At 43.3% G+C, this 288,358-nt stretch overlaps 3 protein-coding genes across 4 annotated transcripts; all 3 read left to right on the top strand.

Annotated features, from left to right (window-relative positions):
- Positions 1-87,532: 87,532 nt before the first annotated feature.
- On the top strand, positions 87,533-130,313 carry TPD52 (tumor protein D52). Of its 2 annotated transcripts, none has more exons than XM_075085295.1 (6): positions 87,533-87,659; positions 117,766-117,881; positions 119,530-119,678; positions 120,610-120,711; positions 127,606-127,654; positions 128,804-130,313. In XM_075085295.1, the coding sequence occupies exons 1-6, from the start codon at positions 87,638-87,640 to the stop codon at positions 128,918-128,920; spliced, it is 555 nt and encodes a 184-aa protein (XP_074941396.1). In that variant the 5' UTR covers positions 87,533-87,637; the 3' UTR covers positions 128,921-130,313. The 2 variants fall into 2 exon arrangements, with proteins under 2 accessions (XP_074941396.1, XP_074941395.1); XM_075085294.1 differs by lacking the exon at positions 87,533-87,659 and adding an exon at positions 112,298-112,758.
- An 876-nt stretch (positions 130,314-131,189) lies between these two features.
- Positions 131,190-214,892, top strand: MRPS28 (mitochondrial ribosomal protein S28). Its single transcript, XM_075085296.1, has 3 exons — positions 131,190-131,412; positions 151,351-151,532; positions 214,599-214,892. The coding sequence occupies exons 1-3, from the start codon at positions 131,236-131,238 to the stop codon at positions 214,741-214,743; spliced, it is 504 nt and encodes a 167-aa protein (XP_074941397.1). The 5' UTR covers positions 131,190-131,235; the 3' UTR covers positions 214,744-214,892.
- A 57,614-nt stretch (positions 214,893-272,506) lies between these two features.
- Positions 272,507-276,102, top strand: HEY1 (hes related family bHLH transcription factor with YRPW motif 1). The gene is made up of 5 exons (XM_075085293.1): positions 272,507-272,827; positions 272,987-273,062; positions 273,147-273,230; positions 273,345-273,426; positions 274,251-276,102. The coding sequence occupies exons 1-5, from the start codon at positions 272,616-272,618 to the stop codon at positions 274,832-274,834; spliced, it is 1,038 nt and encodes a 345-aa protein (XP_074941394.1). The 5' UTR covers positions 272,507-272,615; the 3' UTR covers positions 274,835-276,102.
- Positions 276,103-288,358: the final 12,256 nt, after the last annotated feature.

The following is a 288,358-nucleotide window of genomic DNA, read 5'->3' as shown; positions in this document are numbered from 1 at the left end:
TTTTTTTTCCCCCCAGCAAAGCACTTGAGCATGTGTTTACCTCTAGATAAGTGTGTTTTCTTGTGCTTCCATGAAGAAAGGACATGGTGTTTTGCTAAAGAGGTTTTTTTTTTTCCTCAAGTAGTACTGGAAGAGCTGATCTGAAGCTTGCTGCAGGAGGTGGAAATCTGCTCACTCACTGGGGCCAAGTGCTCAGGCAATGGAGGGATTTTCTTCTGTATTCCTATGGCTACAGCTATGGCCTGCTTAGCCTTAGCAAATGCAAGGCATTTGCTCTTAGTTCCAGCTCTCTTTTAAAGTAGTTTAGCCTGCTTCTCCCTAAGATCTATTAGTCTTTCTTATTCACGTCTTTCTGATCCCTTTGTCTCTCTTTGGATTAGGCATCTACTCGCAATGGAGGTCAGCTCCAAAAGCTGCTGGTTTTCAACCATTACCTGACTGAAAATATGGTACATGCTGGGTGTTTTGTTTCTTTGATGGTCCTCCATAGTAGTCCTGTGTTTTTTAGTCTGCAGCTAGGACAGATGTGCTTTATCAGGGAGTGAATGAGCTGTGAAAGATATACTCTAATCAGGAAGGGAATGAAGCTCCTGTTCTGGGTATTTAAACATCTGCACTTTCCCTGTGATTTTGATCAGTGCCTCTTCAGTCAGGTTACAGCCTCCTCCTAATGCTCTGAGAGCTGACTTCAGGTAATCCAGTTTAGAGCTCTGTCTTTTTAGCCTGCTTTCCATCTTTTGTTTTTCTAGATGATCTTACACATTTTTCTTATTTCGAAGTCTGCCAGTGAGCCAATGGTACTCCCTTTGTCTTAAGTTACCAAAGTTCACTGAAAGGATCTATCTCCATTAAACCCTTCTCGTATTAATTACCGAGCAGTTATTACAGTTATCATGGGCTGCAACATCTCAGCTGAATGGAGTTAGCCCATGCAGTGATGAACAGGAGTGAAACTTTAAAATTTTGCTTACTAAAATGCCCTCTTTGTAGGACAATATTTGTGAACCCCTGTCTTGGGAGGAGATAAGGAAACAACACAAACTGATTTATTGTTGCACACTCTGCTAATCCTGCAATTCTATACAGCAGCCGTAATTATATTTGCTGGAGGGAATTCAAGTGATTCCTAAAAATATTTTTACAGGAGATCTTTAGTCGCTCAGAAAAACAAATTTAAACCAAAATTCCTTAAATTGAGCAAAATCTGTCATCAAACATGGTAATGCCAGATCAGTAAGGAACAGGGTTGGCACTCTCAAACATTACTACTGACGTACTCATTATAGGATCTTGCAGTTTCTGCTTGTTGCCGCTGCCAGACATGGTCATGCAACTCTCTTCTTCTGGCAGTCTTTGGCAGGCCGCGCACAGGCGTGGCTGCAGTGCAGCCGCAGCGTAACTCAGGCAGGGGCCAAGGGGAAGAGACTCAACTTCAAAGCAGGTCCCAAGGGAAGGAGGGACAGCCCTGGCCGAGGCCTCCCTGCATTGCTTTTGGAAGAGCTTTCCCCAAGGTCACCAGCTGTGCTCTCTGAGTTGGCCCTGAGCCCAGGCAGCCAAACCCCCCGGAGGGTGGGAGGAGGCTCAGGGCCCTGACACTCCGTTTTGTCCGTACTAAAGTCCACTGCCTACTTCACCAGCCATTCCCTTACCTAACGCTCCCTTTTCTTTTTTCTTTTCCCAAAGCAGGCTAGTGCAAGCAAGGGAAGGAGTCCACAGCAACACTGACTGCTTTTGTATTGTTCTCGTGCCACCCCTCTCCCTGGGGTACATCTCCCCAAACCATCAAAGCTCTCAGCCTGCCAACACTCTCCTCTCCACACACAGAACTGCATGGGCTCCCACCTCCAGTGTTGATGACCTTATGCCTATTGCATTCCCCTATCCAAATTATAATTAATACACAAAACACAGCCATCTTGGATACCCTGTTTAGTGTCTGGGAAGATGTTGCCTGAATACTGGTGGCTGGTCCCTTCACCGTGGCATGGACCTGGAGCATCAGCACCTCTGGTGCCTGTCTGAAGTATTCTTGCTCAACATCCTTTCATTTCCACCTCGTCCTCCTCTTTGCGGTATGGACGGGCTGTTGTCCTAATCTGTCGAATCTTAACAGCCTTATGTTGCTGTGGGGAACATTGTTCTTGCCAAATAGGTGTTTCAGAAAGGTGTTCACTAGGGAAAAAAGCCCCATTTTTATAGTATAGCTAAAATGTGAACTCTAATGCTTTGTTACAGCCTGATTTAGTCAGGAAAACTCCAGGCTTACCTCAGTGTAACAACTCAGGCTTTTCTGGAAGTTGTAAGTAAACTGGAAAACTTTTAATTGTTTTTGTGTGTGTGAGAATGGATGAAGATATAGTACTGCTGACATTACATCAAAGTGGTTACTTGACTTTTTGTCAGTGTAAGCATTCCTAGAAATTAGGCATATATCATAACTGAGTTAATTATGTTAAAGTAGAGTAAACAACATAAGCCCTGCAGACACATATATGTACATGGATTTTAAAAATTACAGTTGGCACCCTTGTAATAATTTGATTAATCTAGGGAGGCTATGTTTTCAAAACCAGGTGCTAATGCTAGAGCACTTAGTGACAGTCAACCCAACTACATCAACACACTCGTTTCGGCAGTTCGATTGAGCTTTCAAGGACACGACATAATGGTATCAGCTCTTAGGTCAGAAATCTCAGCAAGACAGAAGAGGTGCTCACAGAAAACTTTTTGAAGAATTTACTTGTCCACTGTAGTTTCCTTTGTGCAAATGCAGAAACCCACGCTCCGTTTAGTCTACAGCTTGGGAGCAATTCTGGGTTTCTCGCTGATACCCAAATAGAAGCTCATGAAGCCAGCAATGTTTAATGATCTCTGTCAGCCGGGAGACTCCTGTTTTTGGCAGATCTGCCATGCCCTGTGTTTATTTTCCTTCCACAGCAGCTACACACTATTTCTGCAGGAGATTCTTGGCACCAGGGAAATCCATGCGGTATGGGAAGGTTGTAGCAACTCTCCGCCAACAGCAGTGGTTCTATTAAGTATACTTAACAGATATTTTCTATTTTTGCATTGACTGATAGAATACTGATCGAAATTCAGGATCTCAGGCTGTGTTGTTAGGGTGCACTATCATCAGGGAACCGCTATCTAGAGCAGTGGTCTCCAAGCTTTTTTGATAGTGCACCTCTATCACTAAAAAAATTTTGAGCATGCATCCCTAATATATGTTTATTTATTTATTTATAAATTATATACGTGTACTATTGCACTAATATATTATGTACTTTATAAAACATACTCAAAAATATAAATAAAAAAGGATAAGCTAAAGATTAAATAAACACTTAAGCATTTATTTATTAACAGTGCAAAATGTATTTTCTTGCTGCACCCCACTGGATTCTCTTGCACACCCCGCTTTTGAAACCACTGATCTATAAGATGGGCTGAAGTTAAAGGTGAAAAAACAAGACAAAAATAAAGAAAAAATATATTTACTCTTTGGCTTCAATGTATTCTGTGCAGGAGGTTAAAGACTTCCAAAATCTGGTCCAAGACTATGGAATGAACTCCCTCAGGAGCTGAAGACTATCACAAACATCATAATCTAAATACAAACAAGATTTCTTTAACCTGCCTTTATTACGTAAAGACGTTGCAACATATACATTAAAGAAAAGCATGCAAACTATCAAATCAAATCATTCTATGAACCTCCCCCCTGGGGCAGAGGAAAGGAGAACAAATGACATGTTGCTTAATGCGCTACTGGAAAGCAATTAAGTATTGCTGCAATGGGGTGAGAATATGAGTAGACCGATGTGTGATAGAAAACTGTATTTGTTACTGTTTCTACTTGATAGAGTATCCACACCAATGTGAACTAAATGTTCATTTCAGGTCACCAGGCATTATATATTAATTTTTTTAATTGGATACTACTTGTTTAGGATTCTTCTATTGTTTCCTTCCTTCTGCAGTGGTGTCCTGACCATGGAACTGTAAGTAAATTACTATAAATCATTGCCTCTAGCAGTGTCTGCCTGTAAAATACGCTAATTTCTTGAGCTCACTTCAAGAGGCTTTCTTGGGTCATATTTCAGTAAAGCTGGATTGCTTTGTTGGCACAAATCTAAATATAGATCAACCTGTAAATTACTTGCTTCCAAAATCGGTTCAAAGAAGTATTCTGAGTCAGAAATGCAGTCAATACACAGGAGGGTGAATCCCAACCTTCCTGGAGCTACACTACTGTTTTGCTTGAAGGGTGAAGTTTATTTCACCCTTGGTGCTTTGCCTCTCCTAGTCATTGCATGAGTTGGGACGAACCTGGAATCAAGACTTTCTCCACCCTTGTGTCCTATGCGTAAGGGAAAGTACAAGAAAAGTCAGACTGCCTGCTCCCACCTCATTTACAGCAAGTCATTCACCCAGGATCTGGTTTCCAGATGCATGTAGGACTGGGAAGAAGCGGACTTCATACTTCATTCACCACTTTCCTGATTATGACAAGAAGCAGTCTAGGTTTTAGAATTGATTAAGTTGGGCTAGAAACTTGTGTTTTACATTGGAAAATGTACTTCCTGAAAAAAATGGAATTTTTATGGGCAATTTTTTATTTAGTTACCATATCTCTGTTTGGCTGATGTTCCTGTGAAATTACATCTCTCACAGTACCACAGTGCTTTCCCACCGATCGCCCTGGCTGGTATGTTATGGAAGATGTAGTCTGACCAGCTTGCCATACCTGTGGGAAAGAATGGGGCATCTTTACTTGTAACAAGCTATTCCAAACTATGGAGCTTCACCACAATGGGAAATGAAAGTTTAACATTCAGATGACTGGAAGCAAAGATTTTTAGCCTTGTTTCAACATGTTTCTCTACCATGATGTATCCTAATCAAAAGCTTTGGGGGTTTTGTTCTGTGCTTCCCCAGGGTGTACCTTGAAATAGTACACAGTCAAATGCAGCTGTTGATATCTTTGAGTGTGGGAGAGTAACTACTGGTGAAAAATACAAACAACTTGGTCGATTAGTATGAAAATAGATAAAACTGCAGCAGAATTTACATCTATTCATTGGTTCATAGAATCACAGAATGGTTTGGGACCTTCAAAGATCATCTAGTTCAACCCACCTGCCATGGGGAGGGACATCTTCAACTAGATCAGGTTGCTCAAAGCCCCAACCAATGTGACCTTGAACACTTGTAGGGATGGGGTGTCCACAACTTTTCTGGGTGACCTGTTCCAGTGTCTCAGCACCCTCACGGTAAAAAATGGCTTCCTTATATCCAATCTAAACCTACCCTCTTACAGGTTAAAAATGTTGCCCCTTGTTCTGTCACTTACAGGCCCTGGTAAAAACTCTGTCCCCATGTTTCTTATAAGCCCCTTTTAAGTACTGAAAGGCCTCAGTAAGGTCTCCCCAGAACCTTCTCTTCTCCAGGGTGAACAACCCCAACTCTCTCAGCCTTTTTTCATAGGAGAGGTGTTCCAGCCCTCTGACCATTGTCATGGCCCTCCTTCGGACCAGCTTTAACAAGTTTGTGTCTTGCCTATTGCTGAAGTCTGATTCTTAGTGATGACTAAGTGCTGGTTTCATGTAGGAAACGTTAAGTTTCTCTGGGATGATAAAGCAGGATGAGAATGGATACTGATGCTTCCTATTTTCCAAGGGAAGGGGATTTTGAATTCAGCTTGATGTAAACCAAGATCTTCATTGACAAGTTTTGCATAAACCTATCACTTAACTTTTCTCAGGTATTAAATGCTTCTTCTGAAGCTGGTCTGAGTACGAAGTTGGGCATTTTAGTAACATTTCCATAGCATTCTGTGTAATAGCTCAGTAAGTATACTAGCAACTTGTCTCTTGTCTTTCTGAAATAATGCGTGTTTTGTATCAAAGCCAATATTTTAAATCTACAACAGACACAGAAGTCACAAACAAATGTTCATGTGGGAAGAAAAAAAATGCAGGATTAATTCTGTTAGTATGAACTACTTGGATATATTAATTCTTATTTCTGAATTAACTGTTAACTTTGAAAGTAAACGGATAAAGTAAAAAGTAAGCTGTGGTATGATGGCAACTAGACTGAAATATTTGTGACTAGAAGAAGTGTGACTTTCTAGTATTTCTACAAGTCTATCTGAAGAAATTAGTGAATATTATTGGGAATTACCATATTGCTCAAATGGCTGTTACAGAAACATGTCTTTTTTTCTAAATTCTTGGCCAAAACATCCACAGTAGTTGTCTTTGGTTATATTTATCAGTTAACAAATGCACTTGATGAACTCTTCTACTCTTTCGAGTGAATTAATTCATTCATACTTGTGCAAGGTTTTCAAGAGAAAGCTACCTACTGTGAACTACAGTAACCCCTGACTGCCTCTGAAAATCTAACCAAAATTGTATTTGGCATAACTAATCTGTAAATAGTAGTAGGATTTTGCACAGTGAAAATGAATCATTGCTAAATGTTCCTGTAAATCTACTATAATTTTGGTTTTACCCTCATCTTAAAAAAAAAAAATCATATTGTCAAGTTATATAGGAAATTAAAGTAATACAAAGTTTCCTACTCTTGCTCCCTCACCTACCAGCAAAGGTGGTTTCACAGTTATTACCAGAAGGCTTTTGGCTAATGCATGCAACCAATAAACACAGATGCAGGCTCAGTCCTTTGAACTGAGGCTAAACGCAGCTGCTGTCAGAGCTGAAAGCACAGGCACAGGAACATCCTAGTATTATATGGCCTGGAGTGCATGTTAAACCAGTTAGGGCTAATGGGGAGAAGAAGACTACAGACCCTTTAGCTGCTCTCTGCTTCCATTCCCCTCCAAATACACACATCCCTGGACATTGTTGTGGTTGATGATGATGATAATAAGAAGTAATGTTATTATTATGGACCTACCATCATTTTAGGAGAAATAAAATTGCAGATACGGGTGTCCTGTTTCAATCATACATTCAATGGCGTGAAGTATAGGCAGATGTTCATGTTACTTCAAACAAGCTAAGATACAAACTGGCAATGCCTCAGCTGCGTTTTGATCCCTGTGTGGGTTTCCTTACTCTGCAGTGTATGTGAAGCACCTTCATCACTTAGCATGTGGGGTCTGTCATGGTTTTAGCTGGGATAGAGTTAATTTTCCTCCTAGTAGCTGGTATAATGCTGTGTTTTGGATTCTGTGTGAGAATAATGTTGATAACACACTGATGTTTTAGTTGTTGCTAAGCAGGGCTTAGACTAGTCAAGGACTTTTCCAGCTTCCCAGGCTCTGCCAGATGCACAAGAAGCTGGGAGGGGAGGACAGCTGACCCAAACTGGCCAAGGGGATATTCCATATCATTGATTATCATGCCCAGTATATTAACTAGGAGGGATTGTCTGGGGGAAGCAGTGATCACAGCTCGGGGACTGGCAGTGTCAGTCAGCGGGTGATGAGCAGTTGCATCTCTTTTTTGTTTTTTTCCCCCCTCCCAAGGTTTTGCCTCTCTCCCTCTTGTGATTTTCCTTTTTATTATATTATTATTGTTACTATTGTTATTACTACTACTATCACTGGTTTATTTTAATCATTAAACTGTCCTTTTCTCAACCCATGAGCTCCTACTTTTGCCTTTCCAATTCTTTCCCCCTTCCCACTGGGGTGGGGGGAGTGAGTGAGCAGCTGTGTGGGGCTTAGTTGCCAGCTGGGTCTCAACCTTCTTACTCAGTGTCCAGGTCTGTATCATAGGATAAAGCACACATGCTGCTGCTACATAGTTTACATCATGTTTTCAGGTCTGTGTCTTTAAAAAATGACCATGATATGCCACCATAGTACCCACAGCTGCCTTGCCAACACTGGGCTCGTTAGCCACCGAGCTGCGGCTGTTGAGGTTAGCAAGCTTCCAGGCAGCCGCAATCTGCTGCTGAGTTTGGAGGGTGATCCTGGTAGCCTTGTCCAGTGTTGAATGATTGGCTTATATGATTCACCTGTAAGTTCTGGTGATGCTGTTAAGTCTTTTAAGGTCTCAGGAGAGCGGAGTTGCACATCTCTGAGGTTATGACCCTGCACCAAAGCTGGGAATTAGCATGGACAAAAATCTCACAACCTGCATCAGATGTCTTCAGTCTGTCACATCACCAAAAAACGCACATCACTGCATCATCAAAACGGGCCTTCAGAGATCATGTATCATTGCTGATGTCCTCTTCAGGGTCTGATTTAAACCCTTGTGAGCTAACAGGGTAGCTAAATACAGGAACAGATCAGCTTCCTATTCTGGATCCATGTGAGGCAGCAGGAAGGGAGAGGTGTGATGAGCCTGCAGAGCATGTCAGCAAACACTGGTGGACTAAGAGCCTTCCGTCCTGGTTTCAGCAAGGGTAGATGAGCTCTCTCACACTGCCTAAAATACACTAGCTTAGTGCTAGTGAGCATGGGTGTTTTCTCCAGAAGTCCGAGTAGATCCTGTGACTTATGACAGACTCTAGCTGCTGTGCAGTTCAGTTAGGGTAGATGCTCATTAGCCTGTCCTGGTAAACTCTGCAAAGAGGAGGTTCCCTCAGTTACATCTTTTTCAGAGAAGTACATAAGGGAGAAATTCTGTCTAGGAGGAAGACTGCAAAGAAAATCTTTTCCCCACGCCTTTCTTTTTTTCACTGTGGACTCTTGCAAAAGGTCTTCAGTGAAGTTGGTAGATTATTTTTCATCTGTGGCATTTGCCTGATGGTTTGCACTGGGGGCATGTGGCCTGCAGGGTCACAAACAAAATGCCACATCTCTTCAAAAAGAGTTTTGGCCATTGAATCAGACCACATTTGGTCAGCTCCTTTTAGAAGACACCATGGACTGGAAAAACTTCTGTATGAAATACTCCATTGACCCCTTTGTCGTAGCATTTCCTGCAAACAACATGGTGATCTGGGGTAGGGAGTGTTTCCCCTGAGCTGACTGTGGGCTTTGTGTGTCTTACTGCTCTATTGCTTTGTCTTCACTCTTCTTGTTTCACATTCTGGCGTCTGTGACACTCCTTAGCATTGACTGCTTTCTGCTTTTCATCTTGCTCACACCTTCAGCTGTTGAATGGAGCTGGAGAAAGTCCAGACTTCTCCCCAGTGCCTAATTCTTCAAATCAAATCCATCTTTGCAGGTTTGGTTTTGGCTTTTATTTTTGGCTAACAAAGATAGTGATACCAGCCTTGCTAACAGTGATACTTGTTATCTTTGCAAAATGTCTTCTACCTTTCTTCCACTCTTTTCCAATGTCTTTCTTTTGTTTTCAGTCTCCAGTTGTGCAGATGCATTTTGCTGCATTTTTAACTGTTATTCATCCTTCGCTGTCTGATCTCTTGTCCTGTTTATGGCCTATGCCACAGAATTTGTCTTTTGTATTTTATTGGTTTGTTCTTGTCCCATATCCAAATTTACGGTGTGAATAAAGTAGTCATAAACCAGCTACAGTTGCCTAAGAAATTCTTCTAATAAAGTCTTCAGTAGACAGAGCCAGCATAATGATCTTGGTATCAGCCTGTCCCTTGCAAGGGATCCTGGCACAAAGACCTTTCTCAGGAAGGTGTTCCTGCGTCCCAGCTGCTCAAACATTTGAGAGACTCCCCAGACACCTTCTTGGCTTTGTGGCCAGCTCAGTTCAAATGTGAAGATGTACCTGGCCATGTGTCCTGTGGCAGTTTTTCTTCTCCCTGGACAACAAATGCTTTTACACTTTTCCTTTTTTTCAGAGTCTTGCCCTTTACAAAATTTAAACTTATTTTTTTATGTGCATCTGTATCTTTTCTGCCCGGTCTTTATCTTCCTCACACAGTGGGATGAGGAGCTTTTCGATTCTCCAAGAATCTGTCAGAGACTGAACAATCATTGCCTGATCTTCCTTCCTTCCTTCCTTTTCAGGTTAGTCTTCACACTTTTCAATCTTTCTTCCTTGCCATTTCCTTTTGAAGATCGCCTTGAGCAAGACTTTCTTTCAAAACATTTTTCTGAAGATGTGATTGCAGATCCTTTACAATTCTTCCTTAAATTTCCTTTCTCATTGATTCATATCCTTCCCAGTCTTTCAGCTGCTACCATCTGTCACGGGCTGCTTATGTCCACCTTTTCCTTAGCTGGATAATCTTTTATTTTTTTTTAAATAGATCCCATATTACATTTCTGACTAGTCCTTCTGAATGTCCTGTACTCGCAAATTTTTCTCTGTGTAGTTATGTTACTTCTTTTTTCCTCCCTTCTCACACATTCACCCAGTATAAATCATTCCAGATTTTTCTTAGGCTATTTTATAGGCTGCTGGCACTTGAGTATTCCTTTCTTTTCTATCATTCACGTGAGGTCTTCTGTGTCTTTTTAGTTATTTTTCACAAAACATCCGACTTCCCTAAAATCTGCATGCTATAATGTCCTTAGGTGATTAGCTGTTGTAGCACCACTATCCACAATACATTCATATTGTGAATATTCTGCACGTGAAGTAAAATGTTTGAATGATTTGCAAAAGCTTTGATTTTTAAACTTGTAAAGATCAAGCTGCGGTCCATTGTCCACCACTGACATTATCAGTATGCTATTTCTGGTAAATATCTTGATTATGACATCAATTATATGCTAATCAGCTGTGTCATATATTTCTGGATAGAAGAAATGATAAATCAGAGACAGCATGTAACTCTTTTCCACACGCAATCACAGAACAGATGGCACCTCTGCAGACTGTGTGGTCCAAGTTCCTGCTCAAAGCAGGGTCAGCTAGAGCAGGTTGCCCAGGACCCCTGGGGTACACTCCCAGTGCCTGGCCTCCAGATGGGGTTTATGCCTCCCATCAAAGCCCTCTGAGCCCAGGTTGTGACTGAAGGACAAATCTGCATCCATCAGTGCAAATTTTTTTTTTTTGATTCTGGCCTTCGTTCTTTTTCAAATCATGCTTAGTAGTAGCAAAATTTTATCCATTTGCTATTCATCTTCTCCTTGTAAATTTGGGGTTTTTTCCCCCCGTAATTTCTATACTTTTATTTAGTCTTGTTTTCTTTTGCCCTTACAGGCCTGTCTGACTATCATGAGTGCTCTGCTAATGAAGCCTAGGGATCAGCGTCATTCTCCTGGACACGGATAGCTGGTAGCCCAGAGTATCTTGACTGGCATGTGAGACATCCACATACACTGATGGATAAAATAGGGGGCCTACAGGATACCCATGCCTTGCTGGAGCAGTAGATGGGATCAGGCTGTACTCTCTAGGGCATCTTGAGGGCAGTAAATTACTGATTTAGGCAACTGAATTGAGTCCCAGTTACTGAGCTCATGTTTTTCAACCCTTCCCACTAGCTGAAATGACTACAAACATATTTTTTCCCAAAATAACTGTTTTTTCCCCCACTCTAAAAGGTGAATATTACTAGTCTATATTCAGCATGCCTAGATTTTCTTTGCAAAGTCTGGACTGTAACTGCACATACCACATCAACCTGTCTGAAGTTCTTGCAAAAAAATAATTTTAGTCTAGCAAATATAGCAGCTGTGTGGAGCTGGGTGCTCCTGATCTGACCATGCTTCCAAGCTGCAGGCAAATCCTTATCCTGCTTCTGGCAAAACAGCCTTCTTGCCTTTTGAAGCCTCTCCCTTAGCTTTCACTTTTGCTCTAGCTGTGTATGCTATGTATCAATCTGTGGTTTGCTAATTTAAACCACCGTTTGTTTATCTCCTTTGTTCTCCAGAATTTGCTCTTGGTCTTTTGCCAGGCTGCAGAACACACATGGCTATTTTGTGTGTGTGTGTGTGGAATCCAGGTTTAAGTCAGGAGCTTTTTCTATGTCTTGATTCTCTCCTTCCTATGGCTATAGATGCCACAGATCTTCTAAGGCCAGTGAACTAAGAAGTAGCTAGCCTAAGTGCCCTGAAAGTGTTTGCCTCTTGTATGATTATATATATGTTACGGAAATATTTTATATACATATATTATATATTAATGTTTTTGTTACATATATTTTTTTTTAAAAAGTGGTTTTGTGCCAAGTTCAGTCTTTGTAGAACTGCAGTATTTTAGAGGGTGTGTCATGTCAAGATCTCCTCTCCCTACATCTGCCTGTGGGGTCTATCCTTTCTCCCTGCTACCTGCCATCCGAGAGGGGCTGGACCCTTCTGGCCTGGCCTGCCCACCTCTCACACTGGGGAATGCATGGGAGATGATGGTCAACTTCCAGCCTGGCTGAGGCAAGGCACTAAAAGCTCCTGCTAGCCTGGTAAAACAAAAGCAAAACAGCAAAGTGTGGTAAGCTGCGGTGGTCTCTGGTCCCCACTTCTTCGTATGGCAGGTATCAGTCTCAGAGCAGAGCCCTGCCTGGGAGGTACAGAAAAGATCATAGGGGATGTTACAGCAGACATCTTTGCAGAGGAAATACAGTGTTTTGGGACTAACAAAAGCGGCTTCAATAGGAATCAGTTAACGTAAGCCTGAAGCTAAAGCTGGACTTTCAACATAAATCAACCGGTCTAGAAGCTTTTAGCATATTTGTGTCAGAAGGGCTCATGTCGCCAAAAAGGGAAAAAAAAGAAGTGCTTGCGTGACCAGCTTCCTCTTCTGTAAATAGAAGAGGTCACTACTTGTATAATTAGAACTGAATGCATCATATATGTTTGCATATGCTAAATGATTTGTCTAAGGGGAATAACATATATTTAGTCTAAATCTCTGCTTATGAGAGAGAAGTTTAGGTCACAGACTTCACAAGGTTTTCTTGTTTGGAGTGAATGGTAACAGATTGATAGGACAGAAGGATTTCTTTACTGCCAGTAGCCAAATATTCTTGTGTCCAAAACTGGTGTTGCCCAGTGTTTCTGTAGATAAAGGAAGAGGTTTCTGATCTTTCTCACTGGAAAGGGCACTATGTAAACCCCTCAATTTTCCCTTCAAGCCCCTGTAACTGCAGAAGGAGGTAGGAGAGGGGCCGAGAACCGGCCCTCCCACTGCATCCCAGCTCAACTGTGACACTGCTTTGAACAGAAATTATGCCCAAATCATTTCTACTGGTGGCAGCAGACTCTTTGCAGCTCTGAGGTGTTTTAGTTATAGTTTGAGGGCTGGCGTATCCAACCTCCAGCTGCACTGCCCTTCCTCTGCCATGAAAGATACGATGAGCTGCTGAGGGTGAAACGCTGGTCTTCTGCACAACTGCAGATTTTTAAATGGAAAGATGTGAGCTGTCCTGCCTGAGAATTTGAGGCGAACTTCTACTACAACTCCCTCCAGCAAATTGTACAGCTTTATTACCAGGTAGCTGACAAAGTATGAGTGGTTGTTACCAGGCCTTTACGATTGGTCTATGTGTTGTAAAGACAGTACCAGGAATTTGAGACCTTTCCCTATTATGGAGACCCTAGACCAACAGTCATCTTAGGAAAAAACAGCAGTGCCAACTGTGAAGGCTGAGCAAAGCCAGCCTGGGGAGTTCCTCAAGGCATCTGGCTCACCGGGCTGGTGCCACCCTGGCCAGCACAGCAGCTTGCCCGCCATCCTCCTGAAGCCCCGTGTGGGGAGAGGAGCCCAGACAACGCAGCTGACTTGATAAAAATAACACGTGGGGCTGTAAATACCTTTGCTTGTAAGATGACAAGCGGAGCCTGGAACATTTCGATTTCTCTTTATACAGGGCATGGGTGTGAGCTAGAGGCAAAATGGCCTTTATAAGGCAACGATCCTCAGGTGGCAGCGGCAGTGCTAGTGAGGACCGTCCATGCTCCACCGCGACGGAGCCATGGGTTGGTGGAGAAATCTCACACTCCCTTGCACTCATTTCCCTGCCTGTAGGTAAAATAGTGTAGGGGGGCTGGGCGAGGTGACTATATTGGGGTCCGCATGTAGATGCTGGAGCAAGGTCGAGCTGTTTGCAATGAGCGGGAGCTCAGGCTCTTGCAGATCAGCGTCCTGGTGGCTGCTGTGCAGAAGATGCTACGGCTGCATCATAGCTGAGGGAGAAAGAGGGAAAAGTACTTTGCAACCTAAATTCCTGGCAGCAGCAGAGGCTAAATGAAATGGCATCAGTGTTGCTATAGTGGTGGTCTCCGAGGTGCAGAGAAGCCAGGATCCCCACCACATTTGGAGTTAAATTATCCCTACATGACTGGCTTGCTGTCTTCTGCCCTTAGCCTGTGCTGTGGCTACTTATATAGGGGAGCAGCACAGGGCACTGTTGGAGCCATTTTTGTCACTGATAAATTTGGATTGGTCCCAGAAACCAGAGGTTACCGTCTTTTCTGAAATATATTTGGTGCCAGCCACCCTAAAAGTTTGCTGTCCTGATGTGGGGGCATGGTTGCTCTGCATGCATCCGTGCTCCGGAGCAGCCCCTTTCTTCTTGCATGTCCTGAGGGATCCTTTCTGAGAAATAGAGAGTCCAGAGCTACAGACTGCCTAGCTGCTTCCCAGAAAATAATGCATGCCTTAAAAAGAAAACCACCTTACAACAAAGCAGTGATATTTTTACTGAACTTCAGGCTGGGCTGAAGTCCACAGAAGACACAAAAATGTTATGAAGATAATTTTATTTATCTTCTGAGTTGGTATATAGTACACATAAAAAAACCCCAACCTATTCAAGATCCATAAGCAGTGGGAATCATGTATATGCAATTTACTTATTATGTTTCATCTCTTTGGAGCAATATAATATAGCTACAGCTAAATCTGCAGTTGTATGTCTTCCTTGTGTTGAGAGGCCGAATGTATCCTAACAGATTTCTGCCAGGCATGTTTCATATGCTAAAGGTGGCGTATGAAACCTAGAAGGACACTGGAAGGTACAGCATGCAAGAGGACTGCTTGACCCCAGACAGTATGGTTATGTGGGTAGGGAAGATGTTAGAGCTGGTGCTCACTGTCCTTTGTACAGCTGCAGACTCTCCATTTGAAACACTCACCATCATTCATTAATAGTTGAGTAAAATAGACATTTTAGAGATTAAGTGGCTGGATTTATTCAGTGTGTGCTCTTCACCCTCAGTAAAGGCTGTGAAAGCTTCTTGTTGCAAAGTGTCTGTGCATGAGAGTAAAACACCAAGATTGGTGACCTAACTGCTTGCCAGGGGTGAAAATTAAACTCTTGACTTGGGAAACAGGTCAGATTTAGAAATGTTAGATCTATATGGGTTCCTGGTGGAGTGAAAGCGTGAAATAGAGGTGTCTTTTGTCACAAGAGATTGTAAAGGTGCTGAAAATGGCTAGAGAGTTCAGCTCCTGTGAGAGTGGGTTGGGGTTGTTTCATCACTGGGAGTGTTTGATTCTGAATTTACTCAGCCTGGCTTTACTATTGACTTCAGGAGAGTTAATCCTGATCTACTCCAGCATACGTGACAGCAGAAGCAAAAATTTTTGCAACTCCTGAGACTAACAAGATTCTTCTGAACAGATTAATAGATGTGAATTAATACTGAGGAGCTAAGACTTATTTGGATGATAGCAATGCTTCCCATTTGTCATCCCTATCTCATTACATGGGAAAGTAACTGTCATTCCTGTTTTGCAGGTGAGAAAAGGGAAACAGAGATTCAGCAACCTACCAAAGGTGAAGCTGACAATTGTTGAAAGAGCTTGAAATAAGAGCTTATTTCTCATGACTTCTGAGTCCTTTACACATACAAACACTATACTGTACATCAGGACGTGGCTCTGCTCATGTTAAGACTGTGGATAACGACCCGCTAACCACCCTAACACAGGTCTGGTGTGAGCTCACCACTGTATTTCTGCTTATTCCCCAGGACAGTAATGTTAATGCCATCTGGACAAGGACGGATTACACCCGATCAGGAAAAAAAAAAAAAAAAGTCTTTAAGTACAATACCGCTTCTTCAAACTTCTTTTGAACACACTTGAACTGGCAGAAAGTTTTTGCACCACTTCAACACCTTTCGTCAGATGGCTGTGATGCATTTGAGCTGGCAGCAGGAGCCCTCCCAGTGGAATTAGCACCCCACTGCTGGGTGTGACACCCCTGGAAGCAAAGAAGCAATCAAATGCTAGGCCTTTTTGATAGTGTTTTTCATCTGTTTTGCTGCCAGCATGCAACTCGCCACCATTTCTAGGAAAGCAAATTTGTGTGATTGCCTCTATGTCAGTGTGTCCCTCCCATTAACATCTTTCAGTCTACTGGCAGCTTTGACCACATTAAATATAAGGTATATGTCTCAATATAAAACTATGTTCCTGCATGCCCAGTATAAATAAATTACCAGGGAGAGGAGAGAACTGAGTTTGACTGAGCACAAGATCCGTACTAGTAACTTCTGATCCTGAGCTTGGCCGAGAGCACGTGGCTGGCAACCCTGGGTATCATGAACTATGTTAAGATTTTATCTATACAAGGCAGCCAATCAAGAAACAAAAATCCTCAGGATAAAGGACTTCTGTAATTGCACTACAAATGAAACCTGTTGGGGAAGAAATGAGATAATGAATCTAATGAAGAGTGTGTTTGGTCCATTTTTTTTTTGTAACATTTGTTTTTTATACTATTGTGTTTTTTACAAACTCCCTGGCGTTCCACAGATCTTAGGTTTTAACCTGTAATATCCCCACCAGATTTTGAGATAGGAAAGTGCTTAAGGTGTCCAGCTGTATGTACCTAATTGTAAGCCAACCTAGCTAACCTGTGTACTCAGGAAAATAAGTTTTCAGGAACCTCTTTACTGATGAAAACAACATGTTGTCAACTGAATATGTGTTTCTTCTCCAAGCATAAAGCAATTAATTTTTTTTATGTAGAACAAAGATACTCAGACTGTATTTTGAGGGGAAAAAACCTGAAGGCTAAGAAAGATATTTTGGGTTACCTCCTTCACACAGCACACATGCTCCTATTTTAGGGTTTCTCCAGGAATAACATGATACTGGAGACACCAATCCTTCTTTCACTCTTCAGCTCCTAAGCAGAAAGAGGCAGATAGGCTAACATAAGTGGACATGGCCCATGGCCCTAGTACCTAATTACTGTGTATGTCAGCAGCAACACATATAGCAGAAGTTCCCTCACTTTTGCACAAGGGAGAAAGAGTACCAGGTCAGACTTTACACTAACACTCCTTCAGTCTTGAGCTGGGGCTCTGCAACCTCTCCACAGCTTTGCAAGTATAGCTTTCCTTCTTGCTAGTTGGCATTAGACTTGAAGCTCAGTTAAAAATAAAACATGCAAGGTTCAGAGCTCCAAATGCTGATGATAATGCAATGGGGAGGGCTATTATGGCTGGGAAGGAAGGAAGAGAGAAAGAAGGAGAGGGACAAGAGGAAGAGCAGGAGGAAGACTGGTTTACTGTTATTTAGATGACGAAGGCAGGTGCTTAGAAGAGGAAATTATTCGGCTGCTTATGCCACTGCAATTCTTTCCCCTCCATGCATGCTTTAGATGGCACTGACATTAATGTTGGAATCGTAATTAAAGTAAGTAGCTCACATACTCACTGACAGGACAGGACAGAATGAATGAAAAAGAGAACAAAGCTGAAACTGCACAGATCTAGTATTTCTTAATTTTAAGTGCCTGAATTTGCAATCCAAACAACTTTATTTTTAAATAGCTTGGGTTTTACTGAGTCAATGCAGCTTATAAAGCTTTAGGATCAGAAAAAGGGAGAGAAGCATCTCAAGTACAGTGCCAGGAAGCTTCACAGCCAAAGCAGTGACAGCTGAAGGTGGGGATTTGAAGCTGCTTTCAGTTTTTGAAAGATTCATGGGTTTGGAGAATAGGACATCATGTCAGTGGCAGAAGAGAAACAAGCTTTTATCCCACGTAGGTACTCTGATGTAGAAAGCAGCATCTTAACATCAATTCTTCCTTGCCATAAGCAAAGCGACCCAACTGCCAAGCTACTGTGAGGATCCCTCTTTCCAGCTTTCTACCTGGTCCCACAGATTTCAGTTGCTGTCTGGCTTCCAAAGGTCAACCAAGAGCATGTTCACTCAGTGTCCTCCCTGGGTGGCAGTTAAAGCTCTCTTCTGACGTGGGGTTCAGTCTGTGGACTACACACATAATTCAAAACACAGCCTCTAACTCCTAAACCTCAAAGGACTACTGTATAAGCTCCAGTGGTGGTCTTTCCAGCAGCCGTCCTCCAAGGAGGTCCTATGGCCACAATGCCAAATGGATGAAGGGGCATAAGTTTTCCCCTGGTTCCCTATGTTTTTAGTGAAGGAGGTAAACAACACACTCGAGCAGACTGAATTGATGCTGGGGTGCATATAGTCCCTGTGGTATGTTGTCAGTAGGGGAAGTGTTTGAACTTGATTACTCTTCTGTGATTGTATAGAGCATCTGAGCAATATGTCATACAGATTGGGTTGCTTCCCAGGGCCAAGTGCTTAAAATTATGATGAAGTAGCATCTTTATTCCACCTCTTATTTTTTTTCTTCCCACAGAACCTTTCATATAGGATTAGCCAAAAGGAAAAGGCAGCTTCTTTGTCTGTATTTAAAAGACATATGGGCCTTAGTGTGAGGAGAAAAACTTAGTTAAAACAGCTTATCTGTATTTATCATATCTTTCCTGAGATTTGATCCCACGATGTGTTTGTAAGGGCAGTACTGCTGTCCCATTAAGCACTGATGCATCCAAGTAACTTCAAGAAGGGCAGTCCTGTGGAGCTCAAATGCATGCTGTAGTTAGGGCCAGCATTTAGGAAACCACCAAGCTCACAGAGAGAAAGCAAACAAATAGTGAGAATAGAAGGTTTTTGTGGTGAGGAGTGTCTTATCAATGCAGAGAAATAACTGATGGGAGGGTATAACAAAGACTTAATAACAAAGGTATAATAATATGACACAAAACATAATAACATGACATAAAATGTAATAACATGTCATTTACAGCCCTGTCTTCAGTAACAGCCAAATCATCATACTCAGAGTCTAGGAACCACAGGCTGAATGCTGAAAGGCATCAGTGCACAATGGAAATCCTGCATTAATAAAGCAATATAATGCTTTAATTAAATAACTTACAAAGAATCATGGCAAAGAACAGGTCAAAGAGATCTTCTGTTTCTATACTGTAGGATTTGATCACTAGTAAGCAATACAGAAGAATAATCTGTGTACTGATCAAAACACTTGTCGTACAATAGAAGTCGAAATCTGTGCCTTACTACTGACCTGGTCTTCAGCATTTGTTCACATGTTCCCTGCTGACCACTCATGAAATATAAGCAGCAAAACCAGACAAAATTGTTTTTTAAAAACACATTGCTATGGAATATTGCACTTAAAATATTACGTGTGTATTGTCCCAGTGACTTCTCAGGTGCTGCTCAATGGAAGTTCTGCAGTGTGAATGTCTGTAGTTCTTGAGGCAGAAACATCATTAGTTAAGGAACCTGGAATGTTTGGGGACATTTTTAATGATATACTTTAATATAAGTCCTTTTAATGGAGCATAAATATATAAATAAAATCTGTGTAGCCTCTTCTTTTTCACACTGTGTGTTCTCAGGCTGAAGATCCTCTTTCTTGCTATTTTTCAGTGAGATTTAAATTCCTTTCTGTACCTCGTCTCACCCTTGCATCATTCCTTAGATACCAGAGCATCCTGTGAAATCTGATTCTGTTGGTTTCAGTCTTTGATGGGGCATGCATGTACTGAATGGACAAGCAGGGAAACTACAAAGGCTGGGAGGGCCTATGGTCATGATGGGGAGACAAGAAAAGGCAGAGTATTGCAGGTTTTTTTGCTGTTCTTTTATCCACTTTCGGTTTTGGTTTTTTGGGTTTTTTTTTTTGCACAAGAAGCACCAATATTTAACACCTTAACTTTTGCGTGATTTAGTAACTTGACATTGGGAATGGCAAAGTGCCCACTTGCTACTCCTAGGTAGTTATACAGCAGCATTACTAATAACATACTTGTTTATAATAGAAAACCTTTCTTTGACAGCAAACATCTTTATGTTTAGCTTCATGGTGAGTCTGTTCTGAATACATTTACCTCCATTACAATCCATTACTCTTGGATGTTAATCTAGTGTAATTGACAGATATTAACCATAATGTTAAGATAGATTACTGAGACAAAGCCCATTAAAATAATCAGTGTTTTATCTTAGAGAAAAGAAACTCCAGCTGCCAGCATTTGGGGGTGGGAGGCTGTCTTCGCCAAACACAGTGACACTTATATTGTATAATTAACATTTATGGACTATTCGTGTTTATTTTGTGCTGGAAGGGCCTATTTCTATTCTGGTATCAGTGCTAATTTGGAATAACTCCAGTGAAATAAATAGCAATGGCACGGTAGCATCCGTGTGAGGTCAGAGAAACTGCAGGAGGAAGAGGAGCCCGTGGTTATGGCACTGGCCTGGGATTTGGAAAATCAGAGATCAGTCTTCTACTCCACCACAGATTTCCTGTGTAAATTCAATGTACAGCCTGATCCAGAAAAGCAACCACATGCCTAACGTACAACCCTGGTGGAATGTGGCCGCCGAGACCCAAGTAACAGCAAACCTGCCTTGCCCCGCAGTACCTAGCTCTTCTGGGACACCTGTGTTTTTACCTGTAAAGTTTCTTAGGTGTGTAATAACTTCTTATTTCCCCAGCCTCCTTTGGCTAGTCTATGCTTTGGGTTCATGAATGGAGCACCCCTGCTCTTTGAAGGCACCAGTCTGATAGGTGATTACGTCTAATCAGACCGACCACTTGGAGTCAGAAGCAAGTACAAGCGTTCACGATAAAATGTATCCTGATGTAGGACTGGTGTTGGTGCCAGTAGTGCTTCCTTTGTATGGAATGCCTTTGTCTATAATTAATCCTTTCCTCACAGGGCAGCAAACTACAAATATGAAGGCCTATGGCACAAGCTTCTGTTATTGTTAATTGGTCAGAATAAATGTCCTGTGCGTTTAAAGCCTTAAGCACTGATATCCTCACTGGCTTTCATGAATCCTACCAGTACCTCTCATGCAGACATCACACCAGCCACTTTCTAACTGGCCTCATAGGTTTTCCTATTGGCAGAGAGACAACTCAAGCTAACGTTTTTTTAGTCAGTAAGTCTGATATGGGATGTATCAGCGGCGCCATATGCAGTACCTCCATGTCTGTGCAGCCACTGCATGCAGTGGAGACCTGCTCATGTGCAACAATCTTCTCCAGGGGCAGCTGGTTTTTACAGATCCCTCTAAAGCATCCCACTGACAATCCTGATGGTGCATCTGCGCTGCAAACTGCTGAAACCTTTTCACCATAGGTCTGTGTGACTGGAGTCCAAGGAGTATCCCTGTCAGACAACCTCAGCAGTTACACAGAGATAAAGCCTGGAGGAGAATGTGCTATTTCAAATGCATACACATATATTTATTTTCTAATTTGCTAAGGTTTAAGATTATGCAGATATACTGAAGTGGTTTAGCCTGGAGTTAAGGCAGCTATGGAGGGTGTGCAAACATAAAAAGGTGTGTTGTTTTGGCTTCTTTGTTTAGAAAAACTATTACGGTTTGGTTTGGTTTTTTTTCTGAAGTACATGCAGCGGGAAGGCTAAAGACTGGCACGTTGCTATATAGAACTTATTTTAAATGGCCATTTGAGAAGCTAGTGTGTTCCCCTGACTACCCTTGCTAAATGCTTGGCCAGACAACCAAGAGAGGCAGGCATGGATGGAGAACCTCATGGCTGTCACCTATTATTGCTGCAAAGCCCTGCCAGTTAAATGGCCATCAGAGCTTAGGAGCCAGAAGATTGCTCTGAACTGCCTTCCTATTGGAAATATGACTAATGATCTTCAACTGTATTATCAAAATTTGTTTTATTTATTAACTGCAAATGCCCATGCACATTTAAACCCTGTAGAGTAAGAGCCATGTCTTTGTACATGGCCTGAAGTTCTCCTAAATAAGAGGTCCAGGAGCAGACTGGGTATTATATACCATCATACATAAATGAGTAACCTATTAAATTACCATCCTAAAAGCTTATATTTAGTGGCCAAGCTTTCAGGCTTCATCAATAATTTCAGATTCTGTGGGAGAAGTAACTTGTGCATCCTGACTTCAGCAAAGTTGGGAGATTGTGAACTCCACCCACTGGTGACCTACATTTTGGCTGTCTAGTCAACCTCCTCACAAGAACTACTTACCACAAAATGCCACTAGCAAATTACTGAGCTTGCGCCCAACACTCCTAACCACACAAAAAACAGCTCAGTTTGGGAGTGTCTTGCCAAAATAAGCACATCCTCACCCACATTGGACTGTCTGTCTGAAGGCAAAGGCAGTTAAATATTTCTCTGGAAGATGCTTTTTCTTGCTGGAAGGTAAAAGGTCCTTGTTTCCATGTTGATGTACTTCCAAACTCTATCAGTACTCTTTATGTAGAAATCCCTGTCCTGCAACATACATTCAAAAGCTTGGCCTTTGGAGCTTTTTTTTTCCCTAACCCAGACCTAGGTGGAGTGAAGGCATCTTTGAAGGAACAGGACTTGTGGAAAACCAAGTTCAGCAAGTCCAAATTAAAACAAAACAAAGCCCAGGGCACTCCCTCCTTTGGACTTTAGTGTACCCTACTTGCCCCTTGCCTCTGCTGCAGGCTTCACTCCCACCTGAGGGCTTTGTGAACCCCTGAGGAGGCAGCAGGTTTCAGAGTGAAGATTGCCAAAGCAGTTCACTTGGACCTAATGCTTCAGCTGTCTGCAGAGGCAGGCTGCTGTCACTTATCTGGCTGCTAAATTCTGCACAGCTCCACGTGACATCTTACGCTCATTTTGGAATGAACTAATATGCAGATTTGCAAATAATTTGTATGAACATATGCTGCGGCTTGCAGTTAATATATCTTTATTCAGAGCCATGGCAGGCAACTGGCTGCCTGAAGTCGTGAAGTTTGGAGAAGCAGAGTGGGAATGGTTTCCAGTTGGGGATGCTGGATATTCAGAGTGAAGGGTGGATGTATGGGTATGCGTGGGTAGGTGCAGCATCCAACATTTCTGTGCTTTCTGTTTGCTTCCTAAGGGCTAGGTGAGGAACGTCCAGGATTTGCAGATAGCTTGAGGGTGCTGGCTGTGGGTGGGTGGAAGTTCTGGTGCCTGGGTGGATGGGTAGAAGGACATGCAGTTCTGGGGAGAAGAGGTAAAATGTGCTGGAGGCTGGGAGAGAGGAGCTGTAACTGGATCATTCTGGAGGATAGAGATATGAAGTCAACTTGCGATTATTTTAGGAGAGCAAAAGACCTGAAGGAAACTTTTTGGAGAAATGAGGAGACTGGGGTTCCTCTGATGCGATGAATCACACTGATGGGAGGTGAGAAGATTATCAGGTCCAGCTGTGCTTTGTTCTTCATGAGGTGTGAGCATCCCTCTCCCTGACTGCTTGGGAGGCAGCAGGGTAGCAGCTGGAGGCATGTGGCTTCCTCCTGTGTTCAGCTCTGCAAAAGATGAGGAAACCCTCAAGATGAGATAAGGCAGGTCTGATAAGGAGCTTGTACTTGCATGTTTTCAAGCTTTTCTTTCCTTCCACAAGATAAATGGAGAAAAGGAAAAAGGAAAGTCTGGAGGAAAAAATTGTATGGGGTGCAAAAATATGACTATGAATCACCATTTTCATTTTTTGCCATTAAAAATATTTTTTTCCTGCTTTGAAAGAACCCCAATTGTTTAATTGACCCCAATAAGGAAATAGAATGTCTGTTCTGTATAAAAAGCTGATGTACTGACATTTTCCACCCCGAATTAGAATTAAAACAGCCACAGTGGGGAAACTCAGTGTATTTTATTCATCGAGGAACTGAGACTATTTTGAGGAAGGGGTTGAGGGATGCCATTGTTTCATGTTACATTTTCTTTGTGAGCAGGGCAGCCCTGGATGTGGTTTGTTTTGGGTCTTTTTGGAGGTCTTTTAACCCAGTTAAAAGATCGGTTCACTGATCTGGTTTACTGGGCAGCCCTGCGCATAGTAGGTGTTGGCACAACTGCAAGGGCAGCACGATAACAGTGCGGGAGTCGGAATGGGCAGCTCTGGAATGGCCTATCAGCCAGCTTTGTTGGAGAAGAAAATACAACCTGAAACAATAACACTGTATGTTTTTTACCCATAGGTAAAATGCAGTCATTTCCAGAATTAAATATAATGGGCAGTTAACAACATTCAATAACGCTGTATAAAAGCAGGGGTTAGGAGGAGAGGAAGAGGCTAACTAGTCCTGAAGGAAGAGACTCAGGCTTATTATGTAGGTATATCGCTATTCACTAGTCTGGGTACATGTTTTAGTAAATACTCCCACGAGAGTTCAGCTCAAGAAAATAGACCTGTTTGCTCTTTAAGATAACCACTCTCAGCAGCTCAGGATGTATGTAATTAATAGACTTCAGTATCCCATGACATTTTGGGAACTCAGTTTTGAATTGGCCTTAAATCTATAATCATGCTCATAGGAGAGGCTGGTCTGAAACAATGCTCCTTTATTTACAGTGACTTGACTTCTGTCCAAACTGATCCAAGTCAGGTAGCTGCAATAATTTGTGCTGGTGACTGTTGATATAGTAAGAGACCATGGATTAATATTGAATAGCCACATTTTGAATAGCTAGGAGAACAGGTTTCTTGCATGCATCAGTTAATTAAAGGACAAGTTATAAAGGCAACTGAGCGTGAATTACGGTAAGGCTAAGTTCCTGTCGTCTGAGTTACCCATAGAAGGAGGAATTCAAAGGGTCCTTGTGCATTGCAGAACTTACAGATAGTCAGGGACTGGAGGGCTGCCTGACATTAAATAAGGCAGCTGGGTTTTGCCAAGAGTAAGGACATCCCAGTCACATCTTTTTACCCTGACATGGCCTCAGAGGCTCCATCTAAGCTGGAGAACCCATGTGGCCTTTCAGGTTCCTGCAACAGGCTGCCCATCTTTGCTACGTACCGTTGGGCAAAGCACAAATACATGGGCCAAATGTGAGCTGCAGTGTGCTGCAGCAAGTCCTCAGTGTGGATACCTGACGAGCCAAGGCCCATGAACATGCTGTAACATATTTCAGCCACTGTTCAGCTGAAATAGCAGCCAGAATAGATAACCCCCTGGCTGCAGCCTCCAGGGACAGCCCAGCTCCTGGGCTAGCTGATGTTCCTGCTGAACAACGGCATTTCTCAGAGACTCATGTGTTTTTCTTACAGTGCTCCTGTGACTTCAGGGTAGCAGAAATGAGCTCTAGAGAAGCAAAGGTCCTGGCTCAAACAGTTAAGTGCAGCTGATTTAAATGCCACAGAGTCCCTGAACTTTCAGAGATGGCTTATCAGTAGGAAACATCAAGATCAAGGACACAAGGGAATGCAGTCAGTGGATCAGCAGAATGTTCTGTGTTAAAACCTGCTTGTAAAGAGATTTAGAGACACAAACCTACAAAAAATTGTCATGATATGTTCTGAATTTCCCCTCGAAATTAAAATAAATTACAAAGCATTCTCTACATATGTATTTGAATTCTGATATAAATTTAGTTACAGTTTGCTCCTCTTTTGCTTTCATCTTTAAATGCAAATTCCTGTAAAAGAAAAATGACTGATCAATGTTTGTGGAAAAGACAATTCCTAAATTGATAGCTGTGTATTCATCTTGCATGTCTCCCTATGAAATCTGAGGCCTAAAGATAACTGTGAAGAAGTAGATCTATCCTGACAAGGATATTTGCAAAAAGTTTAACAGCACAAATCTACAGCAGAAATCTGATTCTGAGTATAAAGGCTCAGGTAGAAGAATACCGAAATGTTATGCGACCTGTTGGCCAATCGAAATATTGCCTCTCAGATTTGTACTATTTGTACTATTATCAGAAATTTCTCATGAATTGATGACTTGTAGAAATACTCAATTAATTAATTCATATGAATGAATTTGTAAAGGAAATATGCAAAATCATACATCAATTTTTTTCTCTGAGGCGTTAATTTTAATAGGTTTACTTTTTATGGAAGAAAATCAAAATGGAATTAGTCTTGAACAAAGAAAAAAGGAGGAGAGCAACAAATAGCAATCATAACCTGAAACATTTCAAGTATTTCAAAGATATTTTATTCCTCTGGAAGAGCTGAAAAGAATAGCAGAAGAGCCATACAAAGTTCCTACTGCATTTTGGACATTTATTGGTAGTTTAAAACTAATCAGAAATCGTAAAGAAGAGGAACTTGAAAATCTAGTCTAAGAAAATAAAATTTAATGTGCCATCAGTAATGAATTATTCCCCTCAACTCCACTGCAAGAGTACAGTGGACAGCATATACACAAGTATTAAAGAACTAGGATTTGCAGTTTAGTGACTACTATGGGGAATTTGCTCGTGTGTGTGTGTATTTGTATATGTGTGTTTGCACACAGATATATATACGCATATGCGTTTGCAAAAAAGAGAATATGCAGCAGTTGGGGTGGAAAAGTTGTTTAAAAGACAGAAACCTGGAGTGCAAATAAGATAGTTAAGAAATGTTTTGAGAAATGATAACTTCTGTTTATACTTTGCTTGTTATAGTCAAACCACCCCAGTAGAACAAAAGGAAGGCAGTTTTTGGAGGAAAGCTGTTATCTCGAGTAGAAAATGTAAGACAAACATCATAGTCCTAGTTGTACAGGTTAACAAAACACATTGCTGTCCCATTTCTGTAAAATTTCTCCTTCACATAAGGTCCCTGGTGCAGAGAAACCCAGGGCCACCTTCAGAAGTCTGGAGGTCTTGGGAAAGGCAAGTGTCTGTGTCCTGGCTCCTAACAGCCGTAGTAGTTACAGCCTCCTGGCTCTGGCTGGCTGGATGTGCTGGTGTGCGCAGACCAGCCGTGCACAGCCAACCAACGGGACCTCTTTCAGACAAGAGGTTTGAGTCCAAGTCCTGGTGGCCAGACACTAAGATGGAGCAGCTAAATGGCTGAATCTTTCTTTTCAGCTGGCTTTTTAGCTCAGCCTTGGGTAGGGCTGAATGCATCTACTTCTCTCTTTACAACAACTTGCATCCGGAGCTCATAGCAAGTCCATAACCAGATCCATATCCAACCTAGCTCACGCTGACCTTCCTCTGTTAAGGGTTTTTTAAAACACAGTCTGCCAGACATGGCAGCAAATCTGATGTCTGCAGTTTTAATAACAGCTAGACTCTCCCACTGGTGCATGAGCCGCAGGAGGACAGGCTGTCAGTTTCAGACCTCATGCGGTTTTGAACTGGTTTCATGTGGCGTGTATGTTATCACTGCAGAAACCAACTCCCTCAAGCTTCTTCTAAACATCAGTACTGCGTGTGATTTCTGTAGGTAATGCATCCTTCCTGTGGTCCCTGAGCCTGTATGTTACTATAGTTGTGTATTGATCTGAAATTTAAACATAGCTGATGCACAGAGATACCCCTAACAGTTAGGTTGGTCCTAATGCCGTTTTCCATCTGTGTATGTATGTACTTTAGTATGTGCCGTCTCTTCTGTTTTGATCCTAATATGCTAACCAGGTGGATGTGGTGTCAGGCATATGGTACAGTTTATCTTTGGCATCTGCTGGCAGAACACACTTCCTAAGGGTATCTCAGAGGGGGAGTTGCAATGGACATATTGCTCCCCTTGGACACCATGGCCTCTCTCTGCTACGACTCGTTTCTCCGTTATACCTTTGGCAGAAGGAAAAGCTAAAGCTCAGCGGAGTTGCAGCAATTCATTTTTCACTCAAGATTTACTTCAAAAAGCAGCAAAAAAAGTTAAAAAGAAGACAGTTTAGGAGGGCTGAGGGTTTGCAATTTTTTTCTTTTTCTTCATAGAGCTCTTTGATCATACTGTGAGTGAGGTCAATGCGAGTGAGTAAGGCATGAAATGCAGCATCCCGTGCGGTGGGTGTGCAGCTTTCTTTGCACCCCACAAATGATAGAACTTGTCATGTTGTAAGATCTACTCCACTTTCTGACCAGAAAACAGTCGAGCAGCTATGTTAAAAATGGTGGTGCCTTCAGGCAAAGCTCAAACACCACCTCTCTCCTCAGTGGACATGGAGCTTTTTCTCTCCAAACAGCCATGCTGAGCCAGGGCTGTTCAAAGACCGGGCTGTCCTCACCCAGAGCCCAACAAGGAGGAAAAGGAAGCTCCTTCATCCCACATACCCGTTGGCAGCTGCTGTTATCTCCCCATCTTCTGTCCCCAAGCCACACTGCAGCATTCCTTGCTTCCTCCCTGCCCACGCAGGCAGGAGATGCAGCAGCCCACTCCGTGCTCCTCGGACAAGCTCTTGCTTGGGGCTGTGAAGGTCATGGAAGAGGGCTGGGGCACAGCACCACTCCTTGGCTGGTCTGTAACCAGCTGTGTGCACAGCGCCAGCAAAATGCGGTGTGGTTGGGTTTGTTTTTTTAAAAAATGGCCATACAATTAAGAAATTAAACAATTAATGAGTAAGTTCAGTATTATTGCCCTGGAGGTTACTTCACTGGTTATGCCGCTCTTCTGAATACTTTTCCGCTTTATGGAGATGAGGGATGTAAACCTGTCTGGAAGAAGTCTAGCATGCATAAGCTCACACTTCCTTCTGCACCAGGAGTCTTTTCTTTTTGCTGTTTCTTAACATCATGCTTAGGAAGTTGTGTATTCATAGAACTAGAGACAGCTTTGGTGTTATGGGGTGATCCTGATGACAAACGTCTCATTTCTTTACTTCTCAACATTTTCTGCTGCTAAAAACAACAAATCATTATTATTAAAAATGCTGAGATGAATTAGTGGGAAAGTCAGAATGCAATATAGAGAAATGGGTTGGTTACTGGTCACACCATGGGGGTGAAGTATTTTAATCTGTACCTCAAATCCTTCTGTACAACAGGAAACATTGAACCACAAAGTCATCTTTTTTCGTATGCCACTTTTTATACTTTGTAGTTCATCGAAAAGTGGTTGTATATAGGAACAACTTGGGGGGCATTCTGAACTGACCTAAGGTCTTCTCTGCTTGCCCAGTTCAACTGATTTGTCTCTCCAGGAAGCAAGACCTGGCTTCTCCTGACGTGTTCAGAAGGCTTCCGCGCAGCTGAAATTTTCCTATTCCAACCTCAGAATTTGGCTAGTAACATCCAGTCCAGAAGCTTTCAATATGTGGTCACTTGGTATTGTCCTGAGATCCCAGCTCAACTGACGGATGCTATAGACCTGCTTCAGGGATGGATCAGGTTTATTGAATGAAGAAAGCTGTTGCACTCTGGCCATATTAGTTAGGGAGCTGAAAGAGGAATAGCCAAGGAAACAGGTATTGCAGTGCCAAACTGCTCTGTCCTTGGCTCTGTCACAGAAACCTCGTACACGCTGCTAAAATCAGACCTTTCACAAGTGGCTACTGGTGGTGTTTCTTTTCCAGACTGCCTGCCTGAGAGCTGGCTGCTTCATTTATGAAAATATTGTGGACATTGCTGATTACATCTCAGCTGTCATCTGTTAAATGAGAAATTCACAGCAATTGTCTTCTTCCCAGGGAGGCACTGTGAAAAATAAATTAATTTGTGGTTGTGGTGTGCTTGGATAATAACACTTCTGGAAAGCAGTTTGTGAAGAAATTAATAATCCTGCCTTCAGATCAGGGTTTCAGTACTGTGTAGTAGGTAAGGGAAGAGGGATTGAAAACTAAGGATAGGCCAAATATACGTGGGCTGTACCTCACCTTCCATTCCCAGCTAGGCAATGATTCCAGCAAAACAGTACATTCTTGCATGACTAAAACTTAGACTATAGTGTAAATGCACTCTCTTATTTCTATCCTCTTAGTCGTGGCTATTTCTAAATATTTGGTTTTGCAGCTTCTAATGTTCTTTTAACCATCTCTTTTTTAATCGCAGCTAGTGTTAAAACTCTCCAGATACACCAAAACAAAATGAACTTCTCATTTCATTAAGGAAATAGCAAAGCTATCAATACCGGTATCCTCAGGAAATAATATCATGTGGAAAGAAAATGAAAAAAGTAGGAAAATGTACTCTTTCTTCCTAGTAGGCGTTACTTTATCTGTAACTCTTCTGCAAATGGATTCAATTTCCTTTCACTTAGATATTCTGATTGCCTGCTCCCACTCCCAAGAAATTTGAACAGCCAGTACTGAGCAGCACAGAGAAGGGAGGACATGAAATAGGGCAGTATGGTTTACAAGCATTTTAGAGTTGTAACTCATTAACAAAGAACTCAGTCTCCAGTGAGTGGAACAACTTTAATGTTCATTTTGCCCTTGACATTTTTCTTACACTGACAAAGGCTTAAGGCGATGCCTACTGTGAATTTAATTGTAAGCCCATTTCTGATTCTTTTTTTTTTCTTTTTATGAAGCAGGATGTCTAGTTATCCAGTAAGTGGCAGCAAATGGCTTAAAGATTCATCAACAGTGAATCTTTGACCAGTGAATGAACAGAAGTAATGGATTTCTGTACATGACTGCAGTGGGTTAAAAAGAAGGAAAAGCTGTGTACTCTCCACGCTTGCTAACCCTTATAAAGAACTTGCCTTTCAACTCCCAACCTGTAGAACCACCTCAGTTCACAGGATGCTTTAGCAAAAATGATGCATCTATTCAGTGTGGAAGAGCTCAAGCTGCCTAAGCCAAAAGCTGATCTGTTTGGCTTTTTGGTGATTATCTTATCCACACGTCTCATGTAGACGGTGAGAAAGCATAAAACTGAAAAAAACACCACCCCACTGTTTCAGTAAAGAAATTTTCCCTAATAGCCAGTCTAAACCTCCCCTGTGCAACTTGAGGCCATTTCCTCTCATCCTATTGCTAGTTACTCCAGAGAAGAGACCAACACCCACAGAATCACAGAATCACGGAATTCCAGATTAGAAGGGACCTCAGGGATCATCTAGTCCAACCTTTCTAGGAACAGCAGAGTCTAAACAAGATGGCCCAGCGCCCTGTCCAGACGACTCTTGAAGGTGTCCAACATGGCCGAGTCAACCACTTCCCTGGGGAGATTATTCCAATGGTTGATCCTTCTCACTGTGAAAAATTTCCCTCTGGTGTCCAATCGGAATCTCCCCAAGAGCAACTTGTGTCCATTCCCCCTTGTCCTCTCCATGTGACTCCATGTAAAAAGGGAGTCTCCATCTTCTTTGTAGCTACCCCTGAAGTACTGGTACACAGTGATGAGATCCCCTCTAAGCCTCCTTTTCTCAAGGCTGAACAAACCCAGTTCTCCCAGCCTATCCTCATATGGCAGGCTTCCCAGTCCTTTGGTCATCTTGGTGGCCCTTCTCTGGACCCCTTCCAGCCTGTCCACATCCTTTTTATAGAGCGGGGACCAGAACTGTACACAGTACTCCAGGTGTGGCCTGACAAACCCTGAGTAGAGTGGGATAATGACTTCTTTCTCTCTGCTGGCGATGCCCTTTTTGATGCAACCCAGCACCCTGTTGGCCTTCTTGGCCGCAGCAGCACCCTGTTCGCTCATGTTGAACTTCCTGTCCACCAGGACCCCCAGGTCCCATTCCACAGAGCTGCTTTCCAGCCTGCTGGATCCCAGTCTGTAGTGCAGTCCCGGATTATGTTTTCCCACATGCATGATCTTACACTTCTCCGTGTTGAACTTCATAAGGTCTTGCTGGCCCACTCTTCCAGCCTATCCAGATCTTCCTGCAGAGCAGCGATCTCTTCTGGAGTGTCTACTTCCCCACTCAACTTGGTATCATCTGCAAACTTCATCAGGCTATACTTGACACTGTTATCCAGATCACTTATAAAGATATTGAATAACATTGGGCCCAATATTGATCCCTGGGGGACTCCACTAGTGACAGGTTGCCACTTGGAAAAGAAGCTATTTACCACCACACTTTGAGTGCAGCCTGTCAGCCAGTTCCCCACCCACTGCACGGACCACTTGTCTACGCCATGCTGGCTGGGCCTGATCCCCTGGTTGTCCTGCACTTGCCTGGTGAACTCACTCAAGATGATCTGGTCCATTATCTTCCCTGGTACCAAGGTCAGGCTGACAGGCCTGTAGTTCCAGATCCTCCTTCTGGCCCTTCTTGTAGATGGGCATCACATTGGCAAGCCTCCAGTCACCCGGGATCTCCCCTGTTAACCAGGACTGTTGATAAATGATGAAGAATGTCTTGGAACCTCCTCTGCCAGCTCCCTCAGTACTCTTGGGTGGATCCCATCTGGCCCCATAAACTTGTGAGTGTCCAGGTGGCGCAGCAGGTCGTAAACTGCTTCCTCCTGGATTATGGGGGGTTTATTCAGCTCCCCGTCCCTGCCTTCCAGCACGGTGGGGCTGAATACCCTGGGGATATCTGGTCTGACTGTTAAAGACTGAAGCAAAGAAAGCATTAAGTACCTCATCCTTCTCCTCATCCTTGGTGGCGATGTTCCCCCCAGCATCCAATAAAGGATGGAGATTCTCCTTGGCTCTTTTTTTGTTGTTAATGTATTTGTAAAAACATTTTTTTGTTATCCTTTACAACGGTGGCCAGATTGAGTTCCAGCTGGGCTTTTGTCTTTCTAATTTTCTCTCTGCATGACCTAACGAGATCCCTGTACTCTTCTTGAGTTGCCTGCCCCTTCTTCCAAAAGTGGCAAACTCTCCTTCTTTTTCTGAGTCCCAGCAAAAGCCAGGCTGGTCATTGTTCCTGCCAGTTTGTTTTAGGGCACACGGGGACAGCCTGATCCTGCACCTTTAAGACTTCCTTCTTGAAGAATGGACCCCTTTGCCCTTCAGGATTGCCTCCCAAGGGACTTGCCCAAACAGTGCCCTGAACAAGCCAAAGTCTGCCCTGCAGAAGTCCAAGGTAATGGTTCTGCTGACTCCTCTTCTTTCTTCACCAAGAATCAAGAACTCTATCCTATCATGGTCACGAAGACCAAGATGGCCTCCAACCACCACATCTCCTACCAGTCCTTGTCTGTTTGTGAACAGGAGGTCAAGCGAGGCACCTCCCCAGGTAGGCTCACTTACCAGCTATGTCAGGAAGTTATCTCCCACACACTCCAGGAACTTTCTAGACTGTTTCTTCTCTGCTGTTGTTGTATTTCCAGCAGACGTCTGGTAAGTTGAAGTTTCCAGCAAGAACAAGGGCTACCAATTGTGGCTCCTGCCAGCCACTTGTAGACTGCTTCATCTACTTCTTCATCCTGGCTGGGTGGTCTATAACAGATTCCTTGTTGCCCTTCCCCCTCATCCTTACCCATAAACACTCCACCTTGTCATCACAATCATTAAGCTCTATACAATTGAAACACTCCCTAACATACAGAGCCAGCCCACCACCTCTCCTTCCTTGCCTATCTCTCTGAAGAGCTTATAGCCATCCGTTGCAGCACTCCAGTCATAAGAGTCATCCCGCCATGTTTCTGTGACGGTGACTAAGTCATAGCTATCCCTCTGCACAAGGGCTTCCAGCTCCTGTTCGTTGCCGATGCTGCGTGCATTGGCGTAGGTGCACTTGAGCTGGGCTACCGTTTTCACCCCCAACACTGGCATGCCGCCCCTAGGCTCCTCTCTAGTGAGCCTGGTTAGTCCCTTCCCCCTTCAAACCCAGTTTAAAGCCCATCTATTTATCCCACTGGTATCATTATCCCACTGGTATCAACCAGTAAACAAAATCTGTGAAGAGCAGTGAAAACAACTGTACAATTAACAGCCTTTTAATGGCTTCTATTAAATCCTTGTTATCAGTGCACTTCACTCTAGTGTCATTCCTACGAATGAGAGAGGTAAAGCTCAAAGCAGCTAGAAGCTTGCCCCTGGGAGCTAGCATGCTGCTGAGGAGCATCCATGAAGCAGTACCGTAACAGAGGTCAATCCCTACTGTGATTTCCTGGAAGATAAACAGGGTGAGCGCTAATGAACTATGTTATTTTGAAAACACCTCACTTAGTTTGCTGAATGGGAAAACTTGCAGTGCTTGCCACAGCTCCAGACAGTGGCAAGTGCCTTAGCTCAAGCCTGATCATGCTTTAGCCTGCTTCCCTGAAGAAACTGGGATCTCCCAGTTACAGTTGAACCTATCCAACCACATTTCAAAGAAGGGCTTGCAAAGAGACAACACTCCTTATGAGTTTTCCATGAAGGTCAGCTGCTGCATAGAAGAAAGAAACCCAAAGTCACCTCCCTCCCCAAGAGAAGGATGGTTGTCTCCAGCAGCTCTCCGGCAGCAGCAGAGCTGCCGGGACTGTGGCTGGGCCCAGGGAGACAAGCAGATGTGGGAGGGAGCTGGGGCGAAGGGTGTTGTTGTCATGGGAGTATGCTGAGGATGAGTTCGGCTTTCAGGACGGAAATCCACAGGAAAAGCAGGATTCATTAGTCTGCTGCTTGCAGGGAACTTTCTGAAGTTGTTCTCACAGAATTTGCTCATCATCAATGGAAGCTGAGTTTTTGTCAGGAAAAAGTAGTAACAACACTAAAAAAGGTTTGGGACTGGAGTTAGTAATGTAGCTGTTGCTAGCCATAGCCAAGGCTTTCTATATAGCCCTGAACAAACCACTTAATTTTTCCATGCCTCAGTTACCTCATTTATAAAACAAGAATAAAGATACCTTTTATCACCGATTACCTTTGGTAGCTATCAATAAAATTTCTTAATCAGTGCCAAATACATAGCATCTGAAAAGCTTTTGATTACATCTTTTCCCAAACTTGATATAAGATTCCTGCTTTTGGAAAACAATTTGCCTTTCTGCACAGATATTCAGAAGGATGACATGTAACTTTGCTGTGATTGGGATAATGGCATTTTAGAAGGCAGTGATAAATAAAACCAGTTGCCTGACATATGATCAAAGCCAAGTCTTCTTTTTTATTCAGGGGAAGATCCACTCCCTACTGAGATGCTGATGATAACACCCTCAACCAAGGGAAGAGAAGAGAGCAGGCTTTGATTGCCAGAACCATCTCACCACTGATTGTGCCCTCGGGGAAGGAGAGATTTACCTAACAGCTGCTTAAAGCTGATTCAGCCCTTTGCCGTTTGTGGGCATCACATGTGATTCATGTGTCTCAAGGACAAGCCCAGGAGATGAGCTCCCATGGCCACTTTGCTCTTCCTTTCCCCTTTCTCTGCAATGTGATAACTTTCCTCACAAAGACTGTAAGTATTTTGCAGTGGCTACGTGGTACATAAGGTACACGGTGGTTTCAGCAAAGGGACCATCTCTTTTTCCACCCTCTCTCCAGTAGGGAACGTAATTAGCAACACGGTCTTAAGCTGTCTGTCCTGTTTGACTTCACATTCACAATACTATGAGTGATTATCAGGTTTCAACTCCTCCTTTCTGGATAACACCCCAGGCAATGGCTTTACTATCCTAAAATGTGGTATGTAGGGAAAAGCTCTTTCATTTTCTTCCGCACCCCCAGCCTTACCAAGTTCCTCTTTCAGAGTTAAAACCTCTGCCTTTTGGGAGCACATGTCAGAGCACTTCCACATTCTGGCAGCTCCTTTTCCTTCCATTGCTTTGCAGCTTAGCTTGCAAAACCAGCCCTCTCTGACACAAAGTTCAAAAATGACCAACACAGTCAGGGCCAGCACAGAGAAATGTGCTTCCAATTAAAACCTGCTTGTGTCTGGACGGCCCCAGATTCATCCAGTGACCTTTTCTTCCCTGATTAAGTCCTGTATCCGGAAGGAACCTGTGTGCCTGTAGGGAAGATCAGGGCAAGAGCCAGGAAGGTCTGTAGCTGCAAGGCAACAAGGTGGCTGGTTCGCAGATGTCCTTTGGGACGGCTGTTGGGGGGGGATGACTTCACTTCCCAGCATGGCCACCCTCTTTATTCACCTTTCAGATTCTTCAGCGAGCAAGAGCAGCAGCTTGTGCCTGGCAGGTATGCTCTGTGGAGGACCCCTGAGCTTTCAGGTTTGGCAGCATTTCTGAAAGGGTTCTTCTTACCTTTCCCCAAGAAAGCTTTGCCTCCCTGACTCCAGTCCGGAGCCCCTAAGGGCATGTGGTCTCCCTGTGCCAGACTTCACTCTCCTCTGCCCGGCAGCTATGCAGGGATCTGCCACTCCAATCTTAGAGCACTGAAAGAACAAGCTAAGGAGCTCCTTTGCTTTGGGAGAAAGAGATCCTAATGAATATTCCTGCTAACCTAAGGAAAAGTGAATATACATTCTTTGTCTGCCTCAAACCCTGTACCAGGCTCCCCCCACCCTCTCGCTTTTACCATGAAGCAGAGATTCTGGTGGACTGGAGCACTGTATTTTGTGAGAAAGAGACCAGATCTGGCCTTTATCCCTGCCTCCTGCCCTGGGTAACCTTAGGACATACAAACATGGCTTGGATTTTGTGGTTGTGCTCATAGGATAAGAACTGAACCGCGGCATTAAACTTCTCTATGCTCAAGGAACACTAAGCCCACTATAACTTGCATGGTGAAATGCTGTTTATGCAGAGGATTAACAGATCCCTCAGATAAATGTGTTTGTTTTGATTGCTTATCTGCCCTGGGGAGGGCAGAGGAACAACCAACATGCTTTTACATCTAACATTAACAGTAGTGTGTCTGGAGTTAGACTGTAAATCTCCAGTTTCTGTTGAATCCAATTATATTACGTGACATTTTCCTGCTAGGCTTGTATTCTTTCCTTGTTGGGTTTGGTTTTATTTTCTACTTTTCAGTAAAGCTGCACTGAGAGTTACCTCCCTGCGTGTTCTGGGCTAATAATTTTTGTCAGTCTTTTGGTTATGAGAGAGGAAATAATTCATCCTAGGAATCAGTTCAGGCTTTGCAGTATTATACATGCCACTGAGCATTACTGCTTTTGTTTCTGGATACAGAGTCATGTCGCATCTGCCAAAGACACCTGGATTTCTGAGACCAGCATAAGTAGTCCCTGGCTCTTTGCAAGTGCTTGATTTGCTTGCATTTGGGCGTAAACCTGCTTTAACATCAGCCTGATTTCTCTAGATTTTTACTCCCCTTTGAATCTTCTGTGTGGTACTACAGTTTCTGAGGATTTATCCCAAGTTATTTGGCACCAAACAAAGCGCTGGTCTGCAGTGCACTGTGAGATATCTTGCTTTACTCCTGCTGGCAAAGGGTCTCAATTTCTTGCTCTTTAACACATTTGCCGTGTGCATGATCCTGCTCAACTTCACAGGTCTGAGAAGCAACCAGAGCTCCTCATGATGGCAACAATGCTCATCTGTGATAGGTGTCCAACTGTTGTAAGTACTGGGGACCTTCTTTTCCCTGTGATGTTAGACCCCAGATCAGCGCTCACTGGCCATGTTCGACGGCCATGGGGCGGAGAGTTTCTGAGACTGTTGCTTCTGACATTTGCCTCTGGGTTATCAGTTCCCTTTACACAGCATGTTTAATTTTAAACTGTCAAGACTGTGGACCAATCCAGTGCCAACAGTTTATGGTTCATTTTGTTTAAAAACAGAACAGAAAGCATGTGAATTTATTGAGTATTAGCACTAACTAGTTGTTTTAACCATGTTGTGGTAAATCTAAAATGAATTGCATTGTTGCACTGGGAGATGTTTAAATGGCTGAAACTTCACAGTACCTCACTCATGAATTGCTTTTTATCTTAAATAGTGCTGTGCGCTTTTGGCGGTGAGCAGCTACAATAACCACATCTGCTTTAAACCTTATCAGGATCTTATAGTGCCTTTTTGCAAGGTCTGTGCCCCAAAGCAAGAGGATGTTTTTAAGCTTGTGTCCATGGTCAGTTTTCCATAGGTGAAGAGAGACACAATAAAAGCTGCTAGTGGAGGAGAAACATAGTTCCCAGGGGCTGCCCAGGCTCTCAGGTGCCAAGTGCCAGCAAGCACACAGAGCCAGTGATGCTGGGTGCCAACGATGCAGGGTGCCAGCGATGCCATGTGCTGGCAGTGCTGGGTGCCGGCAGCGAAGCTGGCAGTTCATGGCTGAGCAGCTCTGTCCATAGCCAACAGAGGGTGACGGCACACATATATTCCTTAGGCAGCTCCTCCAAGTAACTTATTTAGGGTGAAGCATTCCATTGGCCTATTTTGCTTTAAATGCAAATATATTGGTGGAGAGACTGTCTGATTATGTGTAAAGGGATCTGGGTATCTGTCCTTCAGCTGATGCAACATGGGGTCCCTTCCTTACTATGTCACTTGATTCTACTTTCCCCTCCTCTTTTTAGGATGAGGTGTGGTCTCATACGTAAGATTAAAAAGAAGAAAGAAACAGATGTGTGTGTATGTTCATAGTATATGCTGTAGCCACAGCAGCAGTTTTCAAGCATATTCTTTCCTCTATTTACTCAAACCCTTTTCTCACTATTTGGTAACACTGTCCTGCCCCACGGGTACATAAACACCTTGTTTTCACCTGAGATGGGCGAGGGAAAGAGGCAACAAATAAATGAGGGAAGGCGGGGGCCCAGTTCCTGCCCATCCCTTCCTCCATCTCTCCCTTGGCTCCTGCAAGCCATCAGCTGGTGTCTGTGGCCCCAGGTATTCCCAGTCTGGGGAGCAGCTGTTAAGGCACTGTGAATAGAGGTTTTTTTCTCGCAGCTTTCAATATGTGACAGGAAAGGTCCTGGCTACCTTCTGCAGAGACAGCAGCTGGGTTTGGGCTCTAACTCTGACCAGGCATCACTAGTTCTGTCTGCTGCACCTCTCTCCTGGCTGCACCCCTTCCCTTGCTCCTGCAGCTCAAATTAAAACGATCCCATACTCATATGCCCGTAGACCTGCACTAGTCTGGCTGCAGCAGCAAGGAACCTGGTGTGGGTGGTGAAGCCCACTAGACATGTGCAGTAGGCACTCCAGCAGCAGAGCTCCGATGGGTATGGTACAGCTCTGGCTGCTTTGCATCCCTTGCTGAAGCCCATTTCTGTAGGACTGTGTGCTTAGTGGATGAGGGGAAGGCTGTGGACATTGTCTACTTGCACTTCAGTAAGGCCTTTGACACTGTCTCCCACAGCATTCTCCTGGAGAAGCTGGCGGCTCACAGCTTGGGCAAGTGCACTCTGTGCTGGGTTAAAAACTGGCTGGATAGCGAAGCCCAGAGAGTAGTAGTGAATGGAGTCAAATCTGGTTGGCGGCCGGTCATGAGTGGTGTTCCCCAGGGCTCAGTGTTGGGGCCAGTCCTGTTCAATATCTTCACTGATGATCTGGATGAGGGGATTGAGTGCACCCTCAGTAAGTTTGCAGATGACACTAAGCTGGGTGGAAGTGTCAATCTGCTGGAGGGCAGGAAGGCCCTACAGAGGGACCTGGACAGGCTGGATCGTTGGGCTGGAACCAATGGTATGAGATTCAACAAGGCCAAGTGCTGGGTCCTGCACTTGGGTCACAACAACCCCATGCAATGCTACAGGCTTGGGGAGGAGTGGCTGGAGAGCTGCCTGGAGGAAAAGGACTTGGGGGTGTTGGTTGACAGCTGGCTGAACATGAGCCAGCAGTGTGCCCAGGGGGCCAAGAAGGCCAGCAGCATCCTGGCTTGTATCAGGATTAGTGCGGCCAGCAGGAGCAGGGAGGTGATCGTGCCCCTGTACTCAGCACTGGTGAGGCCGCACCTCGAGTACTGTGTTCTGTTTTGGGCCCCTCACTGAAAGAAGGACATTGAGGTGCTGGAGTGTGTCCAGAGAAGGGCAACGAAGTTGGTGAAGGGTCTGGAGAACAAGTCTTATGAGAGGCAGCTGAGGGAGCTGGGGTTGTTTAGTCTGGAGGAGGCTGAGGGGAGACGTTATCGCTCTTTGCAACTACCTGAAAGGAAGTTGTAGTGAGGCGGGGGTCGGTCTCTTCTCCCTGGTAACAAGTGATATGATGAGAGGAAATGGCCTTAAGCTGCACCAGGGGAAGTTTAGGTTGGATATTAGGAAAAACTTCTTCACCAAAAGGGTTGTCAAACATTGGCAGAGGCTGCCCAGGGAGGTGGTGGAGTCACCATCCCTGGAGGTATTTAAAAGAAGGGTAGACCTGGTGCTTGAGGATATGGTTTAGTGGTGGACTTGGCAGTGATAGATTAGCAGTTGGACTCGATGATCTTAAGGGTCTTTTCCAACCTTAACTATTCTATGATTCTATGAAATGGGCCTTTCCTTGTCTGTGACACTGCTCACTTTGAGTGCTGGAGGTGCTCAGAGCCCTGAGGACCTTTAGCAACCTGCAGGTACCAAGATCCTCTCTGACAGCACGAGGCTTGTCAGCAGGACAGCAGCCAGTCCTGGCAGGGACTGCAGGAAGAGGGCTTTGAACCTCTGGCCTGTGCCAGTCCAAATGAGGGGGAAAAGGGCCAGAAAGCTGTCACCTTGCCTACTTAGGGATATGAATAGCTGAGCTGTTGTGCAGGTGAGCTGCTTTGCGTGTTGGGCTATTCTTTGTTCCCAGGAATGCTGCACAGCTCCCTGGGAGAAACCTCCAACCTCTGAATTTCAGAGAGTTTTAAAATTTATGGGTCAGGTGATAATCAGGAAGATCAAATGCTTGCTTGTCTTCCACCATTTTTCCCCACTTAGTAGCTAAGATAAACCAGTGTGGGAGGCTGTAGCTGCTATTACAGCTGCTTTTTTTTTTTTTCTTCTTTTTGTAGTTCATTCAAACGAAGGAGTTCGTTGACGTTTTCATTTGCAGGCTTCCCCCGCTCCAGGCAAACGGAGAGAAATACAAGAGTTTGCTCTCCTTCCCAGCTTGCTGTCCTTCGAGCTGAGTGTGCTGGTTCCCACCCTCCCTGGGACTTGTATCCTGCAAGGACCAGACAGCAAGGGCCAGCAACCTGGCAGCAGAAGTCTGGTGCTGCACCGCGGATGACATTCACCAGCACTTGCCTGTATCTCATGTAAGTTGGTCTACTCTAGACACACTCTGTTACAGTTTATGCTAATTCTCAATATCTACACCAACTTTAGACCTGGGCATGGGTCACTGAGGCCCACGCTATGCTCAAGAGTGAATTTTTAGACAAATGTATCAAAAAAACAATAACAGTCAGGTAACTTCACTGATATCACAGAATATGGCTGTATACAAGAGACTTGCTATATCCATCTGTACAGGTATGATAAATCTATTCACTGGGGCATAGTGACAGTGCTTCCAATTTACTGTGAGATCTGGCTGTGTGAAGGCCTTGGCCTTGCTGTAGGTGAACACGAAAGACCACCTAGATATAAGGAGGCATCCAGCTGCATGGAGTGGGGAGTAATAAATCATCAGATGCAAATGCTGGACACATTGCTCCCCTGGGTGTTGTTGGCTGTTGAATCTACTGGGTCATAGTTTTGGGATCCAAATCTGCTCCTGATATTACATTTTTGACTGGTTCTTGGGCATTTTTGAAGAATCCACAGCAGCAGATTATCAGCTAGTCTGTTGCTGATAAACCTCGAGGTATAAACAAATAAAGCAAGGTATAAACCTCGATACAGTTCGATCCTCTAGCCCTTATCTACTGTAGAAACTTCTGCTTAGGTGTAATATAACTTATCAGTTTAAGTGTATTAAGCAACAGCCCTGGCACGTTAAATGCAGCTGATAACAGCAAAAAAGGCACAAACATATGCTGATCTTGTTTTAAGAGTTGCAATAACCCGGCAGAACTACCTTTTAAAGGTACAAACCGCATCCATAAAATGAGTGCCAGCCCACCCTTTGTTCTGAGAAGGCCAGGCTTTAGACTGCAGACCACTAAGGGCAGGAATTGTATATTTTCTCAGCCTCCAGCACAATAGAGCCCTATCAACACTGCGGTTAGAAGAGCCTGCAAGCTGATTAGTCACACCACAACTTGGGTGTCTTCCATGTGAGCACTTAATTAGATCGAACTCTGCTAATTTAAGAGATAACGAGATAAGGTTAGCCCAGTTAAGTATATGTGGTGGTTTTATCTTTTATCAGCGGTAGGCTTTCCTTGTCTTTTTTCTCTTACAAGTGTTTAACTTGCAATTCCCCACAAGGTGTTATCAGCACTCACCTGAAATAAAGGGAACCACCGGGAGCTCCCATTCTGCGGGGAGCCGGCAGCCCTGCAGAGGAGGCCCTGCAGAATGGGCAAGTCAATGAGCACTTTGCAGGCCTCAGAGGGTGACAATGGCCATTGTTTAAAGCCAGGTGGGGGGTTCCTTGCCATGTAAATTGTGCACACACACCCCGCAACACGCACACCCCCTACCCCGACCCAGTACTGCACTTCCTAGAGATACAAGTAGAGCACGTTTAACTACTCCCCTACAAAATACGCTGACTGTAAAACTATGATGAAGTCCACTCTGTCTTAAATGGTCCTAACTGTCCATCCATCCATCCATGTACATTTACATGTACATAGCCTGAAGGCAGATGTGTCTAACCTGAAGGTGATTGATGTACAAGTTTCTCAGTAATTACAGCTACGGGACTTGTTTGATTTGAAAGGTTTGTTGGTTTTGCAATTTCTAAACTCAAACACCCCAAATAATGAATCAGACCTCAAAACTGTTACTTAGGCTCTCAAAAATGTAAGGAACTTTTGGCCTTATTTATTCTAATTTCTTTAAGCCTTTGATATAATTTTTCACACTCTTTATAGTGAAGGCAGGCGAACACAAAATGATTCAATGGAAGCTGAGATTCCCATCTAATCAGTTATTTCTAGGAGCCAGAGACATAAGATAACTGTAAAAAAAAGAACAAAAAACCAAAGAAAATGGAAAAAGAGAGAGGTGTTATAAAATCATAGGCTGGAGACACCAGAGCTGTGTATTTTGTAAAGTACTAGGGATTTCCAAGGTAGGAGCACTTGTGCATGCTTGTGTCTAAGTGTGCAGAAGCTTGCAGCTCTGATGTGCGTGAGGGCACAGAGCTCAATGCTAGGAGTCAGGCAGCTGCTCTGCTAAGCCAGGGAAGCATTACTATTAGTGTTATTATAATATCCGAATAGTGTTATATTATTATCACGTATTATAACATATTCACATATACTATTACTTTTAAATTTTATTTAGTTATTATGTTATTATATTATTATAATATATTATAAGGTATTATTATTATATAGTTAGTATCATTATTCTTACTATTATTAGTATTATGCGGATAAACTATGTGCCTGAAAAAAATTCCTCTCCTGGGCATGGCCACTTCAGGTCCAAGTATAGTGAGAAATGCATAAGGTATGCAGGGAAAACATCCTCCCTTCTGTCATGCACTATCTCATAATAATAATTTAGAGTTTCAAGCACAGAGCATAGCCTCCCTTAATCCTGTACTAAATAAATACTAAAAACAAACAGTCTCACTGCAGTAGTGCCTACAACTTGTGTGTGCAAGGCATCTGTCCTTCAGAGAGAGGACATTGTTTTGAAAAGCTACCAGCATGCCTTTATTACAAGCACCATATTCAGCTGAATACTTGCATTTTATTGTATTACAGTTTTGGAATGAATTCAAGTTAGCCTTTCCAGTCTCTCATCATGCTGTGATTCATGCAGGTCTCCCAGCTCATTTAGAAATTAGACCTGTCTGAGGTCAACCTATCTACAAAATCAGTCATCTGGCAAATGTTGGCACCTCAGCTGTTGTGCATAACCTCCTTCTGCAGATTATTGAAATATATGATATATATGTAGCACCTCCAAGCTCATTTCATCATCCTAAGGCTCACTACTTATATGTGCTTCAGTCTGTCTTTTCTGAGGTTAGAATGTGTAAAAATACATAAATACCATAACGATTAATTTTTCTCGATTTCATAGTTTCTTGAAGCTCTGATCTTTGTAGGCTTTTTCACATGTGGCAGACTGAGGCCTTGACTCACAAGCTGTCCACTTATCACCAGCTGGTGTGCATATTTTTCAGGTATGCTTCTCCCTTCCCCTTAAAATACGGGCGTTGAACTCTCTTTTACATGTTTCTAAAAGGTTTTGATTTTAACCGCCAGCAGATGCAGTAATTAGTCATCTAGTATCCACATTTTGGGAACAACTTCAGCTAACGGCAGTAGCATGGGACAGATTATGTGTGTAACACTTTGCGACTATCACATTTATCTAACAATAATCAGGCATCTGTAATTGTGTACTCATTAATTCCTTGGTAACTGAAGCTGTGCTGCCAGATAGCATTCTCTTTTTTGGCTACAGAATAGTTCAAAGGGGATCACAAGGTCCGTGTTTGGCATCAGGGTATTGTAGTTTAGGGGAAAAAAGACAATGCTGTAAACTGGTGGTGTTGGCTGAAATGAATGCTTCCCCTGCTCGTCTCTCTGTCTGCACTGAATGGCACCACTGTGGGTGCAGCAGCTGGGGAGCATCGAGAAATAGCCACAACCTTTCTGTACGTGTAGCAACATCTTACACTGAGAATAAATATTTGTCATATCCTACAGGTCCTAGTAAGCCACAGATGAGAAGCAAATGAATCTAGTTTCAGGCAACAAAGAAATTAGTACCACAACTGGTCTTTCCATGTATTTATGTACCACATCCCCATGTAATTTTTATGACACTTTCAAGCATGTTCCCCTGAAACATGAGAACGGGGGTCAATAAGTATTAAATATTAACATAGGAGCTGGGTACTGATGCCTGACTTATCCCTAGTCTAAAATTGGATATTTAATAAATACCATGAGACAGGGAAATCTCTTCTAATAGCATCATGAATATTTAAATTGTGGCTTCTCCATGCTCCATTTCCTGCAATGAACTCTCACCACGGCCTCTGCAGATATTTGTCTAAAACCTGAACTTCATGCCAGTTCTCTTTCAGTCTTTTTAATATTGTTCGTAGCACAGTTTTCAGTGCATTGTCTTCTTTAGGTCTTCCCTGCTGCCTCTTAATTTCTTCTTTCTTCTCATCTTCTCTTTCCAGTTCTGTCTTTTCCTTTTTATCCTTTTCCTTTTCTTTTTCCTTTTCCTCAGAAGGCCTTGCCCATTGTTGCTCAGGCCATCTTTTCATTTTCTTGTCCACACTGAAGGAGCGAACTGATACAGGGCTTGCTCACTGTTGTGTGCTCTACATGTCCACATTGCTCACTATAGGATGCCTGTAGCTCAGTCCCCTACAGCCACACTTATGAGGGCAACTCAAATTGTGGGCTGCCTATGCACTCAATGATCCTGATATGCAACACCAACACTTTTCTAAAAGAGACTTCACAACTTGTCTACCAGATGTTGAGCTCTGTGTTGCAAAAGATCAGGTGAGGGGGAAATTTGTGGGACACAGTAGCTACCTCATCAAGAGAAAAACAACATCAGTTTCTGGGCCCTGGAGAATGATTGCACCATTACACAGGGAGCGTGGTGCAGGTGTGATCTGGCCCAGGCGTTTGTGCTATCCCAAGCAGCTCTTGGGAGGAGATCAGGAACTGATGCAAATCCCCAGCAGGGTTTTTTTCTGTGGCCAACCTGATCTGGATAAGATCTGGATAAGAGATAACCACATGGATGTAAGTCATTCTGCACAGCTAGTCTCCATGTGAAGAGACAGTTCCTGGCTTAATTTACTAGTACAACTGTCACCAGTGTTCCCAACCTAGGATGTCCTTCAAATGGGTATGTGCTTAGCTTTTGCAAAATTATTCTTCCCCCGCCCTGAGCTGGGCATGGACAGGAGATGAGCTTGGGCTCAGATGCCAGCTTGGGACTACTGCAGAGTACAGTGTGGCTCTTTCTATCTCCTTCCTTTGAATGTTCCCTCCATGGTCCCTTTCTGACAACTTTCTGCATGTTTCCCTACCAAGTTAATCTTGAAGTAGAAGACAGATGTGGTGATACGTGGTTCTGGTGTAGACTTGGTATGATAGGTGGTGACAGCACTGTTTTTGTGCAAACCTGCATGAAGTTCAGCACACAACATGAGACATCCATGATCAGAAGTATGTGGAAATGTGGAATTGCCAACTGCTACTGATAAACTTATGGGGGTATATCAACTCTTGGAGGTACTATAATGGAGAGTTATGCAATAAATTGACACACCTGACAGACAGGATGCCATCCGGAGTGACCTGGACAAGCTTGAGAAATGGGCCCATGTGAACCTCATGAGGTTCAACAAGGCCAAGTGCAAGGTCCTGACCTGGGTCAGGGCAACCCCTGATATCAATACAGGCTGGGGGGATGAAGGGATTGAGAGCAGCCCTGCAGGGGAGGACTTGGGGGCACTGGTGGATGAAAAGCTGGACGTGAGCCAAAGCTATGTGCTTGCAGCCCAGAAGGCCAACTGTATCCCGGGCTGCATTCAAAGAAGTGTGATCAGCAGGTCGAGGGAGGTGATTCTGCCCCTCTACTCTGCTCTGATGAGACCCCACCTGGAGTGCTGCGTCTAGCTCTGGAGCCCTCAGCACAGGGAAGACATGGAACTGTTGGAGCAGGTCCAGAGGAGGGCCAAAAAAATGATGAGAGGGCTGGCGCACCTCTCCTACGAAGACAGGTTGAGAGGGTTGGGGTTGTTCAGCCTGGAGAAGAGAAGGCTCTGGGCAGACCTTATTGTGGCCTTCTGGTACTTAAAGGGGGCTTATAAGAAAGATGGGGACAGACTTTTTAGTAGGGCCTGTTGTGACAGGACCAGGGCTAATGGTTTTAAACTAAAAGAGGGTAGATTTGGACTAGGTGTAAGGAAGAAATTTTTTACAATAAGGGTGGTAAAACACTGGAGCAGGTTGCCCAGAGAGGTGGTAGATGCCCCATCTCTGGAAACATTCAAGGTCAGGTTGGATGGTGCTCTGAGCAACCTGGTCTAGTTGAAGATGTGCGTGTTCATTGCAGGGGGGTTGGACTAGGTGACCTTTAAAGGTCCCTTCCAACACAAACCATTCTATGAAATGACAAATGTCATGAGGTTATTTATGTCGTTGCTTGTGTGGAATAGCTTGTTGAAACTGTATTTTGATGACTTCTCTCCTGTACAAAACCTTGCACTTCATTGATAAAAACTGGTACTTTCCACCAAAGCCTACTTAGTAATTTTGTGGATTTAAGAATTTTGCAGTTTGCCTGAAAATGCATGAGTTCTCATTTCTTTCCCCTAATGGCTGACTGCTAGCATGGTGAACAATGTGGGATAAGGACCGCCAGCTAACTGTCTTTTTCTAAGAGAACCTGTTTACCTTCTCTTAACTTGGATGATGAAAGCTTTTGCTAAAGATTTTTCTGAAATCTTCATAGAAAATAACTGCTTAGCTATAGGATGACAGTGGAGACTGAAAAGTAAATGTAAGTGCTAAATGGAAGGCTTGAGGTGAGGATTAGTGTGTGTAACTCATGTCAATAAATCCAGTCTAGCACATAGTATGGGCTCAACCATTAATGGTTTTCCCTTCAGGTTTCCAAGTCATCTTCATAACCTTGGGTTATTTGGGCACCACATGAGAGCCCAGTTATAGTCTTGCTTGGCCAGCCTCTTTACTGCCTTTCTCAGAAATACTCGCCTCTGTAGGTGGGGTCATGCAGCTCCCTGCATCACCACCTTTTCTGAGGCTGTCTGAGTGGTTCCAGGTAGAAACACAATGCGTAAATACAAGACAAGGGAGAAGACAAGGTCCAGTGTGCTCATTCCTGAGGCAGGAGCATGCCCTTGCATTTGTGTCAGCATTTGTACCGACGTTAGCACAGCGCCGTGACTTCAGTCTCAGTGACCCTGGAGCAGAACTGCACATAAGCCAGCATGTCAGCTGGTCACGCACTGCGCAAAAGCCATGTGGGAAGGCAATGGGAGAACCATTCAAATAAGCATGACCAGAGGAGGATTATTACAGCATAAAACCCTTTGTGGCTGATTTTAGCAGGGGAAGACCACAACAGTAATCTGGTTACATCCCAGGAAGGAAGCATGTCATGTGCATGCAGATCTTCACGCACAGAGGCAACTGGCTTAGAGTAGGTAATGTGTACCTGTAAATAACTCCTTAAAATCTAGGCTACTGCAAGTCCACCTGGCCATCTATCTCAAATATGCCTAAAAAGTAGTTCTAAAAATACACATGTACTTGCTGTGGGATAAACTGAAGTTAAAACTTCCATTACGTTCTTGTAAATGGACTTGACATTAGTGAGATGAGCACCAGTCCACTGAAAGAAAGGAAAGAAAGTCCCTTCTTTGCTCCTAAGGCTGAATAAAGAAAGACTGGAGACATTCACACACACTACTCTTCAAAATAGAACTGTACATAAACTGTGGAGTTTGAGTAAGGGAAATGAGATCAGTAGCAGTTGTCAGGTATGAGTCATCCCTTCACAGTTTTTTTGGACCATGGGAGTGAGCAGCATGTTCCAAGCAATATGCTTACTGGAGTAAAAAATTCAGTCACCACAACCTATTTACATCAAACAATATTATTGTGGCTACAGCCTCCAGGGAAAAACTGAGCTGAATCCATTATGGAACTTCTGATAGCAAATAAAAATAAACAGAAAGAGTGGTAGGAAAACCAATTTAATGAATATGGTTTATTTAAATATTTATAGAATAAATCTTGCTCCAGTATGCATTCAGAGTAACTGAAAGCAAAATCTGGCTCTCCCGTTTAAAATATAAGGTGGGTAATATTTAATTTAAACCAAAAATGCTTATTATTACATGCTGTAAGGTTGCTTTGCAATATCTAGCTTCTAGATGGCTGGCTTCTTTAGTGAGATCCAGAATGCAGAGCTCAGCACCCAAGCTTCCTTTCTGGTGTAGCAGGAAAGAAGTAGAAGAATGCAGAAAGAAGAAGAAACTGCATGCTCATTTGGGGTTTTTTGTCAGTTGCAATTTAGTGTCAACCTGCAGCCTTATTGTTCCTACGCATCACACAGGGCAAACTTTGCTCCATTTAGTCTAAATTTAATCTATTTCGAGCAGTCTTTTGCTTTATCTACATTAATGTTTTAGTTGAGGAATGTGCTTTTGAAAAAAATTGTCCAGTTGTCCCCACTTATTGCATCTGGTGTAGCATGCTTGGAGTCTGTAAACTAGACTCCTTTCAGATTAAATTAAACCATGAGATGTGCTCCAGGAGCACGTCTGATGTGCTCAAACCACAAGTGCGTGTTCAGTCCATTGGACCAGACAAGAGCTCGTCTTAAGTAACCCTCCTAAAAGGCACCTAACGTAAATGTCAGATTTTCAGCATGAACTGCTTCACTCTGCCGATCTGCTCTGATTTTGCTGCATTACTCGTGATGTAGACAGAGCCCTTTTCTCAGGTCACTGCAGGCTGCTTGGACTGAAATCTTTTTCTGCTTCCCATTTACCATTGGCCTACAGCTAGCTCTCACCTTCACCAGCATTCAGCTACCTCTTCAGAAATCATCGAAGGGCTGCACAAAAACCAAACAAAAAGATCTATCTCTGTAAAGTGCAAATCAAATATTAGCCGATAGCTGACAGGTAGTGAAGAACAAGCCTCCTGGCTATGGAAAAGACAGTGAGAATCAGCACTTTATTGATTGGTAAGAAAAACATCTTAAAGAGTTTAATATGTGTCTGCTTCACTTCCCCTTAGGTGCATAACCACTGACACTTTGAACTCTCCCAGAAATCTGTTAACATAGGAGTACATGGGAGAGCAGTATTCTGGCAAATCCCAACTACCCTGCATCAGTACCTTCAGGCCTTTAGTAGATACCTGCATGTGATCAGCAATATCAATATACTACATAAGCAAATGCCTCTCAGAGCTCAGAGAATCAGACTTATGCAGGCAAATGGGGTCTCAAAGTGCTCCTGTTGCCCAGTGTGGCAGGTCACTGCTCTCCCTGGCCCAGCCATCATTTTCCACACAGAGAAATGTGCTCCATGAGAGGGAGCGGGAATGTCTCTTCACAGAGCCCATCCCGTGGGCGTGCGAGGCATGCTCAGAGCAGATGGTGTCCCTTGCATGGGTATGGGTGTGAAGAACCTCGTTTCTCAAACTCAGGCACTTCAGCATTAGGTAGGTGCCGAGTTGCTCTGCACTGTCAAGGAGCTACACTATGGCGTGCTCTGAAGCAGCACTTCAGGTGTTTGTGACAGGGTAAAGTAGGAAAGGAAATGGAAGCAACTCCTGAAATAAGGAATTTCCTGGCTTAGGTGGAGCTATGGGGGTGGAGCGGGTTGCAATGAGTATAATTTTAGCACCTGAAGTTTCAAAACTGAAGGAGCCTCTTTGAACTCACTGCATGTTAAGAACGACACAAGAGGAAGTACAGAATAATTAGTGTGCAGCAATATATACTTCTACATATTTCACAATAATTTTCCACTACAAACTTTCTCCTGAGTCCTGTTGGTTCTGGCCCTTAGTTCCCATTCACACAAGTGATTAAAAGTGTGTCTTCCTACTTCAGTAGGGGCTATTTCAACCTGAAATCAAATAGCCTTCTTTAGACAAAAGGCAGAGACCTCTTTAAGAACACTGGGTAGTCTGTGTAGGGTTTCTCCAAGTTAAGCTGAAAGAGAAAAACAGCCTCTGAAGGCTGTGATAGCCAAAAAAAGTAAGAACTTACATAATAAATGGCGTGAAAGAGTATCAGGAACTAAACCTTGGCCTGATGGAATGAGTTGCAAATGCTGAGGAAAGCAGGTTGGCTGTTGGAAGACAGAAAAAATTAAGAAAAAGTAATGGAGAGAGTTGCCCTGGGACAGACCTTCTGGAGACAGAAAATTTGGGCAAGCAGAGCTGAGAATAAAAGCAGTCTTGGAAAGAGCGAGCAACACAGCTGCGCACTGTTTGTTTCCAGGTTGTTTTGGGGACATAGGCATGCATGCACTTTCCTGTAAACAGACAGGACTGAACAACCAAGAATAACCTTACTCATACAATAATTTTCTCCTCTTGCTAGGAATAAACCCCCAGTGCCATTGAATATTGGCTGACTGAAACAAAACAGTCATATAATAGGAGCATGTTGGAAAGCTGGCTCCTGCTGCATTAGCTGTATTGTTGTACCTGACCCCTTGTGCACAGGAATTCAGGTGGAGCACAGTCCCATAGCAGACATGTCTGGGAAGTCACCAACCCACCTCTAAGCAGCATCTTAGCTCTGGAACTGGTGGCTTCTGATTGCACATCCAGGCCCAGCTTCGTATTTGATGAGCAGGAGGCAGCCAAGCAGCAAGATCTGAGACAGCTGTACTGCAGCTAAGGGGTCAACTACTGAGCGCCCTGCCCATTGCTTCTCCTGAAGTCTCCTACCCTGCAAGCCAAGTGTGCGTTTCTACAAAGTGTCACTGATCTAAATGAAGAGCTCAGTTTTAAAGCCTTGGAGCGAAGCCAACAGGGAAACTTTCTGTGATCATGATCCTCCCCACAGCTCCTTGCAAATGATGTATTTCCCTGGGCAGGCAGGATGCTGGAGGTGTAGTCCTTCTAAACGTTGCATTCAGCAAACCGTGGGAGATACACAGAATCTCCTGTTGAAAGTTGAGTTTGTTTGGGTTTGTTTGTTTGTTAGGGTGCATGACATTTAACATATTTGACAACAGCCTATTAGAACAGAAGGGTGGGAACAGAAATCTAGCTAATTTAGGCATAAGCTTGCTGAATTCGTGCAGGGACTTATATGATGTGGTTGCTATGATAGCAGAGGGCTGGACTCAGCCTGTTTATAGCACCCCCATGATCCTCCTGCTAAGCTTTCTGACAGCCTACATGGTCTTGACCTTTAAGATCACTTGAAAGTCATTATTTTTAGGTGCTGCAGTACACCTATTGCTCTTCGTGGCACCCGCAGGAAGCTGGGCTCTCACCCAGACACAACTTCACTTCGCTAGCAACAGGATACACTAACAATATGGGGTGGGCCCTGAGCAGGGCTTCCAGTGCAGCTCCGGCACATCCCAGGAGAACTTCACACCAAAGTCATCGTGGAAAAGCTGTAAGATGTGGTCCCTCCTGAAATTTACATCAGTCCTGATAAGCAAAAATTTGTCCAGTGAGCAACACACAGTAGATCGTCTGCAATATCTGTAGCTCATGCCTCCTCCATGGCTATCAAACACCATATGCCTTTCCTTGCTTAAGAACTCCAGCATTAATAGCTGAGCTCCAAAATGTTTGCTCCCTGACAGATGGCTGCTAGACAGATTTGGGCTGTGTCAGTGCTTCGTGTTGACACCAACCAGCTAGTTCCCCTAGATGATGAGCACCACATGCTTACATAGGCTTAATACCATTTTGTTCCTCTGCATCTACCATTCACGCTGAGTCTTGTGCCTGCTCAGCAGTTTTCCCCACTCCTCCCACTCCCTGCCCAGCACAGGACCTGCCTTGCCCCTTATTTTTGTACCAGCACCAGCACAGCTGTGAAACAGCATTCCCAAGTGCACTGTGCACAGGCAAAGGAAAGTTCAGCAGAAGGGCTCTTTACTTGCCTAGCTATGCCTGCTGCTCCAGCCCGTGTATTTACCCCATGGCCCTGTCCTCCATCACCACGATCCACTAGCTGAGATGATGCTGGATGAGTCCCACGCCACCCATGTGGAGCTGTGTGTATGGCTCCCAGACAGGGCACTCCCCACCTGGGGCTGCGAGCACACATCAGAAACACAGTTCAGGGCAGAATGTATTAGGATGACAAGGGCATGTCTCAGGGACATATGAAGCAGGACACATCGGGGTCCATGACCAGCCATGCCCCATCCACTCAGCAGTCCCTGCCTCCCACCCGGGGCCATCCTTGGCTACCTCTCAGCCTTAGTCCCTGCAAAGCCTCAGTCTCCTCTGAGCCTTTATTCCTGCACAGGCAGCTTCTGAAAGCAGGTAGCAGGGCTGGTGCTGCATCCTTTCAGGTGGGCTTCCAGGGACACAGGCTGTGGCTTGAACAGTCTGTCACAGAAGTCATCAGGGCAGAAAGGCACCCATTGGGACAGCCCTCACAAAAGATTTTTCTGCCCACTCTGTTGTCCTCATGCCTGCCAAGGCTTCACACTGTCTGCCAGCCTTCTGTCACTGCCAGCCCAGCCAGCATTACTGCCACAGGGCACTCACTCTTGTACGGAGGTATCTGTAATGTGCTCACACTGTGGACTCTTTGGCCAAAGTCTTCTGTTGTTTAGAAAATAATAAAACCTCTTTGAGCACCCCTGGGACCATTTATCCAGAACTGGAGGTGGTGAGAAGAAACTATGCCATACCAAAACTGTACTGCAAACATACCTGTTCCTGTACATACCTGTACCACGCGCCTGTGAATGCCTGAGATAAGCTCTTGTCCCATATGGGAAATCTGGAGCCTTCTGATCTGTACAGACTCTGATTTAGCCTGAACCTCTGAGGTGGATGCCTTCTGTAGCTTACATGCAGCTTAACACAAATGCATTCAGGTTTTGGGGTCACTGCACTGGAAGGCTGCTACTCCAGACACTTAGCTCCTTGCCAGTATGGGGCAACTCCTTTTCCCCCTGTATTGCTGTAAGAACTTAGTGGCTATTGCCCACCCTTGCATCACTCCATCTGTATGATATGAACAAGTCAGAGTAATGGAGGAGATGATACTAGCAGGGCCTAGCAGGGCAGCTTGCAAAGACTTACAAGAAAAGTGTCATGCCAAAGAGCGTGGGATGTGCCCAGGATCTGCAGCAGATGCCTAAGTTCAGTGCTTCTTCATGCAACACCCAAAGGGGCACCCTCAGATTTGACCTACCAGAGCAGTATAGACATGACTCATGATTCCTCACAACACTATCCATCAGCAAGAAGATTCCTCAGGTGCACTTTCATTTGATGTTCCAAGTTATTGCTCTGCAGAACTATCAAGATCTTAGCACTAAGAAAACATGAAGAAAATCAAAGCTTTGTTTAAAAATACAGGCCAAAGCTATACATGCTAGATAGTCATATAGCTCAGGTTGTTTCAGGGGTGACTGTGCAAATCATATCCTAGGTAACAGCCCTCTTGACAAGTCCCAGCAAAGCACGTTTTAGTGTCAGATTTAGCAAACCATTACTGATGTAATTCAGTCATAATATAACATGCTCTAAAGGAATATTGCTGCCTGTTCACTTTCAGCATAACACTAAATATAACCCTTGTCATTTGGCCAAAGTTGGTTAGCTTGGGAAAACCCCAGCTGTTTCAAAGAAAATTAAAAGTCATGCCCACATGCTCACCTTTCAGTGAGATAAGTCAGGTTTACCCTGGGAAGTTTTACCTGGGTGTAGTCCAGGGTAGTCCTTCTCAAGACCAGATGCTCATTTTCCCATAGATGTCTCCAAGGCAGCCATTTCCAGACTTTTCTTTCCTGTCAACTATATTCATGCAGTTACAGCCCTAAAAGCCAGACTCCTCTCAGGTGCGTCAGCTGGGTTAAACTCTTATGGTCAAACCTTGGCATGGCAATTTTAAACTCTGTGCTTTATTCACCTAGGCAGTGTAAGTCCAACAGGGAAGAGAGCTTAGTAACAAACTCACATCTGCTAGAAGTGGGACGGGCTCTTACACTAGTGGCACAACACAGGCCAAGCCTGCTTACCACCTGGAAGGGAGACAAATGAAATGGGGGTTAGAGAAGGAGGGAGGAGACACACATTCAAGGAGGATGTTCCTATTTTGCATAAATGAGCTTTGAGGAGACAGATCTGTTTAAGCATAGGTGATGGAGGTCCTGTTTCCTATAGGGTCCTCTGTGGAGACCCACTGACACTTCAGATTGTGTCCACAAGGACAATGATAGTCTTCACTGCTCTGTGAAGGTCTGCAGTATGTACAGCAATGAATCTTCTGTGTATAACATAAATGAAGTCCATTTCTAACACCCTGCTTAATGACACATTTATGGCAAAAAGAATGACTGGCAGAGGATTTAAAATGCTATATTTGGTGACAGGCTTGCCTGTCAGTTGGAATTCTCTGGGTAATGAAACTGTCACCTTTAGACTCTCATCCCTCAGGCAAATGGGCAGTTGTATCAAGCTTGCAGACAACAAGTGGTGACAAGACCAGCTCTCGGCAGGCAGGCCTGGAGGAAGAGCTCATCCAGCAGCTTTGTGTCTCTGGCTTAGGAATGAGGGAATGATGAGAGGGGAAATCCCACCCATCCTATCAGAAAGTGGTGACTCCATGCTGCGATACAATTTGCTTCAAAAAGGGATAGAAAGCAAAGCCATAGGGACATCTGAGGCTATGGATGCAATTCCATCACTGTTGGTGATTGTTATGTCACAGTTTTACCAGAAAGAGATACAAACTTTACCTGAAATCCACAGAAGTCACAAGTTATCATTGGCTGCACTGTAGGAAAAACCCTTCTTGAGTGGTAGCTTGCAACTTGCATATACCATGCAATGAGTAAAGATAGAAAAAGGAACTGCGCTTTGCAGGTAATGCTGAAATTCCAATGAATAAGTGATAGATAAGGAGGCTTAAAATAGACTTTCATTGAAAAAGAAAGATCTTGATTTTCAGATTCAGAGTTAGCCAGTATGAGTGACAACAGTGACGCGAGGAACAGGTTGAGTACAAATGGAATGTAACCAGCAGCAACATTTGAAATTACTTATAAAAAATGAGAACAGGAAGTACAGAAGGTCAAGGAAAAAAGCTCAGTACTTTCGTGATGATGTATTGCTACCATGTAAAATGGGGTTTAGCCACAAAAACTGTCAAGCATGCAAAAGCGCAGGCAAGCCTTCTGCTGGATTGTCAGCTGAAACAAATTTAGGCAGAAAGAATCTCTGTGAAAACAAATGCCTACAATTTTAGGCTTTACCCATCTTTCTGGGCATCTTTAATGTCCACACATTCCTGAACATAGGCCAGGAGTCTGTGCATAACACAAGGAAAACTGTTTTCACTAGAAAGAGAAATGAAGCATCAGTTGGGCAAACCTCCCGCCCTTCTCCTTCTGTAACATTAGAGGTAACCCATTGACTAAGTAACCTAGGTAGTAGTCCAGCTACCACATCACCATCTGGGATGATGAATGATCCTCACTATTTAAGCCACTCATAGGCTAGAATGCTGCTTGTGCTTTGGTATCAGTAGAGTGTCATCCTACAGCTTTGAGGGTCATTTAGACCAATCTGATGGAAATGCTGCCTCCTTCTGTTCTGAAGCTCCAGGTATTTCAGCTCTATTTAGAGGTAAATAGAAGGAGCCTCATCAGAGGTTACTGAGCACTGTTGCTGTCATCTGCACCTCTTGCCTTATTGCCTATGAAATAACCCGACAAAAGCACTGTAGCCTTTGGGGCAATAAAAAGAGCACGATCAAGGCCCTGGTGCTGATCTGTGCCACCTTGGCCCAGGGAAGCCCTCTCTCCAACCTGTTTACCCAGTCTTATTTCATATGCAGCTACATTAGTTGTGAAAGCATGTCACAGGAACTCTGGGCAGAAAGCCCCAAGCAAAGAGTCATTTTGGGGCTGTCCTGCCTGTGCCCCAGGGGTCTGCATAGAGCCCACTTCCAGCTCTGCAGCTCTGGGCAAGCTGTGTAGGAACGTGCTCTGTGGCCACTCTTCCCCCTCCTCACCCGCAGTAGGACCTGAGGGCTCTCGCCTGCATCTCCAAGGGGTAGCTCTCACTTGGGAAATATTAACAGAATTAAAATGTTAAAACGGAGTAGAAGGAAATGCAGCTCAGCTACCACTGTCTTTATCTACCATCCAAAAGCAGTTGAATCTGACAACCCATAAAACCCAAGAAGCATGGAAAACAAGTACTGAATAATAGTATATTTTCAAAACTTCCTGACACATGTTCAATAACATCAGCTGCACAATGAAGAGGTGCAGTGCTATGTATTTGCAGCCAGACTTGGAAGTGAAGTGAAATTTACTCATTATTACCCTAGAGAGGGGAGTTCTACCGACATACTCTCTTTAAGTTACCACAAAGACTGAAAAATAGAAAGATAACTGAGGACTTCCCAGGAAACCCTCCAGACACAGTACAAGCAAAACATATACTTTGGGCACAGCTTTCAATGGATATATAATCTAATTTTTTTTTTTAAACTGCCAACAATGAAATGTGCAGCTGGGATCTGAGAACCAAAGATCAAGAAGAACCTTGGAACAACGATGTGATGATAAATAGAGTAGAAACAGACAGTAAATCAGAATGGATTAACAGGAAGAATAATGCCTGGGACCTAGCGATTATCAAATTATGTGAAGTCATTTGCTGTGAAGCAATTACCTTCCACAGTATTTCCGATTATTGCAGTAAGCGGCCAGCTCTATTGATTCAAGATACATCTATAATGTTGGGAGCTAAAAAAAGTGTTTCCATGCCTTGGGAATGTGAATTCTGTTAATGCATTACTAGTAAGTATTGCTGTGGAATATGGGACAAAGCAACAAGAACATTGCCAAATGCCAGGGCCACGGTTACTACGACACTGTTACTTTGTACAACAACGCTAAGGAATATGCTGACTATGCTGTTTAATTTATTTCCTGTTGTTCCCTTAACTTTAGTCTTAGACTTGCTATTGTCTTTAGTTGAATCATTTTAAAATGTTCTTTTTCAGGTAGAAATTTTAGAGGGGAATCTCGGCACTTCTGTATTTGTGAAATGTTAACTGTGCTAAAAAGATTAGTTCCTTCTTGTAAAAAAATGCTATTAAGCAACTCTTTGACAAAAGGAAAAAAGAATGAAGAAATGCAAAGCATGATTTACTATTACTCATGAAAAATTTACCAAGTTACCTGATTGTGAAAGTATTCGCTAGCAGCTAAAAAAAAGTAAAGGATGGATTATGGAAGCAAGGTTAAGCACAAAGAGACGAATCTTAATGTCCTCACCTGGTTTGCTGTTCTTCCCTTCGGTACAATATATGCCATAACAAATGGGAAGAATTTGCAAAGATTTTGCAGGCATTCTACTGAGTGCAGCAAGACTGGCCTGAAGTTTGGGTCTACCATTGATGTGTTTATCACTGTTACGGTACTGGTGGGGATCTGGACAAATAATATACCAAACAAATGTAGTGAGGCTGGGGCACTTGTAATTTTTGAGGTTATATTAGCTGAAAAGTACTTTGATTGGTGCAACTGATTTTGTCTGGAAAACTAGTAGCAGCTATGCTAATGAGATAACTCCTTGATTAATCCCTTGCTTACATGAAAAGGGACTTGCTAGCCTAGATAAAGTAACAGTATTAGCTCAGCAAAGTTTTTAAAATGTAGAAGGCAAAGTGAGGCCCAAATAAAGCTGGATATCTCCTTGAGGCTGGACCTGTGAAGCAGGACTGGAGACAATTTAGCCTGAATCTCTTCAATATTAATCACAGTAGCTGAAGTCATCCAGTGCAGGGTTTCTTCTTCCTCAGCTCAAACACTCTGGCAATCAGGGTGCTGTGGTATCAGGCCAGCCTGGGATCCTGCTTAAGAAGAGAATTTCTAGTGAAGAAAGCATGCATAAACCCAGTACTGCAGCTTCAAACTACTTAGCATTTATTTGCCATTTATACCAGGTCAGTAAGGGAACAGTGTAGGTCCCTGTACGGTCCCTGGTCCAGCGCCCATGTTACAGGCTTCAGGACTAAGGCTGGGGAACTTTATACTGATGATACATCAAGGCTTATCGTACAGCAAGGTGCATTGTATAGTGACCTGCAGGCAAAGAGACAGATTGTAAAGCTTGGGTGTTCATATTCTTTATGAATCTGGCACATTGGTGGGCGCATAGCATGCCCTTACGTAGCAGTTATGTTTCTAGAGGAATGTTACCAAACACGAAGTGTGGGATTTGTCCTTTTATTTTCATCCATATAAAAGCAAATGTACTGGATGTACATTTCAGTCACTGGGTCACAGATCAGCAGCTGGAAAAGTCTGAATTAAAACCCAGATTGGCAAGGCTTTCTAATAAAGATGTTATTGTGCCCATCTGCTGCAGCACTTTAGGCACCTGAAAGTCACAAAGTCAAAGCCATTAAAATATTGCACAAACAAACAGAAGATAGAACTTACACAGGCAAATACAGTTAAACCATTGTACCAAGCCAAAAGCCTCTGCAAACACAGACTTCTGAGAGGATTTATCCAGCTTCAGAAAACTGGAAGTGGTGGGGAGGTTCTCATGGCATGTACAGCTCAAATTCAACCGCAGTTTTTGTTGCTTGGAAGCCCTGTGGCCTAGCAAGTCAACCTTTAAACTACATCACACATCAAAACCAGTCTTTTTAAAACCTGAGTACACTATGGCTTAACAAGTTATGGACTATAGCTTACCTTTTCTTTAACCTTCACCTCTGATTCCTGCAGGGAACCCACTGCTCTGGACTCGTCCTTCTCAAGGCTTCTCTTTCCACAAGCATTAGCTTTGAAACACAGCACAGGGAGACAGAAAGCGAAAAGCAGGTAGAAACGTGCTTGACAGCATGTAGAGCTAGAAACTAACAGAGCTGCCTGCAACAAAGCATGGTGAAGCTTCAGTTGTGTTGAGACATCACCTACAGGGTAAAACCACATAGAACTAAGTCGCTGGGCAGCAGGCACGGTTTAACACTGTGTCTGTTACACTCTGCAGTTCGCTGTAGAGTTGGAGCTCTTCAGAGCTTTGGCACCAAAGGGAACTGATACGATATCTCAACTACAGACCGGATCTACAGACATACAAAGGAAAAGAATTTAAATTAGTCCTAAAGGTACAGTTGGAAAATGCACTGACAGAGTTGTTCACGTTCCCCCAGTGCTGGATATCATAAAAGGCACCCACCACTTTTCCACTGCTCATTCAACCTTAACTGAGGCTCCTTTGTACTTGCCAGGTTGTATCATCTCGTAACTGTGCAGGATGTGATCTACTCCAGGGATTAATTAGAGCTGGTGAGGAGGCTGTGGTCTGTTCTCTGAGACCTTTGCTTTAAATGTTGCAAAAGTTCACTTTTAGAGCACATGGACATTGAAGGGAAAGAGCCTCGCTTTACACTGCAGGAAAGGCTAGAGAGCCAAACTCCATGTGCTCCTGGGAAACAGGAAATTTAAAAAGAAATCATTAACAGGATAGAGTAGCAAGGCCATGCTAAACATTACTTATGAAATACAGGTTGATCAGCAGCACCCTGTTGGCATAGCTAGGGTTGAAAGTGTAAAACAAGAACAGACCCAAACTGCGTATTAATTTACATACTTGCATCCGCAAAAACTTCAGTGTGGACTTACACAAGGGAAGTGAAAGTTATCTAGTAGTACAGCTGAATAGGGAAACTGGTATTAGCTGTACTAATGAAATAGCACTTTTGATAATTTAAACTGCATCTTTACTTATCCTGCCGAGAGAAGCTAAGGGCTTTTGTTCTCAAAGAAATAATACTGTGGTTTAAAAAAAGAAACGCCCAAGGAAAGGGTGTTGTTAAGAAGAAAAATATTTGGAGTAGAGATACTGCTGATGAAAGAGGGGAACAATTCAAACAAGGGAGAAGAGATAGAAAGAGCAGTCTTCTTATGTTCCTTTAGCAACCTCATCTGAGTTGTCCAGACCCTCATTTGGGAAGGTGTTTGTGCTTACTCAGATATCCCTGCTCTTTCATCCTCTATCAGACTTCAGCATGGTACTTCCTGAATCTCTCATGCATGCTCTGCTGGCTCAGTTTTGATGGGATAAATGGGCCGCAGCATCCAAGGTGGAAACATGATCCTACGGTTGAACATGTTTACTGGGGACTGAGAATACAGAGAGGAGAGCCCGCTTGTTCCTAGGATGACAACTGTCATTACAAACCTTCATTAACCTGCCATTAAAAACCCTGTAAACAAAGAAAAGGCAGCTAGAATGGATAATCTGAAGCATTTACTAGCACTTTCATTTGAACAAAATCTCATATCACTTCTGCCAAGCCACAAAGAATATTAAAACCTCCTTTGGTGTGGCCTTTGGGGTGGTTAATGATGGGAACGAGCATTCCTTTGGGCTACATAAGGAGGAAATGAGCAAAAAAACATCTAGGGCTCCACTGCTGTAGCTAATATGACATTCTGTTTCCATAAAGAAAAAACAGAACGATAAGGGACAGACTTTATAGTCTCATTTTCACCAGAGGACAGATTTGATCTGAGGGACAAGGGGTTGAGTGAGGAAGAAAAACACCAGCAACAACAGGAGGTGGGGCAAGAGGCAAGACAGGAGCTCAGCTCTTAAATTTCAGATTCTCCTGGACGAGTGGGCCAAAGGCCCTCTTTTTCCAGTTTTGATAAGCACATGATAGGCTGGCTGATGTTTCCTCCCTGTCCAACCTGGGCCACAGTGGTCCTGCCGGCGCCTGCTGAGTGCTCCCCCTTTTTCCCTGAGTGCCTGCTCTGGATGCCCCCAAGGCAGTGCGGTGCTAGCAGAACTTCGGCTGGGGTGCTGCGCAACCCCCCAGTGCCAGCCTAAGGCGTGGGCAGCCCCTTGAAAGCAGGACATGAGGGTTAGCAGGAGGCAAGACAGAAATGAAGGGAGGATGGATGATGGATGAGGTGTTGACTCACGGAGTTACAGTGGTAGCAGTGTTGGAGCTGTAGTACTGTGGAAATATAACAGGGCCAATATTTGGGGGAGAGAGGGGTTATTCTGAAGCACAAGGTTGCTTATGTGTCCAGTTATTTCAAGTGCTGTAATAAAAGCAGTTACTTTGTACAAACCTTTGTACACTGTCAGGTCTAAGGTGAAAGGCTAAAGAAGGAACTGGAACAACATCAGCTGCAGTCTGGTGCGTGCACTCCCCCTGCCCTTATATCTGCCATTTAATTTATTATGCATTTGAATTTGCTACATTTCCCCTTCCTTTATCTCCACTGCCCTCTCTCCCTGCAGGGGTCTCCTTCCTCCCTCCTGCCTGGTCCCCCTGTGCTGCCTCTGGCTGCCTGCCCCTGCCCGGCATGGCAGGGCTGGGGTGGGGTCCCAGGGCTCCCCAGCCCCGCTGCCCCCGCTCGTGGGGCCAGGGGAAAGCTTGATAGTTGGCTGTGGAAATTTTACATTGTGATAGTTTTCATGGGAAGGGTGGGTTAATTATGTCATTAAATACTTTCTTATCTCTGGCAGGCAAAATTAGGGAGTCACCTTTACGAGAAGTATTTCAAAGCAAAAAAACCTTCAGTTCTGTTTTCTCCTTGTTTCTCTTTCACACAAAGCCCAGTATTTTAAAGCACTGATTGTTTCAAGCTTTAGAGTAGCTTGTGTTACTTTTTGGTATATCTTGTGGCTGATTGTACCAATTCTGCCTCAGCATTTTGGAACATAACAAATGATTTCCTTCTTTCCTCCTCTGCTACTGCATGTATTGTCAGGAGTGCATAATCATCCTTTTGGTTTCTTTTACCTATTTTACAAAACCAAAACCAAAAGTCTTACCCATGCAACACATGTTGTTTAATTTGAACAATTAAACAAAAACAACCTAATTGGAACCCACTGTCATAATTTTAAGACTTTTTCCTAGTAAGTGCTTTGGGGAAGTGCTTTGGAGCCAGAGATCATTGGGTTTATTTTTCCAAAAAGGGCTGAGCCCTGCTGAGTCAGTAGTGTGCAGGATTGAGCTGAAACTGCTAAAAAGATTTTGCAAACAAGGCCTGTTGAAAAAGCTTAGAATATTGTTCTCTAAAAAAGGAAAATATTGTTCCCTATAACGGCAGAGCTACTGAGTTTTTATTGCCTTTGAAAATCATTCAGTACTTAGGAATACAGATTGGAGGAGTTATATCATAGACTCTGCAACACACATTTAAATTGTAAGTTTTCCTTCATTATGTCATGAAACATGCTTCTTTTTTTTTTTAGTAAATTCCTCTGTTGGAAAAGTCTAAAGGTATTTTCAAACAGAATTGTGCTCCTTACATTAGTTTTAAGTTCAAATAAACTATGGCTGAACCCCCAAACCCATTGATCCCAAAATCAGCACATAAATTTTGAGGGATAAAGGAGATATTGGGTCTTTATCTGACTACAGAATTTAAAATTTTTAACTCTCATGGCTGAGACTTCCCATTTTCAGGCTTTCTCAAATGTGAAAGAGAACTGTCTTTAAAATCTTATTGTAAAGCAAAGGTTTAAATTCTTCACAACCAAATAATTCCTGGAAGTTTTAAAGAAAACACTGGACATTGGAACACATTCTATAGAATTTCAAAAATGCAAAACAAATCTCATTGCCTTGTAAGAATTACTTAAAGCAAAAAAAAAAATCTATATCTACATCTGTTCCTTTAGAGAAAAAAATTGTGGATCTGGAAATATCTCAGCCTTCTCAGACAACACTGATATTCTTCTCATGCAGCTATTGATCCAGGGGTATTTCAAAGGCTGGGGATTTGTGCGGTAGGCTTCATCAGATCCTTTGAAGTTTCTCCCCTGCTGCGTTTTGGCTATATATTGTAATTTCTGAGTGTGATATTGCTAACCTCAGAATATTCATTATTCTCTGCTCTGCTATTTTGATACTCTATACATGAACTTCACGCCAAAATTAGGTTAAAAAGTAGTCTTTTATATGAAGATAGCCTTCTGAAGAGCTCTTTCATTTACTTCCTTCTTTGTTTGCTCAGGGGGCAGTCTTTAGCCAGAGCTGCCAAGCCCTCTTCTGTTGTAATTAAACGGTACATTTGGAGCAAAAGGAAAATATGTAGTGGTTTGTTTATTCAGGAGGAAATGTTTGATTTAATTTAACAGATTATATTCTTGAAAAGGAAAAGGACCAAAAATAGATCTGAGCCAAATCCTGCCTTTAACTACATCTTGTAATCTTAATTGCTGCCAGAGCTATGCTAGGGAGCGGGTCGCCGAGAAACCATGGTGGCTATGGTGGGGCTGTGTTACATCTCTGCAGGACTAAGAGGGGAGATAATAACCTTCCAGTTACAGCCAGAAAAAAATGGCTTTTGGTCTGCTTGTCTGCCAGCTCCTACCTCTGCCTGTGCCAAGGCGAGAGGCTGGGAAATGCACTCTGCACATGTGGCACCCCCACTGTGGGGAATCTCACTGGGCACATCACAAACCAGCTGTGAATGACAGCGGAGAACAGGGAGAGCGATGGCATCTGTGGCAGCTGAGAGGTACAAGCTGCAACCACCAGTCTGATAAAACACACTGTGGCTTTTGTACAGTCACCTTGAACTGAGTGGGGAAAATTCATGCAACTCTTCTCCAGTGCTGGCTCCCACAGGAGGTTTGAATACTTAATTCTGCTTGTAGAGACACATGTATGAACCAAGGGCCTGAAACAATTGGCTACCAGTTGCCTTGTAATTTAGTCTTAGGATCAAGATTTTGTACAAGAAGGGCCCATTCTTGCTTGGTCTTGGGGTACCTCTGCAATACAGATACACGTAATTGAGCTGGCGCTGCAGTGAGGAACACGCTAGCTTCCCGCTCCCAGGTAGCAGAGCACTACTCTGCAAAACAAAAAAGGGCTAGTCTTGGAAAGGGCATAAGGTTAGTAAAGGGTAGCAAAATCTTAAAGATTTTACTTGCACGTAGAGTAATTCTTCCCTCTTTTTAAAGAGACAGACAAGATGTCCTGTATGTTTTACAAAGAGAGCATCCCATTTACCTTCCTTCTCGACTCCAGGTCTCAGTGAACACAGAAGCAAGGGAGCAGTGGGGGAGTGGGGAAATACGCAGCCCATTACAGCGAACCATTTTCTCCCTTCAAAAAAAACCCAAACCACAAATAAAGGCTATAAATTACTGGGAGTCATAGCTGCATGTTTCAGGAAATTGGGAAATTTCAGTTGATTAGAAATTAAAAAGGATAAGGGAAATAAAATAATTCCCAGTGCTTGTCATCTACTATGCACTGCCATGATTCAGCTTTTTCCCTTTTTGGGTGGAATGAGAAGAGGAGAGAACGCTTAATGTTGTTAGAGCTGAGCATCCTAAAAGGGGAAGCCGATGGCAGTGGCCAGCACACCAGCAGGTAGTTTTCAGCAGCTTACTGGACACTGTTAGGGAGCAACAGCTACTGTTGAGGATGTTCATGCTCAGGCTCTGCAATTCTATAATTTTAAAGCTTTGATCTTTCGACCTTTATCTCCATCCCTTCTTTACAGAAAGTAAAACACTGAAAAATAGCAGATACCTAAGGAAGCATATAAGAACAGGAAAGATACAGACATAAAATACATTTGTGGTCTGCATTTGCAGCTTGGGACCACCTTAGACAGAAGGGGCAATGTGTATTAAACAGTATTTGATGGCTTTTTCTTCCTTTTTTGTCCGATTGCTCGTTGAACTTATAGGACCATCCCACACTCCCAGCGTCCTGTGACAAGGAGCTCCACAGCTTAATGCTTTATGGTGCTCAGAGGTATTTTCCATTACTTTTAACTGTTTTGCTTCATGCCCCCTGAGTTATTGTATTGTAAGAGAAAGTTGTTCTCTGCTTTCATTTAATGCATCAACCATGATTTTATCAACCTCTGCCATAAGCCCCCTGTCCCCTTAATTTCCCTGAGGGATGTATGACCTGGAAAATAGAAGTGTATGAAATCCTTCCAGGTATATTTAACAGAACACAGAGTGACAAAGTGTCTGCTCATAGAAGCAAAAGCAACAGCCTTAGTCTGTGCTACAGAGTCTTCTTTCTCGAAGGAACATCTGTGCGCAGGATAAAACTCAAATTTGAGTCTTAAAAGTAAGACCTCGACCTTCTGCCAGTCTAGTTAAACCAGCTTTACAAGCATTATAAATCCTGGGCTGGTTCAAAGATTTTGGAAAACTACACATTGTTTTAAATCACAAGCAGCAACAAAAACTTTGTGTTGCGTTCCTATGACTACTTCAGCAACAATTTTAAACTTTGGAGAAATAGAATGTTACTTTCAAGGGTTTTAGATAAAAGATCTATTTCAGGAAAATATTTTTGATATTTGCAGCTGATGTTTCTCTCTTTGGCTCTTCTTTTGCTAGTATTAATTCTACCATATTTCCCAACAAACTGCAGCTGCCCTCCAGTTTTGCGGGGCTCTATTTTGCAGCTCTATTTAATATATAGAGGAATTTGAAGGTGTTAAGAGAGTCTGATGATATTATGCAATGACTCTACTGCTCCACCTGCAGGTCTAGGGCTTCTCTTTAAATGCACTTTGAGCCAAAGTCTTGCATTTTAGAGGCATAGGTATGTTGAAACAGTGTGCGTATCCTCACATCAGTGGAACTGAAGACCTGGCAAGTGATTTTATTGCTATTTGGTTTGGGAATAATTTTACGTTGGAGAAAGTGAAAACATTTATCTGGCACCTATAAACCACAATATTTGGATTGACTACAAGGGTTTTCCTACATCACTTTGTGTTCATAGGCTATTCTGGTTACATCTGCAAGTGCCTAGGATGATTCTGGAAAATGGCTTGCAGGTGCATTGCACGACAAAACCAGCCCTCGCTGCCCTGTAACAGGGCTTTGGCATGAGATCCCAGAGCGAAATCACACTTTATCTCAGACATAGATGAGAAGCTCAAGGACAGAAAGGAGGGTGGGACCAGCTGGGAAAGACTAAACAAATCAGCCTGAACACCCGCACCTCATTCTATTCAAATGGCCTTGAAATGTGTTTACAGACAGAAGAGCTGTGAATTGTGCTATTTGACTGTGCTGGGAATCGCTGTAGGAAACCAGTGTAGGAAGCCCCAGTTGGTTTATTACCTTCACAAATCTTACAAAGTTATTTTGATTTCTTTTAAAATATTATTGTGCTAATAAGCTTTTGATAGCAGAGCCTTTCCTATGTAGCATTAAATTTACTGCTGGCCTTATTTTGGTAACAAGCAAAGTACAAGGAAGGAGCATATTGCAAAGCAAAGCCAAAAACCCCTCTGACTCTGCAACTGCTTGCAAAACAGGACTGATGATCGGACAAGGAATGTGAGTGCGGCCACAGAGGAGATAAAATGGCATTTCAGAGAGGGCTCTAGCAAGGTGGTCTCATTGCTGGTCAGATCTTCCTTTTTTGCTAGGTCAGGAGAGATGCCCACATTGCCCTTGGCTGAGCACACTGGCAGGAGGCAGCGGCGTGATGAGCACTGGCACCACACTGTGCCTGGTTCTGATGGCTGTTTATAAGTGCACTTTCTTCACTGTTTATTACGCAGTTCAGAATATAGTGTCTAATAGGCAAGAGAGCTTGCAGGGTATAAACGCATAACACGCGTTTGTGTGCCTTCACGAGCAGTTCTCACCCAGATGATCTCTTAGACCTCCTTTGCTTATCCTGCTAATTAGACTTCTAGTCCTATCACCTCAGAACCAATGCAGCCTCTGCCAAGAATCAATAAAATGCAAAGCAGCAGGCAGCCAGTATGCAGCCCATCAGATAGCAGATGCTCATGCCAGGGTGCTTTCCTATATCAGCATACCAAGAAACCTGAGAGGAATATCTGAAAGGGACTCCCTACCTCTAGGGTCTTGCATATCTGTGCAGTGTCCTTAGGACATGGCTTTCCAGAATTGGGTATGATTTTTAGCATGGAAACTAAGCAACCTGGAATGAGCCAACTTTTGTTATCTCTCAGACCTATGCTGCTCCAGGCACAAAAGATCCCCGCACAGTCTGGAAGAGAAAAAGTGCCCACTGCAGCTATGAGGCCTCTCCCAGACTTCTATCATCTCAGTGTAAATCACTTTTACCCATTAATGTAGATCTCTCTGTTTCCACAGTGCACACGTTATCGGTGTTTGCGCATTTACTCTTGTTTGCTCTTTTAGTAGATGCACTTTAGGGTTACTGAAGCTGCGTTTTGTTTAAGTATAGGAATACTTTTATGAACAATTTGGGTTTCCCATACAGGATTCACACAGCCTTTGCAGGACAGCCTTTGTACAGATTCTGAACCTACCTTGGCCTTGTACCCCAGTGCTTAATACTCATGGGGCACCAAAAGCACAGCAGGCCCTACTGATGGTTCATAACACAGCAAAATGTGATGTACCATGGGATGTATGCATCCCATATAACGTGTCCCACATGCTCAGGTTCTCACAAGGGACATCAAGACCTCTGGAAAGTCACTGAGCCTTCGTGTCCCAGCCATGGCAAAGCTCTCTCCTTTGCTTTCCCAGGTGCTGTGCAGGATGTAGTGCACAATTATGATTTGAAACAGGTATTGCTCTGTTGCCTTAATAGCTTCAGTCTCAGATTCAGAGAGGAGAGTTAAACAAGTTTTGCTCTGTGAGGCAGCAGAAGGCTTCATTGCTGCAGGAGAGGACGGGATGCCTCAGGATAAGAGCAGGAAGGTTGATTCTGTTAATAAGCATCAGACAGAAGAAGAGGTTACAACGTTTTAGGCTTCCACACAATGAGGACTAGCCCATGTGTTGGAGGTTCACACAACCCTGTGCTCATATAGCTACATCTGCCTTCTGTGTGTTGTATTCATTCTCCCTTCTCCCTTGGAGAAAACACCTGAGAGATCTTGAGATGCAAGCAATGGCATTTACTGCCCTAACGCCATCACAGCTTGAAGAGCTGCCATGCCCATAGCCGTCCGCTGGTGGTTTGAAAATGTCACAGCCTACCTCAGCAGTTGGGGGTGGGTGGGAGAGAACAGCCCTTCAATTTGTCCCAAAGACTGGAGTGCAGTTACTTGTGCCATGTATCCCACAGAGACTCACGGAGCAATCCTGTGGCACGCAGGGCTCAGCACAACACATCATTGCCACACCGAGCACATACATGGTGGAAAATTCTTAATGCATTCCCAGGGAAGCAGTGAGAAGCTCTTCTGTAAAAGATGATTGTTGTTCATGGAGGTGCCCCATTTCATGTCAGATACAATGAACCTGAAGGAAATAATTTTGAAAGCACATCCATGCAGGCATGTGAAGCAGACTGGAATCTAAATAACATTACTGCCCTCGGGCGAGCTCTCCCTGCATACACCTCAGTATTTGACCCCTTCACAATGTTTTTGTGGGGAGGCATACACATCAGGAAAGGTGGTGAGAGAGAATTTTCCTCTCCAGCACTTTGGGCAAGCATGGTTCTGCATGAGATCTGCAAAATTTCTACTGTTAAAGGAGGAGGAGGGAAAAGAAAGTGAGACAGCCTTTGCAGCGGGTTCCCCTCTACCTTGGCTAATGTTTGCATGGGAAAAAGGAAGACGTCAATGGGGCTCACAGAATCATTAACTGCCCCTGCCAAGTCTCATGGCCTCAAGGTCACAGAGCAATGGTGCACTGGAAGACTACAGGAGTGCAGCAAAACAAGTCTGTTGGGGCTGGGGGGACCAGAGCACCTTGTCCATGAAAGGCAGAGCTCTGCGCATACCTACAAAGCTGCAGCCAGTTTTGCTCCTGGGATTCTTCATCCCTGATGCTGACACAGCACAAGGACATGAACGTTGGACCTCCTAAAGTTGTTTCTTTTTCTTTTTCTTCTTTTTTTTGTCATTTTTATTTTTGTCTTCTTTATTGCAGTTCCAGAGAAAAATTAGCCCTAGGTGTCTAATTGTATTTACCACCTGCTAAATTTCTGACATCCCAATCCTGGTTGCCTCATCTTCAAGGTCTTGTTTTCCTGACTGGACAATGTGCTCCTTGCTCTCTGGTTAGTACCTGTGTTGCTGGGAAGATTAAAGTCAACTCTCCCCCACAAACACCTGGCAGCTCCCTCACTTGCAGTGCGATTAATGAAACCTCTTTTCCTGGATGAGAGCAGAAAGTCACCTCCCTTCCTCATGCTCTTGAGCACACGCAGAGCCTTTATCTAAGGTCACTCGTTTCTTGTAGTCCACAAAGTGCAAGTAAGGATTGTCCTCTCCGTGTGGGACCCATATTTTGCCCCTGTTTCTCACTCCCCAGCCCAGATGAAGATAAAGAGCATTTGGGGAGGAGGAATACAGATTCCTGCAGCCCCCTGCCCTGGCCCAAATTGTGTGCCCTCACCAATGAACAGGTAGGCGTTTGCTTCATCTAAAGATATCTCCTCTCCCACCTCCCTGACTATAGGAATCAAACTCCACCTATGCCCACCTGCAGTGCTGGCATCCTATTTCTAGGACAGAGCTATAGCTTCTGTGCTGCTTTGAGCTGTGCCTGAGCAGGGGATGAGTCACAACACCGCAGCACAGCTACCCTGCAGTGTCTTTTGCTCAGAGGCTCCTTCCCAGACATCAGCCCAAGGCCACAGCACCTTCCTCTTGTCCCCCATCCTCCCTCTTTCCTTATAACATGACTTGGTGCATGGAATCCCTGTGCACTGACATCTAGCCAGCCAGAAAGGTCTGTCTTAGTTTTTACAAACTTAAAGGTCAGTACATCTCCCTTGGCATGAGCAGGAAAAACACAACCATCGTGTATGACACTGATGTGTCGCTGTAAGTTTACTTTTGTGCAATGTAAGCACAATCCTGAGTTTTCAAGGCTTTGTTATTGCAAGGAAGATGCAGTCGTAAGATGCTGCCAGCATGCAAGGCCCTCATATAATGTAATTAACATTTTGACCACTGGATGTTACTGTTGCTCCAAACATCTGCATGGAAATGCAGGGCAATGCAATCTTCTAATTTTTTAACCTAGAACCTAGCTAAATCAGACAGTCACCTATGGTTAGGCGGATCACCTATTAATTGCCTGCCCATCAACTGAGGGTAAATACTTAGAAAGTTTTTATTCAGATATAAGGGAATGTCTGCATCCAGCAACATGCAAGCAAATGATTAAATTAATGGTGCTGGGCTGAGATTTTAGTAATGAAGATGCACGTGATTTTTTAAACCATTAGGCTTTGGAATTCTAGCACATTGCCCAAGTCAGTCAAATGGTTTTTTATGTATTTTACTAGTGGTACATGAAGCCCAGAAATAAACCACATATTTTCGGGGCCTTTGACCACTTATGCTGCACGCTACTCATTAACCCACCTCCCCTAGAACAATTAGTAAGCCTTATGTGTAAGCAATCTCTTTTAAATTTTGTGGGTTTATTATATTATTCTAATAATATGCAAACATTTTTTAACACTTCCCAGACCTCTAATAATTTTTGCTTTCTACTCCATTGCTCCCCCCAGCCTTTATTTATGGATCCCACACATTTTGTGCATGCAGCTTTCACTGATGTATCCTAAAGCAAAGCCTTCCTATCAGATAAGCACAGCTGTTACAGTTGAGATGTGCCCAGAGCAATTCATAATTTATTGATTGGCACCTCTGTGGAATACTTCCTTTGTGCATACTGTGTTGCAGGACCTCCGTTTTCATCTTCCCCGAACAAGAAGAGCCTTTTAAATATGCATGATAATTCATCCATCCATAGGTGGACACCGTATGGGTAGATGATATGTCCACCTATAGGTGGACACAACCATTACTACACTCTACTCAAGCTGACAGAAATTCAGTACGTGGCTGCACACCGGTTGTCCACAAAGACGGTTCTGTGGTTTTTGGTGCTTTCTTTTGTTTCCTCACATACTTCAGGAAACATCCAGGAACTGTTCCCCCAGCAAGGGAGTGTTTTCTTAAAGTATCATTTTACCAGTAGACCCAGTAACTTGTTTATACATTGCCTTATCATTCCACAGTTTCACTATCTCCAAGTAGGCATCTTGAAGAACAGGTTTTACACACTTTTCTGAAATCTTCATGTGATTTCTGAGCCAGTTTGTCATGTCTGAAGATACACGTGTCTTGAAATCAGAGGTAAAATCCCTGCTCAAGATATGAAAAGTATGAATGTTCACAAACAGTACTCAAATAGAGAGCTACTCGCGGGGAATTCACATTGCCTATTTGGCTGCTTAATGTAGATGATTAATGCTCTAATGTGTCCCATTTAGGTTTAGACATTAATAAATTCAATGTCTTGGTCATAAGTAGGTCACCTAGGCTCCCTTTTAGTCAGTCAGCAGGAAGGAGGAGGTACCTCCAAAGGGGTGAGCTAACTGACCTATGGACAAAACCTAATACAGAACGATATGAAACTCCATTTGTGTGTTGAATGGCAAAGGGAAGGTTTCATCACTGTGCATACCAGTACAACATGGAGTTATTACAAAACAAAAAAGAAAAGAAAACTTTTACCTTTTGACTCAATGCTATTGATTAAAAAGCGGTTGTCCAAAAATTTTCCTTTAATTCTGAACTACTTTCTTTACCTCATCCTAAGAAATTCTTAAAGACTTGATGCTGAAAATAGTTTCTTTATCAAAATTTCCCTCTCTCCATTTTATATGCAGCAGTATCTGCTCTGTCCCTGGAAAACTGCTAGCGGGCTGATGGGATATTTTATCATAAGAAATGTGGGAGCTTTTTAAACCGACATGTAAAGGTTCCTTCATATCTGACCCTTCTAATCTAGCTCTGCTTGCTTGCTATGGCAGAGAAGTTTACACCTTCTGCTATGCGCTTGCCTGGTGTTGTGATTTACACACCGGACTAACATGAGGGATAATAAATTAACAAAGTGTAGCTCCATAGTGCATAATCCTCAGTGCTTTAAATTAAACCTGTCTGCTGTGGGAAGGAGGGTGATCGGAGCAGAACTTTGCCCTGGAGGCACATTCTTCACCACCCCATCTGTTGCCCCAGATACTAGGGATGGAAATGCCCATTTTGCTTATTTTTCTTGTAGGGTACAATCTTTTATTTTCCTTTAGAAATTATTTTCTTATATTTTCTTTCTTGAGACTGTCCCAAACGATGTATGAAATACAACATTGAACCAGGGCGCAGAAGTGGAATATGTGCTACAAGCCAGAGCAGTATAAAATATTCAAAGAACAAATACATGCATATTTAGGTCAAGTAAAATGAGGGGTCCCCGCAGTCACTTCCTCTCTGTGACTTGAACACATTGTTACTCCTTACTAATCATTCACCTGGGCTGTCGACTTCTTTTAGCTTTTTTTCAGCTGAAAAGTTGCTGGCCTGGCATTTGGTCCCTGGAATCTTTTCCATATCATCAGCCTCCATCCCACACCAATCCTCTTTCCAACAGCTTGAGGAAGCAACCTTAGCCTGTTGTAACTTGGTATAGGATGTGTAGGACACCCAGAGCAGAATGGATCAAGTTTAAAGCATCAGATTGCCCCACCCCCCTGAATTTAATCAGGAACTGGTTTCCTAATTTCTTTGGAATTCCCTGTGAGTTAATCAAAGTGCATTCTTGGCCAGATTAGCTCCAAAAGGTTTGAGGGGGTGACTCCAATTGCAGGGCAGAGCAGCATCTACAACAGCTTTATCTACAAGAGCTTTTCTTTCACCTCTCCCCTTCTCCTCTCTTCGGGACCATTATTTCCTGCTATGGGCTAGAAAAGTATCTGTTCTGGGAGAAGATGGAAACATAGGACACAAATTATTGTGAATTATTTGTCTTTTATTAAACCCATCTGATCCTTCATTCTGGCATATGTGGGGCCAACACGGTCTCTTTCAAGGGTATGTAACTGTGCAAAATTCCCTCCACACATGCTTTTGTCAAGCCTCTTTGCCATAGCTGGGTCTTGCCCAGAGTGACCAATATATGACAGTTCAGCTGAGAAGAATTCAAACTGCTCATTTCTCACAGCAATTTACCAACTGATGGAATGAAAACTGCTAGATCAATAAATATACATAGTCAGGATTTTAGGCTTTGCACACAAAAATACAGGTCTAACTCAGTGAATGCTTGAAAGCTGAATGATTGGACACTCTCCATTAATGGTTTCACGTAACTTTTCAGATACGTATTCCTGAAGTATTTCCGAGCTGTATTACTTTATAGCTAAAACTTTGCAGTTCCCTCCTACCTCAGGTAGAAAACCAGCATGGACCAAATGCCTGTCTCGACAGATGTAGGATCCCTGTGGGATCTGAATATGAAATGGTGGTGTCCAGGCTTCAGGTAGTACCAGCTGGTGCTGGGAAAAAGTTGATTGCGGGTATCTGTTGTTAGATCTTAGCAACATGTGGAATGAGGATGGGGGAAAATGTCCCTAGTTTTCCTGATGTCCCATTCCATCGTAAACTGCATGTCCACTGCTACATCTAACAAAGAGCTCTGGGTATTCCATCCCATCAGGTCCAAATGCTCTGACAGTAGTTGCTTCAAACACCCTTGTGCAGTCTGCTCCATCCACCCCTAGGGCCCTCGCTACTGTCCCCTGCAGAAGACCCTGAAGCTCTTCAGGGCACCATGTCTGAAAAACTGCTCACTAAGGGGTTCATAAATGTCTCTCAGAGGCACAAAAGTGATATCAGATTCCTTCTGGCTCAGGAGGGAATTGCTGGCCTCCACAACTGGGCAGGTTGCTCCCTCTTCCCAAGGCAGTCGCTGGGAAGCAGTAGGTGGTGGCTTCTCTGCCAGTGAGGAGTCCTGTGAAGTATCAAAATTAATCTCTGGGTCAGGATTTTCCTGTCTGATTCTGCACACTCTTTAATTCCTCCTTTTTTCAGAAATGACTTAGGCTCCATCTCATTTACAGCCTATGACTATTCACCTCCAAACGCTGATACTTAAATAATATTATAAGAACTGGAAAATTGTTATATTTAATACTATAATTGGGCCATATGTCCCCTCTCTGTTTCTCAATGTGCCTGTTGTCTTCTCCATTACCATTTCTTATCACCACACACATTTATGTTAGCACATAGCATAAAATGAATAAAATGAAACCAATCACATTAATCGGAGTTTTTCTGCCTCTTTTCACAGGCGCTACCATTTCTACAGAAGAATGGGGGAGGAGAGCTTGCTCTGTATGCATTTCCATCCAGTGCTGCTGGATCCGGTCCCAGCACTGTTATGCAGGGCCATTCCTTGGGGTCTCTGTGCAGGGAACTTCAAAGGGGTGAGGGAAGCTGCCGGGCTGCTCATACACTTCAAGCTTGCCTTAGCTTGTCCTCACTCACCATTAAAGCCTCATTAACAGCACAGCCCCTCCACACAGTCCAGATAAGGTGGCAGATGTGTTTAGTAGCAGAAGTAATAGGAGCAATAACATGCATTTTATTAATTTTTTTTCTTTTTGCCAAGGACAGACCAGCTCCTCTAAATGGATTACTTTAATCTACAACGATAACCCCCTGGGTTTTCACACTTCCTGCAAAGAAGAGTGAGCAGTATGTCAAAAAGCTCTTCTCAGTAGCTTATCTAAACCTGCCTCTTCCTAATCCCCCAGTTTTATTCTTGAAATTAAAATATGCTTGCTTTCTCCTTTTATCACGAATTCACTCAGCAATTACCCTGCTGAAGATCCAGGAAAAATTTAATTCACACTAATGAGATACAGTTCTCTTCTGACTGCTATCTGCCCAAGGAGATTGTGAGAAGGTGGAGAAAATGATGTTTCTAAATGGGGATAGAAAAACCGAACCTCCTTGCCGGGGTGCTGGGCACGTCCCCTTCTGGAACATAACTGGCTGCATCCAAGGTCAGCTCCTCCGCTGATGAGGACTGTTGTGAGGAAACACAGAAGCAAGGGCCTGCTCCTCCTACCTCGTGGGAGCTGCTTTTTAGCTGAGGCTTTACCCCGGCCCCCACCCGTGCTACATCGCTGCTGTGCCACAGAGATGCCTGTGCCCCAGCTCCTGCTGCCCTGATCCAGCTCCACCGGCTCAGCTTCCTGGCTTGCTGCTTGCTGCTGCGAACTTGCTTGGTGATGACCCGGCTGTGTCTGACCCCGATCACTGCCCTGGATCTGATCCTGCCCTGGACGGGCTGCTCAGCATCCTTGCCCCTTGTCAGTGAGGGCTCTGCCCAACTGGCCGTGCTGCCACGGAGCAGCACCGAGGTCCTTGCAGCACCCCAACTCACTTTCGGCTTTCCAGAGAAGGATTTTATCTCATTCATTAATATTCTTTCCAATTCAAAACCCAGGTGAGACTGAATTGGCCTTGTGTGGCTGTGTGATGAAACTGCTTCTGCCCAGCTCATTATTTCCAATGAGTAATAGCAGATTTGTCAATATTTACACTGCATCCTCAGCAAAAGTCAGCTTGTTTAAGCTGAAGTCAATATAAACTATGCTGATTCATGCTGGCTGAAATATCTGTCCATATCTTCTAAACACTTCAGTCCAGGTAAAATGCCTGCACCTTTAGAACAAGACATATCTTGTGTTAATATCTCTGTGTTAATATTTTCCCATTATGTAGATCAGAGACTTGGGAAATGACATTAGCACTTTCCTTCAACACTATTTGTAGCTTTTTACAGCTTCCTGACATTGATAAAGCATATTATGAAAAGCAGAGTCAGCAGGCAGAAGACACCGGCTGAGTTATGTTTTTATTAACAGTATTATTTAGCTGTCATGCAATGTCACATGTAAATACCCTCACGAGCTTCTAGTGAAGCAGTGTCATATATGCAGACAGTCTCTGTTTCCACTGTTGCCTTCGCAGTGGCTGTAAGGACACCACGCCAGTGGAGAGAGAAGGGAATGGGGGCTCTGAAACTCACATCCACCCCTCCTGGTTCGTGAGTGACCCTGGGCAAAGGCACAGCACATGTGAATTCCCAGGCTGTATGACAGTGGTGTTACCTTCTAGATGGATATATCAAGTACTAAACAAATATTTAGAGCCACCATTTTCACTCCATTTCGCATGTGAATAAATGCTCTCAGATTGACCTCCTTTATAAAACTCAGTTCTGAATTTGGTTGTGATGTATTATGTGGAGGTTATTTGGACATCTCCCATTGCAGCGTGGACCTCACAAAAAGCAAAGATACCTCTTTGTATATTGGACTCACCAGCAAAACTGTATTTCATGGAGGCACTCCCTGACTAGTTCAGGGACTGACTATGTGTAGCTGTGCAAGCTGTGCAAGCTGTGTGAGCATGCTGCACTCTGCATTTATGCTGCTACTTGGGTAGATTTCACAACATGCATTAATTTCCTTGCTCTGCAGCTACATTACTGAAAATCGCAAAGTTCAGTACTGTAGAGCTGACCTGGAGTCACCACAGTGGTGCAGCAAAGCAGGTCCCTCGGCCTGCCATGATGCAACAGGGTGATGGACAGCAGGAGGGATAGCGATAGAGTACCGTGATTGACTGGGCCTGCAAAATGCATTTCCATTTGAATCTGGCATTGTTTTGCCAGCAGATAGAATAGCAAGAAACTTGTAGGAGTGATCTAAAAAGGGTAATTAATGGATTTGGAAAATTAGTTCGTAGCACAAGGCATCAGATCTATGGTGAGCAGGTCTTGCAGCTTGATGTGTGAGCCACAGCGTTTGGTGTTTTTTCTCTAAGTCCCACTGTCTCCCAGTTCTTGATTATGTATGACATTCACCTCAGTTTTTCTTCTTTTCTTTACAGAGCAGAGTTAATCAAGCTGTTTTGACTCTAATGTGCATGTGGTCTGGATGAGGACAGGACCGTGTCATTAAAACTTCCCAGGAGGCAGAAAGATGAGTCTGAGGACATGATCAGTGTGCTCCCTCAAGCTTCTGGATCGCAAAAGAAAGTTAAAAGAATCAGAATGATATCAAATACCATTTTTTTTAGCCATTTTCATTATTTTGGAGATTTTATCCTGTCTTCAACAGCAGCAATAAGAGGGCAGCTATTTAGGGAGAGTGCTGAGCCTGGCCTCTTTGCACTGCTCACTTCTCCAGCACGCGCAACCACATTAAGGCTGTGAAAGAGTACATTCTTGCCAATTCCTTTTAGTATGTATGGTCTTGTTGTCCATGAAGAAGAAAAGGCAAGGTAGATAAAGAAAAGCCATGTAAGAAGCCTTATGAGAAAGGAAAACTGTTGGAGCTTTGTCTTTTATCTCCCCAGCCAGAGCTACCTCGGGGTACCTTTCTCCAGCTGCTGGTCTCATGGGTTGTTGTTGCTCTCTGGTTTGCCCCCTCCTTTCCTCCTGCTCTGCCCTGGGTGAGGCATCCATATGGTTTGCAGGCTGGGAGGCTGCAAGCAATGCATAATGAACAGCAAGAAGGGAATTCACCGTTAGCAGACCAGGCTGCTGAACTACAGCCCCTGTAAACGTTGCACAGCATCTGGAGGTGCTCCGGGGGGAAGTCCATAAACATCATAGGGAAGGTCCCAGCATTTTCCCCAGCTTTGATAAATGTGCATGTGTACTTTCCAGAGGGTGCCCATGACTGTGAGACAGCGTAACTGCAGAGTGAGGTGGCAGCTGCTACAGAAACAGGTCGCCAGAAGAGCCAAGCGATTAGGCAAGTAAAAGCCAAGGAAATCATCCATGTGTAAACTGACTTCCTAAACATCCACACCTCCTCATATTGTATACACTTGTGTGCAGATAGATGGAGCATGTAAATAAGTGGAGCATTTATCATAAGCCAGGTTGAGATGTTATTTTTTAATTTTTTTTTTTTGGGGGGAGCATATATCCTCTTTAAAAATGAAAGAAATGACCATTTAGAGACAGAGAAAGCTTTGCTAAAAGGTCTGCCTTCCCCTGGCCTTATTTATTATTTAGCTCTCTTCAGCTGACATTTAATACTGCAAGGCACTTGGAGACTCTAGTTTGAAAGAAATATGCTGCAGAAAACCAAGCTTCCTCATAGGAGCAGGAAACATCTTCAAAAGTTAATTGCTTTTTCACAATTAAATAAACCTCTTTATTGCTGCTCTGTTCAATAAGGGAAAAGAACATGCAGCACGTCTTTAATTTCTTCAATATGCATGTTATATGGGTAGCCTGATTCCCCTCTCATTTTGTGTTTTGATAGCAGTGAATACTTCACACCAATGAGTTGAATCTGATTGTATCTTGGTGCACACACGAAGAGGATTAGGCATGTTATCTGTGATACTTTCTCTTAATGCACAAATCGGCTGGAGACTCACAGCCACGTACTCATTTACTTCATAAACCCTAAGGATAAAGCATAGAAGAGCTGCAAAAGAAACTGTGGACTTTGTCCTAGGCTGTTTTAAGTCGACAGTGGTAGATAACACATTAAATGGAAAACACACTGGAGACACCATTGTATAGTCATCACAAGAGAAATAAAAATCCAGAGTTCAGTGTTCAGAGAGAACAGCCACAAATATTAGTTCTTCACGCAGGTAAGCAGGTACTGTCTCCAGGCTGAGCAACAAAACCATTCACATGCCTCTTTCCTTCACAGCAAACCAAAGCATTGCTCATAAAGCAACTGTGAAGACCTTGATTAAATGATTATCACAGACGTGTTAGGAGGTGAATTGCAGGACTTGCTGCCTTATGGCTTTTGAACTCACATACTCTTTTATACCCTCAAACTATGGCACCTTGAGATCTTTGTGTGTGTGCGGGAGGGCTGTGATGCATTGACTTCCCCCGGCTGTGTGGAAAGGGGTATCTACAAAGCCTTTCAGCAGAAGAAGAAAGGACAGGCAATTGGATGTCTTCTGAGACTTCCTTACTTACTGCTGCTGACGATATTATTATTGTGTTTTGCATGCTCCCAGGGCTTTACAGGATGGATTAAAAGTTTGCCCTTCGTAGCAGTCCCTTACCGCAGGGCAAAGTGAGTGGCATTAAGTGTAACATGTTACTGCTCTGAGCCAGGAGTCCGAAGTACCCACCTGGTAGAGGTTTAAAAGGACAAGGTTATGACCAAAGTTCTGGCTTGCATTGTGGGGTCCCACCCCTGGAAACCTGAGCAAGATCCCACAGCTGCTGTCTTTGACTCAGAGGATGCAGGAAATAAAAGTAACTGAGTCGGAGTGACCATGTGTGCTCATGGCTGTGTGACAGAGACATGCAGCAGCCGGGACTTGATGTATATGCAATAGAGGTCAAACAAGTATACACATAAGGGGCTGGGCGGGTGTGTGAATGGCTACATTATAGAGGGAGACATGGAGGTTAAAAAAATCCAGAATGTAGCTCTGTTCTCTGCTGTGCTGCACACCAGGAGCTCTGGAGAGAGCTTTCCATTATTTATCTTCCAGCCACTTCCAGTTAGCACTGAGATGCAGCCACCCTGCAGTGTGGTACCTTGACACGCCTGCAATGACTTCCCCTCAGAACTGCAGAGGAAAGCCACCTTGCTACCAGCATGCCAGGAATGCTCAACAGCCGCTGCAGCCATGAAGGGAGCGGAATCTGTGCTCAAACCAAGTCTGGCTATTAATCCGATTCATACCAGAAACTCAGACTGTTTATTTAGTGAAGTAATGGAAATGAAAAATGCATAATGCAAAACTACAGTTTCAGGAGAATAGGGGGATTTTTCAGGCACAGAGGTTTCACAGCTATTCACACAGTTTGCTTTTATTTATGCATCTGGAGAACTGCTGCTGTGGTGAGAACTGAGACTGGAGCTCTCACAGCATCAACCAAGCACATCTTGAGCTGAAAGAGCTGAGAGATGCAAATGTGGAATGGGGGTATAAACATCTATACGCGGCCCAGCTAGTGCTGTAGGAGGGCAGGGTAATACTCTACGAGGCACAAGTTCTCCTTTAGGTTACTGGTCAGATAACTGCATGTACACTGCTTGCAATTGGCCAGTGGTGTTGCTTTATTGTGGCTTACACGCACACAACCTCAGCAATTGCACGGGCAAATAAGAACACCTTCATGCTTGTATTTAGCACAGGCACCAATGTATAATTCAGGTGCAAAATGTGCAGGCTTTTGAAAATGAAACAAGTGCTGGGATTTTCTCTTTGATGGGAGAAAAAGTAAAACTGAAACCCACGTAGGTCAGGGATGGCAGGTTGTTGACGTGGCAGAACCACATCTGTCCCTCCTTGCTGCGGCTGAGCAGGGAAGCAGCTGCCCCACTTTCTGAGATCTTCTGGTGGAAGTTTAGGTTCACTGAGCAACCAGATAAACTCTGTACCTCTTTTAAACAAATAGATATATGGTGGGAAAGGGATGGAGGCGGCCTGCTTTATCTGTTTTGTTGTGGCTGAAATTAGAAGTACAGCCTGTCTGCTTTGGGGAAATTTCATGGCCGGATTTTGCAAGGAGTTTCAAAACCAGCTTTGAAAGATCAGGTGGGAACTATGTTAAGAGATGGAGAGTAGCTGGCTCCACAACAGTCTGAAGGAAAACTTAACTTACATGAGTTATATCTTATTTGGGTATCTTGTGTGCGTTGGAAACATATTTTTAAATGAGATTGTGATGGAACTGCCTACTGGCTGGGTAATGGCAGCAGGGAGTAGGCATTGTTACTAGTAAAAGATTCATGAGATGAATGAATCTTTAATCTCAGTGTTTACAGTGTAATTTGTTGCTCTTATTTTTGCTTTGCATTGGCTAGCTCAGTGAGATGCCTCATCAATGAAAACAGTGATACGCTTAGAAGCTTGAAATGAAGATTGTCTCTCTTGAAAAGGCTAGGTGCTACGTTATTGAGGGACTATGAGGCTTGACTTTTTAGTTGCAAAATAGGGAAGGAAAAATGTCTACTGATGGAATTCAAAGGCTGGAGTTCTATGGCTTGTGTTATGCAAGTGAGCAAGCTTTTGCAATAGTCTTTTTCTGCTTGTAAAATCCATAAACAATTTGCAGCAGTTTTAGTTAATCGGGTCATTGCTTTTTTTCTCCCTTGTAACCTTTCAATTGAACTCCTATACATTTATTCTGGCTCCAGTTCTGCTTTTTAGTCTGCTCCTAGCAAATTATGTATAGCCTTTGTGTTTTGGTTTATCAGTAATAAAGTGGACCTGGTAATACCTAGTCATCTCACAAGAGTATACTGAAAGTTAACTACAATTTGAAAAGCAATCCTAGATCCTCTGGTTCTTAATTACCATGTAGTAACTGTTCAGCACTGCAGTCTTAAAAGTAATTTAGCAATGAGTTACTGAAGACATGACCTCATTTTATTCCCAGTGTCAATTTTTAGAATGTGAAAATGTTCCATGTAGTCCATTTTCTGGAATAGAGTATTTGTGACTGACTAATTAGCAGCAGTTGGTTGACACGGATGTAGTTTAGCTAAAGCTTTATCTACAGTGTATTTACTACAGCAATAAAGGTGCTTGCTGCAGATGGTAATGCATGCTACAAATAAAGTACTGTGCTCCCCAAACAATATATTTATGTCATAACTGAAATAGGTTGGAGGCCTGAGAACACTTCATCACATCATTCTTGGAGCTATAATTGAGCAAACCTCATCGAAGGAAGCTGTGGTACAAAAGTAAGTAATGAGAAGTTAGAAACATGTCTTCTGCTCACAAGAGAAACAGCAGGGGTGGGAAAAGGGAGGGAGGAGAAGTACCAAGTATTCCTAGATGTATGTGCATTTTGGTAACTTTGCAAAGGGGAAAAGTGGTGACATTAACATCAAATTAATAGTTGCATTATATCATTGTCTTTCATGTAATGAAGCTTACAGCATTTGTGCATCTGTGTGTACATCTATGGAATTTCCTGTACCTTATGCAAAATAAGCCTTCTTAGGAGTTTTGGGGTCTTAATTAAAATAAGTACATAGGTTCTGTTCCTTCACTGGGAAATGATGAAATAACGATGGGACAGACAAATTCCCAGCCCGTGGGGTGCTCTAGCTCTCCCTCTAGTGCCTCTGCAGCAGATTTAACATGGTGTTTGAATTTTTTTTTTTTAATTTTATTTTTACTCCCCCCCAAGTCTGTTTATCCCACACTTGCTAGCAGCTGTACAGAGTGGGTGTCAAATGCTACTATAGATTGGAGACACGAATTCCCAGCTAATAGCCTTTTGCATGCACCCAGTCTGATTAGTTACAGGGATCGAGCTTCATGCAGGCAGGTATCATGAAGCCTGGTCCTTTGACGGAAGGTTTAGTTGGTGTAAGGATTTTGGGGTTTGGCCCAGGACAAATAACTGTCTTACGGCTAGATGACCACTGTGCGATGCTCAGGGAAGCTACGCTATGGTGGACTGCTCAGCTGAAGACCTCCAGGTTCTTCTGGAGGCACCTCCAACAGCCCTGCCCTAAATGTATTGACACCCAGATGATTAGAACTGCAGGGTAAACCTCATCTAATGCATTTAACCAATTCAGAGTTTAACTTCCCCTTGCAAAAGTGACCTTGGACTGGGAGACACTCAGGCATTTAAAAAGGTAGAAAGGCATCCGCAGATATTTTCAGCAACGTACCACACTTAGCTTGTGGTGCAGTGGGAGCCTATGGGATTTTAGAATCCCACTAGGCATCTCCTTATCTGTCCCAGTGTGTACATAGGTATGACCTTGACCTGTAGACACTAAGAGGTGTGAATGATTTATTTTCCACAAAAGGCTTTTAGTAGGAAATATATGAGTCAAAACTATAGACTCTTTGAGTTGAAAGTCAGCCGATACCCAGCCTTAAAAAGGCACTTACACGTTCAGTGTCTCTTTTTGACAGTACAGTTAATTGGGCACAGGCAATTCTGCTGTTAGGGATTTCTAATGCTGCCTCAGGTGGGACATACTGCATAGGATTTCTGACCCAATATATGCCCCTCTCTGGCTGTCAGGACTTTGATCCAGTAGGTGCTTTCAGGGTATGCCTGGTGCATCTGGCAATAACATTGCAAGAGGGAGTGTGCTTGCTTGTCTGGTATTTTCCCCTAAAATCCCACTGATATTCACCTAGGATATGGCAAATACAGGTTCATTTAGTAGCTACAGTTTTCACTTATCTGTGATACCGATGGTTCAGTATGTACTTGTCTCCCCTGCTGAACGGGTTTTGAATTTGCACTTTGCAGGAGAGTGCCCAAGCCAGGAGGTTATGAAGAAGGGGCTACAAGGTGAGCCAGAGCATGGTATGAATACTGACCCACCAAGAGAAGAAGTCATTATCCCCCTCTACTCAGTGCGTGTCAGGCCACACCTGGAGTACTGTGTACAGTTCTGGTCCCCTCTATACAAAAAGGATGTGGACAGGCTGGAAGGGGTCCAGAGAAGGGCCACCAAGATGACCAAAGGACTGGGAAGCCTGCCATATGAGGATAGGCTGGGAGAACTGGGTTTGTTCAGCCTTGAGAAAAGGAGGCTTAGAGGGGATCTCATCACTGTGTACCAGTACGTAAGGGGTAGCTACAAAGAAGATGGAGACTCCCTTTTTACATGGAGTCGCATGGAGAGGACAAGGGGGAATGGACACAAGTTGCTCTTGGGGAGATTCCGACTGGACACCAGAGGGAAATTTTTCACACTGAGGACAGTCAACCACTGGAATAATCTCCCCAGGGAAGTGGTTGACTTGGCCATGTTGGACACCTTCAAGAGTCGTCTGGACAGGGTGCTGGGCCATCTTGTTTAGACTCTGCTGTTCCTAGAAAGGTTGGACTAGATGATCCCTGAGGTCCCTTCCAACCTGTGATTCTGTGATTCTGTGATCAGGGCTGTTGTGTGGGGACATAAAAAAACCCTCTGTGTTTAGCTTTGCCATGCTAAATATTTAATAATGTCCTTAGTGGAACGCAGCAGAGCAACTAGGCTTTTCTGTTGCTAAAACTTAATGTCAGACTCTTTTGATCCCATGAACTTTTTTTTCATGCTCAGTGGAATAGTTTCCACTGGAGGCACTGAGCAGCTTCTTACTCCATAGCAAGGTGCTTCCCATTGAGCTTGGCACAGGTTTATGGTAGATAAGAGCTTAATTCCCTGCCTAGAAGAGGGAGCTGAACTCAGGTTTATGTTAACAAAATCCTTCTAGGCACTGACTTATAAAGGAGTCAAGCTGACGGTGCTCTTTCACTGCATTTTGAAATAAAACATTGGACATGTTCCTTAGGAAGGATTTCTCCCAGAAGGTGACTCAAGGCTGTGAATGAATGGAGGACATTTTGTGCCAAGTAAAGTGCTACAACCCTGGCAAGGCAAAGGATTCGGGACAGATTTCTTCAGCACTTTCTAGCACTGAGGTTATGTGACCTACATGATTCAGGTCGAAAATGCTTTGGGACTTGGCTCTCTCGGTATAGACACAGCCCACTCAGCGCACTTAATGTTGTACAGTCTTGTTCATGTCTGCCATTGGATCAGCACAACAGCTACCCTGAACTAGTGTAACCTATCACCCGATTCAGCTCTGTGTACACAGGAAGGTCTCTGTTTGGAGGTAATTGCATTTGCAACTACAGCAGGAAAGCTATAGGGCAGCAAGGTTCTTTGAAAAATAATTAGTCTTAAATCTGGATTGTTCAATGACCTTGGCAGTATTAATTCTTTGAAACCTTGGCCTTTATTCACTTCTGACTGCCTTGCCTGTTATTTGCAATAAATATCTGATCTAGGGGGAATATATTTTAAAACTGGGCTCTGACTCTACAGCAGGAGATCTGGCCTATCTGTATGGCAGAGCACTGGGAAGGCTCAAGTGTTGTGAGTGTGAGATGAAACGTGACACACAGCTATAATGTGAGCTGCTTCTGCATTTGCTGTTCTACTTGTATTCCCATAAAATAAATGTCTCTTGCACAGGACAGGCCCAGTCCCAGTCAGGACAAAGTATTTTGAAGTCCTGGATTTAGGTAGGTAGTCTCAAGTTCGAATAGTCTTGCCTTCTATACATGTACATGTTTGTTTTTATTTGTATAACTGACTGAAGGGAACACGAGGTCATGGGCACAAAGCTCAGTAGCTCAGTACACCCCTAGTCCCGCTGTCCTTCACTTTTGTCCTTTTTCATCAAGACCTTCAGGACAGATTCAGTTTTTCCTTCTCAGTCATGTATTTATATTCTATGATCATAATTGAAGCCCGTAGGCAATATTCATACTACTTTTCACAGGCATCGGTTTGCGTAACAGATGCTCATTACAACAATTCCGTCTCTTCACTAGTCAGGGCTATGTGTAAAAAGGGAATACGTCATCACATTTGGGGATGGTGGGTTTTGAGTGTCTTCCCATGTAAAATCTTTCTGGACACGACAGCTGGGGACCTGGTTGGGCTCTGAGCCATTGTCTGTTTGAGTGGGCCACAGCTGCTAGGTAAATCGAACTGCAGAGTGCCTAAGGGAACTGGGAAGGGGGCACTTCTAAACTTAGACATCTAACTCAGCAAAATTGGTGCAAGGCCGTGTACATTAAGGCTACACCTGCATTGAACAGGGCATTCCTCCGTGGGGTGGGAGGTGAGCGAGTCAGCAGTGCTTTGCTCAGGGCAGTGCTGTGGGCTCACGTGGGCTGGTGGGATTTTCACTGGCAGAGGGTACTGAATCAGCTCTCCATATAATACCCCTTTCCTGGTGGCTAGCTCTTGCTTTTTGGGATGTGCTGGTGAAATATCCCTGCCCCTAAAAGAAGCAGTGAGATGCTGACAGCTTCACCGTTCTACAGGTTGATTCCTGAATGACAGGCATTTCAGTGCTGCCAGGGCTGCTGCTGAAGTAGATGCAGCGTAAAGGAGGGCAAATTATAATGCTGCTGATATTCTTTCACTGCGATTACAGATCATGTATCATATATCAGTTGCTCACTGGGAAAGAGCAGTACTTCAAGTGAAGTACTGTGGGAAAACACCTTTTTTCCTTAAAAAAAAGCAGATGTAGCTTCTCAATATTTATTTTTTGAAATGTTCATAAAACATAACTGAGATATATGGGATGAACTTGTGGTGAGAATCATATATTTGAGCAAATTAATTTCTGTGCTATGAGAGATGAAACAAGGTATAAACATGCAGGGATATATTCTGATCTACTTGTTATTTTTATGGCACCACTGTAAAAACCTCCTGCTGCAGCTATGAAGATAGTAGAATATAAGCAAGCATTCCTTTACCCTAGCAAAAGCTCACGTTCCTCAGCTGCTTCATAGTTTGAAAAATACCTGGATTTGCTGCTGCTGTTCGCGGTCCGAAGCAAGGACATCCTGAGTTGGCACCTCCTGGCTCGCTATTGTGCTCTGCTTTAGCATGTGACTGTGCATGCTGGACGCTGGTGACAATCTGGCTATTCACACAGCCCCACGATGTGGAGGCCTTGCCGCTCGTTCTGCACAAACATTGATCTTTTCCAACAAACAAATCCATAGATGTCAGGGCCAGGGATTTACAAAGGAGGGAGTAAAAAATCTGTTTGGTAGCTTAATGTTCTTGGTAGTCTTGTAAAGCAGCTTGCTGGGCAAACTACGTAATGAAATCTTCTCTGCACTTAATGGTGTTTTAACAGAAAGAGCTCAGGTTGCAGCTATGGAAGTTGTTGGTTTTCTTTTCAACGGTTAAAGCTCTTTTAATGCAGCCACAATGCACCGGTTTCCCTAGTGTAAGTGCTAGCGAGTCTCGCAGGAGAATCTCCGAAGCAAAAATAAAATCACAGTTTAATTTCCGTAACGCGGTGCAATTTGTGAGGGTGCATGTGCTTTCCTAGCGAATGCATTAACAAATCGCGAGCAGAGCCGCCGACAACGGCGGCTTCCGCAGCAGCCCCGCTGATCTCCCCGTGGCCGCGCTCACGCAGCCCCCTCCCGCTCGCAGCGCTAATTACGGGCAGCAGGTTGCTCCCGCCCTTCCCCACCCAGCCCGGACTAAGTCGGGCTGGCGAAAGCGAGCGGCAATTCACACCCGCCGCGCACCGCCCAGGGCTGCACAGGCGCTGCTCGGCAGGGAAGGGCGCTGCAGCCGAGGGCTGGGCCGAGGGGGGAGCACCGCGGCCGCAGGGACGGGGGCTGTGGCGGGACAAGCTCCTAAGTCCCGCTTTAGGACTCCTTAATACCAGGTTCAGAGCGCCGCGGCGCCGTAAGGCCAAGATCCCATAGACAATGGCATCTCTTCAGCGCCCCAGCAGGCGAATCGGGCCGGGTGGCGGCGGCTGCCGCTCCCGGGGCCGGGGGGGTGCCGGGGGGCGGGGATGTCCCGCCTCGCCCCTGCCGCCCCGCCGGCTACTGGGCCGGGCCCGGGCCGCGGCCCCCGGCCGCTCTCACCTGGGCGGGGCGGGGCGGGCCGCTGACTGACGTGCGGCGGGCCCGCCTCAGCGGGAGCGGGCGGTGCCTCCACTGGCAGCCGGAGGCGGAGGTTGCTGAGCCGAGCCGAGGAGAGCCGGGACCGGCGCTGGGGCCGCCATGGAGCCCCCGAGGGACTCAGGTAGGGCGGGGGTTCCCACCGCGTCTTGCCTCGCCTCGCCTCCGGTGGCCGCGCACGGCGGGTGCCGGCGCCTGGCGCTGCTGTGCGGCGGGGTGGGGGGGGAGGGACGGACGGACGGACGGATGGACGGCGGTTCCTCTCGCAGCCCTTCCGCCGCCCGGACCTGCCCTGCCCGACCCTGCCCTGCCGCTCGTGGCGGGCCCGGCTCGGCGCCCCCTGCGTCCCCCCATGCGCTCCCGGGGCTGGGCTGGGCTGGGCGGGAAATCCCCTCAGGCGGTAGGTGCCGCGGCGGGCGTGAGGGGCTCCGCGGCCAGGGCTGAGGTGGTTCCGCCGGCGCCCGGGGCCGGTGCGGGAGAGGGTCCCCCCGGACTGTGGGGCACGGGTGCGCCTCCCGTCACCTCCTCAGCTCGGGAAATGCGGAACCGGCGGGCGGGTGCGAGCTTCGCACCGGGGCGGGCGGCAGGGACCGGGGCGGCCCCCCCGCCCCCCCTCCCTCAGCGGGCGCCGCCGCTCCCTCGGCGACAAACGCCGACCTTCCCGCCGGGGTTAGGGGGGAGAATAAACTTTCTGGTCTCATCTAGGAGTGAAAGTAGAGTGGTTCCATTTTAAGAGCATGTAACTTTTGATTAACCAGTGCTGTGCGTACGGTTTGTTCCATCTTAACTGTCCCCATCGGAGGGCTGCTCAGCAGCTGGCAGCTCCATTTTGGCAGCAGGGCTGGCACCTCCGGGCGGTGGCCTGCGTGGCTCGCTTGGCTGCGGAAGGCCACGGCGCTTCGCTGGTGTGCGGTTTGCCCGGTTCGGAAGGCTGTTGTCCTAGCTGCCACGGTTGCAATGCTCTCCCTAAAACTTCGTGGTTTGTTTAAAAAAACAAACAAAACCCTTGGGACTGCTGCCCAAGAGAGTATTTGGTGCCCTGATGAAGGCTGACCTGAATGCGTGCAAAGCAGGATCTCTTGCTATAAAAGCTTCTCCCACAAAGGTGTGTTACATATATCCTACTGATCCTTGTATCAGCTGGACTCTCTCACATGCCGTCGTACTAAGCTACACAACAGGTGCTTTCCACCTGAGGAAGTAAGGCAGCCCTGGGGTCAATAAGCTACTTTGTTTGAGTAAGCTGGTAGGGCTGCTTGGCCCAGCTCAGTGTGCGCGACCTTGGACTGATTTCGTTCAGCATTTTCCTGCTGAGTGTGCTTACGATGGTACGAAGCGTTCACTTGTGGCGGTGGCAGTGTTGGAGACGCACGAGGTGCTGGTAGTGTAACCGCTGACTCTGTGCAGTCAAGCTCGCTGCTCTGCCAGGTGAGCTGGTTCAGGCGCCAGCCTTGATCGGGCCGTGCTCTCATTTAAATGTTTCAAGGCTGCTGGAGTAAACTTGTACAATTAGTAATGACTTTTGAGTTCCTTTGTATATAGAGAAAAGGGCAAGTTATCTTTGCTGAAGTGAAGATAATCTGGTCAGGGGCTGAACCTCCTCAGGGAGGTTCCTTCAACCATTCTGAAGTCCTATGTCTATCTTCAGTAGATGTAAATTAAAAAAAAAAAAAGACAACAAATGCCCAAACTATATTCTTGGGGATTGGAAAACAGAACTGTTTAGCCAGAAAACAGTACAACTGTCAGTTCAATCAGGCTCCAACTACAGGAGTATTAACACAGATTTCAGTATTTGTCCTGAAGTTCATTCTTTGTGTTTGAGCCTATTAAAAGGCAAACAGCTTTATTTCAGCTGCAGAGTCTTGAACAACTTGTAATGGAAAAGGAGAGTAAAACAGTGTGGTCTCTTGAAAAGCTTTGGTGACAATGCTGACGCTTTCTAGAGGCTTGTTTTGCTGTTGAACTCATTCTTGTATAAATACCGCTTTATATGAAGAGGGTACCGCACCTCAGGCTGTATATCAGCATAGTGTATTCTTTCTCTGCCTTTTTTTTGGAGGTGATTATGCTATTTTCTCTTCTGGGTGAGGTGAAGACCTGCAGGTACAGTGGGAAAATCTAGAATAGCCACACACTTGTGCCTGTTCAACTGATGGCTTCTGATACCGTGCTAGTTAGCCTTCAAAGATGCATTTCCCTGGCAAACTGGAGTGTTCACATTGGAAAATGTGCTTGATGATACGGTATTACTCACCAAAGTGACGTACTTGGCTAAAATCCAGGCTGCCCGGTCTTGTCTCTCGGGCTTAAACATCCTGGTTTGCCTCTTCTAACCAGAAATTAATTTGTTTAACAGTGTGAGTCAGAGGTTGTACTTTTCGTTGTTATGATGACAGCTTTCTCAGCTAGTGAAACTTGGGAGGTGGGAAGAAAATCTAGGTTATAGATAAGACTGCAGCCTAACTATACAAGGCTAATACTCCAGGTGTAAAATGTTTCAGTCTTCCCTCTCTCCTGAGCGGTCAGATATGGCAGCAGTCCTTAAACAGTTGTTACTAGCCTACCATCAGAACCATCGAGGAATTTTTCACTTGAAGTGTCTGTTTTCCGCAAAGGGATGTTTGGCCTGGCTGAATGCTTCTACATGGTGCTCGGTGCAGTCCAACTGCTCTGGAAAGCTTGGGCAGCTAGCGCTCGGGGTCTCTTGCTCTGTGATTACAAGCACCAAAGGATGCGCGTTGGCTCAAGCCAAACAGATGTAATGTTCTCCTGAGATGAGTCCCTTGTTCTATTGCTTTGCATTAAGCTGCTGTGAATAAAAATCTGGTCTTCCATTGTGTGGACTCAGTTGCTGAATGGACTAATAACTGCAGTTGTGTTTTTACAAAGATTCTGGGTGCTTTTTCTTTTTTATCCACAAAAAATTGTGTACCTGGTTTTGCTTGCAAAAACAATCTCTCTGTGGCTTGCCCCTGTTACTGTTAGCGCTGGTACAGTTCACCACTGGAAAAATAAGGATGAAGGTACCCCAACGGTAGAATCAATGTGCTGACGTGCTGTAAATGAGAAGACTGTCACTGAGCAGTCTCGTGAAGGCGTGCAGCATGGCACAAAAAGTTATCTAGTAATACTGCATCTCTGATGTTGTGTTTAGGGGGTTCCGCATATGCTTCAGCAGCTCTTCACTTACGTAACCTGGTGTCTTTCAAAATCTTTTGGCTTTGTGGGACTGAGGAGTTCCAAAACACTACACATGATTTCCTGAGAGAGTATGTACGGCTTTCTTTTCCTAGAGCCTTGTCTTGCATTTGTGGGGCTGACAAAAGGGACTGTAATGTTCCTTTTGTGCAGAAAGAACTTGTTGCTGGCAGTAGGACAAGATTTCCCCTGTTGTCCTAATTAACAAAGCTGCACCTTTTTGTGCTGTTTTATTAGTTTTCTTTGTCACTAGGTGCTTACAGTACTGTAGGTAAGAGTTTTTTTTTTCTTAATGTGCAATCATGAAATCAAACACTTTTAAGAGTGCACAGCTGTTGTCAGAACTGCAAAGAAGAATGATTTCACTGAACTGAGCATTTGTAGCAGTGACTTGAAGATAAGAGGGGAAAAAATAGCAGAACAGTTACATCAGTAGGACCCTTGAAAGCAGCAAGTCTTCCTCTCTCTTGCATGAAAAACTCGGAGCGGGGGGAAGGAGGTGGAAACTGCACTGTTCTGACTCAGGCTGAGGGTCCTGGCTTGACAGGGTGGCGTTACGTGAGTTATTTAGTGGCGTTCCTATCCTCCCCCCTCAGCCGGTGCCTGAATGAGGTACTGAACTGCAGGGGATCAGTGCACTGTGTTGGAGGGACGCTGGAGCCACTGCTGCACAAGCAGCTGCCATGTGTCAGCATGGGGTGGGCAGCTGGAGGCTGGAGCAGTGACAGCTGTTCCTGCCCTCTCCAATGCTTAGGCATTGAAGGGTAACTTGAACGCTTCATTCATGCCCACACCCACTTCAGGAGGATGTGGAGGAGGGACCCTACCCAGCTGTCCCAACAGTGGAAAGAGTCTGTTGCTTGTGGTATGCATGGATCTTCTGTCCCTGTTCCCTATAACCAGTGCTGTCACATGCAGTCAAGACAACCCTTCACCCAGCCAGAGTAAAGCCTGCTCTCAGACTTCTGGGAGTAGGGAAGGCTTAGCTAAGGATCTGCTTCCTTTGATCCTCCAACGAGGCCAAACTGTAGCTGCCTAGGGCTTTTGAAATCCCAATGACATGAAATAGATGCAAGTCCTGTGTGTTCCAGTTTCCCACTCTTTGAAGCCCTGAGAAGCAGCCCATGGGTTCCCCCTTCTCCCACTGCAAATGCCCATATAAGAAATGGGGGACCTTGGAGGCTTGGTCTGACCTTGCTGACTCAAAACAAAGCGCTGTGCCTCGGCTCGGGTTCAAGAACTGCGCTGATGCAGGCTGGGCAAGTGCCTTGCTCTGCTTGGTGTGGGTGCTTTGTTGGTGAAGTGGGAACAGTTGATTTTTATGGCTGAAGTTGGCTGCCATATGTTAACACCTCTCCTAAAGCTGGCCTGGGCATGAGTGCTATTGAGCTGCTTTCAGCTGTGCCTGGAGACTTCTGAGCATGGCCCCTTCCATCTGCAGGGGCTGGCAATAATCACATACTGTGCTAGTCTGCCTTGGGAATTTTATTTGTATTCATTTTCTTGCTCCTGTTTATCTTGTACATTCATTTTTTTCCCTTGTGTTCTACAACTGCTAATTACAGTAGCCCTTAACTAACAGCATCTGCTTCATGAGCAAGATCTCTGCTTAGTCCCGGGAGGAGCTGGCTGGCAAGGGAAACAGGTGTTGGGGCTTCTGATGCTTTCTCCCATGCAGTGACCCTTCTGGGTGTGGGCACCCTGAAAGCTGCTTTGGCTGACCTAAGTGTTGTAAAGGCTGGGGTGCTGGGTAGGCTTTGTCCTCTTCCTTCACAACCATTTGCCCCTTCAAAAGGAAAGAGTCCAGGTGATTTTCATGGGGAGGGAGCCCCTCAGTCAGTACAGAGAAGCCTTGTGTGAAGTCAAGGGACTAGATTTGCCATGCAAAATCAGTGAGTTATTTGTGGATTGCTGATTCTTGAGGGTGGTGGACGTTGCTGCAGGTAAGGGAGGATATCAGCTGCATCTCTTCTGAAAGTGATGTTTCCATGGCAGCAGATACAGTGCAGGGAGTCTTCCTGAAAGCCAATGTTTTCTTGACCATCTTTCAAAAGAAAAAAAAACAACTAAAACCAAACCCAAACTACTCCATTCTTAGTTTAATAGGAAAAAACAACAGTGTTGGTTGCTGAATCCTGTGCAGCAGACATCTGATGGGTGTGGGGTTTTTTGATCTTTTTAAGAGAAGCTCACCTCCAGGTAGGATGATGATGACCCCACTGTTGCCTCCACTGGAGTCTTTGTAATATGAGCACTTCTGATTTGGGATTTGCTATATGGAGAAAAGGAGGTGTTTACCCTTTTCCTTTTAATATCCTGCAGTGAGTAAGCAGAAAAATGTCAAAGGGTGACTGAAAGGGAAAGCAAGCATTAAGTGAGATTAAGCGCTACATTGAAATGCTCTTGTTCAGCCAAAACTGTCACTCTGTGGCAGCTTCAATTTAAGACTCCAGAGGGACACCTTTCTTTCCTGTTAAAGGTAGCGAGCATCTTCAGAGTCCCTCATTAAGGTGTGAATTAGCCAGAGCCTTCACTCAAAAACCCTGTGTTGGAGGGTAGGCTTTCAACCACAAACCTTCTCTTTTGAAAAGGCCTGCAGTAACAGACCAGCTCCCCCTAAGTTTCTAATCTGGATCTCTCCTGAAAGTTCAATGCCACTCCTGCCATTTCCTGTTGCTCCTCTTCCTCCTCCTCCTCCTCCTCCTCCGCCCCTGGTTAAGGAAACTGAAAGAATATGTAGCTGTGTGTTGGCTTTGGCAGTTTGGCAGAGCAATACCGTGAGCTAGGGTAACTGATGTTGAATATGGTTGCCCTGCTATGAAAACACTTACTTCTGGCAGAGGTGTAGACAGCTATATGGATTTTTTCTACTCCTGCAGCTACAAGTGGTGGCAATTGTCTGCATGAGTCTGCAGCCAGTTGCCCTTGGGGATGGTGGGGGCAGTGCAGCGGAGAGTACACTGCCTGCCAGCAAATGCTGGTGTGTGGAAAAACACTCATTGTGCTATTACTTGCTCCCGAACAGAAAGGGCTGATCTGATGCTATCTAGCGAGAAACTAGCGCTACTATTGTGGTGTGAATGCTGTCGCTGAAAGAGGCAGCTTTCCTGTTTCACAAGCCGACTTCTCTATTGCAGAGCGTGAGAGCAGAGCAGTAAGTGTCCTTGGATGCTCACTGACTGTGGAGTGCTCCAGCAAATGTATACACTGCCTTGGCTGATGCTCCATTAATTTCTGCAGAACAGAGGTCTGTAGGAACATGCTGTGCTGCGCACAGTTTGGAGTGACAGGCTTCTGAACTGCCCCTCTCCTGCTTGTACCCTACCAGCAGCACAACAAATGTGTGCTGTGCTTTAAAACTTAACAGGCAAAGAGGAAGCATGCTTTGTGTGTGTATATATATATATATATATATATATAAAAGAAAGCTAATAACTTATTCTTAATGTAGTTGAAATTTTAATGATCTAATTCAAAAATCATTATTAGCTTCTATCTCATTACAGAAGACGACTATGCACATGAAGTCTTAGTAATAATAAAGGTAACGTTGTATGCACTTAGTTTTTACACCTTTTCCTGATGTTATTCTCATCCTTCCCCTGGCTTCTGAGGCCAGTAGTGTGGTTCTGGTGGTGGCAGGGGTATTATAGCAAATTGTCATTATTGTGACTCCTTTGCTGGGAGGAATAGGATGTTGAGGGCTTCTTCCTCACTGTAGGATCCACTGGGGTCCTTCTGTTATGTTTGCTTTTTACACATTTGGTCTTTCTTTCATTGCTCTGAAAGCTCCATGTTACATTCAAATCTATTATATAAAGTGCCTTTTATGTATTTTAGATATTATTTCTTTGCTCTGTAACCTCAAATATTTCTGTCCAGCTGCACATCTCTGGTGATTGATGACTTCCCACAGCTGTAAGTCTTCAGTGTCAACTCTGTGCCCTATTACTTATCATGCAGTGCCTGTACTGTCACATGCTGTGTGTCTACTTTGAGATACACCAAGTAAAACAAAGCTGCAGGTGAATCAAGAAGAGACCAGACAGAGCAAGTCTGACAAGCCTCTAGCCCTGAGGCCTTGCAAACTTGGTTCAAAGCTTATGGCCTGTTACTAGCAATGGCAGTATGGTTATCGTGAGGTAACAGGAGCTGGTGAGCAGCTGCAGCTTGCTGGGGGTGGTGGGAGAGCCTCTCGGAGGCAGAACAGAAGTTTTCTTCCTGTTTTGCTTTCCCTTCTCTATGAGCTAGAGGGGAGTGGAGTTTCATCACAGCCCCTTAAGCCCGGGATATAGATGAAAAGATGTGCCAAGGGAGGCAGCCTGGGCTGGAGTTGGTATTTTCAGTTAGGTGCTTCCCCTGTGCTTTGCTAGGATCAAAGCCCACGCTTGGCAGTGATTTTGGTTCATGAGAAAAACCTCAAACACTGAGAAAGAAGCTTTGTAAGTTAACGTTTCTTAGTTGCTCTTTAGCATGGCAAAACTGCATGTTTTAGCTGTGAGCAGTGGGGATGTTGCTCATGTCTGTTTTCCTTTTTTACTTTAGAAAAAAGTACTTTAACTAAACTATTAGCAGGAGTCCTAAGATAAGCAAGATTTGCTCTTCCTAGAAAGGTTGGACTAGGTGATCCCTGAGGTCCCTTGCAACCTGGGATTCTGTGATTCTGTGAAAAAGGCATCCTAATCATCCCTCTCTCTTCCACTGTTCTCTGCCTAAACATGTAACATGTCATGGCTTTAGAAAGTCTTGATTAACTTGATAAGGATAGCAGAATTTAAAAGAACTCCCCGCTGCTTCCACCCAACTTATCACTGTCTGATGTTCATTGCAGTGCTCTACAGCAGTCCAGTTCCTGGGAATACTCGTACAATAGTGGACATCTGCAGCCACTGGCAGGAAGGGCTGCCTTTGAAGAAGGCCATTTCTCTAAATTTGCATCTTCTGGTCACCTGTAGTCTCTGCAGAGTAGTCTGGGGTCCTGATATGTCCCTGTCTCTGCTTTTCCTCACACAGGCTCCCGGGCGTGGAGCTGTACAAGGACTTGCCCACAAGCATCTTTAAAGAAGCTGTCCTGTAAGTAGGAACCAGTACTTCCAACCCAAAAAAAGGGGTCGGGGGTATGAAATGGGCACAGCTCACACTGGCTGAAGTGCATCTTGCTCTCTAGTTGCCATATTGCTCTGTAGAAGACAAATCTGTTCAAAAGTGTTTTGCCTATACCTGAAGAGTATTGAGAAGCAGGCTGAAGGCAGAGCAGGAGCCCCCAAATCAACTGCTGTTTTTAACTAACCTGCTGACTCTTCTGTGCGCTTTGATTACTGTTTGCAAAGCTTAGTTTTATGTCTGAACGTAGACAGGCTTCAGTCTGCATGAGTGGATTGCATGCTGCTGCGTGCTGTTTCCATAGCACCACTCAAATCTGTGCTAGGCAGTCCCTGAAGAGGCTTGCTGAGCAGCTGACGTGTGTTCAGGGATGAGGAGCATCAGGAGATGTACCAGCCTAATGCACAGGGTGGGGAAGGAACCTTATTTAAATATTGATTTTGCTGCTGCCAGATGTCACTGTCTTGGCAGAATGAAAACAGGCCATTATACTGCAGTGTGCTTTGCTTGGAGCTGTGAGCTCTTAAAAGCACCATTCACGCTGTGTGTTTCATCTCCTCGACAAGCTACTTGCAGCATTGTGCTTCAAAACTGGTGTGGGTTTTTTTTTTTTTGAGGGGATTTGATCTTGAGTGAGCGGATAGACCTGCAGTGAGTTCTTGTATTTTTCTTCTCCCAGGACTGCTCCGGTGCCTGCCTGGCAGGTATTTGTTTTACCTTCTTGTCCTCTGGGTTGTGACAGCCCTTTGCATCCACTGCCTAGGCAGACTCTTCAGGTGCTGTGCACCTGTAGTGCCTCGAGTAGGTAGTGTACAGGCCCTTGAACAAGGGGGTGTGTCCTCGATGCATCTACCTGCTGTGGCCAGACTACTGCCATGTGGTCCGTCACCACCTCTGGAGTCAATTGAAAAAGCAGGGAGCAGGAGTTACTGCAGAGGATCCCAGAGACACATTTCTGGACATCTGAAGGTGGCCAGGTGATGTGTCTAAAATTGCAAGCTGGGGTTGTGCTGCTGCCTGCCAAGTAGTTGCTCATCCCTGACCTTCTTACTGAGCACCATGTGGGTCTGGTTCCCTACTTCTCCCAGGTTTCGGGCCAGGTTTGGACCACTGCATGCTGTCTTCCCCACCAGCTCCTGCTCCAGGGTGCATGGGGACATCAGGCCCAAGCTTGGGCTGGAGACACACACCCCAAACCCAAGTTAAGTATGTGTGTGCGTGTGAGATCCTGTGCTCCACAGAAGTTGGCTTTTAATTTATGTAGCTTAACTGCTAAAAACTCTACTGTGACTTCTAGCCAGCTACTACTGTTGTATGATTTAAGCAGTAATTTGGAAGGAGGGAAAGACTTTAAAGCTTTACTGTTGTTTTCTCCAATAAATCAGTCCCTAACTGCAATAAAGGTGTTTCTGGACACCCACTTTAAGCCTCCTAATTTGAAGACTCTGAGGAAGGAATAAAGATACACTGCTGCCATTTAAATAACTGTTTCTAGGAATCAGTCTTAAATACTAACGTTTTCTGAAATACATTTGCATTTCTTAGCGCGCTTCTAGCAAATGCTGAGGTACAGCAGTGAGACCTGTCTGTATCTTGTGAACTACTACTTGAGTGTTGTATACTGCTCTTGATGCTCTGACAGGGCTGCAGATCAGTCTAAATCATGGTCCTTCCTGAGTTCAGTGTTTTGCTAGAAAACAGATTAGCACTTCACTTAGTCTAGCAGAATGAGTGTGGACACTAAGCAAGTAGAAGTAAACCTTTTTGCAAAAGTAAAATGCAGTGGTTGAATGTTTTTCTTTTTCATAAGATTTTGATTTCTAGGTGTGAACAAGTCCTGCCTTCCTGCCCTTCATGTTAATCTTTAAATACTCAATCAACTAAGTTTTTTCTTTTCTGGAGAAATCTTTTGAGTATTTAATGTTAGGGGCAGAATCCAGTTTTGGACTGCATTGTCTCCAACATAATTTGTTCAGAGAAACACATCTACTGCAACTGTGCATTTTATTACTCAGTTCCAGCAACCAGTGCTGCTGCTCAATATAAACTCATTTAGTTGTGTTTCCCATCGGGGGAGAAAATACCCAGAAGCTCATCAGGCATGTAACGACTGCTGGAGAGATGTTGCGTACATGCAGGACGCTGTTGCCGTGTGCCGTGCCACACAAACTGCCTGCTGGTTAGATTGGTTAGACAGTACAGAGCTTGTGTGTAAAGAAGCAAGAATATCATGGCTTTGCTGAAGTGTGTACGGGGGTAGTTGTTCAGTATGCTTCCCCACAAACCATGGTTCTGAAGACTTGGTTTTAACAGACCAGCAGTGTTTTTGGAAAGGCAGTTAGTGCTCTGAGAGCATAGCTGGGGTGGTAGGTGAGCCTTTTGCCTAACGCACCTCTCTGGGTGCATTGCTTAAAACACCAGCTTCTGAGCTGCAAGTTGTTCGCACTGTTAAGTGTACAATTTGTTCCTGCAAATAGTTCTGGGTTGAGGCAACCTCCAGTATCAGTACAAGCTGGGGGATGAAGAGATTGAGAGCAGCCCTGCAGAGGAGGACTTGGGGGCACTGGTGGATGAAGAGCTGGACGTGAGCCAAAACTATGTGCTTGCAGCCCAGAAGGCCAACTGTATCCCGGGCTGCATTCAAAGAAGTGTGATCAGCAGGTCAAGGGAGCTGATTCTGCCCCTCTACTCTGCTCTGATGAGACCCCACCTGGAGTGCTGCGTCTAGCTCTGGAGCCCTCAGCACAGGGAAGACATGGAACTGTTGGAGCAGGTCCAGAGGAGGGCCACAAAAATGATGAGAGGGCTGGCGCACCTCTCCTACGAAGACAGGTTGAGAGGGTTGGGGTTGTTCAGCCTGGAGAAGAGAAGGCTCTGGGCAGACCTTATTGTGGCCTTCTGGTACTTAAAGGGGGCTTATAAGAAAGATGGGGACAGACTTTTTAGTAGGGCCTGTTGTGACAGGACCAGGGCTAATGGTTTTAAACTAAAAGAGGGTAGATTTGGACTAGGTATAAGGAAGAAATTTTTTACAGTAAGGGTGGTAAAACACTGGAGCAGGTTGCCCAGAGAGGTGGTAGATGCCCCATCTCTGGAAACATTCAAGGTCAGGTTGGATGGTGCTCTGAGCAACCTGGTCTAGTTGAAGATGTGCGTGTTCATTGCAGGGGGGTTGGACTAGGTGACCTTTAAAGGTCCCTTCCAACGCAAACCATTCTATGATAAATCACAGACACTGTCTGAATCTTTAATTAGGAAACTTATGCAACCCTTCAGGAGTATTTGGGGCATCCTGCTTTGATACCTTTCTGTGTAGGTTGCAGATAAACATGAGCGCTATGGTTGAGAAGAGCAGTGGTGATAGGTTTCTGCATATTTCTAAATAGTAGCAAGTGAAAGCTGTTAGAATTAATGCTCTGAAGCTGAATGGTGTCAGCTGGCTTGCATGCCTGTCACTGAGCAGGTTTTTTGGTGTGAAAGATTTCTGGAGATTGTATAAGAAGGAAAGCAACTTGAGTGTCAATGGAATCTGCAGAGCAACCTGCTGAGTGCTTCCTGCAGTGGCAAGGAGTGTTTTTGGAGTAAACAGCAAAAGGGAGAGCTTTACTGGAATAAATTTTCAGTCATCTTGAATTCTGTTCTATCACACTGGTACGTGAAGTCTTAAAGATACTTCTGTTTCTTATTTGCAGTTCAAGAGCAAACTTCGCCTTGGTTAATCACAGAAACGTACTTCCCTCATATCCCCTATGAAAAACACTTTCCTACTCAAGAATGCATCTTTTGAGATGAAAATATGGAATGGGAAGAGGGATGTGGAAGTCAAAGGAAGACCTCTCTGTGTTGTCAAGAGGAGCTGAGAAGATTTTTTTTTAAGCTCTTTGGGAGGGAGAACTGATAAGTCGAGGACAAAGCAAGCATCAAGTAAAGTAACTAAACTCCTATAGTCTGCCTGTTCCAAGGCACAAGAGAGGTCTGATGTCCCCTTCATGTGAGGTGGTGGCAGCAGCATTTCTGAGGGCTGTGGTGGCTTATTAATAATAATGCCGTATCACAGCTCCCTAGCTGAAGTGCACACTTGAGGATTGACAGCTGGGAACAAGCAGTATGCAAGGTAGTGCTTGGACTTTCCCCTTTTCAATATTCTGATCCAGTTTTTATCTGGCAATAGAGAATGAAAGACTGAATTCTGTTGTGAATAGCTCTTTAAGCTCTGAACTATTCCGAGTAGTTTCTGTGCTGATGGTCAAGCTATGATGTGCCAAACCTGCTGTAACAGTAACCTGCTGGGTATTAGACCAATCTTTAAGTGTGAAGTTTGAAGTTCACCAGGCTAATCCATTAAACAGAACTGATCTATTAAACTCTGGCTGGAGCACGACCAGTACTTAAAGCAGCTATGAATATAGGTATTTTTTTGTTTGATGTTTACAGTTGTGAAATGGGATGTGTGATGGGTTAGCTTGTGCAGTAGGGGATGATGCTAAACTTAGGCTTCACTTAGCAGTGGAAAGCTTTATTCTTAGGGTTTGCAGTGATGTTCAGTTTCACGTCAAATACTGTGAGGAGGCAACTTGTAGAAACAGCAGTGCAGTTCTGGATCAGTGGCTCACTAAAAGCACTGGGGGTGTGCTTTTGTTAAAACAAAAAATCTGAAACAAAACAACCAAAATCACAGAAAAACCAAACAAAACATCCCTCCTTCCCTTCTTTTCTGCCCTTTTCCCCACCTTTTAGGGCTGAAGCTCAATTTCCTTCAAGACACATCCTTCAAACTTTGATCCTTCAAACCCACTGCGTTTCTTCCCTCCCCCTGTAGCTTTCATCACATCTGCTGTACCAGAATCAGGAAAAATGTCTGCCTGACTTTGTGTTCCTCTAGTTATGTCTTTCAGTAAAATAAGTGGTTTAACTTGCTCTACTTACTTTGCAGTGTATAAGTGAGATCAGCTTATGCAAGCATGCTGATGTTTAGGAAAACTTACCTTTGTGTGGAATGGACTGGGACATGACTAGAGAATGCATAAATATATGAATACTGCTTGGAAATCTTGAGATACCAGTGCTTTTCTGAACTGAACCTGTGTAGGCTGTAAAAAAAGGCAAATATAGATTGCCTGTAATGTAACCCAGAGGTGAAAAGTGATGTCTCGTGGTCAAAGTCCAATCTGATGGAAGGAGGTACGTTCAGTGTCTTCTAGGACCTGGAAGTCCTTGGAAGCTTTATATCTTTGTGGGGAGTCATCTCTGGACAAACTTTCTTGACCCTTTTCTTTGCCTTCCTCTGCTTTTGGAGTGATTAGTGTGTTATGACTGTTGATTTGTGTGACAGCAGTATCTCTGTAGGCTAAGTTTCATTTAATTTACTAGTCCTAGACTGACTTGGAGTAGGAGCAAATGTCTCTTAACAGGATTTACTCAGCTCAAGCAGCATTAAAAGTCATTCAAGGACATATCAATCAGATAAAATCTCAGAGTACTTATTAATATAATGGGAACTTCAGTGGTCATAACACGTTAGATTAGAAGATAAGGTAGATGCATTATCTGCATTATATTAGAAAAATACAAGCCAGTCAGCGCAGTTGGTTCGTTAGTGAATTGCTGCTGGTTCATTGCCTGCACAGTTGCAGGATTCTCCCGCTTATCTCTTAAATGAGATTGAGTACTGCAGAAATACTCAAGCCCCACGTCTTGAGTTTGACCAGTTTGCAGCCCTTGCAGAATGTGGTTCAAGGTCCCTTCGCTAGTGACTGCCATTGCTCCAAATCAGTTTGGAAGCATTGCAGTAATTGGTGCTGCCCAGCTGGTTATGCCATGTAGCAGTTATGGGCAAGTGGCAACCAATTTCTGGAACAGGACACTTCAAGCACTCCACAGTTGGATGGGTGACTGGTAAAATGCTGGACTGTAAAGGCACAGGTAACGTATCTTGCTTGATACTGCAGAGGAAACAACCCAACTTATTTTGTGTTTTCAAATGTCAGATACCCAATAACAGTGAACTGCTGCACCAGCGTGCAACAGTACTTCATAGTGGCAATCTGTCATTGTGCCATTAGCACTCCAGTGCTAGGTCTTATTTTCTTGAGTGGGCCCACCAAAATTTCAGGTGGACTCACCAAAATTATGCAGTGGGTGAGAAATATAGATTAGTATGGGCTTGCCTTTGTTGTGCTTGGATAAGCTATGTAACTGGCTCAATGTCTATTGTTGGGTCATGGACAGACTGGTTCTCTGAAGGGTTTGTGGTAAAAAGCATGACTAGTTTAAAGGTGTGATTTGACTAGTTGGGGAAGGGGGATCAGGGTGTTCTTATGACCTGAGAGATTTCTGGGGTGTATATGATTGCGTACTTATTGTACCAGTGCGCTGCTTCTGACTAGGCAGGGTTTTACAGTTTCATGGACTTTTCACACTGTCTTCTCAGATAAGCCAAGAGCAAAAATATTAATACAATTTCTACACAGATTGCTACTTGCAGTTGCTTGGGTTGGAGAAATCATACTTCAAGTGTTAGGCAATTACACTTGTTTGATAGCACCAGTCTAAATCTTAAGCTTGGTTACTCAAGGCCTGAGAAGGGAAGAGAGTATCAACCTGGTGGTTGCCATCATCATGTTGCATTATTAAGCAAAAAGCTTATCTTTGTTGTGAATAACTGAATAAGGAGCCAGACTAATAAGGAGTGCAGCTAAACCATGTAACCAGTAACTTGTATGTGGAAGTTCTGGCAAAAATTGTATGTTTTTACAGCTTTGCAGTTTCCAAGAACATGATGTAACTGCAAGGAGCTGGAAGACTTGAGAAATCATAGAGGTTTGTGCTACTTAGGGGGGACCACTTAAAAGTTCCTGGTGTCCCAGGAACTTGTGCATAGCCAGTTCTGTTTGGTAAGAGCGTGTACAATGAGGGCTAGATTCAGCTGTAGGTTTTCAAATTCATTTCCACATCTTAATATGCATTTATTGGAGGGGCGTAATTCTCTTCAAAGTTGCAATAAGCTTAAAGCTGGGTCTGAGGATAAAAATCATTAAGTTAGGAGCCCGGGCTCTTGTTCACTTTTGCACCTTACTGAAATGGCTCCAGGCTAGTATCAAGTACCTTCAACTGACTTCTGATATATTTTTTGGATCTGTTTTAAGCCAGCTGCTGCTGTGAGCCTAGGGGAGGGCAGAGTAGCCTAATGATGGGATTAGGCAGAAGAAAAAAATAAGGTATCCAAACAACCTGCCAAAAGGTTGGCTGCCAGGCTTCCAAATGAAGGCTGCCACAGAGCAGGGTGTCAGTGTAGGTGGGATCTTAGAAAAGCGCAGCCAGCTAGCTGTTTTATTTGTTAGTGTTAGGGATATTTGGAGTGGAATTAGGTCAAAAGGAGAAGGCTGTTTTGACAAGGTAGAGCTTTCTATACTTTGTTGTCTTTTGATGGTAAACTTAGCAATGCTTCTAACAAATTTCACTCCAGCTGCTGTTCTGTGTGCATCCTCGGTGAGTTGAATGACAAGGCTAACTATGTCCCCAGCACAGAAGTAACTCTCCCAGTACTTTTGAAGGGTAAACTAACATCTCTAGCTGAACCAATGTGTGTTTGGAAGCTTTTGTGCCAGCTTCTGTGTTGACTAAGGAGCTTTGCTAGGAGAACCTGAGAGCAAGCACTGGGGAGAGTTACTGGAGGAATAAAGGAAGCTGCACTGGGGTGGGTGAAGAATAAATTGAGGAGTCTGAGACAGCTTCAGCCTAATTTCCCTGGGCTTTGTTTAATCAATAGATTGAAGGGTAAGAGGAGGAGAGGCTCCTGTTATAAACAGCATAAAGTAGCTTTAATATAGTGACACTGATAGCTAAGTTGTCTACTTCAAGCTTTTCTTCGTATACAAGAGTGAATTCTTCCTGCTGAAATAGCATACATTCACTTGCTTCCTGGGGAAGGGAGGTCATGGAAAAGTGGATGGCTTTCTAAAACATTTGCCAAGAGCTGCTTCTTTGTTAAAGGCCTAGAATCATGTCAGGCCCAAGAAGCTGCTCACTTGTTCATCTTGTGAGCAAAACGTAAGCCAGTCCCTTTTATGCAAATACAGGACTTTTTTTCCCCAGAATCTGGCCTAGCTGGACTGGTCAGCTGCCTTTTTCCTGCAGACTTCTAACTGAAATCAAAGTAGTCTGTACTGATGTAGATGCTCTTGACTTGCTTGTCAGCCGTCATAATAGTCCTGTACGCCAACGTGTGTGAGGAAGTGCCAAGTCTCCTGTAACGTCTCTGTCCCTACTTCAGTTTAGAAAGTATCGAGAAAATTGAACTTTATTCTGTCAGCAGGCAGGTATTTACAAATCTAATTCACAAGATGAGGGGCTGGCTACAGACCTCCCTCAGGGAAGGGCACTGGGACTCTGTGTTACAGACAATCTCTCCAGGGTTGCAGACTTGTGACTTTGTACAGCCACTGTCTTAATCACAGAATGGCTGAGGCTGGAGGGGTCATCTGGAGGTCACCTGGGTCGACCCCCCTGCTCAGGCAGGGCCACCTAAAGCCGGTTGCCCAGGACCATGTCCAGACAGCTTTTGAGTATCATCAAGGATGGATTTTGTGAAGTACTTACCCTAAGCCCCGTTGCCTACATCAAATTTTGCGCTGCTTAAGTGCTTCTCTGCTCATTTTACATGTAACATTTACATAGCACATGTACATAATACATCTACCACTTACACAGTAAATGGTGCAAATTCTGTGCTACCCCAAATCCAGGCACAAACTTGGGTAATTATGTGGTGGGAGCTAGTGTGTACCTCAAGCATTGAAGAATGTTTGCAGGTATTATTAACGTATTGCTAAGACTACAGATACTGCTTTTTTATTATTATCCTTTCAGATACTACAGCACGTGATTCAGCCTAATAAGTAGTCATATCTGCTTTGTTCTTAAAGCTTCAGTATCATTTTCATGGTAGGACCTGATACTGTGGAGTGGGAACAGTGGGCTTTTCTGGAGCTGCTGTTCAGAAACGGAAGCTCTGGGGTGCGGTGTCGGAAGAGGGAGGTTTGTTTAGGAGTGCAAAAGAGCTGACTTGTCTTCTGAGGGAGGCTGGGAGTCACTCCAATCATACTCACTCAAGTGAAGCTTTTAATTAGATTTCAAGGTTACCTACTGAAACTTTAAAACAATCCTCTTCTGCAGTACAGCCTTTTCTTCCTAATCTTTTCCAACTGTTGTCTGGCTGCAGCTCAGCACTGTTTCTCTAGCGTTTTTGACAGGTTCAGTCTTTTACCAGAGATTGGAATCTCCAGAGAATGGCAGCATAACTGGGATAAGCGGCTGAAGTCAAACAACTAAATACATTAATCTGAAATCTACCTGACAGTGTTTTGACTCTGTTAATCTCGCTTGGAAATGCTCCTCAGTATTTGCAGTTTGGCCTGACTTCTCCAAAGTTGATGCAATGCCCTATCTGATCACTGGTTGTGGGGTGCTGGCTACAGTGTCCTTTGGCCTGGACTCTTCCCATAGGTTGGAAACGTGTTTCACCTGTTATTGCTGGAGCAGATAAATGTGACTGCTTTGACCACTGTTTAAGACCCAAACTTTGCCGTAAGTCAGGGATTTCTGCCTAAAGAAAAATCAAAGTGCTGGAGCAGATGTCTCCAAAAGGTAGTGAAGAACCTGTGCAAATAGACGCTTACTGTGGTATCAGTTTGCCTAGTAGCAGAACATGCCAGAGTGTGATCTACTCCCTCAAAAGATCTCAGGAAATTAGTCTGAGTTTATAATTGGACTGAGAGGAGGAAAGAACTGCTGCCTATGCTAAGACATGTCTCAGCTGTCTGAAATGCTGTGGGCTGAGACTTTGGTTTAAGAAAAGAACAATACTAGCAACCCCATAATCCTTAAATATAACATTCAGAAGTGTTTGTGTTGCAGGATGATACATCTTGGGAGAATACTGATCATTCTAAGAGGGTTTTGGTGTTTTTTTTTTTTTAATATGAGTAAGTGAAGGAAGCATTTAGCCTTAAGAAAATGTCGGAGAAGGTATTTTTCTACAAAGAGCCATATTGGACAATGCTGTTGCATCAGGGAGAGATAGTCCAGAGAAAGCAGGTGGGAGGAGGCTGAAGTAATGAGATTAATATGGTGGTGTTGAGTTGGACTCTGCTAGAAGACAGTAAATGCCTAAACCCTTAAGCCACAGTCTGCTGATCATTACTAACAGGGCTGTGGAAGCCTGTGCTCATACTCTTCAGCAACTGCTATAGCTGTGCAGCTCCATTCATGTCATGCCCAAATCTCGGGCTGAAAGAGGTACTTGCTGTTAAAAGGAGGGGAGAGAGCATAACAAGGAAATAGGAGCACAAACTTAGGGCTTGCTTAGTGTTTGGGCTTCTGTCCTGTTGCTTCACGGCATCTTTTTCTCTTAATGCAGTTTTAAGGCCTTGGATCAGGTACTGAAAGGCTCTGCTTGTCTATAAACTGGTAAGACTCTGAAGATCAAATTGATGCTACAGAACTTAGATTGGCTTAAGATGCTTAAGTAGCTTTGTAGCTCTTAAAATGGCTTATGCCCTATAAAATTCAGTTGGACTGGGGAGAGGAGCCTGACTGTTGCTGCCTGATTGGGAACGACCTGGGGAAGATGGGGGTGGGGGAAGACATGGCTGGAAGTGTTTACTACACCGGCAGTTACTGCAAGGCCTGTGGTCAGTCTTGCCTGTTAGCAGACTGAAGAAGATGCAAATTCAAACCAGTTATTGACTGAGCAGGCAGTGGAATCTTAACAGTCAATGTTGAAATAAGAGATGGAATCTTCTTGCTATTTCCCCAAAATAGCAAGCTCCTCTTCCCCCTCTTTGGCAACAGCCTTTTCCCTTCATCTTCCCCTGTCCGCTTTTGCTTACTGAATTAAGTGCTGGAGTTGTGGTGGGCTTGCTAAAAGTATGGGCTGTGGTGCACAAGTTTGGCAACTCTGTGCTTAAGCAAGGCACAAATGCAGGATGTCCAAGATGGTGAAGGTGCCTATGTAGCAGCAGGACTTGTAATTTGATTAGGCACAGATCTTGTGGATTGGTTATTTAGGTAGCTTTATCCAAAGTATTGTTTGAATCTTGTCTTAGGGTAGCCTCTACATTCCTCCAATCCTGAGGCACTGCATTAGTGGTAACCTTTCCATTACCAATTTAACTCTTAGTATGAACCACTACTGAATATGTAGATGAGTTTCTTTGAAGCCCAGAGATGGTATTCAGTCATACTTGAGCTGAGTTTGGTTTCTTCAGGGAAGGAGGAGTATAACTTTTCATGTATGAACAAACTACTGTTCAGCTAAACCTGAATGTGGGAAAGCAGCTTCTCTGCAGGGCTACCATAATATCTTATCCTTGCTTAGCTACCATCAAGGTGGAAGTGCTTTAATGCTATATTGCCTTACATAAATTGCTGCTAGAGCCTTGGGCCAAGGTGGAAGCTGCAGACCTGAGTAGCAAGTGGTATCTGAAGAAAGAACAATGCCTAAGACTAGGCAGGCAAATAATTGGTTAACAGTGTTTGCTCAGTCTTAACAGCTTTTCTAGCTGTGCAGGAAGTTCCCTCCCTTATGATTCATGATGTGCATGATCTGTGCTGACTGTTGATACTCAAGAGTTACCTGGAAAAGCTTTAAGCACACTCTCTAACTTCAACAGAGGAGATTACAACATGATTAATGGCAGGAGTTACGATGGCAATGCTTTGCTGAGCCTTTCTGAGCCACTTTGTGACATTCAGTTGAACTTGTTGGTAATTAATTCAAGCATTCTTGACAGAAGTTATCTACCTTTGTGCTAGTCTCTCAAATACTGGCTTCTAAAATGGCATAGATGACTTAACTACAAACCTCTTAGTTATCCTGAGTTGTTAAGGGCAAATGAGTACTTGTTCTGGATCAGAGAAAACTTCAGTTTTAATCTCTTGCATAGTGAGCAAAACCCCACTGCTACTTGTCTCTGGAGCAGCTGTGTCCTTAGTCCTCAAGATCTCTTCAGGTACTGGCTCGCAGCTGATACCTGCAGCAACTAAGGTACACCTGTAACAACCAAATTAGCTATGCAGGGTGAGGAACAAAGATATTCAAGCATGCACGATAACTACTCTAAGCCACTTAACAGAAGTCTAAATTTAAGCTTCAGCTTTAAAATATCTGTCTTGCACTGGGAAGGCAGAGTACCTTTAGCAGGGTATGGTTCTACAGCCTCAGCTTGAGCCAGCTGCATGTGCTCTGAATTACTGTGAAGAATGAGGAGGTGGAAGGCCATGCAGTGGGGTATTTTGGTCATGGGAGGGCCCTTTAGAAAGGCCTCATAATGAGCCTGTTTTCATCGTACAGAGAAATCTTGATTTGTGCCATTGCTTAGCTATGTTCAGACTGTTGAGAGCTCTTAAACTTGTCAAAAAGCTTCACGCTGCAGAGCAAAACCTTTCTTTTTGGTTCTGTGTGGCTGCTGTCATCCCCATCCTGCTTCATTTCCTTGGGGCCATCCCTTTAATTTGGCAAGTCCCTTGGAGAGAAACTCCTTCCTCCTCCACATGCACCACACTAACAGCTAGCCAGGCCTACCTTCTTCGGACTGCCCTTAGGCAGTATAGGGGGAGTGCTGCCTCGCTTGGCCCTGAATCCCAGGGTGTGCGAAGGAGCTACTGGGGAAGATGTGGATAAACTGACTGTAATGACTGGCAGGGGAGTACTTGTCTTCCCTGAAGTGGATGAGCTGGGGATGACCAGTATCCTAGAAGTTGCCCTACAGCAGGTTTGGAAGGGTAGACTGCAGTCCTTTCTCCTTACAGCCAGATTGGCTTGTACTTCAGGGTGAAGACCATCAAACTTCCGTAGCTGATGAGGGAGAAGCTTGTTCAGCAAGACAGCTTCCTTCATTGCCAGGTAGGATTTGCAGCTGAGAACAGCAAGGAGTGATGTTCCCGTAAACCCCTGCAGGTAAGACAGCAGGAGCCTGGCAGCTTGTCTGGGAGGTGGTATGGCAACCCAGCTCTATGGCCACTATAAGATAGATCAATCTGAGCAAAGAAGGTAGATTGAAGTAAGGGGTACGTCCCTCTCTTAGCAATGGTCAGTAATATTTCTAAAGCTAGAGAATTCTCAGGTGACTTCTGGGTTCATGTTTGGACTATGCATAAGCCAGGGCAAAAGCAGAATTTAGCCTCTCATGTGGAGGCTCAGGTTTGTAACTCAGCAGACCTTCCCTGTAAGCCAAACATACGTTCTAGCAATGGGCAATGCCCTGTACTTCTCTCTGACTACACTGAAGATGTGTTGGAGAGTTTGTCTGATACATGCTTCTGTCTGCAGTGGTGATGGGCCAGGTCAGTGGTCTTAAACTGGCAATCCAGATGCCTCTAAGGTCATGAAGCCAACTTTTGCACAATAAAGATGCAGGAAAAGTACCAATTTTTTTTGAATGGATGGTATGGGGTAAAACTGAATGCAGGGAGTTTCCTGTAAATGACAAGAATGTAAGTGTTGACTCCGGTAAATGTCCCTGACCAGGAAATTATATTCCTCATTGTTAGCAGTGATGAACAAGTGTTCATATTAGGTTCTTTGTCCCATAATTTGAGCAGTGGATGTTGTCTACCTTGATTTCAGTAAGGCATTTGACACTGTCTCCCATAGCATCCTCACAGGCAAGCTAAGGAAGTGTGGGTTGGGTGAGAGGACAGTGAGGTGGACAGAGAACTGGCTCAACAACAGAACTCAGGGTCGTGATCAATGGAGCAGAGTCTGGATGGAGGCCTGTCACTAGTGGTGTTCCCCAGGGGTCTGTGCTGGGTCCAGTCCTATTCAACATATTCATCAATGACCTGGATGATGGGATAGAGTGTAACCTCAGCAGGTTTGCTGATGATACCAAGCTGGGAGGAGTGGCTGATACACCAGAAGGCTGTGCTGCCATCCAATGAGACCTGGCAGGCTGGAGAGCTGGGCCGAGGGGAACCTGATGAAAGTCAACAAGAGCAAGTGCAAGGTCCTGCAGCTGAGGGGGGAACAACCCCATGCACCAGTACAGATGGGGGGCTGAACTACTGGAAAGTGGCTTTGTTGAGAAGGACCTGGGAGTGCTGGTGGACAGCAAGGTGACGCTGAGCCAGCACTGTGCCCTTGTGGCCAAGGCGGTCAACGGTATCGTGGGCTGCGTTAAAGGGAGTGTGGTCAGCAGATGGAGAGAGGTTATCCTCCTCCTCTACTCTGCCCTAGTGAGACCAGATTTGGAGTACTGTGGCCAGTTTGGGTCCTGTTGTCATCCCCCCCCCTCCAGTTTAAGAAGGGTGTGGAACTGCTTGAGGAAGTCTAGCAGAGAGCTACCAAGATGATCAGGGGACTGGAGCATCTCCCTTATGAGGAAAGGCTGAGACACCTGGGTTTGTTCAGCCTGGAAAAGAGAAGACTGAGGAGGGATTTCATCAATACCTATAAATAATCTGAAGGGTGGGTGTCAGGATGATGGGACTAGGCTCTTTTCAATAGTGCCCAATGACAGGACAGGGGGCAATGGGCACAAGCTGGAACACAGGAAGTTCCACCTGAATATGAGGAAAAACTTTTTTCCTGTGAGGGTGACAGAGCAGTGGAAGCGGCTGCCCAGGGAGGTTGTGGAGTCTCCTTCCCTGGAGACATTCAAAACCCACCTGGATGCGTTCCTGTGCCCCTGCTCAAGCAAGTGGGTTGGACAAGATGATCTCCAGAGTTCCCTTCCAACCGCTACCATTCTGTGATTCTGTGATAATAGCTACTTTCAGTTGTGGGAGCCTGCTGGCATTGAGTTGTGCTACATTGAGTGACTCTCTGGGGTTTGGAAAAAGTCCTGGGGAGTAGCCTCACCTTCGCTGTCTCTTTCTGTGTCAGGAGATCAACAGTAGAAAACACCCGGCTCTTCCAGTGTGCCACATCTGATAACTTGTCATTTTACCTAATCCAGTTAGTACAGCTACTGGTCGAGTCTTTTGTACAGAGGGCAGTCCCCATCAGCTGAGTTATACAAGGGAAGGCTGCAAAGCAGAATCAGTAGCTATTAATATTAGCATGCTTGGTTAATAGAGAGTATGTTATTACTGTAGCCATGTTACAGTTCTGTGCTGCCTCTGGATGCTTTAACTAGAATCTGTGACCAAGGCTTTGACCTTTGCCAGGTGAACTTTGCAGTACTTCTGGCAGATGCCACAGCCACGTGTCAGAAATGCAGAGGGGCATTGTATTTTCTTCTTTTCAGTGCATTCGGAAAACAGCAGAGACCTGTGTTTCAGGCTCCGGCACTCTCATTGTTATGAGCCTGCAGGTAGGCTGTGCCAGAAGCCAATGTAGGTCTGCAGCCTAAAGGAACTGCTCTTTAATTAGCTGAAAGGTCTGTTCCTGTGCCTGCTGACTGCAGTGGAAATGGGAAGTTACAACTTCAGAAGTGGCGCTTTCTTCTCATATCCCCAGGGAATACATTGACCAGGCTTGACTTGGGCTTGCTACAAGGCTCCTTCACTTCCACGGCTTTGAGCGGAAGGTAGTATAATGTCTCTGGGCAGCTTTGTCTTCAAATATCCCTCTTACAGTGGAGGAAAAGTGTGTTTTCCTCCACACACAAAACAGCGGAGCATTTGATTATGCTGCTCTGAGTGCCAGCTGCAGTGAGGAGCCTGGGTGAAGGTGTGGGGTTGGGAGGAAATTGTTACTTAGCTGTAAAGGTGATCTACACTGCTAGGAAGCTTGTGTTTTTGGTGAAAGAAGCTGACCTTGGAAGAGAAAAACATACGTAGTGAAGCACTGCCAAACTGTGCTGAATATCTCTCTTGGGTAAGAAGCACTTCTGCTTCCCAGAGCTAAATCTTATACCCCCAGCGCAAAGTCAGATGGCTTATGTAAGTTGATCTTTATGGTATATGTGTCAGAACATAAATACATTTCATGAAGGTGAAGCATTCCAGTGTTACCGGTTCCTTGCATAACTGGCTGCTCTAAATGATGCTGGCTGAAGCACCAAGGGCGTAGGGTGGTGCACTTCAATAATTTTTTTAAAAAAAAAAAAAAACAACCCCCCCTCGTACCCAGATATGTTTAGCGTCATGGGCAAAAATCATAATGCACATTTAGCATGTTCATTAAAAAAACCTAGGTGGTGTTCATAGTGTAGCCTTCACAGATGAGGGCTCCTTCTTCCTATTCTGAGCTCTCACTACAGTGTAATATCTGGGCAGCAGACACTAGGTTCTGGCTACTGGTTATTACAGTGGTGGAATCAGCTGGATAAATAAATAGTTATGCATGCAGAATTTTCCATTAATCAGAGGAAAAAGTCCTACACAGATGGTATATAGGATAGATTATGGCTGGTAATCCTTTTGTGTCCTAGAAGATTAAGGATATCCTGGTGTAGCTGCAGTCAGCTGACCTTTTTTGATTTAAATGATTGAAAATTCTTGATGCAATTCTGCAGAGGACCAAGGCTCTTCAAGAAGCCACAAACAGTGCACTGTGAATGTTTGTTAAAGGAACGGTCTGTTTAAGTCCAGCCCTGGTTATAAATTTACAGGACTTAACTTCGTGCCATAGTAAACACCAGCAGCTACAAGATGGCTAAGAAATCACTTGCTAGATGGCTTTATCAAATCTAACAGAGGTGCAAGAGAGCTGAATTTAATGAGGCGGTATAGTGAGTGTCATGTGAAGAGATGGAGGGTTTCTGAATCCTGCTGTCCGGGTTGCCCCAGAAAGCGAAGATGAATGCTTCGGTGGAAGAAAAGGACAGTTGCGTGCTCTGAATTTTCTGGCATGGATCTGTATGAGGATTACAAATCACCCTTCGATTTCAATACTGGAGTGAACAGAAACTATCTTTACCTGTCGCCTAGCATAAACCTTTCTCCACCTGGATCCCCTACACTGGCGAAGTCTGGTAACTTCCTTCTCTTTCTTTTTCAAAATTTATACATGGAAAGCTTACTGACTAATATCTGTCAAAAGTAACTTCTCAAATCAAAAATCTATAAAATTTGGCTGAAAAGCAGGTGTAAATGAAGGTAAAAGTTGACCTGCTCTTAACGCAGTAGTTTGTTATCTTTGATGCGTCTGTAGGTAATATCTCATGCACTATGCATTTACCAGCTTTACCTTATTTGTTATCTCTTAATTCAGTAGAAAGGCAGTTTGAAGGAAAACTAAGGAAAAATTAGGAACAAAAGGGCAACTTCTGCAACATTGGAGTAATTGGCCTAGTTTGACTATTAGCTTTTGGCAGGGAGGGAGATAGGAATTGCATACTTAGTATGACTTCAGAGCTCTGGATAGTCTAGCATCTGCTCTTATTAGTACTGAAAATATCATCAATTAACAAAAATATGCCCTCTAAAACCTGTACTCTGTTCCACCTTGCATTTTAAATGCTGTAAATCTTATACCTGCAGATATTAACTGTAGTTGTGCTCCCCTCAGGAAGTGGCTGTTGTGTGCTGTGCTGCAGCGGCATCTGCCTAGTGCTTAACCCTGCTAGATTCTAGCTGGTAACCTGTTGTACAGAACACCTACAGCTGTGCCTCCCAACACATCCTAGTCTGGTTTTACCACCTCTCCTTTTCATTCCATGTTGCTGGATGTGGTCTTCCAGAGTAATTAAAAATACAGAAAGCTTAGCCCTACTTTGGGTGTGACAAAGCCAAGCAAAGTTACAAAGCTGTTGACTTTTTTTTGTGCGCTTGTTCTTTAAAAAATCTTAGAGAAACCTGCATCGCTTGGGGAACCTCTGTGTGAACTAAAAGAAACCCCTCTGTGAACTTGATGACTAGGGGCCTCTGGGGAACAGTGGTCAGCTTTCACTTCTGCAATTACTGCATCTCCCACCTTTTCTAAAGGGGGGGAGCCATCCTTTGTATCTGGTGGTGACGTATCACCATAAGCACCAGCCTTTGGGCTTTTTTTTTTTTCTTTTTCATTCACTTTGAATGAGTATGTGATTAGTGTTTGGGAGAAGCCCAAGAATTTTCTCCCCTGAGATGAAGCTTTGGCTTTTTCACTGAGATAAACGGGAAGCACTTAAACTTGATCTTTCTTATATATTGCAAAATAAATATCCTCTGTAGCACTGTACGTTACTCAAATGTTGATCTTATAATCTTGTAACAGCTTGTTCTCCTGAACTTTAACAAGCACCTTTTTTCTTTAGCTATGCCAACTGTATAGTGATAGCCAAAATGCTCATTCAGAGTGAAAGATGAAGCTTTGTGAAAGCTAACCCGCCCCCACCCCAAAGGCTGCTCATCTGAAATGACCAATACTTCCTTAAACTGCTCGTATTTACTGCTAATCTCTGAATTCAGGCCAGAAAGAGGTAGGAACTTCTGGTCAAAATAGACCATGAACTTGGGTTGAAACCAACCAAAGCAAACCCCAAACCAGAAAACCTGAGTGTAATTTGAATTACTCTAATGCTTTGCCTACCCTAGCAGAGTAATAAGGACTTAAGTGCCGTTTCCTGAATGTGTTCTGTGGAGTCCTAATCAACTACCTTGTTCGTGTCTTAATTTGGTTCATTTAAGTAGATCTAATAAACTGCTGGGATAATATGTTAATCTGAGAAATAGACACCTAAAAACTGACCTTGAAACAAGGTAAGTTTTCCCAATACTAGATGTTACCCATTTTTCCCCAGCAGAATTTTTATTCCGTTTGAGATGTGAAATGCTCAGCTAAGCTTGGTTATAGCAATCAGAGTACCAAATGACTGAATTTTAAGTCTTGTGGAACTTTAAAGAAGCAACAGAACTGAAGAAAGGTAGCAAGTTGGTAGCCAGTAACAACAGTTCTGCTGGTGAACAGCGAAGACCACAAGTGAGAAATACTCTCTTAACAGCTTGAGTTGAAGTATTTCTGTTAGCTGACTGCTAGTTCCCTGGTTTCTTGTCCCACACCCCACAAAAATATCTACGGTGGGCTGTGTACCTTTCCTTTGGAAGCTTGCTCAAAGCCAGGATCTTACTGTCTGTCAGCCCTAGTTTATGGTGTATATTTGAGTTGCAGCCACACCATTGTGGAGGTCTGTGGGTGGTTATCCGTGTAGACAACTGCTGCTTGGTCAGACTGCCTTGCACAGCCTTCCTATAGCACAGATGAACCCTGTGTCCTGCAAATACTGAAGTGAATTGAGGAATGGGAGTAAAGCGAGCAGAGAGGTGAACAGTAGCAGGGGATGAGAGGGGAGGTGCAGGAATATAGACTGTTGGGAAGGTGTTTGCATGGAGCCAAAAAAAAAAAAAAGTTATAAATAGGAGGGGGGAAGCAGGTGAGGAGAGGAAGGCATGGTTAGATGTATGGGGTGAGGTATGGAGGATTTTGAGTAGCAGTAATTTCCTGTCTTCCTAAAAGATCTAGAGGCAGGCAGGGGAGGAGAGATCATTCCCTTGCTTCTTAGGATTGTGTTTTAATTTCAATGTAGGCAACAGGCAGCACGAACTCCCTTAAAAAACTAGTTTTCCAAAACAGAAGCTATTGCTGTGGGAGACAATCTAGCATGTTTTCCTGCTGCTGGATTCACTTGATCTATTTTTGGTGAGATAATCCAGATGACTCTTTGTAACCAGATTGCACAGACTTTCAGCTGGATGTGCTAATGCTCTTGGAGTCAGTGTGGTCTTTGGTACTTGCAGGCCTTCCAGAATGGCTTTTGCAATGGCAAGCTCTGTAATCCCTGAAGGGCCTGCAGACAGAGAACACGATCAGGTGTCAGAGGCCAAGCCTACTGGGGGTTGTAGAGTGTCAGAGGAAAATGCAGTTTAAATTGTGAGTTTTCCTTCAGTATAGGCATAGGTAACTAAGAGGCTAAATAGCAATTTTACAGAAAGGTATGGCATTCTTAACTGTTTGATGTTAAGAAAAGGAAATAGGTTGATGTATAAAACAATAATTTTCTGATTGTGAGACATGAGTTGTAATCCTCTTCTTTTGGTGCTGTAATGCTGTGCTTTGGTTTGAGTGTTAGACTGAAACTTTTTTCTGCCCTAAATTTCTGTAATAAAATAGTGTATTGGGAAACCTGTAGGAACTATATTATGTTTGTGTAGAAAACAGAGGTAAATATCTGGGAAAATGTGGTACGGATTTCATAAATAAATGCAAAATGGGGTTTTGTTGCTTTCTGTATGCTTCCTTCTCAGTGTACTCCAGGGTTACTTAGCATTTACAGATGTTCAGCCCATGTAGCAGTGTGCCTCTAGAGGACAAGTGTGCCGGACACAAATACAAGCAGAAAACATACTGTTTTGCAAAGAATTTGTGAAACGGAGCTTTACCTCAGTAAAGCCTTTCAGTACCTTGATCAAGGTCTCTTCTTTCCTTAGGCTTGACAGCTGCTAGGAACATGTTTCATAGAATAGCTACAACTATTTACAGACTCACAGAATCTTTTTTCCCCTGACTTTTCAGTTGGTTGTGATGTAGCTATATCAAGCCTCACAACAAAATCATAGTGGTGGTCTCACTGCACATTAATGAATTTTTGGATTCCCAGACCAAACGGTAGTATGGAGTGCCATCACAAGCTGCTGAAATGAGGATGGAATTTTATCTGATTAATTACTATAGTACTACTAAGGGAACATTAAATAAGTCCTCAACGTGTCCAAATTATATATTTGTATACATATATACACATACATACAGTCATCCTCTCTCCTTACAATCCTGTTTTTTTTCCTTCTATTTTAAGATTTTTTTAAATTTCATTTATTTTTTACTATCTATAAAGCTATTTTACCTCTTTAATAGAGAATTAGTTCTGGCAACCTACAACCATTCCAGCATGCAGTCTCTCTGCAAACTGGTCTCTTTGCAAATTAGAACAGAATTCCTTAATTCTGGAAAACTGTATGTTTAAGTGTGAGCTACAGAGATTCAAAATGGGAAATCTTTTGCTGGAAAATCTGTTTGTTTGCATTAAAAGGGGTTTAAAGTGATCTTACTGCAAGCACTAAGGACTAAGAATAAAAATCTTTTGAGTGAGTGCATCATAATAATACAATTAATATTGTTCTCCTTCCTTTCCCTGAAGCTGTGAAGGCAAAAGTTGAGGAAGACCATAGGGGTGTTTGGGATTCGTACAGAGGAGTTTGGCAGAGCTTTGATTTCTGTATTTGGAAGGGGAAGAGGCAGCAATGTGAGTGGATGCACATCCTCATCACTCCCTTCGCAGTGCTCCACCACGTCGTCTGAAGTGATGGTGTTTTGTTCCCAAGCTCCTTCTCCGGGCTTCTCATCTGTCTTAATGTCCAGGCACAAAACAGCAGCTTACTTCTAGTTCTGTGATAACTGTGACTTTCTAGCTGGAGTGGTCCCAGTTACTAGAGGCAAAGAGGTTGAGCAGGGTACGGGGAAGAATTTGTACTTGCAGTTCAACCTTTTTCTCCACTGTTGCTGAGCTTGCTTGTTGCCATGACTGCTCCCAGTGTGAAGATAATGGGCATTTTTTAAGGTGATCCAGAGAGCGGTGAGCGAGGGAGCCTCTGCATTGGTCTAGAGCACCTCCAGCGCTTCCAGAGTTTCAGTGCCGCCTGAGCAAGAGAGAGTAGAGAGAACATGGACTCCTGGGCAGAGGTTGTGTAGGAACCACCGGTTGGGACGTAGTGTTCTGCACCTTGGTTTCTGTCAGAGTAGTGGGATGCATTGTTCTCAATGTTTCTGGTCTCCTATTATAGCAGCAGTTGCAATTATATTGAGCTTTAAGACAACTTGATAGAACAAAACAGCCAGTAAAATGTCTCTGGTTTCCTGTATGCCGTAGTACTCGGGGAGTGTGACTTTGGTGTCTTCTCAACAGTTTTCTTTGTGCACTGGCACAAAAAGGCTGTATATTAATGTTGGCTGCTATCTGGCAGACACATGATGATCTGACTTTTAATGGTTTATTCATCTTAAGGGCTGCTGAGGAGTGACTCTATACCTGAGGTTGGAGAGGATGCTGCTGCTACAGTTGATATGGCAGAAACACTCACAGAAGAAGAACAGGATGAGCTAAGAAAAGAGCTTGCTAAGGTAAATCTCTTGTAAATAGCTCTTAAACTGTTCTTGGGGATGAAAATCTGGGATAATGCTGTCTTTGAACACACAGTTAATGGTTTACATATTTATTCTGTGTCTAAAGCCGGGTATAGCACTCCTGTGTATTGTGGTGAGGGAAGGGGAAGGTGTCAAGGAGAAAAGAACAGCCAGTTCTAGCTATCGGGAATTAAGATTGAAGTGCTGAGTGTACAGATCTTAAACCAAGATGCATAAATGCCTAACCCTTTTTTTCCTCAAGTGAGAAGAGGGTAAATAAGCTGTCAAAGAGAACGTGGTTGGAAGCCAAAACCAAGTATTGTCTCAACTGGTATGGAGTAACTAAAGCTGTTGTTTTCATGAAGGAAGCTTCATAGTAATATCTGTTTTGCTAATATCTAACAATGTAACTGTTCTTGTCCATAGTTCATATAGCAGAAATTTTCTTTAAGACTGAGTTAAAGTAGTGCTTTTTGAAGGACAGTCAAGCCTGATACATGCATTTCAAAGTTGTTGAAGTCAACCTTTTTTGAGTCACCAGTTTTTTTTCTTTTGTAGCTCTATGTGACTTTAGGACCCTAATAAAAGGCACTAATGTAAGCCTAAGGTTGGCAAACAAAGGTTATCTGTGAAATAAGCACATTGAATGCAGTCTTGGTTTTGGTCGTCCAGAGTATTATTTCATGCCAAACCAATCAGCTGCAGATGGTGAGGGAAATTTGGCCCTGCTAAGGTACGTCACGCTGGACTTTGGAGAGGTATCTAGAACAAAGGTGCATCAAAGATACTGGTATTTCCTCAAAGGAGCTTAAATGAGCGGGCAGCCTGATGCTCTAAAGTAGTGTGGTCCAGTCTGGATGAGGAAGTAGGACTAGATATATGCTTTCGCCTTTGTACGTATGGCCTTAGTGCCTCTGTCACATCTATATTGCCCACAGAATGGCATAGTAAAACTGTTTTGACATCTCTGGTCATGATCTGGTCGTGGTTTTGTGAGAGGCCTAAGTGACCATTGTGTAAAAAAAGGAAGCATACAAACAATAGTTTTCTACTTGCTTAAAAGGTGCTGTGTTTTTGGTTTTGGGTTCTTTGGGTGGGTGGTTTGGTTTTTTAACTGCTCCGTCTGCCGCCATTTCCATCCCTGCTCTGGGGAGGGCACTCCTGTGGCTGGATCCAGCCTGCAGTTGCTGCCTTAAGCCACAAAGCAACCTTTCTGTTCAAGCAAGGAGACAAAACTTGTGTATGGATCAGACTTGCTCCGAGCTTCCTGATACTGGTCATGCATTGGTATCTCTGCTGACGTGGAAGGAGAATACAGGCTTGGCCATTGTCCCAGGTTTGACTAATCTTCAAGCTTCACATAAGCTAATGTTGTCTAAAGGTAATGTTTTCTAACCATACAGTCTTCTAGTTATCAACTTCCTCATGCATATTCCAGTAACAGAGCTAGCTGCAGGTAGATTACTTCTTAGTAGCTCTTGTTGTAGACTATGTTGGATTTCCCTTTTAGTATTTAGAAACAACTGAGAGGCAATGTTAAAAATGTGTTAACCCTCCCATTACTGATGCCTCGTAGATGTTTTAATAAATACACAGTTAAATGGCTGGGTATATAACTTACCTCTCATCAACTCTGCTGCTGCAGGTGGAAGAGGAAATCCAAACGCTCTCACAAGTGCTAGCTGCCAAAGAGAAGCATCTAGCAGAAATCAAGAGAAAGCTGGGAATTAACTCATTACAGGAACTAAGGCAGAACATTACCAAAAGCTGGCAAGATGTTACATCGACCACAGTGTATGTACCAGTTCATGATGATTATCTCATCTGTTGAGGTGAAAACTGTAGTTCTTGTCATGTCTAAACCCTCTGTTCTTGTGAGGTGAGTGTAGTTAACACAAAGTTAAGTTGCACTGAAACTTACCTGGATAAATCATCATAGATTTCTTTAAAGAAGGCTGCTATTAGCTGTATCATCTTAGGCAAAATAAGAATGAGTGACCATAATATGGGCGTTTCTAATACACTTTTTGTCTGACAGGTCGCAGATACCATTACTGAGATACCAAGGTGTCCTAAGTCCAACAGAATACCCTTCTTTTCCAGCCTGAAAAATTGTTGTAAACTGAGCTCATGCAGGAAGAGTGCAAAGCTACAGTTAATGTTCTTGCCAAACACAACTGTTAGTTTAAGGTCTAGAGTGAACTGCCTTCTGCAGTAAATGACTACACAGAATTTAGGAGGATGGACCTCAAATGTTTTATGGTGAAGTTTACTGACGTTCGGTATAAGATTTTTAGATGCTTGGCACAAAAAGTAGACCTCTGTTCTTTTTCAGTGTGTGCGCATGGTGTTCTTGGGTTGTTTTTTTTTTGTTTTGTTTGGTTTTTTTTAATGTGTGTTTTTTATTGTTGGTTTTGGTTGGGTGTGGTGGTTTGGGGTTTTTTGGGGTGGGGGGTGGGGTGTGTGTGTGTTTTTTAGTCCTACAATACTGGATAGCATCTGTTCTGGGGGTGGGGTAGTTAGGTGTGTGTTGCTGAAGTCTGAGGTGGCAAAGATGCTGTACCCAGAAGGGACTGCAATGGCTCAAAATAATGTATTCGGTGGCTTGTCCATTTGACCTCAAAGTTGAAATATACCTCTGGGTTTGATACAAATATACATACTCTAAAAGGTTCCTTAGGTGTTTTATTAAAATAACTACAGATTTAATTTTGTTTGAACACAGATACAAGAAAACATCAGAAACCCTGTCTCAGGCTGGTCAGAAGGCTTCTGCTGCTTTTTCATCTGTTGGTTCAGTCATAACTAAGAAGTTTGAAGATGTCAGGTAGGTTTCTTTAGCTTTTCCCAAGTAGTTGCATTTTTGATTTTAAGCAGGTGATCACTGAAATAAATTATGCTGTTAATGTACCTAGACCAACTTTTAGAGGTGCTATCAAGAACCCTCAGCATCCGTTTTAGGAGAGCTGAGCAAATTGCTGCACAGTCTGCTTGTATGTCCTCACTGATGCAGAAGAGTTCTGTGGTGTGTACTGTATATATGCAAGGGAAGCAATGTGTGCTATTACCTCTACTGCTGCTCTTATTTTTCTGGTAGGATTGCAGGTGGCAGCGTTTCTGCCTGCCTCTGTGTGACGCACATAGCATTGTCATCTCTGTTCTCTGACTTTCTCAGCTTGCAGAATACTACATTTAAACAACTAATGTCTTCAACTGTTTGTGGTTTGGTTTAGTTGTTGTGGGTTTTGGGTTTTTTTGGTTTTTCTTTTTTGGTCTTGTGTGTGGAATCCTTTCAGGTGTGTTTTGTTTCTTTGTAAGCTGTTTTATGGTATAACAGTGGCTTGATTTTTATTACCTTTTAAATAGACTATTGGTACTTTTTAATTCTTAAATATTGGCATGCAACATGTTTTGACTTTGTATCAAATGACACGGCCCTTCATGCAAATTAGGTAAGTTTGGTTGTCATTTTTAGCACTATTGTGAGCTGCATGCAAAGCTCTTTGATGCAATTCAATCATGCTTAGCTTACAATTCTTTGATTATATAATTTTTACTACTGGAACATAGAGAACTACTCATCTCTGCTTTTAACTTGTTGTGAACAGTGGATCAAACTTATCTTTCAATTATTTGACAAATAAAAATTCACTTATTCTAACAGAATATTGCTGCATTGGAAAGCAGTGTAATAAAATCAGCCCTGTTTTAAAATGCTGCCATTAACCTCTTTCTTGCTTTTTGAAGTCTAGTGAGAAAACACCTTGAGGTGCAGCTACACAGTTACATATTTTTCTTCAGATTTATCAGAACTCCTTTCTCTCTTTAATGCTTACTCTGGCATTGTGCAGACTACAGGCATTTTCACATTCCTTTAGGTAAGGTGGGCACAAGAATTGTTTCTGAAACTAAGCATGTAGTCAGACTGTCTCCATTAAAATCTTAAGTTTGTCTGTAAAAGGTAATTTTTTTTTCCTAGTGTTAGTTAATGTAAAACTGAAGCTCTAATGTCAGGGAAGATGTTTCTTCATGCTCACCTGGTAACTATACTAGAATATGAAATCTTGAGGATACATGACAATCAAGTAGTAAGAAAGGAATCTGTTAAAATGAGCTGCAGGTTTTTCTGTACAGAGACAGAACATGGTTTTGAGGTCAATGGCATGCAGAATTCTTCCTTCTTTTTGTCTGTACAGTGTCTGTGCCTTGACGGAGTAGAAATTTTCCCTTTTTTGTGTCTGTTACAATGGTTGCTTAGTATTGTGACTCTAATCAAATCATCTAGAGTCTAAATGTAAAATAGTTTATGCATTCTGTTCATAGCACATCTAGTGAAACAGTCCTTATCTTTGAGCTGATTACCTTAGCAGCTCCAGAAACTGAGTATTTTAGTTACCTTGTCTGCATTGGCTTTTATCTGCCTAGTCTAAGCAAATATTCAATGTTAAGTTTTCAGGAGTTAAAATTCCTGTGTAGCAACTTCTGTCCCTTCCCTCTCATCCTGTCTATGCACACCTCTGAGTCTGGCTTCATCTCGTCTTTACTCTCCCACTACGTAGCTAAAGACAGAAGTAGGATTTCTACAAAGATGTAGGGCTCTGGCTCCTAGAATGTGAACCAGGAGCTGTGGCCCCAGGGGCAGTGCCTGGGGAGGAGGTGGGCAGCATCATGGAACACTATCAGAACTCAAAAGCTGAAGTGAGCTCAGTTTGCTCAAGTGTAAGAACAGCAGCCTGTCTGAAATACGTCCTCTTTAGCATCAGTAAGGCAAAGGGAGCCTGGAAGATGTCTCTATACCTTTTGGATACAAAGCTCTGCTACTTAACAGGGTTTACCTTTCTTCCTTAAAGCTGTGGTGTTCCCCTACTAGTATTAGACTATTGCATTTGACAAGGACAAGCACAGACTTACAGCTCTCTTCTGGCTTCAGGAATTTAATACCTTAAAAGAAGAGTGTCCTAATTACTCAAGGTAGCGGTTAGGTGGGTGTTGAGTACTCTCGCTCAGAAACTGGGCCACTGGGAGGGAATGTAACAGGGCCAGAGGAGCCCATGCTGCTGGTGTACTCCTCGGAGGGAAGCATGGTGATGGGAATTCAAGGTACTGTTATAAAATTGAGAGAAGCTGGGTTAAAAAAAACAAAAGTGAGAAGAATTAGCGGTATTCAAGATCTTAGTTGCTTTTAAACAGGAGATTAAAAACCTTGGAGGTTTTTGCTTTCGTGAGGACCAAGTTCATCTGGGGTTCAACCAGTGAAGTCAGGTCCCAAGGTTATGTAAGTATTCAAGTGGTGTCTGCTTTTAAGACTGCACAAGTCTGAATTTTATAAAGTTTTAGGTGCCCAAGTTCTCTCCTGGAAATGAGAATTGATGGGCCTGGTACTTGAACAAATACTGAATATGCAGGTGCATTCTTAAACTCTTATAGGGCTTCTTCATCATGGCTTCGCTTTTCTTGTACTGTTCTAGGTTAGGGGCTTCTCAGCTGTAATGGCATGATTTCTCCTGTGTGGACTACTTCCACATGTTCCATGAAGCAAAAAGCACATGCAGGTCTTCATTCTTGCACTGCAAAGCGATTTTGGAGGGAGTTGTAAAAGTGAGTAAACCAGCTGGTGGAGCTGTGAACTTGGGAAGCACTGAAATAGACAGGAAGAGAGGAAAGGTAGCTTGAAGTCAGTGCGTTATTGCTTCCTTTTTGCATTTGTTTCCTCTGCTTTTTGTTATCCTGAAAATGAACTCAGTTTCTTCTTAGGTTTTTTCTTAATACCTTTATTCTGCTTTATAAGCACGTCCATATATAAGAACATCTCCTTTAGATGAACTAGCCATCCTTGTGTAGGCAACATCAGTATTATGTGCCAAACAGCAGTAGTACTAAGATGTAGCTCTAGACAAAACTCCTGAGCAATTGTGACTTTGTAGTTGGCTCCTCTTACATTGCATCCATATTATGGAGCAGAAGTCCTCATTGCCCTGTCCTGGGATTGCAGCATAACTTTCTTTGCTTGCTTTGGAAATCTGATATGATCGTGGGTTCAGTGGATCATCATTTATCAGCATACCAGCTGGAAACCTAATTATTACAAAAGCCAATACTAGTGCTTATGCACTCCTAAGCCCCTGGTTTCCAGGCAGGGACTCTGGCATACATCCTTGTGCATTTTCAAAATGTAAGGCAATGTAGTAGCTATAAAAATAATCATGGAAAGGGTAAGAAAGCTTTTAATGTCATACAAAATACATGGAAGGCTAGAGAGCAACTTACTGTGCCGTTTTTTTAATAAGCTAGGAGTTTGCTTGTGAGCAGTGTAAAAAGAGCTGCTCTTCCTCAAACTGCCCAACGTGATGGCCTAGCTGAGTGAGTGCTTTGATGTGCCATTCTGTCCTTTGTGAACAGAAATACGAGTTCTCTTTTTTGTAAAGCTTTTCAAGGCTTAATTGTGCTGCTTTGCACTACTTGAAGAACAGGTAATTTGATGTTAAAAAAAGATCAACTGTACTAATCTAATCCAGTTTTCTTGCAAATGTTCTCTATAACCATTCTGCAATAAAACTATATACTATCTTATGGTGACGTTCTACAAAAGGGATACTGAGTATACATAAGCCTATTGTGCATCAGGAAGTAAATCCTTCATGAATGTATGAATAGTTCTTCCATTAAATGATCTCGATGAGATTAAACTTCCCTGGACACCCATTTAAAAAATCTGCAATACACCATAGGTTGTTGCTTTTCAGTGTGAGCACATCTGCAGGTTGTAAATATATATGGGAGGAGAAGTTAACTTTCATCCTCTTTAGCCTTAAACGTCTTGCAGGGAGACACTTCTTGCAGTGTGTGGGGAGGTGACTGAGCACAACTGGACAAAGAGAACTAGTTAGTATCAAGCCTAGTTCTGTACTAAAACTTGGCACATAACAAGACCAGAACTTGTAGTAATCCACATCACAGAGGGAGGGATATAAATTACACTCCAGAAGGCAAGCATCTTCTGTGTGCTCTGGAAAAGCTTGTGGAAGCCAAACTGACTGTGAAGATGAAACACAGCAGAAATGGGGTTGGGGAAGGGGATGAAACATGGCCACACATCACTGACGTGTGTCAGGACAGTATCTGGCCTTCACTTATCTGTTTCCCAGTATGCTGAACCTACAAACTGACCTTCAGTTGTGCCTCTGCCTTAAGGGATCCTAGCCTTAAGGGAACTTTTTACATGTGTAGTTTTTTTATCACTGTATGCTACTGATGAGCCTCCTGAAAGAATCTCTTAAAACTTGTTCTGCAGAGGACATGGAACCTTTTTCCTTCCGTGAATATATCTTCCATCATGCTGAAATACTAACTGGAGTTTTGGAGGTGCCTCAAATGTGAAGAGATTTCCACCCTGCTTCCCCTGCCCTCCCCAGCAATTGCCTGGAAAGTATTCTCCTGAAAGATAGAAAGCTCAGTCAAAATTTGGCATTCCAAATATAGTTATTAAAACCTGTTATCATCAGTTCTTCTAACTTACAATTATGGTATTTGACAAGAAAAATTTAACATATAAGACTAAATTGTATCAAGAGTAAACAGGTTTTTTTCTATAATATGGAACTAAATTAGATTCCAGATGGTCTTGAAGTTATTTGGGAGCTCCTATAATCTATATACTTCTAGGATATAGGATAGTCATCTGCTAGGAGTAGGTGTGTGTTGTCACTAAACAAACAGCAGCTGTATAGCAACTCTGGCAGGTTACAGAAATCCTCTGAATTTCAGAACAGGGTTTAAACTAGGACTTTCTCCTTGTCCTCAGCATAAACCTGACCTTGAATATAGATTGACGTGACTGCTCTTGCTAGATAATCTATATTGATGAGTAAATAATTTGTGTTGATGAGTATAGAAATCTTACACTGAATTGAAGTGGAAGCTTTCTGAATGTAGGAATATTTTTTTCAGTAGGAGGATTAGTTGATTGATAAGACTGTTCACTTTCTACTTGATATCGTCCAAACTGTAAATGCAGCGTGTCTCTCATTGCTTGAGAAACATGATGAGTAGACAGACTCTTGCAGATAAGCAGAATATGTACAAGCATGGCACTTGAATCGTTCTAAAAAGAAAAAAAGTTGTTGCAGCTTTTGCTCTGTTGTGTGTGTGTGTGTGTGTGTGTGTGCATGGCTAAGCAATTAAAACGGAAAACCAAGCAGTTACTATATAAGACTTTATAAGACTTTTTGGCTATTTACCGAAGATCATATCCAGAAGTCAGCTCTCTAAGCCAATTTCCACTCAGTCTATCACTTAAACTAACTTCTCGCTTTCTTTTTTCTTAATGCTGGCATTTAGTATACGCTCCATACAACATTCAATTAGCATGCCTATTATGAGGTAATGTATGCATAATCCAGCTGTTGGGTTTATTTCTTTTCATGTGTGGAATCAAGTCAAATTTAACTTAAGTGAACTAATACACATTTAAAACAAAACCAAAAAACCCACCCAACTTTGTAATGGGTTGCCCATACCTACATATAGGATAAAATCTGTTACATTCTGCTTAATAGTCATGGTTATCTCATATCTGGAACGTGACCAAGTGCACTTTCCTGCTGTTTGGAGAATGATAACTTTTCCCTGCCTGTTAGAAATGTAATGTTACTCAAGGATCCCAAATTTAAAAGGCAATAGCTTGCATCTCTAACGGTGAAAGAAAGAAATATCGTGGTTTCACAAAAAGTCTCTGGCTGATTTGGAGTGCTTGCCTTTCCTCACCCCTTGCCTGGCACTCTGTCCCTCCATCTCCTGAGAGAGCTATCTGTCACTGTGCTTTCCCAAATGAAAGAGCGCTGCTAAGCTTGGCTGACCTACACAAATACCAAGCAAAGGGGGAAGGGAAGCTTAAGACCTCTTTAGAAAAAACCCTCCTGTCTTTCATCTTTATATAATATTTCTGAGTCTGCTATGAATCCCTAGTCCTGGTCCACTGAAGGCAAGCATTTTCCATCCTGCATAAAGGCAGAAAAGGTGAATAAGGTATTGCACAAATTTGCAAATGGCAGTGGCAGCTAGTCAGAGCATTAAGCCGCTCTTCTGACACTAATAAATAATATGCCCTCAGCACTGAAAATCCCAAGCTGTCCTGCCCTTGACAGGCGGAACTTACCATTTGTAATCATGGCTGTCTCCAGCACTTAAAAGGCAAGGGGGATTCTCCCTTAAATTTAACATGTTAGCAGAGAATTCACTGCAAACCACATTTTGCTAACTGAACACATAGCCTATTAAATTAGTTTTCCGATAGCAAGTGAAAATACTCTGACAAGCTTTCTTCTGCAATAATGTATTGGGCTGACCAGAAGTGATGACTAAGCTTTTCTGAACAAATCCTTTAAGCCAGAAACTTGTTTGAAATCACTGAGAATAATAAGCTAAGCCTAAAATACTTGCTAGCTCTCCCTTCCATGTTGTGGTGAAAGATCCTATCACTGAGCCTGGCAATGCTTAGTTGCCAAAGATACACATCAGCTGCAACTTGAGCGTGTTTGAATTTTAATTTTGTAGTACTTGGGGAGATCCAGATCTAAACGATTTTTAGGCTACCCTTAAAAAAGAGCCCCCAACAAACAAAATTCATGTTGACATGGGAAAAAGCCACTATCTGCTTCTTTTCTGATATTTAGACTAACCAGATAAGTTTTTAATTGTGTGTTTCCTTTTTTTATTTTCCTAGAAATTCTCCGACTTTCAAATCCTTTGAGGAAAAAGTTGAAAACTTAAAGGTAAGCATTCCTAAAACTTAGCCTTGGTGATTGTGGAGCTGTGGATGTGGAGAAAAGACTAAGTGGACCCTGGGTAGCCTGTTTTTTAGTTATTGGTAAACTGCTGAAGGTGCTTAAATAGTATCTTTTTTTAAGTACTGTGGAAAAAGTTTCTCTGCCTAATGATTTGAGAATAAAAACATAGGCTTCCTGCACCTCTTACAGGGGATACCTTTAACTAGAAGGACTACCAGCTAGCTAACCTGCACAAACAGCTAGTATAACATATCTGTTATTATCGTATTACAGTATTAGTATTATTATCCAAAATGCTCTAGGCTTTTATTTCCATGCCTTCCTAAGGACTAGTATTTTATACAGGATTATAGCTTGGGATGTTTCTCTTATTTCTGGCATAAAATATGCAAGGTCTTTGTACCTTAATTTGAAATTTACTCACAAAAGTCTTAGGTGCCTGAAACAACCATTAATAGCTTCTCTAGGTAAAAAAATCACTTCAAAAATAACTAATCATGTAACTGGAACCAGATTTGACTGTTCTCATGGGCACACCGGGTTGGATGAGAGGCATGGAAGCAATAATAAAGGGAACTAGGCATTTCCTTGCAAAATAATTCGCATCAACACTTTGGCCATCCCACAGGGTGTGTACTGTAAAGGGAAGTGAAAAGACAAACACATCACCTGGAGAAAGTAAAATAGTTCCTGTGTTCCACTGAAGATCTCCAGAGCTGCAGCTGAGACTGCAGACTGCTCAAGGTTATTTTCCTGAGCAATACAGAAGTGAGATTTAACTCTGAATCTTTCAAAGCCTAAATGGCTTGAAAAACCTGTGTACCTGTACATGTTTTTAACTGAGGGTGCCTCAATCTCCAGACTCCCTGGAATCAGGGCTACTTCATGCTTTGTGTCTCTTGAAGTCAAAGGGAGACTGCTACGTTAATCTGCTGCTGCTGATGATTGTTTTCTGCATGATACCGAAACATTTGTCTTTGAAGTATTGTGGAGGTAGTCCAGTCCTGAAAAAGCTGCTGTGCTGAAAGGAGTTATTAAACTTTTTCATGCAGAGGTACTGGGTTTTACCTAGTGAACAATGTTTTTCATGCCATATAACTGCAATTTTATGTTGAGGCTCTGTCTGTGTTCTAGTCTAAAGTTGGAGGAAGCAAACCTGCTGGGGGAGACTTTGGAGAAGTTCTCAACTCTGCTGCCAACGCCAGTGCCACAGAAACTATTGCAGAACAGACACAGGAAGAGACCCACTGAGATTCCTGCTGCTGTCCTGCTACCCACTGCCAGATGCTGCAAGCAAGAACTAAGCACACTTGTAACATTCTTTGCGCTCTTTCCACCAGATGTGCTTTTATTTAGCACGTAGTTATTTTACCAGATTAACTGATACCAAGCTTGTTCGTGGGTTCAAAATATTTTTGAAACTAAAATATTGTTTGGGGTTTTGTGTGGGAAGGGGAATTTTTATGCCTCTCAAGCATTTAAAGGACTTATCTGTAATTTGAAGGCAACCTTTAAAATATAGCAATGAAAAAAACTCTTTTGAGAAGTTAATTATACTGTACATATACTGTGGATACATAATTTCTTTTGAATCTGTAACTACCGCTCAACTTAATCATTATGAATCTACTGCCGCTGCCAAACTGAAGCTTTTTACTTCTTTCCCTTGTGATTACTTCAGTTGAGTGTTGCCTGCACAGGGCACCAGGCTAGGAGGATCGCTCACAGCTAAAGAAAGGACTTCTGCTTCGACAGGGTTTAATCAAGTTGTTCACAGAAGGATTACACATGGGCAGGAATGTACCGTCTTATGAGCATGCTCCTCACACAACAGGTGTGGATAGGGTAATATGTAATGTCGAAAACATGCCGATTTGTCTGTGGGTTATCCACCTAGGAAACTTCTGACCGTTGCAGGTGGAAGTAAGATGCCTAGTAGTGCTGGCTGGGTTCAGTTACAATAATGTGTTCCATTATAATAACATTTTCAGTCTTGGTTTTTTTTGTACATGATGTTAACGTGGTAAGATAAGCTCTTCTGAACTTTTGATCAGTCGTGAATAGATTCATCCTAATTCCCACATGGTGGTGTCATATTTATACTAACAAAGCATGGACTGCAAGAATGAGCCTGAGCACAAAAAGTGGTGGTTCTTTGGGCATCAAGAGAATTGCTCTCAAATGCTAACGTTGTTTCCCTTTTAGGCTGACCAGTGAAAACATCTGCTACACGTCTTACTTTTTTTTATACGCTAAAGGCCTGTACCACTAGCATCCTTATTCCTGTTTAAGACCCCAGAAATATGTTTCAAGAGGTTCTCTGTGTCATACGGCAGCATAGCGCTCTCACACAATCTCTTCTCCTACATGTTGCTTTATCCACTTTACTCTTTGTATTTCTTGTATTTTGTATGTTCCTGGCACATGGTGTCAGTATGGTTAGAACATTTGGCAAGTGATTTATCACAGCGCTTCGAACTAGAAATGAGTTTTGAAACATTTGTGTGAAATCCATGAAACTTCAACTGCCACAGATGTCTGGAGGAAAAAAAAGTTGGCGTCTGACAACCTTGCTAGCATGCCAGATGTAATATATATGCTTAATTACATGTGAGAAGCTTAATAAAAACCTATATGTGAGGAATGTATTGTCCTGTGGATATGGAAGACTATATAAATGAGATTTTTACTTGTAATTGAAACAGTCCTTTAAGTTTGGTTTCGAAGTAGTGCTGATACATGCTGCTGTACTGGGGTGAATCTGCATGGATGAGCTAGGCCTTTCTAGAAAAGATTAGGCTTAGGCTGACGTCTAGTGGCTTACATAAAATTAAACTGCCCTGATTACATAGGGAAGTTCAGAAAATGGGTTGAGATGTACCCTTCACCTCTGACAGCTGTGCCTTGGCAAGGGAACAGAGAACAGGACGACAGAGTGAAGGTGGAGCTCTGCCTCTGTAGCGTCAGTACCACTTAGGGCTGGTCCTTATGGAACATGATCCTGGTGGTACAGGTTCTTTAGATGACCCTTCGATTCATCAGTTAGATAAATAGTCTAGAGCTGGGCTTTCTGGGCTATGAAGGAAGAGAATTTTAAGGCCAAGTGGCTGCATCGCTGGGTCCGTAATATGTTACGCTCAGTTCTGCGGCTGCAGCCTCCTCTACCTGCAGCCTGCCCTCGAGCGCAAGCGGCCCCCGGGTGGCTGCTGCAACCTGGCTCCGACGGCCCGGCCTCTGCGCGGCGGGGCCGGCTCCGACGGCCGCTGGCCTCGCCCGCCGGCCCTGCGGAGGGCTGCTCGCCCGTTCGCCGGGCACAGGGCGCCTACGAGCCGCCCCGCCTGCCCGAGGTCGCCCGGGCCGTGCCTGCCCCCCCCGTGGCGGCGGGAGATGCCCGCAACCGCCGCCGCCAACTCCCGCCCGCGGAGCGGCGCGGAGCCCAGTCTCCCTCAGCCAAGATGGCGGTGGCCGCCTCAGCCGGGGCCGGTGCGCTTGCGCGCGACCGCGTGCCGGTGACCCGGGCGTAGCGCGGGGTCAGGGTTGACGCCCCGCCCTCCTCGCGGGCAGCGATGGCGGCGCCGTGCTGGGCCCTGGCCGGGCTCCGAGCAGGGCTCCGTCCGCGGCGGCTGCCGGCGGCGAGGCGGTGCAGTGGCGCCCCGTCGGCGGGAGCGCCGGGCGCGGGCACCCTCCCAGACCAGACGGAGGAGCGGGCGGGCGCCGGCGCGGCGGCTCCCGGCCCCCGGCAGGTGAGGGCGCGGCAGGGGCCCATGGCGGGGCGGTGCGGGGGCGGTGCCGGGGGATGAGGCCTGTCCGCCCAGCAGTGCCGCCCCGCGGGAACGGGCCGTCCGCACCGGCCGCGGGGCAGAGCTCTGCCTCCGTGAGGTGCTGACGCGGGGCACAGCCCTGCTGCCCGCCCGCTCGGCTGCTCTCGCGTGTGTCCGTCCCTCTTCTCGCCGCGGCGGCCTGCGTTGCACATAGCCTGCGGAGATCGGGGCAGTTCTTACTCGTTTTCTTAAAATACTCCTGCAAAAGTCTAATAGGGGAAGCGTACAACTGGTTTTGGGCGTGTAGGTGCAGCTCTGTGGGCAAAAGTGTATTCTGGCTCTTACAGGCGGGTGGGGAGGATGTGGAAAATCTTTAATTAAAACAGCAACTGAGATCAAAGATCTGTCAGGGCAGTACCCCAGAGATTTGTAGTGGAAATATGAAGGCTGGTACGAATGAAACACTTGTGGAAATCCACGTGTGTGAAGTTTCAAAAGAAATAGCAGAACAAGGGTTGAAAGAATAGTGTGTGTTAATGTGGAAAACCAGAGATCATGTCTTATGAGGAGCAGCTGAGGGAACTGGGGCTGTTTAGTCTGGAGAAGAGGCTCAGGGGAGACCATATCGCTCTCTACAACTATTTGAAAGGAGGTTGCACCGAGGTGGGTGTTGGTCTCTTCTCCCAAGTAACATGTGATAGGACAAGAAGAAATGGCCTCAAGTTCCATCAGGGAAGGTTTAGATGACATAATAGGGATAATTTTTTCACCGAAAGGGTTGTCAAACATTTGAACAGGCGCCCAGGGAAGTGGTTGAGTCACCATCCCTGGGGGTGTTTAAAAGATGTGGTGCTTGGGGACATGGTTTAGTGGTGGACTTGGTAGTGCTGGGTTAACAGTTGGACTTGATTGTAAAGGTCTTTTCCAACCTAAATGATTCTATGATTCAGTTCTCAGGAGTAAAATTGACGATCACAATGTTCTTGTTAAGGCCTCCTATAAGCCTGGAGCACAGATGACTTGTCATGAGCAGACCCTGCTTCTGAAGAACAGGACAAGGGCAACAGGCCTGTATCATATCTTATTTGCCATTTGTTTTTCTGTTACGCCACCATGAGAACAAACATGGAGAGATATGTAGTGAGCAGCAGTGTGGTATTTATTGAGACTGCAGTAAGTGAGATTCTGGAGCAAAGGACCACCTAGTAGAAAACTGTTGACTCCTGAGGGGTATAAATGATTTACCCACAACCTAGTTCATCACTGCCAAACAGGAGGAATCTCAAGAGTTTTGGTGAGGCCTCGATAGCTGGCATCATTCATCCTTGGTGTTGCACCCGAATGGTCCTGCCCAGACCGCTGGAGTATATGCTGATGCTGTGAGACTGTGGGTATGAGAATGTGAGTGAATAAAACTTGTGAAAGAATGTGAGTGGGTGTATATGGAGCTTTAGTTAAAAAAAAGTAACTTTCTCTGGCTGTTCTGCTGATTTTTGTTGAGCTGGTTTTCCCACAATGTCTGTTGTGACAGTGGCTGTTAACAGGTGTGTAGGGAATCACAGAAAAAAACAGTGTGTATGTAATAATGTGCCCCAAAATATCTCTTCCAGGCTGAAAAACCCTGACCTCTGGTTTTTCCTCAGGTGGAAGTGATTCCATGCTGCTCTTCATCGTTGCCACTCTTTTTTTAACTTTTCCACTTCTGTTTGGCCACATCAGGAGCTGGGTTTACTTGGACTGTGCCTGGTGGGATATGGAGATTAATGCTGTCAATTAATATTGCAGGAGTGGTTTAGTACTGGGAGCATAGAACTAGAAGTGCCTCAGTCACTGAATCCAGAACCTGGCATCACAAATTACCATGTAATCTCTGTTTTCTATTGAATATACACACTGGCAAGGCTGGCTGTGCTAGGATCGAAGGTCTGTCCAACCCAGAGTGCTGGCTCAGGTGGTATCTAAGGGGCATGTTCACAGAAGAGTTGGGGAAGAGATCCAGTTGATCTAGCTGTAGAAAATACTGAATGCTACTTCAGGGATTTGAGGGGTTTTTCTTTCTGGTGAAGTAAGAAGCTAGGAACGTATTGTTTTCTATCTATAAATAAATTGTCATCAAACCTTTAAAAGCTGTGAGCTAATTCTAATGTTACATAGTATTCACAACTTCATGTCCAAATGGAATTACATATACAAATATAAATAATACAATACAGAAGTACAAACTAGGCATGTAAAATGAAGAGCTGGACTACAACTCTGGATTCCTCTATGCTCTGCTGAATTACTTTCTCACTTGAACAAGAGGAAAACCAGTAGCTTGCTTTGCAGTGATGTGGTGATGTTAAAAGCATAACAGTGAGATGAAGTAAGATTGTCATGAGTCTGCTTTCATGCTAACTTAGTCCAGTTAGCAAAGTGCTCGGTGAGCCCAAGTGTGATTGATGATTATTCACTGTTTGCTCTCTTGAGAGTGTGCAGAAGAGGGTGTGGGTTTTGGTGAGAATGAGTTAGCAGTGGGAGATGTTGTACTGAAACAAGAAGGAAATGAAAGGGGTCTGACTTAGAGTGTAGCCTGTTGGTTCTGTGTAGATGTCTTGAAATCACCTTTTCACCAATTTTAACTGATTTTTTTGATTGCTAGGAAGCATGTTATTTGGTAAATAAACTTTCCACAGCTGGGAGCAACCCTGATGCTAATGTGGCATAAAGTTGGGCAGTACTTACGTACTGGATGCTGCTGGAAAAACTCAGAGCGTTAGAAGACCCTTTGAGAAAATCCTTTTATGGAGAAGGCCGTGTTGCTCTCAGGAGAGGGGGCAGCGGCTCTATCTGGGGTGCTGTGCATCTGCAGGATCTGCTCTTTCAAGCAGGAGGAACGGGGTCTTGCTCATCCCTTACCTGAGCCACAGCCAGAGGGAAGCTTGTGTTCCTTATCTCTGCTGGCAAAGAGACAGGTACAAAGCGCTGCCTGGCTTTTGGTGTCCTTACACCCTGTAAGAGCACAGAAATGTTATGTGGGTCCTTAACATTCCTGTTTCTTTTCGGGGCTGGAGGTTTAATGATGTTTCTCTGCTGGTTTCCTACATCAGCTGTTTTTCTCTCATTTTTGAAACTGGCTGGATGTTATGATATTTGGTAGGCAGTGGCTTATTTTAGGCAAATGTCAGGAAACTTGATAAATGGGTGTGTTGACACGCGTTCATCTAAGATGATTCAAAAAGCATGATGGTATTTTTCCTAGGTAGCTTTCAAAATTTTTTTTTTGCCCAGCAGCAAACGTGTACTGTGGACCTTGCTTCATAGTTGGTCTGGTGGTGTTCCCTATTGAGTTGGTAATCTGTTAGTGTTTTGTGTTTTATTTCTCACCTTCAGTTTATGGTTCTATTGTTACTGTTTTGCAAATAGTGAAACTTACAGAGCAAGCACTTAAATGTTGATTAGAATTATTAAAAAGATAGCAACTTGGTAAGCAAAATATTCTGAAAAGCCCACTTGATATGTAACTTTGTCTACAGCAGGCAGTTTACTTCTTACTGCTTTGCCTTTCTGCATTTTTATAATGTCTGAGTTTTGCATTCTAAACCAACCAACCAACCAAAAAAAGACAAGTTTGAAGTTTTCTTCTCTGTGGAATTGCTTAAAGAAATCTTTCAGAAGGACAGGAAGTGCTTTAGGTGTTACCTTTATTTCCAGATCGAAACTGCCTGCCCAGATAATTAGGAAACCTTGCCTTTCAGGAAGGGCATGATTATTTTTATTGATACAGGTAGAGAGGTGGTTGTTGTGCTACATTCTTAGCTGGGTTACCAACATTTGAAGAAAAGGTAAGAAGGAAGTAAATAATTAAGCATAACTTGTGTATTTTCCTGCACTGTGAACTATAAATAGTCTAAAAATGTTTTAAAAAGAATTGAGTGATGCAGTTTGTCAAATATATTTTTAGGTAGAAATGGATTGTCACTTTGATAGCTTTGCCACTGGTCTGCAATATATGTCACGGCGTAATAAAACTTCTCTGTCGGTACCTTTTTACTTTATAGTAACAGGGTACAGGTGTCAGAGATCAGTGACCTAAGCAGAAACGTAGTCTTTGTTCAGAAGCAGAGATTTCCAGTTGCGGGTCCTGCCGAGGCAGCCGGGCAGGGACGCTGCGCTTGGGTTTAGGTGAACCTCCGCGCCCGGCACAGCAGAGGGCATTGCTTGTTTCTAGATGTCGTGGGAAAAGTAGCACGTTTGAGGAATTTCCTATCTCGTTCCTTGAATAACGTGTTTTAAGTGAAAGCGTTTATTAAGAAGAAACGTAACAGACTGTCTCTAAATTTCAGATGGAAGGCACTGGCTTGGTATCAGTACATCATAATAACCAATTTTTTGAAATGGAGCAATTAGAAATTATTCTTCCAGAAACTTATATATTTTTAAATTTACTTAGCCACAGGTTCTTTTCTGAACGGATTCAGAAATTTGAGGAGGGTGTCTGTGTATTTAAATTTCTTGTCACTATTTTTAAAAATAAAATATTAATATTCATAAAGAGAACAAAATAAAAGCTATTTTAATAGGTGATATAGAGAGTTGCCTTATTTGTGTTTTAGGGGAGAGATTAAAAGCTAAAACAAAAGTGGGAATTTTAAAGGAATGTATTACACTTCTGTTCTGAAAGCTACATGATATTCTTCATAAAGTATGTGTTTCTGTCTTGCTTATGCAGTATCTTGGCAACCTCAGTTTAAAATAGTGTAACACTGCATATTTCAAAATCAAGCATTAAAAAACCCCAGAATTATTTTTGATGTAATTATTGATGGGAAATATTTCTCTCTATCTATTTTCCCACCTAAGTGAACATTTAGGACATGATTTTACTGAAGTAGCAGTTATTGGAGACAAAAATACTTATTTATATTTAGTGCAATTTTCGCTTGTAATTTTCATAGTGTGATATTTCTTTGGACAGTTATAATCTATGTGTGAATGGAGTGCTTTTCCAGCGTCAACAAATAACTTAGACATTTTTGTTTGATTACAAATGTAACAGCATCTCACAAAACCTATATACCAAGCACAGAGGTTACTCTTTTAGGCAGATTACCTTCTGACCAGTATTCAAGTACTGGAAACTACTGACTAACTGAGAGCGGGACTTGCCAGTTGTGGGATTTGTGGGAACTGGAATGAGTTTTCTTTACTTGGAAGTTTCTCTTGGCTTACTTTGTCAGCTTGTACGGCTGCATTTGAGAAACTTGGATTATGTCTGCTCCTGCTATGCTGTGAGCACATTCTGGTGCTTTCAGGTTCATGCTAGATAAGGACTGTATTGCAGGCGTCTTAGCACCCTCTCAGCTGTATCTGCTCAAAATGCTGGTTTGCATTATACTGGGAATGAGCCTGTTTGTCCTTTTTTTGAATCCTTTGAAGGAGCCTGTGAGTGCTTTGGCTGAGGCACCAAAACGTGGCTCTTCTGACTTGGGTTCGTCCCAGCTCTGAGCACCGCTGGGTCTGTCAGATGACCTGCTTTGCATATAACAAAAGTGTTTGTATGACAGGATTTTGTAAAACTCGCATGGTGTTGGAGCGGCACTCTGAAATGAAGTAAATGGGAGTTCTAATGTTGGATGGCAGAGGAATGATGCATGCTGCCCCTTTGGAGGATGTAATTATAGTATGGTAAAATTGTTCACAGTTGTGATAGGCAGTGGTGACTCAGGAACACAAATTCGTGTGGGAAGGCCCTGAGGACCTTGCACGGCTCTGTCCTTGGTTGGCATGAGGAAGACCACGGTGCTGGAGGAGCAGTGGGTTGCAGTTGTCTTCTGGAACTCACTCCTTCAGATGGCTCTGGGTTGGCGAGCAATTGCTTTGGCATTGCTGGAGGTCCGTGAGTGGTAGGCATATGTGATACACCTTGGGTGACTGGCTGTCACAGTGGAATCCTGAAGTTCAAACCGTCTTGGGGCCACCAGGATCATGGAGAAAAGCAAGTGAATGCCAGCTGCCTACTCTTGATGTATGTGAGGTATACATGTGAGGTATACATGTGAGGTATACATGTGAGGTATACATGTGAGGTATACATGTGAGGTATACATGTGAGGTATACATGTGAGGTATACATGTGAGGTATACATGTGAGGTATACATGTGAGGTATACATGTGAGGTATACATGTGAGGTATACATGTGAGGTATACATGTGAGGTATACATGTGAGGTATACATGTGAGGTATACATGTGAGGTATACATGTGAGGTATACATGTGAGGTATACATGTGAGGTATCTGGAAGAAGGTGCATGGAACCATAATGTAAAAGTTAAATAGGAATTGAAATCCTTCCTAGTGGATATTGTTAACAACAGGATATTTACATCCGCTGTTGCTGTGGGAGATCCCAGTTGCTCTTCTACTATGACTATTGAAACAGCATCCTGTCCTCCAGGAGCCTGGAAAAAAGGGCCTGGAAGGGCAGGGCACTGATAAATGGAGAAAGTGTCAGGCTGAAGACAGGATAGTGCTGTTGTGTGGGATTGCCAGTGTCCCATTTTAGCATGGCAACTCCATACAGCAGCCTAAAATGCGAGGATGCGGGCATATAATTGCTCAGAGAAATGGTGCAGAGATCTGTCTAAGCAGTCTAGCCATGCAGGCAGATGCTGGGCTCAAAAGACCATTGGCTATTCTTAGGACTGTGTGTGCTCACCTGGTATGATTTTCTTTTTGACGTAATCTGTGCAGTAGGTTCACCCACTTTCCCTCATTTAGAGACTAGGTGATTTCTGTTCAGAATTACCCTGGAGAGTTAAGCACCTGGGGTGTTGTGCAAGCTGTGAGTTTTGGTGTGCTCACACCAGCAGGTGACCTGGTGTTTGTGGGCTCCTGGGGGTGGCTGATGGCATGTTGAGTGGGTGGGAGTCTTACTGTTGAGGTAGCTGATCCCAGCTCATTTGGGAACTGCAGGAACAGGGGAGGAGTATGTATGAATTGGAGGTAGCTGGGAGGCATGTGAAAAGTCATGGATGTGCAGGTTCAGGGCATTGTAGGAACCACCTCTTGGTTCCTGGTATTTTTCACCTCTTTCCATATATTATATAAAGTTGTAAAAATATTTAGATGACTATAAATGATCTAAATTTGTTTCCTCTTACTGATGAAGAAATTGAAGTAAGACTTGGCTCTCCTTTTGTTCCTTAAAGTAGACGTCAGTGAACTTTTGTCTGTACTGTTGTTTTCACCTCTCTGTTTTCATCCATTCTTTCCTTCTTTCTGCCTCTCTGAAAGCTTCATGTTTTGTTAATCTTTTATTGATTCCATTGCAATGTTCTAATTTTTTTCCTATAAAATAATCCTTGAAAGATATACTGATATAACTTCATGTTTTAAATTATATATAGAAGTTATTTAAATTAAAGAAAAATAAGCAGCTTTATTGTGACCAAATTATGTACTAAAATAGTACATGTTATGAAATAAATTCTTAGCTCAGTGTTATTTAGTAATGATCCTTCTGGCTAGTCAACAGCGTATTTTCAAAGCTGCATTTGAAATTCTTTATGGAAGTCTTGTTTTGCAGTTTCTGAACTGTGTATCCAATCAAAATGTGAAGATAACTGGAAAACCTTCCTTTTACTACAAGCACAAAGAAGTTGGTATTGAGTCAGCTAGTGCAGCTGATTGCACATTTATAAGATTTGTTGGGTAAGCCTTGATGGTTTGGGTAGTGTTATAGTGTGTTAGCTATGTGACTTTGCTGGTTTTGGTATTTTCAATGGGCAATTGATTGATGAAGTTTCAAAACAGGGTCTGGAAGCAGCTGTAGATGCTTAATTTTCGTAATGGGATGTACTCCATTGTTTTATGCTATTCCTCCCAAGCACAGTTGTGTAAAGTCACAGGAAAAAGAAGTATAGTTTTAGATTTTAGTCATGTGTGTCGGTGTAAACGATACTAAAAAGTTCAGACTCAAATAAAATAGCGTATACCTTTGACTCTTCTCATAAGGGACAGGTATAGCCATAATTGATGAAAAAAAGGTAGGTAAATCTTTGTATTTACTATGATAGAGCAGTATTTGTTATAGGATATACGAGGTTAGTCTGTTAACTGAAAAAATTTACATTTGTTTTATGAACAGTATTGCTATGTTTGATTTAGCAGTATGTAATAAGACACTGGTTACTTACATAATTTTACAAAGTATTCAGCATAATTATGGTCTTTCATGAGTTTAAAGAACAGTTCATGTACTGCATCTCGATGGCAAATCTGAGAAATATCCATCTTCAAATGGGAAGAAGCTGCAGATAGCCTTATCAACGTAAAGAGATTTCTAGACAACAAAGAAGTTTTGATATTAAAAGTGCAGTTCAGGAAAACATGTTGAATATTATGCACAGTGTACAAATCCTATTCCTGTGATTGATTTTTTTTTTCTTGAGACCTGCATGATCCTACATGAAAAATGTAATTATGAGAGACAAAGATTGTTTTCACCATAGTATTTTACTTGTTAAGTACTACATGTATTTAGTTAATTGTTATTTGCATCTCTTTTAAAAATGTGCTTAGTTCACAATATTAAGTTGCTCATTATTATGAGGACAATATATATACAAATATATATACATACAAGTATATTGCATGTTCTCTGCACAGCTAAGATTCTTTTAATTAGAAGTTATTCTGTATGCAAAAATAAAATTAGGTTTGGAATATACTATATTAATCAGTCAGCATTTCAATGAGTACCAAAATAGGGAGCTTGATGGAAGGATACCAATGAACATAAATTGATATCAAATAGAGTATGATGAATCTTTCATTGTTTTTAAAATACAAGTGTAATCCTTTCCTAATCGCCAATCAAGATGTAATTCAAAACACTTTTTAAAAAGTGTAATTTCAATATGTGAAGTTGGCTTAAAAATTGTGTCTGTAGCCAAGCAAAATCTTCTAATGGTCTTTGCCAAGTATGACAACTATTTACCCTTATAACTTCCTATAACTGTGCTTGTTTCTCTTTGGACAATGCTACAAAAAGTGAATAGTCCTATTCTTAGTAAAACTGAATTTTAGTCCTTTTCATATTTTTTCTTTTTGGGGTGAGAAAGCTTGGTAAATAGGAGCTGGAACTTGGGCAAAATGAAGATATTCTTCAGGGAAAATCAGTTATTTCTGCATTACATGCATTTCAAAATAGCTTTGTAGATATTTTTTGTGTAGTAGCTTCTTTCTTAATTAGTCACAGTTCTTCCTAGGTGGAAGTCAGTACAGCAATACAGCTTTTACAGACCTTCTTTAAGAGTTATTTTATTGCCAGAATATTTTATTGCTTGCATGGGACATTGGAAAAACGGTATCTGTATTGTTGGAAGTATAACATGTACTTATGTAACTGAAGATTAAACAATTGATTTTTAGGCTGGAAAGGATCACTGTGGCCATCTAGACTGACTTTGACTGACATAAGGCACTGAATTTCAGCCAGAGACTGTTGCACTTACCCGAGCAAGCTTGTCTTTCAGATAAATTTGTGGACTTAAAAATAAATAAATACTCTCTACTCTGTTCTTGTAAGACCACGCCTGGAGTACTCCATCCAGTTCTAGGCTCGCCAGAACTGTGCTCAGAACACCTCTCCCATGAAAAAAGGCTGAGAGAGTTGGGGTTGTTGAGTCTGGAGCAGGCTCCAAGGAGACCTAGTTGTGGCCTTTCAATACTTAGAAGGCTTGTAAAAAGTCTCTCTCCATCTTTCTTACCAGGGCCTGTAGTGATGGGACAAGGGGCAATGGTTTTAAACTGGAAGAGGGTTGGCTGGACTAAAGGAAGAATGATGAGGGTGCTGGGACACTGGAACAGGCTGCCCAGAGCAGCTGTGGACGCCCCATCATTGGAAGTGTTTAAGGTGAGGTTGGATGGGGCTTTGAGCATCCTGGCCTAGTGAAAGATGTCCCTTCCCATGGCAGGGGGGTCAGACTAGGTGGTCTTTGAAGGTCCCTTCCAACCCAAACCATTCTATGAAAAAAGTGTTGGTTGTAATACATGCATATAAGAAAGCAACATCAGAGTTCCTATTCCAGTATTACTTTTGATGTTTTCTGCCTTACGAGGGCAGCTTTGTTATCTACTTAACATAACTATCTAAATGGGATTTCCTGGAGGGTTTTTTTGGTGTTATTGTAGTTTACGTAGGAGTAAACTGAAAAATAAATGAAGATATTCTTCATTTTTCAGGGCTTGTAGCTCAGCTGGTTTGAAATGGATTGGCAGGAGCAGCTTTATGTTCTCCAGTTTACAACTAAGGTTTAAAATAATGTCAGATTGTTTTGTCAAAGCTCTCAGATGTTCCACAGGGGAGAGGGTGCTCTGCTCCAGAGAATTCAGTTCAGGTGTGCTCCGAAGTCGTGCTGTGACACTGAGACTTCTAGCACATTGTGTGCAGCAAAGTCACTGCCAGATTTTACCTTCAAGTTAGCAGTGAGTATGGAGATACCTTAGCTTCTGTACCTATGCTCCTTAAAGCCTAATCCTGCAGTATTTAAAAAACATAAGGAGTCAGGATTTTTATGAAGAGGTCTTTACAAAAACCTATTAGACTTGGACAGTAAATTAGTCGCCAAAAATCCTAATGTCTGCACTGACATTTAAATAACGCTTTGCCAAAACACTTAGTCACCACTTCTTACCAAGGGATGCTTGGTGAGAATTTCAGCTGCCTAATTCCAGCTTTTTGCTTCCAGCCTTTTTGGCTGAAGAGTTTTGTTTGTTTTGCTTTCTAAAATAAAACCACATTTCTTCACTGTGCTGAGGAGAATGCATGGATGTTCCTCTGTTGGTTGAAACAGGAGAAGTTTGCTTTGCTTTCTGGTGGTTCTTTTGGGGTGCTTTTAGTTTTAAGGTTGTGATGGGAAATAACTCTGGACAATTAAAACCCTAAGTATGCAAGGTTTTTGAAAGTTAATAAAGATTTAATAGGTATAAGAATGAAAATATAGTGGTCAATTTCCCTTATCCTCTTCTAGGCAAAAGGAGCTGTTTTTCTTTGCTTTTTCCAGTCATAAAATCTGAAAGTTTTCCCTCCAAATTTTAAAGTTCTGGAGGAAAAGCTTTCAGTGCTCACTGTGCTCTTCTTGAATACTGGTTTTGTAGTACCATATTGTATTAAAAAGTGGTTGTTCTTTTTCCTCCTCTCTCCAGCTTTCTTCAAAACTTATCTTTAAAAAGATGGCTACAGACATTATTTAAGTTTATTCCAAAACTATCTAATTTGGGGTTTGCTGCCATTGAGGGTGCAATTCAAATCATTACTCAGGTATGGGAGGAAATCAGTGAGGATGGTATCTGCTGGAATTTTTAGTTATACTGATATTCTACTGGACTGTAGATATTAAATAATTGCTATTAGAATATCTTAGAAATCTTATAACTAAAATAATTCCCTTAAAGAATTCAGGTCATCGTAGTGTAAGCAGGTGTGCAAGTGCTGTCTTTACAGACACTTCGTAACAGCCTTCGCATAGGAAGTGATTCATACGCAGCTTTTAAAAAATATCTTCTTGCTTACTAGCCAGGAAGCTTCCAGTTTTCTCTTTGACTGCTTTCAGGGTTCTCCTTTGTGACTTTGCAGTCATTAATCATAGATTTTTCCCTAAATCACTGCTTTTATTTCTGCTTTGAATCACAGATCCTCCTTTTATGCTTTCACTTTGGACTATTTTCCTTCAGTAGTTTTATTAGATAACACAAATCTTGCTTTTGTTTTAGCTTTAAACAGTAGTTAATCTTCAAAACCCTTTGTTACCAAGAAGTTTATATTAGGTCTTCACTTTAGCTGTTTGTATGGAATAAAATGGAAAAGTCTCTTGTTTAAAGGCAACTGAAGAGATCTTCCTTGTCTTTGTGGTTGCCCAGCTTGCATTGTAAGCTGAATCTGTTGGGAAACAGTATGAACTTCAGGGTTGGTTTTTTGTTTTGTTTTGTTTTTTTTTTTTAATAGGACAAAACCTCAGGCCACTAATCGGGGAAGAAAAAGAGCTATATTATGGTGGGGAAAAAGTGCAAAACAGACAGTGGACTCCAAAAGAACAAACTCTGAGTTTGTGCTGGCTTTGATTATAACTGTGTGCTGCAAGTAGGATGATGTTATGCTGTTACTTAGGAGCCTTGGTAGGTGAATTTTGTGGCAGTTGTATTTAATTACTTCTATACCAGCTAAAACTTGTGTCCTACTTTGCATTATGCAGAGCTACATAAGAATAATCTCCTTATTTTCTACTATGTGCATAGTTTCACATGTCTGCTTTATCCATAAAAACCCATTTGGGGTTTTTAAAATAACAGCACTATAATATTTGCCTTGGTACGTATTGCAGAATTAAACAACAGGGTTCAGAAAAGGCTAAAATAGTCTTGTACATCTTCTGGTCACTGGAGCATCAACCTGGTGTCTATGGTATGTATTCTCCATGTGTGAATAAAGTGTATTAGCTAGAAATTTATAAATTGTCCTTTTTAATACTGTTAGAGACAAATGCTGTTTGTGAATAAGCGGATGACAAGTAAGGTGATATTTTTTGCAAAATTATCTTTTTTTCAAATGGTAGAATGGAGATGGAGAAGAGGAGGTGTGTGTCAAACTGAAGAGATGGTTCCTGTCTTTGCATTACTGTGCACATGAAAGTCCAAGTGATGCTCTGGAGTCATATTTTGTCTTAGATTTCTGATTGCTCCCAGTACTACAAAATATGAGCAAGTCATATACTGTATGTGACAAGTACAAGTATTTATTAGATTTTGTTTCTGTTTATTGTTTATATATCTGTTGATAATAAACAAGTAGGTGAACCCTTGTCCTGCAGAGCTGTACCTTGTGTTGCCTTCTGCAAAGGAGTAGGATGTTGTAGTTAGTGCTATGTATTGAGGCAATGGCTGGTGGTGTTTTCTGTATCTCAGGATGTATATAGACTGTGGGACAGTATTTAAAAAATATGAAGGAATAAAAAGAACAATTCTGTGCCAGCCTGTCCTTTGGGTAGAGGTGTGAGTAGTAGAGACCCGAGGTGGGCAGCACAGCGTGTTTTGCCCAGTGCAGACCTACTTTAGAAGTGGAAACAAAAAGTCGGACTGCAGGAGGTTTGGAGGGCTCTGCGGGTTTAGTGGGAATGCTGTCTTGGTAGACAGTAGCTGTACAGTGGAATGAGCCCGAAGATGCAAGACTGGGTTGGTTTTTAAGAAATCTAGATTAGGCACTTACTAAAGGCTGACAGTATTTTAGATTAAATAAGTGATAAATGTTAGTGGTTTTTTCTACACTTTTCTTTCCTGCTAATACAGGGACCAGAGCTTTTGCTTTGAGAATCCTCTAAAATCCCTCATTACTGTTAGGCACAAAATTGTGAACATGCTCAAAGCTAGATGTATACAAGGTACTTGAACTTACTTGGTCAAGGGGAAACTGAAAGCTGTACATCTTTGTCTGAGATGAGTTAAAGCCATGAGGTGTAAAATTGGAGTGAATATATTCTGAGACCAGAATAAGATATATTGAACTTCTTAATAGTCATCAGCATTAGACCAAATAGCTTAATGTATAAAAAGAAGGCGGCACCCAGTGAAATTACTTGGAGCTGTAATTGCTTGTATGCTTGTACATTGAAATTTCAGTCACTGTAGTCATATATCAGTCCTCTCAGTGCCCCTCCTGAGTCTTCACCCTCGTCTCCTGGAAGAACTTCAGTGTGGAGGGAAACCGTGGTGGTGAAAACAAAGCTTGATGCTTATTCCTTTATTAATTTAGGAGAACTCTCACTTGGCAATATGCTGCTTCTGAATGGAAGGCCGTTAACTGCTGGGCGTCAGGTTTTGCAGTATGTTGTCTGAGTTGGTCCTGTTGCCTTTAAGGTGATATTCTGCACAGTGGAGTTTTGACTTAAATGGACTTTGTTGCATTAAATTAAAAAATAGTAAAAGTACACTAGAGAGGAATTTGATAAATGAACTGCATGAATCACTATGATCTGTTACCCTAGTAATGCCTATGACAACTTTTTAAAACTTCCTGGGATTTAGGTTTATATCTAAGCAACGGTGTACACTTTTAGTAGTTACAGCATATGGAAAATAAGGTCCGGTGGGCTAGTAGACAGCAAAATTTTTTTAGGTTGCTGGTTAAAGTAAGTGCCTTATCAATATATACTTTGTTAGAAAGTAGCTTAATGTATTGGGTTTCGTTTTAATATACTTTATAACAGTCTTACAGTCTTCTCTCTTTCCTAAAGAAAATAATACATGTTCAAAGTGATCTCAGGAGGTCATCTGTCCAGACCCCATGCTCCAAGCAAGACAAACTTGGTTCAGGTTGCTCAGGGCCTTTTCCAGTCAAGTTTTGAGTATCTCCAAGCTGTGGGGCCTTTAGCTATTGTGGCATCGTACTAACTTTTTATTGCAAACCAGTTTTCCCATTTTGTTGTTTTGTGTAACTAACTTTGGACAGAAGAATCTTTCTAGCTACAGAGGACAGTGCTGAGGAAAACAAATTCGATAGTTACGGAGGGCTGCGTTCTTTGCATGCTGCTTGATGTTAATATGTCATTCACCCATTGATTGCAGCAGTCTGATTACCAATCTCCCGTCTCACTTTTCCAGGTTTCATCCATATCTCTCACATTCCAGCACGCATGCTACTTGCCTTTGCAAGCAAACATAAAAGATGGAGCTAGGGTTTTAAAGACATGTTGCTCAGTGGGTGGGATAGGACCACCCTGGTTGTATAGTCATAGGCTTTGCTCCAGAAACAGTATGTTACTTCCCTCCATTGGAGTTACTTTCGTTTGGATCTTACTACGGTTTAAATCTATGACTTTGTCCAGTCTCTGTTTAATATATATCATCTTGCAGAGTGTTCTGTTACTGAAAGAGCTACTGGTTTTTTGTTGAACTATATGCACAGAAAGTGAAAGGCATCCAAATATTTGTGAGGCATCCAAATATTTAAAACCTAGAAATTAGAGGGAAAATCAGACAGGTTAGGCATTTAAGGAGGAGGAAGGAACAAAGCCTTTCTACTTCAGGTACTTGAAAAGAATGTGCCCTTTGTGCTTCCGAATTTTGTAATATTCACCACTTTTGCAACTTGATGTGTAATTGATGCATTACCTATCATAGTTGCATGGCCAACACTCCTTGAGAGTCAGAAAAGTAGAGGGCTTAATAAAGTATGTTTCCCTGTTACCTTCTGTCTTACTGTTTTTCTATAGTGCTACTGCGGGGAATCCAGTTCAGGAGATTTAGAAATTTTGGACAAAAGTACTCAAAAAGTCGTTAAATCTCTTTAAATGCTTGAGATAAATTACTGTTTAATGGAATCTCCTTTAGGTTATGCAGAAAACTGGAGAAAATACTGTATTTTAGCTCACCCTGTTTCTAGACTGTCCAGAAAAGAATCCTTGATGGCAGTAACCAATGGAGTCTCCTGAGGATTCTCCTATATGTAAATTAGATATTTGTGCTCTTGAGAAGTTCCTTTCCGGGAAGCAGAATGGAGAATGCTGTAGACTTGTAGACCTGTGATAGAATTCAAACAGATTCCCAGTGGCATCTTGGAAAACTGTTCACAATGAAGAATGACCAAGGATTTCTTTTTACGTTGGCATCTGTATCTTAGTGAGTTTAATCTCTGTTCTAGTAAGGAATGAGCACATCTGTCAGTGTGTAAAGATAGCACTTGTGTGTCATGTACGGAGATTATTTCACAGGCAGGTTTACACATGGGAGAATCTTGTATCTGTATTTTTTTTTCTGGCCAGGATGATAAAGGAGAGGGATATTATTAACTAGAATGGACCATTTTTAGGTGTTAAAAACGGGAAATCCATAGGAAGTTAGTGTGCCCATCTTCATGACGAGGAGATAAAAACTTCACAAACAAGGTTTTTTAGGGTAGAGAGCCTAATTGTGTGCCATCGTGTGAAGGCAACAAGAATGAGGTGAATGCCATTTAATGGGTGTGATTACCAAGCGATGAAGGAATTTTCTGTGAATTGTATTATTGCTTAAAAAAAGCTCTGTGTTGCTCACTGTGTTCAGTGGCCGTTACTAATGCCATCTTTCTAGATAATTTAGGAAAATTTTCTTTAAACCAAACTCAGTTCTCTCAATCCTCTCTGCTAGCTCAGGCTTTTTCCAGATGATCTACATGTAAGAAAAGGCAGTTCAATTGTTGGAAATGGATCATCTAGTGTAGCGCCTGATACCACGAGCGTTCATTAAACTAATCCAAACCATAGGTGGACTTCCTTACATCCTGCTGAAATATGAAAACAAAGCTGCTCTTTACCTGAGACCTGAACTTAGCTGTGGAGTATATATGCGTTAACCTACAAATGATAACATCTGCCTTTCTTTGTGGGTTTATTCCCCCGCCCCACCCCAGACCAATTTTCTTATTAGTTTGGCTTGCTATGAAGGAGAACTGAAAATATTCTTGGGTGAAGTGATAGTCATCCTTATCATCCTGAGTTTCTGTGCTGCTGCCATGTTCTTACCGTTGCCCTTGTGTGGGCACTCTCACACTCTGATTTGTTCATCCTGATGCTCACTTGGTCCTTTGGAAACTAGACCAACAGAAAACATTCCTTACAAGAAGGTAAATAGCTGTTGTTTTGTTACATTCCTGAACCAGGCTTACTCCAGATTGGGGGAAGTTTCAGTGGTGGCATAAGGGGGCAGGAGTTCTCTCTCTGGGAGGGAGTGGAGAGGGCCGGATGAGTCATGACAGTGCCAGCTTGGTTGGCTTAAACACTTACAGGCCTGTGTCCTAAATTAAGAAGACCTAACAGGTTTTTTGGAAGACGCCACAAAGATTTCTGTCAGATGTTCAGTCTCGTAGATGGGGCAGGTAAAGTACTTGGAAGGATGATCTATTCCAAAACACCAGTTTCTGAAAAGCCAGCATCTCTGCCAGTTGATGATACCGTGCTTGTGTCTATCTCTTCAGTATCACATATGCTGCCCCTCTGTATTTACATTATGTGTATTTCTTAAGTCCCTGCAGGCTTCCCCCCTTGATAATGTTAACTCTTACTTGGCAAAGTTGTTTCCATATGAAGCACTCAGCTGCTCCATCTGAGAGAGTGAATGTCCACTGAAAATCTCACTTTCTGGATGATTGTTTTCATTGGCATCGTCCTTAGACAAATCAAATTAGGTCAGGAGTGGAGGATGGAGAAATGGGATAACACTGGTTAAGGAAGCAGGGACTGAACGATCAACTCTATCCATAGAGCAGTTGACCGTGGAGTTTTGTTGTATTTGACCTGCTGTAACTTGGTGTTAGTGTCAAGGTATAACTTAAGATGAGATGTATTATCTTTGAAAACAATGTTTATAAGCATGCGGGATGATGGAAAAGTGTTACTTTGCAGAGGCAAGCAGTTGAATTCCAAGGCAGCTGGGTGATTCTGCAAACTCTAGTGAGTTCATAGTGAGAAAGTCAGTGGAAGACCACTGAATTTTGCAGTTTGTTGTACGTCCATTTCTCTTAAAACAGGTTTTGGCATTTCAATATGAGGACTGCTTTATAATCTCCTGCCCAGATGGAGTCATTCTGAGGGGAAGTTAATTTTGAAATGTGTACTTTTAGCTTACAGCTTATACGTTGATTTAAAGTTGCATCTAGATTGCTGCTGCCCCCTCAATTCATATGATAAATTTCATTTAAATACTTCCTCTTATTGCTTCCACTATTTTGCATTTATTCTCGGAGCACTTACAAATGCATCCTGTGCAATTAATTTTCATATATTTGAATGTAGACTGCATTGTGAAATTCAAACAATCCTATGTTTGGACCCTTATCTGATATTAGCTTTCCTGTATAAAATCCTACTGCTCTGTTTGTGGTTCACCATCACCAGCCGCTTTCTTTTTGTGGTGTGTGTGTGTATGCATGTGTGCGTGTGTTGCACTTTGTTCAGCCCTTATCCTTGGGTTGCTACATTTAACAGTTCTTGTTCCTGAAGCAGCAAATTTCCCAGGTGTCAGATCTGTAGCTTATAAATCCTGAGGCTAAGTAATCTCAGAACAACCCATGGTGTTTGTACCTTCCAGCAGGGCTGGAATTCAAAAATTGCTCTTGTTTTGACTTCCCCAAGAATAAAAGTTTCCAAATGTACAAGTGGAAAATGATGGTATTATTCTCTGCTCATATAAAATATAGATGGATTTTTAGCATCCTGTTGAAGTAGTCAATGGGAAAGTGTGTTGTTGAAGCCAACAGATCTTTAAACTTTAAATTGCTTTCTTATTTTGTTCAGATAGTTCTCCTGCTGGCTTGAAAAATAGTCTGGAATCTTGCATGAAGTCATTATTATATCAGTCAATTACTGCCAAATGTGGGGGAAAATTAATAGGCTCTCTTTTTGTCAACCTCTTTATCCATCTATAAAGTGATTTATTTAGATTCACTTTCAGTCTTTTCAGGTACGTATTGCTTCCTGCCGTGGTTCAGCCCCAGTCAGCAACTAAGCCCCACACAGCCACTTGCTCACTTCCCCCACCCCTGTGGGATGGGGGAGAGAATCAGAAGAGCAAAAGCAAGAAAACTCATGGGTTGAAATAAGAACAGTTTAATAATAAAAGATAATAATGATGATGAGGAGGAGGAGGATGTAATGAAAATGAAAACAACAAGAGGAAGAGAGAGAGGTGAAACCCAGGGAAAATACCCAAGTGATGCAACTGTTCACCACCTGCCAACTGACACTGCCAGTCCCCAAATCCTGCCCCCCACCCCAGTTTATATACTGAACATGACACCATACGGTGTGGGATATCCCTTTGGCCAGTTGGGGTCAGCTGTCCTGGCTGTGTCCCCTCCCAGCTTCTTGTGCACCTGGCAGAGCATGGGGAGCTGGAAAAGTCCTTGACTAGTGTAAGGAAGACTTAGCAACAACTAAAACACCCGTGTATCAACATTGTTCTCATACTAAATCCAAACCACAGCATTGTACCAGCTACTTGAAAGAAAATTAACTCTACCCCAGCTGAAAACAGGATGCATCCAAAATGCATCTTCCCTTTCATTTGTTACTGGCAAGAAGGCTTCTCTTACTAATTGTATTTCGAAGGCAGTAATCTTTAAAAAGTGGTCAAATTTAGTATATCAGAGAAGGCCTATGTGAGAATGAGTCTCACTTGATATAGCTGGGTATTTTCACCTAGCATATGATGGAAGCCTGTGACAGTCAGCTCTCTCAGATCACAAAACAGACATGTCTCTGAAGAGCAGGAAGATTTATGTTTTTCCATTTTCCCAAAGGTCTATAGGAAGAAACTGGCATTTTGTTTATTTAGTTACTGAATTAAAATATTTACTTTGATATTGTAGAGTGAAAAATGAGAGCAGTGATGATTCAAGTGTTTTTAATGTGTTTGATCTGGCCTATGCATGCTTTCTACTTTTGCTGCTTTGGCAAAATGGTTTTGTTCTTTAACGATATACGTATTATTCATTATTAAATGGTTGCATGAATAGCTCAAGGTACTAATTCTGTTTTGATTTTCACCAAGGAGATAACAAAGAGATGAGACGTTCTTTGCAGGAGTATCTCCTGATATTGAGAACGAATTTTTAAATCAACTTACCTAGCCAATAGTAGAACTGGCAGATGTTTGCAGGAGATGCAAAGTGTTATGGTTTTGTGTGACTCAATGAAAGCTTTATCTTTAATGTGCAAAATGTTTTGGGGTTGGAGAAATGTACCAGATCTCTCTTTAGAAGTCTTACCAGAAATGCACTGGACACATGAAATCCTTACTTGTAATTTAGTGGATAAAGCCTTTTTGTGTATTACAAGTTTAATTTAATTCCTCCTTCAGATAGTATGTTTTGTGAACATTTTTTTTTACTATTTATTTATCTGTAGGTTCCTTCAGAGAAATCAGAATCCTTTGCATCCATGTTGAGACGCTCTCCTTTAATTCAGATGGGACCTGCCAAAGATAAAATTGCCATTGGTCAAATATTCCATGTTGTAGGTGATGATCTTTATATAGATTTTGGTGGCAAGTTTCACTGCGTGTGCAAAAGACCAGAAGTAGATGGAAAGTAAGTAATAAACTCACGGTAAGCAATTAACATATGTGAACGACATACTGAAATGCTTAGCTGCTGGGTCTTGACCGTCTTCTGGACTGAGCTTGGATAGTTTGTATGAATTTTGTGGTTATTGTGCAGAATGGAAATATGATCACAAACAGATCTGCATAGCTCAGACAGCAGTGTCTTGAATGCAGATTCCTTTGCAATTTTGCATTATTGGTATCTGCATTATTCCAGCTTACAATGACCAAATGAAATTACTGCGTGTTTTGCCACTGAGGAAAGGGGAAATTTTTATCATCCAAGTTGTTAAAACAAGCGCTATTTATTGAAGTACTTGGGAGTTTTGCGAACGTGGAACTTCAATGCCATGTAAATTGTAAGCTTCCTTAGGAAATATCTGTGCTGAATACATATGTATGAGGTGATGTACTGGGGTGTTTACACGTTATTTGTGATAATACATTTCATAATAGATGATCAGTGCGAATGTGGTCAAATATTCCATATTGTAGAAGATGATTTTATATAGATTCTGGTGGCAGGTTTCACTGTGTGTCCTGAACTAGAACAACTGTGGTGGAACTAGAACAGTTGTGCTGGGGAATGCAGTAATTAGAGCTAAAAGGTAAGCAAGCAAAGAATTCTAGTGGAAATTGCATTTATAAGCTTTCTAAACTGTCTTTAGCACCTTATGGATATGTATTATTCAAAATACCTTGTCTATTTAATTTGTCTCTAGGTTGCTTTAACACTTAGTTTTTAATATGTAGGCAAAATACCATGTTTTTTAATTCATAACTTCAGAATATTTTAGTCCATCTGTTTCCCTCTTTTTTTCCTTGAGAGAGGAGAAGCCTCTTTGTTAATCTGCAAGGTCACTGTGTCTAAACCATTAAATATGATTCCTGTGATAAACAGTTGTGAAATAGTTGGAGTTTTTTTAGAAGATTTAACAGAAATAATCACACCTTTGTGTGCAAGTTTGTGATAGTATTTTATCAGCATTTGTATACTCAACTTCCGTTTTTTTTGATAGGTCTGTGACTTTCAAAGCAAATATGATTGATGGCACAGGATAAACAGAGTCCTTTGTGCCTGTCACATTTGGCAGCAGGAAAAGCTTTTCCTAGTTTTTGCTGCTGCTGTAGTGGTAAAGCCTGTGTGGCTCTTTGTGTCTTTTGCTAATTCTAAATTGAGATGAGCTTTGCCTTTCCCAAGCCTGTTCTTGCATGCCTGAGGAGTGTTTCTATATTCATCTGAATCTATGAGTATTCATTTTGGTTTTGTGGTAGAGTTCAGACTGAAACTCCCTGTTCAGCTGAGCTAGCCTTCTGCCAGGTCTGCTTGACTTTCGTGTATCAGGGAAGACCTTTCTAGAGCATTAAGGAGTTTGTTCTTATAGATCAATGGCCTCTTCTGGGCACCTTTTCATGTCAGGATGACTTCTTATCTGCCCTGAATAAACCCAAGTCTACAGTCCTGAAGCCCAGATCTCTCTTCTGCCACTACCCTTTCTCACTTGCCTTCAGCGTTTAAGCTACATCACTAGTGCTCGGAGCAGCTGAGGCTGCCGTAAGCTACTGCGTTCCCAAATGGTTCTTCCCTGCCCATGAGTAACGTGTCCAGCAGAAGACCTGCCCTAGTTGGGCTGACACCTTTGGCAAAAAAAGTGTCACCAAGGCCCTCACTCTGGATTGCTTGCTCTCCTCCATGTTTTTTTCTGCTTGAGCAGACATCTGGACATTTGAAGTCACTGGTGAGAATCAAAGCCTGCAATCATGAGGTGGCTTCTGGTTGTTTGAATGAGGCTTCATCCACTCCCTCTTCCTGATCAGACAGCCCATAGCAGGCATCCACCGTGACACTGTCTTTGTTGGTCTCCTCTCTCATTCTGAGCCATAGCTCTCAACTGTCTCTTTGCATGGTTCATAGCAGCGCTCCATGCACTTGTGCCCCTCCCTTCCTTGCAGTGCAGCACCTTTTACCGTGTGCCACGTCTGCTTGTGTGCTTCCTCCCAGTTTTGGGGAGCAGGCAACTTTGTGCATTGTCTTCAAATCCTTAACTGCCTTTCATTCACCTTGTGAACGCTGAGCCCACTGCTTGCTGTTTCCTTGTGTGGTGTTAATATCGCATTTTGTCACGGTGCTCAGGAATACTAAATTGGGGAAAAGTAGTGAAATAAGTCTTTCTAAAGAAGTTTACAGGCAGCCAAGTGTCTTTCTACTCCTTCCCTGCTCTCATCTTCCTTCTAACGCTTGACGTCTTTTCTTCCAGTGCCCGTTGCAGTGGTACAGTGGGAAATGGGGCCTAAGGAAACTGTTGTTGGAGCAGATGTTTTGGTGTGAGTCAGTTGTCCATTGAATACTGGGGGTATAAGCCTGGGGCTGAGAGGATCTAGACTAGTTATATTTTTGGCTGCCTGTTATAATGATAAAAACAAGCAGATCCACATAAGGCGTGTTTATACTTCCCTCTCACTGCTTTTGAGTGGGAGTGGAGAGAGAGAAATTAACAGCCTGGGCATTTTTAATGAAATAAAATTTGGAACTAAAGGCGGTAGTTCACAAAATGATACAGACAGGATTTAGAACATTGAGGATGTAGTGGCGGTGGAAGTAGTAGTATCGATACTCTATGTCTAATGGACTTAGAGATACAGGTGACTGATTCAAATCCCCTTTCTCCTCAATTCAGTCCAGGAACCTAAATTTGTCTCTGACTTCATAAGTGTTTAAATGCTATATGGGCCTAATCCTCTAAATAAAAATATCTGTGTAAGAAAATAAATAAGTCTTGCCACCTTTTCCAATTCATTGTGTTTCTGGAATTGGAACTTCTAAAATTTACCTGGATTTACAGAAAATTGCAGTCACGGGCAATCTTTTTTTCTGTTGTTCAGCTTATAGCTTGTCATAAGGTGCTGTGTCATATAATGTAGTTGTACCAGTTCATTTCTAACTGGGATTTGTAACACAAAATTTGCAAAGTACTTGTGGAATGAAAAATAAACATGGAAAACTACAATCTTAGCAAGCTGCATGTGTCACCAGTAGCATTCAGGTGCTGCTGAGTTTGGATCTCTGTGCTTATAAAAAACAGTGGGAAGACTTATGCCTTTGCTTGTACAATTGCTTTGATCTGCTTACATAGTAAAGACAGCAGCTCATTGATTTTTGAGGTAAAGTTTGCCTTATCAAAACAGTCTTTTCATACACTGACCTCTTAGTAGGTGTGAAGGCTTAGAGTCTTTCAGCGGAAACTGACTTTTCTTTGGAAGGTAGTAACCAGAATAAAGGTCAAACTAGTGCTAGTGAATCTTCTACCAAAGCTTGAAAGTAACTGGGTAGAGTTTGCAGTGTGTATGTAGATCTGCACCAGCTTACGTTGGTGGTTGCAATAAGACTTTGTTACTGTTATTTCTGTTAATTCACTTGCTGATAAAAGTGACTTTGTCACCGTATTGTATGTGCACGTAATCAGTATAACAGTTTACTGTTTTGTTTGCAAAATGTTTATTGCTTGTGCCAAGGAGAGGACCGGGCATTTTAATTGACAGATAACATGATTTCATGAAGGCCATCATTTCAGGACAGAAACACCAGGTTTAATCTTCAGACACAGAAATTCATGATACCAGATTTATAAAGTCAGTCTTGACATCATGGCTCTTCTATTCTCGTATTCTGATGCTGATCTTTGGGTTTACTATATTGTCTTTTCAGGTATTTGGCAACTCCTCCAAAATATTAGTTTAGCATCTTTAAAGGGAAAAACCCTCCTTCTTGCCATTTATGTAGGGAGGTATCTCCATGAGGACATGTGCTTTTGATATTTCCTTGGTCATTTGGCTTTTTTCTCACCAGAACTCAACTATTTCCATGATACTACAACATAGTTTTCTTTTTCTTACATAATGTCCTTTGCTTTTTGAAAGTGCCTGAAGTTATTTGAAGAGAAACAAAAATCCTACAAGAGGTTCTTGTCTTTAAAGCTTGTTCTCTTGCACTGCTCAGTCCTGATGCTAAAAGTTATGGTTTCTTGGGATGTCCAAATGAAAGACCTTGTGGTGCTACCACCATGTGGCCATAAGACAGAATTCCACCTTCAAGACTGTCCTTGGGTAAAAGAGCAACTACAAAAAAGAAGTGTCCCTCAATTGGGAATTTTGATGTAGCTACGTAAATATATTTTTTTCCATCGGTTCTTCTAAAGTAAACTTCAACCTTAAAAAAAAAAGTAACCAAAACCAAATCAAACAAAACACCACAAACTATTAAGCAAAAGAAACCTTAGAACAGCTATGATACAAAATCTAAATTGAAAAAGCATTTGAACAACCTGCTAGCTATAGTATTTTGGGTTTTGCTGACTGTTTTCCTTCTTCCTATGCTCTTTGGGAAAGCTGTTTCATAGGATTGCAGAAAATATATTTAATTATCAGCATTTAAGGTATTGAGAATGGGAGCATGCATCAGCTTAGTTAGAGACCAAAGATATTGTTGGTGAAATGTCACTGAGGTAAGGCAAGGATGTATTTGGTTATAAATATCAACAGCATTTTGTAATTTGGGATTTATTTAATGTGACAGGAGTATTTATTACCCTTATGATTTCAAGGTCTTATTTAATGTACTGTACTTATTTAATATGTACTGTAACGAGTAAAAACAAGTTTCTTGATACACTTTGACTTAAATTCTGTATTAAATTTGTGTTTTATGCCAGCAATTCTGTAAAGCATCCAGAGTTTATACACATGAGAAAGGGTCTATGGGAAAGTAACGGTGAAGTAACTTTACAGCTATACGAAGTGGCGGGTTTTTTTTCTGTCTTTTAACATGCAGGGGAAATGAAGTCCTAAGGAGGAAAGCATTTGTCTTAAATCTCCAAATAAGCAACAACTTAATCCATGGCAAAAAGGTGTTGTTACAACCTGCTTCTGCCATTATCAGGCAGAATTCCTAAGAACCAGAGGACGGGGGAAGGGGTTGTGCTGACACTGCCCATTGCACGGTCTGCACCTGTACTGTTAATGACCAATTCCCATCAAAAGCACAGCGGCTTTCAGCAGTTTTCTGAAATGTAGGATTGAGGGACCAGCTTCCAAAGGGGATTAAACTGCACATCTCCATGCCAGTGTAATGAAGCTCTACTTTCAAAGGCTGCTGTAACCCTCCAGCAACTCCAGTATTATCAGGCTGTAGGATCAGAAAGACACTTCCTTTATGTTTGAGTATGCAGCTGGTGCAGGGATTTCCAGTATATCCTGTGGCGATTTTACTTGACACCTTTTATACAGTGCATATTTGCTGAACTTAAATAGTAGAGAAGGGAAGAAATCATTTGATGCTGGTTGTGATTTAGAACATGACAGCTTAATGAGCATCATAAAACATTACCTAATGCTGTTTCTGTAAATTGTATCAAAATATTTACACTGTTTGAATGGTTGCCAGGGTGGATTTTATTTGGGAAGCATTTTAAATTCTTCTCTTTTTGTTCTATTTTAAAAATATTTTATAGATAAGGGCAGGATGGAATCCAATTAAAAATAATGTATCTTTTTAGGCTAGGTAATGTGAATAAGGCTGGCTGTTTTCTAGCACATCCAGTTTATTAAGACAGTCTTGAGTTTAAGTTAACAGTGATAGGTGAAACTATTTAAGAGATCTTGTAAGATTAAAAATATCAATTTATGGGGAAAAAAAATAGGTGCATAGAGAGAGATGCTCTGCAGGGGGAAGGATTTCAAGAAGACACCATTTGGTTTGGTTCCAGTTTGTGCATTAAACAAAATCATAGCACATTAAGCTGGAGGGAGAGTTTGGAGTTAACTACTCCATTTTGATGCCACGTGAATATGTTTCTTGAGCAATTAGTGCATCTTTCATCCAGAATGAGCTACCTCACACAAAGCACCAAGAAAGCTACCTCGATCTCGGTGTGCGGCAGAGATACTTGGGAAGATGGCGATGTGTGGTAAATTCACTCTTTGCGTGCTGAACCCTAGTTTCCCTGACTGTTGTGTATCTAATGTGCAAGACTACTATGGAAAGTTTTATGCTGAAGACGGAACCTTTCTAACTCTTTCCTTTAAAGGTAAATAAAGACTAGACAACTGGCAGGAGGCTGGCCCAATAGAGAGACCCAGCACCCTGCTTCCTTTCCTGGGGCCTTTGCTCTTGTATTGCCAGGGGTATCACACTCATCAAATTCAGGCTTAACCTGGAGTCTGTGACTAACTGGGATCAAAGTCTCTGAGTAGCAGTATGGGCCACCCATAGGATACAGATTTGGTGGCAGTGGAGAGACTTCATGAGGTTTTCCTTAGAATATGTATTTCTTCCCTGTCCTGTACTGCTGCTGACTGGAGTGGTGCTGTTCTGGCAGCCTGGCACATCCTATAGCTTTCATGTCAAACGTAGAATGTTGACGGAACTATTACTGCTAAAAAAAAAAAAAGGTAATTAATGTGGTATATAAAGGAAATTATTTCTTGCTGTAGTAATGCTGATTTTAGTTCTATGTGTTTGTTTTTACAGTGGTCTACTTCCTTTTTACTGTCTGTTGCCAGCAAAATAGCATCTATCTGTAATGGTAATTCTTGAGGGGAAAGAAGGAAATTGCTAACCAGCAGTACAAGTGATACAGCAAATGATGCTTTTGCAAGTACAATTTTCAAACTTGTGCAGATGCAGAAAAAACAGGTCATATGAAGGAGACTGTAGAAACCTAGTAATTTTTTTTTAAATTATTAATTCATGTTGAAGGTACTGATAAAATGCACACCATGCTGGGTTGGTGTGCAAAATTGCTTTTGGTTTCTGTGGTGTAGTCTTGCTTAGAAAAGGCTCAAGGTCTGCTGAGGGAAATGTTTTTTTTAACTCCCACCTTTGGTAAGTGAGGAGAATGAACACAGCAACTATACCAGCACCATTTTCTCTTTCTGTTTACATGTTCAAGCTGTTGCTGGTAGCTCATCGGCATTAGATCAGTGGTTTCCTTCTTCTCTGCTTCCCTTCTGTTGCAGTTTTCAACCCCAACAGATCAGTCTTTTTCTCACAAGTCTTTCTAGTAGTAACCACACTGCAGAGAAACTTTTATAAGAAGATGGAGAAAATGTATGACCAGTCTCTTACAGGGAATACATTATCTTCCTTCCTTCCATCACCTTTTGTTGCCATTGCCTCATTCATGTGCTCTGTTGTTAACTCTTTGTACCCCTTCTGGGGTTGTTCTCTGTACTTTTTTTTTTCCAATACTGATTGCTAATATATATTTCAAATATAAAGAAATGTAGTTACATTTATAATTACAGTTTTATATTATTATATTCAGTATTATATAAGTTAGTAAGCCTTTTTAACTTACAAATTCTCACCTTTTTACCAGTGTTTTCCCACAGAACTGTTAGAATTTGTAGTTTTGTTATATGTTTTCAAGCAGTCACCATCTTTTAGAGGTGACTGTATTGCAGCAGTATGTGATTTGTACCCTCTAATAATGCCTTAGGAGAGTTTTATAAATAATTTTTGCTCATTTATGTATAAAGCAGAAATGACATAACTTACTAAAATACCTATTAACATAATCTTTCTCACTCAACATGAACACATACCTGGCCTTTCCCACAAAATTTGCTCTATTCTTTTTTCATTGGCTCTCAATTTTTTTGATCTGTTGGAAAATTATTTCTTGCCTATCCAAAAGAAAAGGTAGTGGCATAAGTAAGCAATCTCAGAGAATCTGGTAAGTTTATATGACAATGATTTCGTTTGTGCCTGTAACTTCAAATGATTTACGTCTGTCAGTGCCATGTTGCTGACTAATACATTTGTAATACTAAATAGCTATCTGAAATCAAAGCAATCTTCAAACTTCCCTGCTCCTTCCTCACCCTCTTTCGCTTCTAAGTTGTCCTACCTGCCAGGTAAGCACCTACTTATTGGAGGGCAAAATTCCTCTGCATTTTGAAAGATTAAACTGTATTATTTTTGAATTGTTGAATAATTATGACCTGGTCAAATTTACTGAAGTATAAAACAGCATACACACACACTTCCCTGAATCTCTTCCAGTTTGTATCTTTTATGGAAAGCATAACCAGACAGCTGGTCTCCACACTGTGAAAACCAGTCTCCTTCTGTGATGAAAATTACCAGAATGTCATGTTGAAATTCTCTGAGGACCAAGGTGGTTTGCACTAGTCATCAACAAACTTTGGTTTTGGCACTCTGGTCAGCCTTTGGTCTTAAACTTTGCCCAAATTCCAGGGAGAAATGGTAAGCAGGACTGATCTTGTTGTCCCGTTCCCACATACCAACGTTGCAACTTAAAAAGGAAGCCTTATTGTTTATGTTGAAGAGGGCTAAATTCAAGGAGGTGGCATGAACTCTCTTTTCTACAAAGCTTCCATATAGTGCAATTCGCCATTGCTCCGAGCCCAAACAATGCACGCGGTGCCACTCTGTCTGCTGTTGAACAATTTCAGCTCTCTTTTTTCAAACAGGCATGCAGAATAGCTGTGTGATTGCAAACTTAATCTGTGTGCTTCAGCAAATAACCTCTAACTTATTTATAGCAGCGTGCATTTTGGAAATTATAGCATTTTTATCCCCTATGGACATAGCTTATTATTTGGTTACTTTACAATTGTGACTGTTTTTGCCACCCACTGTATATCGTTCTTCAGTGGTTATTTTCAACCACAAATGGAGGTGTTGGCTTTGTGTGGTTCTGTAGTACACAAGACTCTGCTTCCCGAATTCCTGGAGCCCAGAGTATGTAAACATTTTTTGGACTATACTGTAAATTCTTCATCACATACAGATACTTTAGAGTTTAGTGAATGTAATAATACCATGGGACAGGTGTTGTTTTTCAGAAATACAATTAATCTGTATTAATGAGGCACCCCGTGCAGCATTTGGTATGGAGTATGCAGCATAGACCTAGGATTACGGCCACAGCAATGCATGCAAGCCTGCAATTGCTTTTTCATCTTTGTTTTCACTTCTGTCGTTAGTTTAAAGTAGCAGAGTTATGAAATTTGACGGCCTTTGGAGGAGGAGAACCCCACAAAACTGGTAGCATTTACTGGTGAAAATTTTTTGCCAGCTCTGTCTTGCCATGGCATCATGATATATGGGAGATGGAACATGCTGTATAAAACCTCTTGGGAGAAGAAAGCAGTCCATAGGTGGCCTGGAGCTTTTTTGGCAGTGTCAAAGTCTGTAAATACTCATTAAGCCACACTTCTCATATGTGGACGTGCACACATACACGAAAAAAAAAGGACTTGAGAAACTTATTACTGCATTGGAAGGTTTGAGTGTTGTCTGTAGAAGATGAGGTAGGTTAATTCTCTTTTTTTCCCCTAAATCAGGTATTGGGTGTCAAGAACTGTAGAAACTAGAATTATAAACTCATGACTTTGCAGAATAATTAAAATTGGTTTTTTTTGTATTTGTTTCTAAATTGATTGAGAAAAATCACTTGAGTCTCTGTATAGAGCATATTTGGAATAATTTTCCCTCCCCATGCTTTAGAGAAAGCCTTATGGTTTACATGTGGGGAAGAGCTCTCTCACTTAAATATTTCGAGTAAAGTATAATTAATTACCTCAATAGCTAGAAAAGGCTCTAGGAATCTCAGCTGTCCAGATGCAGAAGATTTTTATTTTTAGTGAAAACCCTAATGCTTTCCAACATGTCTCACTGACTCTGGCTGACAGCAGATGAGGTAGGGACATGCCAGTTACATAGGCGTCTGGTACTTTTCAGGGAACTGTGCTTTATAAACTGCACAGCAGAGCAAGGTGCAGATGTTTCTGGCTTAAAGTCTGTTCAGTTTGACCTGTTACTGTAACAGAGGTAAGGGCTAGGTGAAAAAACAGTCCAGGTTACCAAAGCAGCATAACTACTTTATTAGGTTGGGTGTAACTGTGTGCTAAACCCTCAGTGTAATGAGTTGAGCTGCAGCGCTGCGCTGTTGTGGCCTTTGATTTCAGTTTGGGAGCCAGCTTGGTCTAAACTAGCTCATGGGCTCCACGTGGCAATCCACTGAGAGGTGTAGACTTGCCCAAAGACAAGAAGCTATTTAGTTTCTAGGTTGAAAAACTGAATTAATGATGGTTTAGACCAGACGTGAATTGTGAGCCTTCATATAACATAGATCTTACTGGGGAAAATTAATGCTATCGTATAACCATGGAGTGGTAATTATTACTCCCTCTGGAATGGTTTCTGTGAGTCTGAGGAGGGAATTAATACAGCTAGGGAAACACTCTACAGGTAATATATCAACCTTGAGCTCTTCAGAAGGCATGAGTCAAGCCTCCCACAAATCATGATATTAAAGTTGTTTTTATTTTTTGTTTTATTTCTTTTTGGATTCTTCAGTCTTTGGGTTCAAATAACTTTTTTTTTAACTTGGCAGAACAGGAATTTTTAATTAAACCAACTTTTTTTTTTAAAGGCAACTGGGCTTCCTGTGTAACAGTATAGCTGCAAGAAGCAAGACTTTAAGACACCAAATGTCAGAAAGATATGACAATGTCGTTAATGTTAGAAAAGCTAGAGATGTTGCGCAGAATTATTTCACTGATAATTCTTCTCAGTCTGCTATATAATGTTAAGATTATTCAGGCTGGAGGTTAGTAACTAGCAGTGTACCCCAGGGGTCAATACTGGGTCTAGTCCTGTTTAAGATGCTCATTAATAACCTCAGTGATGGGACAGAGCGTACCCTCAACAAGTTTGCATAGAGTACAAAACTCAGAGGAATTGTTGTTACACAGGGTGGTTGTGCTGTCATCCAGAGGGACCTTGACAGGCTGGAGAAATGGGCTGACAGGAACCTCGTGAAGTTCAACAAAGAGAAGTGCAAAGTCCTTCCCCTGGGGAGGAGCGACAGCAGGCATCAGTGCATGCTGGGGCCATCTGGCTGGAAAGCAGCTTGGCAGGAAAGGCCGTGGGGGTCCTGGTGGACACCAAGTTGAACATGGGCCAGCGGTGTGCTCTTCTGACAAAGAAGGTGAATGTCTAATGCAGCCAGGACTTCAAAGCATTGCCAGCAGGTGAGGGGAGGTGATCCTGTCCCTCCACTCAGCCCTGGTGAGGCCAGATCTGGAGTACTGTGTCCAGTTTTGGGCTCCCCAGCTCAAGAGACAGTCCAGTAAAGGGCCCCTAAGATCCTGAAGGGACTGGAGCATCTCTCCAGTGAGGAAAGGCTGAGAGAGCTGGGACTGTTCAATCTGGAGGAGAGAAGGCTCAGGAGAGATCCTGTCAATGTTTAGAAATACCTGAAGGGAGGGGGCAAAGAGGACAGAGCCAGGCTCTTTCCAGTGGTGCCCAGTGACAGGACTGGAGCCAGTGGGCACAAACTGAGACATATGAGGTTCCCTCTGAGCATTAGGAAACACTTTTGCACTGTGAGGGTGACCAAGCACTGGTACAGGTTGCTCAGAGGGGTTGTGGACTCTCTGTCCTTGGAGATACTTAAAAGCTGTCTGGACATGGTAGTGGGGGACCCTGCGTTGAGCAGGGGTTTTGGATCAGGTGGCTTCCAGAGGTGTTTTCCAACCTCTGCTTTTCTGTGATCCTAAGATGATAACTTGATGGAAGATCTGTCTGCCTGACTGAAGGTGGTGGCCATTGATGATTTAGTCAGGCTTTTGTATGTAGAGTCAACTGTCCGCACAGAGGGATGGTTCCTCAGAGGGAGGAGTGGGTGTTGACTGCCACTTGGAACAGGCCCAAAAGACCAGTAAAATTAATTCTGTTACTCCTACACACCAAACCCCTGAAAGATGCTTTTCTTCCTCTGCTGCTTTCTGTTAGTCCTTGTCAGCCTATTTAGATGCCGTTATCCAACCAGGGCACAAAAACAGGTAAATTCCTACAAAGCAAGGTAAGCCTTTGAAGGCCGAGTGTTTCCGAGCTGTACAGGAGATTCAGCTGCTTTGCTATTATTAGGCAGCTCAGCATATCTGAATAAAAAGAAAAAATGGATGTTCTGAGGCAAAAATAAGTAATTTTCTTGCATGTCTATTATTTAAGAGTAATTTTCTTTCCTTTTCTGCTTGCTAATATGCTAACAAAAACAACACAGTCCTTCTGCCTCTGTTTTCAAAATGCGCTGGCGTGGAGCTAGGGTAGGAATAGAAATTGGGTATACTTTTTGTATCAAATGTTTTGGAGGAAGAAGCAGGGCCAATAGAAGAACTAAAGCAACACATAGGTTGTATGTGATTGCCCTTACTGAGTAAGGACCATCTGACAATGCAGTCCCTGCTACTGTATTTGCTTGCTTGATTCTTATATTTTCAAGATTTAAAATTTAGAATCCTAGGCAGGTGTTGTTGTGCTGGAAGAAATGCAGTGTAAGTAAAGACTCATATATTTAAAAGACAAAAAGGGGAAAAAAAAAAAACCTGTTACTCTTCTAAGAGTATTCAGTAGCTGTTAAAACTTGCCTTAATAAATTTTGGAGTCTGTGTGTGGTCACTGCTGCCACGGCTCTGTCAGCATTTTAGGCATGATAGCAGCCAAGCAGGGATGCAAATGTCTGTTGCTTTGTGAACTTGCTGAACATTACCATGATTTATGGACAATGAAATATGAAGTATGATGATAGTCAACATGGAGCATTTTTTTTCTTTACAAAAACAAAGCTTTTTACTTTTTCTGATAGCTGTCAAGGGAGGCAAATTTTCTATTTTCTCATCTTAGCATTTTACAACAATTTATTTTTTACCTAAAGAACTCAAAATCCAGCCACCCAACTTGGGCGAGAAATAATAACACCCCTCCAGTCCTCCAAATCCTGAAGGAATTGTTCTGAAAAATACTGACGCTATATTTTAAATGAACTGCTTTGAGACTTGGCAGGCTCTGATCACATGGAAAAGTGCACATAATGTGGTTGCACTGTGTGAGCATGTACCCACTTAACCAAGAAATTGAGATACGACTCTAAGGCAGGGAAATAACCATTGGATACAATGAAAAATGCCTATCACTTATTAGTGTTTAGTGACTGTGCTTTAGTAGGGTAAGAGGAAAAGGGCTTAAGCAATTTTTCTTTGATTAATCATTTTATTAGAGAGAATGAAGGATTGCTTGCTTGTTCTCTGTGAAATCTCACGTTCTTTATTTTCATAGTAGTTAGTGGGCTCTTCCAAAGCCAATGAGATCTTCTGAACCAGTTTCACAGTTGGTATAAACCTATATAAAGCATGTCTTTATAGAAGTGCAAAGATGTATGTTTAATGCTTCTGAAATCTTGTGGAAGTAATGGAGCGTTAATTTTAAAAATGGAAGTATTTAAACTATAATCTACAACATGAAATCCCAGTCAAACTTTTTAGGTCTTTTCCATACCTGGTAAGGAAATGTAGTAACATACAGGTTTAATTTATTTGCAATTTGTACTCATAAAGTTCAGGTATTCAAGGTATTCAGGTAGAGATCGTAATCTTAGTGCTAATTATAAATTGATTGCTAATCTGTCCTCCACTTAAGGAGTTCAGTTACTTCTTTTCCTATGACTTTATCCATTTGAAGTTACCTGAAAGTGTTTTAGTCTTTCAGGTTGGGTAGTGCTTGATCCCCCTCACTCATCTTTGGGTGCCCGGTGCCAGACCAGTATACTTACCACCTAAGTACTAGGTTTTGCTCCCTCTGAAGCCTTTCAAGACTGTTTTTGGCAGCTGGCTTGACAGGGCTGCTGGAGATGAGACTGAAATGCGCTCTGCTTCCTCCAGACAGAGCTTGGTAAGCAAACTGTGATCCTCTGCTGGGCTGGAGGCAGTGCTGACACTGCTGCCAGCCTGGGGGGCATGCAGAGCAGCGGTGATGCGTGGCAGTGAATACAGCATCCTTTTCTGGGTCTTTTGGTGACTTGAATCACACCTTGCTGTAATGTGAAGATTTGTGAAATATTTCTCTGCTTCTGCAAGATGTAGTAAGAGTTCGGTATGCTTTGGCCTGGTGTACACACCAGCGGTGCATTTAGCTAAAACTAAATTATAGTAAGCCAGTGGAAAGGAATAATGTATGGCTGGAGTAGGTTAGGCTAGGTTTAATTTGTGAAGTAGTGATTTAAGCTTAAAACCCAGAGTTTTGTAGTGATTTAGAATCACTCTGTTGAAAGAATTGGTGGAGCAGAGGTTTGGTTTTTTTTCTCTGTTTTCTTCTTCTCATCATAGGGCAAACTTGGAAGGTCTTTCTCTGATGAGAATTTCCTGTCCATTATTTAAAAAAAAAAAAGTGCTAGGTGTTAATTCTTCCAGCTTTGGTGGCCAGCCTCAATCAATGAGTATTCCTGTGGCAAGGAATGTAATAACCCTAATAGTAATTGAAAGGTGAGGATTTTCTTCCTCTAAAGTGAACTAAAACTCTGTTCAGGATTGTGATTGATCAGATCAGTGGCAGGCTTGCAGGCATCCTTTGGCATTCCTACAAATGTTTGCCTACTTTACGTACCCAGTGCCAGTATACTCAAGTGCAGTCGTATGTCTTACAGCTAGTGTTGAAAGCAGGAAGGCCTGCTTTATTTGAGTAAGGCTATATGTAAATATAAAAAGTAGAAATTCTTGTGCTGTTTTAAAATAAAGTATCTCAGAGTAAGGTGATGGTCTTCACCTATCTTTCAGGTTACTTGCTCACAACTTGTTTGCCAAGAGTGAAAGTCATGGCTTCAGACTCCCAAAATCTTCATGACTAGCTCACACATAATGAAACTTACCATTTGAGGGATTTATTTTTTTCTTCTGGCATTAGACACATTGTTTTTTTAATATTTTGGGGCTTTCTTCTATATTTAGTTAATGTAATAACAGCATTCCAGTATTTTGAGCTAAAAAAATAAACTTGAAAGAGCAGTAGGAAGCATGCTAATACTATCTTGGCTATTAGTGATAACAATATTCCTTGTGTTCCGCTCATTGGAATCCAGAGATTTGTTTAACTTAAAATGCATTTTCTTTCTTCTTCCCTTTTTTAAGCAATTCACAGTCTTAAAACAGGTTAAGCAGTTCTTTCACTCAGACTTAATCATATATGACTTTATCTGTATTATGGTCTGCATGAGTTAAAGAGCAATTGCTAACTCTCTTATACCTGAAGCTTCATGCTAATCATACCAAAGTCCAAATACATTTTGCAATCGAAGACTTCACTCCTTAGAATAAATTGTGCATATTTCCTTTTATACTCTAGTATACGAAGCAGGTGAAGTTTTGACTTTGTGCCAGAGGGCTACTTTTGTTTCTTAGAGGTATTTATAAGGATGCTATTGTAAAGAAGTATGGCTTCTATAAACGGAAAGTTGACAAAAATAATTATTTGAAGAATAGCAGTAATCTATATGAAGTGGTTTTTTTCTTCTGCTAATAGGTAATACACAGGTGCATATGTGATATTAGGTATATGATAAATTTTCCCTGACCCTTTATTTGCACAATATAAATGTTTTGCTTGAAATGCAGATGCATAGCTATGGTTGTCTTTTGTTACTCTTCTCAGTTCCTTTAAAAGTCTTTGCAGTAGGGATTTTAAATGACAGCCTATGTTGTTATTGTCTTTGATGTACCTTTTGAAGGGACGTAGGGCTCTTGTAATTCCATATCCCATGCTTACTTTTTCTTCTTGGTTGAAGTTGCAGCTGTGAATTGGGTCATGGTGGGAGGGAAGGGGAGGGGGTGTTACTGTGGTTTTGGGTTTGAAGGAGATAAAATATGTTACTTAAAACGACCACGCTGTCTCCGCAGCAGCGGCATCATGCGCAGGCTTCGCCCAAGGTCGGAAGCCAGAAGCGCCAGTGCTGTGCGGTGGTGGGAGCTGTGTGACCGGTGACTCCGGGCTTCCCGCCGGAGCTGTCCTGTGCAGGGGGACCTGCCGCTGGCTGCCCGGGCGAGTGCAGAGCCATTCTTCCGCCTTCACTTCCTCGGCTCTTTAGCCCCCATTGAGCGGTGAACAGTGGCGGGGGACAAAAGCTGTATACACTGTACAAACAGAGCACCAAAGCGGCAGTACACTGACTCATTCTTCGCTCTGTGTGAGAACTGAGGGGGACTCTATTCACCGCCTTTGTGCCGGTGTCTGTCAACAGCGCTGTTTGAGGCCAGCCCCATTGTGCCGGCCAATGTTTCTTATTGACCCGAGTCTGTGCCCGCAATGTTCCCAGGGTCGAAGTTGCGAGCGAGAGAATGTTTGAAAAGGGGTAATCGTGGGCTAAATGCGTTTTTCTGCATTGTCGTCTGACCTATTAAATCTAAACTGTGGTCCGCGTTCATGCAAACAGGTAATTATGTAGTCACAGCTGCGGCCATTGACATCTGGTTACCGCCCCGTGGAAAAAGGGGATGGGTGCTTGCCTCTCCCTCCAGGCTCTCAAGCGCTGAACTTTAATGATATTAACTGAAAATAGAGGGTGGATTAGTGAGACTGACAGGTCAACAAGGTGGATACTTTATCCATGTAGGCAGAAATAAGTCCAAGCACAGTTGCTTGGGTATTTCTGCTACCTTAGGCATCAGATTTTTCCCATAGCTGCGGGCTTGGCTGGGCTCTAGATCCAGTTATTTAGCGGTTTTAGATCAGGAGAAGCTGCAAAATACTTTTGTCATCCTGACTTGCAGAAAGGCGGTGCAGAACAGCTCTGCGAGCAGCTACCACATTGAGCAATCTTATTTTTTATTTTCTAAACCAAGCAGCTTATAATGGCTCTCGTCCCTGGAGTCTGGGTTGCCAGGATTTCCAGATAACAAGCCTTCATTATCAATAGGCCAGCATTTCAAAACTTAGTGGTAAGCGTACAAGGGTAATAAAACGTTGCTGGCCATAAATTATTTTAGAGCAACTGCTTTTTCTTTTAATGTACTTTGGAACTGAGGCATAGTATTTGGATGTAAATTAGTCTGACACATCCTCTCTCTCATCCCCCTCTGCTCCCCCTTCTGCTTGGAGCGAAGAGGTCTCTACATAACATACATAATTATTAAAAGAGCGTGCTTTTCTGTCCAGTGCAACTTTCAGTGATGGGGTAGGCAACAACCACTGTGGAAATTGAGAGAGGGTTACATGGCTCTGGGTGACTTCGTGGCACCTGAAATTTGGGAGAGCGCTCAGTGCTGGGCAGCCCTGGCTGCAGGGCAGGAGGGGAGTGCAGCCTGCTGATAAATCCCTGCTTTAAGGGATCTCTTGCAGGAATAAATGGTTAGCTGCTTCTTGCATTTGCATCCCAGTGCTGTTCCTTAGGAGCCAGTTCTTCTGAAGAGCTGTTGCATGTGGAGTGTAATGCAACAGGGAGAGTAGGTACTACATGTTGTCGCAAATATATATATACACACACATATAATCCTTCATAGTTATGGGAGGACTGTAATAGCTGAAAGTGTGAAACTTTCTCCTGCGAAGGCATGTCCACTGTTCCAGAGCAGAGGGCTGGCTCTTTGCTTGTGCAGCAGGGAGGGAGAAGAGCTGGTCTGCTGAGACTCATGGGAACCTATGGATCTCTTAGATTGTCTTGTACAGGCATCCGTTATGTAATTAGCTGTTTCTCTTTTTCTGTGGGTTAGTTTGGGTTTTTTTGTCACTTCTACCTTTTTCTACTCCTTACAGGCCTCTATAGAACTTACTGACTCTGTTATGCAAGAAGCAAGGGTAAAAAAGCCCAAACCAAACATATTTCAAATGTATCCAAAAATGTGTTGGCATTAGCATCTTTTTCAGGCAGAGGACAGTAAGGAAAGACCAGCAAAACACAGTTAAATTACACCTTCACAATTATCTGGTTCTGTGGTTCTTTGACACTTATTGCTGTAGGAAGGAATAAATTCCCTTAGGGACCCTTCTAGGATATGTATGGTCTCTTGGCTGCCTGTGTGTCAAGACAAATTTTTCCAAATATGCAGAAAATTCTATTTGTGCACTCCCTAGTAGATTTATTAACTTCATAAAAACACTAGTCAGTCTTAGGAATTTGTTGTTTCTCACCTATGTAGCTCTGTCTCCTAAACCATTTGCCCATTTCCCTGCTTAAAAGATTCAAAACAGAGTATTTCTTCTTCGTTACCCACTGTTTCTTCTACTGTGAAGGGAATACCAAAAAATAATATTTATCTAAAGGACTCAACTGTCTAAAACGATGTTCTCCTCAGCTGTGTTATCTGTAGAGAAGATAAATGAGTCTGAAGACTTATCCTACACAAATCTGTAAATGCTTTACACTCTTTGAAATACTTTAATTCTATAACTAAGAACCTGTTGCATGCAAAATATGAAAAGTCAGGAAGAACTTGAAATGAAAATTCCTAGTAGAGATCAAGAACCCTCCTGGCTAAATTGTTTTTTAGCCCTGACTTACTTAATAAGTAAAACTTGAGCAAACTTACCTTGGGTGCTCCAGTTTTGATGCAATGTGCATCCTGTGATCTCTCAGTTGTAATTCTGAGTGTCTCTTTAAGTAATTCAGGAGTTATAAAAATACATTTTTCAAAGAGGCAATGATGACCTTTTGTCCTTAGATATATCACCCGACTTACTGAAATAGGTATTAACCACTGCAGCATTCTTGTATGTTTGGAAGGTGGCGCTGTATAATGAAAGGAAGATTGAAAACTAGTTGTAGAAATAATTACATGCTCAGTGGTTTGGAGCATTAAGGTAGTAAAATCAATGTAATCAGGGGGAAAGCTTGCATGGTATATGTAGCTTAGTTTCATGCTTCAGCAAACAGGGCATTATGGACAAACTTCTTACAGTTCTAGACAAAGTGAGATAGCAGAGAATATAGACTTCTCGGATATGCACTTAAAACTGATTACCTGCACATGCAGTATGTGTACTCAACATCCTGCCTGCTCTTCGCAGAGAACAAATTCGGTGTGGGCTCCTAGCTTTTCCCAGAATGAAAAATTCATGGTGACTTAGTTGATCTAATTAATTTTCTTGAAGCAGTGGGAGCTTGCAGAGTTAAAAACAGGAAAATAAGCATAAAGAATTTCAGTTGAAATGAATAATGAGAGTTTTCTCTTTCTTTCTCAGAGATGGTAGTCCTGGAAATGCTTACTATTAAATGGGAAACAAGATGTCTCTGATCAACACTTAGAAATTTTTCCTTTATCTTTCACAGTAGCAGCAGGTATCAAATGGAAAACTAACAGTAATTTATTATACCTTTCACAAAGAATTCTGCTTGATCTTTTTAAAAAGATTTGTTTATGTATTGGATTAGGTTATGATTAAGTTTGAATCTCTCTTCTATTTTAGTTTGAGTTAGCCTATGTGAGACTGTTCACAGTGCAACAGTATTATCTATTGATCGGTATCTCTCTTTATGCGTTGGAAATGAATAATATTCTTTCTGAAACTGGTATACTTACTGGCAAAGTCAACCCTAAATATGATGCATATATATGCAATTTTTATATGACGCATATGTAGCCATACTGCCTGAATACAGGTATAGTTCATGTACCTTTCTTAGGAGGCAAATGAAGTGTGAGTCAAAAAAAAAGAAAAAAAGGTTTCTAACAGAAATTAGTTGGCTTGTTTCAACAAAGGGCCCCAGGATATCATAACCTATGTGTAAAAACAACAGTATGCTTGGCAAGCATTGCCCCTGTGAGTTCAAAAGAACTTTATGGAAACTGAAATAACCTTTCTAAAAATATATTTGAGGGCATACCCTTTGAATACTGGAAGTAATGTTCCAGTAGCACAGTGTGGGACAGCTCTTTTCTGATACATAGCGTCTGTGGGTTACAGCTGTAAAGAAAATACAGCAGTTAAGTGCGGGAATGGACAATACCTATAAATGAAGGCTAACCTGTCACCACTGCTCCCTTCAGGATTTGTCTTTGTACAGCCTGTGGGAAAGGATTCATGGTTCTGTGAGCCCCCAAAACAAACAACTGAATGTTCATTATAAACATTTTTTCAGATTTAAAAAAAGTGCGACAGAAAACTGGAATAGCACAAAACTTTTGAAATTATTTTTGCTAACTTAAATAATTAATTTAAAGCCCACTAGGTAGCTTATTTATTTTGCTGTAAAAATGTACCATATTATCAAATACTGAGACAACATTATGAGCATGTCACATAATGTGTAGTTTTCTGAATGTGTCAAAATCAAGAGCTCAGATGTTGCTTTACATAAACATGGCTGTAGGGAGGATGAGATATTTTAGTTGTTAACATACTGTCTAAAGCAGAGAATTTCACTTCAGAAAAGGAAAACTCTGCAACCAAGTTCAGATCAGTAATGGCTCTGGAAGACAGCTCTCTTTTTCCTGCCATGGGGGCAAATGCATAGTAAGAGCAAAGAAGTGGGGTTGGATTACAAATTACCTCATTTAGACTGTGTAAAATCCAAATTTATTGCCCCAAAGTAATCAAAGCCTCTATTATGAATGTCTTGTTATACTCCGTAATATGAGGGCAGTTGGCCACTCAACTAAATTTTCTGGTTTTGTAACTCTTTAAAAGTTTAAACAGTTTGGTTTTTCCTATTGGTTTTATTGCATGGAGACATTTCTCATACTCAAGTTAAGATTCTCCCCCCACCCCCAGTTACTAGAATGAAATTAACTTAGTTCATCTCTCAGTCACATTGTGACTTATATTGCTTTTCATTAGGGAAGATTTCCATGTATGGGCAGGATGCAGTGGTTAAACAGGGTTTTGGAACAAGAAAATATAGATTACAATCAATGCGAGTCAGCCTCAACATGGGCTTCCTTTTACCCCTTCTGACTATTGTCACAGCTTCCCCTCATTCAGTTTGGTGTTGGTGGTTCTTCACGTGGGACCAATAGAACATATTGCTAGATCAGCAAATGTTGGGTTTATATTTGATCTCTTGTAAAACAGAAAGACAGCTCTGGCTCCTTCAGAATTCCTCATTACCCTAATGACAAAATTGCTGCTCCGCAGTCTGCAAGAATGAAACAAAAAACTATTTGGATAGTAAATTTGGATAGTAAAGAATTTTCAGCAACCTATTCTTGCCTTTTTTTTTTTCTTTAAAAAGGAATTTCCGCTCTTCGATAATTTGAGATCTCTCTGTCTTCCTTTGAATGAAAACAGACATGGCAGTACACACCAAATTCATGCAGGAAGACTATTTACTCTGTTTCAGAAATGCTGCTAAAAGTCATAGTGCCAACTACCTGGCTCACTGATCTTCATTTATAGAATCGGTGATTTAAAAATGTGGAGGGCTTGGAGCCCTCGCAGGACTGGTAATGTAAGATCTACTCAGGTATTTCTAGGAAGAAGATGCATATGCCTTGGTTGCTTCTGGAGAAAGTAGGTGCAGCAGAGGGTTAACTCTCTGACATACTGAAGTGTCTTAATTAGTGCTTGGCAAAGAGCCATGGTCAGTAGAAAATATGCTGTGCCTGAGACAGCAGCAGTAAGTAGTGGTTTGAGCCTCTGGCGAGGTCTCCTGCATTCAGCGGCACTCTCTGCTTGTGCCTACCTGTTGTGGGAAAGCAAGATGCTGCCCAGACCTGAAACAAAGCAGCCAAGCATTTTCCCATCCAGCTTCACCATTGTAGCCTTAAAAAGAAAGGATGTGGGGATGCGGAGAGGGGGGAGATACCTGTCAATAAAAGTAGCTTTTGCAGCGACTCGCTGCACATAGTGGCCCGGAGTTGAAGGAGGGACTAGTTAAAACTGTGGAGCAAATCTGGCTTTGCACACTGTAGAGAATGAGTACAATATTTCCCATTTTCCTGTTTTAAGGCAGAATTTGAAGTTTGAGGCTGAGATTTTAAAACATTGGTGACTGTGGTGATGCTTTTCAAATTGGGAATTATTGCAATTTTTGAAGAATTATGATTATATAGTTGTAAAAATTATTACTGGATACTGCATTCCCAAGTATACGGCTTATTTACAGTCCTGGTGGGGAAAAACATAACATTGAGTTGCCCAGTTAATCAAATATTGTCACAGGATAGATGGTACAGATTAAATGTAAACCAAAATGCCAAACCTGTTATTTAAAAATGAAACAATAAAACTACTTACAACGTCAGGACTAGGTTGCTGGATCTTAAATGAGAAATACAGAGATATAGGCTTGTGATAAAACTGGGCTGATAACGTCGTGGATGTAGAGGCACATAGTCAGAGAGACAGTAGGGTAGGTACTCTTCAAGCTGGTATGTTTGTAAAGTGTGTAGAAGAGCATGTATTTTTGCAATTTTTAAAGAAAACAGAATTTGTAAGACTGCATCTTGAGGTCTGTGTGAATGTCAAAATGCCCCATACCTGCATTTGAAGAGAAGAAAAATGTGTTGTAGATTTGAGGGAGTTTGCAGAGGTACTGACAGTAGTTAAGCTCTGCTATCTCTCACTGAATTTCAGTGGAAATTAAAACACCTAAGTTCAGTCTGTGAAGGCCTGAAAGTCATCTCCTTTTAGGTACAACCACATTAATAATGCATTGCAGTCTGACTCTACAAAACCACTGTACCAAAAATAGTCTTTACTGGCATTAATATTTAATAATAAGTAACACGATCGAATCAGAAACATACTTGTGTGTATCTTTAAATCTCCAGGTAGGCCCTATTCACTTCAAGTGGGACTGTGCATTACATAGGAAATCACATCAGCAGAGACTTGCAGGTCGCAGCAGAGTGGAAGTCCTGCTAATTAGTTAGGCATTGGATGGTCATTTAGTCCATGCCAGTGTGTGCATAACAATAATCTGTTACTTTAACACTTCACTGGAGCGTTTTGGAAGTTTCTAATTCTACCCTTGCCTACTGAGTGATGGCAGAGTGGCAGTGCTAGTGTTGGCTTTGTGTGTGCCAGCCTAGTGGGTACCATGATGGACCTGTTCTGCGCTGTATGAGTAGGTTTTGGTTATATGGCGAGAAATCTAAAAAATGAGCTGTGAATTACAATCTGTGGTTTGCTCTGATAAAAACCCACTTGGGATGACACGGTAACAGCAGGGCTATCTCCGGGTTTATGCTTTCTACTCACAAGTTTGACTTTTTATCTGGGATCATGCATCACTTCAGAGGAAGCCATCAGAACTTTACAGCAGTGAAAGACCGCCCTGCAAAGCAAAAAAAAAAAGGACCTGTTTCCGCAGCAGTCAATCATAGCACAGGCTGCTTCAGAAGAGAAGGATCTTCTTTGTGGAGAAAAACACCTGCTTAGCCCTTATTGCATGAAGAAGGTTTACCTTCTGCTTGAAAAAGGTGATCTCTTTTACTTTATGTCAAGCACAGATAGTAAAGAGTTCTGGGTCCTTTGGAAGACTTCCCAGTACATCTACCTAACGGGAATATAAGGAATTGAGCTTCTTGGATTTATCTACCTGCATTATGCCTCTGAGACAGCCAGCTCTTCCTCAGTGGGCACTTAGTTGTATGGTATGGATAGTCAAAGTGTCTGTTCCCTGCCTAGTGAAGGCATGGGGTATTTCTTCCAAATAAACCACATGAGAAAATGGACTATGTCCTTGGACATGGAACTGTCTTTTTCTGACCAGACAGGTCTTGGGTACATGCAGCTACTGCCAAGTTAATTATACAGCAGAAGTTGTGTGTTTACATTTTCTGCATATGTTTTCTAGGAGAAATATTTGGATAGTCAATGATCTGCTCTGCTTTTCCAAATGTTTGTGCAATTATTTTAAATAGAAATAGAAGAGCAAAGTCAATACTCAAATATATTACTGTAGAAAGTTTGTGTGTTTGTTTATGCTAAGGAATGTAATGTGTCTGGGTAAATTTGTATTTAGATACTTGTAAAAATAACAATTTGACCCATTTATCTCAGAGCAGTTGTATTATGAAAGGACTGCTGAGGATCCATTAAGATCTACCATGAGAAAATATATATTGGAATGCACAATGAATACTTACCATGAAAAATCCCATAGCTAAAATTATTTGAAAATTAGGTATGCAGCACATGCGTTTCACTGATACTTTCAATGCTAAATGTCACTCCCTTTAATAAAACCCTTTTGCTTGTGATTAATATTAACCAGGAAGAGAGGTTCATATTTGAGCCTTAGCTTGTAAAATATGTTAAGGAATGAGATTGAACTTTAAAAAGTCCTGAAGAGAAAAGTATTTGCAAAAATATTTGCTTTTCAGATATACTTGTCAGGGAACTAGACTTGCTCGTTTTATTATATTGATTGTAGTGAAATTCTTTGTGTGGTAGTAGAATTACAATTAAGTGGCTGAAAATTCTATGTGTGCATATGTACATTTATATGTAAATGTAATCGATTCAGATATTATTTCTTGGATTATGTGTTTTATTTCAAGCTCAGTGGCAGCAAAACCGTTGCTAGGTAAGAGAATAAGTCAGTTATACTATTGAATTGTAATGGGCATTGCACATTTTCATATTTCTTGTTATGCAGAAGTGTAGTCATACGGGTTTGCAAAACTTGATGGTGGGTGAGAAACACATCTTCCTGCCATCTTCACCTATGTTTGATATTGTAAAGTGGGGCACAACAGTCTGCAGGAATGAAGTAGAGGTCAAGATCCTATCGATCTTGTGGGTGCAGTGCGGGTGTTTAGCATCAGCAGGCATTTCTTGGGAAAGAGCCTATGTACCTTCTGCAGTGTGCTTTTGCATTTTATGGTTCCTCTGTATGTTGTGTTTTATATATGCAGTTCAGAGACTAATGGAATAAATATGTCTGGAGGTGTAACCGAGCATGGGACCGTTCTGGACTGAACTCGAGTACTTGAAACACTGTCTTGGTACTGTGATTTAAATGTTGTTTAGCTTCAGTGAGGCTTCACAACTTACAAATTTGGGCAGATCTGGCCCTCACATAGAGCTGTGGGTTTTGTAGTATTATTGTATTTGGGTGACTTCAGTTAATGGTAAGGAGAAATTAATTCATAGGTAAAAAATTCAACACTTGATCTTTGGCTTTGTTGTGTAATTGCACAGTATTTTATATAGCACTTTTGCTGCAAGTTTTGTCTCCACAAAGAAAATTAATTCTTCCCTGTCCAGAGCATTCTCTGTTTAAAATGAGGTATGTGAAGCAAGGACAGCAAAATTAGAAGGGCTGGAGTTTAAAAAGATACATAAATCTGACTACATTTCATCTAATTCACTTTTAAATCTAATAGTAGAATCTCATTCAGCCTATCATAGATGACTGTAAACTTTTAGAGGTATAATGTAATTTACTGTATGGTAGTTATAATTTTTTGGTTTAGGATATGAAATAACTCCCTTCATTGCATTATATCTTGCAAAACCATAGAGAAAAAGGAGATGAGTAACAATCCCTTTGGATTTGTTAAAAATTCTGTAAAATGAATTTAGTTTTCTTTAAAAAGAATAATATTGGGGTCAGCAGGTTTTGTGGACAGAAGGAAAACTGCATGTCAGAAGCTTGACATCAGGAAGTGGTTCATCTAGCTTGGAGGTGTTGCCAAAGTTAAGTTGGCCTATGCGCTGCATCAAAACTGCTTCCATAAAGGAAAAAAGATGGGTCATTGTCATAGGAGACTCCTTTCTGAAGGGAGCAGAAGGCCCAATGTGCAGACAGGACCCACTTCTTAGGGAAGTCTGCTGCATTTCTGGGACCCAGGTGAAAGGTGTGAAGAGAAAACGTCCTACCCTGGTATGGCCCTCAGATTATTATCCATTATTGATTTTTCAGGTAGGCAGCAATGAAGTTATAACTAGAAGTCCAAGGTCAATCAACAGAGACTTCAGGGCCTTGGGATGACTGGTTAATGACCAGGAATACAAGTAGTGTGCTCCTCTATCCTTCCAGTTGCAGGGAATGATAAGGGAAGAAACAGGAAGAGCCAGCAGATCAATACCTGGCTCTGAGCCTGGTGTCACTGGCAGAATTTTGGGGTTTTTGATCATGAGCTGGTCTACATGACACCAGGCCTACTGGTGACAGAGGGGCTACACCTGTCTCAAAGGGGTTTGCACAGGAGTTAGCAGGGCTCAATGAAAGCTTTAAACTAGGTTTAAAAGGGGAAAGGGACAAAACCAGGCTCACTAGAGATAAGCCCTGGGGGTAGCACGTCAGTGTTTCAGGGATGGTGTGCTGTCGAGGGCCTTTGGTGCTCATCAAGCCACTTTCCGTCCTTTATCAGCAGTTCTGGCTACCGGGAAGGTCCCAGTTGACTGGAGGTTAGCAAATGTGACACCTGTCTACAAGAAGGGCTGGAAGGAGAATCCAGGGAACTTTTCCAACCTAAAGAGTTCTAGGTTTCTATGATTCTAAGTGTTTCTGTGCCATCTCAGTGGCCTTCTGATAGCAAACTAGGAAGGTGGGAACTACACAATACATGCAAAACTAATTTTAAAACCATAGCGTGTCGTTATCAGTGAATAAGAAGATACATTGAGTTTGCTTCCATAGGACACTGCCTTGGGTTAATGGTAGCTACCAGCGTTTTTGTTAATGAGCAGGTTGACAGAATATTGACTGTGCTCATTAAACATTTAGGTGATACCAAGCTGAGAGGGGCTGCTAATCCAGTTTCACATTCCTTTAAACTGTAATATGGCCTTAGGTTTCAAAATTAAGTTGACAAATCGGAGAAAGTGTCTGAAAAAAACCGTGGCAATCAGAAGGTATGGTTACAAAGTGTTGGACATATACAGAAATCAGTTACATAAATGGTGATCAAATGGTAGGCAGTAGTTCTGCAGAGTAAAACTTAGATGTTACTGTAGATATGAAGATAATATGAAGGAATAAAATCATGTTTCCGCCCTCCCCCCCCCCCCCCCCCCCCCCAAAAAAAAACACAAACCAAAAAACAAAACCACAACACCCCACATCATAATAAGGAATAACTTTTCTAGATAAATAAAAAGGGGTCTTTTTGGTTAATGTTTTTTGGATCCATGGTGACTTTTTTTACCCTTCCTATGTTGGTGATCCCTTCTCTCCATTCTCCCTGTCCACCTCCAGTAATCTGAGAAACCGGTGAGTCTGTCCTTCTGTTGAGAGGATTTCTTATGCCTGGTGATGGGACAAATCCTTAGGTGTCGTAAAATGTGTCAGATTGGGAAGGCAGCATTGGCCTGCCTTCGTTTTGTTGGGGAGAGCCCCATAGCTGCCATCGTCGTGGTGTGTCGGTGATATGCTGTGCTTTGGACCGATAGCCATTGGTCAAAACACACTTTTGTGGCCTTTTAGGCTACTCTGTGAGCACAGTTTTAATTAATTGAAGCACTGATACTACACATGATCTCCTCCCATGTCAGATGGAAGTCAGTCACAATGTGTTTTCAGTGCATAAAGTATGTTATCGAGGGTTTCCCTCAATATAAAAGGATTAGCTCTGGAGAAACTTTTCTACAGGTCATCAGGGACAGAAAATGTACATTTTTAATGTAGGATCTCTTGGTTATGTTAAAACAAGTGCTGAGTCAGTTGTCTGCATTTTAATAGGTATAAATGAAAGGAATATCAGTTTGTTCAGCATTCAATTTTCAGACACTTCTTAAACTTATTACTTCAAATGAAAGAGGCTGTACAAGCATAAAAAATCAAGCCATTTAAAAAAATTTAAACCAATTAAAGCAAGGTTGCATTCCTGGTGAGAGGAGAGAACAACTTTTTGCTGAATTACCTTCAGTTTAGATTCAGATTTTTTTTGGCATCAGTATTTTTAAACCAATGATTTTTAAAACCTTTTCACGTTTGTCTGAACAACAGAAAGTTTCCAGGGCATTGTCTGTTTTCCTTTTCAGTGACTAAGTTTTGCTTCCAGGTAAGTGATGAGATTCCTGGTCTTTGTGTATTTTGGTTTAAGTATAAGGGTAGCTTTTAAAGACTTTACTTTCCTCTAATCACAGCTGTTTAACTCATGTCTGAGGGTATTTGAAAATAATTGAGGGTTTTAAGGTGTTTTGAATGGGTGCAGAACACAGAATTGAGAGGAAAGGGAGGACTTCCCAGCTGAAGAGTCCAGACTCCTGTTGCATCCGCCTCCCTCCAGCCTGCCTGGGAGTTGATCTCCTACCCCCAAAGGCTCTCATTGTGGTTGCCTGTGGCTTTTGGTGGCAGAAACAAGAATGTAAAAACAGCTATTTTGGGTAAGACAGCAGTACCTCTTGCAGTACCCAGTCTCCAGCAGTAGCCAATGCCTGGGGAAGCTTTAAGGACAGGGCAATAACAAAGCGGTGCTTTTGTTCAGCTTCCAGCTGCTTGTGGCTAGAAGAACTTCCTTAGCAAGAGGTAGTGTCCTTGTGGCTAATAGCCCTTCACTGATCTCCCCTGCCCCAGTAAAATGCTCCTTTAATTTCTGATAGCTGTTTCAGCATCTGCAATAGCTTACAACAGAGTATCACAGCCTGTGTGGTAAATGAAGTTATTTTTTTGTACCATTTTTTTACCATGCCAGTTTTATGTAATTGCCTGCATTAGAAGCAACAATGAACCATTCTACCCACTCAATGCTTTCCATGATTCAAGACTTAAACATATTTCTGTTGTCACACAAAATTCAAGTTTACTAGGGTCAGGAGCAAAGGGTACCGGTTGCACCATTCAGACCTTTCTTTTTGAGGCTGAACAGTCCTAGATATTTTTTCCACTGTTCTCTGAACACTTGGAAGTTTAACTATATCCTTTTACAGGAGAGAGGATAAATAAAGGGGGTGCTTTTTAAGGCCATTATTTTGTACAGCAGCATAAAATATTTTCGGTTTAGTTCTCTTTTTCTTATGTAAAGCCAAATAATTTGCTTTTTGACTGCAGCAGAGTCTGAAGCAGATATTTTCTTTAAAATCATATCTTGTAACCCCATAATCTTCTTCCTGAGCAATAGAAAGTAGTTCAGTGTGCATGTAAAGTTTGCATATTTTCCCTCAATGTGCAACGCTTAACATTTATCTGTGTTGAATTTAATTTGTTACTTTATCCCATTCACACTACTCAGTGAGGTGCTTTTGCAGCTCTTTGTGACTAGCTTTGTTTTCACTAACATAAATAGTGTAACCTCCTTGCTAATTTGGGGGGAAGACTGTTTGTGTATAGACTGCAGTATTGGATTCCTGTGGGACTTGACTGATGATTTCTCTTTATTGAGAGAATTAATCACTTATGCCTAATTTTACTTCCTGTCTTTCCCATTCATCAATGTGGTGATTATCCTTCTTGCCCTATAGCAACTAAGGATGGTGTTCTGTGTGACGTGGGATTTTTTATGATCTCCTTGGAAGGGATGTTCTGAAAACCTTTGGAAATTCAAGTAAACTGTTTTTGAGTAATGCAGGTATGTTGGTTGGCTCCTTTCAGCCTTGCACCAAACCATCTGATCCCAGTTATGTAGTCTCTCTTCGTTTTCCCACTGAAAATGGAGGCAAGAGGGCATCTAAGAAGTGCCTCTCCATCCCTGTAGGAAGCTGGAGTGGCTCTCAGTACACCATCTGGACCAGGTTGTGCTGGTCTTAGAAGGTAGCCCTGGGCTAGGGGAAGAGGAAACCGAAATCTGAAGTTAATCCAGTGAGTGGGAAATGAGATACATGAAAGCTTAAAAGGACGTAAATGGGTTGCTGGCAATCATTGCTGGTGTTCTTTAAGAGAGACCTTTTTCTTGGCACCTGGGCCGTCCTGGTCCACAGTTTGAGCAATGTTGTGTGATACGGGACTGTTTGGGGAAGCTGGAGAAGCAGTTTCTTTGGAGTAGTCCCATTGACTCCCCTGGAAGTTTGATTATGTTGGATATCAGAGGTTGTTGGATAAATCAAACTGCCTTGTTTAACCGCTGGCTGCCATTGTAGGCTAGCCTGTCCAGGAGTCCATTTTCTAAAGCATCCTGCTGTGCGTTAGCCTGTGTGCTTGAGAATGTCTGTGTCACATATATTTGCAAGGGTACAAAAGTATATCTACAACTTCTAATTTGCTATTAGCTTTTTTAAAAGAACTAAGTCTTAGTGTACTGGTTGTTAGAAACTGTCAGTAAGAGATTGGACACCAGTGGTGGGCTCTCTGTGTGGGACTATTTTGAAGGTAACTGTTTAATTAACACTTGGATCAAGTAGAAGGACTCCAGGATATGGCACAATATAAGCTGTGAGATCAGTAATATCATATCAGTGATACAAATCAATGATGATCACAATTATCATTATGTAGTAAATGAAAATAAATACCATTCTTAAGATATTCAGTCTGAAGTAAATTTACTCAGAAGAAATGAGTATGGTTAAAGCAGTGAATTTTTTTCAGTCATAAAGCCCCGGTCATCACCTTCATATTTTCTGTCTGATTAGTTCTGGGACTATTTCTGGTTCTGTTATGTCTGCTTTCATTTCATTACAGACACAACTTTATCAAATATTAATACTAAGGGGTGTAGGATAAAACATTTGCATCTGGTTCCTTGCTCTTCCTTGCTGCCTTGTCAGCAATAGGAGTATTCTGGAAATCGTGGTCAACTGCTGCTGCAGAGCCAGCAGATGGAGAACAAGAACACTACTCCGTTTCTATGTGAACATGAAATAAGAAGTCACTACTGTTTGTTGAGGAAGGGGCGTAAAATGCAATTAGCCAATCAATACCATGAATAGAAAATCAGGTTTCAGAAGGTTAAATTTTGGAAAGACCCCCCCAGATTCTGACTCCCCAAGTCAGTTATTTTCCCTCTTAAAATATTAAATGAACTCAAAACTTTCTGGCTGGGCAAATTGACAATTAATGCATGTAACATGCAATCTAGCAGTGTGGCTAGCTTCCACCTGAATAGTTTATTTTATATTTTTGCATCCTGCAGCTGATAGAAGGATGTGATCGCAGAAGTACTGCTGGTAAGAATGCTTTTGTTTTAACTGGGCTTGAAATTGGCACCTGTCAGATATACATTGGCAAATGATTATAGTTATGTGAATAGTGGTACAGCCTCTCTCTGAAGGCAAACACCTGGACCAGCTGGCAGAATAGCAGATATACCATTTATCAACCAAACATTTCCCTAACGGAGTAACTCCTATTCTGGTACTCCTCCTTTCTTGTGTTGAAAGTGTAACACTTAGACATTTCACAGAAGGTTGCTTTGTAGCCAGCGTTAGTCACAGCAGAAAGCATTAATTATATAGTGAACTATGTGACGTGTACTGACAAAAGTATAAAATCTTTCACCAATATATCAATAAATCAGGGAACTTCTAGGATAATTAAAAAATATTTTTACAGTCAAAACTTTGCTTTGTGAGAAAAGCATCTTTGAATTCAGGTAATAATGAGGCTGTTAAAAATCCCTGGTTGGGTACAAATGGTCTACATACTTACCTGGGATTCTCACTCATGACAAGAAAATTTTTTTTATTTAACAGAGCTCATCTGTGCTCACTCCTGTTATCAAGCCTAAAACTTGCCACACAGAGTTTAGTAAGTATCTTATGGGCTGTTCATAGCAATGAGCCTGATGTGTAGTCAGTGTATCCAGGCTCAGCCTCTCATAGTTTATAAACCTATTCCCTTCAGCTTTTAGTCGCTCTGAATATTAGTTAAGTGTGATGGGATAATGATCCCAATTGCACTTTGAAGATTAAAAGGAAAGTTTTGCCCATGCCTTTCTGTAGATTAAGGACAGCGGAGTTTTATTCTGGTTAGGTCCCATCTCTTGAACCCATTGCCACATATGCTTGCACATTCCAGCAACGCCGTGAGAGGCATGGCTAACATCTGTTGCATGCAATCCACTCTTTGTTTCTCTTTCCTTTTCCCAGGGGTAAAGTTTCATATGGAATTTTGTTTTTGCAGATTTTAATTCATATCTCATTTGTTAAATTTGCTTCCGAGAAGGAGCCCCAGCTGAAGGAATGCAGCTTGTACTTGAAACGCAAAGGTGTGCCACGGGGTGGTTCTCACGTAGGCAGGCACTCTTTTTGGAGCCTGTGTTGTGAAGACTTAAGTTTTGATTTGTGAATAAATAACTCCACGTGCTTCAGCTTCAAAAATACCTGTAAATAATAGAAATCTGCCCACTAGAAGTTCTTTTATATATGCAAGCCCTGTGTCTGAAATACCTCGAAGTCCAAGGCATGAAGATCGTGTAATACAGTGCTGTGTTTTATAAGTCAGTGTGCTGATCAGAGGAGGGGTTTGATGTTCTCCTGGTCACCTGTTCTGCCAAGGAACTTCTAGCTGTTGTTTCTTCAAGAGTGGCTTGATGCCTGGAGAAGTGATGAGGCTGTTGTCCAAGTGCCTGATACCCGTGATGTCTCCTATTGCCCTGACAGTTGGGAGACTGAGTCTTTGGGTGGTTTGATGCAGTCCCAGAAATTAGCAGGAAAAACACTCTTCACAGGAGAAGGTGGAATTCAAGTGCCCTCCTCAATCCCTTCCACTTAGAGGAGGTCTAACCATTTTGTCATCTAAGCACTGGTACCTTTTAGAAACAGTAAGAAAGCAGGGTGTCTGAGAATTACCTCAGTAAAAGGCAGTAACCCTGCTTGCCTAGTTTAAGATGGATTTGTTTCTGAGGTCAGACCAGTATCAATCATGAGGTGACATTTTTTTCAATATCTGGTTGTGTATACCATTAAGTATTATTTTTAAATTTTATGTGAGACCTTAGTGCAGGTGGAACTTTGTATCTGTAATCAAGTTTTTCTTAACTGAAACCAGTATCAACTCTTCTAGTCAGGAAATGCCCCACTGGTACAAGACCAGGAAACACACAGGCCAAATTTGCAAAAGTTGGATTGAAATCCCTTTAGGCTTCGTCAGTATTGCCGTATGTATGCAAGGATTGAATTGGAGGAAAATTGACAAGTTTTTTAATTGGTGGTGGAAGGATGGGCTCATGGTACCAAAAGAAAATTTTGGACACCTGTGATGAGAACAAGTCTTTGCGGTACATTGGGCTATAGACCCCACAGTGGACTGTAGGCAGAATTAGTGAGGCAGTGCTGAGTAATGCTGAGATGCTGACTAATTCTTTAAACTGTGTTTTAGTAACATACAAAAAAAAAAAGTGTCCTTTTCCAGTGTCTTGGCTTCAGAATTAGCTTTCCATAAACAGTGATAACATTTGCATTCCTTTTTTATTTTAGAAAATTAGGCTGCTCTAAGGTGCCATGAGAAGGTCCCTGGGATGAGTAGCATGGTACCAGAGTATTGTCACCACTGATAAACCTCTTTTATTGATCTGCAGACAGAATACTGCTGTCCTCCAGTCAGTTCAGTAATTTGAGCCTTTGTGGACAGACCATACCTGGTTGAATCGCTGAGGTTTGTTCATTTGAATGAATGCTTATTTCAAAGGCGTTATTCAAGCTTTCCTTCTCTGTTGAGGCTGTTGTTTGTCACGTTTTTCACTGTGAGTTAATATGATATCTTCATTGCGTCTCAGTTAAAGATATATTAAAAAGTTTGCTTTCTCTCTGCCTTCTACCTTGTATTTAAAAAAAACCCACGCACTTTCAAATTAAAGATAGGTTAGATATTCTGCCACATTTATGCTTTAGTGACTGATTTAGTATGATTAAAGAAGCTTTCCTTCCCTTTTGCTTATACTATTGATGTACTTTTCAAATTAATTTTCTTTATTTTCAAGGGGGGAAAAAAGCTTAATACTGTCGTTAATTACATAGAAGAATTAACATTGTCAAATACCTGCATTTAATTGGATTTGGAAATACTTTCAAATACATTTTTTGTGCTTCTCGTCCCACGCACAAGGTGGGCACCGGTTTTCTTCCTGCAGTTTGACTAGAGGACATTGGGTTTCACCTAGACCTGGGTTTGAGCAGCTTTTGAGCATGTGAAAAACTGAGCTCACAGGCAGCTCCTTCTCACCAGGAGCAGGGATGTGCATGTGTGAGCGTTGTGCAGCATGTATCCAGAGTGACAGTAAAAAAAGAACAAGGGGGGAATGAAGGAAAAAAAAAAAAAAGACTGGCTGCAGCCTGCTGAGCATAAGCAGCTGCTGCTCGCTGTCTTGTGCTGTGAGAGCACCTTTCTGACAGGTTCTCAGGCTCAGCTCCGAGGTCAGCGCGGGATTAGGATGGGAACCCACTTTGCCTCTCCTGACAGCTGCAGTGTTTAGTCACCGCGTGGTGATTTCAGCCCTGTGGCTTCTGAAGAATGTTTAATTAGTTTGCCCGCTATCAAAAATTATCTCAAGCAGAGACACAAACATATGTTGGAATTGGAGAAGATGATGTAGGGGGGCTGGTGAAGGGTGGCATCCAAAATAGTATGAGTAATTTTTTTATATAGGCTGATATACTTTGATTCTGATCTTGGGATTGCATGTTTTAGTACTCTTTTTTTTTTTTTTTTTTTTTTTAATTTTTTTACATTTCAGTTTATTAGACATTAAAGTCTGCAGCGAACCTGTGCGGTTTTCAGATGTAGGTTTAATTTTGATTATTTTAAATTGTAACCTAAGTGTTATATCTGGTATTACCATATCCTGCATGGTCTGTGTTTTGGCACGTGGAAGTAAAATTTTGAAGTTTTTGTAGGTAGTAATCCCAAAGTGAAGAGATGCTTTTGTTCAACATAATTATTTTTGAGACGTCCCCTGAAATCAACATTTCTTCTCTAATGAAAAAGTATGCTGAAGCAAACAAGTACGCTGCTGTTCTCTCCCGCAGAGTAAGAGGTTGGTGGGAACTTGAGGAGCCTTGGGAAGACACAAGTGCCGTTGTGCGAGGAGAGCCAGCCTGCCTCGCCAGCGCACTGTGAGCACAAGCCAAGTCGAGCAAGTTTGTTACAGATAAAAGTGTTGGATCTCTCCAGCTTTCCCCTGGGACCGGCGGTCTCTCTCTGTAAATTGTGACTCCCATCAGACCCTAAAATACTTCCTGAAAACCCAGTTATTTTCCGAATAGCTTTTAAAACTGCACAAAATGTATTGGCATCCCCTCCTTTGTAAGCTTTCTGTAAGAAAACAAACTGCATTTGAAGGGTAAAAACCTTTTCACTTAAACGTCTAGCTGCGTGGCTTGCAGTGGGAGCAGGGATGTGGGAAGCAAAACGTGGCAGCACTTGCTGGGTTTCATGGCCACGTACAAGATGTGACCTGCAGCCCCTGTTTCCACTCAGCCAAACCCCTGAGAGTGGTGCTCCTGTCCAAGGGCGTTTTCCCACCAGGAGACTGGGGAAGGGGCTAAGGAGAGCTTGCTTGCCTGTGGGGTGGTTTGCTTAATATTTAGGACCAGCAGAGATTGCAGTACAGAAATATATGGATATACATTCATAGGGACCCTAAAGACATATACCCAGCTACCCTGACAGAAGAACAAACTGGGGGCTTTTTCTATCCTGTTTCTTTTACCTTTTTTCTACCTTTCTTTTATTGATTGGTCTTAGGAATGTGGTTTTTTTTCTACAACCTCCTCGTGGTATGGATAATCCCTACAATGAACCTCAGTCCATATTTATTTTGTTTAAATTTGTTCTGAATTATGATGATGTGTACTTTTTAAAATATGTCCTGCGTCACCTCATCTCCTGTTTTTCATCTTCACCTGTCCTTCCCTCCTGCTGTTTTAAGCTCAATTAATTTTTCATTAAAAATAAGTTTGTAGACTTTTCAGAGTAGGAATTGTTTCATCTTGCCTGGTTTTGTGCATCCCTGTAATAAAATGCCTGTTCCTATTCATGATCTAAGGCTCATATAAAGGGTTGATGACATTCTAGGGGAAACAGCCTCTTACATGTACATATCCTAGTTTGTATGAATAACTGTCAATAAGATGTGTATCTGTACAAGTTGTCATATCAAATTACTAATTTCTGTCTTTGACTTTGGAATCCTCAAGAGGAATGTTGTAAATATTAATGAAACATGTTTTTCAACATCCCACTGCTATAATAAATTATTATTCCCATTTTATAAAAGAAAAAAATTACAGCATGGAAACTGCAAGGTACCTGTGAATACAGACTTTTTTTGGCAGGAATAGAAAGTAACTGGATTCATTATTTTTGTGTTTTAACCAGGAGACCAGGAGATATTATTTTTTCTGGCTGAAATTTGTTGATTCACATCATAATTGAAAAGGACTCTTCTAATAAATGGCATAAATGTTGCTATGGCTTCCCAGCATCTGTTTTCTGGCAGTCAGACTGTGGAGCAGCTTGGAGCTAGTGAAGCATCTACCTCTGTGCCAGTTTGCAGAACTGTGCTGTAATGGAGGGTGGCAGCAGGATTCTTCTCACCTGCTTCACAGTGAGAAAGAAAAACTTAACACTGCCTTCTTCCTCAGTATTTAGATTCTTATTTTGCTTAGTTGAGATTTGTAAGAATAAATTAGGAGGGTTAATAGTTTAATCTGTGTAACATACTACATAAAAGTATGTAGTTATATCATCAGCCCTCAGCCAGTTGCTAGAGTTAAACATTGACTGATGTTTTGCTTAATACAACAAATATTTCAGAATGGTAAGATAAAATGCTGTGTATGGTCCTGTAAACAGATGTTTTCTTATGTTTTGGATAAAGATGTATAGAGAATTGCATGTTTTTACAAAAACCTATAGATTTTGCTGTAATCCCAGTATTTATTGTCCATTGTCTATTGCAATTGTTTAGTGGGCTTTTTCTTTTTAAGACTTGTTTGTAAGGAAAGGTTCCTGTTAAAACCTTAATTGCTTTCATTTCAGAAAAGTAAAAGCTAAAGAGGAGCATTGAACTCCTCTGAGATGCAGAAACACACAGCAGTTAGGGAAAGGAAATGGAGAAAGTAAAATTGTTCTCCCAACCTGTGTACAGATTGGAGTTGCCACTTGTAGAATATAATGAAAACAACCTGTATGAAGTGGCATAGTAATTATGCTATGAATAGAGGAATAGCAGCTTAAGACTGTTATCTTCTCCACAGAGCGCATACTGCTTGTGTGCATCGTTGTTCGGGATTTGGCCCGTCTCTGCAGTGCTTCTGGGAGTATTTATTATGTGATGTTTTACTACTCATAAATAGCGTATTCTGCTGACAGTGGTTGTTTCAGAGATAGGCAGAAGAGTTTTGTATTTCTTCTCTATCCTGTACATCCTCCAGTTCCACATTAGCCACTCTTCGTGTTGTGCCTCCAGTACTGTAGATATGATGGTCTACTACCTGTCTGATAGCAGTTAAAGGGAGGGTCTTTAGGAAAGCAGGAGGGTACAGCAGGATATTCTAGCCATTATTTAAAACTCTAAAATGTGATAAAAATCTCCAGATCTTTCACTGGTGTTTCGGGTGAATGATGGAAGTCATCCTTTTCATAGCACTGGTGTGTGTTGGCTGTCACATTAGGAATCTGGACTTCAGCTATGTAAACCATAGAATCACAGAATGGTTTGGGTTGGAAGAGCCCTTCAAAGATCCAGCCCCCCTGCCATAGACAGGGATGCCTTCCACTAGATCAGGTTGCTCAAAGCCTCATCCAGCCTGGCCTTGAGCACTTCCAGTGATGCGGTATCCACAACTTCCCTGGGCAACCTGTTCCAGTGTCTCACCACCCTCTTCATAAAGAAATTCTTCCTTATGTTCAATCTACCTACCCTCTTTCAGTTTAAAACCGTTGCCCCATGTCCTGTCACAACAAGCCTTGGTAAAGAGTGTGTTTCCATCTTTCCAATAAAACATCTTTATATAATAAAAACTGCAGTAAGGTCTCCCTGGAGCCTCCTCTTCTCCAGGCTGAACAACCCCAACTTTCAGAGCTGTTCATCACAGGAGAGGTGTTCCAGCCCTCTGATTGTTTTCATGGACTGCACCTGGACCTGGTCTGATAGGTCTATGCTTCTTGCTGGGGAGCCCAGAGCTGGATGCAGTATTCCAGGCAGGGTCTCACCAGAACAGAGTAGCGGGGGAGAATCACCTCCTTCGACCTGCTGGCCACTGTTGATGTTGTCTTTTAGTTTGTGTAGTTTGCCATTCCTCTCCTGTGCTAAATCTTTGGGTTTGGAGATATTCTGGAAGTTTTTGCTTGATTTCCTCAGCTGTTAGCATTCAACATGACAGATGTATCCCAGAAAGAGGGAAATGCTGTTACCGTTTTGGGAAGAAATACAAGAATCTATTTATTTACCAGAGTCTTAGAGAGGGGCAAGGAAGTTCTTGACTAATAAAGCATTGGAAGATAACATTATTGCTGGTGAAATTATTTTTACCGTTGTATAGAGGGTATTGATGAAAATGCAGCATGTCACACTGATGTATTCCCTTTCATTAGAAGTGTTGTGTGAATGACAGGGAATTGAGTAGGAAGCACTAATTATCAACCGGAGTTTTATGTATAATTGGGCCTATAATGAGAAGTGTGAGTGGTTTGTTTACTGTGTGCTTCAGTTCTGAAACATAAAAACACAGCCAGCAGCACAATGAAGAGATGTCCTCATAAATTCACTCAGTTTGATACCAATATTAAAATTTATTTGATATTAAAACAGTGCATTGCAGACATACGTAATGGTACGAGTCATTTAAATGTACATTTTATACAATATATGTAGTTATATTCTCAGTTTGGGGGGAAAACAAAGATGGTTGGAGGATACTGAAACCAAAAAAAAACCACCTGGGCTGCTTTGGTTGTGCCACATGCTGGTTATGCCTAGAGCTAGTTCTGCCTGGCCTCTATCCCTCAAGAGATTTTGATGGGGAGGGCTTTTCAGTGGAACGAATTGCACTGTGTTTAGACAGTGGTTACTCGTGAGCATGGTTACTGCTCGCTAACATCTTGTATACAGCTGTTAACGTTTATGTTAGTGCCAGTTTATATGGAGTTACAGTATTCTTGAGCAGGATGTAGGCAAGTGAATATTAATGTTTGCTATGAAATATGGCATCTTTCAGCAGTAGCCCATCTCTGAGTTATTAAACTGTGCTGTCAGCACTGGGGAGAGACCCATCGCCTCATTGGACTTGACCCGAAGAGACTCCTGTCAGTAGACGAACAGGAGGAGCCAAAGGAGCTTACATGATGGGTCATCAAGCAGCCACAGGTTGCTTGAGCAGCAGCCCACAGAGCTCATTCTTCTGTTTGCCCTCTTTAATAATGTGTTTTAATAAAAATATAGGCCGCCTTTATCTAAAAAACTTTTTGATAAATTTATTTTTTCTTAATAGTGCTGTGTGGAATAATCCAAGAGGATATAGAGTATTTCTGATGTTTTGAAGGTAGACGGTTTCTTCTGTGTATCAGGTAGTTCTTTCTTATGGGAACTTCTGAAAGGCACAGTTTCTAGTAAGTCAGTATACGAGCACTGACTGTTACTGTATTGTGCCAGCAGCCATAGTAGCTGTTAAATTGCATTTATACCATTGCATAGCCAGTAATTGTATATGACTAGTTGAGAATTGAGATGGCAATTTCCAAATGGTTGATGATTTTTGTTTCCCTAGACGTTTGTTCAGCAATTAAGCCAGAATGACAGGAAGGTGGGGCATCTCAGTGTAAGCTAAATTAAGTCTGGGATACCTGGAGAACAGGGGGAGACATGGTGTTGTGGAGTATGCTGTGGGTGTGAATCAGAGGTACATGACTGCATGGAAATCTACCAGTCGTGCCAACCCTGTGCTGATTCCCACAGAGGCACTGGAGACTGTCTGTGCCTGAACCAGAGCTCTTTAACCCAGGAGCATCCCCTTGGTCTTACTCTGGAAATGAGACCCAAAGTTAAGAGGTGGCACAAGAGGAAGAACCTGTGCTGTACAAAGCTCCTCATCTGATCTTCTGCCCCTAGATATACCTCCACTTCTGATTCTTGTCCTGTGTTTGGTCCCTCCCTTGTGCCTCATATACTGAAGTCCACTCCAGGGTAGATCCTGTGTTTCTGAGACACCTCCATCTGTTTTCCAGTTCTGTGCTCCTTTTCCCACTTCTTTCCTACTTCCAGCTTGAAGAATCTGGTCAGTTCTGCTAGCCCTGTAGTTGCCCTTTCAACAACGAAGGGGATCTGAAAGCTTGGGCTAGTAATTACAAGCAATTTCTGTACAAGTTTGAGAATATAGTTTGTTCAGTGTTTGTCATCAGCTGCAGAATATCTGTGGAGATTACTTATTCCAGAAGCAGTACAAGCTGCGTGCAGTTTTTATGTTATGTAGTGAAGTATAGACTGCTATATATGCCTACTGAGTCAGAGCAGGGAAACCAGGACATTTCACTAGTACGTACGTGTTGTGTATACGTGCACTCCTTTCTCAAGCACAAACGTGCTTGAAAAGCAACCAAGGAGGAAAGATCCTTATAGCTGTTTACAACATCTTGCTAGCACTGAGAAGTTGAAGAGTGCTTCAGTTGCCTATCCATGCTTAGTTTTCATCTTAAGTTTTTCTAAGTCTTTAATATTGTTTAATGCATAGACCGAATGGTATTTATGTTATGAACAGTTATGCCATGCTTTGAATCGTTTGCAAAGAAGATAGAATTCCCTATTTCTTCTTGGCATTGGTATGATACCATTATATTAATATGCTTCACAGTCACAAATTAATTTAATTTTTCAGGATCCAGTGAGCACAGAAGCATATTTATCCCGTACTTATCCCAGTTCACAAATGGGCAGTTAAGGACCAGAGATTAAGGATGCAAGTATCTATTATAAATTCTGGGAATTATGATTACACTGCTTGAGCCATTCCATCTTCCATTTCTCCTGTGACTTTGATACCTAGCACTCTTCCTGCAGCTGTATGAACCGAGCAGCTGCCTTTGCAATCAGTGCCAGTATTAGATACTGGCCTGCGCCTCCAGCACTTTTCCTTCAGCTGCATAGGCAGGCAGGCAGCTGCTTTTATGTATTAATATGTGGAGTTGGCATTGGTTATTAAGGCAGCTGTTCGACTGTCCTTACAGCTGGAGGAAGGGTGTTTCCTACTAGGAACAGCTCATAAGAACGGAGAGACTTCAAAACAAGGAGGGTATGGCCTGCTTTTTCATCTCTAAGCTATATTGCTTAGGGCTGCGAAACTGTTTGATTTCATTAGGAAGTGTAAACAATTAATGGAAGTAATTGAGCACATTGAAGTTACCTATAATTTTTTTTCTTCTGCATTTTATGGGTTTAGACTGGTGACAAAGTCACCGTGTAACTTTTTTTTTTAAAAAAAGAAGAAATTATTTTATTGCTTAATCTTAACCAATTGAGTTGAAGTTTTATACTGAATTTAGAATCTCGTAACATTTTCTCTTTTAATTGTACAATGAGTGTTAGGATCTGTTCACAAAAGTTTTAACTTTTTTTTGTGTGATTTTCGTACACACAGAGGTAAAATGGAAAGTAGTTCATGGCCATCCTCGCTTGTAGCACTTGGCTGTTTGTTCAGAGCACTTCTGTGGGGTTTAAGGACTCAAATGAGTTTGAACCTCGAGCTTTTACTTCTGCCCTTATTTAGAGAAAAAGAATGAGAGCTTGCATTATGGTTTGTGCAGCCTTTGACAGATGAAAGCACTACTCTGTTGTATTTCATCTGGTCATCAACAGCTAGTGGCAGCTTGGTTTTGGAAGGCCTTGTCCATATGAAACTTCCTCCTGTCAAATTCTCAAGTAACATAAGGCTGAGAAGAAAAGAAGAATGGGGATTAGTGAAAAGCTTGAAAATGCTGTGTGTGACATAAAGCCATGCCATCATCGGTAAATGACATAAAGCCCACCACTAAGCTACTTCAGACTTTGTGGACATTGTTGAATGAAGTAGCAAAATTCTGCAGAGAGCACCAAAGTGTTTCTTGAAAGAGGAAAGCAGCGGAGAGCAAGGTGATATTTAATATTCTGTTGTGAGTGGGCAAAGCAGGCCTCAATGGCGCGGTGCGGTGCACCTCTTGAGTCTCTAGCAAGCTTTCACATAGCACTAGTGAAATAAAGGACATGTTTGAGGAGTAAATAGGAAAGCGTGAGAGGATCTTGGTATTGACGGGAGCTCATTCCTCCATGCGATTGGGAGTCGTACACACCATAAGCTGCTCTTGGAGTGTAAACAAACACCTCTTGGAAGAACGTGGTGTGCTTTCCTTTGATGTTGCTGAGAGGTTTTGGAGTACGTGTAAGAAGTAGTCTTCCTCTTCTTCACACCCGCCTCCTCACACCACATAGTTAAAATTAGTTTCTGTTCTTTCCTATGATATTTGCAGTACGCGGAGCGAGAGTGTTTGTGTGTTGTTTTTTTTTTGCTATAATGAAAATCTCTTCTCCCTTCAAAAGTCTTCAGGCCAAAAGTTAAGTTTGTCCTATACTATTTTTAGGTGACAATTCAAAGAAACATTAGTATCGAGCATAATTTCTCCTTTGATGTACAAATGAGGTTCTTTTGATGTGAGGCAGTTGTTCCCATAGCAAAGCAGCTCTTCACTGCAGTTCATTATTAGCAAGCAATTGCTAAATGAATGCATCTGTTTATACTACCTAGGCAAAACTGATTGTGGTGCTACCTAAGCGAGCTTGCCTTGTGTGCTGTGTTTTATATCTCCTGTTACACATTGTGCTGAAATCTGTTGGATTTTGAATGCTAGGAATTATCTATCATCGTTTTTCCTTGAGTCTGCTGTTCATTTATTTTACTTTCTGTATTGCGGAAACGCATCACGCATTTCTGGAATTAGGTTGCTATGGGTATTTTTTATGGAATTGTTATCCTACCCTGCTTCTGGGCAAAACCTTGAAATTTGACAGCGGTGCCCTTCATCGGGAAGGTGCCTCATGCCACTTGCTCGATAATCCACGTAGACCGAGCTAAGATAGGAGGTGTTTGGGCACGCATAATGATTTGATAGGTGCTTCTGGTGAGGATCTTCAAATGCATCAGTTTCTCTGAGCAGTGGTCATCTCCAGACAACTCTCCGTTATTTTGAGTACCTTTTTGTGTCTACTGGCTCTTCTCCCAGACCAAAGGCAACTTGAGCTCTCACAGCAGAAAGTCATGTCTTACAGACCTGTGAGGGAGGATGGATGATAGTCAGGAAGAAACGGTGATTTCTAGACTTCTTGTTTTATTTCTCCTGTACAGAAAAAGAATGATTTGCATTTCATAGTCCCTTGATCACTGTGCTGGTCATCAGTCTTATGATTAGAGAATTAAGTATCATTTTTTTGTGTTAGAAAATAGACAGTGCATGGGGTGATTTCTGCTAGCGCTAAGTGTAACAGTTAGTAGTAGTGTTGATCTCAGGGGAAGAACAGAAAACCTAAAACTGAACTGGGATTTAGAACAGTTAATGCTTTTTTTTTTTTCCTGCTCTATAATATGCTTTCTATAGCAGTAAAACCAGTGATTTTGAATAAAACTTGAATGCATACCTAAGGGACTGAACTGAGAATGTTGGAGAAATTTCATTTTAATCTTTAGCTTTTGAAAGCTTATTTTTGCCACCTTAACTTTCTAATAGCTTTCCTTCATGTCATAAATACCAGAATTAACAATGTATTAAAGGAAGTCTTGCATTTCATTATTTCTTTTTTAATCATTTCAATATGAAAATAATCTGTGCATGTATTTGAAACCTATTTCCAGTATAGAAAACGATTCGGTTTTATCTGTTGATCTTTGCTGGAGGAGGAACAGAAAAAAAGTTGGCTTGGTTTAGACAATTAGCTTAGACAGTCAGCTTAGATATTAGGTAAACAAGTTCAACTGTTAGGATGGTGAAACTCTGAGAGGGCTTACCTAGGGGCTGTTTAAAACACCCTTTCCTTCATAGGAGTTCTTAATAACAAGGTAGATAAATATTTGTTAGGGGTAACCTCCTTTAGTATAAAAGGTAAGGCTGGAAGTCTCCTCCCACCTTTAATTTTTCTGATTTTGGTCAAGCATTTAAAAAGTGACTGCTTATTAAAGATTACTTGCTTCTGAGACACTTTAAGGCAAGTACAGTAGAAAATTCAGCTTTCTAATACAGTAGGTGCTAGTAAACACTTCAGAATTCCTGAAATCAATATTTCTGCATGCTGTGTGTAAAATACTGTCTTTTTTCCAACATTTTATATTCCCTTGTAAGTGACCCAAACGGATGAGAAATACTCATAAATACAATCTCAAAGTAATCTGCTTAACTTCTTCTGTAAATGACCATGAAATAATTAGGAGTGAGATGGGAAGCATTTGGCTGAAATACTGATACAACTATTACTCAAAATTGATTCTGCCACCTCAATTTCATTTTGTGCATTTTCTTACCTCTCATTCCTTTCCTTTTGCTCAAAAATTGTTGGAAGAAGCTGAGGTGGTCAATCATATGACCTTACCTCTAAAGCAATTTACTAGCAAGTGTTGCTAAACTGTAACTTGAGTATATTTTAACTAAGTTATTTTCTTTGTGTGTTAGTTGTGTGCATCCATCAGTACTGGGTTGAATAACTTCACCTCTAGCAGCACAATATCTTCTAAGTTCCTTCTCATGGTTCACTTAACTTGGGACAGTGTGAGACATGGCTAAGATGGAATCCAAAAGGATGCAACTCCAGTGTGTTTAAAGAAGTTGATAGATACATGAGGTGCTGAAAATCTGCCAGCCTTACTGGAGTTAATATTTAAGGTTTCGATCCCTAAGCATTGCGGTGCGGTGGTGCAACAGTACTGAACGTAGCTCTCTCCATGGAAGGGCGTACTTTGTGTGTCCTGGTCGCAGGTTATATTTCTGCAGGAGATAAACAGCCGAGCAGGTACTGAAATTAGTCTTGTAACAACGTAAGCCAGTACCTGCCTCCTGGCACTGAAGTGTGCTCTGGGCTCTGTGGGTGTTTTATCACCCACATAATCTGAGTTTATTCCTAAGTATAAGAGAAACTGAATTTGACCTGGGTGACTGAATGTCTGGTTTTGCCTTGTATTGTCATTATTGTTATTGTTAATGGCTTCAAAAGCATTGTACTGCAGGCATAATCTTTTAAAATGCATAACTAAATTCTTTCAGAGTTGATAAAATATTTCAATGGAATTGACACATTAATAGGCAAAATTGTTTATGTGTAGTTTTTTCATTTCCCCTGTGTGAGAAAGCTTTCAGAATGATTCTTTCCACCCCAAGAGTATTACGGATTACTTTGGACCATCAAGACTTTCCTTAAATCTTTTGTGGAGTACAATAAACCTCCCTGTCCTTTTTATAGAGAGAGTGGTAGAATTTCACCCCCCATTTAAAATGCAGATAATATGTTGTTTGGAGAAGTTTGTTTGAAAAGGTAGGTTAAGCTGGAATGAGTCGTCACCTAGGCGCTGTCTGTGTGTGTGCATGTATCAGGAACCCGATACTGTGGGAAAGCGGCAAGGCACCTTCTGAGGTGATGGAAAAGAAACACTGTACTGCAATTAGTTTTACTCACAAACGAGAATGGGATTTTGTTATCGTGATTAATTACGTCTTACCGTACTGCACCAGAAGGTAGGCAGTAGCAGGAGCTGAAACTCTTGAATGACAGAGAGAATGAAAAGACTTACAAGTGAAAGGTACGGAAGCAGTCTTGAAGTCTCTCTTACTTTTTCTAACAAATATAACCACAAGCTTTGACTTCTGAGATAGATGGAAGTGATAAGCAGGTCCCTTTTCAATGACCAAACTTATGTGAGCACTGATTGGGACAAAATTGTTCTTTGTTTTATTAGTATTACTGAATCTTTAGTACAAAGTTGGCATTTAAACCAAGGGCTGCCTTAACTACAAGACTAGTTTCTAACATTTCGGGTGCCCATTTTATTCCAGGATTATAAAGGGAATTTTCCATTGGGTTTCATTTGCTTCAGTGAAATTCCTCCAATATGATACACTGGCAAAGCCTGTTTTATTTTATCCTGTTCTCCATCTGACTGGTTCCTCTTGATCTCAGTTAGCAGCAGACAGAGGGATGGAGGGGTCCCATGTTGTTTTTATGGCCTTGTCCTGTGCTGTGTGCAGAAGCAGGCAGGGTCCACGTTGGCATTATCCTCAGCAGCTCACACTGGTCATCTCCCTTGTGCAGCTGCATTTAGAGCTGGGTCAGGGAGCTGATGCAGAAGAAAACTGCCCTTTTTTCTCGTCTATTAGTCTTCAAATGGATCCAGTTGCTGATCAGATTGGCAGCCAGAGAGCTTGCCCTGTCACAAGAACAGCATCAGGAGTGGTTGGGTGGGGTGAAGGAAGAAGGCTCAGACTGCCCTTTTAGTAGCTCAGGTTTGTGCTGGGTGAGTATGACCAGGCAGTCCCAGCCTCAAGAGTCCAACATCCCTGCTACATGCAGGGCAGAACAAGAGTAAGAACTGCAAAAGAGTGCAACCTTCTCCTTCAGCTCAGTTGAGATAATTCACCATGGCAAAGCCAGTGCATGCACAGCCTCTACCACAGCTCTCTACAGCACAGTTCCTAGGAGTCTGACGGTGGAAGGTTAAGCAGTTGAGGTTTTCAAGGTAGTTTGGGAAAAGAAAAAGAGAGTAAAATGTTAGAAATGGAAAACGGACGGGTGCGTGACCTGGAGAAGTGTATGGAAGTATGATGGGTGGATGTGCTGGGCTTCTTTGCAAGTGTTTCCAAAACCACTCTGTTTCATTCATGTGTGCCACCACTCTTAAGTCTGCAGTAATTCACTGGCAGGATGTATTTAGTTTACTATTCCCAAACACGTTCAAAACCTATTAAAATACAAAACTTGTTCTTACTTGTCAGAAACTAAAGGTGAAGATGCCAAACCTCTGATTACAGTTTGCTGTGGAATGGTTTTCTGTGTTTATAAAAAGACAGAGTGCATTTTACAAGTGTTTCAAATTTTTGGAGTCTTGAAATATTTTTTCAGTGTTTTCAGGAATATAAGCATAAATGTTCAGTAGAATATCTTTCAGCTAAAAGAACAACAGGGAGGGGGCTTGACGTCTGTTCCTGTGATTTTGCAGATAATTTGGGGTAAACCTTTCAGAGCTGCAGCGCAAATAAATTCTGATTGAACGAGTGAAGACCCTTGCAGAATTATTGCACACGAAGGAAATGTGGACTTTTATTTTCTTAAGTAGCAAGCAGTTTGGCAGTAGGGCTTGAAGGTCAGGACTTGGAGGCTCTACAAAGGAACTGCAGTGATGAATTAAGGAGATTGTGATACGGGATTTGAATATTTTTTGCATATTATCAAGGGTTGGGTGTAGATTTTACAGCAGTGGTAGGTAACAGAGAGAAAATGAGCATCTTAATGCCTTCCATTTTTCAGTCCAGTAATACAGGATGTAGGCCAAGGTGCTTGGTCTTCTAGGAGTTGGTACAAGCATTAGCTAGGAGCAAATATTCTCACTGAATGGTTGTATCCTGTGCCACCAGCTAGAGAAACTTTTGGGGACTTTTTTTTTTTATCAAATAAATGCTGATAAGGAGAAAGGTGGTAGTGAAAGAAGTTATACGGGGGGTTTCAATTTAAGTGACTAAAGTTTGGAGGAAAGTATGAAAAGTAGAGTAGAAATATGTTACATTCATAAAGAAGGGTTACTGGTTTGAAAAAAAAATCCAGCAAATGAGAGATGTTGCCTCCTTATTTTATTCTGTCTGTCCTTCATTATTTTGGTTAGTTCTTTTAGCCCAATTCAGGAGCTACTTGTGCAGGCGTATTGCACAGCTCTATGTGTAGTCCCACAGAAATCAATAAGCTTATCCATGTCGATGACATGGACCAGAACTCATAGAGAATGCGAGCACTAGTTGGCAAATATTTCAGGATTTCCTGTCGCTACACGTTTGCACAAAACCTAGCACAGTCGTGCTCTGAAACTGGGTTGAGGATTTGGCAATAATAATGAGGGGGAAAAAGGAAAATTCTCTAGAAATCATGTGTTTCTTACATTTGACTGACTTCAACCATTTTAATTTTGTTTTCATGAGCATAAACTACTTTCACTGAAAACTGCAAAATGAGAATTACAATATATTGTCTGTACATGCACAGATACTGTATTACGCACTTTATTTTCTGGTAATCTTGATTCATGTATAGGAGAGGTGAAACACTTTTCTTTCACACAGTACTAAGCTGAAGCAAATGCTCTAACTTTATTCAAGTTTTTAGTTGCATTTTATCTAAATGAGTCCTAGTTTGGACTTTATTCTTTACAGTCACCTCTCTTCCAAGGTGATTGGGGTGGAGATATCCAGTTTATTCGGTTTGCCAGGATCTCATGGCTATCATAGGATGCACTAGGAAGGACACCCATGTGGTTCTATGGAGGAGATGTTGGCACCCGCTAACCTTGAGCCCTTTTTGATGTGGGCTGGTTTCTTCCAGTGCTGTGTCGTAGCCCTTCGCATCCTGAGTTCCAGCAGGACGGGCTAGCTTAGGTGCAACATTGAACTAGAGCTGACTCTTCCCATCCAGGTAGCATTAGACCTGGATCAATAAAACCTTCTGGAAGTTGGAACCCAGTGCAGAAATTTGTAATCAGTCTTTATTTGACAGGGTCAGAGCTAAACAAGAGCTAAAAAATTTTCCTCTTCCTTAGCTGACTCTCTGAAAAGCCACTTTGACTGTGCTCCTCAGAGGTCCTGATATTGGTAGTGTAGTGCAGCTCTACCAGATCTAGCACCATAGAGAAGGAGTTTAGATCTGCATGGTTTGGTAGTCAAGATCTGCGCAGTAAAGGTGCTTGGACTGTTTCTGCACCCAGGGAGTCCTGCTAGACCTAAACTCTGCATGCCTGAGTTCAGCCCACTCTGCACCGAGCCTCCTAAAGTGGAAGTGCTGGAGCAGTGTCTCCAGATCCAGAGTAGAATGCTGTGGACACCTCTCCCAGATGACAGAGCTATTTTGTTCCCTTGTCCCTGTGGACAGGAGTTGTAGGAGTTCCTGTAACTAATTTCCTCTCTGGGGAAGGCACGCTAAGATAACACTGCATACTGTGAGCAGAAAATGTCATGTTCTTTGTTTGATGTTCAACAGGTACGTCAAAACCGGCCTGTTTTGCTCGAGCATGTTCCCAGCAAGGTGAGCATTTGAGAAGCTGATTGAAAGGCTGAGCTCTGTTCCAGATTTACATCTCCTGGCTCCATTTTCCTCAAAGGGATGGGGATGTAATTTCAGACCCTTGGTTAAAGAGTTACAAATATTTGGGGAAACAGATAAGTCGCTGTTAATTGATTCCCTGGGTCGCATGTTCCCAGCTTTGGAGGTACTGCTGGCATTAAAGATGAGGCATGAAGCAGTCTAAGCTAATAGTCTCTATCAGATGATTAAGTTGCACCACACAGGTTGGGAAGGAGCAACTGGAGAATGGGCAGGAAGAGGAGAATATGGCATTAGTAAGCATAGCTTCAGAAAATACCCTTATAGTTTCTTCTGGTTTTTGCATTGTAGGCAGGAACTTGAACATATTTAAATGTCACTGGGCGAGGACAGTCCCACCACCAGGAAGAACCTTCTGAAGTGGAGAAGACGACAGTGTTTTTCAATCCGTCAGTAAGGAATTGTTGGATTATTTAAATAGCTGATTAAGTAGGTCTTATAAAAACAAAATATAAATCCTCATCAGTAAACGATGGTCTTTTCCCTCTGTAGAGGGTTTTTCTATAATCACTTGCTTCCATTGGGCTGGTTTTCATTGCTGTACATCTTTAATTTCATGGTGGTGCAAATTCCTGGTTCACAATCTCTTACACTGCTCTTCAAGTGATTGACCCAACGTTCTCAAAAGCAGCAAGCAGTATTTGTACATTTTTTGCCTGATTTTTTTCCTCCTCTTTAAACTTCACTTTGTTCATAGTCAAAGCCCACGAATGCATCCATCTTGTAGGGGACATTTTACTGTCTGTAGTTCAGCATTTCATTAATGAGCTCTTCATTACAGTCATAATAACTTGTGCTAAAGAGACCAGTAGATCCAGAATCCTCAAATTATTTGATGAAAGGTAGGTATATGTGTTTAACACTTTAAAAAATCCTGTCTGGTAAAGATTAATTGAGGCTAGAAGTAGTAATGTGGGACAAACTTAACCCTTTTCCCTGGGCTTGGAGAAGTAGTTGATAACTGCTGCGGCTGTTTGACTCCCTTGTTCAGATTAAAAAATAAATTAAAGGAAGGAGGAAGGGAATGAAAGAGCATTTCCTTACCAGGCAGTCACACAAGCTATTGTCTGTGAGCTCCCCGCCCCCATCTCTTTCACCCAGGCACACACACACACGCACACAAAAAGCCAGTTTTGTGTCCTTCTGAGCACACAGATGTTCCTCTTGGCATCCCTACAGTGTGGATAGGTTTTTTTGCAGGCGCAGAATGTGAGGCTTCTTTGTTGGAGACAAAGTGTTGCCTGTGGTGGGAATTGCTGCAGTGATGGGAAAGTATCGTAATGTATTGTTGGATTACTGTGTTTTTTTCCCCAGTAGAGACAGTACATTAAAGTAGCTTTGTAGGCAGTGAATTGTTTGAGCCAAGCCTGGCTAATAACACTCTCTCCTTGGCAAAGAGTCGTACAAGGTATGGTTGGCATAGTTTGGACGGTCATGGGGTTTGTCCCAGGCATGTGCAGCAGTTCTGCTGCATTGAAGTCTTACCAGCAGTATTTGGTGAGCTAAGAAAAGTGGTCTGACTGTGAAGATAGAGCTGTTGTACTTTCCGCTCGTCATTTTTTAGTTGTATGAAGATCTGGTACAATATGTGCCGCCTTCTAAATCATTTTTGGTCGTCTGTTCTGGGTTTTCTATAAAATGGTTCTAAGAGAACAGTTTAAAATTAGAAAGTAATAGCATTAAGTGTTTGCCTGAGCTTTCACACAGAAAAGGATATAGCCCTTTCAAATTGTTTCTTGTGCTACAGCCTGCCAGACAACATGGTGTTTCTTTGGGCACTGTTGATGGCATCGCCAACTGAAAGCTCTGAATCCAGCTCTTCTGTTGTTGATGGTACCGAGCAAGGGAAACACAGACCTGTCAGCTGGGGTCTAGATCAAGTTCCTTTTGTCCAGATCATGCTCTTTTTTATCTCCATTCCTGAAATATACACAGATTTTTGTCATGACTTTAACTCTTGTTTGGCAGTTTTATACCCCCATAATAAATATGTTCTGATGTGAAAAGTCTGCCTATGTAGATCCAGCTGAAAGATTGCACAGTTTAAGATGGAGAAAATGAGGTATGGCTCCATTTCAAAATGGCTCAAGGAAGACCATTCTTAAATAAGTTTTTTTCATCCCTGAGGCCAATTTCTTGTTTGTCTCTCCAATTTCACTGAATTGCTTAGATTATACTTACTCTAAGCTTTTCCCTCTTCTTTCACTCCCCCTTTTAAAACTATAAGCCTGCTCCTGTTCTTGTGCAAGTGTCCCCTGAACAGAATTCCTTTTGGAAACCCTTCCTACCCTTCTGCTGCCTGTGGTTTCAGGAACCCAGTGCACGTTCCGCTGCTGTACTCAGCAACACGGTTTCTTTCCTAGCTTTCCCTTGAGGTCCCTCCTTGTCTACTTCCAACCTGCAACTGCCATTTTTACCTGCAAGTCTCTTGATATATCAAAGTTTTAATTTCTTTTTTAATTGCCTCCAAAACTAATTTTTCTAATGTTCCAAGTTCCTCCTGATAGTTATATTCAGTGACAGTCTATATTTCCTTAACCTCAAGCATTATAGCATGAGGTTAACCTTTGTCATTTTTAATATCTTAATAGTGTCTGGTGATACCTTGTTTCATGCTATTTTGTATGCTTTTTCCCCACCCTTTAGTATTTCTAAAAGCTGCCCTTAGTAGGCTGAGCTCACTCCTGACATCATTGTGTACAACAGGTGAGTGGCTTGCTAGGTGACTTGTCTCACTGTTAGCTCCTTGCCTAGCCCACTGTGTTCTTCAAGGATATTCTTTATATGTTTTCCTCTTCCATTTCCATTCCACTTCCACTGTTTTGTGAAACACTTTTTTTTAAAATCTGAAGCACACATTTGCAAAACTCTCCCTCTTCAGACTCTAGTTAAGATCTCTTAAGAGTACTTATTTTTAGCAGAAAGTGGAACCATCAAATATTGGATTTTCTCAAAGATAGGTGTGTGGCATTCTGGAGAGAATTGCGCCTTCCCCATGCTTCACACTCTTCCTTGCTGGTTCTTGAAAATCAAACCGACAATGTCAAACCAGTTGTATTTTTAAGGTGCCACTCCCCAGTAAGATTTTCATGTTGTCTCTGAATAGGCTTTTATTAACTGTGAAAGCCATTTGAATGAATAATGCAAGTGTTAGCTTAGAAATGTTCCTGACCAGATCTGAAAATGTCCCTTTTACAGGAGCACCATGACCTCTTTGTCATCAAAATGTCTGTTCAGTATTAGTCCGTATTGTTCATTGATAATATAAGTAGCTGAGATTGTTCTTGGAACATTCAGATTAAATGGACACTAACAAGGAGTTGAAAAAAAAAGTATTACTTGACATACCTTAAAATGTTGGGTGATGTTCTCTGGTATTTAAATGCAGGCATATATTCTAGATTTGCACACTCCATGATGCTTCAAGATGATCTGTGTGCATTGGAAAGAGTTAGGTTTATAACCTGTTATTACAGTGGTGCTTCCTCCCTGCAAGATCCCATTTTCTCCTCTTCTAGCTTTGTCAGACCATAGTGTTGATACTGTCAGATATTTTTAGATAAAATCTTTGATTACTTCTTCACTGAGTGTCTTGCAGTTGTCTGAGCAGTCTGCATATGCTGCGTCTTATCGACCAACGGTTACATAAATGTGACTTGACTTTTGCCATAGGGGAACAGTAAGAGTGACTGAGCAAGCCAGAGGGCAGATGTTACAGGCAGTGCTTTTGCATAGGAACCAACAGGCCAAAAGGAGAATTGGGGAAAGACATGGGAATAGGGAGGTTCAGGAAAGAGACTGGTACTTTTCAGCAGTCCTTTGGGAAGGAGCAGTCCTCCCTCGGCCGTAGCTGATTGATAAAGGGTATATGGTACCTGCAGCTCCTCTTGTCTTAGTGCCCCATCCAGTTCTTCCTCACTTTTGCTCAAACTCACCAACTCTCACCAACCCTGTATTCTCCACAGACCTCACCCACCTTCTCCAAAGCTCAACCTGCATCTCCTTCAGACTCCGCTCCGCCCTCCCAGTCTTTCTCTGAGACCCCAAACCATTAGTGCCCAGCCTTCCACCATCTTTAGCGTGTTTCCTATCTCTCCTGTTGGATTCATGTGCAACTGAGAATTCAGGTATCTGCTTCAGCTATTCAGTGACTCTGTTTTCTGTCTGCCTGTATATGCCAGCCCTTACATGGTCACCAGCAGTCACTGCCACTGCAATTCTAGCCTCCCCACCGGCCTTCTGCATCCCGCTCTCCCAAGAGAAGAATAGAACCAATTTATAGCTACGATGGAGTTTGAAGACAAAGACGGGACATAGACAGTACTTACCATTAGTGCAGATGGGAGCATCAGAGCAGGGTTAGAAGACGTCTGCGAAAATCAGCTGACAGTATGTGAGTTACCCTGGTTTGCTGAAGTTTTTCCTGTGTGACAGCTTCTCCAAGCTGTACAAAGCTTGAGAGTTGAGTACCAAGGTTGGGCAGTTTTTTAAATGCATTGTCATTGTTGCCATAGTTAGTGTCATTACCCAGACAGTAAGGGGGAGAAACAGACTGATTCGGATTTTGATAATAACCATGTCTGGATTATCAAAATCTACTATTTTTAATCCCTTATAAGAGATCTTCCAGGATGGCTGGCGTAAGGGGACTGACATTGGCTGAGTGATAAAACTGAGAAGCACTACAAGAAAAAGAAGATAACTGAACTTAGTTGGTACTGGTGAAAGAAAAAACTGATGGGGTAAGAAACTGAAAGGAGAATGAGGTTGGCTGGATAAATGGGCTGGGACTGGGATCAGTGAGAAGGCAGTAGTAAGAGAGGCTAAGAAAAAATGTCTAATAGTTTTTTCTGGGGTAGAAAAAGAAAACTGGAAATGCCTGGTTGGAGATCCCACGGAGACAGTGACAGATCAGATAAGTTATGATTAGGGAAATGAAGTTAAGTGTAGGAGAGTAAGATTGAGACCACGTGTATTAAGAGGAACACTAGAACAGTATTGTGGAAACTGCGTTTGAAATTTGGAGGGCTGAAAATTTAGGACTATGTACATGAAAAGCATCTGACAGAGACAAGGTCCCAGCATAAAAAAGGGAAGGGACAGGAACTGAAGTGGAGATCAGTTGTGGAAAGATGAACAGAAGAACATGAGCTAGAGCGTACTTCACGTAAATTTGCCTTTTTTTCCCACTTGCCTACCTTTTTCTTTGACCTTTTAAGAAGTTTGTCTGGCTTCTGGTGCCCTTAAGCATGAAGGGCTATGGGTTGTTTTAATGTTTTGTAGTATAATTGGCTAATTTTTATAATATATTTAAGTATATAACCTTTATTTTTTAAGTTTTTTTTTTTAAGTTACAAAGCAATATTTTAATCAAAATAGTTCATTGCATAGTTTAAACAGCAGAAAAAAATGTAACACTTTGGACTAAAAACTCAGATTTCTTTTATTTTAGAGTGATGTTTCCTTTCAAGTTAAAGGATATGTTTTACGCTATAGACTGAGAAAGCAACTGACATGAATTATTACTGTATGATGACATAACTATATCTGATGCAAGTTCTTAGATGACAGAAGCCACCTATTGCAAGTTTCATTTGTCAAAGGTATCTCACCATGCCACGGAGGAAAGGTTATAGCATTCATCTTTGATGGGATATGAAGTACATTTTAAAATATAGATAATTCTATGGATTCCTTCTCTAAAGAAGGAATGACCCCGTCCTAAAAGTTATAGTGAATGCAAATTGATTTTTGCGGAGACTGTAGCAAAAATTACAGCAAGATTTTTTTTGGTTTCTTCTAGTAAATGGGGTACTTCGGGTTTTGTTTGAATTGAAGGCAAGCATTTTACATTTTAGAAGTTTTTCACAACTAAGAAGTTCTTCTGAGAGTCTACATGTCCATACTGAGCTGCTTTTTTTTCTGTCATAGAAACAAATGCCATTGATTACTGATATCATAATAGCGAGATTGACAGTGTCTTTGCAGTGTTTTGCTTGGGGCTTTTCTGTGGCAATCATAAAACAATTCTTGTCAGGCTTTGCATTTACCTTCTTTTAACTATAGAAATGAAAACTTCCATGTTTCATTCACCTACGTCTGTGCCACTTTCAGTTGGCTGCCAGTTGTCTCAATAGGCAACAGTGGAGACACAGGGAAGGGTGACAACATCCCTGAACTTGGGTCCCACAAAATAAAGATTCCACGGCTTGAGCAATATGTTGCAGTTTTGGGCAGCTCCATAAGCATAAACAGAGATAATATTTTACCCCCTAATGATGGGGCGACTCCCAAATTCTGCTGCTCTTACCAGTCTATTTGGTAGTTACCTTCCCACCAAGTGTCAGTACATGCAGTGATGTTAGCGTGTGTGCTTCCTTCTGCAAGCTCCAGTTGGCCAGAGCTATATTCAAGAGCTTCAGGGTGTTTTTCACATCAAGATCTAGCTAATACCCCCAAACTCTTTCTGGTATTCATTTCATATTTGTGCTTTAGCAGTAGTCAGAGCAAAATGGGGTTTCCTTTGGACTTCCTCAGGTGCATGAAGCACCTGTTGGTTTTAAGGATGCTTGCCGTAGGCTCTGCTTATGCACCGTTGTTCAAAAACAGAAGGTGACAATGACTGTTGCTTAAGCTGCTGGTTTCACAGAGGCTTACAGCATTCTACTAATGCTTGCAAGAATGAGAAGCTTTTACCTGCTTTTATCTAGCAGAGTATCTAGATCTCTGCTTGTATCTAGCAGAATACAGCCTTTTTCCTTGTAAAAGGATGGCTTTGACACAAGGAGCAAATATATTCTGAAAAATTATTAAGCAGATGTCACAAACAGTAAATGTTCAGAAGAAATGAAAGCATGTTTGTTTGCATAGTTCATGGAAAGAGGAAAACGAGTAGGAAACAAATACAGCTGAAGTGTCAATGGGTTGATGAGTCATGGGAAGAAAGATTGCATTTTTTGATGGAATATCACCAGCAACCTTGGAGCATTTTTTTGTGAAGTCTGTGACTGCAGAGAACAGAGGTGCTTTGAAAATCCTATTTTGAGCATCCATCCTTCATTTGAATGACTGGGTGCTGTGATAATAAATAATGGATGAAAAAAATTTAAGCCAAAAGGGACCTTCAGGTCATCTCTCAGGACTTCACTGTATCACAAGACATGACACTTCAGCAGGTTATCCTGAACTGAACTAACACATCTGTTTTGACATTTCTTCAGTGGAAGCTATCAATGGCTGAAAAGTCTCAGAGCTTGGAGTTTTTTTCTAGTGGTTCATTAATATTATTGGCAAAATTGTGATTCTTATTTGCATTTGTTGGACTTTGCTTTCCTGCCATTACTTGCTTTTCCCAGATAGGTTTAAGCACCTTTTCATGCCAGGATTTTCTTTGTATAAAGATATAGACAGCACAATCTTTTTAATAACTTAACAGATCAAGATCTTTACATGGTTATTCAGTTTTATGCATGTTCTTTGTCCTCTCTTTAATAGTCTTTAAAGAAATGTAGGCAGCAGGGTACTACACACTCTCCTAGTATCTCTCTTACCATCCCATATTCTGCTCTGTGCAGAATTCATGCTGCTTTTCTACTGCCACTTTCTGCTGTCTTGCTCATACATACAAAGCTAGGATTTGTTCTTTTTGCCCCAGCATTGCCTAGGAGCTCATGCTGAGAGGGAGGGGTGTGTGTGCACGTTAGGACTGCTGTATGGAGCTGCTGAAGCAGGATCACTGGCCCCCCGTTGCTAGACATGCAATGTGTACATTGCTGGAAAAAAGCCACTTTAGCAAGATGTAGATTGCTACGTAGAGCTACGCTGCCTTCATCTTGACAGCAATCTGCTAATCTTATCTGTATTTCTTCTGAACAAGAATTTTATGTATACTGGCAGTGAGTGAGGGGTTGCTGAGAAGTGGTGTGCTCTTGCTGAGATCCTTCCCTATAGGGCATCAGAGAGTGACCTATACAAAAATCGTATAGATCAGTGCAAGGGTAGGTCCTTAAGCCAGCTATATGGCCTCCCTTTGGTGATAAAGTTTAGACCAATGTGGGCTCGAGCAGCATCTGTGAACACTTCAAAACATTTTTGAGAAACATGGTGAATTGTTCTGCACACAGCTTCATCCCACCCCAGCTGCTTTGCTGCTGGCTGGGGTCAGTTAGAGGTGGGCTTGCTTCTGGGGATGCGTCGTAGTTTTAGTATTACTGAGGAGCTACAGAGTGATTTTGAGTGGATTTGAATGGTGGTAAGAACGATGACAAAAAAGTCTGGAGAAAAAGTGATGGTCAAATTTATTGCATTACCTTATTTGTTGTCTTTTTTTCTGAGGTTGATAATGTGATGTATTCCACATAATAAAAAAAAAAAGAGAGTGAAACAATTAGGAATCTTGTAAACTGTTCTGTACTGTGTTCTGCTAAGGCACTGAAACAAAACCTCTTGAATAATAGATCTGAAAAACACACTTTGAAATTCTCACAGTAAAAAATGAGAGACATCAAGACTTCTCATGGTATTCTCTGAGAGTACCATGGCTCAACTCTAACCCAGTCTTTGAAGTGTTTTATATTAATCTATTTTGTATGGGAGATGATCCAGTGATTCCTTTTATTGCTGTTTTTGAAAGCCATCACTAGAATGTGTTGAGAGATGTTAAAAACTAACAATGCAGAAAAATGTAAAAAAAAAAAAAAAATTCTCTAAATGACACCCTCAGTATAGGAATTAAAACCCAGGCTTAATAGTTGCCTTCCTATTCCATTCAGAAATGCATGTTTATTTGTGGTGGGAACGATGGGTAAGCGTGGTTGTAGCCAGCCCTAGCTAGTTCAGCTTTGCATTGCACAGGTTATCATTCCAAAAGGAGGCAACAGAGAATGAAAACCAGTAATGAAATAGAGGGGATATAAGCTAAAATATTCCATTTGTTTCAAAATGTCAGTCATGTATTTTTATAGTATGGAATAGAGGGTGTCTGTGAGTGCATTTTTAAAATTAATGGGAAATACTGGCCAAGACCTCGTGAGACTCGACCATCTATGTAATTGTGTTGTTATTTTTGTAGCATTGTTTCCAAGAACAGAAGGTTTGTTGCTTTAAATTTTAAACTAATAACTTGAGTAGTTTTAATAGAAAAAGGAGTGCTTGCTAATTTGTGATCACGTGCAGTTTTAAATATTGGATAGTTTAACAAAATGCTTTAATGTCTACACCTATAATTTAGAGTTTGAATAAAATTCTTAATGCCATGTAGTAATGAGGATGCTTCCTCTGCATGTGAAATTGCACACCTGCAAAACTACCATCCTATTTTCTTGGTAGCAAATGGTATAATTAGGATCAAAACCTCATTTTTAGTTATTGCGTCCTTGTTTTTACATGCTCATTGGTTTCCAAGTTAACTCCCTTTGTAAACCTTTCACTGTAGCCTGAAATGACTTTTAAATTAAAAAAGAACATTTCCCCCCCACAGCATTCTCCAAAGTTAGCAAGAGCTGAAGTATGTCATTCCATATCCTCCCCCTCCAGTTTTATTATGTAAAAATATTGGGGGGTTTTGTTTATTCATATGTTTTAAGGGGACATAGTAAAATGACTTACTTTTTTAAAACTGAAAGTTTAAAGTCTTGACTGAAGGGCTTTGGGATTTTTGGCTATTTCCTTTAATTTATCATCAAGATTTTGAGAGATTTAAAGCTTCAGTGCAGAAGTGAAATGGTTAGGATAGGGACCAAGTTGCAATAAAAGGCATATAGCCAGTCAGAAGGAAGCTTCCAAGTTGCTTAAGTTTGGAAGTGCACGCTGTGCTATTTATGCGCGTTCAGCAAAGAGAAGACCTGCTTTATGTAAGTTAAGACACAATAGTTTGATATTTGCAGCATTAGCAAGGCTGTACTGTGTGCTTTCTCTGTGCTCTTACATACTGTATTATACTGGTGATGTACGGTTGTACAGACTTCTGGTTCAAATAAGAGAAATGATTTTAATCTTGCTTCTTTTTGAATTCTTTTCCACAACAGTCCAAAAATTACAAAGAGCCCTGACACAATCATTGGGTTGCCTCCAACTTAACTTCAAGTCATCTTCTGGAAGTGGGTGTTTGAGGAAAGATGCACCTGTACCCAGTGCTTTGCACACTTGAGAAGAGATGGAGGGAAGTCTGCAAGCACTCACTTAAACTAGAGAAAGCTTTTTGGAGCCAATTGATCCTTGGCTGAAGTTCAGGTGAAGGTTTCTGGTGGGTGCTTCAGTGGGTCTTCTACCGACGCCAGCCTGAGACAGGGTGACAGCTCAGCAACAGCAGCTGGTGGATTCCCACCTGTGAAGCTGAGTGTCAGGCAGAGTCCTTCCATGCAAAACTGGTGTTCCCAAAGGGTTAAAATTGGCGGCTCTTGTAAATAAATTCTATAAGTTCTGTAGAGTATTCCTATACCTTCACCTATGTGTGCATCTAAACTACCTGTGTCTACTTCAAAGTGAATTTAATACTCTTACCTGGCAATAGGAAGTGGTAGGAGGAAAACCCATGAATCTTCGAAAAATACCCAGTGCTTGGAGGTTGGGCAAAGGTTAATGGTTCCTGCTGATGGTCATGAGATAGGATGATCTTGAATACCAGCATTGTTACTTAAAAATAAAGCAAGTCCTTTTGCAAAATGGAGTAGATGGTTTCTTTCCTTTTACACTGGTGTCCAGTGTCTCCTAGGACACCATTCCTGAAAATAATAAAATGCCTGCTTTGTTTCTGGGTCCTGCTTCAAGCTTCTGCTTTAACCATAGGACAGTTTTATCTTTTTAAGGATAAAAACCTTCATGGATAGAATATGCTTCCCACGCATAGAACAAGCTATCATTTCTTCTTGCTCTAAATGTGGTGGATAGACCACCACTGCACCTTGTGTTCATGTTTCTACTTTTTCTACATCTTCCACTTCTTGTTTATTCTAAAGTGTTTTAGCTGTAGGGAACATCTGTCACAAAACCAAATGTTTATACTCATACAAATTGGCAGTTGTGGCAGCTCCTTAAAGTGATGTTCTTCAGGATCTCTTTGAAAGCAGATGTGCTGCAACTGGAAAACCTTCTTTAATAATTGAGTTAAGTACGATTAAAGTATCTGGAATCTGTTTGAGTTACTGAAGCAGCATTGAAGATTGTAGTTCTTTTTATGAAAATACAATTACTTGGATTTTGCATTACAAATATATGCTGAATTCATGTCTGGAAATCTGAGCAAAGTTCTCTGCAGACTGACTGGTCAATGAGCAAAGTCTTCGTAATGCTAAAATGGGGGAAGTAATGCTTAAAGTTATTAATTTATTATTAAATTAGATGTACTAATCATGAGACGTATAGTTCCTTGACAGATTTTCCTCATGGACTTTCCTGGTTCTAAATAGCACTTTTAAAGGTTTGATTAGAACAACTTAGTTTCATCTATTCGCTTGCAAAATACTTACCAGTGTAGTCTAGCAACCAGCCCAAAAGGAACTGTTGTATGATGAAAGTAATATTTTGTATTTCAGTTACAAAGATGGAGCTCAATATCTCTCCAGCTCTGTGCTGTCAAATAGAGAGAGGACTTCTAATGCAATCTAAACGTCATTCAGTTCGATCTTCTCTAGAAAGGTGTTGGACCCTGAAGCCAGTTCTCACAATAGTGTCCTGCTTTTACGTTATTGGTGAGCTGCTTTTTCTCTAGGAGGAAGGAGAGAAGGCAGCAGAGGGATTGCTGGTCTTTAAACCAGTTTTATTTGGTTAAAAATGTGTCCATCTTTTTAAAAGCAGCACAGAATGTTGTAGTTCACTGGTCTGAGTTTAGTGCCGCTCAAGCTTTTTATGCAGCCTTCTGTTTTCAGTGACTTTTTTCCTCTTCTGTGGCTCTACTCTGTATAGTCTCCTTCATTTCTGCACTAGTTGCTTGCAGTGTGTTAGTGCTTTTTTGTCACCCGCTTTACCGATTGTCCCCTTTCCTTTCTTCCCAAGCCTCCTTTTTTTTCTCATTACAAGGTGTCTGCTCCTTCTTTTCTCTTTCCACAGACCATTCCTCCCTCTCAGACTTCCTCTCTCCCTCTTATTTTGCCTCCCCTCAAAACCTAGTCTCTCTCTCCCTCTCCCTTCTCTTTCCCTTCCCCCCTCCCTGTGTCAATTGTCACACCCCATCCACTCCTCACACTCATTGATAAAAGCAGAGAAGTCTGATAGTTTATGCCAAAGATAGTATATGGGGTAAGGATAACTTCATGGTTGGATGAAAATGCAACCCATCTAGCCATCAGTTTTCCATAAGGTAGAGGTTTGGTTCATGCTAGAGAATTTTCTGGAGATTTCTCCCATATACCCAAATGGCTGAGATCACTGGTCAGCTGGTATCTACATTTAAGGTTCTTCAATGAGGAGCTTTCCTCTTCATTCCCTGTATCTCAAAGCATCCTGACTTCTCTGGGGGACTTTCTCTTTTAAATAAGCCTAACAAATCCCAGAAGATACCGTCCATTTTTAAGGTCTTATGCATTGTCTTTTGATTTTGTTTTGCCCTTGTCTTACTCCTCTGAAATGTTGCATGTTAGCTTTCGTGAATAATTGTCATCAGTCGTGAAACTGTTCTGTTTTGAAATGCAAATATTTCACAGAGAAAGGGACAGAATTGATCATTTCCAGCTGTTCAGGTAACAACCAAACGTAAGCTGCTCTCTGTCTTTGGTAGCTGTGCTGTAGTATTCACTGCAAGGGTGGTTACTTGTATTTTGGACAGAGGAAGGACTTCAGTTTTATGTTTTTAAGAAAATGTGTGGTATTTCCACAGTGTTGATTCATGGAGACCATCACAGGATTCATTGGGATGAGTGTTGGCAGAAACCTTGCTGGCAAAGTACGCTATGTAGCTACCTTGTCAGAATAGAGGTATCAAGTGATCGTCCTTTGCAGTTTGTAATATAACCGAGTATATTACCCAGGATTAAACAAGAGCCACAGGAAATTAATGTAAAATAGAATTGACAGAAAATGGGGGAGGAGGGAAGATAAATGCAAGTCCAGCATCTTTTCTTAAGATGTTTAGTTTTCCAAAAGGATGTTGGTTTGATGTGCTGGAGAAAGTTGAAACCCAGTTCGTGCTAGAAAAGAGTTGTCAGACAGTAGAGATTGTCTGCCCAAGCTGAAGGTGAAAATGAGCAAGGTGGAAATGCGTGCAACCAGACTTCCCTGGTACATTTTCTCCAGTCTGTAACTGGAAAAAGTTTCAAACTTTCTCTTGCTTTTGCTTGAGGTGATCAAGCTTGATGCATCTTCAGCTCTTTATGCTTTGACTAGGAAAAAAAAAGTGTGGCTTGAACTTTCAGAGGAAGAATAAATTTTTTTATTGCTGGACTTCGATCAGTAGCTCTCCAGGTGCATTATGAAAGATGTTAGTGTTTCAAAAATCTTCACTATTTTGGCATGGCCATCTTGACACAGAGTCTGTTTTTAAAACACGTTGAACACTCGCATCTTCTGACTTGAAAGGAAAAGAAGGAAAAAAACATAAAACAATAAAACCCAGCCCTGTAGGCAGAATGTTTTATTACAATAGTTGCGGGGTTTCTTTTTAATTATATGTAATAAAAACTTGCAGATGATACCCACTCTTTAGAGGAGGGGATAAGACAAGAAAAGTTCCCTTGCCCGAGGCCTGGAGTTGGAAATATAAACCATAGTTAGCTGGCATTATACGTTTTTGATAATAGCAATGTCACCAGTGATCTAATGATGACTTGTCCTCCCCTTTAATGATATGTTGTCCTGCAGATAATTGTGTGCATGATAGCAGATGATACAGTAAAATATTTTGATGGAAGACACAAACAGTTTCCTGTATAATAAACTGCTTTTCTGTAGAGCCTGCATTCCCTCAGCGGGATCTCGTGGTGTCTGCTCTTCCACGGGCAGGACTGTGTCAACAGAGACTGGCTCTGTGGTGTTACAGAGTGCGTCCCAGCAGGTTTAGTGCTGTTGCATTACAACAGTGTTGGACTTCCATTGTGGCACGTTGCTACTTTGGTCTGCAGACAGGAGAGCAGCCTTAGGAGACACAAGACCGTTGCTTAACAAAACTTAACTTCTTCCCCTTCTTCCCTTTTCTTCACAGAAAATATCAGAGAGGAACGCGAGTACGCCTGAGACTGCTGGATCTTGAACTCACGTCTAGGTTCTTGGGTGCAACAACTGATACAACACTGCTGGAAGCTGATGCGGTGCTTTTAGGGCTTGTGGAAAGCAAGCAAGCAAAGTAAAAGGAGGAAACTTCATGTAAATAAATGCACTTTGTGCTCTATAGCAAATTATACAAATGAAATGTTTCCTCAGGAAATAAATGAAAAGTGTCTGTCTACTTGGTTATGTAAATGAGATCAATAAAAGACAATAAGCACATTGTACCTGATTCTTGCTCCATTTTTATTCATTCATCTTTCTAGGTCTTTGCCTTTAGATTTAAATGTGAAAGGTTAACTGAGCTTCTGTAGGTAATATTAGTTGAATTGTTGCGTATTCTTGTATAAAGAATTCTGGAGTTTGACTTTCCATCCCAAAGGGATGTTGATCTAAGATATTGTAGTTCCATGGAGGAAATCCAGAGCCTGCTGTCACGGTGCTCCTTCCAGTATGATGTTTCATACAGAACAACATCAAGGGATCCTGATTTCCAAGTTGCAGTGCAGAATGTTTACTGCAAATACTGGTTTTAATCTCTGTTATAATACATCATGCTTTTATCTCCATCTGCATGAAGAACTAGAGATTATTCTTTGCTTTAATTGGAGCTCTCATTTCCAATGCATGTTAGTAAATTTTCTGTGGTTGCTAATATAAATGAAAAGAAACTATTTCAGTGTAGTAGGCCAAGTGTAGGTCTTAGGTTTCTATAAGTATATTTGAGGTAAATATAACGGGTATTTGAACACACGGCCGAAGAACCATGCTGTGATGTTTCCAGTATATTTTCAGAGCATATGCTATCAGAGAACATTTCTTTTGATTTCTGGTATATCTCAGCCTGAATTTTGCACAGTCATCTGCGATCTGCATAGTGCCTAGCAGATGTGCTGAGGGCAAGCGAAATTTGCCATTCATACCACTGAATTACAAAAGGAAGCCTGTTTAATCCTAAAATATTTTTCCCAAATGTTGGCATAAAAGGAGATTTGTTGAGGTGGTATGCCTTGTTTGTCTGCAGTGACTGTCCAGTGACACTTGTTTCTCGCTCTGTGTACTATTTCCGTCAAATGCACACTGGCTTAAGCATGTATTACTCAAATCCACGGACACCTCATCTTTCTGCTGGAGCAGGCCACGTGGGCAGTGGTGGAGCCACTAAAGGATGGTTTGTTCCTTCTGCCTCTCATGACTGAGCACGTTGGTATATCAGTCACATGAAGGAAGAGGAGATAAGGGATCCCTAAACAACCAGGGTACCAGGGGGGCAGCTCCAGGCTGCCACAGCTCATGCACCCCTTTCCTTGCCTACATCTGAGAGATACTTGGGTAAGATGGCATCAGAGAGCAGAAACTGTGAGCAATTCTGTTAGACTGCAGCTGGCCTGTGGGTCAGATTGCCACCCAAACTCTGCCAGTCTTCATATGGTCCAACAAAATTCATTCAGAACAGGATACAAAAGCTTTAGAGCTCTTTTCCGAAAACATAATTTCTCTTTTAAAGATTGTTGTCTTTTTTTTTTTTTTTTGAAAGCATATAGAAAGAAAAGCGAAAAGAAGGCTGAATTGCATTTTTTCTTGGAACCACGGCCCTATGACACGGTGGTTGGATTATTTCTTATTCCTCTGCTGAAAAGAAAAACTTGACGAAACAAAAGAAAACTCCTTTCCTACCTTTGCCCTTCTGTAACACTGAGGAGAGAAGTATATTGCAGGCATCACCTGATAAGGGTATTTTCCAAAATACATCTCATATGTGATCTGTCAAGGAGAGTATTTTTAATATAAGGTAGTATTTGCCCAAAACACCAGGAGGAATCACATGGAAAATGCATAATCGTTCTGAAGGGAATGGGCATGTTTTAGCAGATCCTTTTATAGTTTTGCAAAACGAAGTTTTGTTTCTGAAATCAATAAGGATCCAAGCAAGAGACAGGAAACAAGCAGTGTGAGCTTATTTTGTTGCTTTAATTTGCTCATTCATCTCAGTGATCTTAATCAGGGGAGTTTGAACATGAATTTCATTGGGTGTTAGCCTCCAGATAAAGAGTTACCCTAGCACTGGAGTAGGAAAAGAAGGCCTTTTTAAGAAGCCAGAAGGGATTTAAAGTATCAAAGAGAAATCCTGGCTGTTGAATGTAACTCATCCTACATGCTCCATCAACCTTAAATAAGAGTGTTTTGGGAGGAAGTACACGCGTTAACATTTTGGGGGCAGGCTAAGAGTTCTTTCACAGTAGGGTATCAAATAGTGATTTTATCAAATCTTCCTCTGGATAACCTTTAGAGAAGTGGCTTTTAGAGACTGTAGTGGTTGCTATTTCAAATCCAGTTTAGTGTTTTATTTGGAAACCCACAAGTTCACATAAACCGACCCAGTCTTACAAATTGTGTGGTTGAGCCTTCAGTGGCTTTAGGCTGCTGCTAGACATTCTGGCCTTTGGAGAACCAGTCATTCTCCCAGCTTATCTCTGGTGACCTTCAAGGCAGTTATTTATTGGACGTCTAAACTGTTTAGACAAGAGTTGTTGCATGGAGAGGTCTCTATTTGGGGTAGCTTATGCCCATCACACATTGCCTCAATTCTATACAACTCCCAAACACAGAATTAGAGGAAATTCTGAAATGTCTTTGCGATGGGCTGTTGGTGTTATGTTTCGTATTTGTAACATCTACATACACCAAGAATATATGTAGACTTAATGCAACGTAAGGAACCACCATCGTTACTGAACACAATGGCACAATTGCATGGCCCTGAGTCTGTAAGACTTCCATTTTTTACTCCAGTCTTTTATCGGCCTAGAAATTGCTAATGCAAGCAGCTATTTCTAGGGCCATCCATACAGAAGAATAACCTATCCCTATGAGTTCCCTCTTTCTTCACGATCACATGCATTTTTGCTCTCTCTCTACATTTTCTGCTGCCAAACGCACACAAGCGTATGTACAACCCTATTCTTGAACAATGCACAGTCAAGTCTCCTCGTCCACATAGTTCAGATTCCTCAGTGGCCTTGCATGTGCCTTGGTTTGGGCAGTTGCATGAATCTGACTTTCTGTTTGGAGGTCACTCTTACTTCATGCGTGAGGATAGTTGTTTCTACTAACGTAAAGGAAGGGTAAAGCCACCCCAGCAGCTCCTGCAGCGCTGTGCCTAGCCTGCACCCCACATGGAATACTCTTGTCGCTTAAGTATACTACATGTATTGCTAATATTAACCAAATGAATGCTATTGATTCAACATACCAAGACTTCGTAGCTGTAAGTGTAAATCTATCATTTTGCTGAGAATCCTGAGGCGAGTTCCGCAGCTTCGTTCATCTGCCAAAATCAGGAATTTCTCTATATACCATGCTGTGTTTTCTTCTAAATTTTGTAATTTTGTCTTACTCTGAAGCACTGACCAGATGACTAAGATCATGTGGGTTTAATCTCCCACAATTAATTTTTTTTGATTATGCAGCTGAGAAGATGTTTGGTGTTAACAGATCTCTTTGTTTCTTGATCTGTTTTCAGAAGGTTTTTTTTTCCTGTAACAATCTTGATTTTTTAAAGTGTTCAAGTTTTTTTGCTCTGAAAATTTTCAGGTAACAACACATACCCCACTTCATTAGCAGATACTCAATTCTCCATCCTCCTCTGTCAGATACTGCTTTGCCTGCTGCCCACATCTCTTAACTGACAAATTTCTCACTTAAATTTAGATGAGCGTGACGGATTCACTTCAAGTAGTTGTAATTCATGCTTGGTATGGTGTAAAGTTTACACTCTGAGATGTAACGCTGCGTGCTCGGAGAACAGCACGGAACGCCTCAGCAGAGGGAGGAGAAGGGCCGGCTGCCGCCTCAGCATCGCCGTCCCCACGCGGTCGGGTGCTCTACGTACGTGCAGGCAACAGAGCGCTGGGGGACTCGGTACCACGTAGCTGTGGGCAGGTACAAATCTTCGCTTCTACACAAGCAAGAAATGTTTCCACACATTCTGCTAGAAGGACACTTTCGTTTTCTAGGCCTGTAGCTGAAGTGCCCATGAACTTCACCCTACCCTACATCCACCTCTTAGTCCACCCAAATATACCTGGCTGTCCGTAGTGCTTTCTGGTTTTACAGATGTGCTTATAAGCAAAGTTAGCTTTAATAAAAGCCGAATCAAAGCTGGTTTGGGTTTTAGCTGAAGCAATACTTTGCCTGTTATTCAGGTCCTGTTGTGAAGGCTTTAATAAGTTTTCCTAAAACTCTACCTTTTATTTTATGAACAGAACATTAAGGCACCTTATACATACTTGGAAAGCAAAACAGCTTTATCATGATGTGGAGTTGCAATAAAAATTAAAATAGTCAGTGTTCTTTTGATGACTGATGTGCTATAACAAGACCTGGTAAATCCCCCTGGGCTTGTCTGCCTTTTCATATTCCAAGCCTTTAGGTGATGAGATTGGGGAAAAGGGAAATGCTGAAGAAATCAGTCCTGCCTATTGAGAGCAAGCTAGCATCTCACCACCAAAGCTTTGGCACTGAGCTCGTTTATAAAGAAAAGGATACTTCACATTTTACCTTTCTTTAGGGCATTCTGGAAAGTTTGGGTTCCTCCTCATTTCTTAATACTGTCATATTTATAAATCAGGCAAATTATTGTTCAAGCTTTTTTCCTGACAGCGTTTTGCCCTTATGCTGGGAAAGTTTTCAGGTCTTCTGTTTTGGCTAGAGAGCATTTCTGCTAGATGCAAGCATGCACTCAACATGTGTTTTTTAGTAAATTATGCATTTTGGGGAAGTGTTATCGCATGTGAAGGGTCTAGGCTGCCCAAATGAGGCTATTACATTGTCATCTGGCCATAACCCAAAATAAATATTATCCCTGGTATGACAGCATTAGACTAACATCAGTAAGTTAATTACTCTTAGGTGTTACTGTTTCCTTCTGGGTTGTGTCTTGTTCAGAGTTAAGCAAGTGGATGCACTCACTCTACGCGGTGGCTACAACAAGGAAATCACCCATTTGTTACCGTTGCAGCCTGTCTGCAGCAGGCTGGGTGTCGAGTGCAGCCAAGTGTTACGCTTCCCAAATGGGTTGATCGGTCCGAGGCGCCCTTTGGGGTAGATAGTGTGGTCACTCTGCAGCTTTGCGTTAACTTCTGAAAGAGGCAGCGTATTTAAATTACTTTAAAATGCTGACGTTTAAAGTAGTAAGAAGGGTCTCCTGTCTTTTATGAGAAATCAAAGAACTACTGAAATGGTCAGCTCTGTTATTAACTGACTTTCACACAACAGTAGATCAGCTGGTTGAATCTTTGCTTGTCTTCTCAGCCTCAAACCTGGTTTGTGTTTAAGACATGACACATGTGGGAACATAAGTGTTATTTCACGGTCTCAGTCCAGTAGTATTGGGAAGAAAATTAAGGGCTTAATACTTCTCCTCCCAGGGAAAGGAGTTGCCATCTTCTCGTCAAAATGACTAAATCAAACACAAAACGTAACTGAAGTAGAAGGCCACAATCTAATGTGCCAATTACCAAAATGTACAGAGACATCAGAGAAGAGGGTTCAGGATATGTCCTGACCTGCCTCACACATGAGTATATGGGCATTGTGTTGAACATCTTTGAATGGTCACAGTGACCAAGAGGTGCCTGAGGACTGCAGGAAAGCACATGTCACTCCTGTCTTCACAAAGGGCCCAAAGGAGGACTCCAGTGGTGCCCAGTGACAGGACTGGAGGCAATGCGCACAACCTGAAACTCGGGACGTTCCCTCTGAACATCAGGAAACACTTTCACTGTGAAGGTGACGGAGCACTGGCACAGGTTTCCCAGGGAGGCTGTGGAGTCTCCGTCCTTGGAGATATTAAAAAACCATCTGGTCACAGTCCTGGCCAACCAGCTCTAAGTGACCCTGCTTGAGCAGGGGGCATAGACAAGATGATCTCCAGAGGTCCCTTCCAACCTCAACCATCCTGTGATTCTGTGATCTGTTGGAATCTTATTTCTATTTGAATACTGCTTCTTTTTGTTTCTCTAAGTTTGTGAAAGCTTAAGAGCTTCTTCTGTATGCCTGGATATCGAGATGATCTGCTCCTGGGCTCGGAGGGTATGGTTTCACCTCAGTATCTGATTGCTAAAGGGCTGCAGGGAATTGGGGCTCTCCAGGAGTGATAAAGGCGGAAATTGGTACCTTCTGCATATCCTCGAGGCTGGCTTGCTGTTTGTTCAGCAGGTCCTTCCCTGCAGCAGAAGGGAGACTGTGGCTACTCCGTGTGGCTACTGTCGTCTCCCACTTCCACCAAAGGCATCGTTCCTCCTGCTTTATTCCTCCTGCATGTATGGGCAAACCGAGAATAGGTTCAGTCAAACTTAACATTTCCTTAGGTTCAGGCTCCTGTTCCACACAGTAAGGGTGCCCATCAGCTCAGAGTTTGGCATCAGCCACACCCAGTTAAAGGGCAATTCTGTCGATGTGGCTGCCAGCAGCATCTTGCAGCTGGCACAGCTGTTCTTCAAGGATGATTTTTCAGAGTGGAAGTGGTCCATGGACTCCTATGTTTAAGTGTTTTCTCCTGCTAGTCACTGCTAGTCACAGCCTTCCCCATGTGCCAAAGCCCTTGTGTGAGCCCCCCTGGCTCGTTGCAATGGATCTGTTAAATCGCTTGACCCAGAGAAGGACATTTAAATAGGCCTAGCGTGGTTTGCTCAGGATCACATAAGTGCTAAGCAGGCGTTGGCCTGTGATTTCATTGTCTCTTGAGGGCCAGACTTTGCTGTTTGTGACTGAGGGGCTCACACACTGATATGGGTTCCCATGCGCTCCCAGAAGACCGCCGCTGCATTCACAGGAGCATTTGGGGTGGCAGGGTCTTCAGCAAGCTTAGGAAGGGTGCATTGCCCCCCTGCTTGGGGCTTCCCTCCGCTGGGCGAGCAGTGGGGAGGCGAGAGCCAGAGCTGCCGAAGGCAGGCTGCCTGACAGCTTGAGCTGTGAAAGAGCAGCATCGGCTCAAAATCTTTCTGCCGTGCCCTTTGCACCTCAAGCTGCGGCTTCTTTGCACACGCTGGATCACCGGGGAGCTGAAGTTTCATTTACCGACTGAACGACTCTGAAAAAGGTCCCCCGTCCCAATTAGCGTTGCCAGTCGTCCGCCTCAACGGCGGGTTAAACTGAGCTGCCCGCTCAAGTGGTGGGCGCGGGTCTGGGCGGGGGGCAGGCAGGGGAGCCGCGGGCAGGCAGGGAGCCGGCAGCGCGCGGGGGCGAGGGAGCGCGCGCCGGGGGGGCACGGGGGCGCCTGCCCCTCTCCAGGGCGCTGGACCCTTTCAAGCGAGCTGCGGCGCGCCGGGTTCTTGTGTGAAAAACAAGGGGCACAATGCTGGAGTCGTAACCTCCTCACCCCTGACGGCATGGGAAAGTGCACTCCGCAGCTCTTGGGTATAGAAAGGCTGCTGCAGGCATGAGAAATGTTCATAAAAATGCCGTTTAGAGCCTGCCCTTCTACTCTGCACATGTCATCTTGCCTATCAAGCTGCCTAATTGGAAAATTAGGCTGGCCTTAATTTAAAGCCCTGAAAGTTCATGCCAATAATTTCCCAGAGACTTTTTTTTGCAATTATTATTATAAAAGGTTTCAGCACATTGGAAATCTTTATTGGAAAAAAACCCCAACACCCAGAAAGAGCAGATCTTTCATTTCAGAGAGATTCTTTGATTTGTGTGTGTGAAATTGTATTGTTGTGCATCCTGTGAATGATCATCCAGAGGTGAATGCGAGCCCCTGTTTTTTTCCACGCATCGTTTCTTATTTGACTGTATGCAGAGAGCTAAGCATATTTTAATTTACAGCATGTTATGATCTTATTTTGGAGCTTAATGCACCTGCTATTTTCTATCTGCTGAGGCTCTGAAAACAACAGTGAGCAGAAGCTGCTATGCAGGTGTAAACATTTCCCCACAGGGTCTTGCCTCTGTGAGCACTGCTGATCCCAAGTCACCTAAAGGGACCTGAGATGGTGTGCAAGTTCGGGCTAGCCGGTTGAATCCTTCCTGACTTTGATCAGGGCTCAACCTTGCAGTTAGCCACATCCAGATAGCTGCAGTCTACATCTTCAAGATCTCCATCTCAGACTCTACTTAGATGACATGGTGAGGATCTCTCTGTGCTTGGATACTGTCCCTCTGAGACCCCTGATGGGGTGAAGGCGGCAGTGACTGTGCACACCAGGCTGCCTTATTTAGCCTCATCTGTTAGCATGAAGAAGAAGGATTTCAGGTGACTCCCATGTGTCCTCTGGGGACGGGAGCTGTCGGCCACAGTTGGCTGGACCAGGGCTTGCGGAGGCAGTGCGGCAGGCCACTAGTGTTGCTACTGCCACGTGCACCAGCAGTTGGCCACGTTGGAAGCTGGATGGGCTGACAAACCTTCTTGCTGTGTCTCTCAGCAGGGATAGAAGTGAGGACTAAAGAATGACTTTATAAACCTGTTAGTCCTCCAGATTTGTATCCTGTTGCTGAAAGCTGCACGCATGATGCACGTGAGCGGGAGAGGTCTATACCTAAGATGATTTTCAAGGCCAGCATTGGATACCTTAAGACAGATGCAGCGTGCTAAGGCCAAGGGCACATCCTCCGTGGGTTCCTGCTGAGCCATCTGGAGAGGCTGCTGCTCTTGCACAGCTGCTCTGCTACTTCCCACCCCAGAAACTCACTCCTGGGTGAGTTTTCAACCAACTTTGAGCGTGCTGTTTGTACAGTTCAAGGCTGGTTGGTCATTCTGATTACTTGTTTTGGCAAATCTACTTACGGGGGTGGGGAGTGGGAAGAAGGAACATCTGTCATGATTTCAGGGCAGTTGCCTTTCCATCTCCAGGAGAACAGCGCCGCTGAGCACTGGGGCAGAGGATGCCCACCCATGGGTGAGGCCACCAGGCACAGTTTAGGGGTGGGATGAAACCCCAGGATTAGGGTTTGGCAGGTTCAGTCCTTCTCTTGGTGAAGCAAGCTATATGTCTGAGTGGGACCCCAAGCTCTCATCTTCCCCTAAAACTGTCACCACACACAGGCTGGGGCTGATATCCATAGCTGATGAAGAAAGAAGTGTTCACCTAATGAATTGCCACCACCAGTTATGAGAATTATTTTCCTTGAACCATCCTATCCATCCAATCTGTGACTGATGGCCTTGGTTAAGCTCTGGCAATGCCATGGAATTAAATTTTCTGTGAGTTGTACTAACTTCAATACAGCTTCACACATTGCCATGACTGACCCACAAATCAGGAGGGAAGGAAAGGTTGGATTTTATGGGTGAAAACCAAAACATTAGGGTAAAGAAAATACAGAAAACAAAGTGAAAACATAGTAAACAAAACTCCTGCTCATCTCGGGCTTTATCCACCCTCCCTGCCAGTGTGTAGTGTTGCATGGGAAGTCTCCCTTCAGCAAAGCACCCATGTATCTCTGAGAGCATCGCTGCTATTTCACTCCTGCTGGAGGGCAAAGCCAGGCCCAGATGGGACACACAGAGCAAGGAGCCCTGTCTTCATGAGAAAGAAGTGCTGTTACTGTTCCACCTTTATTTAGTGGTTTTGAAAGGGCAGGAGGTCTTCCTGGAGCAGGGCTGAGTCTGAGGTGCATAAAAGTAGGTGGAACAAGAGCGTGGTACCTTCTGTAACCCAGAGAGGTGTATAGTGTACAGTACGGAGTACAAATTTTCATGGGTACTGGGTGCAGAAAATAGGATGAAAAATGCATTTTGTCATCAATTTACAAAGAAAGATAAAAGCATGCTTCTGGTGGTGCTGCAGCTGTGCCTCCTGCATCACCTCACTGTGTCTCCCTTCAATATTTTGTTAAGACCCAGAGCTCTGCCGAGTCCCTCCTGTAAAAGGGCCAACTGCAAAGTCTCTGACCTTATTTTGGGTGCTGTGTTTGCTGGTGGCAGCGAGGGCACCAGGCTGGAAGAGCTGCAACTATGCACCATGATGCTTCACTGGTGCAAACCACCGTGGCACCCTGTGAGCAGCTGGGGAGGACCTTTTCCCAGTCTGCAGCCCCAGCTCCCATTACCCCCTATTTATGGAAAAGCACAGTTGTACGTGCATATTACCCTATTCGACCTCCTTGGCACGGGACTTGGTGGCCAGCCCTGCCATGGATGTGCCCCCTCTACCGCCTTTCCTCCCGTCAGGCCCGCACTTCACCAGTGTGAAGTCAATGGACGTTATCTTCCCTGCCTTCCGCCACTTCCAATGGAAATTAGTTCAACAGGATGAAAGGCGGATGGTGGGAAAGCATGTCAGAAAACACAATGCAGAGAACACAACTCTTGGGAAAGAGCCGTTTGTTTTGTTATTTGAAAGGGCTCAGGATTTAGCCAAAGGGGTGTAGTTATAATTTATTTTAAGGGATGCTGACAATTGCATTTGTCAAGTTAGATTATGGTCACGCTGTCATAAAGGACACTGTTGTTTTACTGCTAGTGTATATATGCAGAAGTACTTTGGACCTCAATGAGGCTAAAAATATGGCTGTGGTGTGCAAAAACCAATACTTCTGCCTAAATTTCCACACTGTTACATGGCCCTTTGGTTGCGATGGGACTATTCGGTGCATACATTTAAGCACTTGAATGGATTTCAAGTCTTTGTAGATCTGAAATAGCTTGACCTTCTGACAATCACACTCTTCTAATTACTTGTCCTCAATACAGGCAGACTGAAGGGGATGTGCCCAGATATCTTCCAGCCCCAGTCTACTAGGGGCTGGTGGAATCTGTCTGTCAGAGAAGGGGAAGAGCATCTTTGGCCATAGGCTTGCCAAGCTGGTGAAGAGGGCTTTAAACTAAAGTTGCTGGGGAAGAGGAACCTCAATCCATCCCACTCCTACCAGTTTGATGCCAGTGCCCACAATAGACGCCCAGAGCCTGGAGAAGCATCACAGGTCAGCAGGAAAGCACCTAAAGAAAAGCACAAAGGAATTTCAGCCACTCCAGCCAGTAAGTCAGCTTCATCAGAGGCCCAGCTTAAATGCCTCTATGCAAACGCACGTAGCATGGGGAATAAACAAGAGGGGTTAGACACCTGCACATGCCTGCAGGGCTATGATCTTATTGGCATCATGGAGAGTGGTAGGATGGCTCCTATGACTGGAGCAATGCAATGGAAAGATTAGGAAGGGCAGGCAGGGGAGATAAGGAGGGGGTGTTGTCCTCGGTCAATGACCAGCTGGAGTACATGGAGCTCTGCCCGGGATGGATGAGGAGCTGATGGAGAGTTTATGGGTCAGGATTAAAGGGAGGGCAGGGACAGGTGACATTATAGTGGGGGTCTGCTACAGGCCTCCCGACCAGGAAGACCAAGTGGATGAGGCCTTCTATAGACAGATAGGAGCAGCCTCACATTCACAAGCCTTGGTCCTCATAACTACCCTGATATCTGTTGGAGGGACAACACAGCAGGACATAAGCAATCTGGGAGGTTCCTGATACCTTCCTTCTCTAAGAGAGAGAGGAGCCAATGAGGAAAGGTGCTCTGCTGGACCTTGTTCTCACCAACAATGAGGGGCTGGTGGGGAATGTGAAGCTCAAGGGCAGCCTTGGCTGCAGTGACCATGAAATGGTGGAGTTCAAGATCCTTAGGGCACCGAGGAAGGCACACAGCAAGCTCACTACCCTGGACTTCAGGAGAGCAGACTTTGGCCTCTTCAGGGATCTGTTTGGTAGAGTACCACGGGATTAAGCCCTGGAGGGAAGAGGGGCCAAGAAAGCTGGTTAATATTCAAGGATTACCTCCTCTGAGTTCAGGAGCGATGGATCCCAACAAAGTGGAAGTCAGGCAAAAGCACCAGGAGGCCTGCATGGATGAACAAGGACCTCCTGGACAAACTCAAACACAAAAAGGAAGCCTACTGACTGTGGGAGCAATGACAGGTAGCCTGGGAAGAATACAGAGAAATTGTCCAAGGGATCAGATTAGGAAAGCTAAAGCCCTGATAGAATTAAATATCTTCAGGGATATCAAGGGCAACAAGAAAAGCTTCTATAGTTATATCGATGATAAAAGGAAGACTAGGGAAAATGTGGGCCCTCTCTGAAAAGAAATAGGAGACCAGGTTACCTGGGATATGGAGAAAGCTGAGGTACTCAATGACTTTATTGCCTCAGTCTCCACCAGCAAGTGCTCAGGCCACACTGCCCAAGTCACAGAAGGCAAAGGGAGGGCCTGGGAGAATGAGGAACTGCCCACTGTACGAGAAGATCAGGTTTGGGACCACCTAAGGAACCTGAAGGAACCTGATGAGATGCATCGTGGGTCCTGAGAGAAGGGGTGGATGAAGTTGTGAAGCCACTGTCCATCATATTTGAGAAGTTGTGGCAGTCCTGTGAAGTTCCCACTGACTGGAAAAGGGGAAACATAACCCCCATTTTTAAAAAGGGAAAAAAGGAAGACCCAGGGAGCTACAGGCCAGTCAGTCTCACCTCTGTGCCTGGCAAGATCATGGAGCAGATCCTCCAGGAAAGTATGCTAAGACATATGGAAGGTAAGGAGGTGATTTGTGACAGCCAACATGGCTTCACTAAGGAAAATTGTGCCTGACAAATTACAGCATTGATGGACAAGGGAAGAGCAACCAATGTCATCTACCTGGACTTGTGCAAAACATTTGACACTGTCCCACATGACAGCTTTGTCTCTACATTGGAGAGACATGGATTTGATGGATAGGTCTCTCGGTGGATAAAGAGTTGGCTGGATGGTCGCACTCAAAGAGTTGCAGTCATCGGCTCAATGTCCAAGTGGAGACCAGTGACGAGTGGTATTCCTCAGGGGTCAGTACTGGGACCATGTCATGGTTTTAGCTGGGATAGAGTTAATTTTCTTCACTGTAGCTGGTGCAGTGCTGTGTTTTGGACTTACTATGAGAATAATTTTGGTAACACACTGATGTTTTAGTTGTTGTTAAGTAGGGCTTACACTAGTCAAGTACTTTTCCAGCTTCCCAGGCTCTGCCAGGTGCACAAGAAGCTGGGAGGGGAGGGGGCACAGCCAAGACAGCTGATCCAAACTGGCCAAAGGGATATTCTGTATCATATGACGTCATGCCCAGTGTATTAACTGGGGGGAGTTAGCCAGGGGAAGCAGCAAGTGTGGCTTGGGGACTGGCAGCGTTGGTTGGCAGGTAGTGAGCGGTTGCATCACTTGTTGTTTGGGTTTTTTTTTCCCTCCTACCGAGATTTCACATCTCTCTCTCGTTATTTTCCTTTTCATCATCATCATATTATTATTACTATTACTACTACTGTTTTATTTTAATTATTAAACTGTTCTTATCTCAACCCATGAGTTTTCTTACTTTGGCCCTTCTGATTCTCTCCCCCATCACACAGGGGTGGGGGGAGTGAGAGAGCAGCTGTGTGGGGCTTAGTTGCTGACTGGGGCTAAACCATGACAGACTGGCACTGTTTAACATCTTTGTTGGCAACACAGACAGTGGGATTGAGTGTACCCTCAGCAAGTTTGCTGATGACACCAAGCTGTGTGGTGTGGTTGACAGGCTGGAGGGAAGGGATGCCATCCAGAGGACCTTGACAGGCTTGAGAGGTGGGCCTGTGTGAACCTCATGAAGTTCAACAAGGCCAAGTGCAAGGTCCTGCACATGGATCAGGGCAATCCCAAGCACAAATACAGGCTGGGTGGAGAACGGATTGAGACCAGCCCTGAGGGAAAGGACTTGGGGGTTTTTGTTGGTAAGAATAGATATTCTTATATATGGATTTATATATGGATATTCTTATATATGGATATTAGGAAAAACTTCTTCACTAAAAGGGTAGTCAGGCATTGGAAGAGGCTGCCCAGGAGGGTGGTGGAGCCTCCATCCCTGGAGGTATTTAAAAGAAGGGTAGATGTAGTGCTTGAGGATATGGTTTAGTGGTGGACTTGGCAGTGATAGGTTAGCAGCTGGACTCGATGATCTTAAGGGTCTTTTCCAGCCTTAACAATTCTATGATTTTATGATTCTATGAAGCTCAACATAACCTGGCAATGTGTGTTTGCAGCCCAGAAAGCCAAACGTATCCTGGGCTGCCTCAAGAGAAGCATGACCAGCAGGTCAAGGGGGGTGATTGTCCCCCTCTACTCAGCTCTTGTGAGACCCCACCTGGAGTACTGGGGCCCCCAACATAAGGACATGGACCTGTTGGAGGAAGCCCAGAGGAGGGCCACAAAGATGATCAGAGGGTTGGAGCACCTCTCCTGTGAAGACAGTCTGGGAGAGTTGGGGTCATTCAGCCTGGAGAAGAGAAGGCTTTGGGGAGACCTTATTGCAGCCTTCCAGTACCTGAAGGGGGCCTACAAGAAAGCTGGAGAGAGACTTTTTACAAGGGCATGTAGTGCTAGAACAAGGGGTAACGGCTTCAAACTGGAAGAGGGTAGATTTAGATTAGCTATAAGAAAGAAATTCTTCACTATGAGGCTGGTGAGGCACTGGAACATGTTGCCCAGAGAAGTTGTGGCTGCCCCATCCCTGGAAGTGTTCAAGGCCAGGTTGGACAGGGCTTTGACCAGCCTGGTCTAGTGGAAGGTGTTCCTGCCCATGGCAGAGGAGGTTGGAACTAGATGATCTTTAAGGTCCCTTCCAACCCAAACCGTTCTATGAAGCTATGATTCTATGAAATAGGTGTGAAAGTGCTGAAGAGATTGGGCTGACACAGGCGCCTTGATCTGCCTGTACGTTCGGAGGGAGGTACTTGTTTAGCAAAGTGACCTGGTGCCTTTAAACATATGTTTTGCTATTCATTATCATGACTTTCCTACCAATTTATGCCACTGTGCTTACACAGAGTATGTATGTTTGCCATCCCCCTTTTACTTTTCTTCATTTTTAATTTCAAACTCTGAAAGTCTGGGGATTGATCTACATTCTTTTAATTTTCCTCAGAAAAATGCCTGTCATTATTTATATTTCTTAATCAAATGTTTCCTTTCTACTGAAAGACTTGTGTCCCTAAAAAGCCAGGTACTCCCAAGAAAGCTGCCAGTACTGCTGGAGGATGATGTTGGCAAGGGTACAGGGGCTTCTGGGGTACTGAGCCATACGGGACAACTCTGAACCATTTCAAGCTCCTGACATGAAATATAGACGCCCCCCCTCAGGCTGTGTACCAATGAATGCCGGCAGATCCCCTGTAAAGGAAGTTTGATTTGAATGTAAATGACAGGACTTTGCTGCAGTTGTCCACGCTGAGGTGCTAGTGAAGGAATGGCTTTATCATTTTGAGCTTAGTTTTGTGCTTGTGTCAGGTCTCTTGCTGTCCCTTCTCTTTGTGGGAAAAGAGGGATGAGGAACTGGATGGACATGCGAGGAGACAACTGCCTGTGCCATTTTTTCCTCATTGCTTTCCAAATGACTACCTCCCTTCTGTCCCACGTTTGCTAGTCTTTGTGCTGCACTCGTGAAACACAGTCATTGAGCTTAGGAGAGTTCAGTCTTTCCACCCTGAAGGATTATTCTGAAAGGATTCTTTTCTGCATGAGGGTGGGTACATTAAAACACATCTCTTGCAGCCAGATAGGCAGAATGGGATGTTGGCAGTGCACATCTAGTTCACCCGAAGCAGTGGGTGGGTGCTCATGTCAGGTACTCACTGCATGCTCACCTGAATGGTGGCCCTTCTGGAATACTACCTTTGGCTTTTTAAAAATCAGGTTTAGCTGACAAACCCTGAGTTTATTATAGGATGCTTCATTTTTAGTACAGAAATACTCTGATTTTGAGTCTGGACATGCATTTGATTCCTGTGAAACCCTTGGCCATGGCTGCAGGCACAGGTAGGTTTAGTCACTGGGGCTTGCTCGCTGGCTTGCTCTCCCCATCTTCTCAGGCCCACAGTCCCTTGAAATTTAAACTAAATGAGACACTGCTGGGCTTTTCCTGGTGCTCTTTGCTCCCAGAAGGAGATGTCATTAGCTGTGCGTGTGCTGCAACAGCCGGTGTCTGGCCAGGGTGGTGTGGGGCTTGCCGGGGCCATGCCGGTGGCACAGCTGTGCTGCCCACCCCAGCACAGAGCCAATTTTCCCCGGTGCCGGGGCTGGTGGGCACACCTCAAATTAGCCATGTGGCCAGCGTTTAACCGCAACATTACCGATTCGCATCCGAACAGCTGACAGCCTGAATAATTTACTGCATGCAAATGGTGGGACCTGCCGTCTCTGTTAGCGCCGGGATCCGATTGCCACAGCCCATTAATCGTAATTGCTAGTTTGTGCTGACAGGAGCAGGGCCATCACCCTGTGAGCGATTAGGCAGCTACCGAGGAGACCATCCCCCTCCTTGCCCTCCCCTGCAAGGAGGCTAGGGCTTTTTTTCTCTCATTTTTTAAATTTAATTGAACCGTAAGGCCAAACCCTTATGACTCTCATATGCTGTGTCCTGTAGGCAGAGCAGGAGAAGCCCTTGCCCTGGGGAAACATGGTTGCTTTGGGGCTTAATTGGCATCTGAGAGTTTTGTGAGGGCTGCCCCGGAGGTGGACACCGTGTGCCTGCAGGAGAAGAGGTTCCCTGGCACAAGTCCCACTGCAGGGGATCAGGGCCATCAGCCCCATCTGGCTCGCAGGGAACCATCCTCCAGGACCTCCCTGCCTCCCTGCAGTGCAGTGTCTAGCATGCCCTTTCAGTCCAGTTTCAAACAGCTAAAGCAAAGGAGCATCCACGCCCTGTCTTGTCTCAGATTTCTTCACCTAGAAGAAACATGACAGCCCAACTTCTCTTTTCCTTTTTCTTTGCCATTTGCAGCCTATCTTCCCCATCCTTAGCTAGGCCATCCCTTACAATCGCTCAGACACCACCTCTGCTCGGTAAACCCTTCAGGTTCTTCTGCAAAGCAGATTTGGTCCCCAAGTCTTCTTCGCTGATGAATCAGCTCTTTGTGAATGCACTAGCTTTCAGTTTTAGATGATTTTGCAATGGGGGGAATAGCAGGATTAAGCTCCCAAAACACAGTGGTTATGTTGTACTGGGGTATTTGTAGCTGCTGCCCAGTTATCGCAGCCATCGTGAGTGCCCAGGAGGGTGGATTGCCAGCAGACACAGTCAGAACAAGGGGTAGAGGCCGAAAAGAGGAGAGAAAGCTTTTCTCCCTGCAAAAGTCTGGGAAAGCAGGAAGAGTGTATGATGGTGGGTATAGGGGACAAGGAACGAAGGAGGAGAAAGAGGAGGTGGAGGAGGAGGAAGAGGAGGTGGAGGAGGAGGAGGCAGCAGAGGGACCGGAGAGTGGGGTGAGAGCAGTCACAGCCCTGGAGCAAGCCCGGACCTGGGAAAACTCCTTGTCAGAGCTGGGCATGAAGGAGCAGGGCTGCTTGTTTTTGCTTGCAATGACAAATGATAGTTTTTCAAGTCGTCACCTTCTAATTGATGACTGCGTGAGAGTGCAAGCCCACATGAACAACTGTCGTTTGAATGGCTGGGGGATGTGGAGAGCTGGGGAAAAAAACCCTCTGGAAATGGTGTAATGAGCCTGTTTGGCATCTCTAAGTATGTGAGTTATTTCAGGTATGTTTGCTAAACTTCTCCGTTACTTGCCAGCACAGGATATAGCTATGCCTGTGTGCGCGTGCATGCTGTATATAAGGGGACTTATATCCTGGTGCAATGATACACAGGTTTCCTTTAAAACTGTCATGTCAGGCCCCCATATATATCAGATGAAAATGAGATGTGCTGGTGGTTTGCTGTTCTTGTTGATACAAACTGTGTTTAGGCTTGACCAGCCCTTGGACATCTGAGAAGTGGGAATTATTTTTCTTGTTCCTTTTCTTTATGTACTCTCTAGCACAAATCACAAATAGCACAAGCCCTCTGTTTTCCATCTCCCCTCCTTGTCAATCCATGTGCTTATAATACACAGCTGAAACCAGGCAAAAATTTTGGAAAATCTCTGCTGAGGGGAAGGCAGATCATCTGATCCCTTCCTTAATTAGGACATAGGCTTGATTTCTCTATCCTGAAAAGTGAAAGGCATTTGTATGTTGAGGAAATACTTAACAAAGGCTTATTTCAATCCTGCACATATGTATGCGGCTCTCCTGCCCACTCAGCTTTCCCAGGAATATGAGCATCAAGGGTGAGATGCAACAGGTTTTGTCCTTCTGGTGCTGAGAAAAAGAGATGACTGAGGGCAGGTGTGATAGAGGTCTCTAACATTGTTTTACGGTAGGGATTGATTGTTGTTCCAGTGCTACGAATAGGGGCGCCCAATGAAGCCAGCAAGAGGCAAGTTCAGAGCAAACAGAAGAAAAAAACCTTCTCCAGATGATGCGTAGCTAGCTCCTTAACGCGGAGTGCTGGGGAGGCTGAAACCGTGCACAGATTGAAGGGGGGACTTCACAGATCAAAGGAAGGGGAAGCTGTCAAGGGTTGATAAATGCACAGAAGCTGTTGCTGGCTGAGGCAAGTCTGCCAGTGGTTGGAAGCTGGACAATGCTGGTCTGACCTAGTACAGCTGTTCTTGTCTCGGTCATCCACCCCAAACAAGCGATATGCTCTCAGATGAGGTGTCCAGCTCACATCCTATGTGCTGCATCAATCAGCTGCAGCTGGCTAAAACTGAGCTTCATCCATGGTGTTCATCTAACCCCACCACTCCTCTGTATGGGCTCAAGAGCATTATGTCCTCTAAGGTATTTATCAGTGCCTACCTGTGTTTAACCTAGGAGCAGTGACTGGACTGAAAAATCACTTTGCTTGAGCTGGCCTGTGAAGGAGTACAGGCATCTTCCTAAAAAAAAAATAATAAAATAAAATAAAAAGGTCACATTGAATTTGATGTCCTGCTTACCTAGACCTCCCACCTCTCTGAGGCCTGGCAATCACACCTGTTCTGAGAAATCTTCCCTCGGTCAAAGCTACTTCAAGGTCTGCAGGTATTGCCATGGATGAGGTGATCACTTTGCCCTCATGCAGAGGAGGAATTTGTCCCCAGAGCCTGTGGGATTGCTCTGACTCAGAGGAGCTGTTTCCCATCACATGTAGACACTGGCCATCCAAACATCTCAAACATGACAGCTCCAAACTGCAGCTACCACTTTGTACCAGTTAATGAATCCTCAGAAAGCACCTTCAAAATTCTGCTTGACTGTGTATGAAAACCTACTTGGAAAAAAAAACAACCAAACAAAACAACAACAAAACCACAAGCAACTTTCTGAACTCAGTTATCAAATTTCATAATTCTTCATTGTTTTGATCTGACACAGCTTATTTCAGAATGATGGATGTGACATAGCTATCTAGAAATCTCATCTGAAATGCTAAAAAAGTGTTCTTCTCTCAAGCCTATTCCAGCTTCATCTTCTGTGTCTATATTATGCTGGGACCTGTTGTACCACGGGCCAAGGCATCGAAAGGTCCTCAGCTGCTCTGCAAGTGAAGATGCTGCTAAACACAAACATTTTTACAAGGGCAAATCCACCGAACAGGTTTAATTTGGCTATTTTTCTCTCTTTGCTTAGGTGACCTTGCGGTATGACCCCCTGAAACATAGTTCTGTGGTGGTGGGATCTCCTGTGTGCCTCTGCCGGCTCTGCAATGTGCCATTCTCTATGTCTCTGCATCTCTCTCTGTGGCGCTTCACTCCCAGCCTTCCCCCTTTGTGCTTGGCTTTTATAAGGAACTATGCAACATAACAGCCTGGGGGACGGGCAGGAAGAAGTGACACTTTGATTGACCATTTTACATAATCTTTAACAATAGAAGGGTTTTAGCGACTTGGTACAGCCTGTACTCAACATAAAACCCAGTCTGTTATCTAGAAGTGCTTAGATGGCAAGATAAGCTGTTAATGCTAGTAGAGGAACATTACTGAATAAGAATACAATGATGATTTTTTTTTCCCCACTTCCACTCTTTTTTCCTTATTTAAAATGTTCCCTTGAGCATTACCTGATAGACTTGAGTCTTGCATCAGGTCATTGTTTTGGTTGGACAGGCTGAGATCTTTTCCTCATTTTAGCTGATGAAACAGTTGAATTTTTTGCCTTCTTTTTTACGTAACCCAAGATACAAGCTAAGCAAGGCATGCATGTGTTCCAATCTGATAGAAAGAGGCTTTTACATCATAAGAAGTAAACCCTTGTTCCAGATTAAAGGGTTATGTATTATCTAGTGATATTAATACTTCAGAGAAAACTTTATATAATGTAAATTTCCCCCCCTTTTTTTTTCTTTGCTGAACTAGCCATACCTGGTATGCCATACCAGGACGTATGCTGATCAGTCTTGAAATAACGTTTACATTACATAAATTGAAAACAAGAAGGTAGACTGAAGGACAGTCAATAACCAGAGCCATCTTTTGAGGCTTGTCATGGAGGAATTAGCAAGAAACCTACCTGCAGTGACCCCAGAGGTGACCATGTTCGCCAACTGGGTGGTGGGAGAGCGGAGAGCAGGGGTTTTAGCTTCCTTGTATTCAAAGATGAGGGGAGTGGAGTCAGGATCCAGCGTCTGTCCTTTACACGTGCACCTCAGCTCTCGAGTCTGCTGGTTGTCCCACGGGCCTCAGCTCTGCAGAAGGAGGACGTTCTCCAAGACAGTGCTCCTGTGCTGGCATCAATGGAGGGATCAATGCCCTCATGAAACTGGTCTTTCCCAAAAAGGCCCCCCCGTGGAGTCAGGGATGCTCATCCACACACAGGACATCTTCGTGGGCCTGTCACACCACACGTGCATCCCCTCCGTGTCAGCTCCGTCCTGCCCCACCAGGAGGGGAGCGATGTGGGGGCAGGAGAGGGCCTGGGGGCCTTCTGTGGAGGGGGTCAGCCTGGGTGTGAATTTCATTTTTGCAGGAGAGAAGGAGGTGCCTGTGATGTGAGATGATGTGTGGAGAGATATCTACGTTGGAGAAGGACTGGTGAGAAAAGGCTGCCCCTCAGGAATAGCAGGTTTGAAGGAATCCTGCCTAAATCCTCAGTGCTGCAGAGGGGCGGTGGGAAAGCACCTGGGCCCAGAGCTCTCCTAACTTGTGAAGCGATGAAGTGCAGCTATAGGGGAGGCAACTGTTCTGCAAAAATGGCATTGCAGAGGGTAACAATTCAGCATTGTCAGGTCGTGGCAGGGAACATGAGTGTCCTACTGGGACATGTAATGAGAGAACAGCTTGGTAGGACCTATGACCTCACCCTTCCACTCTGCTCACACCGGTGTGGCTTCCACTGGAGCACCAGCTCCAGTTTTAGTTTCAGTACTGCGAAAAGGAGGCAGGTCAGTTGTTGAGAATGCAGAAGAAAACAGTGCTCAGGGGCCTGGGTTATGTTTCTGATGAAACATTGAAAAATCAACATTGTTTGGACTGGTAAAAATATGGAGGGCTTCAACTATGTACATGTCACCTGCAGGGAGCAGCTTTCTCCATGTCCATGGAAGACAGGAAAGAAAAGTAATGGTTTAAATTGCAGTAGGGGGGCGTTACATTAGACTTCATAAAATAATTTCTGTCAGTAAGGAAACTGAAGGAACAGGATAAATTGCCTGAGGGAATTTGTGCAGCTTTTTTAACTGGAAATCTTCAAGGACAGCTCAGACAAACATCTACCCAGCCGGCCTCCTGCCCTGAGCAGGGGAGTAAAGCGAGATGACTTCTTGAACTCTCTCTTCTTCTAGGACCTATTCAGTGGAGGGTGTTAAATGTGTGCTCGAATCAGGCTGGAGTCATCAGCTTTGTCTTGGCTAAGATACAAGCGTTATAAAAAGTGTTAAAACTGATCCATATTCAGGAAAGCATTAAACCATACGAATCATTTCAGACACGTTTATCACCCGGTGGTTTTTGTCTTGTGTAGGAAGGAAAGGGCTGGTAACAGAATGTCTTAATTAACACATTTCAGAACTCCAGTGTGGATGCAGTTGTGGAGCTTTCAACATCTCCTCGCCGGCCAAGCTGAAACCGATGCTGCCAAAACTTTCCAACACATCTTTATATCCCAGCCGAGGACCAACCCAGAGGGGTTTAAGCCCATTGTTAAAATGAAGGATTTGCTTAATTTACATGCTGCCTGCATGGTGCCAGGTGGAGAGTTTTGCATCTGGGGTAGGTGCGCACCTGGCGGGAGGACACGCTGTGGCGGATGCGTGTGGGATGTGCCCAACCTTTGCTGACAGCCCATCACCCCGTGCACAGCACCGCGGCTGGACGGGCAGCCCTGGGCAGGGACCGTTCTCCCTAGAAACCACAGTGGCCTGGAGTTTCTGCCCGAGATGATCAGCATGCCCAGGACCCGTCAGAGCAAGTGATTTCTGGTCTCAGCAGAGCGCAGCCGGCTTGGCAAAGCAGCAGCCCTTACACTGATGGAAGTTTTGTCTATCGGCTGTCTGTCTGGCGACCGCTGGGATATGCAGGACTTTGCCGTCAGCTGGGCTGGGTGCTGCCTGCTGAGAGCATCTCCTCTCTGCCCCAGCACCCAGCCCCAGTAAGTCACAACCTCCACTTCATCTGCTCATATTGCTCCGTTCATTGCTCCAACTCTACTGTGTTTTTTACTTCACCTCCAAATTTTTTAATTTGTCAAATTTATTAAACACCTCACTGCAGAGGGTAAAATTTAATATTGAAAGTAAACCACAGATGTTGTTAAGCAGGCAAAGCCTAATGAATAGTGAAATGTGAATTAACTAACTTCTTTTGAAAGGCTTTTTTTTGTGTGTGTGAAAGTCCTTCTTTATATCCTGCACAGTTGGATATTTTCCACTTAAATTTTTGCAGTGCAAGAATACAAATTACATACTTTCACATTTTAAAAAACAGTATTTAGAAGACAGAGACTCTGTGAAATATTTGACCACCTCTATTCAAAAAGGAGATACATTCTATAACATGGAAAATGTTTTCCTCCACCTGTGGAATGAATACGAGCAATCGCTTCACACAACTCACACTGATACTTTTAGTTTCCCTGTCAGAATATGATTTGTATCAAACAGTTGTTGTGTTTGTGCCCTATCTGATTTACCACTTTTCATAACATGCTTCCCATGCTGGAGACTGTCTTCCCTCTTGCTTCATTTAAAACCATAACCTTTTTTGCTTCCTGCAGCTTGCATGCCAGAGTTTTATGTGTGCCACTAATATCTTTGCTGACGTCCTAGGCTCCTCAGGATATATTAATTTCTTCCAAGCAATTGCAAAACCTCACTGGTTTTTAGCAGGACTTTAGCATGATTTGAAATGTACGTGTCCAATCCGAACAAACGTGATCCTGTTTAAATACCTGGTGGCTTTGCTTTTTAAAACTATTTATAGGTGTGCTAGATGGCAGCTTGTGTAGCGTCAGGCAGATGCTCCCAATGGTAATGCTCGTAGTGAAGCCTGTTTTCAGTCTAGTGGTTGCACTACACCCTTGGAAAACGTTTAGGTACGGCTTTCGTCAGCAAGAGACCCCATTTTACGGTAGATAGATGTCAGCCAACTTCACCTCAGTGTGTGGGGGTTTCCGTGCACACGATGCTTTGCCTTCTGCCATCTGATCACAGGGTCAGGGCCTGATGGAGCGTGTTCTTTTGTCTCCGCAAAGCCACCAGGGAAGTCCCTGCTCTGTTGTAATGAGTGGCAAAGCTTGTGTTAAAATCAACAGGACCGATATTTTTCCCCGTGTGTTTCCTATGATAGATGCAGCCAGGGAAAGTGTAGACAATACAGTAAACACTGAAGTAGCCTGGTGTAAAGAAAGGCTGGCAAGACTCCGGGGATGAGTCAAAACTTAATTCATTTTTAATTCCAGGGCTGGCCGGCTGTTGCTATTCTGTTATCAACCTTTCTTCGCCCCCCAATATTTTGATTTGAAAAAAAGAGACCAAAAACAATAACTGCTTGGTTAGCAGCAGTTTCTTTATAAACAATATAAATAGATGAGTACCGCACTGCCCTACACCGAGAGCTTGAAAAGGGTATTTAGAAGGCTCCTTAAGTTAAATGAAGTATAAGATCTTTATTGGTTTGTAGGCTGTAAGCGCCTGTGGCAATCCAGAAACAAACCAAGACCAACAGAAAAAAAAAGTACCCTTTGATAAATAACCTTTCCATATTAAATGCACATCAATCTGACATCAACAATTAGCTGTCAGGTGCTTGGCTTTGCTAGCAAAGGCCAATTTTCAGATTAGTGCTAATTGCAGGGCAGGCTGACACATCAACTCAGAGCCCCGGTAGCTAAAAGCCCGGGTAGGAGCGGACTTCAATAGTGGGAGCAGGGGAGGGCTGAGGCTGCCTGTCTCCAGCTTGCTGGCAGTTTGACTGTAGACTAAAGTAATGGAGCTGGCAGGGTGGAATCAATTACTGGCCAATGAAGATTTTCCCACAGGTCGAGGCTTGGGAAAAAAGGACGTTCCTGCTGCCGAGACAGCTGGCATGGACTGTCCACTGGGAAAGGAGCCTGGAGAATGAGAAAAAGAGGGACAGTTCTCAGTGATAAACTGGTGACAGACTATAAATTATGAAGAGGGGATTTGGCAGAGGATTTAGAGCTTGCTACCTCTGCTTTTCCCTCCCCCAAGATTTTAATGCCAGCCATGTTCACTGAGTCATTCAATTATGTTAGTTAGAAAATAAGATGTGTTAAGAGAAAAGGCTCAGAATATATTTTGGTGAGCAGGGTGTGCACACATGTGAACTGAGGTTTTAAAACCCTTTAAACCAGCACTTTCCCCTCCACGCGAACCTTCGAACTGAGCTCCTTGATGCAAAGCTTACTAATGCTGCTGTGTCTGGTGCTCACTTGTGAGATGGCTGGATTTCTGCAGCTCTGTTTCAAAGGTCACAAAACATTCTGCCTTTTTGATGAGTTTAAAATTTCTTTTCCTGCTTCTTTTCTATAGCAGTTCACTTTGGTCCCAAAGAAAACGGTAGCAGTGCAGGAGGGCAGCACCTGCCCCTGTGTTATGCTGCGCCTGGGCAGCAAAGTCAATGATGTACTTGCTCTGAAAAACACTGTCCTTCACTGGCAGAATAGAATCACCAAAGCACTCGTGGCTGTGAGCAACCACCTCTTTCGGTACTGAAAATAAGATATTGGTGCTCTCAAGAATAAAATATAACAGTTTAAGCAAGCACTGAAATGAAATGTGTATATAAAAAACTGACAGAGATGCCAAGCGAAAGATACAGGTCTTATTCTTCCCGCTCCTTGGAATGTGTTTCCACATTGGGATGAGAATTACATTGTTTCTTCCTGTCTCCTTTTCTGTACTCAGAGGTGTTTAGTTGTTAGAAAAGTCGGGAGGCAACGTGTAAGCATGTGTAATTTTTTTGCTGTGTAACATTTATTCCCAATATTGTGATCAGAAAACCAAGAATCTTCAGATCTTATTTTTGGAGCCTCACTATAACTGAACAATACTTGTAGTGGCACCTTCATGAGGCTGATGAATTTGTCGGGGTTTTACATTGGTGTAAGTGAAGTGATGACTGCCTATACCAGCAAACCTGATATTTGACACGGGTATGTGCCTGTGTGCCTGTGAGTTCACCTATATTGGTGAGTCTTTCTTCTCTATGCACCCCAAAATAAAACATAATGAAGGCATCCAATCACCTGACAACTACCAAACTAAAGTTTATACACCTTTATTTTGCAATGCTTGGTGGCACAGGGCAGTTCACTCGATAACGGAGTCACGGCCCTGTGGTGACCACCCCAGCCATCCACGACCAGGAGCTGTGCTGAGCCATAGGCATGGTAGTTACCGCAGGCTTCTTCTGATTTGTTTTCTGTTTTCTAAGCCAGTATGATTTGCTTGATTCACAATTTTGAGCTTTCTTTCATGGCCCTGAGAGATAGAAATCTACTTTTTAATGAAAGCTGAGATTCTCACATAATGAATTCCATTTGGGAGCTGGGGCTTTAGGAAAAACACCCATTATCACAAGACAATAAGAAACAATCTCAGGAGAGTTGGCAACATTAAGTTTAGGTTAAGTTTGAAAGGCTTTGTGGGAGGTTTGTAGAAAATATGATTCTGTGGTTTACATCAAGTTTAACTACATCTTTCTGAAACTTCTTTCCAATTGTGTGTGTCAACAGATGGATGGAAAGGGGCTTGATTGGTGCATCAACTCGTAGTGTCTGGAAAAGGATTTGTCTTGGCTATGCCCAAGAGTTGGGAGAAAGTACAGAAAAATCCAACCGTCACCTGGCTCAGCCTGAGCCCCTTCCTCCTTCCCGCTCCTCGATGTTGCTGGCCCTCCTCTCACCTAACTGCCTTTCTCTTTGTCCCTCTACAGACACCAGAACAGCTCCCACTGCTGCCCTTTAACCATGAGAGGGGAGAACAGCACTTCCAAAGGCTTTGCTGATTGCTTCGCCATTTCTTGTCACCCTTCTTGGCTTGGGCTTTGGCATTTTCACCAGCCCTGGGATCCCACCATGCCTAACCTCAGGCAACCCTGCACCATGGCCACCAGGGCCACCACCACAGCCACTGCCACTGCCACCACCACCACCTGATAAAAACAGGCCAACAGGAGCTAAAGCCCAAACTCCAGCTTTGGCTGATGGTCTCTTCCCTAATTCAAAGCAGGTGTTTAAGGCTGGGGAGTGAGGTATTGCTGCTAAGGCAGGTAAGAAAGAGGTGATATTAGTGTCAGATAAGGTGATGCTGTGGGGGAAAGAAAGAGTCCTCTCAGACCTGCTCTGCCTTCCATGGTCTATCCTGGCTCTTCCTTTCCCTCCCTTGCTGTCTTGCAGACTGCAGCAGGTATAAATGTGTACGTGGGAAGTACACATTGTTCTCAGAAGAAAAGTAATCTGCTGATGCTTTCTTTGTGAAAGATGACAGATATTCTTGAGTCTTCATGGAGGGAAATCTGGATCTGGTCATTGGGTTAAGTAAGAGGCACAGTGGTGGTCCTGCTTTAGGAAACTCAGCATGCTGGTTTCATGGCAGGGTTATTCCTGAGATAAAAAACAAGGACAACAGTTTTTAGAGGCACTAACACAGAACAGTTCAAACTGCTAAATATCTAGAATGGAGCTGATGCAGCTCAATCAAGATCTGTTTCAAAGCTGTCTTTAACAGAGGAAAAACCAAAGATGTAAGGATGGACTCACATCACAGAATCACAGAATGGCAGGGGTTGGAAGGGACCTCTCGACATCATCTCGGCCAACCCCCCTGCTTGAGCAGGCACACCTAGAGCAGGGGGCACAGGAACGCATCCAGGTGGGTTTTGAATGTCTTCAGGGAAGGAGACTCCACAACCTCCCTGGGCAGTCTGTGCCACTGCTCTGACACCCTCACAAGAAAGAAGCTTTTTTCTCATATTCAGGTGGAACTTCCTGTGTTCCAGCTTGTGCCCATTGCCCCTTGTCCTGTAAAGGTTCTCAGCACCACAGAAGAGAGTCTGCCTCATCCTCTTGATACCATTTAGATATTTATAAGCATTGATAAGATCTGCCCTAAGTCTTCTCTTCTCCAGGCTGAACAAACCCAGGTCTCTCAGCCTTTCCTCATAAGGGAGATGCTCCAGTCCCCTGATCATCTTGGGAGCTCTCTGATGGACTCTGTCCATTAGTTGCCTGTCTTTCTTGAACCGGGGAGCCCAGAACTGGACGCAGTACTCCAGATGTGGCCTCACTAGGGCAGAGTAGAGTGAAAGGATAACCTCCCTCGACCTGCTGGCCACACTCCTTTTAATGCACCCCAGGATACTGCTGGCTTTCTTGGCCACAAGGGCACAGTGCTGGCTCAGGGTCACCTTGCTGTCCACCAGTACTCCCAGGTCCTTCTCAACAGAGCTGCTTTCCAGTAGTTCAGCCCCCCATCTGTACTGGTGCATGGTGTTGCTCCCTCTCAGGTGCAGGGGCTTCCCTTGGCCCATCAGAAGATATGTTTCCTAGGAGTAAAAATGAAAGTGCCTTGCCATGCTGCTTTGAGCCAGCCCAGTCTAAAGCTCATTTGTGGCATGGTGAGACAAGCAGATGACAGTTCAAGAAAGGGCAAGTTCCTTTGCAGGACTGTGACATGGGCCCAAGACGTAAGGAGTGGCATTTGTAGCCTGAGGTCATAGCTTGCACAGATGTTTTCATGCATCTTTGTGAAAAAAGTGTTTGAGGGAGTCAGGTTGGAAACTACCAGTGCTGTTGAGGAGCCATCAGATGGCCAAGACATCCTGGGCTACTGTTAAAATCTGAGGGTGTCTTGGCTTCACTTTTTCCCTTCTCATATTTATGGCAACTCTGTTCTCCAAGTTATATTAGACGTTTTTGGTTTTTTTAAAAATAATTTAGAGACTTACCTGACCCTGCTGACAGGTCTGGAGGCTGAGCAGTTTCTTTACTAAGAGAGACAGATTGGGCAGTGCTCCTTATTAACCACAGACACAGGAGCCCCCAGTCTGAACTACAGTTTGCTTCCTCAGGTCAGACATTTCCTGGCGGGGTGCCCTGCAGGATGAGCAGCCCCGGTGCTTGTTTTGGGGTTAGCCTGACAGGTGTGAACCGTGGCTGTGGTATGGTCACCTGCTACAGAGGGTGCTGGAAATTAAATAGCAACAGGATGAGGCCATGCCACATCTTTATAAATTCAGGAACTGCCCACTTAGGGCATGCAGGTCAAAGGGGTTTGGGTGTGTCACACGCATGTTGGCCTGTCAGCAAGGTGGTTTGACTGAATGGAGCAAAAATGCACCCTCGGAGGCTTCCCTCTTGGCTATGCTGAGCCCTGCAGGGTACCTGCAGCTCCTCGCCAGTGCCTAATGGCAGGGTGATGACGGACTTACTTAAATTAGGTGATGTCATGGCCGCAGAGCAATGCGGCCAAGACAAAAAGAGACATATTGAGATCTGACTAGTGTCTTGGCTATGACTTTTCATTATAATTGCTGAAGACTGTCTTCTGTTGGCTGCATCCTGTGGACGTTGCTTGTTAAGGGAATCTCTCTGGCTTTTTCTGCTTAGTCTTGACTGTTTCGTGACTCACCTTATAATAGATTCACCTTCCTCATGTGACAAGTAACATTCAGAATAGGAGAGAGGCTCATTAATGGATGTGAATATGTGGTAGATGTGGCACCAAGATGTCAGGAACAAATCCAGCCACAGGCTGGTGGCTGCAATGACAGAAAGGTGTCCGAGTGACAGGACAGCCTCTCCTGATTATTTCCATGGTGGAAATTTCTCATTAGACCTATTAAAAGTGCACTGGAAGGTGAAGAGATGGAACAAAGCTGATTTTAGTATAAAACAGGCAATGCAGGGCTATTGTACTGACTGTATCATTTATTTTTATATGTAGTTCAATCAAATCCTTGGGCATAGCCTTGCTTCAGCATTAGGCCTGGCTTGCAGCAAAACGTCAGAAGTTTTAATGACTCTTATTCAGCCTTGGAAGAAGCCAAACAGGCCAAAGGGGAGGTGCAAAGCTTTTCCAATGGGTAAGGTAATTATTTTCATCATTTAAAGTGCTGTCTCCAAAGTTTCTGCTTGAAAATCCTGCCCCCTCTCCCCAGAATAATTCAGAGCAACTCTGACTGCAGGACGAAAGCCACTCAGAGCAGGTTTTCTATGAGGGCTTCTCCATGTCTCAGGCCTGGCTCCTAGTGATAACAAGGAAACATGTGAAGTGATCCAGAAACCCTGTACCAAGAGCTGTGGCAGATATTCATGCTCCTGGAGGCTTTTCCCACATCTTTCCCCCACCTCTCCCAAGGAGATGGCAAGTGCCTTTGGCTGGTGGAAGTCAGCCAAAAGGGCTGCAAAGCCTCCCATCGCTTCTGTTTTCTTTCATGCCCCCAAACTCCTCGGACTGAAATCAGCCACGTACCCCCATGACGGCTGTGGCAGCATTTGCATGGCTCCGGGGAGGCCTGCCAGGCGTCCTAGCAAACACGGCCGCTTACGGGAGACAGGGCAACAATACTGTGGCCCAGAGGATATCTCCACCCTGAGCTGATTCCAATCTTGAAATGCTGAGGAAACAATTGAAAGCTTTCAGGCTTAGGTAAAAGGACTGAAAAAGGCCCTGAAAATGTGGAACTGTATGAATTAACTGTGAGCATCCTGAACAGATCCTGTTTAAATGCTGGCACAAAAGACTTCCCCAACAGGAGCCACCCTCGCCATCCCTAGGGATACTTTCTAGACAAAAATACAGCATAAAGAAAAAAAAACACCCAAACACCCCAAAACTGGCCGCTAGCACCAGTTAGGCTCCACCTTCATGGATGGGCTCACATGTCCCTGTTCACATCTGAAAGCCATATCGCTTTGATGTGCTCCAAGCCAGCTTACATGCACACGTTGAAGGTCTCATGGTGGCAATGGCTGCGGGGTCCCAGGCACTGCCGCAGCCGGTGTCCTGGGACGGGGTCTGTGGCAGTGGAAGCGGCTCCGAGTTTCCCTAGCTCATATACCTCCTCCGAGGGACTTGAAGAAACTTGACTTGTGACAGAGGCTTTCTGTGCCCAGAGCCAAAATGTGAGGCATTTTAAAGGACTTACTCAAACCCACTATGACTCATGCGAAAATAAAGCATTTCTGGATATGAAAAGACCATTTATCCCCTCTACACACAAAACCATTTTTTTTTCCCTCTCCACATTGTAAGCTCTTTGGGAAAGGAGACTTGTTATCGCTCTCAATTCAGGGCTTTATGACCATGTGGTATCTGATTTTCTCCCAAAAGGAAATAATGAAAAAGCATCTTTCTCCCTTTTTTCCTCTGCAGTAATTCAGGCTATAAGAAGATTAAAATTATCAGGATTTTCTACTTCATGTTTTCTTATGTAAATACATAAATACCATGACTAGGAGGGCTGAAAAGTTGTCTATGAAACACTGGTAGCTGACAGATTAAAGCTTTATATCCTGGCTTGTAGTCTATTAACCTGTTCATCAACTCAGTATAAAAACCATTTCAAATTATTAATAAAATATAGAGCAAATTTGGCTTATCTCTTTTTTTTTTTGTTCCACTATTTGCCTTTCATTCAGATGAAATCAAAACCTGACAGCCCAGGAAGGTCCTCTGCCCTGTGCTATCCTTCTTTAGCCAAATGTTTCTAGTATTTTTTCCTTAAGAGCTCACGCAACCTCCGGCATCTGCAGAAACGAGATCCAAACCTCAGCCTGCTCTATAGGGACACCAGCGTATGGCCTTGCCTGTCGGACAGTATTGGCAGAGGGGAGGGGGCAGGGGGAAGTGTGTCCTTCCCTGAACGCCTGATGCCACATGACGATGCTGCTGTACAGCACTCTCAGAAGGACTCTGTTCAAGGTTTATTTTTGCTCCTCTAAATATCTTCTTAAGTCACTTCTGCTTATTTGTACAGCTTTCCCAGAATCCTCCTTTCCCAGCTTGTTTATAGTTGGAAGGCCTTCTGCTTATTGCTCATCTTAATCTCTTGCATCTTTACTTAGCAACAGTGAACCTATTGCCCTCATCCCTGTCTCCACTTTACTACGACTGATTTCGCTTTCTTTATGGATCCTCTCTCTCTTTGTGTGTTTACCTTTTCTGCCTATTCACAATGTGTTTGCAGTTTCCAGGATCACAAACATGCTTCCAGGGTTAACTCTTACCTTGCAGAAGGATCTCTTTTCCTCAGACTAGCTCCAAAGCTGAAGCTGTCTCTAGATACTCCCCCATCCATCAGTCTTATGTCTGAGGCAGACATCATCCAGTTTGCTCCTGATTAAGGGCAGCATTCCCCCTTTTTTTAGCCTGTAAGGACACCATGATGAAACTGGTCCCTGGGAATCAAGTCTCCATTCCTAGCCCTGCCATGACCTAAGGGCTTCATAAGCTGTGGCATTGCATTTCGCCATGAAGCTTTCCTTCTTGCTTCCTCCCTCTGCTCCCTCCAGCCACGGCAGTTTGCCTGAACCCTTTTTTGAAAGCATTTTTGTTTTTTCTGGAAGCCCTTTTGAACTACTGATATGTTTCCACTTTTTCTTTCCGCAGATGTAAAGGCTGGCAGTGTTATGTTCTTGGCATACATAAAAGCCATCGCCTAAATTTCTCTCCTCAGCAGCTTTGGAGGTCTATATAGCATCCATCCTTACATTTCTTAACCGCAATGTTTTCCTAATCTCTATGCTTCCTTGGCTTAGTCAAAGTATTTGCTTCCTATTTCAACCTTAACAAAAAGCTATTGCTCCTACACTTGTTTAGTTTTATACAAGAGAGGCAAACAGAAGCTCTCCAGCTCTTTATATTTAAAATTCCTCAGTGATTTTCGCACTTCATCCATTTATGTCGCCTGCAAAGTATAGGTATTTTAATGAAGACAATAATGCTAGCTCAGCATTTACCTTACTTATTCAGGTAATGTGCAGTAAAGCATGTTGCTAGTCTTCACTCTCCATTACAATGTATTTTCTTTGTTTGCCAGCTGCTAACGGGGGAGCACTTGCCCTATCATTATTTTTTAATTCCTTACGAGTATCTAAGGTGCTAACCAGGTTGCTTTTCTGTAGTAGCAGGTAATTTTTTTTGCCTCCATGAGGATAAACTGCTGGCACTTTTATTCATGCTGTTTTATCACTAAAAAATACTAGTGATCTCAGAAATCTTGAGGTTCTTGCCTGACACCTCATCCTGCCCAAGATATTTATGAAATCCTCTATACATAAAAAAAATAAAAACTAGTTTTAGATTTCTAAAAAAGGAAGAAGGTTTACACATCTCTGGTGAAGGTTACTTACTAAGAATATCTTGCAGAATAAAATAATGTAGAATGTATTTAGATTGTGTCCTTCCTCAGAAAGTGCTTGTGAACCTTTTAAATGGACATAATAAGTGGGAGAAGGACATTATATATCACTGAAATATATACGCCCAGACACAAAAACACTGCGCTTTTGAGCCTCTTCTCTTTGTATGGTTCCTCTCTAATGAATGGAGGGGTAAAACGAACACATAAGGTTAATGTCCTGTCAGTATCTCACTAGTTTCCAGAGAAGGTGATCTGAGCTCCAGATCTGCCCAAGGAACTTGTATCATTGTTGTATCATACAACGAGTTGTAGCATCATGATGCCATCTTTGCCTGTCTGGACAGCACAGGCAGCCTGAATTCTACGACTCCTATGGTGTCTGTGCAAAGAGGGGAAAACTGTCTATAAAAAGTAGGAAAGAAGGAATGGTGCTTCCGCAAATCCTGCTGTGCCATTCAGTAGGTTTATTCCTGTCTGCGCTCTGAGATGGAGCTGTATCTCAGCCTTACGAAAGGAAAAAAAATACAGTATGGTTTGCAGATTTGGTTGTTTTCTATTAAATCGGCTCCTGATCTGCAACCCTCGAGCCAGCAGAGCTCTCTGACTCGTGCTGCCTACTAGACTTGCCTCAACCCTGGCTTGGCACTCTCTGAAACCAGGGAGAGTCTCCAGTGACTTCTGGGGACATTGGCTCCATCCTGGATTCCTCACCCTCACCACAGATGCTTTCAGAAACACACTACAGTACATCAAGACGCTTTTTTTTTTTTTCCTAGAATTAACTTATTTTTTTGTTTTTTTCCCATGGCTGAAGGAAACCCCAGCTCTAAGTGGCTTGGGGGAACAACGTCAAAGGGAACATGCTGTATTTTCTTCTTTCTCTTCTTTGGAGTAAAATATTCTCAGGGGCTTTTGGATGGCCTTCCTTTTCACTCCCATCCCTGAATGAGGTTGTTGGGCAGAGGCAGCTCAGCTCTGTTGTGCTTTGCTCCGCAGTCCCGCGAGTAACCAATGAAGTGACTGATACTGCAGCCTTTCCTTATGTGCACAGACCCTTTGAAGTAACTTCAAAGGGGTTGTTTGCAAAGGGACTGCAGGTACAAGGCGGTTAAATATGGCCAATACGGTCTCTACTGTTTAATGATTCAAACATTATTTCTTATGAGCAAACAGAGGCATTTTTTTATATTGTTGACACTGATCCTCTAGCTTAGCAAAGGGCACTCGTGCAACATTTTCTTACTCAATTTATCATCTGCCCTAGGCATTCGTTGCACTTTTCTCATCATTAGGGAAGAAATAAAAGCCATTCACTAATCCCCAAACCACTTTGTTCCTCTATGGCCCTTCAAAGAGCAGGGCCCCTAAATGGTGATTAAGGACTCTGGAGACCTTTCTCAAGAGAGATTCCTTTCCTTCCCCATATCAGGCAGAAGGAATCAAATTCTCAAGCTGGGTAATGTTTTTTTAATTAATACCACGGGACTGAAAATAAAATAAAATAAGATAATTATATGGGGCTTTTAACCTTTTTTATAGGCTTTTTATGTTGCCTTTAAATAAAAACAACTCTCTCTGCTCAGCTTGTGGATTTAGGGTGATGGTGTTAATTTGCAGGCTGAGGCAGAGATGATGGGAGTAAGGCTAAGCTCTACCTGGCCTCCTGCTGAAGAAGCGAGAAGATGTCCTTGTGCCTTCTCACTCTTGGCCCTGGGATGTTGCCTGCACAAAGCAAGAGGAACTTCAACCCCTCCAGCAACATGGGGAGAGGAGAGGCTGGGACTTGGGCTGAGCCCCAGCTCCGCAGCGGCTGCTGGATGTGGAGCTTTGCAGCAGGTACGCTGCCTCTCCGGGGAGCAGCTGCCAGCCTGGGGAGCCTCCTCTCCCCGGGTCTGGGTGTTTGCTGACGGGCACAAACCCACAGCACTGGCAGCTGTGGCAAACACTTGGTTTTCTGTCCCCGTCAGTGCAAGTTGAATTCTCTCATGCATGTGCAAAATGTGGGGACATACACTGGCATCTGTGGTCATCTGCATGGGTGTGAGTCAGGTGCTGGGCACAAGTTCAGCAGAAAATACCCACCCTAAAAGTGGGAAAATTGAGAGGCCTCCATTTCTATTTTACGACACTTCTATTTTTTAACTGTGTGTTCTTTCCTCTTCTCTGGAGCCCTTTCCAGTAGCACGTGCCCTGTGAATACTGATTTGAGACATGACCTCTAGTTAGAAGTTTCCTCTTTCTCCCTCCCAGGCTGGATGGTCACATTTCTTATTTTCCTTTGAGCGCAGCAAAGCTTTTTTTAGCTCTGATGCTGCTGTTAGAGGCTTGGGGACACAGGTGCATGCGTGGGAGAGCAGAGGCACAGCCACAAGTTGAACACCCTTTCTTTCACTGTTAGAGGACTTTCCTCTTTTACGTTCATCCCCAACCAGAGAAAACACAGGGGTTCAGCAGAAGCCCTGTATGACAGAAATTAAATATGTTTCACCTCTTACAGCTGGCTTCAGAATCTCAGCACGCTAGAAAACTCTGATGAGTCAGTAATACCCGTGAAAAGAAAATAATTGACATGGTTCTTCTTATGGTAGTGTTTCTAGGTCTGCTTTGTTTCAAGCCTCCAAATGGAGGAGAACAGTAGGAAAAGCACTTTTTAAAAAGCCCCCTCCTGATATCAGTGAAACTCTGATACTCTTGTTTAAAGAAGTCATTAAGTCACCTCACAGGCAAGGGCAATGCTATTGGAATTGTAAGGGGGCTGCAGAGCTGCCACCACTTCCATTGGGCAGTGCAGGAGCCCGAGGGCTCCAGCCGAAGGCTCAGCCTGGCGGTGCTGGCTGGCAATTCCCAAACTGCGGCCCAGGGTTCAGCACTGCCTGCCCCAGCTCAGCCTGTGTCCCAGCCCGAGGGTGTGACATGCAGAATGGGTCTCACTGGGGACTCCAGTATTGCTGTAGCCTTCAAGAAATGACCCCTAGGATCTTCTAGAAATTGGTGCTGTTGGTGCCCGTGGGAGGAGGAGGAGGAGGGCAGTTCTGCAGCAGTAAGTGAGCAGAAAAGCTTTGCTGTTATCTGTAGCATCACAGTGCTTTGCCAAACGTTTTGCGGGGGAGACTGGTTTGTGCCTTTTGTACAAACCACTGGCCGAACTACTAAGCTGTACTCTCTTCTCAATTCAGGCCCTCTGGTATAAATCTGGAGCAAGCTGGTGCGAGTCAACGGAGGCTCAGCAGCGCTAACCGAGCAGAATTTGTCCCCTTGGTTTTTCTCGCCCCTGGCGGATTCATCTGTCATTGGGAAGAAGCAGAAGCTTATAATTAGCAGAGAAGCAGGAAGGGAAAAGCAGAGTTCAAAGCCGTCTGCCAAAAGAAAACGATCCCAATCGAGTCTCCCATGATTGTGTCTGGGATGACAATCGCAGCCCAGCACTTCCAAGGACAGCTTATTGTTGTGCCGTGCTCCCTGTCCTGGGCTGCCGCTATTGTCCGCCTGCCTCGCCTGGCTTGCTGAGCTGCAAGTTGCCAACCCAAAATTAGGACTCTTCAGGGGCTAAAGGTCAACTGGCAGCTTTGCAATCTTTCGGAGGATGTGAGTTATAATGAGATCACAAAGAAGTGTTCAAACGACAAGCGACGCAGTGGCGGAATGGGTCGGCTTAGTGATAAGGAAGGGAGCAAAACTGGGGGGCCGATCCATTCCTCTGGGTAAATTTCTACACCAGCGCCGGTCTCGTTTTCTCCGTATAAAACAAACCCGGTTTAACCTATTCAAAATGGGGTTAAAAGGGGTCATAAATCTGGACAGGGGTTGAGGATCGGCAGAAAACTCGGTCTGATCTCTTTTACATCTGTTTCAGGTTCTCAGCCTTATCTGCTTCAGCTGCCTTTGCTCTTTGTGGTCGCACACAAATGCCATTAAACAAAAGTCCTTTTGCCGGGGCTGAGTGGCAGGTATAGGGTGACTATACTGCGGGCGCAGCGGAGGCGGAGGGGAGGGAGCGGCGGGAGTTATTGCCGCAGACAGCCCCCGAAGCCCGCCTGATTGACATTGTAAATCTATACAGAGGGGTTGTTTGAGGGGAGCCTGTCAGATTGACAGTGTAAATGTGTAACACACACAGCCTGGGAGAGAGGAGCCTGCCGGCGGGTGGGAGAGCGCCGGCGGAGTGTGGGTCACACGGAGATTGAATTACAGCTGCACTAGATCAGAGCTGTGGGAAACGGCACCTCCTAAACACACACAGGGCCCCGGCGGGGGCCGGCGGGCGGGCAGCTGCGGGGCCGGGCGGAGGGCAGCGGCGGGAGGAGCTGCCGCCGCCCCGGGGTCAGCCCCGCCCCGCCCCGCCCCGCCCCGCCCCGCCCCGCCCGCGGGGACCGGCCTCCGCACGGCGGCGGCCGGAGGAGCCAGAAGAGACAAAAAATCCCCAAACCCCCCCAAAAAACGAAAAAGAAAAAACAAACAAACAGAAGACAGGGAGGAAAAAAAAGAAAATAAAAAGGCCGGGTTGGGGAAGGCGGGGCGGCGGCCCCGCAGCTGGAGGGGTCAGACTCCAAAGGGGATTTTGCTGGCTTTAACCGATACCTTTTAAGATTTGCGGGTTTATGGCGTTTCACTACTGCTGTGGAGAAGAATCTTAAGACCCTACCGGCCCCCTCAGATACCAATCGCCCTCCTAATCCTTTTGATTTGCCATATACTCCGCTGGCATTTCACAAACCTGTGGTATTAATGCCTCCGAGCTGAGGGCTGGGGAGGGGGGGGGGGGCCTGGAAAACAGAAACATATTAAGCTCTATTAGAAAGGGCAAAAAGTCAGCTGGCTTTGAAATGAACTCGCTCAGCAGGAGCGGTGGAAGCATTTCCAGGAGACAGCGGGAAGGCATTTGTTTTCTTGGCTGGCACCAAAGCGCCGGCTCGCTGTGCTGTGCAGAATGCGTGGCCTTCTGTGGGGCCATCGCACCTTGGCGCCTGCCAGCCACCCCTTCTCGCCCGCTGCCACCCCGCTGCAGGAGAAATCCGCTGCGGAGGCCTTCGCTCTGCTGGGGAAGAAACATCCTCCTTGCCTCCCCTTTTATCGCCTGTGTTTGCACATCTCCTGAGGGCTGCGGGGGCAGGGGTCAGAAAATGACCACAGAGGCTTGTGTCCAGAGAACAGATTTTTTTTATTTTTTTTTTTAACTTGTTATTTTTATTATGCAACCCACTTTTCAGAACAGTATTTTTTATTTTATTTTCCAGTGTCTCCTGCTTTGCATAATCCCCTTTCTGCCCAACTCTACTTGCAAACATTGGCCAGTCCGTTTGTAATTTCTCAATCTTCAGGCTAATTCTCATAAATAAACCACAAGCCAAAAAGCGAGACAATGCCCGACAGTGGAGCCAGGGCTCTGCAGACTCTGCAGATCCAGAGGGCAGCTTGCCCCCAGCTACGGGGCAGGATCAGAACTATGCTTTGCAGCTCTTGAAGTCTCAGAGACTTAGTGCAAGGCTGATCTGTGCAGCCTGGCTGAAAACAAGAGCAACTGGCAGCAGAGAGAGGCTGTTGCCAAGCTCACACAGTCATGGGTCCTGAACAGGGAAAGACATAGAGGTATGCTATGATTTTTAGCAAGTGGCCCTGCAATATAAAAACCAGAGCCATTTTTCTCCTGCTCTTCCCAGGGATTTACAGACCAGATTGGAGCCCTCCCACCTCCACTGCTAGGATGCTCCCAGTAAAGGCAGACCCCTGGCGCCTTCACATTTTGTCACACTGAGCTGCAGACTGAAGCGAGCAGCAAATGTCTTGTGCTCAGTGTGAAGGGCACACAGAGGGCCACCACGCATCCTCTGCCTGCACGTCAGCTGGAGGGAGACTTCCCCAGCTTTGGGTCATTTCACCTCCTGCAGACGTCACAGCTGATTGCAAAATCAGTCCTTAATTCCTTTCTCTCTGAATGAGCCAGGTCCTCAAAGAACTCCTTACAAAAACCGTTCAAACTCAGGCAGGTTTGGCTGACCTGGCCTGGATGAATAATGCCCACAGCTACAGTGGCAGAGCTGCTGAGGCAGGTGGGGTGGAGGGATGATGAACATTTTGAGTAGCAACTGCTTCAGAGACATCAGCTGCAGCCAGACCAACTTCGGGATCCCTGTTCACAGCAGGATGTCCCTCAGCACCAGGATTTCGAGCTGGTTGGCACTGGGCTTGGCCATGCTACCATGAGTATCCAGGTTGTCTCGCCCGCATGGTTTTAGTCCAGTCTCTAGTATGCAGAAAAAAGTTTAGCTGTATGGATATAAGCTGGGTTGTGGCACTTGGCCTCGTGAGCCTGTTTATTTACTAGTATAGATATAGTCCAGGCAGAAGTAAGCCCAGAGCTCTACAGCAGAGGTTTGCTACTCCTGGTTCACAGACAACCTGCCACAGGACAGACTCTGACGTTGCTTTGGGTCACAAGAAATTAAATGTCAAGACAGAGCCTGGCAGGCTCTACAAGGGTAAGAAACCCTCTGCTTATCCACTGCTGTCTGCTACATGATTTGTGGAGAGGGATACATTCAACTTCATGGTTGTTTATAGTTTGTTCACTTTTGGAAAGAGCATAAGGATTGTTCCAGAAGTTGTTGGTAGACAGCAAACCCCAAATTCATGTGGTTTTGATATTCATACTCTATTACACTTATAAAAAGAGAACTTGAAAGATGCATGAGGCAGTGTCCCCTGGTCCTTTGCCTTCAAGCTCTGATAGCTGCCATGGGCACAGCTGTGCTCTCACTGATGAAACCACTGCCTGATCTTGTCACTGTGCCAAGCCTTAACCTTGCTGGAGGAGATCAACCCAACTTCCTGGTGAAGCTGAGACAGTCTCATGGGAGAGCAATAGGGTCCAGGTGTCCTGCTCTTTGGCCAACGGCCAGGCCTCCTTCAGCTAGCGCTAACCACTGGAAGTTTCTTCTTAAACACAGACAGTGTTTGTTGAAGTCTTCCCGGTCAGCCTAGAACTCCCAGGAGGGAAGCTACTACTCTTTTGGGTTGACCCCATTCATAGGACCAGAAAACCTTGTTCGGTGCTACATTACTCAAAAGCCTGGCCTGCAGGGAGGAGAGGAGGTCCTTCTCCAGCTTGTTGACTGATTTGGGGTTTGTCACAGCTCACTTGCTAAATAGCTCACTGATTCCGGTCGCTGCTGCTGTCACTCAGGGGTAACCCTACACCAGCAGGCTCCCCTGTGAAAGGGCTGCAGGGCAAAGCAGGATTGCTTCCACCTCCTCACAGATGTAGCTAAGCAGTTTGTTGTCCTGAAAAGAGAGAAATGAATTCTTTTGAAGAATCTGCTAGTTGGCAGCAGAGCTTTACAGAATACATTTTCTTGTACAAAGCAACAAAGACTATGAAAAAGCAGACTTTTATATCGGGTAAGTTTTAAAGTCAGAAAACTTTTCATGGCTTTATGAGGTTTTCACGTTCCTTGTATAAGAGGTAACCATCAAATGAGGTAAGAAGTTAGAGCTACAGATGCATTTGAGTCTCAGACATTTTGACAGGTTTTGGTCTTTGGGTGAGAAGGTGCCGATGCAGCGTGACAGAGCAGGAGGCAGCATGGGGTCCATTGGCAGTTCTCCAGAGGATGGCCAAGGCATACAGGGCAAATAACTCACCTTCTTTGAATTTCCAGTGCTGTCAGGGCTGAAACAGTGTAAATCCACAAACTCTGGCCATCAGGAGCTTTCTATGGAGCGTTTTGCACCAGCAAACAAAAATTCTTCAAAGCAGAACTCTTTCCAGAATAGGATTTTGGAGAAAGAAGTGCTTCAATTTATTCAAAGTTTGAAATGAATACACTTGCCAAAGTCACTGAAATACAATTTAGTTTTAATAATTTAGTTAATTTACTCTAAACCATAATTTAAATAAAATTGCTGTTAAATAAATTTTTGTGAATCTTTCCTATATTATCAACTTGCCAACATTTTTTGGAATTCAGTTTAGAGTCTGACGGTTTGGCATGGGGGTTCTCCAAAGGTTACCCCATATCTTCAGAGAAGACCCACGAAATAGGAATACCAAGGAACAGGATGACATTGTCCTTCAGAAAACCTGCATTTAACACAGCTTGATGAGATCCTGGCTATTCATTTACCTGGAGCAGGTAACCCTTCTCCTTGTTAGCTGCATGCTTGCAATATAATTTCTCTTTTCATTCTCATGATACTTTAAGGGTTGGCAATTACATTTTGTGTTGGGGCTGCTCCAGTTTGCATGAGAGATGCAGCAGTTTAGCTGAGGAACAATCCAGACCTGTGAGTTGTCTACAGGACTCTCCTATCTCACATAACCACTGATCCCTTTCTCAGCTGAAAGCAAACCTCCGTGTGAAATGCATTGATTCAGTCGCCTCAGCACACCCCTTATTTTCTTTATTTTTTTTTTATAACCTGAATTCCTGCCTGCTCCCAGTGCAAATCACTTCAGCCCTGGTTCACAATGGAGCTGGAAGGCTTTCCGCTGGAAAAGCACTCGGTTTTGAAAGTGCTCGTAGCATTGGGAAAGCTCACAGGTTGCAGCCAAGCAGGGCAAGATCACACTTCCAGGAAAGTATGACTAACCCAATTTCCACATTGACTTAGCACACAGAGTGCCCCGGTAAATATAGCACCTCAGAGGTCACAGGGATGGGGTGCCAGGGGTAGAGTTCAGTTAATTTATGGCCAGGCAGTGCAAATCAGACACGGGATTCAGGCCTTTGATGTCAACTCTGTTATCAGCACCGGCTCGCTGGGTGTGTGAGATTAGCTCGCATGCATTATAAGGCTGCAGAGCAGGACGTTGTTTCCTGGGCAGGCAAAAGGAGGTGCTGCAGAAATGGGGTGGTGGGCCCATCAGAGCTGGTGGGCTGCTGACGGAGGAAAGCAGGTCTCGTAGGGCCAGTGGGGAGAAGGTCACCAGTGAAACAGCTTATCAAGGTGGACATCTGCAAATGCACCCTCTGTGAGCTGTTTAACCTGCCTTTGCCTTCAGAGACCAGATACAGAGTAGCTTCAAGCGTGGGCCAGCTCCTCTGCTGCTGGCAACAGCAGCAATGGCCCATGGTCCTCAACAACCATCCCTCTAGAGGTTGTTCAGGATGTTGCCTGGCCACAGAAGATAAATACCCCTCTCTCCTCTCTACAAGTGCCACCCAAAGAAGCGGTCCTGTGAGGGGGTGTGGTCACAGGACTCTGAGGGACCTGAGAGAGAAGCCAGGTACTGTTGCTCTCACCTACTTAAAGCTTCTCTGATCAGTCTCAAACAGCTGCTCTCTCCTCTTTCGTTGCCCCTTTCCTCCTAACAACCTGCCTGGTACTTCCTTCAAAAACACAGTTTTGTTGAGTGACTCAGTATTTTCAGATGAAACGAAACTGGTTTTCTTTAAAATACATGGTGTATGCAGAATGCAGAGTTAGGCAATGACTTGGGTCTGCTCCTCTTTGTTGCACCTACCCAACATCTCCATAGCATCTCCACTGCTGATGAATGAAGACACCTGTGCAGTGTACTAAAAGCTGCCCAGTGCACCACCAAGCACCCATGGGATCATCAGAGCTACTGCACTGCTGTTGTGCACTTTTCTGTAGATTCAATTAAAAAAAGGAAAGATTTACAGGAGCATCAAAAGCATTATAAGAAAAGCTTTCCTCACTTCTGAATTTTGATTCCTTTCAAAGAGAAGACTACAGGAATTTGAGTCTGAAAGCGTTCACACACACCTAAAAGAAACAAACAGTAGCCTTGTTATTTACCATGTCTGAAACCCACTGGAAACTGGAGAGTGTCCCACTAAAAATACCAAAAAAGAAGAAATCTTGTGTAATGGGTGAAGCAAAGGAAGTGCAATCTAGTGATTAAGGCAGGCGCAGGACTGCCAGGAGGTCTTTCTGGCAATAGTTTTATTCCTGGCTTTACCACAGGCTTCCTGTGTCACTGGGCAGGAGCTGAAGGGCCTGACAGCGTAAGCACGCCTCGGTGCACACCGGGAGCAATGCCCTGGGATTGCGGCCAGGGCGTTCGTGGGGTCAGGACTTTGATCTTGGAGTGGCTCATGAGCTGTTCTCTAAATTCCAAGTCAAGGAGCATGAGGCCATCGCATGGCTTGGTCTGGGGCAGGGATCTGGGGAAGAGCCACCATGGGAAGGTTGTTCCATTCTGGAGGGGAGACAGGCATGATCTCTGCCATGGCACCACTGCCTCTGGGTGGGCTGGCCAGCCCTGTGGGGGCTTGGGCAGCTGGAACAAAGCAGGGTTTTGAGTTATGACTTTCTGAGCCCAAAACTGTCCTCCTCTGCACTTGTGGTTCCTCCTCATACTGTCATGGTGGAGACTACTGGACTTGGGAGACTTTGTAAAGCTGCCCTCATTGCAGCACACCATCTTAGGGGAAGGAAGAAAATGGGATCGAAGTGCAAAAGATTGTTTGTGGTCTAATCAAAGGGGCTTCACCTTCTGCTCTCATCACCCTCTGGCTGAGTTCCCCCTCCATGGGCAGGATGAGTGAGGCGGGCAAGGGAGGGACACAGATCCAGAGGCACCGGCTACCCTATTTATACCCATCACACATTAAAGGGGACTGCCCTGGGGTGTCCGTGTCCCCCCCACAGGCTGCCTCACCAGGCTCAGATAACAAACACAGCCCTGGCTGCACAGCAGATCTGTCGTGGGGATTATCTGCTCGTTTGAAGTGAAATTTAGCTGGCCTTAATCAGAAATCTAACCGCATCAGGTTCACATTAGCTTGTGCGGAGGTAGTAGTTTCACACACTGACATGGTAGCAATTAAGCGAGTCGCTACTGGTTCTTACCCCAGGGTACAACTTTGTTTTGTTCCTTTACAGATTAGTGGAGCTGCGCAAGTTTCCACATAGTTTTCTTTCCTGTAGACCCTGGCTATTTCATGTTGAACCCTCTGGGACCGTTTATTAGACCACACAAACGGTAATTATTTGCCAAAGAGGTGGATGGCGTTCCAAACCTCTAGCATGGCCAGTTATAAAAAAATGTTATGAATCTGAGTAAGGGAAGGGATTTCACTAAATCCAAAGAAACCATAAAACTACACAAACACAAGGAATGAAATATTTTTGAATGGCAGGAAAAGAAGACAAATATTCATTTCAAAATACATCATTATGCCTTTCTTGGCATGGGAGGTGACAGCAAGGGAGAGCTCCTCTTGGGTCGCCCTTCATTTCCTCCCTCGGCTCCTTGGCTCGGACGAAGTCGCAAACATCATCTCCTCATGTAAGGTCCACCCGGGGGACCCAACTATAGCCTGGTTACCCCTCACATTAGCCCACTGGGAGAACCCACATTTATTTTAAGACTGAGGCTGAAGCGTCATGTGTGGGAAGGGTTTGGATGTGTCTTACCCTTGGAAACAACACTTTGTACAAAACGAAGAGCTCCACACAGAAAAAAAGGTGAGATCCGTAAGTTACAGCTGATTGAGGTGAACACACATACGCTATCAATTATCTGAGCCGAAACTGAGCGTTGCCACTGCAAAAGCAAATGGTTTTCACAAGACAAGCTGCTCTCAGATGAATTTTCAGCATGTGACAGTTTTTCATCTTGAGGACCACATACCCCTCTGTGGCAACTACCTTTTCCTAAACAACCCTACGTCTTGTAGATGCTGTAATGAAAGAACTGCTGTCCATTCCTTTCTAGAGTTCCCTCCTACAATATTCTGAGGCAGTCATGCAAGGGAGTATCTTATTCCAAATCCATTGTGCTTCTCTTGGTATTTGCACCAGTCAGGAGTGAATTATTTTCATGTGAATTGAGGGACATCTATTACCTCAAAAATGTAAAATTCCATAGCCAAATTTTCTTCCACCTTGTAGACCAAATCATAAAAATACAGGAAGAAGAAAACCAAATAAAACAGCAATTTGCTGCCTGGTCAAAGGCAATAGGTGATCACATTGCCCCGATGTTATCTTGTTAACGTACAGTAACTTAATCTCATTAAGTCTGACATTTATTGATCCCAAATACATAGAGAATCACTTATTGCAAGAGAGGACGGACCTAAGCTAATGTTGCTGTTGGATGATGTGGGCAACTCTTCTGTGGTATCCGAGTCCCTTGAAAGCTGTTCAAAGAGCTGCTATTCCTCATGCGCAGGACCGGCCCCAGCAAGGCTTCTAGGTAGGAACCTGCTTATCCTCGACACTTAGTGCTTCCACAAGCCCAGCGAAGCTGAGGGAGTGGACAGACACAGGAAGGCCAGTACGAGCTTTCTCAGCTCTGATGTCTACATTTTGGAGGGGCTACAACATACAAATACAAATAACACATGAAGCAAGGAGGCCAGCATTTCTAACAAGCTCAGCTTGGATCTTCGCAGCAATCACCACAACAGCTGTTAAGTCTGTAGAGCTTTTCAAAGGCAAACATTAACGCTGGCAAGCAAAGATAATGGCAAATCCAGCTGTAAGCCACCAGCTGAGGATTTTCTTGAGATAGCGAATGGCCTGCTGCAGAGACCTGACTCCTGTCACGTTTGTGGGCTCGGCAAGTGTTCCTACTGCTGCTTGTGCCTCCTGGTGCTGCTGGCAGGTGAGAAGCAGACCAGGGCCGTGTAGCTTTTCTTTGCTGGTACATGCTCTTGTCAGGCTGTCTTTGGCACCACTTGGAAGAGGTGTCCATGTCAAGGCTGGATTTCCAGATCAGAGACCCAGTTCTGGCTCCATTAATACCTGTTTCTTCTGGAGGGGGCTGAGCTCCAGCAGCTGCAAGCTATACCTGGCTAGGAATCAGTCCATGGGCTTCTTATCTAAGAAGGCGTATTTTAGCTAGTCTGCACCAAACTCGTCCTGCTACCAGCAGCAATGTGGTGGAATGAATGGGGCCTCTGGGGAACCAGCCATAGTCCATGGTAGACTTGTCCAGATGGTGAGTGATTCTTCACAGCTGGGGTTATCTGTTAGCACCTCCTGCACACCGTTACACCTAGGCTTTGTGCTGGGGAGCGCTCCTCCTCTTCTAGCTCCATGGGATCCAGCAGGCTCTTTGTGTACCTCTGTAATTAATAGGACTATCTCTGACATTAGCAGGGTAATGGCTATTTTTATATTCTTGTAGCACTTTAACTAGGAAAGTGTTGTACATTGCCTCAAGGAAGATGGTCTGTGTGTGCATGTGCCAAGAGTTTTCACGGATAACATAATAGTTATGGACTTTAATGCCCTCCTCCACAGTTTCACCAACATAGTGAAAAGCAACACAGAGCATTTTTACGTTAGTGCCCCCAAATCCAAACAGACTCTCTGTCTTCCTCTTGATTTAAGTTTAGATGCCATGTTTCTTTAAAGAGACACAAGTGACAAAGACTCCAATAAGCACGATTTCAGTGGCTTTCTAAACTTATCCCATAACAGAGCAGGCGAGTTGTATTTTGCAGGGCTTACAGAGTATTAAGACAAAATCAACTGACAGTTCAAAGGAGGCTGGGAACAGACAGTCTTGTTCCATCCGTTATACCATTCCTGACAGCAGCTACCACTTACATTTCTTGCTGTTTACTTTTCTAGAGGTCAACAACCAGTGTCTGCTGGGACGGTTTGCCTGGAAGTTATAATATTCCAACTGTGTTGCTCCTTCCAGCAGCTCCCATCTTTTACTGGTCCAAGGTAATAACCTTCTTTCCACATTTTCTCTTTTTTTTTTTTCACTGCAACAGAGCTACTCTCTTAAATTATGTATATATATGTTTCCCAATTAGCCAAAGCCCTCCCCCCCCCCCCCAGTATTTATGAAAAAGTATAACAATGAAGATATCGACTTCCAGTTTTGAGCCACAAGACTGATATTCCTCCAAAGTAAATACTGGCCTTGGCTGTGCCACAGTCAATATTTACCTCGAGTAAAATAAATCTTGCTGACAACCAAAACCTGAAGTCAATATTGGCTTGCTGTAATCCAGCTGGTATAAAGTAATCCATTTCCTTTATATTACCTGAATGCTTTATGCAAATATTTTCAAGTTAAAGGTTGGGTCTACATTCCTGTAGTTGTAAATGTGGTACTGAAACCATCCCTTGATTTTCAGTCATCACAAACCAGAAAACTCTCCAAGAGACCGTATGAAAGCTCTCCTATCTCAGAAACAATCTGTGAGTGACTGATTAACTATCTAATCTGTGTACCTACTCTGAGGTCCATTACTTCACTGCCTAAGAGTCTTCCAAATCCTTAAGAGTGGTAAAGTTGGCAAAGAAATGGAATATCTTTTACTAGACCAGGTGATATAGCTGAGAAAGTGGATAAAGTGGGCACACAAACCTTAGATCTAAAGATCTTGACTCTTCCTAAAAAAAATGCATCTCATTTATTTTGACCATCAGGTCTACAGCAGTATCATTGCTACTACTACCCTCTGATGAGAGAAATAATTTCTTCCTCCTAATCCATGGGGAAACATTTTAGTACTTGAAAGAGGCTCTTTTTAAATTGATTTCCTTTGGTAACCAAGCTTGGGCAACCATCTCGTTTATCTGCCTTGCTGTTTATCCATCTGTCAGTCACTCCCCACTCAATAACGTTGAAGCTTGTTGGCCAACACCCACTACCTTTGTCAAATGGCAGATTCAGACTAATGAAGAACCCACAGGTTTTATGCAAAACTGGTGAAGAAGAGGGACCTAGATTAGTCTTCCATTTGCCGTGCCAGAGGAGGCGATCTGGTAGTCAGTATGCCCAAGCCTTCATGCTCACTGCAGCATAGTCTGCCTCCTGCCCACGTGGTGCCAGTGGGAGCAGGCAGCAGTACCATGGAGCGAACTGGCAGGTACAGATATTGGGCCAGTATCAGGAGCATCACTCCGTAGGATACAAGGTTTGATTAATTCTGCTGGCCATGAAAAACACAATTTTTAAAATTTTTGTGTGTAACCGAGTATACTGTACCAGCACACACACAGAGAAAGTTGAAATGAGGTCATTCGCTTAATTTGTAGTTCCAAAAGGGGTGGGCATCTTCACAGAGCATTTTGCAATTACCGTGACCAATGCACCCAGAAGCCTCTCTTTTAGCTGAAGCTATGTTGTTCCATTTGCAGCCGCTGTTGTAGGCAACTGTGGCCATGAAGTCTGAGTGAAGCTCCCTCAGGCAGCTAAACCAGTCTCGAATAGGCTTTGCATATCAGGACAGAAATCATGAGCCGCTTTCCATATTCAGTGAGAAAACAGGAAAAAGAACAGAGAGCTTTTGAATGACTCACTGATGGGCTGGGTGGTTTTTTTTTTTGTCCTTGCTGGAGCTTTTTAATTTCTAAATATAAATAATGAGTTGCAAGAACTAAAAAATCATTAACTAGATTAAGTCCTGATGAAGTTTTGTAATTGTTACAGTGCACAGAGTTGCTTTGCTAGATTATTTTTCCTTTGGTTCAGGTTACTTGTGCAAAGATGTTGGTGGTCCTCACAAATCCTTAAAAGATATCTGAACACAGCAGTCACCACTCCCTGCAGTGCAATTTTGCCTGATTAGCAATCTCTCTGGGAGGTCAGTGGCTGGAACAGTTTGTGAGTTGTATTATAAAATAAATAAATAATAATAAATTATAATGTTTAAGGCCAGTGGAAGACCACAGGTGCAAAAAGCTGCAGACTCTATAGACTGTTAATGCTACATTAAAGCTTAGTTTTCCCTTTGGTAATACTGTAGCCATGCCCAAGGAGAGAGATCTTTTCCACCAGGAAAAGGAATATCTCACAGGACACTGCTCAGGACTATTTGCTTGTCATGGTTGCCAAAGATATATACCTGAGGCCAAATCAGGGGTTACTTAATGGAAATAATGAAATTAATGATGCATATGCGAATGCCATCCGTATTTCTATAGGGTGCCTCCCTCACTGGCCGCCTGTTTCCTGAGTAAAGCAGGCCGTGATGCAGGGCGGACTCTGCAGGTCTTTGCCTCGTTAAGCTTCTCCACATTGACAGCAGGTGACCGGGGTCACCTCCAAGGCAGGTTGTGCTTCGTGACCCACTGGAGGACCAGAAGCACCTGCTCATCTGCAGAGGGCTGGGTCACCAGCTACTTGATCACATGTCACCTGAAATCCTAGCTCCTTATCTCATTGAAAGCTGGATTGCCAATATTTTCCCAATTTACCTGCCAAAGCAATTGGAGCTACTGTGTGGATGTGAAGTGTTTGTGAATGACAAAAGTGGTTACGAACAGAAAGCAGGACGTGCATGGACGCCAGCTCTGAAGCCTTGCACAATGATTCTGTAAAATACTTCTTTCCTTGGCAGGAAAATTACCCAGCCTTGCTCTGGGCCAGCCAGCCAGCCTGCACCTTCAGTAATTCAAACCATTTTCCTCTGCCCTGAGCTGAAGAGGGTATCATGAGACAGGTAATCCAGAAAGGGGGCCCGGTCTCTAAGAAAAAACAGGGTTGGGGGATGACATAAATGACAATGTCCAAGTACTAATGTGATGCTCAAAGAAATGCCCTTTAGAACTGATCTGACTCACAGGGAAGTGCTTCACTGTTTCCAAAACCTAGGTCTTGTTTTCCCCACAGAAAGGACAGGAAAACCCCAAACCAAACAAACTTAAGATACTTCAATTCTCCCTGACTCAAGTGAAAACAAAAATAAGGGTAGAAATATTGGAATTTCCCAGAGGATGGAAATTTTGATTTTTACCTAGCTGCAATCCCACAATGGCAGGGCAGACCAATAGCTATTGCTTTGGGCTTTTCCCTAGACATTGGCAGAGCTGTATAGGAAAGCACAGGCTATACGTACTTGTGCTGAGCCTGGCTACAGTTACTGTCAGCAAACCTCTGCTCTCATAAGCTTGTGCCTGGTGAAAGAGACGCAAGTGCAGTCTTAAACTTTCTCCTGTTTCTGGGTGAGTGCTTGGCACTCCCCCTTCAATGTAATAGGTTAGGACCTGCCTCCTCCTGAGCACGCCTGTGTCTTTGCTGAGCCTGACAGCGATGATAACACAGGCATCAGGCGCTCAAGCCAGTTGCCTGCAGCTGAAATGAGAAGAGCCCCAGCTACAACTCTCCCTTCAGGGGGTGACCGGCTGCAGGACCCCCCTTCCCTTCCCTGGCACGCTCTCAGCCTCCAACTTTTTTCCTTCAGCTTGTGAAACCAGAGAACGTGGAGGATCACTCTAGACCAGTGTGACAAGGACTATTAATGCCAGAAAAGCAAGTCCCCAGGGCTTGCTGCCCAAACAAGAAGGACAGGTTTCAGCTAAGGCTGCTGACGTGACCCCAGGGGTTGGTGGGACCCGGGGAAGCTCTCACTCGAGGGGCTCCAGCCCAGTGCCTGTGTGGGCTGCGCGCTGCCTGCACCATGTGAGGAGGGTCTAGTGTGCTCAGCATTTGAAAAGCACCAGGGCTGTGGGTAGGAGGATTTAACTGGAGATCTAAATGAAAAAAAATAACAAACCAGAGCAAATCAAACATTGAGTCTAAAACCTGATCCATGCACAGGTACTTGGTCTCACCATGTGACTTGGCCTTGATGTCTGATGCCTGCACTAATAAGCAAATGCCATGACTCAGGTAATTCTCCCTCTCCCTCTCTCTCTCTCTCTGGGTCTCATTTTGTTTTGCAAGCCATGGCATGAGCTAGCTTTAGCCTTGCCATAAAAATCTGACTCACTTCCTAAGGGCAGGCTAAAATAACCTGAGAATTTTTTTTTAAAAATGCTGCTTTTACCTTCTTAGCCATAACAGAAAGACATTGGGGTTTTCTGCCGGAAAAAAATAAAAATCAGGTTTGTTAAACACAGAGATGTTCTTTCCAGCCTGATTCCCTTTGACTCTATGAGTTGCTCCTTTTCAGAAGAGAAAATCTGTGCCTCTCCTGTAGCTAGCATTTGACAATCAGCACTTCTTCTCTGCTCCCTGAGTGGTAAAGACGGGGCGGGGGGGAGGGAGAGGGCTGAAAGTAAAGCAAAGAATTGTTCAGATTGCCTAGATCCCTCCAGGAAGTGATCTTTCTGCTTTTACTCCAGACACACGCCTCCCAGCTAGCCAGCAGCTCCAACTAATTAGCACACGTGATGGGAATAGGAAACAAAGTCACAAACAATAGTAGCGTGGGAACGCAGTGTAAACTGCAATTACATAGACCCCCCTCCTCCCCCCGCCCGCCCCCCACTCTGTCCTTCTCCAAATAAATAAATAAAGGCATAAATAAATAAATAAGTGCATAAATCCAAAAGACCTGCCGACAATACAGCAGATAAGCGTGGGAGGCATCGCAAACGGTGCTGGGCAGGAGGTGAAGATCCGCATTTGTGGGCCGAGCAAGAGCCAGCTATTATTTTCATTCCATACTTCAAGTATATCGAGGCTGCTCCATTTCCTTTTGTTCAGCGTTGGGGCACAACAGAAAAATGTGTTTGGGGAATTTCAGCACTTGCCAGGTCATGGGGGAGGTCACTCCACTTTTGTCGGGAGAGAGGCAGAAGAAGAAAGAGGGCAATCAAATATCCTCCTTGAGACAGCTTACAAGCACATGTCTCATGCTGTCAGGGGGCTAGGCTCCAGTGTGACACTTCCAGCTTCTTGTCTTCCTGCCAAGCTGAATATGTTCGGTATACGTTATGTATGTGAGAAGTGGTCACCACTTCCCCGACCAGCCACAGCTTTAAGACATATTGTAACGGAGCTATTGTGTGGGATTAGACACATTTGCTGTGGTTTAAGCATTAGGAGCGTGTGACTGCACTTGCTTTAGAGCGCCATCATTAATATTGACTGTGGAGGTGTTCATACAGAGCTCATCATCGCCACATCGCAGTGCTTAGACAGTTACATATCGAGAGCCATGTGCTACTGATTTGGTTCTGTAACAAGTAAACGCAAGGGATTTTTAGTGCAGCTACAGCAACGTGAATCAAAAGAGAGGCCTGGGTATGCATGGGAAGTTTACTGCTATAGGTCTCCTGGCATGCTGCTTTGGTAGCTCCTGTTCCCATATAACTGAGATTATCTGGAATAAATCTTTCAGATGGGTGCTATTTTGGAATAAAACTATTTTTCCTGGAATAATTTTTCTTCTTTAAAAACAAATGAAATGAAGGTCACTCTGAGAACAGCGGATCCACTCAGGGTATTGGTCTTGCACTGCTATACTGGTCGGCTCTGCAGGGTCCACAAGTCTTGACTTTTCCAAAACCTGTAGGAATGCTGTGGTTTTTAAGTACTGTGAGCAAGACTGAAATAAGGCATCTCACAGGAAAACACCCTCAGCGTCAGCACAGACCATTGCTATTTTGTTACTGTGTTTTCGTGGCACTTCTAAATCGGCTTGAATCTCAAGAATTAGCTGTTTTATGACCCCTCAGTTTGGATTCAAAATCTCCTCAGGTCAGATGCTGATACACATTTAGATTATTTAAAAATTAAAAGTTTCCCTAACAAAAAGTAGGTTCAGTATCTAACTTTGTTCTGGTAAAATCAGAGCGGCACTTCTCTTCTGCTGTTTATTTTTATCCTAGTATTCCATAACGTAATGGAAGAGACAACTGATGATAGGATTTGATTTTGATATCCTCCAATGTCCAAATACTCTGCCTGCCTGGAATAAGGTTTCACATTCAAACCAGTCAAGCTTAGTCATTATTTTATCTGAAGCAGACAAATCAGGTGACTTTGCCAGGATCTCCATGATGAAACCCCAGCCAAAGTCCTGACCGCCTTGTGGCAATTAAAAATCCCTGGCACTTTCTCACTCTTGTCACACATGCTAAACATCCCCTCACAGTTAATTTCTCTGCGACTGGGGAGTGCCTTACGGAGTGGTTGTTTCCCCAGGTCTAACTTTTGCTCAGGCAGGTGATCACTGTGGGTCAGCAGGTGTCTAGTAAATGCTGTGGCAGAAAGGTGTGAGGTGAAGACAAGCTATCACATGAGAGAAAGTAAAGAGACACTTTTCCAGGAGTCAGTGCTTAGCATGATAGGTAATATGCACCATTTTCCTTTACCTTGTCTGTGCAATGGTCATCAAAGCTTTACATAGCCAGTACCTTCAAAAGCAATAACCTATTACTTTGATTTGCTTTATTCCAAAGTGTACTTACCAATGGCTCAACTTTCATTTTTATTTTTGCATGATGAAAAGTAGTTCTAGGAAACTTGTTAGAAAAAATGGTTTTCAATTTGCCAAAAGTCAAGTTTTCCTCTTGAATTAACATACTTTTACGTAACAGTTTGCATGGTGGACCAGAAGGTCCAGAAGTTGTTTTCTCTCCTATGCTTCCTAGCAAGAACGAATAGCACACACACATTTTTTTCAAAGCTGCATTTTACTGGCAAAGAAAACTCAAAGTAGGTCTCAGACTAAAGTCTTTGGAGCAGGGACTTCCCCTCCATACATCACTGCATAACACGAAGCATGGTTTGAACGCTGCTCTTAAAATATTGAAGTTGCAAAATTGCACAGGAAAAATGGCTAGTCAGGCCGTTCCTTGATGGACTGTGAGGATTTTGACAGCAGGAAACCAGAGCAAGTTTCTGTATCATTATTCCTCAGTCAAATTACGAGAAAAGTACTGTAGGAAAAAAAGAAAACTATTTTGGCAAACTACAGAGGGCTTGGTTGAAAAAAGGTCAGCAAAAAGGAAAACATGGTTTTACTCTGTGATAGCTGGTACAAACTGCATTGTGTGATACTGAGGAATGAACACAGGGATAAACAAATTGCCCAGCGATGGTGAAATTGTCACCTTGGCGGGATGCTGTCTCTAGGTGACACACATCTGTGGCCATTGTCCCCTCTACCATTTGGCAATGCTGATAGAGGCTGTCCTGCCAATAACACGTTACTGAATCTCTTGCGTGGTTTTACACACAAGGTACACACTTACACACGTGGACGTTAGGTCATTTTCCTGTAACTAAGAGCAAAGGTGGCTGCACATCAAACCAGAATTTTCTACACAACGCCACCCCAAGTCAACTCCCTTTTGCATCTGAGACATAATGAGACAGCCGTTAATTAACATGACCTGGTGCCATTCCTTCGGCAGGATCTCGGTCTCCTTCAGTGCACAGCACAGACTGTGCTTTGGGAATGGAGGAAGGGCTGTCTAGTGGAAGAAGCTGCTGTCTGCAAGAGCCTTGACTCAGAGGGAAGTGTGCATAGAAAGAGAAAAGGGGCTGGACTGATTGGAAAGGAACTTGAGTGATAAAATAGCCAATCTGCCTGTTCCCACCTCAGACAGAGGGCTGACTGAGTATGAGGTAGCTTTGCCTGTCAGCAGTTTGTACATTCACAGATTAGCCTTGTACACAGTTATAGCCCAGCTCAGGCTTTGGAGATGAGCTGGAGCCAAATCAGGTAAATGCAAAGTCTACCTGCATTGTACATAGCCATCCAGAAGAGGAATCTGTCTGCACTGCTACGATTAATATGCTGACAGTGATAGTCTTGCTTATTTATAGCTATACACTACTTCCAAAAAATGAGAGCTGAAACCTATGCTGCGGCATAAGTGTTGCAGCTGAGGCACTCTGCTTACAGCAAGGACTTTGATGTAAAAATCATCCCTGCCCTTAGCCAGCTTGATGACCTGGACATCACTACAGGTGCACGTGAGTGTGAATGTGTAATGTTTATGTTCTGCTGCAGCAGTTGCTGCAGCACAAAGATGCACGGCATCTGCACTGCAGAACCTGGGGCCACCATGCTTCGAGTGTGCCCAGGTCTAACTTCTGAACTGGGTATCTGGACCGCAGAGATGTGCAGACGTGAATTTCAGTGTTCAGCTCCTGAGAAAACACCTTTACAGCCACAGTACTGCTCACAGTTCATGCAAGCAGTCTGAAAAACTCTTGCGTCGCTCCCGTTTACTTCTCAAGCGCTTCCATTTGCTCTGTGATAACTAGTTTTGAACCGCGTCAGTGGCACCCAACAATCGACATATTCAGCCAAAAGTCAGTAAAGAAAAACACAAGATTTGGAGCAGCAACTTCTTGCTTGCAGAGCTGATGCCACAGCTTGATATATGCGGGGGGGGGTGGGGACGGGGAGGGTGTTGATGTTTTTGCCTGGCTGCAATGCGAGTGCCAGAGCCACCGGTTGAATTGGGCACAGTAACCATAGTAACGGCAAGTTTCCGGGACTCGGGGTGACAGGTTGACGGGATTACTCTTCAAAGCACTTGCTCCCTTGGGAGAGAAGACCTAAAGGAAGGGGATGGGAGTTAATTTAGTGCACACACTAGAGCAAGGGTCAGCAGTGGCAGGTCTCCGCTGGAGGGAAGCCCGCAGCGGCAATAAACAACTCCCTTTCAGTGGGACTTTGACTAGCACCGAAATCGCGGTAGGAGGCATTCAACAAAGAAAAACGGGGGGTGCACACAAAAAGTGACACCGCTCCCTTCCAAGGGACTGTCACGAACAACAGTTCCTGCATGTTTCAAACCTGAGCCTCTGCTTGGCCGTGCCAGCTTTACCCTGTCCTGCCGTTCTGACCAGATGTGGCGGTGGAGCCTGCATCTGGAAATGCTGAGTTGTGCCAGACCTCCAAGCAACGAGGAAGCTGGGGGGGGGGGGGGGGAAGGCAAGCGTGCCCGTGTGTATCATAGGAGGGGGTGTGGGGTGCAGCTATGGGACGAAATGCTTGGATGGTGGGGAGACTGAGGCACGGGCACGGCTGCAGTAAGGAGTGGCAGGTAGAAGGCAAGAAGGTGCTCGCACTGTAGTGTGAAGCAGGGAGAAGGGAGGCATCGCGGTGGTGTAGGGGACAGGAGAGAAGGCTGTCATCTCGCAAGGCTCGTTGCCTGATTGCTGTGAAGGTATCAATGAGGTCTGAAATTAAGCTCTTTCTAGAAGTGCTTCCTTCTTGTGCACTGTTATTTTAATCTCCTTGGACTTTGGTGAGCAAAAGGCTGCTCTCCTGCCTGCCTGTCTGGTGAGGGAGGTGCATGACAGTGCTGTCTCAAGGTGTTGGTAATTTCTGGCTAATAAAACCGCCCTTTGGGCCACGGTTAACAATTAGCCCAACACTGAGGGTCAAGCCCTGCCCAGTACCAGAAAAGCACATGAGTAATTTAAGGCTGGTTTTGCTGTCTGTTCCTCCTAGTGCTGGATGGGAAGATCGAAACCGCACACGGGCAAACATTTATCTTCCCATGGCAGCTGATAGCCAACTGCAATTGCTCACATTGAGGCCCAGCTACACTCTACCTGCCTGTTCCCACTGCCATTTGGAGAGGCCAGTGCCTACACAAGCTCAGAAAGCATCTCTGGAGGCTGCCTGGCCCCTGTGGTTCACAGAGCTCCAGGATCTGGGAACCTGGGTGGCCAGACCTCCAGTCACAAGCAACGAGTGCTTAATGCCAAGTAATTTCTTTTACTTTTTTTTTCCCCCCATAGTATGAAGAACACACACATGCCTGGATGGGAGAAACCTGGTGTCTAGTCTGTAGGCCAAAAAGGCATAAATGTCACCGTACCTTCCACTGACCTGGCTTTTGGTTCTGTAAAAGCAAGTGGTGCAGGCAGGGATGTCTTACAACAATATAGAGGCTGGAAAGGTGGATGTAATAGAAGTGCTGACACAAGCTTAATTATAGCACTGCAGAAAGGATAGATTTATGAAAAATGTAATGATAGACATATTCTGTTCCCACATCTTCTGTTAGTTACTTAGAAGTGGCTGCCGGACTGTTTCTACCTCCTTAACTGCAGCTCTTTTACTACCTTTAGCCTGGTTCTTGTCTCCATTTTCCTTCCCATCAGAGATGCTTTGCAAAAATATGGGCAACCGCATGAAATCTGGAGCAACTCTGTGCCAGAGTTTAAGTTTTACTTAAACCAGTGGGAGGCTGAAAGCAGCTCTTCCAGGGTCTTGAAATGGGGAAATCTGTGTTCATCAATTCTTCACTGTCAAACCATGCACATCTTAGTTATCCTCCAGCCCTTTCAGTTGCAAAACACAAAAGAATCAACTTAGAAAAGAAGCCTTAGTTAAAAGGCTTCATGTAAATGAAAATTTAATTATTATGAAACCACCTCAAAGAGTACGCCCTCATTTCACCTGTCCCATTTTGCCAGTACCTCAGCCTGAGAAAGCTGGCAGAATGAAGAGGACTTGTGCTGGGGAACAGGGCAGTTTGGGGGAACACGGCATCCAGGCTCAGGGCCCTGCTTCGTGCAAAGCAGCATGTCCTCACTGCGAGCGCACCAGCCAGAACTCTGCACATACCGCATGCAGCGCTGACCTTTTCTGTCATCCCTTCTTCCTTGCCAGCAACTGCATAGCAAAGCGCGTTTGCTTTCAGCTGCTTAAAAACTGTTCCTCCTTCTCCCCACCGCCAAAATACAGGCCGGGGGGAGACAAGGAAAGGATCTGGCTGGGAGATTTGCAGTTCAGAAAGGCACAATCAAGAGGGGTGATCCGATTTCCTTTGCACCGCCAATAAAGAAAAAAATCTAAGCTTAAGCCTCCTCAGCTTTTGGGCTTTAACCACCCATTTAACTAATTTTTTTAAGAGGAGAGCAAGCTGCGCCGGCTCAGGCGTCCCCTTCTCCTCACGCAGCACACACAGGGCCTCGCTGCCGCATCCCGCCCCGGGGAAGCGCCCCGAAGCCGCGCCGGCCTCAGAAGGGGCAGTTAGCCTTCACAGGCTGTAATCACCCCGCAGGGCTCGGGCTACCGGGAACCCCCGGCGCGAAGGCCGAAGGCAACCCCGAGGGCGCCCCGGGACTGCCCTACGACCGCCCCCGCCCGCTCCGCACGGCAGCGGCACCGCCTGGTTCCCCAGCCTGGGACGTGCCCCCCCACACCCCCTCCTTCTCCTCTTCTCCCCCCCCCGCCGCTGCCGCCGGAGCCCGCCCGCACGCGGCGGCCGCCGCTGCCGCGCGCCGCCCCGCGCCGAAGCGCCGCCGCCCGCCGCGCCTTGCGCCGCTTTCCCACGGCCGGCGCCGCGCGGCCGCGCCTCCCCCGCCGCCCCTGCTCCCAGCCGGGGGGAGGGCGGGGCCCAGCGGCCGGCCGGCGGCAATTGGCTGAGGCCGGGGTGCCGGCGGCCAATGGGGGCGGCGGGGGCCGCGCGTGGCGGTGCTGGGCAGCGGGCGGCGGCGGGCGTGCTCTGCCCGGCTGCCTGCTGCTTGCTTGCTTGCTTGCCTGCCTGCCTGCCTGCCTGCCTGCCTCCCTCCCTGCTCTCCCGCTCCGTTGCCTGCCTGCCTGCCTGCCTGCCCGCCCGCCCGCCTGCCCGTTCGCTGGCCCGCCCGCCCGCGGCGGGTAAGAGGCGAGGCGTGGGAACGCCATGGGGGAGACGGGTACGGGGCGAGGCGCGGGGCGCGCGCTGGGCGCTCTCCTCCCGCGCGCCGCCCGCCGCCTGCCCGACGGCCGCCCGCGGCCCCCCTCCGGCCCCGCCGCCGCCTCCATGAAGCGATCGCACCCCGAGTACAGCTCGTCGGACAGCGAGGAGCTGGACGAGGCCGTCGAGGTGGAGAAGGAGAGCGCGGACGAGAATGGGTGAGCGCAGGCGGTCGGGCGCCGCGAGGGGGCCCGGCGCCCCTTCCCTCCCTCCATCCCTCCCTCCTCAGCCCCGCGAAGCCCCGGCACTCCCCCCCCGGCCCCCTCCCCCGCTTCGCCCCGGTGCCTGTGTGACCGGTGTCCCGCTGCTCCCCGCAGGAACCTCAGCTCGGCCGCGGGCTCCATGTCCCCCTCCACCACGTCGCAGATCCTGGCCAGGAAGAGGCGCCGAGGGGTGAGTGCCCACCCGCCCGCCGGCCGGCCGCGGCTCCCCGCAGCCCCGGCCCGCCGCCCCCTCACCCTCCGCTTTCTGCCCTAGATCATCGAGAAGCGCCGCCGCGACCGCATCAACAACAGCCTGTCCGAGCTGAGGAGGCTGGTGCCCAGCGCCTTTGAGAAGCAGGTAGCGCCCGGTGACCCTCCGCACTGCCTCCCCCTGCTCCCCGGGGGAAGGGTCGCCCCTCTTCCACCTCTCTGGTTGTGCGTAAAAAGTTTCGTGCTTCCCCTTCTCTCCTAGGGATCAGCCAAGCTGGAAAAAGCAGAGATTCTGCAGATGACTGTCGATCACCTGAAAATGCTGCATACGGCAGGAGGGAAAGGTAAAGTTCCGTGGCTGACAGTGGGTCAGCAGCTCTGCAGAGAGGCTGCTGCGAGAGGAGTGTGTGCCCCAGCATTTGGTGTGCAGTGTGCTGTGGGAGCACTTGGAGAAAGTGAATGGAAACTCTCTTATGTTTCATCAGGAATTTGGGACTTTCTTCTGCTTGACAAGATTTGCGGTATCGCAAGCACTGAAACGTTTTATGGTGCTAGCTCCACGTTGTTCTAGGGAAGAGTGATTGCAAATCTCTCTAGCAATGTGTCAGCACCGTGAAGAGAATCGGCTTTTGGCAACATGGAAAACACAAAGCTTTTGCTGTTGTGATACGCTTGTTTCTCTAACTTTCTGAAAGTTCAGAACAGAAACTAGAAAAAAAAACAAACCAGGATGAAATGAGTAGTGGAAAGGATTAGCAAAAAAGGTGAAATGCACTTTTAGGAAGTAAGTATATTGCCTGCAGAAGTCTCCTCTGATAAGTTAGGACTTGTGTTTCTAATGAATTTCACTGCGCTGTGGTTTCACTTGCACTGAGGAGACATGGAAAGAACAAAAGTACTTTCCTCTGGTGGCAGTGTGCAATTTCAGTTTAAAAATGGCAGTCTGTGACTGGTCTTGGGACTTGCAGCATCACAGGACAGATATAAAAGAAAAGCTTGTTAGACAGAAAAAGAAAAAAAAGGAGCTTGGCAGCTAATCTACGGTTAGGAATACTAACCACATCCAAGTGAAATATGCTCACAGGGGAGGGTGGAGTGGGGAGGCTACATGTAGACAATGACTAGAAAACAGCATCTTAAGTCTCCATTATTTGTTCTTTTCTCTTAGGTTATTTTGATGCTCATGCTTTGGCTATGGACTATCGGAGTCTAGGGTTTCGAGAGTGCCTGGCTGAAGTTGCTCGATACCTTAGTATTATAGAGGGTCTGGACGCCTCCGATCCTCTGCGAGTTCGACTCGTGTCTCATCTCAACAACTACGCCTCTCAACGGGAAGCAGCGAGTAGTGCACACACTGGCATTGGACACATTCCCTGGGGCAATGCCTTTGGACATCACCCTCACATACCTCACCCGTTGCTGCTGGCTCAAAATGGGCACGGTAATACCAGTACTACAGCATCTTCCACAGAACCGCATCACCAGACCAGAATTGCCGCCCCACATGCTGAAACTTCCTCACTCAGAGTGCCCCCAAATGGCAGCATTGGACCGGTGCTCCCCGTGGTCACATCTACTACCAAACTGTCTCCTCCTCTTCTCTCCTCCATGGCATCTCTGTCTGCGTTCCCCTTTTCGTTTGGCTCCTTCCATCTGCTGTCCCCCAACGTGCTGAGCCCGTCTGCACCAACGCAGTCAGCAACCCTTGGCAAACCATACAGACCCTGGGGGACTGAGATCGGAGCCTTCTAAGAACTAACTCTTTAGTAAGGGTGGGGAAGCCTACAAACCTAGCTGAGCTGGGTTATGCCACGATTAAAGTTGAAGTTCTTAATAACTGGGACAAAGGTACAGCTTCACCTTAACTAAGTTTGTCTAAAAACTGTCTCTTTGGATTTTTCTTTGTTTTCTACATTTTTGTATTAGCAGTTTTTTTTTTTAAATAGTTGCTGAAGTTGTCCAAAAATAAAATTACAGTAGTGGTTGTTAACACTTGTGTTAGATCTGTGCTGAGCATTTAAATCACTTTTGTAATCTGTTCGTTTCAAATGTTTCATTTTTCCTGAGTATGTCAGACTGCCTTTTTATGAAGAAATATCACCTGTTATTGTTAGCAATGGCCTAGTTTAGTTATTAATTTTTCCAAGAACAGTCTTCTCAGCATTAACAAGCTGTGTTTTTTGTTAGTATTTTGACACTGAGATGTTCTATAAAGAATTACTTCTTTTGTAAACTATATTTGAGTCTTACACTTCTGAACAAAGCGTTGACAAATCATATGGACCAGCTGGCCAGCTTTATCTAAGAGCCCAATTTCTGTTTCTTCTGCGGTGGTTTGGTGTATTTGGTGGTCTTATTCTAGTCCCTAGTGGACGTTTACTCACATCACAGCACCACTGCACTCTTCCACCAAAAGGAGCAGTACGTGCTTTAGAGCAAACCTCTAGTGTGGGGAGGGTGCAAAAGCCAAATTACACACTGTATCGGCGATGGGTTTAGTTGCTGGGGAAGGAAAGGGAAGAAAAGAAGCTGTCACCTGCAGCAGTCTGCCAGCTGGACCCGGTCACATGCATATTCATTTCATAGGGCCACATTCTGCTTTGAGTTATAGTGGAGTAATAGTTCTATTACCCCATATTTTTGGGTAACTGAGATCAGGCTCTTCCACTCTGTGACTTTCAAATTTGCACCTGAACCGAATGATGCTGGTATTTAAATAGCCAATGGAATGGTACAGTAGGAACCCGTTCAGTGTTGCTTAACAGATGTATCCTAACCGGTTGATTTTTGTATTGCATTTTACTTTTGGGTGCAGTTCAGTGCCGCTCCTCATTTTGTAAGGGCTCTGCTGCATTCTTGTGTGCGTGAGAGTGTGTGTGTACATGTATATTTTGGTGGATTTCATGAGAATCTTAATCTGAACAGGTTTATCTAGAGAGTTCCACTGGACGGGGTTTGACTGCTCTTGTATTTGTGTTGTGGCTAAATAAAGGAGAAAGAACAAAGTATTTTAAATGACATGTTTGTCTGATACGTATCAGTGGAGAATTCTGTGCCTCTGGGTGTCACCGGAGGTGTTGAACAATTGCTATTTAGTCTTGCTGGGGGCACTTGTATTTACTTTCTTCTCAAATATTATGGTATAATCAGCTACACTAGCTGAGTACAGAAAAAAACGTGGTGCCTCCCAATAACAGTCAAGGGAATGAAAATTTAGGGTACATTTTGTGTGTCATCTCTACTTGCCTGGCAGCGTGTGGGCAGATGGCAAAGAGACGAGGGCTGCTACTAGGGAAGAGGTTAAAGCTGCACTGCACCTGGATATCCTTACTGATCTGTATTAAAAGGTGATCATCTTTACAAATGCAGTCCTTTCCTGCCTAACTCATGAAATCTTTGTCCATCCTCTGTAACAAAGTCTTGTACCGAACAGTCTGGTTTAGCTCATGTTCACTGCACGAGTGCAGAGTCTACCCAAGGTCTCTGACTGATCTTATATTTGTTACTGAGCGGTGTTGTTAGCGTATTCCACTTTTTCTTGAAGTAACAACCTGACAGGCTTACACGTAGATAGGAGGTTTTCTCTGGATGTGGTCTGTCCTCCCTGCAAATCCCTACCTGCGGTACATCAACCACTTCTGGAAGTACCTCACTTCTTCCCTGTGTGTTTGAATTTATAGTACACTTGTGTTAGTAAATGGCACATCCTTGTCTGGCTTTAGCTCTGCCAGAACAGCAGAAAGAACTCGGCCCTGTGGGAGACGAGAGCTTTGTTTAAATAGGGGCTCTCGGGCCAATTAAGGAGTGGCATTGATGAGAGGCTTTCTTGGAAGAGTGAGGCTGGAAAGAGTGGGAGGGCATTCAAGTGCATAACCTTGTTTTACCTTCCTCCCTCGGCTGTAGGAGACCACTGCTAGAAGTGAAACGCAAAACACTGCAGGAGCTAGAAATACACGGGTGTTATTGAGGAGAGATTATATACTATTTCATGTAGAAACATGAAATAAGAGGCTGTAAAATTCCAAATCCAGTTTCCTTTTCATGGTGCGTATTGTCTCCTGTTTAATTATGCTCTGCCCTGTCCCTAATAGGTCTTTATACCAAATTAACAACTCCTACCTAGAAGATTGCTATAGTGCATGCAACTATTCTTTAGATCTTTTAATAAATGGCGATGCTTCTCAGCCTTTTAATGGTTATTTCATTGACATTCAAATGACATTGCCTGCCTCTAAATAGCTGGCTCTTTTGTGGAGAGAGACCCCTATAATTATTTTTGTCCCACTGTCCTACTCTTGAATGGACTTCAGAAGCAGAGAGTGCAATAAAAGTTTAGCTGCTGGTGTTTGTCTCTATATCCACTGTCTTCTCTCTCCATTACCAGTGGCAAAGGTATTAATGAAAAGCACTAATTTTATTCAACTTTTGCAGTAAGTCTATATTAATTTTTAGAGACTCAGAATCTACTGGTTGTTATTGTAGAAAGAGATGAACGAATTCTAGGAACTCACAAACACTAGCAATTCAAATGGGAAAAGCATGGCCCAGAAGCTGAAGCACCAGGCTTGGAAGTCCAGGGCTGTATTACCACTTGTGCTGCTAACTTAGTAAATCATGCTTGGCGATCACTTAATCCGTATCTGTTTTGTCAGCTGTGAAAAAGGGATGGCAGTGCTTGTTCTCCTTTCATCAAGAGACAGTGGTAGCTGGAAATTTTCTGTATGAATGACAAATGCCCTTGGTTCTCAAAAACCACAGTTCTGAGATGTTCTGCTATTTTTCTTTCCCATAGGGTGCTAGGATTCTAAAGACAAACTGAGAAAGGCAAAATAAGCATGCTTCTATAGACAACAGATATCTCCTGAGCCCAAAACATTTACTTGTTTACCCTGTTGAAAAAGAGCAATTCAGGAGCACAAGCTTAACCAGAGGGATGCCGGAGAAGAAAGGAAATGCATATGCGACTTGATCCCATGACCCCCCAGCTACCTTCAATTGCTTTGGATGAACTGTGTCTGTCCGGAAATCCTCAGGCTAAAGCTTTGCGTGGGATATAAGATGATTTGGTATTTCACAAAAGCTAATATTATCTTACTTCCTTTATCAAGGAAACTGGATTTGAGTGCAGAATAAATTTGCGGGGCTGGTAAATGCTGCATAAAACCAGATACAAACCTTTGAAAATCCATTCTGTGCTTTGGCGTAAAGGAACAGCTCATGAAAGTGACATTTTTTAGCTTTTGGAAAGAAGCTGTCAGTAGTTCTCAAGACAGTTTCAGTTCAGTGCTCCCATCTTAACATTAGTAGCATGACAGAGTTTATTAGGATCATGCTGAAAACCCCATGAATCCTGGCTGTTGCTCGCTTCACTCACACATCAGCATGTGAGTCCCCAGGTGACAGGAGCCTTCCTAGACTATTGCGTACTGGTGGGAAGCCTGCCAGATCCTTTTTTCCAAGCAACAAACAAGCCCAAATTAGCACAGATAAACTGAAATCCTTCTTCCTGTTTTATACTGCGCGCATATTCACAAGCGCTTCTTGCCAGAAACTCCCAGTTTGGATCATAACGTACTCTGTATGGAGCTGGAAGTCTGTAGTGAATAATATGGAGGTCATGGTCTTTGTGCTGGAAGGCCGCAAAAATGATTTACAAAGCCCTTTTCTGAGGCCTTACATGAAAGGCTGCAGAGATGGGTTGTGGTACTTGTGACTCAGGATGCTCAGGCACAAATATGTCCACGTATTAACCAGCCTACCCAGCCTTGTAGAGCAGTCTGTGCTTTGCTGGTAACTGAATGCCTCTCTCTCCACTTACCCAGCTTATAAATAAAAATTAGAGCAGTCCTTTTCTTCTGGAGCCAGAAGATGCAGGCATTGACTCATGCTTGCAATATAGTAGCTTGACTACGGTAATAAATGTTGAAATGCCAGTGCCTAGTACGATCAGATACTTAAAGGTGTCTTTTGGGAGTCTGAAGTGTTCATTTGGTGAAAGCTTTTATTAAGGAAGTGCCTGGGTATTGTATGTTTTTCTCTCTTATTCCAGCTAGTCCCATGCAATTTTTTCTCTAGCAAATCCTCCTAATTATTCATGCAGCTTGAAGGAGTGGACCAAACCGCCTTGCTTTGACCTGTGCTGTGTGCAGCCTGCCCAAGCCTTTCCAGCAGAGCAAAGTTCATAGGCAGAGGTTCTCTTCCAGCTGTTTTTTCTTTTTTCTTCAAGGCCTCATGTAACACAGCTGTATAATGCAGGAGGGGCTTATCTAAGTGCTCAAAACAGCTGAGCACTAGGGATATTCTGCCCTGCTTATAGAGCCCTTAACCTCATTGCATTGCTTGGACCTTTTCAGAGTCTTTTACCAGGCTGCTTTCTTCAGGTGAAGCCTCCTGGAAAGGAAAAGGGGGTACGTGGAACCAGTACTGCACATCTTCAGCACTGCTGCTCGTCGGGGCAGCCTCAGCACAGGGAGACCTCTGCAGACCACTCTCTTCTCTCTGCACTGGAAAGGCTTCTTGGAGCTTTCCAGGTGGCTTGTATTTCTCCAAGGTAAGCTGTAAAATCTAAGCACAAGCAGTAGTAACAGGTTAGACACTGATGGTATGTGTGTTTCCCTGTTTTGCACTGCTTTCATAGAAGAAAGGCTACTGGGAGTAGAAAAGTTGATGGAACAACTCTGCGAGAGAATGGCAGGGAACAGGAAGGAAGGCTGATGTGTGGGATGAGATGAAAACTGAGGCTGTGAACAGATGAATGAGTTGCATTGTTTGCATTGCCTGTTGCAAAGATACGGAAATAAGTGATGTCAGATGACAAAGTAAGCTGCATGCAAGTATGTAAAGGATTCAAAGTGGGGAAGGTAATACTCTTAGTATTCATAATTTTGCTCAGTAAGACAGAATGAGATGAGCACCGCACAAAGACTGAGGCACATAATTTAAAACCACTAAGTGCTGAAACAGATGTATGTGAATGTCTTCATCAGATTTGATGGGTCGTCTCACTGGCTGGGGAGGAACCAGGGCTCAGATGGGCTATCGCTGGCTATAAGAATGCGTCACAGCATGATTTACTGATTGCATTTGTACAATCCGGTCAAGTGAGTGTAAGGAGGTCAAGGAATTAAAGGACGATCCGTGCACAAGAGGGAGCTTGTGACCCAACTTGATAGAGAATTTGAAAATCAGAATAACTGATACCAGCCGCTAATGACTGGCAGCCGTTTCCACAAATCACTCAGCCTTTATCAGCTGCTACCACCTTGCTGCTGGTGCAGCTGCTTCGCTCCTGGATTTTGGTATGGTGGTTTTGGGCATGTGGTAGCCATCTGCATAGGTATGAGGTCTGCTTTGCCAGCAGGTGGGTAAGGCAGGTGCATGTTCAGACCAGTAGTGGAAAACCACCTCTTCTAGCGAAAGGGAACATGGAGCCCGCTTTTGAGACAAGTAACATTTGGTAGAGAGAATGCAGAGTTGCTGACTTGCTTTGCATTATGTATTTGCTATTGATAGTGCAGACAATAACTTGGTAATACTGCTTCTTATTATCACCAAGCCTGTCTTCTTTAACAGAGAGGCCATTTCAGAGGCTGAATTTCAATATCAAAAGATGAAATGAAAGTAATTGTCATCTGTTGTTGTGCAGCGATGGTTATGTAAAAGTGTGGGATTGGATAGGGATTAAAAATGTAGCAAAGGCAACTGAAGTCTGTGCTGTAGGAACTCTTACATGCTACACAGCAGGTAGATCTATTTTTTACTTCATCAGGAAAACATCAGTTCGATCGAACAATGTTCCCTGTATAATGTAGATGCCTAACTGTCTGTAGATTGCCCCTTTGAATTTCTCTGGGATTCATTGCGTCTTCTATTAAGAGGAAATTATCAACAACAAGAGGAAATCCTGTACTAGTACTGAATAGTCCTTATTTTAAAGGTACTTCCCTTCTTGTGGGAATTGTATATAATCAGAACAACACTCCATAAAACAGGCGAATTATTTTAGAAGGAGACGGGTCAGCCTTTTATTTAAAAGGTCTGACGTTATTGTACATGAGAAAATCAATTGTTAGAGTGGATGACATTCTTCCACGAGCTGCCTGTGCTTCCCAAAGGTGGGGTAAAGTTGAAGGCACTGGTAACAGGAAGTTTGGGCTCCTTAGAGACTTTCATGTTTTCTGGAGCATGCAATGACAAAATGACTCTTTTTCTTCCCAAAAGTAGCACCAGGATTAAACTTTACCCTGTTAAGAATTTGAGTAGGTGGAGACGCGAATGGTGCGTATACTTGCTGGACAAAACCAAGTACCCATGAAGTTGGTGTGGGCAGGGGTAAGGTGCATTAGCCAGCAGTGTGCTGGAGAGGCCATGCAAGCAGAAAAAGCATCTCTTCTTTGGACAAATCCTTCCCTTCCGTTAGGTTTCTGAGATCTGGCCCTCTGTACTTTAGTCCCAGCTGCACAGACCTCTTCCACCATGTAAACCAGTATGGGCTGAGCCAGGAGCAGGTGCAGCCCCCACCTGAAACCAGGGGCTGAACTGCCACGTGGTCACAACCGTGTCCCGAGGTTTGGGGCACCCAATCTAACAAGCACATGGAGAGGCATGACTGTAGATTGAAAGCTAAATGGTTACCACTCCCCCACATGTTAAATCCATGTCTGTTTCAAAGAAGAGGATTGAAATCCCACGTACCCCTGCCCCCAGCCCAACCAGCCATGAAGCTGAATGAATGAACCTGAATGAACGAGATATTCACTGAAAGAAGTTAAAGCAAAATCTGTTATGGGGCTTTAAAAATCTTTGCATAGGTGTTGTTTTAGGTAGCGTTTGCCCAATTTTTACCTCCTTTCTGGGAAGTAAGAAGGCTCCCTGCTTCTTCAGGGTGCTGACAGAGGTCTGCAGGACTCTTACACAGCCCCCTCAGGCCTGACCTCATCCTGCCAGTTAACAGGCTGAAGCCTCATTTTCCGCCCCTGCAGCACAGCAACATCCCAGGCTGAAAGCACAGCTTCAATGACAGGGCTGGCTGAGCGCCACAGGGGCCCAAGACTGGGAATTCCCATGGTCTGCCTCCAGGGACAAAGCTGAAGGAGTGACGCATCAGGTTTCCGGGTAGAAAAATCCCTGCTTTTTTTTTTTTTTTTTTAACAGCATCAATATCCTCATAATGTGCTAGCCAGACAGTCTGACTTCATTCATTTTTTTAAAGCAAAAAGGGAGCAATAATGAAATTACTTTTTAGCTTTCATTTTGGCTGTATACTTTCTAATGCAAAAAAAGAAAAAAAGGTTCAAACCATCATCTTATTGCCAGGTCCTCTGCTAGGAAGTGCAGCCTTCCCTCCATACAATTTTCATTGCCTTGCATGAGATAAAACCCAGTCTGTATTAACCAGTTGCTGAGAAAGCTGTGATTCAAGCTTGGTGTAATGAAATGCTTTTTATACCACAGCCTATTGGGAAACAGCCTGTGCAGCTCAGCTGTCTGCATTGCATTAACTTTTATAACCCAAAACTCCCATCAGAAAGGAGATTTTTATGAGATTGTATTTGACACATCCCAAACAAGGTTCCTTTAACATCTATGTCTGACTGACTGAAAAAGGCTAGAGGTGACACTGCCAGGGGCTAGTGCCACCTCAGATTCAATTTTTTGGCCACAGCGTCTGCTCCTCACTTGTTTGTACTAGCAGAACAGTTGCAACAGTGCTGTTAATCCTATGGGACAGTGAGAGATGATGAAGACAAATTTGTATACAGAACCTGTACCCGGCATCCACCCCACTTTGTTCCAAGATCGCAGAAGCTGCAGAATGAAAGGTATTTCAGAGGAGTGGGTAGGGTACAGGGGAAAAGTTGAGACCACTTTTTGTCAAAGCCTGACTCTGAAGAGGAGGTTTTTGTTAATAACCCTCCTTCTCCCTATCCCCAGGGCTTTTCAGTCTCAGCACTTATTACATTTGCTTCCCCACAGTTAAACGATATTTGCAATGTCCCATGGAGGTGTAGCACTGCATTCTGGGTAGGGAGCTGGGACTCAAAAAGTTGAAAATCAAATAGATGATTGAGTTGCTTGGCTGAGGTGTTTCAAACTGGGTTGGTTTTTTTTCTTCAGGACTTTTGCAGCAGTTTCTGGATTCAGGGCACAGCTGCTCTTGACTTTCTGGAAGCCACAGAGGGTGAGTACTTCACATCAGACTGAGCTACTTCCCATGTCAGCGTTTCAGGCAATGAGGAGCACAGGGAACCTTTAGGAAACTTTTTCTTAGTCTCCCACAGCATTTAAGTAAATGGAAGCAGAAAAAAAAAAAATCCAGTTCCTATAGTACCCTTCAGTACCCTTAACTGTTAGACTGTATTTCACACTCCAAAGCCTCCTAACACATTCACATACTTCAGCAACCACTAGGCCCCTTCACTACTCCCTCATGAAAGAAAATCCAGCCAGTGTTTGGAATGAAACAGATTTCTTAGGCAAAAGTAATACTCCCCTTAGATGTGTTTTTGTGTGTTTGACTTCACAACTCAACGTTTTATTTTTAATGTAAATTATTTGAAGGCACAGCTTCCCTTATGATGTCTCAGATCATTGTGCATATGGTTCATCAGCAGGGCTGAAGGTCTTGGATTTGCTACTTAGACCTCTTCAACTGGGAGGGGTAATTGGTGATACATGTAGGTTATCTTCATGTGGACCAGACCTAGAGCAGAGTGGATTTAAGGGGGAGAAAAATACCCATTTGATATGTGTGTGGGTGATGGTGGAGGATGCCCTACTGAAGGATCTGTTGAGATGGCACAGCTTGCCAGTGTGGCACTGGGCCTTGGTAGAGACACAGGGAGATGCAAGCTGGGATCCCTGTGGAAAATCTTGCAGTGACAAAAATGTCTGGGAGGTGAAAATTGGCAGTTAGAGTGCAGCTTTGGGAGGAGTTTAAGCCATGAAAGGAAGCATGTTGGGACTGTGGAAAGAGGTTAGGGTTGAGGAAGGGCTCATGTATGAAGGGAGAGGATACTCCCCTCAGTCCTCATTTGCCAGAAATGCCATGGTGGTTACTAACCCTGTGTGACTCACCAGTAACTTGGACACAAGCAGTAGGATCACCAACAGTTGGGCTGGACCTCTATTCTGACTGAAGCTGCCTTATTCATGAAATGAACATAATTACCTGGATGAGAAGCTTGCAATAAAACGTTGCTCCTTTTGTACTAGGTGGCCCAGAACCTGACTTGCCGCAGACACAGCTGTGCTCTTACAGTCTTCCCTGTAGTAGATTTTTCCCTGTAGTAGATTTTTTGCAGTACTGTAGTAGATTTTTTCCCCCTAATTACTTGTTTTCCTTCTGTTGCCTCTCTAGTTTTACCGCCTGATACCAGGAACAGTCACAAATGTGTAGCACTAAATAAACAACCAGATGCTTTGGCAAAGCATTTGTGCCTACACGTGGCTCAGTTGCTTCAAATGACCAATCCGTACCTTGGAGTGATGGCAAGAACTTATTTGAGAAATGAACAGGAAGCCCTTATAACCTTTGGCAAGTGGTCTCCTCATGATGATGTCAGGAAAAAATTGTAATTTGGACAGGAGGCTTGTTTAGGGATCCTCCATAAGGAAAGAAACACTGTATCTCTTTAGAGCAGGAAGGAAAACTCTTTTCTTGAAGACATACAAAAATATGTCAGTTATGTCTCTTGTTAGGGAGTGTACAGAAAACACATTACAGATTAGTGTCTCTGGAACAATTTTGGTTTATGCTCTGGCTTTCACAAGACAGAGGAGGAAGGTTGTGAGGCAGCAGAGCAATTGCTGTATTCAGTGGCGTGGCCCTTGGGAGCGAAGGAGCGCCGTTTGGGGCGGGGGTGTTGGCTGCACAATAGCAATGCAGCTGTTTGGGACACACTTTTCATACAATTTTATGAGAGAGAGAAAATAGGCGCCTATAGAAATAACTTTTACAACTCTGTTGATTTAAAAGAGAATGAGAGTGCAATGAGGGTGCTTTTGTTCCAGCAGAGGACTTTATAGTATGTATTGTCTCCTGATGTCTCTGTGGCTTCTGTAGGTTGGGGCACAGTGGGCTGACTCTCTTTGGTTTTCCTTCCTGTCCCTCTAAAGCAAGCAACTGTGGCTGGGCTCTGTTCTAACATGTAGGGCATAAGGGAAGGAGGATTTCCTTCAAAAAACCAAACCAAACCTATGCAGAGGCTTTACATGATGAGTAATAATTAAAATTTTCACCCTGTTCTCTTCATGGGGTTGAGATCCCTGTTGCAGTCCAAGAGTGCCTTTTCTTCCTGGGACCTGTGGGATCAAGTCTTACGTGGTCAAAACTGCAAAATAATAATTTCAGTGCCACTGAATACTAAGGGATCCCTTACAGAAAATAATCTAGTGTCAGAAAATTTCTTTCTGCTCTGGAGCTGTACTGACATCTCTATGGAGTGAGAGCGTCACACTCCTACAAATGCCTATTCCAGATGAGGGGTTGTGTTTATGCTCTGTTGAAATAGTCCTTATTAATAGGTTTGAATTACCTGTTATTAAAAAATGAGAAAATAGTAATGGCAAAGCCTAGTCTGAAAAATGAAAAGCGGTGGGCACACTGAACTGTCTGAGTCCCACAGGCTCACATACAAGCATTTCTAAAAGTAACAGCAGTTGCGGGCATCACTGTAAATCCTCCCTCCTGGCCCCTGAACTTCCTCCTGTAATCTCAGAGATAACCCAGCCTGTGCATCACATGCAAAGGATGGCCTTAACGACATGCATGCCTCTAAGGTGTCCAGATGAGCAGGGAAGAAGCAGTGTTACAATTTTTTTCCTAACAGATGCTTCATTCTGGACAAATCGTTGAAGAAATGAGATATGAATCAAACCACATACACTGCTAGTACTGAAACCAAACCATGTCACTTTGACTTTTAAGAGGCAGTGATGCCTTGACTACAGAGGAAGCCTGATGGCAAAGCACAGCAGTGCTGGCCAGGGGATTTGCATCAGTGATGGCTCTCACGTCTCTAAACTGCCAGAAAGTAAGCCCATGCTTCTGGGAGGGAACGTCTGCCATTTACTTCCCTCTGTTGACTGAGTTACTGAAATACGCTAAACTTGGGTAAACTGAAGACAAATCTCAGACAATGAAGTAGGGTTGAAAGACAGACAATAGGCCAGATTCTTGGCATTGGTGAGCTGCTGAAGCTTTGCTCAAAATATTGTAATGACTGAGGATTGGCCCACTTTGCTCTTAGCTTAAGCAGCCCCGTTATATAAAACCATGCTCTCAAAAAGAAAAGGCATGTTTTATGTGTACATGCTTTTGCAGGTACTTCACCTTTTTTATGTCTAAATAATAACACCCAAACCTAAACTTTTCTTTGCATTAAACTGTCAGTCATCACTGCCACTTGGCATATAATCAGGGAGGAAAATGAAGCAGAACTATGGTTTTCTTGTTCCGATGCCGTTTTTAAAACAACAGCTTCGTATTAGTCACCACAGCTACCAAATGCGGGCAGCGGTTCAGGAGAGCTTTCCAAGAGTATTGCTTTCTGTCACTGAAACGTTGGTAAACTCACACTGGCTGAAAGGCTCTGTTTCCAGTCCTTCCTGGAGTGCTATGGAAATTTAATATGCATTATAGAGAGATACCTTTATTAAACCCTAACAGCTCATTTGCACTGGAGTCAAACTGCATAGTATCTATCAGCCTGTCCTGCTCTGCCTTGACCACAGAGTATACATTTCCCTCTTCTGGGCAGGAAGAAATGGCAGCAGTGACTCATGTTTGACACTTATGTCATTTGACATGAAACCCATTTCCACTGGAGACTTGCAAGACCCTGGCTTGCAGTTTCTTTTGTTTTCTCACTACTTGTCTGGCATCCTCCTACGTGACATTGTGTTTGAAAATGCTAAAAGGGATGCTCAGTCAGCATAATATGCATATGATTTATTTTCTGCTGACAGAAGAGTGTTACTCAAAGGGGCTTCAGCTCTGTGTAAAGCACCCCTCAAATTTGAACAGATTTATGTTTGCACTGGTTGCCTGAGACGCACTGCAAAACAGCATGTCTGTGCCCAGAAACAGACTTCATCCGGACAAAGGCACCTTCATGGCCTCGACACAATCCTTCCTCTGGGCGTATGGGTGACTTTGTGTCCCCTGAATTGGTTAAAAGAGCACCACAAGCTCTGCGTTATCTTTTGAGAAGTGAGCTGAAGTGCCCCATCACCTGCCGGACACTTTGTTGCAGCTCACCCTGTGCTGAGATGCTACTGCCTGGGAGAAAGCTTAGAAATACTGCGGATCTCTTTAAGAGACTAAATCTGTTAAAGCTTTTTGGCAACAAGATGTGATCATCTGCCCATCTGCTGAATATATTGGCTGGCCACCACATGGTAGTTGTCAAAAATAGCCATGGGATCTCCTGAACGTGCCAAGGAATGCTGCAGCTCTTTCTTGGTGGCCTTTGATCAGAGGCACAAGCTCATGATTTGCTTGGCTGTGTTCAGCAGATATATGTTTTATGACTCTGGTTTTAACTGTCATCACCAGACATCATTTGTTGTTATCTTTACTCCAGGCCTGCTCTGGAACATACCAGTGGATTTGCTGAAAGGTCAGTCATTTTTTAACATTGGGATGATCCAGGTTCTTCCCTCATTTGGCTCCTACATGGTACTGTGCTCTCTTGAGGTATCCTGCCAGAATCCTAAATAATCCTAAATTATGTGGGATCACTACTGAACTCCCCTACTCCTAGCAGTTTTTTTTCTGGTTCCCTCAAATGTTCTGGGTGATGGGCCTCTGGGAGCACATCCAAAAACATGTATCATTAAATCAAATGAGTACAAAGGTTCTATCATTTACATCTCTCCCCAAAAGTGTTGATGAACAAACTCCTTTTTGCGGTTGATTAAAATAGATATAAGTAATCTTTGCAGTCATCTTCACAGATGCCTAACTACAGTCTATACAACATGTCCTTGACTTTAGCTTTAGCACCTAACATGGTGGGAGAATTAGATTGGATGCACAGGGCTGTAGTCTGACTTTCTACTTCGAGGACAGGTTGGTTTGTGACTGGGAGTTACAGTAAAGCAATCAAGCTCCCCTGTGCATTTCTTCTTGCTGTCAACATGAGACCAGTGGTGCCTGCATCCAGCACATGAGGACTTGTTCTTAGCACATGACGCTACTTAGGTACTTTACTGAGATATAGAGTCTGTTATTGTTTGTATATTTTATACTAAGCCTATTATTCTGATGGTTTC

The sequence above is a fragment of the Phalacrocorax aristotelis genome, chromosome 2, assembly GCF_949628215.1.
Source record: "Phalacrocorax aristotelis chromosome 2, bGulAri2.1, whole genome shotgun sequence".
Taxonomy (NCBI): domain Eukaryota; kingdom Metazoa; phylum Chordata; class Aves; order Suliformes; family Phalacrocoracidae; genus Phalacrocorax; species Phalacrocorax aristotelis.
The sequence above is the reverse complement of the archived record's forward strand: the minus strand, read 5'-3'. Positions and strand labels throughout refer to the sequence as shown.

Excerpts from the sequence above, each read along its gene's own strand:
- TPD52 (XM_075085294.1), top strand. The coding sequence starts at position 112,587 with ATGCTTCGGTGGAAGAAAAGGACAGTTGCGTGCTCTGAATTTTCTGGC. Across the intron at positions 112,759-117,765 it reads CCCTACACTGGCGAAGTCTG|GGCTGCTGAGGAGTGACTCT; the intron begins GTAACTTCCTTC and ends ATTCATCTTAAG. Across the intron at positions 120,712-127,605 it reads AAGAAGTTTGAAGATGTCAG|AAATTCTCCGACTTTCAAAT; the intron begins GTAGGTTTCTTT and ends TTATTTTCCTAG.
- MRPS28 (XM_075085296.1), top strand. The coding sequence starts at position 131,236 with ATGGCGGCGCCGTGCTGGGCCCTGGCCGGGCTCCGAGCAGGGCTCCGT. Across the intron at positions 131,413-151,350 it reads CGGCTCCCGGCCCCCGGCAG|GTTCCTTCAGAGAAATCAGA; the intron begins GTGAGGGCGCGG and ends ATTTATCTGTAG. Across the intron at positions 151,533-214,598 it reads AGACCAGAAGTAGATGGAAA|AAAATATCAGAGAGGAACGC; the intron begins GTAAGTAATAAA and ends TTTTCTTCACAG.
- HEY1 (XM_075085293.1), top strand. The coding sequence starts at position 272,616 with ATGGGGGAGACGGGTACGGGGCGAGGCGCGGGGCGCGCGCTGGGCGCT. Across the intron at positions 272,828-272,986 it reads GAGAGCGCGGACGAGAATGG|GAACCTCAGCTCGGCCGCGG; the intron begins GTGAGCGCAGGC and ends TGCTCCCCGCAG. Across the intron at positions 273,063-273,146 it reads CCAGGAAGAGGCGCCGAGGG|ATCATCGAGAAGCGCCGCCG; the intron begins GTGAGTGCCCAC and ends TTTCTGCCCTAG.